The following is a 288358-nucleotide window of genomic DNA, read 5'->3' as shown; positions in this document are numbered from 1 at the left end:
TCTGGAGGCTGGCGGGGGGGGGGAGAAGCAAGCGGGGGATAGCGCTCCGTCTCCCTCTTCTAGCTTGGGGATGGCTGCGCAAACCTGGGGGGGGGAAATAAAAATTTTCCCCTTGATTTCCCCCCCAAAAAACTAGGTGCATCCTATGGGCCGGTGCGTCCTATAGGGCAAAAATACGGTAAGTCTTGCCCCATCCCACCCCTCGAGTGTCCCTTCTTGGAGGATTTACAACAGTGTGTCTCCAGCTTAGCCAGGGTAACGGACTTATACTAGTGTAGTCTTGGCTGAATGCCATCTTAGTCAGGAAAGCCCAAGAATTGCCAAATCCAAACTCTTTCCTCCTGGCAGATCTTCGGTTTGGATTGTGTTAGTGAGGTTTCTGGCAGTGTAGAGTGAGCTTTCTTCATGATGTCCCTCTTCAGACATCCTAAGGAACTCAAGTAGGCTGGATGTGGAGTGGGCCAACATGCATATTCAATACCAATGGATTTGGGACACTTGAGAAGGGCTTCTTTTTACAAAAATAAATTTGGAATACTGTATACACATACACATTCATTTACATAACGGTAGTTACACCAGATTTATGTACAACAGAAATGCATTTCTTTTGCATTGAAATGAATGGGATGAAATAACATAATGACAACATAATTTGCCTAAATAATAATAATAATAATTTATTTATACCCCACCCATCTGGCTGGGCCTCCCCAGCCACTCTGGGCGGCTTCCAAAAGAATATTAAAATACTATAATACATCAAACATTAAAAGCTTCCCGAAACAGGGCTGCCTTCAGATGTCTTCTAAAAGCCTGGTAGTTGTTGTTCTCTTTGACATCTGGTGGGAGGGTGTTCCACAGGGAAGGCGCCACTACCGAGAAGGCCCTCTGCCTGGTTCCCTGTAGCTTGGCTTCTCGCAGTGAGGGAACCGCCAGAAGGCCCTCGGTGCTGGACCTCAGTGTACGGGTAGAACGATGGGGGTGGAGACGCTCCTTCAGATATACTGGACCAAGGCCGTTTAGGGCTTTAAAGGTCAGCACCAACACTTTGAATTGTGCTCGGAAACGTACTGGGAGCCAATGTAGGTCTTTCAAGACCGGTGTTATGTGGTCTCTGTGGCCGCTCCCAGTCACCAGTCTAGCTGCCGCGTTCTGGATTATGTAATTGATTATGTAAATTATGTGAGTTACGTAGCTTTCACGCCGTGAACAGTGAGACAAATAACAGCTTTTGGCAGAAGACAAACTGCAGTGGAATGGAAATAAAGCTGCGTGTTGCGAAAGCAGGGCATAACAGAAAACAATGCCTTCACATATCCTTAATGACATGAAACTTTATCAGATAGGGTTGTGGTATATATGTGTGAGCTCCCCACTCCCCAGAAAATGAGTCTTAGGCCCTATTCACTTTTGTAAGACTGTGGTTTCATTCACATTTCATGATTTTTAAACTGAGAAATTATAATAATGAATATAATCATGTTTTTTATGGTAGCATTTCAAAGAACCCAACAAAAACCAGGGCTGGTGCAAGATATTTGGCTGCCTGAGGCAAATAAAAAGATGGCTTCCTTGCCCAATTCCATGTGCAGAACCTGATTAGACTGGCAGTTGAACTGTTACTTCAGCACTGGCAATTGAATTATATCCTTTGGTGGATATGAGGCCAAAAGGATAGTTATGGGGGGGGGGGGTCCAAGATATGTGTGGGACACACAGCTCTGATCTGTAGCAGAGGAGAATAGCCAGAGGTCTCAGAAAAATGGCTGGGTGGCTGCCACCATTGTCCCCCTTCAAACATGTGCTGCCTGAGGTGATTGCCTCACTCTGCCCAACAGTAGGGCCAGCTCTACAACAAACAAAGGTATTTGAAGGCTTTCAGTTCTGTTCTGCCCCATTACATGTGTATAGTGAAATACTACTGTTGTCTTCAAGGGCAATTTGTTTAAGTTCACAAACATGAACTATCCCAAAGTAAATATAGCTTTGAATGCCTTAAGGTATCTATAACTAATAACACAAGTAAGCACCCCAGCTTGTTTGACTTTTGAAAATTGGAACCTTGAAAGAGCTAATCCTTTTGGACACATGAGAACAGAATCAATATTTCCCAATTTTGTACATCTGTTTTAATCCAGAATAATGGTGTTCTTCTTTTGTTTCCTCTGACCTGTGTCCCAAAACAAACATTATTTTAGTTTATTTTTTGCCATCTCAAAAAACAAAACTCCATACAGATTATTCATTACGCTTGACAGCTACTATTGAGTCAAGACAGAAAGTTGGAAAAGATATTTTGCTGGAGGCTCTTTGCATTTAATCTTGGATTACTTTCAACCAAGTGCTTCAGTATTAATAAAATAATTTCAGCTTTTCATGGAACCTCTTTAAGGCAGTCTTAAAAAGAATCATAACCCTCCAAAGACATTGAGTTTCTAGCTCCCATAGGAGACTTTCTTCCACCCCCACCCCCCAGGCATTAAAAAAAGCTTTGAAAAAAGCAAATTATTGTCAAAGGTGGTGGTGGGGAAAGCTTTTCAGCCCAAAGGTCATATTCCTTCATGGCTAGGGATTGGATAGACATACAATTTTGTTTGCATTTAATGAGAAACCACCTAATTCACACTTCTTGAACCAAAATATGGACCAAAATACAGCTATACTTCAAAATTTGTAATTATCCCAATTCTGTGATGAGGTTCTCAAACCAATTTTTAAAAAATGTATATATTAGTGAACATAAGTTACAAAAAAAATTACAACAGGGGAAAATTCTGGGAAGAAATGTGTGCATTAGCTAAAATGTCATGCAAATCTCTATTTATTAGGAGAAATTCTCCCCATAATACTAACAAATATTCTTGAGTATATTTTTTTAAAGACCTATCACAAATTGATGAAGAAATGTGAAGAACTGGATTTAAGACTGAGGCAACTGAGAAGCTGATAGAAGAAAAACTGACATATTTGTCCATCCCTATTCACAGGCAACCTCCCAGGGGTGCATGCCAATGGTGGGCAGTGCCCAAGGCAAGAGTTTGCAGTGCAATGTTACTCTTACAATTATCCAGTAGGCTACATTCTGGCCAAACAAATGTAGAAGTTTCTGCTGCCCACTCTATTCTTGATCCAGGAACCGAGAGCTAATACTAGTTTGGGTAAACAACCCAATGAGGCAAAATCACTTGAGGGAGGGTGCAGATCAGGGCCAGTGAAGTGTGTGGCCTGAAGAGGATTGGACAGAGATATCTGGAGGGCCATACTTGCCTCCTGGGCCTAAAGTTTCTCAACCCTGGCCAAAAAAGCTAAACACATTAGTTGCTAATAAGGAAGCAAAAGCCATGTTTCCTTTCTATTCCTGTTTTGCACACATAACCTATTGAAAAAGAAAAAAAGCAGGCTCATACATGGCTTGACTTTCTGGTAAAAATGGAAAACTGCTTATTGGCCATGAATCTCTATGGGCTCCAAGTAGCAACATCCAATTCCCTGGAATCTTTACAGTAGAAAAATTCCAGGCTTCATGGAAGGAGTTGTCACTCAGATGGTAGAGCACATGATCTGCATGCAGGAGGACCAAGGTTCAGTCCATGGCATCTCCTCTTGAAAGAATCTCGGGGACCAATGTGGAAAAGACACATTGTCAATCACAGTAGAAGATACTTTGCTGGCTTGACCAATGGTAAGGCTTAGCAAAGGTGCAACTGTTAGTATATAAAGCTCTTAACAAATTTGGACCAGTTTACCTGTGAGATTGCCTTACCCCACATAGTCCCACTTGACCACTTTGATCTGTAGAACTGGCACTGTTACAGGTGGTGGTGACTGGGCCACCTTCTAGAGAACTGAATAACCCGTGAGAACAGAGATGTTGCCTAACCATGTTCAAAAAGAAGGAGGAAAAGGCAACATCATTAGCAAAATAAGAGAAGCATTATACATCAAATAGCACTATAAAGCCTTTTAATGAAGTTCAGTCATGTGTAAATTGTTACTGCCCACCAACAGGGTGAGTCATGGGTAATAATATTAACCGTGAAGGCAGCCAAAGGGTGACATATTTAGTTTGCTCCTTAAATTGTCCTTAGCTACAAAGGTGCCACAAAACTAGTGTGGGAATAGGGGCCTGCTCACAATGATCTTCCATTCTTTTTGAGATGTCATTAGTTAGTAAAATTATGTTCTGAAAGGCCCTTGACGTAACTCACTAAGAAAGGGATGAAGACAATTAATAATGAAGTAGTAATGAAGAGAAACTGGAATGGTAGACTTTGGGATCAGAGACTGGATAAAGAAAACTCTAGCCTCAGATATTTGTAAAAAACAATATATTGCAGAATGTCATGGTAATTCTTGTAAAATTTGAATTTGGAAAAGTTAAACCAAGGAGGTCAAGCAATTAAATTCACTGGTGACTTCCAGAGTTATAAATACCAGTTCTGAAAGATCTAACTAAAGGTGGGGTGAGAGGCTGTGGCCAGAAAGAGTTTCAAATATACAGTATGTAACAACAACAACAACAACAACAACTGTACCCCACCCATATGACTGGGTTGTCCCAGTTGAAGGGAGTTGAAGGTAACTTTCCACTGAGCCCAACCTGGCTGCTACATGTTCACAAAGGCACAATGCACCCACCCTAATTTTTGTAGCGTACATGTTATATACAAGGGAGTTAAGCACATTCAGGTATAAACAGGTGGCATTGGTGGTTGGGACTGGAAAAGCAGAAGGCAGGTAGGCAGGCTGCAGTAGGTGAAGGGAGAGTCAATAACATGTGGGACCAACTAACTTTAGCTCTGGTCCCATCTGAGTTCTACAAGGTCGAAACTGGGACTAAGGCTGTGTACACACCATACCTTTAAAGCACATGGGGACTGACAGAGGGTACGTTGGGGTTGATGGGGCAACACCATGCTACATTTGCCATAATGGACTAGTCTCCACTGCCAGGTGGGCTGTAGAATGTTCAGTTGTATGTTTGATAACTGTCTGCATAGGATTATTAACTCTGCAGATTTTAAAGAATAGCTTTTGTACAGTTACTAGCATCTGTGGCATTCAAACAGTGATTTCAGCAAACACTTTTATTCTTTGGAAGCTTCATAGTGGTTCCTAAATGGTAATGGCATCTCCAGTGAAAAGGTTCAGTAGCAGGTGATAGGAAAGGAGACCTGCCAGTCAGAGCACACAAAACTGGATAACCAAATGGTCTGACTTGGCAGGGCAAAGCTTCCCATGCTGAGAACATATTTCTTACAGCTTCAGGGAGCTAAAGAATATTCCTGAACCAGCACTTGGTTTCTTAAAATGTACAAAGGCACACACCAAATTTTGGCAAGCAAAGACCATGTAACAGCACTCTCACACAGCTGTGTCAATGGCCCTGCAATACAGTAATTGTGCCTTCAATTCATGCGCGCAACATGTTGTTATGCTTAAGCATATTAAAAAATTCAGGATCTCAAGCTGTGCTTTTTAGCTGAGAGGGTCAATGGGGGATCTGAGCTGCAGGAGACTTATGCTTTGCCTCCAAAAAAAGAAAGGGAAAAAAGAAATGTAGCTTGCAAAGTCATGCTTAAAATCAACTCCCAAAGTGAACCACAAATAGGTCCCACCTGTGGTACTTGTATGCAATAATATTTGTGTATGGTGTAAATGGATATTTGGAGCATTGAAACTGAAAGGGCAAAGGAAGTATTATTTATTCTAGTGAAATATTTATAAGACCATACAGAAGCCATTTCAAATCATATAGGAAATAGTTCCCCATAATCCTCACATGGTGTTTATGGAAATGTGTTGGATAGATCGATCACTAAACACCCTTTGGATGTCCCTTTCTCCATTGGATTAACAAGTGCACTCCAACCACATGCTAGGGGAGGATGACTGTTTGCAGTAAGAGCTTACATGGTGGTAGGAATGGGCGAATCGGTGAATTTTGATTCATTTCAGTTTTTCTCTCTTTCTTTTTCATTCTTAAATTCAGTATTCCACACTTCTGTATCAGCTTGCATTTTTTTTTTAAATAACAAAAGTTTCCATAAAACTTCATAAAAATTTTAGTGTATATTTCTTCTCTAATATGCACATCTTTGCAAAACAATTTCCCCACGTGAATTATATGCATCTTTATGTACACTTTAAACTGGTATATGCATTTTTGTACATTCTCGATTAGAGAACCACATTGCAAAATTTGGAGAAGTGTGAATTTTAGAGAATTGTTAGGATACCCCAGCATGCTTATCAAACCACAGTCCCTAGGATTCTTTATGGGAAGCCATGACTGTGAAAGCGCCCTGAGTGCTCTAAATGTGGCTGTGACCTTACCGTTAACATCCAGCTCAGGTACTGCTGCCCTTTTCAGTTCCATTGCCAAGTGTGGCTATTTCTGCCCCAAGGTCTGCCCAGTGAAGTATTGCTTGACTTGGCAGAAGTTCTAGAGTCACCATTTCATCTGCTAGCCTTTCTTTTCCTTGTGGCAGAAACACCTGGGGGAGGATTGGCCTGTAATGATTACTAGCTACACCTACTGAAATGTTTCAATGAGGCCCTGAGTCACTGTTCTTCTTCTTTGGCATGTATCAGTTCTGCTTTATTCACTTAATTGCAGCTCTCTTAAGTCGTAAAAACTGCAGCCACCACCACACACACAAAAAAAAGAAGTTTGGAAATGAATAATGCTTTTCTCATCTCTTTCTCTCCAGAAAAATCACCTTGTAAAAGCTGGGTTAAGAGCCAAGTTCCTGTTCAGGTTTTGGGCAAAATGCTCTCTCTGATTTGTGGCCATGTGTTCAGATGTGGGGAAAGAAAATATTTCAATCTGTGCACAAGTTTTAGCCTGGTGAATGCTTGTACTTGGAGCAAAAGCTATTTTCACATAGCCCAAATCAGGACCGATTTTTATTTTTTTTAATGACTGCTCCCCGCTTAAAATGGGGGGCGCCCTTTGCGTGGACGCGTGCAGCCCCTAGATCTGGAGCGGCTCCAACAGCATAGGCTTGGCTTTGCCTTCCCTCAGGTGGGATACCTAGAGGTCTCCGCCTACCTCAGTCAGTTGTCCAATCCCACCTGGGGGAAGCGTTGCCAAGGAGACCAGGCCAGGTAGGGGAGGGATTACCTGCCCACACAATAGAGGGAGGATCTTACCTAGGAATCCTCACTTGGCTCCAGAGCTTCTCCCACCCTACCCACCCTCAGTTAATGTCTTATTTTGCAGGTTAACTTTTCTTCACAGGTTTTGCAGGTTAACTTTTCTTCACAGGTATGCGGGCGCTGCTACGTTAAGGTTGCTGTTAAAGGGCCGGAAAGGAATTTCCCTGCATTGGCAGGTTTCGCCTTTCCCGTAGCAAAACGTCACAACTTTGGCAGTATCAGGCCTTGGGCGGAATCCTTTTGTCCATCTTCCTCTTGCGGCGGCGATACCAGATTCCCCGTTAAAGGGGTTTTCTGAAGGGAGGCTTTGGCCGTACACCGAAAGGTCGTCATTGCTCTCTCCTGCGGCGGCGGCGTTACGGGGGCGGCCATCTCTGCTTGAACATATGTTCTCCAGAGCCGGCCCACCCCCCCCACACTGGATAACCCTGATGCTCCCTAGGTCCCCGGCTGGGGACCGGGGAGGGAGAACGCCCAATGCCTGAGCCAAGGTCTACCCACATTTGAAATTTAATAAAGTTGTGGCCAATTTAATCCCATAGCACGTTGTCTTGAGTCGTTATTCCACATGACGGGGGGACCGTGCAGGATCTGGGGACTCCGCCTGTCCACGCAAATGATATTTATTACTTTTCGAACAGTTTCAACACAACACTACAAACAAAAAAAGAGAAAAAGAATAACAATACAAATACAATACAAAAACACTACATACAAAACAAAACAAAAACAAACAAAAACAATTTAAAAACACCTCAAACATTTTCAATATCTTATCTTTCATTCGCTTATTTCCAACGACCTCCTCACACCTCCCTTTTTGTATTCCACTTCTATTAATTGTTTCAGCAATTCCTTTCCATCTTCCTCTGTTTTCTATCCTATAATTATCTTAACACATTCTTGCCTTATTTTTTCCTTTAATTTTCTATCAATCTATTTATACTTAATTCCTTATAACATTTCTACTAAAGCCATATAACTTCATTCCAACATTCTTCTAACATTCATTAATTTTACAATATTTCTATAAATAGTCTTTAAACTTTTTCCAGTCTTCTTCCCCCGACTCTTCTCCCTGGTCTCGGATCTTGCCAGTCATTTCCGCCAATTCCAAATCAGGACCGATTTTGTACATTTCCCCAAGTTTTTTCCTTAAGTACTACTGAACTTGTGGCAACCCACAGTAAACTCCGGCAAACACAGTACCACCATGGGAGATCTTTTATTTCCTAGTTATTTGACAACCTTGTGCTATCTAAATACTGGGGATATGAGCTTCTCTTAAGAGGGGCAGAAATACGACATAAGAACAAACTCTTGTTCTAGTACAAGGCAGGATCCAAATCACCCTGTTCTAAAGTTTTATTCCCTCTTGAGGGATATTAAATCTATAATACTGTCTTTTGGCAGCAACTCAGATATTCCAGTGCCCCATCCTATGAAAGTGTGTGTTTTTTTTTTTAATGATCATACATATTGGTACTGTCTGTTCTTTTCTGGGTGGTTCTTATTTTACCACCTGCTTCTTTTGACAGCTCTTACAGATAAAACAGGTAATTACATATTCTATGCCTCATGTGCTGTCACAAGGGTAATGTTAACAAAGGAACTCTTTCCCTGATTCACTTTGAGTCAAACTTTGCCTAAAGCTGATATTCTTACTCTTCTCGTTTTGAATATGGCTCACTGAAAAAGAATAAAATATGCAGTACGAAATAATGAGATTCAGAACAACTCAAGAGAACTTAGGCTACATTCAGATAGGACTTCATTCCATCCCCCAACATTTCCTTCTGGAAATCTTGAAGAATCTAACTGGAATTTAGCACTCTTTTCTGTGTTAATAGCTTCCAGAAAAAAAAGTTTATACCCCATTAATCCAGAAAATTGTGGGAGTTTTGTGTTGTAGTTTCCCCATGGTTTTCATGGATCATGCCACCCCACTCATGAGATGAAATTTGGAGCAGTATTCCAGCATACAGTTCTTTCGTGATGTTTTCATGGGTGAATCATGGGGAAACAGAAGTATGCAAGTCTGAGGACATCCACTGTTGTGTCATACTATGCCTACTGGTCTAAATGAAATTTAGCACAACATGGCTGTACATATTGATTAAAAAAATACATAGTTTTGTAGTGCAACATTAGAAATCAGGACAAAAGCACTAACAGTATTATTGGTAAAACTAACACAATAATCCTAATGTCTGAATGCACCCTTAGATATCTTCCAGTGTTCTCTGAATTGCATAACTCATTTTATTTTCAGATGTTATTGTAGGTGTAAATGTGGAATTGATAATGTAAAGTGAAGAATCAAACACTGAGAAGATGTTGGATATCGTGCTACTGAAGAGAATAACTCTTGCACCCAGTTTTCTTATTCATGGGAATATATGCTCCCCTCCAATGCTGAAATTTGATCTTTGCTGGTGGTGGTGAGTAACCCAAACCCAGTGATCATGGGTACAAATTGATGGTTGTATCCAGTGCTATTTTTCTAGAAAAAGAGGTGCTGGAACTCACCATGAACACCCCCTTTGTTCTCTTATAATGGCAATGGCACCCACCTGAGAGGAGCCAGAACTGAGTTCTGGTGAGTTCGGGCTGAAAAAAAGCCCTGGTTGTATCCATGCTATTCATACTCAGAGAAGAGTCATTGAGGTTAATGGACATGATGGACAAAGGCTCATTAATTTCATGGGATCTACTCTGAGTAGGACCTAGTTGGTTACAAACATGAATTTTCTGTCCCTGAAATGGTCTTTTGAAAATGTTTCTTAAAAGATCTGTTAGCCACCACTTTTGTATATTGAATCCATTTGGTGCGAAGAATTTAAATATGGTAGATGTTTGAGAGGAATGAAGTAAGAAAGCTGTTGTATAGTGAATCAGATGGCTAATCCATCTAGCTCAATATCGTCTACACAAGCCTGCTCCAATTTGGTGCTCCCATCTCCCCCATTGCCAGTGGTTACAAATGATGGGAGTTGCAGTCCAAAACACCTGGAGAGCACCCGGTTGGGGAAGGCTGGTCTGCACTTGCTAGTAGAGGCTCCTCAGGGTCTTACTCAAGTAGAAAGGGGTCTTTCATAGTTCTTCTTTCTGTAAATATTTAGCTGAACCTGCCAGGGATTTAGCTTAAGGCCTTTAACTTTATCTGTTAACATCTGAATTGAGAACTTTTTATAAGCAAGCAAAGCTTCTGCACCAGCACAGAGCTGTGGTTCATTTTCCAAAACTGCTTTCTACAGAAAGATATCATTGGGCTGTCTATCCCAGTATTGTCTGTTGTGACTGCCAACTGCTCTCCAGGACCTCAGGCAGAACTTTCCTGAGACACCTTGGAATATGCTGCCTACTTCTGGAAACTTCTTATCTGGGTCCCTTGCCTGCAGTAACTATGTATCTGCCCTCTGGCACCAACAGACTGAAGTCTGGGTCAACCCAGATAAGGAAACTTGACCACCTGACACACCCAATGATCCCTGACATGTTTTATGAAATAGAAGCAGAATTCAGCAATGCTGTCTCGAAACAATATCCCCCCAAACAATTTCACACAATAAGTCTCTGGTACATCTGGGAATTAACTACGGTCTTGGAAAGTCCTTACCGGAAACCTCACCACATAATTATATATCCTATCCCATTTCTCACACACCATGTATTTATGCTGGCCTCACATCACACCCTGAACGATTAGAAAGAAACAAACATTTTTGAAACTCCGGATTGATGCCTTCCATTTGTGGGGGTTTTTTGTCGTGGATCCAAGTGCGGTCCTCTTTTTGCACTTGATTGTTACAGTATGTTTTCCCCTGCTGTTGATGATTGTTTCGAAGGCAGTCTACTTCAAAGGGTATAGAAGTGCTTTGTGTATAACTGGAAGAATACAGGCCACGAGCTAGTGCATGTTGTCATTACAATTACTAAATTATAATCTTCAAGCCAATCCTGCTTGTTTTAATTCAGCAAGGTCAATGGAAGTTTTCCGCAATGGAGACAAAAGGCAGTTTGGCTCTCAGCACTGCTTCTGACACCACGTATTTCTCTGCTTGCTTATTTTTCTGTCATTGACTTGTTTTATTCATATCCCATCTTTCTTCTAAGGAGCTCACAGTGGTGTAGATAGTTTGCTCTCCATAACAAGCTGATGTACAGGGACAGCCAGCCACTTCGCCACACTGAGATTTTTGTTTCAGGTAGCACAATAGGAAGGGTGGTGGATTTCTGTTTCCATCTGCCAACATTTACTGTTCCAGGAGCATCACAATAGCTAAGCTGCTGCGATAAAGCACTCCATGACTTTGTGGCACTCTTTAGTGGTGCCCATGGTCAAATGGTTCACTCTTGAGGACAGGTCCTTCCCCAGAGTGAAGCATTCTGGGTAAGGTGGCTTCAGAGAACACATGTGCTTGTTGTTTTTGTTTTGTTTTTGTTGCAGCAAATACTGTCAGTGGGAGGCTCCAGAAATCCTTGGTACACCAGCATATCAGCAGCAATGAAAAATGAGGAGGAGGAGGTTTATGTGGGTGGCACATGAGGGATTGGTGATGGCTCTGCTTCAGGCAGCAAAATGACTTGCACTGACCCTATCCAAGGTTGGTTGGGCTGAGAGACAGTGACTAGCAATCCACTGTGGATAGGACTGTTGGTCTCCCAGTCCAAAACTATAACTGCTACACCACTTCTGTTTCAGTGTATCTGAAGAAGTGTGCATGCACACGAAAGCTCATACCAAGAACTAACTTAGTTGGTCTTTAAGGTGCTACTGGAAGGAATTTTTTTATTTTGCTACACCACAATTACTTTGGACTGGAATCCATTTTATTCTCAGAATATATAGTGAAGGTATTCATGGAATCTGGTATTTTCTCTTGCTCCTTCACTGGTGTTAGCGATACTTGAGGAATTCAGGGTGTTTGTTTGGTTTTTGTTTGGTTTTGGTATATTCTAATATGGTGACCTGATCTAAATCTCTTAGGCTAACGTGAGGATTGGAACTTAGTTATCCATGGTTAAAAGCCTCCAGTTCCTGACAGAGATTGCTGAAACAACATCCTTGCACAACCTCCTTGGTGTGCCTTGTGATCTACCTGGTGATGGGCCTTCCCTCTGTTTTGTCCTTGGACTACTTCTGGACCTTGCCTCTTATGTTGCCCCTTTGTTTTGACTTTGGCCTGTGATCAGGCCTTTGGGGGCAGTGTTGCCCCTGTGGTTGCTGGCTTCAGTTTGATCTGAATCAGGGCAGTAACAAACTTATGCATGATTGTTTCTGAGATCAAAGAGATTTTTGTATATACTATTGGATGTCATTAGACTGGATCTTTTAACACTGCAAATATTATTATTATTATTATTATTATTATTATTATTATTATTAATTAATCATTTCTTAGAATTCTTGAGTAATGCTGGGGACTTTCTGCTACTCTCATATTATAATACAGTAAGAGCCAATTCTGTCTCCTTGATTATGTATCTGCATTATATGTATGCATGCTGGATTTGTATTCCTCATTGTTACATCTTAGCTGTTTGATCTCTGACCACTCATTCACATGCGAAGTCATCACTTGATACTGCAGTCATCATTTGATGAACATATGTTTGTTATTAATTCCTAAGTCATTGTTTACAGAGAATCTCTCAATAAATCCTTGGATTTTAAAAAATAATAATCACACTTGCAGCTTTGCTCTTCCTCCAAATTACTCGAGTGTTTTCCATATGGGTCCCAGATGGTGTCTCATCCATTTAGTTTGTAGGCCCAGATCTGCTTAGCTTTAACAGTAGAACTATATCATATGCCTGCAGACCAGTCTCTGGGAATATCAGGACAATTTAGGAAAGGGAGGGGAGTAAAAAGTTGTGATAACATCTGGGGTGCATATCTGTGGGCATGTAAAATCTGCAGAAGTGGAGGCCCAAATGCAATATGCAGTTGAATGTTTAACTATGTTTATGAATTTTTAATCCACTTGATCAAAGTATCCCTACATGGTGTACATGAAACAATCGAAAGCAATTATCACTTTACAAATATACATTTGTATCCATCGCTAGACATATTCTGAATAAACCCATTAAAATCTAATGGGCATAACTTACTTGGGATCAATCATTTCAGTGGGTTTACTCTGAGTAGGACTAACATTGGATACAACACACAATCAACAAAATTTAAAAACATATCTTGTTTACATGCCCAGGTAGGCATGCCAAAACAAAAATAATTTTTTAACAGGTGTCTAAAACAGCATGATGAGGGTGGCTGCCTAATATTAATAGGCACGGAGTTCCAGAGTACAGGTGCCGTCATAGTGAACGCTTTACTCCTTGCAGATGTAGAATGAACATTGCATGGTACTTGCAAGTTTCACAATCTGAAGCAGTCAAGCTGGCACATATGGTGCAAGGCAATCCCTCAAGTAAACTAACCCCAAGCAGTTAAGGGTCTTTATAAACCTATATTAAGATCTTGAACTTGGCCCAGTAGAAAATCAGGAGCCAGTGCAGATTTTTCTGTAGAAGTATACTACTCTGGCAGGATCTCACTCCTGTTGGCAATCAATCTGCAGCGTTCTTCACTAACTGCAGCTTATAGACCAACCACAAGGGAAGCCCCATATAGAGTTCACTGCAGCAACACAGTCTTGAGACTATAAATTTCTGGACTACTGTGGTCAGGCTACCTTGGGCTGGGAATAGTCACAGCTGTCACATAGGCTAGGAACACCTTGCATCAGCTTCAGCTTGACCACCAGTGACAGAGCCGGGTCCAGAAGCACCAGTGGGCTGTAGGCACCTATGGAGTGAATACCTGGAATCAGACAAAGTGAATTCTACTATTGGTGAGCTCTAGACTGAACTATAAGACTTTATAGACCATCAGGTCAGGGGGAGTCAGTAGCAAACCAATGACAGTCACTCCAGAGCCTAAGAACATTCTCCACTCAGGCAATTTTCTGATCTGTAGATCTGATGGCTTATGATATGGGGCAGCACTACATGGATGCATTGGTTCTTGTAGTGACCACTGTACCATGTGGCCCCTGGAGTCAGTGAGGCCCTTTGCCTGAAAAAGGTTATCCACCATGACTTAGCCCCAGCAGCTACCTACACCACCCTCTTGAATATCAGGAGTGCTTCTCTGTTAAAAGCAGTAAAAGCATTCACAAAATACACAAGTTTTCCATCCCTTCTCTGTTTGTTCATTTTCCTTTCCAAGTGAAGTTTTCTTGCCCGAATGACCATATTAATTATTGACATGCATGATTCTTCCCCATTTAATTTCATCCTCACAGCAGTGAGTTGAGGAGGATCTTGTAATTTACGTAAGTGACTGACAGTTGGAGGCAATATACCTCTAAATATCAGTTGCTGAGAATCACAGGTAGGATGAGTGTAGCTGCACTCAGATGCTGCTTGCGGACTTCCCATGGGTCTCTGGTTGGCCATAGTGAGAAGAGGATGCTGGACTAGATGGGGAATTGGTCTGATCCAACTGGCTCTCTTTCTGTTCTTATTTACAGATAGTCCCCTTGAACCCCAAGAGACTAATGAAAATTGACTTTAAGTATGAATTCAAGCTTGACTGCCATACTCATTTTCTCCACCATAATATCCAAAGAGAGGCCTATCAAACACAGTTTATCTCTAGCTGTAGTTTGGTTTTGGTTTTCAATGGTCTCGAGAGCCAGTTTGGTGTAGTGGTTAAAAGCAGTAGACTCGTAATCTGGTGAACCGGGTTTGATTCCTTCCTCCTCCACATGCAGCTGCAGGGTGACCTTGGGCTAGTCACACTTCTCTGAATTCTCTCAGCCTCTCTCACCTCACAGAGTGTTTGTTGTGGGGGAGGAAGTGAAAGGAGAATGTTAGCCGCTTTGAGACTCCTTAGGGTAGTGATGAAGCGGGATATCAAATCCAAACTCTTCTCCTTCTTCGTCCACACTTTCCTTTTGCCTCACACTTTCTTGGCACTAGTCTGTGCTTTAAAGCACTGTGTCCAATCACTTGGGTTTTTTTGCCCTGGCATTTTCCCTGTGAAAACCTGCTCTTTACCACTGACTCAGAACAAAGGAAATTTGGGTTTCCATTTGCTCCAATTCAGCAGTAAAGCAGGGTTTCTCAGGGAAAGTGCTGAGGCAAAAAGAGTGCTTGGACACAGTGCTTTAAAGATCCAATGTGTGTCTAGAAACGTTGCACAAAAGAAAGTCTGGATGAACCCTAAATGATTGTGGGATAGTACCCGTGGGAAGAGAAACTGTGCTTTCCCTTCTTTGAGTTTTGTAACAAGAATTATGTTGTTCACAAGAATGAAAGTTCACTACATCTTGGAGCGGGTGGGGGAGATAGTCAAGCTTTTCATTGTAATGGATGCTGTTGTCTAGTGTATAGTGTTCATTGAATGAATACTCGGTGAAACACAGCTATGGGCGAATGTTGAATCTCTTTATGTGGTTAGTACAGCTGTAGGCAATCTGCACATATCTTCTGCACTAAGGAAACCCAACACATGTTAAGGCATGTGTTGGCTTTCATGTGATCCATCAGGAAAAAAAGCAGATTAAAACCTATTATTGCTCCATGGAGGATTCCTCAACAAAAGTTCACAAAAAGTAGTTTATCTGAATGCAAAATCATTCATCTTTTTTTTCAATGTGCTGCTTTTAATCTAGATGTAGTCTAGATCCTGCTGTCCACAAGGGTGGGTGAGCTTACCTGATTTGTGTTTGAAAACCTTTCTCTTGATTACATTTTCCCAGCCTTTCCCACACCCTCTAACACAATATGGAGGTGGTAATTGCAAAATTAGTACATGCCTACCCACAATGTCATTGGGGAGATGAGAAAACATCACCTATTTTGCTGAGGCTGCCTCCATCTGCTTTCAAATAGACACATGGAGAGCTAATGCGGAATCAAACTGCATTGAGCCTCTGTTTTTGGAATAAAAGCAGGTGAAAATGTACTTTCCAGGGACATAAAATATTTAACAGGTCCAGGTTGTGTGTGCACTAGGTAGAAAAGGATGTCTTTGTACATCAAATATAGACTATAATGTGTATACACAGCCTCAGAGATGTGACACTTTGGGAAACATAGTAACATAAGAAGTTCCACTAGGATGGGTTAGACTATTTATCTATCTAGCTAGCTCAGTATTGTATTTTCTGATTGCCTGCAGCTCTCTGGGATCTGAGGCAGATGAGGGTCTTTCCCATTACCTGCTACCTAATTTTTTTAAACTGAAGATGCCAGAGAGCAAACCTGGAACTTTCTGCATGCAAAGCATTTGCTCTAACTCTGAAATATGGTTCCTCTCTGAAATGAGGCATTATACTGGGTTCAGAAAGTGGCAGTCCAAGGGCCAAATCTACCCTTATGCTTCAGTTGCCAATTCAGGGCAAAAAGGTGTTCCATAACAATAGAGGAAATAGTGGCTGTTGCTGTCAGTCAACATTAGGGAAGGAGTGATTTGGTTTGCCACCTTCCGTTGGTTCTGCAAAGTGGGCCCACAAAATAATGACCTCAACCTTAATGTGATTTTGGCAATGTGTTTCATTCCCTCCTTACTTTGCATGTGGAAGGTTCCAGGTTAAATCCCTGGCATTTTTAGGTAGGGCTGAGACTGCCCCTTGCCTGAAACCCTGGAGGGCTGACACTCAGAGCTGACAGTGCTGAGCTAGATGCCCCAATGAATCTGACTCAGTATAAAATAGCATCCCATGCCCCTGTGTTCCCATCTCCAAAGCTCAAAATCTCAAGATGCTGCTATCTCCAACTGCCCTGTGAACCGCCCTGAGACCTTCGGGTATAAGGCTGAATATAAATTACAACAACAACAACAGCAAATTAGGTATCTAATCACTTATCACTGAGCCTTCTCTAGGTTCCATGTCCAGACTCACCACTATTTCTGACATATCTACCCCAACATCCACCTGAAGGGTGGTTCCATGAATCCTTATGAAGTGTATGGAAAACTAAGAGCAAAACTGAACCTGGGCATGACCCACTCATAGGCTTCATACAGATTGGCAATCACAATGGCTGATGTTGGACACCTCCATCTGTAACGGACTATGAGATTTGTGGACATGAAGTTCTCTATAACTCTCTAGACCTGGTCAGTCTTTGGAGCCATAAGTTCCTGGATGAAGGTCTTGAGTTTCTTACCCAAACAGCATATTGCCATGAGCAGAGAATTACCAAATTTAAAAAGTAGAAAGAGTAGCTTTCATGAGCAAGGTAGTTCTGCCATGAACCATGCTTCCTCATGTGTTGACTCCTTCATGGAGTCAGGTTTCTAAAGCACGTATGACTAGTTGACTCTCTCCTGAGTAAAAGACAGTAAATGAAATTCTCTTGTAGTTATGCCTCAGGTCCACCAGATGGTGCAAGTGAAAGACACCATGCAAAACGTACCACAGCACCTTGGAAATATAGAAGGCAAGCTGACTGATCAGGCAGCTCGAACATTTTCATGCATGTTATTAAAGAGCCAAATCTTTGATATCCTTTTGTGCTGAATACTTAAGCAAACACAAATAGAAAAAAAAAAAACAGGGGTTCAGGCCAGCATACAAAGACATAACATATGGCAAGCAAAGTACAATGAATGTATTCATCACAATGTACCCGCTATTACAAGGCATACGGTACATACAAGTGGTACTCATCAAAATAAGTACAATATAACAATTAATGACACATTTTCATTATCTCTGGCACAAGAAAATTATTGGAAGTGGCGGAACAGCTGTAGCAAACAGGACTGGAGCCCAGTGATCTTGGTTTTGAAGAGAAACTCCTTCAGCCTGTGAAGTTAGCAAGGTCCCACATTGGGTACAAGTCAAGGCAACTGCTGCATGCTGTCTAGCAGAGCAGGGCAAGTTAGAAGAGCTCCTTGTTCAGTGATGTCAACTTGATATACCTGAGGATCAGACACTTGAGAGAGGGGTTAATTATATTCTCTGGGAGCTACATTGCACATTAAATTCTGTGCATGTGAAATCATAGATGAGCAGCCTTGCCACTTGCAAAGACATCGGATGCATTCATGCTACAATGAACATGTTTATTCTCCATTTGCAGTATTCCTGCTGAAAGGGTTCAGAGCATCCTGTTTTGCTGTCCACACAACTGGTGGTGAAGAGCTTAAACATGCAGGAATCCACCCCCACTTGCACATGGCAGAATTCAAACCTTGCACCATTGCTGAATCTGGTCCAGAGACCTTTTTAAAGGTGCTTGCATCTGTTCACTCCAAGCTGTGTTTCACCGTCTCCCCATATGTGGATTTTGCTGGAGCATTAATCTGTTATCAGCCTTTCCCCCTTTGAAGTGAAACTTCCAAATGAGCCCTTTTTTCTGGGGTTCTGCATGAACTTGCCAAACAAGAAATTCTTGAAGAGCAAAGAGTGTAAACAATTCACATAGGCATGACTGGAAAGACACTAATTACAATAAACTCTGCCCCAGGTGTGCGTACAGCTAAGGGGATTAGAGGAATGTTTTCAATAAAAAGGAATCTGTAATAGTGATGATAACTTGCATAATGGAGTAGAATGAAATTCAGGGCTTCAAGATTACATTTGAAAGATCAAATAAAGGGTAAGTCCTTTATCTGAGAAGTGATACAGCTTGTGCAGGGCTTACCGGCCGTGCACTTAGCCATAACTAGTGATTATTGGCTACTATTCAGGCACTGAATACCCATTTGCCTGGAGGTTCTCCAGGGCCTGTGACCAAGGGATAATCTACAGGATAGTCAAAACTAAGCAAGTGGAACTGCCTGTGGGATACCCTCAAGCCTTTGAACCAAAAATGGCATGATGCACCAGCAGTGGAAGTTAGCAGGGTGGGGTAGTGGCTTGGAGCCAGATTGTGCCCTGCATTTTGTCACATGCAACACTGCTTCCATTCCGCTGCAGTTCATCTTCTTCCAAAAACAACATTATTCGTCTCACTGTCTGTTGTGGCAAAATTACGTGACTTTAATTAATTAATTACATAGATTACATTGTCATTTCCTCATTCCACCCCATTCATTTCAATGGAAAGGAAACACGTGATGGCAGGAAGCATGTACAGTGCAGCTGGGAGTTCCTCACATCTAACAGGCAGCCCTGTTTAGGGAAGCTTTTAATGTTTGATGTATCATAGTATTTTAATATTCTTTTGGAAGCCGCCCAGAGTGGCTGGGGAAACCCAGCCAGATGGGCGGGGTATAAATAATAAATTATTATTATTATTATTATTATTATTATTATTACTGTGTGCTGATCATGGAGGCCTGGAAATCAGCTCCAGGGCAAACCTGTGTTGACATAACCTTTTGACACTGAAAGAGAACAGTCGCATGTTCAGCTGGCCAGCAGATGTCCTCCTTGTTCCAGATACAGCCAAGTGCCCACAATTCCTCTTCAGCAGTTTAGGAGGATTTACTGAAGCTTCAAAGGCAGACAGGACCAGTTTTCCTGGGCAAGGAAAAACAGAGCTTTCACCCCACCCGATCCTTATAACCAGAGATGTCAGAGTTGAATCTGTGTCCTTCTGCATTCAAATCATGCATTTACTACCCTTCTTTGTACTTTTAATTTCTTGCCCAACCTAAACGTAGCTCAACTAGCAAGGAAAATTCTGTTCCATTTTCCTGCTGGACTTCCAGTTCCGGCCCATGAGCTTCCTGGAACCGTCTGGCGGCCGTTCTGTGGATTGCCGTGGGGATTCTGTGCTTTTTTTCATGACGCCATTTCCCCCCTCGCCACGGGGACCAAGTTCCGGGGCGGAAGAGTGCCAGAAATAGCATGTGCGCATGCACACGGGCGCTCCTCCGTCTTGGAAGTGTGCCAGAAATAGTGTGAGCGCACACGCACAGACACTCCTCGCCCTCACTCTGCAAATGCTCTGGCCCAACGAGAGGTCTGCCAGGGAGTGGACTGGCCCGGCCTCAAAAAACATTGCGGACCTCAGCACTAAGGGTTACAGTGTTATTGTAGCTTCAGTGTTATTGGGTGGGTGGATCAACTGTCACTTTCTGCTACTGTCCTTTCTACTGCTTCCTCAGTGCTTTCATTTTTTTCTGACCATGTTATTTCTGGTGTGCTCTCCCCACCCCCCCAAAAAAAAAAAATCACTCAGATTTGCACAAAACCAGAAATCGGCACAAGAAAACTACATTGATTTTTAAATTCAATCAATGAATTTAAAAAGTGCTAGAGCTCTGTCTGGTCAAGTTGCATGGAATCAATTTCAATCCGTTACCCCCGAGGATGTGGACAGGCTGCTTGGACGAGTGAAACCAACCACCTGTCTCCTTGATCCTTGCCCATCCTGGCTAATAAAAGCAAGCTGGGAAGGGCTGGGCGGTGGGCTCTGCGGGGTGGTGAATGCTTCCCTCTGTGAGGGAACATTCCCAGATCTGCTGAAAGAGGCGGTCATTAAACCGCTTCTTAAAAAACCATCTTTAGACCCGGCCAGTATGGCCAACTATCGCCCAGTCTCAAATCTTCCATTCTTGGGCAAGGTGATTGAGCGCGTGGTTGCTGAACAACTCCAGGCATGCCTGGATGATGTGGACCATTTGAATCCCTTCCAATTGGGATTCAGGCCTCACCATGGGACTGAAACTGCCTTGGTCGCGCTGGTTGATGATCTCCGGCGAGCTAGGGACAAAGGTGAGAGTTGTTTCCTGGTTCTGCTGGATCTCTCAGCGGCCTTTGATACAATCAACCATAACATCCTTCTGGACCGTCTAGAGGGGCTGGGAGCTGGGGGCACTGTTATACAGTGGTTTCGCTCCTTCCTCCTGGGCCGTGTTCAGAAAGTGGTGTGGGGGATGAGGGTTCCGTCCTCTCCCCCATGCTTTTTAACATCTATATGAAGCCGCTGGGAGAGATCATCAGGGGGTTTGGACTAGGTGTCCATCAATATGCAGATGATACCCAGCTCTACCTCTCTTTCAAATCAGAACCAGTGAAGGCGGTGAAGGTCCTGTGTGAGTGCCTGGAGGCGGTTGGAGGATGGATGGCGGCTAATGGATGGAAGTTGAATCCTGACAAGACAGAAGTACTGTTTTTGGGGGACAGGGGGCGGGCTGGTGTGGAGGACTCCCTGGTCCTGAATAGGGTAACTGTGCCCCTGAAGGACCAGGTGCGCAGCCTGGGAGTCATTTTGGACTCACAGCTGTCCATGGAGGCAGAGGTCAAATCTGTATCCAGGGCAGCTGTCTACCAACTCCACCTGGTACGCAGGCTGAGACCCTACCTGCCCGTGGACTGTCTCGCCAGAGTGGTGCATGCTCTAGTTATCTCCCGCTTGGACTATTGCAATGCGCTCTACGTGGGGCTACCTTTGAAGGTGACTCGGAAACTACAACTAATCCAGAATGCGGCAGCTAGACTGGTGACTGGGGGCGGCCGCCAAGACCACATAACACCAGTCTTGAAAGACCTACATTGGCTCCCAGTATGTTTCCGAGCACAATTCAAAGTGCTGGTGTTGACCTTTAAAGCCCTAAACGGCCTCGGCCCAGTATACCTGAAGGAGCGTCTCCACCCCCTTCGTTCTGCCCAGACGCTGAGGTCCAGCGCCGAGGGCCTTCTGGCGGTTCCCTCATTGCGAGAAGCAAAGCTACAGGGAACCAGGCAGAGGGCCTTCTCGGTAGTGGTGCCCGCCCTGTGGAACGCCCTCCCATCAGATGTCAAAGCGATAAATAACTACCTGACATTTAGAAGACATCTTAAGGCAGCCCTGTTCAGGGAAGTTTTTAATCTGTGATATTTTACTGTATTTTTTGTTTCTATGGAAGCCACCCAGAGTGGCTGGGGAAACCCAGCCAGATGGGCGGGGTACAAATAATAAATTATTATTGTTGTTGTTGTTGTTGTTGTTGTTGTTGTTGTTGTAGTATTAACAAGTAAATGGTGCTGAAATATGGACAAGCCCAAGGTTTCCATGTTTACTTTAACAGCCCAATGGATTAGACAAAAAATAATTCTACAGTGTGTGGTCTAGTGTGCTGGGAGCCACTTATGATAAGATGTACCCTACAGTAACTATCTTTGTGATGACTGAATGTTCTTAGCATATTAATTTGACTGACTGGCCACTGAGTATGTTCAGTCCTCATTGGGCTCTTTCTGCTTTCCTCCCTCTTCAGGATTTCCTCCCATTGTACTTTTGTCCCTTGAATTCCCACCAGCCTGCTAATACATCCCTCAGGTAGAAGAAGAAGAAGAAGAAGAAGAAGAAGAAGAAGAAGAAGAAGAAGAAGAAGAGTTTGGATTTGATATCCCGCCTTTCACTCCCTTTAAGGAGTCTCAAAGCGGCTAACATTCTCCTTTCCCTTCCTCCCCCACAACAAACACTCTGTGAGGTGAGTGGGGCTGAGAGACTTCAAAGAAGTGTGACTGGCCCAAGGTCACCCAGCAGCTGCATGTGGAGGAGCAGAAACGCAAACCCGGTTCCCCAGATTACAAGACTACTGTTCTTAACCATTACACCACACTGGCTCCCAAGGTATGGAAGGATGGTGCCATTTGGGCTAAATAGCTAACAGCACCTAAAGCTGGAATACCAAAACAAGAAGGAGTGATTGAATCCCTGCTTATGTGGTGCTGCTTTTGAGCCTATGTGTGCTTTAAAACCACCTGGCTGGAGAAATATCTATGGCATCTGAATGCTGAAAGCCATAGAAGCATGCATGCAGACAAACCTAGAGCCTTCCTTTTTTTATAGAAGGAAAATCCAGATAAGTATAATCTGCCAAGGATGTTTGCAGTTATACAGATCAGACAGATAAAATGCAGGAAGACAAATTTGGGTCTGGTGGAGATCAGTGGAGCTGTTGCCACTGGCATAAATAAGGCTGCATTCCATATTCAGTTTGGCCCAACATACTTGCTGTCAGATTGAGCTGCCACAAGAACTGCGATAAGGCCAATTATATGAGCTTGAGGCAACCAATAGGGGCTGCTTGTTGGTCGACTTGATATGTATTGATATGGCTGGGACAAAATGAGCTGTAATCTAATAAAAATGAATGGATGTAAAAGTATATCTGGTTAATTTGACAATAGCGCTTTCGGAAAGGGGAAGTGCATGGAGTAGCCTGGAAATTGTTCCACAGGATATTATATATCTCATAGTTCTAAACAAAGTAGGTAGTATCTGCTTCGATCACTTAAATGATATAGCACTATGAACTGTAATTTCCCCTAGCGAGCCACTTAATTCATGTGTTCATATCCTGTTTCATTTCAAATTAGCTGCTTTTGCCTTTGTGAAGAGTTCTCTTTGTGAAGAGGTCAGGGCTGCAACCTCTGATCCACTGGGCTCCTGCTTGGAATGGATTCGAAGGGAAGCAAACCGTGACAAATAAATTTGGGGCTTGCGGTTACATTTATTATTTCCACCAACTTTGACCTCTTTCTGCGTCTTTGGTCTTCTCCACCCCTGTGACGTTCTGTCCCAGCTACACACCCTGCCCTGGGGAAGCACTGCAATGCTGGGCGTGTAGATTTCAAAGTAAAGCGGTATGAGGTAAGATGTGAATGGAAACTCTTGACAGTACTTCGGAAGCTGCCTTTATACCAGATCAGATTATTTGTCCATCTAGCCAAGGGATGGGGAAATTCAGGTGTGTGTGTTGTGTTGTGGTGTGTGTGTCAGATCCACTTCTCTAGATCTCTCTCTTTCTGGTCCTCAGGACTCTCTCGGGGGGTCATACCCCATGCTGACCCTGCTTTGCACCCTCTTTGATTGTTTTTGTCTGGCTGAAAGGTGTCCCTAAATTCTGACAATGGAACTTTTTTGCCTGGATAAAGGATAGAATCTAGCCTACAATACAAAAAATTCACGCCTGTTGCTTTCCCCACTTTTGCTTCTAGCCACACCCAACACTAGCATGTCACCCCTGCAAGGTTGATCAGAAGGGAATGTGGTCCTCAGGCTGAATATGGCTGTCCAGCCCTGAATTGGACCAGTACAGTCTGCTCCAGGGGTGGAGAACCTGTAGCTGTCCAGATGTTATCAGAGTACAGGTCCTGTCACCCCTGACCATTGGCAGTGCTGGCTGGGGTGGATGGGAGTTGGAGTCTAACAATGGTTAGAGGGCCACTAGTCTCCTACCCCTGGTCTATCACAACAGGCAGCAACCCTCCAATGTCTTTAACGGACGTCTTTTGCATCATTTGCTATCTGATCCTGTTCATTACCTGGAGACCCTAGACTTGAACTTGGGGCTTTCAGCATGCAAAGGATGTGCTCTTCTACTGAGCTCTGGTCCCTCCTCTAGGTGATAGGCAAGTTAGGAGATTTAATGTGAACCTACCTAATTTGCATTTCCCAAAACAATATCTGGACTGAAATGCAGCTATCCTTTGATATTTGCACTTCTCCAAATGGTGTGATGCAGTTCTCCAGCAACAACAAAAACTGTATAATAAGGGAAAGTGAGAAATGAAAAATGATATATTAGAGAAAACGACACACAAAAGTGCATTATAATAGGGAAAATTCATTGTAAAAATATGTATATTTGGCAAAACTGCACACAAAATTGCGTATGTATCATGAGAAACTAACATTAAAATGCTGGGAGCATTAAAAAAATACTGATGTGGAAATATGCCAAACTGAACTTTAAAGACTGGGAAAATGAGAAATCAAAATTGAGTGACTCCCCCAAGTAAGTGCACATAGGATTTCAGCCTTAGATTTGTGTTGGTTAGATGAGGTTTGACACAAGCACAATACATGGTACCCTGTACTTGCACTTACAGCTCTTGTCTAGATGCATTTGATTTGTGGGGAGTGTCCATGGGAGATTAATGAAATGGCCACTTAGGATGTATGAAACAGATAACAAAGTTAGCATTTTGCGGGTATGGAAAAGTTATGAATCGTCTCACCTATCAGTCAAAGCAACTCTGAAGCAAGACATGCCTGTAGCTATACAAAAAAAGAAAAAAGGATTAATGGGGGGTTGCAGTTATGTTTCATTTCAACATTTTTTTACTAAACGTCTGTAGATTTCTGTGAAAGAATTGCATGTAGCTGTACTGTTAGCTATGTTGGCAACAGGGATGGATCCAATGATGATGAGGTCCCAACAATGTTTCTAATTTGCTTTCTCTTTTACCACACTCTTTTTGCACATCTGTGCAAGAGCTGTTTCTCCCCAAATGTTATGCACAAATAACACAGGTTGACACAAATCAGGATGAAGTCAACACAATTTAAGAGCCAACACCGTGATGTTTTATTTTTACGTGGCACTGAGTAGTGGAGCAATTGCAACAGATGGAGAAGTGCATATTGGCATTTCACATGTGTGCCTTCTTTTGAACACAAAGGCTTTCCTCCAAAATCCTGTGTTAGGAGTCCCATCAGAAGATAGGACCTTCTGCATGCAAAAGGACCTTCTCCTAAAATTATATTCTGTTTTTCTTCAGTTTTCTCAGTAAAGAGTTATCTGGATTCTTTCTCTCTCTGGACTCCATCTGCATTGTTTAAGTGACTTTGCTAACACTAAGATTCATGGAAAACAATTACTTTGGCAATCAAAGGTATTGGCACATCAAGACATTAACAGCCAAGGGGCATCTCCAGTCTGTTTCCACTTCCATCAACTACTGTTTTGCTCTTGGCTTAGTCTTTCTAATTACTTTCAAATGGACATAATAAAAAACACTCTCATGATTTTTTTAAAACAAAAGAAGCCTGAAATTTGTTCAAAAGTGAGTCTTTTTTCTCCAAAATGAGCCTACATCTCTCTGACAATACCAAGTCACTGCAGATCTAATGCACTTCTCCATGTTGCTGTGTTCAATTAAAATAGTATCAAAGCCAGTTTGATGAGCTTAATGTTTAATAAATAGCACACAGGCTTTGTCAGCGAGCCAAAGTATTTGTTAAGTATCTAGCTAGGGGAAATTTTCTTTGGAAGTAAGGAAACATGCAGTGAAGGGAACAAAAAGTGGATTCAGTAGAGCACACCTTAATAAACATTAACATACACCCTGTATATTGCATTGAAATATTTAAATAGACAGGTAGCCATTTTTAGAACTATGGCCAGCTTCTCCTGTTACATGTCAGTGTCATGGTTTCCCTCTAATGACTCAGTCCAGAAAAGAAATATTTTTTTCGAACTGCATTCCGAAAGCTTACAGTGCAACTTTCTGCAGCAACAGTGGGTACTCTGTGACCCCCATTCTGATTTCATGCAGATGAAAGAGTCTAAAGGGAGAGAAGGAAGGCAGGAGAGAAGTAAGTGGGGGAGCCAAAACAGATGGAACAATGCAAGGAGGGTGGGAGGGAAGCCTTCTGCAAGCTATCAGTGCAGACTAGAGGAGTGGAACCTTAGGTCCAGGGGCCATATATGCCTCTCCTGGTCTCTCTCTGTTGATTTGATTTATTGCATTTTTATGCCGCTTTCCATTCAAATGAATCCCAAAGCAGCTTACAAACAATAAATAACAATAACATGACAGAACATCACAAATAGAGCATAAATCATATGGAATGATTTACAGATCATCTATAAAATAATTACAATCTATAAAACACTTTTGACAAAGCAGCAACTTAGACATAAGATAAACACAACAACTACAGCAAAACTCATGTTATACAATTAGCAAATCAAGACAGCATTTATAATCCATAAAGCAATATTAACAACCTTAACAAAATAGCATCCAAAAAACAACAACTAAATTCTGCTCATACACACACACACTCCACCCCATGACTCATAATCTTTCAGTCTATTCAGGTCATTAAAAATTACATTCATATAATGCCCATTGTTAAGCCAGCTCAGGCAAATGCACAGATGGTACCTGTCACCTGTGAGACTGGCAAAGATGTACAAAGTAGATAACAAATGCTGGAAATGCAAACTTAAAGAAGGTACATTCTTCCACCAGTGGTGGGAGTGTAAGAAAGTTAAAAGCTTCTGGGAAGAGATCTATAACGAGATGAAAAAGATAGTGAGGTATACCTTTGTGAAAAGACCAGAGGCTTTTTTATTAGGTATTGTAAGAAAGGACATCAGAAGGGAAGACCGTAAATTTTTCCAGTATGCTGTAACAGCTGCCAGAATAGTATTGGCTCAGAGGTGGAAGCAGGAGGAAATTCCAAGGGTAGAAGAATGGAGAGCAAAGTTAATAGAATACGCAGAATTGGATAAATTAACAGGGAAGATTAGATATACAAAAGACCAAAAATTTATAAAAGACTGGGAGAAATTTGTGTGTTATCTGGAAAATAATTATGGTGTAAATACAACGCTGGTGGGGTTTAAAGAGGCTTTGTAAAGAACTAATGAATATTGTTTAATAGAAATATAGGAGGAAAGGAGGTGTAAATGGCAATATGGAAGAATGGAATGTGTACTAAAAGAATAGCTATGAAAGAATGTCAGCGACGTTGAAGGAAGTCGAAAATGCATATGATTTGTTGTAAAATGGATAATGTATAATGAGTTGGATTTAATAAAAGCATTTAAAATAAAAAAAAAATAAAAAAAAAATAAGCCAGCTCAGGCAAATGCTGAGCTGACTGGGGTCGTCAGGTAGTGGGCCATGGTGGAGATGGTGGGGCTTTGGCCCTATCAGTTATGGTAAAGTGGATTCTGGCTCCAGGTAGCCCACAGCACCATTGACAAAGAACTTACCCATGTCACCCTCGATAATCAGGAAGTCCATTCCCACTACAGCAGTTTTTTGCAACCTTGGGTTTCCAGATGTTCCTGAACTACAACTTCCATCATCACTGAGCACTGGTCATAATGGCTAGGAATGATGGGAGCTGTAGTCCAGGAACACCTGATAACTCAGGGTTAAGAAAGGCTGCACTAGAGGAAGTCCAAGATGAGCCTGATGGGCAGTACAATCTCTCACCCATCACAGCTGTTCCTCTGGCAGCAACTCCCTTCTGAAGGGTATAACCCTTGGGACTCTCCCCAGGCCACACATCCCTCTCTCTAAGCCATAACCCTCACCAGCATATCCTCCATGAGTTCTTTTCGACCCTTGTGGAATGTGTCCTTGTACTCTGATAGTGCTTCCTGCTTGTTTGAATGGATCTTAGAGTGTGAATGTGGGTTGAAACTAGCCTACTCCACAAATGTGACACTTATATTTATTGGCTTGTCCACTTTTGCGTCTGACTTCATCCACCACCAGCATGTGGCCCCTGGAAGCTTGTCCCGATGGGAATGTGGCCCTTGGTCTCTAAAAGTCTTCTCACCCCTGTTTCAGACTTCTTACAAGAGTTATCTGCTCCTCTCCTGCCATCCTGCTGGGCAGGGAGAAGAAAGAAAAGATGTCAGAGAGAGGCAGACAGAGAGAGACAAAAGGTGTGGCCCCACCTGCTTTTGATTCTGGCTCAACCTATGCCAATATGCAGCCTCTGAAAGATTCCTCTTGAGAGAATGCAGCACTCATTCCTCACCCTTGTCCTACAGAGATAATCAATCCCCCCCCCGATATCTGTATATTCTCCTAATCTTAATAGTTCCCTCCATTTATCTCTGAACAGTATCCATGTGCCACCCAAGCAGAGCTCTCTGGGCAGCTTAGAGTAACCATAAAATATTCAGATACAAAATCAATAGCCATACAGCCAACATTAAAAGGACAGCATAAAAACTCAGGAGGAAATAATAAAATTGATAAAGTAGAGCTCTCAGCAAGACAGAATAAAGGATTTTAGGCAGCCCTAACATTTCAGAAAATAGTAAAAGTGGTATTTCAATTCTCTAAAAGTTTTCATTTTTTTAAATAAAAAAGACAGAGAAAGGGACTTCCTTGGTGTTACAAGGATGACAGCGTTGATACCAGGTTAACCTCTTCAGGGAGGGCATTTCACAACCAGGGGGCCACCACTGAAATGGTCCATTCCATAGTAGCCACCCATTGCCCCTGAGTCACCCAAGTAAGGGCTGCAGAAGATGATCTCAGGATCTGGCCAAGAATAATTCAGTGGGCATGCTTTGTGTGCAAAATATCCCAGATTCAATCTCTGGCATCTCCAGATATTGCTGGTAAATACTTCTGTCTGAAACCTTGAAGAGCTGCTGTCAGTCAGTTTAGACAATACTGAGGTCAGCGGACGAATGGACTATGTTCCAAAATTGGCGTGTGAAAAGAGCTGAAGTGGCACATTCCCAAACGCAACTGAACCCCAGTCCTCAGACTTGAATAGAAATTGAGCTTAGCTAATTATTTATTTAAAGACCAGAAATAACTTACGGTAGTTAATTTCTAGACTACCTAGGAAAAGTTTTGGGACTCAGTTGAGCATCCAGTAATGCCTCTGGAAGTATAATGTTGTCTGAATACATCCCCAGCCCCCTATGAGCCCCAAATTGCTCACCAGTACAGTGTTAGCATCTTCTATCCTCTTACCTGGGTCCAGTGGCTGTGGGGAGGTGGTAAGTAGGCATCACCATTTTTCCTTGATGTGTGATTTGCTGTCATACAAGGATACAGAGAGGCTGTTTTGCAGTTACCCATAGTACAATATTCAGGTAGAGAGAAATGTTAAGTGGGTAGGTAGTAGGTAGGAGGTGAGGTGAGGAGGAGCTTTTCTCTGGCTCAGACTGCAATAATTTTCTCTGACTCAGATTGCAGTCTGAGCCAGACAACTATGTAGAGTCATGACTTTGTGACTGTGTGTGCGTGCACGCGCGCATGTGTGATAATGTTCACCTCACACTGTAGGCAAGTGATACCAGTTGCCAAGGCTGTATCTCCAAGCCAAAGAGGTATGAATATTGGCAACATCAGCTGGTATTCTTTCACCTGAGTTTTGTTTTTATTTATTTTTCAAATGAAAGTGTCAATTAACAAAAGAAAAGAAACTTGCTAGTGAACTAACAGCCTGCGCCAACAGGATCAGCTCACCCATCTCTGTATGAATACCGTACAGAAGGGACTTGAGATGGCACAGATGTTAGCATCCTTTCCTCAGACAGTATTTTATGATATAACATTTAGCCTTGAATACTACCAGAGCTTCAATCCAAGGCTAGAGTCTCCTCTTCCCACTGCTAGTACACATGGCCCTGGAGATCCCTCGCCTTAAAAATCTGCACATCAGCTTCTGTACATTTTTTGCCAAACCATTTAGGATGTCTCGATGTACAGAAAATGTACTTTTCTTCCAAGCACTGTATCTAACACAAGAAAGAAAGAAAGAAAGAAAGAAAAGAAACAACTGGAAAATATTTAACTTGAAGTAAATGTGGGGATTCCCCCCCCCCTTCTTTCCCTGGGAGCTTGTTAGCTTAATTTGGGTTCAGATATTTTACAGCTCACACTGCACTAATTTAAAACACCTTTCTAAAACAAATCCTCGCTAAACTTTTTTAGAGTGTAATATAGCTAGTAAAGAGACATAAATACAGAGTATGCCAAAAACTGCAAAGGGGGAAAAAATGAAATAGCATCTGATTGCTGATACTTGGGTGAGGAGATGGCTCCAGTTATTTGCTTTCTGAGATTTATTATAAATCTCTGCAGTAAGAGGCTTGCCATACGTCAGGAAAATTCCTGACATGCCCTGGTTTTGGGGTGTAAAAATGGTGTCAGGGGAATTTTGCTGAAGCGGCAAAATGTCAGGGAAAACCTGGATATATAGCAACATGATGGAAAAAGGAGCGGAAACAGCTCCAAAAGGTAAAATCACTATTTTGGGGGGAGGTTTCCCCAACAAAGCTCAACAATTTTTGGGGTGTCAGGAATTTTTATTTGTGAAATATGGCATATTTATGCAGTAAAATGCTTGTGGTTTGGGATTTCTCCCTGCCAATATGCTTTCTTTCATTTATCTTTCCAAAAAGGATGCAAAAAAAATTATCTTTAAAAAACCTGAATGGGGCAGCTTCCAGAACACTTTCTGACTACATGCCCCCTGATTGCCTGCCTTCCAAGGTGCATTCCCATGGGCATTTCATTGGCCACTGTGAGAACTGAGTTTGGGGTTAGATGGGCTTTGGGCTGATCCAGCAGGGTTCTTCTTATACACTTATCAGCAATGGAATGACTGCTAAATAAGCATGGGGTGGGGGAATACGAATGTAAGAAGATCCCTGCTGGGTCAGGTCAAATGCCCATCTATTCGAGTATCCTCTTCTTACCATGGCCGACCAGATGCCTTTGGGAAGCCTGCGTGCTGGACCCATTTGCAATTGCATAGTCCCTACTTGTGATTCCCAGCAACTGGTATTCAGAGGCATACCGCAAAATTCAAGAAAGAATAGCTGCCTCTTGGAAAAGTATTATTATTATTTTAAATAATCTGGCATTTAGGTTGAAAGCCCTTCCATTGTGGTTTGCAACAATCAGCATTCACCATAAAACTATAAGCTTCAGAAACAGTGCAACCATAACACAAAAAGTAAGGGTGTTTTTTCCCCCCAAGTAAGAAAATGTATCCAAACCAGTAAAAGCACTAAGGTACAATGAATAATTGTAACTAAAACCATTTTATAAATCCAACACAAAATCCTGATGGGATGCACTGGATAACAAGTTAAGCCTCTAGGCCCCTCCAAAGGCCTAGATGATTCCTGATTAGGTATGGGTGACTCTGTCAATATCAGTTTCTCTCAGTTTCCCCTTTTTCTCCTCATAAATTCAGTTCTCCATATTTCTGTTGAGTGTTGTGTATGTGCCAAGGAAGTTCAGTCAAGTGGTTAAACTCACCACAGGAAACAACTGTGCAGCAGAGATAACTTTTACTTGGCAAACACAAACACACTATATACACACTCTGTTAACAGTTGCCACAATAAGTCTTCTCTCTCAGAACCCAGAGAGAGTTCTTTGCTTACAAAGTCCACAAGGCAAGGTTTTAAGTCCAGTTGCTTGCAAAGTCCTGCAACTGTCAGATTCCTCTGAGTTCAAAAGTCTTATCCAACTTCTCTCAAATGAACTCATCTCAAAGTCTTCCATGTTTCCACAGTTCCATAGTGTGATGGCCTGGGAATCTGATTCAGAGGCTGAACCGGAGGAATCCCAACCTGCACAGGAGTCCCCGCCTCCAGGGCCGGCTGAACTGGGGCAGGGCCTTGATTCTGAAGCACCTGCACCTGTGCTGGATCCTCAGGAGCAGGCACCAGGTGAATCCATTCTGGCTCTGGAGGGGGTTGAGGACACAGTGCCTACAGGTGCGCCTCTCCCAGCCCTGTCAGGGGAAGGTGAGTCTCTCCCTGGGTCCAGTAACCCTCCAGCCTCTCCTGACCTGCAGAGGCTCAGGGCAGAGAGGCGGAGGGAACTGGTTTCTCCCAGGAGGAGTGCTCGCCTTAAGGCCAGGAGAGGCGGGTCTCCTGGGGGCCGGGACCGCCCCTGGCCTCAGAGAAGATAAAGGCCAGTCAGCCCAGGTTGCGGGAGCAACGTCGTTGAAGAGCTGTTTCGGCCAGCACCCAGTCCTGTCCCCCCAGAGTTCCTGTCCTTGCCCGGCTCCTTGCTTTGGACCCCGCTTCGCCCGTGGAGGACTGTCTGCCAACCCTTGACTCAGGTCCTGGACCTCGCCCCACGGTAACCTCCCCCCGGGACCAGCACACATAGATTTCTCCAATGGTCTCATTGGAGCAACTCAGCAACTCAGATAATATAGTCACAAGAGACCTGCAGCTGCACTGTGTGTGTGTTGTGTGTGAGGGGGCATTTCTGCCGACTCATGTGGAATTAACCCTTTTTGACTTTACTTAACAATTTCAGCATCTGATCAGGAAGTATTAAGGTTATTTTTAGTTCATGTGAAATTTCTTCAAGATTTTTGTAGAAATTTCTCCCAGTATGCACTTCTCCCTAATATACGTCTTTGAAAGTGGTTTCTCCTAATATAATGGATTTTGTATGTTGTTTTCACCCATATTTGCAATTTTTTTGCAGCCTTTACCCAATACATGCATTTTTGTACACATTACTTAGCTGGAGGATTGCAGTGCAAAATTTGGAGAAGTGTGAATTTCAAAAGATTACTGTGGTTCATTTCGTGTACAGTGGTGCCTCGCAAGACGAAAATAATCCATTCCGCGAGTCTCTTCGTCTAGCGGTTTTTTCGTCTTGCGAAGCAACCCTATTAGCGGATTAGCACTATTAGCGGTTTAGCGGCTATTAAAGGCTTAGCGGCTTAGCGGCTAAAAGGCTATTAGCGGCTTAGCGGCTTAGAAAAAGGGGGGGAAGCGGGGGGAAATCGGAACACTCGCAAGATGTTTTCGTCTTGCGAAGCAAGCCCATAGAGAAATTCGTCTTGTGAAGCAGCTCAAAAATGGAAAACCCTTTTGTCTAGCGGGTTTCCGTCTTGCGTGGCATTCGTCTTGCGGGCACCACTGTATTGTTTAAGGAAGTCTGGATTACTGTTGATAGATTCGCCTTGAAATGTCCAAACTTTACACATTCAGGTAAGCTCCCCATGTGTTTCCCTGGTCTCAACTCCTCTGATGTTTCACTATTGCTGGCTTCATTACCCTCCATGGTTTGGGGGTGAACTAATTTACTTGTATAAGTTCCCCATGTGAATTACAACCCTGATCTTACAGCCATTATCTTCCAGTATTCTAAATCATGTAGGGAGGTTTCATGACTAGAAAAAGCCCCCCAATGCAGAGTTTCAGCCCTCAGTGCCAAACACTTGTGGTTTCAGCAACTTGAAAGTGACAGAGAGAGCAGGACACTGTTCACATAATGGGAATCATTTTTTTTTTTGGGGGGGGGAGCCTGAATAGGATGACAGTGTCAAAACCAGGTTTGCCTTGCTCCCTGATAAATGTTGCCTAGTTCACATGGTTGTGTTCCTCGGTTGATGCCTTCCACTTCAAATGGTAATTTGCATCTGTGAATGCGCCATATAAAACTATGGAGAAAATTATTAAATCATGTGCATTGATCTTAAGCTCCAATGGAACAATTTCATATAACTAACTGCTGTTTGTCATGGTACACGATCAAATGCAGAGCTTTCAGGTGGTTGCCAGGCAACTTATGCTTGCAAAATTTAGGAAAATAAGGTTAGATTCACACCATACTTTTAAACACTCATATACAATAATAGTCATGGCTTTTCCCAAAGAATCTTGGAAACTGTAGTTTGTTAAGGTGACAACCTCACAAAAGTACAGTTCCTTGCACACTTAAACTACTGTTTCTAGGATTCTCCATGGCTATTGGCATAATAATGCTTAAAAGGTGACCTAAGTCAATATTTTCACAAGGCATGTAGGAAAAATGTGTAGAAAGTGGAGATTGTTTTTAAGCACTGCAATGAATATTTATGAAAGATGGTGAGTCGTTTGGCTCAGCCCTGTTCGAAATGAGATTTTCCTTAAACTTAATAAGTAACATATTCACATCCATAGAACAAATCTTATTTAGTTAACAGCATACTGTTTAGTATTAGGGTTACTTGCTCTCAAGTGTAATATTTTTATCATGGGAATGAGCACATGCCAATTTCAACTTGGCATTTATTGAAAACCATCTTAAGAAAATGAGGTTTCCTGATATGTGGTTTGCACTGTATATTTTTAAATAAGAGTGTCGACAGCCATATTGGTTTTTTCACTTGATGTTTTTACCATTCCTTAATAAGAAGATCTTATCATAGTCACATTTTTATACTCTAAATTGGAAACCTCCATATGTAGCGTGTGTGACTATGTTTCACTAAGAAAACTCTTTGGAAGGTATGTGCTGAATAAGAACATAAAAATAGCCTGCTGGATCAGGCCAATGGCCCAGCATCCTGTTCTCACAGTGGCCAACTAGATGCCTGTGAGAAACACAGCAGCAGAACATGAACACAAGTGCACTTTCCCCTCCTGTGGTTCCCAGCAACTGATCGCCCTGTCCTCCGTGAATTTGTCTGCTCCTCTTTTAAAGTCACCCAAGTCGGTGGCAGTCACTGCTTCCTGGGACAGGAAGTTCCATAGTTTAACTATGTGGTGTATGAAGAAGTAATTTCTTTTCATCTGTCCCAGTCTTCCGACATTCAGCTTCATTGGATGTCCATGAGTTCTAGTGTATTCTGAGAGAGGTGCGAAAGCTTTTCTTTATCCATTTAATTTTATAAATATTTATCATGTTGCCTCTTACATTCCTTTTCTTTAAACTGGAAAGTCCCAAATGCTGCAACACACACACACACACGTCACTCCATCCGCTTGATCATTTTGGTTGCCCTCTTCTGAACCTTCTCCAACTCTACAATATCCTTTTTGAGGTGAGTCAACCATAACTGTGCACCCTGAATTAACAGATTCACCAAGCTACTATGACATTAAGGTCTTGCTCCTTGCACATCACCTCCAGTTCAGACCCCATGAGTGTGTATGTGAAATTAATATTTTTTTCTCCAACATGCATCACTTAACACTCGTTTACATGGAACTGCATTTGCCATTTTACTGCAGTTTGGAGAGGTCCTTTTGGAACTCTTCACAATATCTTCTAGTTTTAATGGCCAACAATTTAGTGGCATCAGCAAACTTGGTGACCTCACTCCCCACTTTAGATCATTTATGAACAAGTTAAAAAGCACAGGTCTCAATACCCATCCATGGGGTGTTTTAAAGAAACAGATTCTTTAAGTTCTCCTGTATGAGCATTCCTTTAAGAATTGCAATAGATCTTATCAGGTTAGAAGATATCTATAAAGGTCATAGATTACAGAAAAGATTTGGCTACTGAATGACTTTGAATCAGTGTAACAGACTCAAAAGTCACGAGCTGCTGAAAACATGTCTTAATTTGGCTGACAATCTGGGTAGAACATGCCAAAATCAGCAGTTATTTCACTATAACAAGTTCGATTCTGTAGTTTTCTGTTTGCATCTGTTATATCCAAACAGCTAAACAGTATGCTGCTTCTGCTCTAGAGGCCAGCTCTGCCAGAGGCAAATGCTGCTGCAACTACTCAGTGGTAGAGTATTGTACCTGCTTTTCAAGCAGAAGGTCCCAGGTTTAATCTCTGGCATCTCCAGGTAGGGCTGGGAGTGAATCCTGCCTGAAATGCTGGAGAGCTTTTGCTGGTCAGTGTAGATAGATCAGTCAGTGTAGATAGATCAGCCAGATAGATCAATGGCTTCACTTGGTATACAATGCAGCTTCCTATGTGCTTTCCTGGAGTTCCAATTCTAGCAAAATGTATGCATCATTGGGGGATACTTTAATCTTAAGAAGCCTGCATGGAAACTGCATGCTGATGTATGATGCAATGGACATTATATGAAGGAACGGAAGGTATGCTGTATATCAGAGGTTCCCAAATTTATGGCCTACCACCCCTTTTCAGAAAAAAATAAAATACTCAGTGCCCTATCTTCTTTGTTTTGACCTTCTATGTTGCACCAGTAAGCATCATTATACAACAGATGATACATGTACAAACATTTCGTCCAAATCTGGACGAGGAGGTGGACAAGGCCCCAGAATTAAAAACCCAAGGGGTGGACCAGAGTGAAGCCTGCCACTTCAAGTCCAGTCTGCCAATGGGTGGGACCAGCGCCGCATGCTGTTTCCACCAATATATTCAATCTTATGTAGGCTTTCCCCTAATATATGTGTTTTTGTAAACATTGGTTGGAGAACTGCATCACAAAAGCTGGGTAAGTCTTAATTTTAAAGGATGGCTGTGTTTTAGTTCTAATCTTTCTTCAGAAAAAACAGATTTGATGGTTTCACCACCATCCAGAGTCAGGACTCAGGAGTGACTGGAGAGCTCTGTAGTAAGCCTGTGAGCTGAAAGTCCCAGGTTCACTCTCTAGATGAGGCTGGGATATGCTTCTGCCTGATAACCCTGGAGAATGGCTGTCAGTGTAGACGAGGAGTGATGAATATCTGCCAACCTCTCCCCAGGCCTGGCCTCCTCTCCTGTGGACAATACTGAGCTACATGGACCAATGGTATGACTTTCTCTGACTTTAATTCTGGATTTAAAATAGCTTGCCCTGAAAATCCATTGACTTAAGTGAGTTTGCTACATTAATTTAAATAGAAACCATTTCAAGCTTTACATGTTTAAACCACCCCAAATCATTTAGAACAAGATTTCTTCTTAAAGTATGGAAGTAAAGCATATTTTTAAAACAACAACAACATCAAACTGTTTTGAGTATCACGGCACACACAAACACAATGTTAGCTTGTTATGAGAACCTCACAATTAATAACATAAATTCATATGCCATTCCAGCAGAAGTAATCGAGCCAATTGATCTTGAAGTTTGTCAATTAATCTCCCACAGGAAGCTGTCTGGGACGCTAAAGTTAATTGTTCTTCACATAAGTTCTCATTTATCCTTTGCTATTGTCTCAGAACAATTCCGTGAGCTTGCAAGAGAACAAATACCACTCACAAACTGAACCAGATGCAAAGATTAAGTGCCTCTGGGCAACCCCAGCAAAAGAAATGCTTTGGGGGTGGGGAGTGTCCACTGGCTGTATCTCTGAGTCATATGGGAGAAATGACACAGAGTCTATGGAATTAAACCAAGAGGCACCTCCATCCTGAACTATATCTCAGTCATTGGATAGTCCTTTGGCAACCTATTGCAAATCTCCACTATATATATAGGAAAGGTCAGCACACATTATGATGACTATGGAGACAACCCATAGACACCTACTGGGTGACCTTGGGCAAGTAACTTGACCTCAGTATATCTCTGTTTCCGGATTTTGCAAAACACAGATAATGATCTGCAAAGTGGTTTTCTGAGCTTGGGCTGAAAAGCGCTACAAAGCGTGAAGTATTTCCATTGTTGGATTTATTCTTTTGAACTTCCTGGCCCGTTAATGAGCAGGGTTTTCTTTTAAAACTATTATTCAAATTCTCAGTCCAGAAACCAATGGTAAGATGGCAATGTTCTGACTGCAGAGTCTAACTTTTTTTAAAGTATCAATTCAAAATCTATTTTGCTTAAAGCTACTGAGAGCAATTGCTTAAATTCCAACAGTTGGGGAGATCCTTTGTAATGTCATTTCTCAGATCTATAGTTGAATGTAGGCATAAAAAGCAAAGTGAAAAGTGGTGAATTTTGCTTCAGAGCAACAACATTTTGGGTATTTATCTGAAAATACACAAGTCCTGCAACTGCCATCAATGTATTTTCCAACTAAATACAAAGTGTGATACCCAACCAAGGAAAGCTCAATGTAGACTCATTGAATTTAGTGAGCAGGTTACCGCCATCCATTTACAGTGGTACCTCGCAAGACGAATGCCTCGCAAGACGAAAAACTCGCAAGACGAAATAGTTTTTCGTTTTTTGAGTTGCTTCGCAAGACGAATTTCCCTATGGGCTTGCTTCGCAAGACAAAAACGTCTTGCAAGTTTGTTTCCTTTTTCTTAAAACTGTTAATACCCAGGGTGCATTGCTTGAAGAGGTGCTTCGCAAGATGAAAAATTCGCAAGACGAAAAAACTCGCAGAATGAATTAATTTCGTCTTGCGAGGCACCACTGTACTCTATGTATGACAGACATTTTATATCACCCAAAGTGTTGTGAGCAATTAAAAATGCTTCAAAGTTCAAAAGCAGAACATTGCCTTACATTAAATCAGAGCCTCGGTCCACCTAACTGGTGTTATCTACATCAAGGGTGGGGAACCTGAGGTCCTTAAGATGCTACTGGACTTCAGTTCCTATCTTCCTTGGCTTGATGGGATTTGGGGTCCTGGAAGGCTACAGTTTTCCCATCCCTGGTCTACAGGATCAACAGCAGCTCTACGGGGTTTCAGACAGGGAATTTCCCCTATCCTGCTTTGAGATGCCGATAACCTGTGATCTTGCATTCATAGCATGTGCTCTACCATTGAGCTACACTCTGTACCCAGCGAATAGGATTTGTGTCAAGAGAGGACATAAAGGATTGGATCTGTTAGTAAAATGCTTTTTATCTTCTAAAATATATGTTCTTCTTTCTTAAACCATGGGAATTTGTCTTTTTGCACTTGCCAAAACCACAGAAGAGAACAAGCATCAGTAAGTGATTAACACTGTCTGTCTTCTCTGATTATTTTCAACAACTGTAAGGTAGACGTCTAGGGTAGGAGCTGAACTTTCTAAGTGAACCTTCTCGACAACAGTAATGTTTATATCTTCTAACCCAATGAGTTTTGTTGAGCTGAAATGTGGAGAAATGATTTCTGACTTGAGTTATCCTGTACGTTGATCTGTCACATGGCACACTGAATTACAAAGGAGGGGAAAGGATGAGTCTGAACGGGCTGAGACAATCCACTTAAAATGGGCTTTGGAACAGATGGGTTTTTTGACAGCAGAAAAAAGAAAGTCACATGGGAAAGCCTTAATTGGAGACAACAGATAGGCCTTTAAAATGCATTGCCTCAATACAGCAAGGGAGACCAGCACAAAGTGGATGTAGATCTTGCAAATGAGCATCCATTTTCAGCCTCCAGATGGGTAACCATTTTGACAAAAACTGACTGGCCACGCTGTTGCTGTAAAATACAGATTGCATCCAATGCTAGTAACCTAAGTTAGTCAAGTCCATGAATTTCAGTGGGTCTACTCTGAGTTGCACTAGCATTCTGAGCTACATTAAATTTGATATTAGTTTCAGATGTTCAGAACTGGCCACAAAATGTTGCATGGTAGAGTCCCATTCTTCAAGTTTCCAGCCAGTGAGGCAACTGATTGTTTTTTTCTAGGATGTTCCATTCTATTTCTTTCCCCTCAGATTTATGCCCTTCATTTCGTTGTAACTCAGTCCTTATTGGGCTGCTTTTAGTTTTCCCCTGCCTTGGGAATTTTATTTCTAAAGAATTATTTCCAAAGAATGTTTCCTCAAGCCTGCTGACACTTTGTTCTTGTTAATGGATGGGGCCAAAAACAAATACCCACACTCAGTAAATGCTATTAGCATTTTCGCAGGGGTGGGGAGCCTTTTGTAGACTGCATGAAGTAGTGATAGCTAGGGATGCATGAATCTGTCAGTTTCAGTTCTCTCAGTTTCACATTTCTGCCAAAGTTAAATTCCGTTCTGTACTTTTTTGCACTCATTTGCAAATTTTAGTTAAAATAATCCTCATGAAAATTCACCAGCATTTTAGTGTAAATTTCTCCTAAGAAATGAAGTTTTCTATGCAGTTTTGAGAAACATACATAATTTTGCAAGGAAATTTCAATGATATATTACATCATTGATATGCACACCTTACCCTAGTGTAAGCATTTTTATACCCATTACTTGACTGGAGAATTGCATTGAAAATTTTTGAGAAGTATGAATTTGTAAGTATGGCTGCGCTTCATTTTTCGTTTAGGTAAGTTTGCCTTTAGATGCTAACTGATTCTCTCCATCCTTAGGTGCAAGGCTTCTATGTAAAACACAAAGCACAAGAGGGCAAAGCTCTCTGTTTTTTCAATATAGCAAAGACAGATATTTTCTTTTAGTGTTTTATTTTGTCCTCTTTTGATATGGTCTGCCAAATCATTAAATGCATTCTATTCTATTCTCTAACAATATTCTCTATTCTCTAGCTACCTGAGAGCTGGCGATTGCTGAGTAAATGAATACAGCAGTCAGGAGGCAGAAAAAAGCCTTCAGCAATGTATAATAACAGTATGTGGCAGGGTGAGAAAGAGACAGGCAGGGATCCTAGTTATAAAAACAAGGTTGCAACAAGAATGCCCCTATTTTCATTTGTAGAATGTGGGAGGGTACTATGCGCACTCAGCATGTGAGATGTATTTCATCATTCAGATTTTAAAGAAGATGATCTTGAAAATGGCCACTAAGAACAAAGGAGTTGTAATAATGGTTCTGCAAGTACGCATGGGCAGATCGGACAGTTTCAGTTCTCTCAGTTTCTCATCTTTCCAATTTCAGATTCAGTTCTCCACATGTGAATTTCTCTTAATAAACACATTTTTTTGTAGGCAGGTTTGATAGACGTACACATTTTTTGCAACCAATTTTCTCTAGTGTAATGCATTTTCATTTGTCAGTTTCACTGAAATCTGCATTTTATGCACACTTTGTATATCCATTTTTGTACACATTACTTGGCTTCAGAAGTGCATTGCAAAATTTGGAGAAGTGTGAATTTCAAAGGATGCCTGTGCTTTGATTTTCATATTGTTTCGGAAAGTGTGAACTCCCCCCATCCCTATCTGCAAGTGCCGTTATCCTGGTGACGTGCAGTGATGGGGTGGCAGGAATTGTGATACTGCAAAAAAGATGCTTTATGTCTGGTCTTGTGTAAAGGGCTAGGCAAGCATTCTCAAATGATTCCTGAGTCACTTTGGTGTCTCTCAGTTAATCAGCAGGCATATCAATCCAACCCCAAAGCTTGTCTAAATGCCAGCCACTGATATTATCTTTGAAAATAATGTGCCTGAGCAGTCTAGCAAAGGCTTCTCTTCATTCCACTTAAACAATTAAACAGACTTTCCACCACAGACTGAGTCGGAAATAGGAATTCAATCACACAAACCAAAACTATTTATGCCGTTCACTGGATGGTATATTGGGGTAACATATGGAAAAGCATTAACAGCACATAAGCACTAAAGTTAATTTATTGTCACGTCTTTGGTGTAATTTAGGATTTCAGAATGAATGCTGGTTAAATTAATATGGCATGATTACAAACTATGCCAGATACGTCAATGATTTCCACTGTATAACGAAAACCATCATAAACATTCATAAGTTATTGGGAGTGAGGAATGAGTGGCCCATATTGCTGATGCTGTCAGTTCATTCAGGATCTTTCCAACACTGAGCGACATAATGTTAAATGGAGTTCAGCGGAGTCCTGTGCAGATATTTTTCGGCAATACAAATGCTTCTGCCTTGCAATGTCCATACTATATGCACAGATCCCATAGGGTGCGGTTAAAATCTCAGCTAAAACATCCATGACAGATGGCCATCCAAACGCTGTTTAAAAACCTCCAAGGAAAGAGAGTCCACCACCTCTTGTGGCAGTCAGTTCCATGGCTGAACAGTTCTTACTGTCAGAATGTTTTTCTGAATGTTTAAACAGAATCTCATTTCTTGTAACTTGAAGCCATTGGTTTGTGTCCTACCCTCCAGAGCAGGAGAAAACAAGCATGCTTCCTCTTCCACGTGACATGCCTTAAGATATTTGAAGATGGGTATCATATCTCCTCTCAGTCTCCTCTTTTCCAGGCTAAACATAATAATAATAATAATAATAATAATAATAATAATAATAGTAATAATAATTTTTATTATTTATACCCCACCCATCTTGCTGAGTTTCCCCAGCCACTCTGGGCGGCTCCCAATCGAGTGTTAAAAACAATACAGCATTAAATATTAAAAACTTCCCTAAACAGGGCTGCCTTCAGATGTCTTTAAAAGATAAGATAGCTGATTATTTCCTTGACATCTGATGGGAGGATGTTCCACAGGGCGGGCGCCGAGAAGGCCCTCTGTCTGCTTCCCTGTAACCTCACTTCTCGCAATGAGGGAACCGCCAGAAGGCCCTCGGCGCTGGACCTCAGTGTCCGGGCTGAATGATGGGGGTGGAGACGCTCCTTCAGGTATACAGCTCCTTCAAGCGCTCCTCACGTAAGGCTTTGTTTCCAGGCCCTTGGTCATCTTGGTTGCCCTCCTCTGCACACGTTACAGCTTGCCAACATCCTTCTTAAATTACGGTGTCCAGAATTGGGCAAAATATTTCAGGTGTGGTCTGACCAAGGTAGAATAGAGTGGTACTGTTACTTCCCTTGATACTTCTGTTGTTGCAGCCTAGAATAGCTTCAGCTGATGCATCACACTGTTGACTCATGTTAAGCTTGTGGTCCACCAAAACCCCAAGGCCCCTAGATAATATTGCCTCTTAAACCCTTCCTCCTCTTTCTTTCTTTCTTTCTTTCTTTCTTTCTTAGATGTGTATTTGGAGATTGCAAGGTTTCCATTATCTACTCCTTGGTGAGGAATGAAATATAATCCAAATCCTTTTATTCAATTAACATGGCTTCGTTTAGAACAATGAAGTCTCTTGTCTCAAGTGCTATCACTTGTGTGTGCATCTGCATTAAGGGTCATATTTTCCCTTAAACCCACTAAAACCCTATCAGCAAGTTTGAGCAAAAAGAAAGAAAGAGAATGAGTGATGGTGTGAGGGGGGGGGGAGAGAGAAAATGATTTGTAAATATGTAGGCTGGCTCTGGACAAATGGTAAATCCCCATGTATATTGTTTTAGGGAATGCTGCAATAACACATTTTAAAGCACAGGAAACGTAACTTCTTTAAATTGCAAATTTGAAGATTTGAAATGAGTGCAGAGTCGAGGCTGTCACTGTTGCAGCATATGATTCATAAGTAGTGTTTATGTTAGCCCTGTTCAGGAATCTGAACAAACACATGTGGGCTTCAATTGGGAAGGAGAACAAGCCCTAGTCCCAACATCATTGTGTGCTCCGACTCATAAGAAGAAGCCTTATGGGAAGCCTACAAGAAGGACCTAAGTGCAAGAGCAGCTCTGACATTCAGCATGAAGGTCTCAAGGGGGCTGAACATGCTTAAAAGCTCTCCTGTGATTGGGAACCCTGCTTTAGCAGAATGCCTGTTACTTATTGGCACCACAAAGTGATGTCATGTGCCACCAATCCTTAAAGCTCTACGCTGGTGGCTGGTTTGCTATTGGACCCAATTTAAGGTGCCAATAAGATCTCAGGTTCCAGGACTGGTTAAGGCTGAACCCTGTTTGATAGCTACCTTCACAACAAAGATAGCAGAGCTCCTTCACCATTTAATACTGAGGGGCTGACTGAGACTCACATCCCTACAGGAGGGACCAGAGGAAAAGTGGGTGAATCAATGGATGTGATTCTACCCTTTGTATGGTAGTGGTTTCTGCCTGCCTACAGCTCTTCAGTCTTCATCTAGGCCACCAAGAGGTCCTTGGTTGCATCCAACTATTTTAGATAAAACCCACTGAAATTAAGGGAATCAATTAAAAGTGTGTTAGAAGTTGAGGGCTCCTCTGTTTAAACCCCAATAAAAGTAGGTTGTGTGATATGTAAGACCTCTTAAATCAGAATTGTTTAGAAGCCTGAAAACTTGTATGAATGATCAAGTTGCAATACAATTGGATGCAATAATAAATACATATACAATTTTATTTGTATATACAAAAGAAAGGTAGAATAAATAAACAAATAAATAAACTGGAGATCAGGGGATTTTTTTTTAAAAAAAAAACCCCACCCTGTTGTACTCTTCAATTTGACCTTTATGCAGAACCTTTTAAATCCTGACATCATGACCAGACAAACAAACCAAATGCTTCTAAACTAACATCAACATGCAATTAGCAGCCTTTATAATTAATCAGGGCAGAAAATTGGAAACAAGGGGTCCAGCCGGGACTTCTCTTGGTTTTAGGTCTCTCTTGGCAAACGTTTAAATTTTTCTTTCCCCTTTGAACATTTTTTTTATTTTTTTTTAAAAAAGATTCCTTTCAGAAAGCAGAGTCACTATTGCAGTTCACGGAAAGGATGTCTAAGAAAGTCTACTTATCATTTATGCTGCAGAAAATAAATTATAATGAAAATAAATTATAATGAAGGTTATTTTCACAGAGGTTTCTTCTCTCTAATCCAGGCAGAATTCAAACATGCTCACCATGGAAAGTACCAAAGCTTTACACAGGATCACAACAAATTATTGTTGTTGTTATCACTTCTTGTGCTTCTACAGAATGTGCCAAGGATGGATGGCACAGAGCAGGGACTGGGAACCCTTGTCAGCAAGCCCAAGGGCAACATTTGCTTCTGGGCAACCTTCCCAGAACACAGGAGCCAAAATGGGATATCCAGGATTGGAATCAGAAGCCAGGGATGTTCCACTTTAAATGGGACAGTTGTGCAGTATGATACAATCATAAAACACAATTAAGGAACAACTAAAAGCAACAATGAAATGTGTTGCAACCAACCCTGAGAAAGATAAGAACAAGGAATGCAGCTTGAGGTTATGCACACAAGAAAAGCTTACTAAAACTGAATTGTCTTCATTTCCACTGGTGTTCCACAGGAAATAACAAAAAAGAGGGAACCTGGTGGGTTTGAATTGGGAGAGCATTCCAGGGCACTTTTTTTGGTTACTCCACTAGAATAATGCCAGCAGCCATCTTAATAACACCTCTGCCAAGTTTCTTTCGATAGTGCATTACAGTAGACTCTCCTCTCAATATTAACTTCCCATTCTGCAGCAGAAACACTGCATAATGTGTTTATGACACTGAGTGTGAAATCTTTGATATTTTACCTTGTGATTTCCCCCCTGTATATGCCATCATCAACAACTACAGTAAAACTCCAACCCACCCCAGTGTCCTTCGTTATATTGCCTTTGAAAAATGTGTGAAATGTAACCACAAATCATGTACAGGAAAAAACTTTGAAGCCATGCCATGATTGTACTGAAATTAGATTTTCAGCTTTCAGTTGTTCATCTGGAAATCACAAGAAATAGAGGGCACATTTTAGTATTGTTTCCCTTATTGTTTATTTTAATATTCTATCCCTTATTACAGGGAGATCAAACAATTGCAAAGTCATACAACTGAAGATGTAACGGAGAAAAATGTTTTTTTTGAACTTGTGTCCAGAATTGTAGCAATTTGGAAGCCAATGGATCACAGATGCTTCTGCTGTTCTTTAGAGGAGTGTCTAAACAGTGTTTATTATTTGTAGAACTTGCCTTTTAATACATTTCTAAAAAAATTCACAGCATTCAGCAGGGAAGGCAGGAATTACAAAGGCAGATGATTTAGGAAGAAAAGGGACAAATTGGAAGAAAAACATAAAGAAAGAGTTACATGGTGGGATTTCATTTTCACTTTTATTTTCCAACCCCAAGTGATGGATGGGGAGCATCTATCTGAATTCTGATCAGTTTGCTTTGTGAACTTTAATATTGTATATTGCTCCCTTCAGTTAAAGACCCTGAATAATTAATTTTCTTTTCACAAATGATTCACTGACAAGAGTTGCTCACACATTGCACTGAACACAGGTACAACTTGTTGCTACAAATGTTTGTGCCAAAATGTCTGTCCTTGTTTATTTCCACAGCTCAGCTCTTGTGTTCACAAGGCTATACACTCATTTAACATTACATGTGAGTAACTGTATGAATATACAGCTCAACTGCTTGTGTAAACAGGTACACAGATTCTACACTTATTGCATGTAATGTATGAACATGTTATAATAGCATAAAGAACATAAGGAATTTAGTATTAAAAACCTGCAATTCTGTATAACTATATTATGCACTCATGTAAGAATGCAACTTTTGCATGTCTGCCATTCTCTCCCAGATTTTTCTTTTTAATATAATATGAGATTTAATTTTGTACATTTGTATCCTGTGCCAAATTTCATGTCCTCACCTTATCATAGATGGTAGCTGCTGGCTGGTTTTTTGTGGGGTTTTTTTGGTCCCCCCAATATTTGGCAATTCAGATTCTTGCTGAAGCCAACAAATTTGCCATACTTCTGATTTTTGAAAAGCACTATCCATCTTAACTTCCAACAGGGTCTAGTTCTATCTACTTTCCATCTATCTACCATCTATCTATGGAACAGTATGTCAAGATATGATAAGTGCCCACTTCTGGAAACAGTAGTGCACATTTTTCTTCTGGCAAGCTTTTTCAGTTGGGTGAATAGGACTCTGCCATTAATGTCTAAATTGCTCCCCACCCCCGTTTCTATATTCTGTTTTGTTTTTCATTTTTTAGCTGCTTTTATTAATCTTGTAAATCGCCTTCAGATACTGTGTGGAAAGCAATAAATAAATAATAAATCTTTACACCACTTTTCCTTATAAATATGCTCACAATAGCTCACAGAAGAACGAAAGTGTAGATCAATACACCACTCAAACAGAAATCAAATACTACATCATTTCAAAATATAATGTGGCAATGCAACAAATAACATTTTCAAAACAAGTTATTGATTTTTCCATTAATAAAGATCAAAGAAGAAGGAAAAAAGGGGAGAAAGCAATTTTTTACATAACATAAAATTGGCACAACAAACAATACAATGTAATATATCAATGATACAGCTAAAATTTTAAGTCTAAAAGATGCCAAAAAGCCTAAGATATATCAACCTATATTCAAATAGCCCAGGCATAGGGAAGAATGTGATACAGGGGGATGTCTATAGCTGCCCCCTTCATTAATGTTCCCCAAAACACTGACCAATCTTTATCAAATGTGTTGACTTTCATAACACCCTGAATGGCTCTGGGATACGAAGATGTTCCAAAAGGGCTATATCCCATACAATATATAATTATACCATCTCTTTAGGCAAAGGCACTTGAGCTTGCAATGCACAGCTATAACTAACCTTGCACCAATCAACAGCAAAAAAGCCAATGTTTTATGTAACACAACTTCATTAAGATCACTTTCTAAGGACAATAATGTTGATGGTGGTTCAGGAGTCCATAGCTGGTTGGTGATAATATTTCTGAAAAAATCCATCCCAAGAAACTCTGAACTTCCCCACACTCCTACCACATATGCAAGAACATATGAGTATATGAACATTTTAAAGTCATCATAAAACAAACTACATAAACAAACATAAAACAAACTATCAAACATTAAAACGTATCAATTAATGACACATATACTAAACATTCACATGTCAACAATAGCATAACCAGCAGACACAGCATGGCAGTAATTTGTCAAATGGTACAAAAAACTAATGAAGTGTGAAGCGTGCATTAAAAGTTATAAGATAACTAACTTACAAAAATGCATTATATTGGTGAAAATTTGCAAAAATATGTACATTAGAATTTTGCACTACATTGCTGAAAAAAATTCACAACAACTTTAAAATAGTAATAATGACATATTGATATGGAAATATGGAGAACTGAAATTAAGATTGGGGAAAATGAGAAACTCAAATTGACAGAACAGTCTTTCCCTGCTTTGGATCTCATTGACAGAGCGACCCAGTAAACCCTTTCTTGATCTTCTGCCAGCAGGTAAAGGCATTTAGGCCTTTGTTCCACAGGCTGAGTAGGAAATATATTGCAATTAGGCCTGAGCTGAATGGCCAGCTCCTTCTCAGACATTGTTTGGGAAGTGAGGGGTAAAACAAAAACATGAAGTGGATAAGACATTTCTCTGCAATATTTGAGCAGAGTTGCCACTTACCCTTGCAAAGTGGCCAAAGCATTCAGGTGGAACTTACCCCCTTGGCTTGATATTTTTTAAAGTCCTGTGCTGCACACAATGGTGCATGTTTTTTTTTTACTGCAACTTCCTGCCAAGCTCACTTCCTGAAGTGCTTTGAGAGCAACACAACTTGATGTCATATGTTGCTCCCAAAGTTTGACAGGAGGTGAGGCAAGAAGCACTGCAAGGCTATCTCCACAGCTTGGTGACAGTCACTCCCAAGGGGTTCCTGGAAATGTGGCTGTTTGGAAGCTGCAGAAAGTTCCTCAGGCCACAGAACAACCCCACCACACCTTCTTCACAGGGCCTTCATTTAGCTCCCAAACATTTCAAAGAAATTTCTCTCCACACCCCATGAGAAAGCAGCAGAAAATTCACATATTGTTTTCACAGGGGGCCAACGTTTTGGGGAAACTAGGGGAAATAGTTCAGCCCCAAATCAGTTGCAATTGGTTTTAACTGGTGCCACTTCATTATATTTTATTTTATTGATACTATTATTGTTAGCTGCCTTGAGTACCATTTGGTGGAAAGGCAAGATATATAAATTTAAGCTTCCAAATAAAAAATGGAGTTCAGCAAATTAGGTTGCTTGCCATGCAAATTGATTTGAAGCTAGAAAAAATCTATTAAGATTTGTGAGTCTGTGTTTGTGTATGGGTTAATAATTTTAGCTTGTTGAACTTCATTTTCCTTTAGGGTGTGGATTTTTGTTACTGTTTAGTTTAATGGGTACAGGATTTTCCATGTGGCTGGTCCTATTGCCTAGATTTGGCTTTAAGCTGGGATCAGAGAGGGAAAAACATAATACTCTAAGAACTAATTACAGCTTTAGTGGATAAGCTAACTTTAAAAGATGTAGGAGAATCCGTACTCATCGAACAGTGTGTGGGTGCATATGTGTGTGTAGAGGGGGGTGGTGGATTTCTTTGTCAATTGTCTTTGTTGTGGGAAAGTATGGCAGACATTTCAGGAATGATAACCTGGTAAGTGCCAGAAAAGATGTAATCATGTCACTGATATTGATGGGAAAATATAACTTGGGGGTTTCATAGGGATTGCCTTGGTAAATCAGCTAAAGTGTACTTGACAGGATTAGTCTTGTCAATGAGACACAGTGGGACTGGTCAGTATGGTCTGAACAACTTTTGATCATTTGTAGTCTAAAAGTCTGAGAGAAGAAAAATGGGTGGATTAATCAGGAGGCTAAGTATGTTAGGGTCTAATAATAATGACTCCCAAAGGATCACCTTAAACTTTTCAAACTGTTAAGTTAAAACCTGGTCTTTGCTATCCCTCTAATGGATTTTCACTTTACCTCTTACTGCTTGGGCTCAAACTGGAGCTGGGTTCAAATATTTTCCATATACATGCTGAACACATGAAGAGGGAGAAAGTGGTGCTGTGCTACTGGCCCTGTTACTAATACCTCATGCATCACTGGGCCCACTTCTTTGACCTTTGTGTGTTCATGTGACATGCTGCCTACACGTGAATGTCAAGAAGGCCAATGACTCCCCTTCTACATTTATTTAGCATACATTTGGAAAGGGCCTGGATAGGGCATTCCAGTGACTGCTCATTATTTAAGAGCATTTCTTTGGATTCAGATTTTCAGCTATCTGGAAGGTGGGGAATCTGAGCAGTTAACTACTGGTACAGAGCTGAACAAAAAAGTTTCTATTTTTTCAAGGACACTTTTTAAAGGTGCAGAAAACCCTTCACTTTTTGAAAATGTTCTCTTGTAAAATAGTTTCTTCTTCACTTATGTTGCCCGCACTTGTCTACCATGTTATAACAATGTAGTCAAATCTGACTAGCTATGGTATATAGCATTGAGATAATATCCAGTGTTTGATCCCTGATTGACTAATATTAGAAGGGGGACGTGGCAGAAGTCAGGGGATGCAATGGTACTGAATGAAAAGCAAATATTCACACACACTTAAGTGTTTTCCAGAAGCAGGGAGAAATCATTTCCCACAGGAATCGCTATTTTCTATTCCAAGATGGAACTGAAGAATATTCAGTACAGCTCTAAATGTCTATATAAATCTTAAGACTGTTTGAGTGAACAAAATTTAATCCACAATGGCAGTTTAAATAAAAATAAAATACAATCCTTGGGTCTCCCTCCCCCCTTTCCCTCCCCCCCCTCACACACAGCACAATGGATATGTCAGACATATGTCATTAGTTACTATTACGCCCATGAACCATCATCTTTAAATTAAAGTGTTTGGGTGGCTTGGTTTTTGTTGTTGTTGTTCCTTTTTTGCTTTATATTAGACATGTAGCAGATGCTACTAGGTCAAATAAATCTCTGAACAGCATCATTAAAAATAAATCAGACACATGACATGTTCCAAACCATGATCTTAAAGATACTTTGTAAATTGGATGCCCTTCCAGGGTAGGGATAAAGCTGGGTCATCCCTCATTTGGGCCTTAATTTGTGCAAAGGTTTGCCAGGATCTGGTTGTTAACATTTTCAGTACATGAAGTTAAAAAAACAGTGGTTTGTATCCAAACTTTTTCTGCTCTTTGGCCTGAGCCCAGAGCCATAGCTAGGTGATCTTGCGCCCCTGGCAGAACCGTCCAGATTGTGTCTCCTAGCCACAGACAAATTAGCTCTTCTTTCTGCCTCTCCTCCAACCCCCTCCTATTCAATTCACCCTCTATTTAAAACCATTTTTTATGAGGGACATATTTTCATCTGATTTTGCACCTCCCAATCATCTGTGCCCCTGGCGGGGGCCCACCTCACCACTCCTTAGCTTTGGCCTGAGCCTGGGCCTTTTGGCATTGGCAGTCTTGAAGACTGAGGGGCAACTCCTCCTCTGACATCGCCAAAGGCAGGGCTGCCATACATGATGGATTGCCCCAGGATTTCAAAGGCAGAAGTGACGTTTGGGAGATTTTCAAATACGGCTAGCCCAGCCAAGGATACTTCAGCAGGTGTCCCGCCAAAGGACTCCTCCTCCAGGAGATCCTCAGCACTAGTTCCTAGAGACCCTGCTTGCTCCTCAAAGTCTAGATCTGTGGAATGCCTGGTTTGCCCTCCAAGGGCTCGGGGGTCTGGAACCAGGGCTAGGAAATGACAGAGGTCATTACAAAAGGTAAGGAGTCAACCCCAATCTTCTCCTCTTGCGATATGATTACTGATGATAAGCATGGAGTGATGCCATCTACATTTTCTGTTGCAAAATATCTGATGTTGGGGTTTTATATAAGTCCACTGCATACAGTGTGGTTTTCTATGGGCACATGGTGTACAGTAAACACTTAGCATGCGTTTCAGGTCCTTGTTAGAACAAGTTTGACAATCCAAAGAGAAGAATGCTTTCAACATTGCAACACCCAAAGCCACTTTATAGACCTTGTGGGAGAAATCCCATCCTTGATGGTCTTGCACTCTTTTATTTCTTTATCCAGAGTGTTTACATCTTTGTGGTGTTAGTAAGACAGACTCAGCTTTAAAATACCGCACTGAGAAGGAAGGAACATTAAATCTTTGAAATGTGTCCTCGGGATGTAGAGTGCACGGGGGGAGAATTTAAACACAAAACAGCAACTTTTGGCTAAAACGGATAGCCTAGATCTCACCAACAAATATATTGTCATATTTTAAACCAAAATCATATTTTGAAAGAACATAGTGTCTGTTGTTGTTATTCATTCCAAAGAATATTGAAATGTAATGGGAAATTTAGAAAAGGACAGAAGTGCAAGATTGGCTTTCCCACTCCCTCTCCTTCCTGGTAAGTGACAGTGACACTGTTGACAAGGAGGTCAAGTATGTGCCCTTGCCCCACTCTGCTGATCCCTACTGGTATTGGATCCAGAAAGACAGAGAAGTAAATGGATAGCGGCAATAGCAATAGGGAGCCGAAGATGGGTTACAATCAGAATGAATTGCAATGGACTTTTTAGTGGACCAGTATGCTTCACTTCGATTGTTTTAAGTAATGATTTGATGAACACCACAGCCATAAAGAATAGGCTTAATTTCGCATTGTATTTGGGAATGTGTGTTATTTTGCTCATCAGCTAGATGGTGCATGGTAAGTATAAACTGAGCTGAAAACTTTGCCCACAACAGAGCCTATCAGGAAGGCATGGAGGGGAGGTAACATAACTCAATGACTCAGTGATAAACATACATGCTTTGCACGTAAAAGATTGTAGATTCTGTCTGTGGCATCACCTGTAAAAGAGGCAATTAGGAGGTGACACAATGGCCATTTTCAAAGATTTTAAGAGCCACCAAATAGATGATGGAACAAGTTTGTTTATTGTTGCTCCAAAGGATCCAAACCAATGTGTTCAAATTACAGGAAAGGGGATTCCAACTAAATATTAGGGAGCACTTGATGACTTGCAGTTGAATGTGTGAGCACAGTGATGCATTTGACAGGATTGTTCTACGTGAGATGGCTCATTCACATGATAAGGCACCTCTTTTGAGGCCACAGTCATCAAGTAATGAATATGGAAGTATGAATGGGCAGTTGTCACATGACTTCACTGCTGGTGATTCCCCCTTTAATTCCCAGGAATCAAATCACATTTAGTGCATGTTTAACTGAAGCCAGTGTCTGTGTGAACAGGGCCTGTTTCATTCTCACTTGCTCTGATGCATATGTTTCTGCCTGGTTTCACAGCTCAGACCCTGTGCATTCCTGACAAGGGTCATGAGGTCTATAAGCTGCAACTGAAGGGTCCAGATAAACAGATGACTCATCAAAAGGCAGTTCAGGGAGGAGGCAGGAATAGCCTTCATTGAAAGCTTCAAGAATCACTTGAGACATTAAAAGGACAATGTTGAACTGCCATGATTGCTAGGCAGTTTCTCTCTATCACTACCACCTCCATTACAATATGGTTACTTGGAATAGCATGCATTGTTCAGACAGAGTCTTCAAGTGCTATGAATGGCAAGGCTAATGGACACTCAGACAGAAAAGAATCACAACTGGGTAGAAGAGCTAAGTGGCTGCTTTGCTGATGGTATCAGGACATTGATAATGGGACTCTTGTTTATCTTTCCATTGTCAAATACTCATTCTACTATCACTATAACATTAGATTGTCTTAGGAGGGCTGTCAACATTTTGTTACAAGATAGATAGGAAAATTGGAAGCTGCTTTATACTACTTTCTAGCTCAGTATTGTCTACACCAGGGATAGGGGAACCTGTGTCCCTCTAGGTATTGTTGGACTACAATTCCCATCATCCCTGACCATTTGTCATTGTGAATAGGGCTAACGAGGGCTGGAATCGAACAACATCTAGAGAGTCGCAGGTTCCTTATCCCAGGCCTACACTCACGATTCTGTGGAACACAGTATGAAAACCACTGCTTTGGTGTGATGAATCTATTACCTAAGCATGTGAATTTTTTAAGCTAGCAAGATGTAAGTAAAAGATAAATGTTTTGAAATAGGCTAAGTGGGGAGAGAATGTTGTTCCTCTAGTTCAAGGTAGCTTCAATCCGCTACATCAGCATTTGGGCTGTTTGACGTAGTGGTCGTGCCAGAAAAATGGCATTCGTGCAGTGATGGAACATATGCTTCTGCATTCTAGAAAACAAGAAATGACAGGAATATGTTGTAAAAATGTATCCTCTCTGTTGGGAGGTTATTTCATTGCACAATACACTTATTCTAGTTAATTTGAAAATCACATTTCCACCATGGGCTCATCTTTGCTTTAACAAGTGTTTTGTATTAGCTGAAATAATGGGTTTTTCATTGCAAACTGAAATCTACTTTCCTTGTTTTTCCAAAGGGCATCTCTCTAAAGGATTATTTGGAAGAATTGAAATCCAATCCACTTAAAAGGCAGCAGCGAATTCTTTGTCAGGGACTGAAAGGGAGGGGGGGAAAGATCAGTTTTGATTTAAAGCGTGAAGCACAGTGCAGTTACAAGATATGCTGACTCAGTGTATTTCTACACTGCTCATCTCTAATTAAGAGGATCAGATTATTTTTTTAGTGGACTCTGCTCCTGCAGTACAAATAGTGTTTTGGTACTTGTAGCAACTGGCTTGCTGGATCATACCAAGTTTGATCTAGTCTAGTATTCTGCCTCCAACAGAGGACAGCATGATGCCAGCATATGGTTTTCAGTGGTATACTGACTCTGAACACAAGCCTTTTTATCTATCATATATTTCATGAAATTGTCTAATATTTTCTTAATGATATCTGTTGGCTGTTGCCATTTATTGCAATTGTGAATTTTATATGTTAAGTATGCACTATATGCACTGAATTGGCCTCAGAAATTTTGCTGCCTGAGATGGACAAAAGAGTGAAGCTCCATTTCACACAAAGACATGAGAGGTGCAGAGCGAGCTCTGTGGCACACCCAGATGTGCTATTCAACACTTTGCTGTCACCTGCAGCACTTGTCACCCCAGTAGAGATGTAGTTTGCCATAGGCTTTTGTCCCAGCTGCTATTCAATGGGACATTTATATTTCCTAGTCCATGGCTATTTGCAATCTGCTATATCTTTACCATCCCACTAAATTATAGTGGTGGAATCTAACATTATTGCTGACCTCTAGTCTAACAATAGTGTAAATGGTCTCTTACATAGGTATCTAATGTAACTTCCAATACTACAGATGTTTCCTGATTGTTTCTATTCAAAAATCAATGAGCCAGATAATTACTTATCAAGTAACCATCTGCCCACAAGTCATGAATGGTGAAAGGGCACCACCCAATATTATTGATAATGTCATCATCAGCATCACCACCAGTGCTTTTTTGTCTGGGGGTACTTAAGCATACACAGGACTGGCACCTCCCGCCCACATGTTAAAAATGTGGCACTTACTGTAACAACTTCATGGTGAGTATTGGCACTTTTTTTTTTTAAGACACTGATCACCAACATCCTCAGATAATGAGGCTTGCTATGGATAAATATCAACTAGATACTATTTAATATGCAGTTAACTTAGAAAGTAGAGGACCCATGTTGGGGTGAAGTCTCAATACTTCATTATATATCTTTACTTTATTTCCGACATTTCAGTATATTCTTTTGTGTATATTTTTGATGGAGAAGGTTAACTGTGATGTATTCCAAAAAGCAATAAAGATTAAAATGCGGACAGATAATGAGGCTTGCTGAGATGAGCTCAACAGAATTATTTTAGAGTATTTTGTGATGAAGAAACTGAACACCCTGACATAACTTGCAGTTTTGTGGTGTGGTTGAAAAGGGAACACAACAAAAGTTTACTCCAATACCAACTGGATAATCACCACTAGCAATGCCCTGCCTTCTTGTGTGTTTTATACTTTTCCTAAATACATTGTCAATGTTTGGATTGCAATCCATGCACCGTGTTTTTCTGACCTGACTCTAGGAATGTGAACAAGTTCTCTACACATTTGTCAAAACAGTCCTGTTTTACATTAAAATGAATGTGGCTTATGTATGCTATGGAAATAGTCACATAACATACATTAAATAATGGACAGTGAGATGAATAATGTAGTATTTGGCAGAAGCTGAACTGCAGTGGAATGCAAACAGTGCTGATTGTGATGAATAGGTTAGAACAGAGATCAGTGTCTTCTTACATTCCTGTTGGTGGCAATCAAGATGTTGGACTTCAACCCCCATCAGTCCCAGTTTCATGACCAATTAATAAGATGAGAACATAATATTGTCAGGCATAATATTGTTAGTCCAGCAATATCTGCAGGGCCAAAAGATAGCCATCCCTTCATTCACTATTTGAAGCTTTACACTGAGTCAGACCAGTCAGTGGTCCATCTTGCCACTGACTGGCAGTCTTTTCCAATCAGAACATCTTTGTATGGTGGCTGAGAGATCATATTATGAAACCATGCTTATGACTAAAAAGGTTTGAGGCATGCACTCCAATTCTGTACTAGAATAGCTTAAGTGGCTTACTCTCATTAGCTATATTTGACAAGGGTATGAATGCGAGGAAACAGATGCTGCAGCCTTGAGTTCAGCATGCAGTTTTGGGTCTTTCCTTCTAAGGAAACCAGTAGCAAGAGTGGGTGGTGCTAGTGTTATTTCTGGACCACAAACAAATGTGTGCATGTGTGTGTTTCTCTTCCTTGTATCTAGTGGATTCCAACAACAACACAACCTCATAATGAAGGAGATGTGCTGGAGAAGGAGTCTCAGTTTCCACACCATTTAAATGGGAGGGTTAAATGGGGAGCCATGAAAACATAGATTTTGTCTAAGCCAAGCTGACAGAACTGTCAGGATGTTGCAGTTCTCTCCTTGGTTCTTTGCCCAGCATGGTCACTTTTTCAAAGAATAAACTATGGAAGAAATGAATTGAGCTGGAATTCAGAGGCCCGATGTCATGAGGCAATAAGAAGCAAGGGCAAAGCTTTCAAAGGGGATATGGTGGGAAGGTAAGAGGCATTACCTTTGCAAAATATTGTGAACATTTTTAAAAGCAGCAGCAGTGTGGTTCACTCCTGCGGCTAACAGAACCACTGCCGTCTATGTGCTTGTAATTAATCCATTCACTCATAAGGCAGTGAAAGATGTGGAGGAGAGAGAGAATGGAATGAAACTACCACACAAACCAAAGCAGTTGCGATTTGCAAATCATCTGTCTTTTCAGTAATATTTCTGAGGTTTGGCAGCAGGAGAGCAGTTTCATCCCCTCCAGAGAAGCACACTCATAATGTTCTAAAATGCATTTGCTCTTATGGGAAAGATGTTGAGCGCTTTGAATGCAGCAGCCTGATCTGAGCAGCTGTTCACTTCATACTCCCCTATGCAAGGGCAAGGGGGGGGGGGAACGTTTTAAAAACGTCAAATAGAGGTTCCCATGTGTCCCCTCACTCAACCTCAAGAAGAGTCTTTGCAACACAGCTGTCACCTGTCCACAGCAAGGAAAGCTTTATAAAGGGCCTATTCCTTTAAAAAGGGCCATGCTTTATTAAGGGAATCCTGCAGCCAACTGTTTGACACCATGGTCAAAGCCGAATTCAGCTCTACCACCAGGCTTAGAATTCCCATGACCCTCAATATCCCATGAGGGTTACCGTCTACAGCAAAAAATGATAGGAATCTTTTGCCTTTGACAAGCAGTAGCATTTCATGGGAAGGATAGGGGGGGAAATGGTTTGCATTTTAATGCTCACGCTTCCTGAACTGAAATGCAGCTTTCCTCCAAAAGTCCATGCTTTCTCCAAATTTCTGCAATGAAGTTCTTCCGTGCCGAAATATATATCATAGGGAAGAGTGCGCACAAAATCATGCTTGGAGAAAGCCCTGGAGTGGAGGAGACATAGGCAGTGGTGGGGACCTTTAGGCTAAGCAATTGCTTCATGGGGGCAAGAGCTGCTTGAGATGAGGCCTGACACTCCTGTGCAGACCTTGTTTTTGCTAATGAAGGGTTAACTCCAAATTGCTCAGTGTGATTTACTGCTGGCTTGTTTCTGTCATCTACTAATAAGGTTGAAATCATTATGATGCTCTCAGAAATAATATTCGTTCACCCCCTAATCTATTGACTATGAAGGTTTTGATAAAAGCTGCAGGTTTCCCCCCTGGAATGCAGGAATCTGTTAAACATCGCTCTCGAAAAGTTTATTGCCTAGCAACCGAATGTTCACCTTCCTTGGAGTATGTACCGCTCAAAAGCCATTTTGTGAATTTGGCTCACAGCATTAAATCAGTGCTGTAAATGTTCTTTTTTTTACATTTTTGTTACTCTGAGAGCCATCTGGCTTTTAAAAAACCTCAAAAACCAACCTTAATGTTAAACATTGTTTTATGTGTTAATTGGTGGGTGGACACTGGAGAGAAAGAATAGGATAATACGCAATGAAGCTGCAGCAACAGAATTGTATTAGAGATCTATGGCTCCCAACGGTCTTCCCTGAATGCTGTGGCTGATTTGGAATTTCAGCACTCCCGCTTTGTTCGCAAGAGCTACCTATTTTTTATTTCTCCCAATAAATCTCACTTTTGATTTTGTTCTCTTAAGACATAAAGAAAACAGAATTATTCTTCCTGGTTTGACTGCAACCTTGTTCAAAAAAATCAACAAGAGTGAATATGAGTGAATTTCATTCTTCTAGGTTTTTTTAATATATATTTTTTTTAAATCAGAATTTGATTTTAAACACCCCCCAGCAAGGAGCTATTGCACTATTGCCATAAAAAGGTTTAGATGTAGATGAGTGAACAGACTTTTAATTCAGGGATCCAGATCTTGCCTGTGAAGGAAGCCTTGCCAAAGTTTTAATGAAGAAGTGGTAAAACTTTTGCCTGCAATTTCCCCCTTTGTAAGATAAAAACAAGGTATGTACAGACTGTCAGAAAGTATGGATAGTGAATACTTGGTGTGGGTGTAGGAAATGGAAGTAGTTTTCTTTTTTCTGATATCATGGATTTGCCCCAAGATCTGGCTATAAGACACATTTAAGTGGTACATTCCAAGTTGACATGCTTGGAAATCCAGCAAAAGTCAATTCCTCCAGCCATATCTACAGAGATGTGCACATCTAGACTTTTCAGAGCCTTTAGTAAATATGAGGAGGTCAGGAGCAAGGACAGTAGGGGTTAAAGTGCCCACTTAAGTGGTGCAAAAAATGAGGAACAACATCACAAAAGAAGAAGACACAATTGCATAAAATACATATGCTAATTCATATCTATAGCTATAGGTGCAAATATATAAGTAATGGTTAATTTCCTACAAAGCAAGGAAGACTGACCAGGAGATCCTTCTTCTTACTAGCTGCTAATGGTTGATGGGCAATTTCCAGACCTTTCTCTTCATTCTTAGGGTTTTCTTTAAAGCAGATTCAGACCAGACAGTTCCTCAAATACACTAGGAGTGGGCAGCAACATCTCAAGGGCCAAACCTGGAGTAGGGCCGCATCCAAGACCGTGACTAAATTTGTCCAGGTACTTTTTAGCCCCCAATGTTATTCCAAAACTTCATCAGCTCCAACAAAATTTGTTTGCCTGATACGCTTTTCCTCCTTCATCTCAGCATTGCCCTTGTAGAACTCAGCAGGGAGAAGGATAAAAACAAAACTATATTTAGTTGGATCTGCTTTTATTGGCCCTGACTCTAGCTGCCATTGGGCTCCCTGCCTTCTGCCCCACCAGTACCAATGGGCACCCGTTACCACTGCTCTCCACAAAATGCTTCTCAGTAGATGATCTTACAGCTAGGTTACATGTTGCTCCTATAGGTCAGCTGGCTAGCCAGCTAATTCACATGAAATTGCTATAGATCACAGACTGACACAACTCTTTCTCACACGCACATAATATGCACACACAATGACTCATACCATATGTTTTCATTAAAATAAATATACTATAATCGAGATAACATACAATATAACCCCAGGCCTCACTGCTGTCAGGGTTTCCTCTTGGAATCAGCATTTATGAGCACATAAGTCATTTCAATATGAAGCCTAGTTTGCATTAATTAACTGATAAAACATATTGTTGGACTGTGTAGATAAGCACCATGTTCAGGGCATTCAAAAACAAAGCCAAACACTGGGCTGAAGAGCTGTTTTATAACATTAAAGATCCAGGGGAAACTGAGGTCTTAGAATGGGAACTCTTGACATAATTGTAATGCATTATATAATATCATTTTTCTTTTTTGGCCAATGAAGGCTTCCCCTTTTTATTTTTAGTGCAATGGTTGCTTAGAGCTCAAGTAGACTTCTTAGTCATCTTTCCGCATCAAAGGGCAGAGGTAAATATTTGATTAACAGATGTCTGAAGGAGGAAACCTTCATGCTCATGCCAACACTTACTTAGCAAAGACAATAATGCCTGTTCCGCAGTTATGGTTATCATTGTTCTCAGACAGAAACCCTCCAGAACCATGGTTATAAAATATCCCTTTGTTGTCTGACAGAATAATTGTCAGACAGAGTGCGGTTAAGTGGGACTTGGTCAGAAGCTTATAAATTTCCGTCAGAAGTTTATAAATCTCCCTTGTCAATTTTCCTCATCATTGTGGTCAGCTTGCACAACCTTGTTTGGAATTGTCCCTCCTTGTCAAAAACAGTGAAGAGTGATTCAGGCAAACAAACCTTCTTGGAGCAGATGGCATTCTAAAATCACCCTAGGGGCTGAAATGTATCTTGACAAATTTAGCCATGGTCTTAGATGCATCCCTACTCCCAGAATGGGGGATGTCTTGTCCTTCAGATGTTGTTGTTGGATTCCAATTCCCATCAGTCCCAGCCATCGTGGTCAATGGCTAGGGAAGATAGGAGTTGTGGTCCAACAACATCTAGAGAGCCTTTCTCTGCACTACAGTGTCAATCATAGCTGGAAAGATTAGTTCCTTCCCCATTCATAGCCCTGCCCTTCCTCTCCTATCAGTCAATTTTGTTTTTTTTTTAACTAATTTTTTTTATTAATTTCCCACATTTTTAACATCTTTTCAACGATCATTTTTCACCTCTATTTTTTAAGTTCTTTTGAACCTTTGGGCTTCCTGCCTTCCCTCCGTGGGTTCTTTCCTTTTCCCATAATTTACTGCATCTTTTACATTTTCCAATTCATTATATATATCACAAGTAACACATAGTAAAATTTCACATTACAAATATCTTCACATTCCTGCCAGTGTCTTTAAATGTTTACAGTGATCTTTTAAATAAAGTATAAATTTATTCTAATCTTCAGAGCCTCTGTTCTTCATATTTTCCCTTTGGGTTTCCTTAATGTCTCACTTTGTATTTTTTTTTTTAATATATTACACACAAGATTATTCTAAACACAGCCAGATTTTTGTAGTTGAGCCCTGGTTTTGTAAATAATCATTTAAACACTCCCATTGCTTCATAACCATAGTTTTGGATTTTCTCCTTATTATATCTGTCAATTTTGCTAATTCCAGGTACTCGCAAAGTTTCCCCAACCATTCTCTTTTTGTTGGGATGCTTTCATCTAGATATTACTTTTTGCCATTCCTTGAAGTGTCCTACCCTGTTAGTTGCACTGGATAAAGGGTCTTCTACTGTTATTACAAGGTCATCAGCAAAGGCTTTCAATTTATATTGTTTTTGCCCCACCCAAATTCCTTTATCACCTTCATCAGATCTTATTGCTCTCGCCAGCCTATCAGTCAATTTTGGATTATGAGCAGAGGTTTTTCTTTGTTTCTGGGAATAAGATATCTCGTAATAGTAAGTGCTTTATACATAATAACTGATCTGTAGCAAAATGTTTCTCATCAAAGGCAATTTGCAAGTTAAGAAAAATGGGATAAGTTTTTGTTAATTTGTCTTTGGGAGAGGCAGTGAACATGGCAAACAGAACCTGGAAAACTCATTTCCTAGCTGGCATGTTTAAATTCCTATCATCTGGAATGATGCCATGTCACAGCATGGTATAATTTGAAGGATCATGCTGGCAGCTGCCTCCCCCATCCCATAATGCATTGTAATTACCTGACTTTGAGTTGGTGCTGCTTACCAGATGGTAGAGGGAGGAGGGAAGAGGTGGTGACAATGCTGGTGTGGCGCAAATGCAGTGATGGAGCCAACCTAGAGCTTCTGCTGGTGTGTTTGCACTGAACCAATATCCCTGCTGCCTCTTTCTCCCCTCTGCTTCCTGGCAAGCAGCAATGATGTGACTGACTAGAAGTCAGGAGAGTAGCACCACCCTACTATGCTGCCCACTGTTGGTTGTGATGTAATGTCATTCTGGGGCATAATAAGAATTTAAACATGGGTAGAATTGTCAGGGGACCACTGGTGAGTTTCATGTCTCCCATCTGCAGCAAAATGTGAAAATCAGTATTCAAAAATTCAGCCTAGTCCTAAACAACATGATGGTGGCTGTGATTTAGCTGTGATCCCTTCATTGTGGGGGTTTGGACCCTTGGGGTACCTTCCAACTCTACAATTCTATGATTCTGTGGTACTGATTTGGGTTCATGCAATAGTTAAGAATCTTGGGGGGGGGGGGATGATTGCTGTGGATAAGGTCCCATCTTTCTTCGTCTGTACTCATTGGTGCCCTACTGTTTTGATCCCTTTAAATTGAGAAGAAAAAATAATTAAGGACACAATTATTGGAGAAAGTCAACCTTCTTTCGATGGGAAACCTCACTCCAGCAGTGTATAATAATTATTTGATAGTATTATTCAGTATGTTGTAGATTCAGTAAACAACACTGTTGGATTTTCAAAACCTTTTCACCAAGTGTCTAAAAATGGCTTTTGAGGATATTATAGAAATGTCACCTGGTAGTAGATTTGCTTGGATGAATTTTACTTATTGCAGCCAAAGAATGTGTGCAAAGTACTTGGAGAGGTAGAGCCTGTCCGTGCCTCCTCAATAACCCTTGAGTCTTTACCTAACAGTCCTCTGTCTTCCATCCATCCATGAACCACTAGATTTGACTTTACTTGCTCTCATCACCCACCAGAATCTTGGTCCACCTCAATTCTGGCCACTGGTCCTATCCATAAGACAAGGGAGGCAATATTTTTTTTATCAAAAGCAGAGACTCTCTCACCCTCTGATAAGTGAGGAGTTTTGGAGGACCATTATGCTCTCAAGAGAAGTTTTATTTGGATTGTAGTCATAACGTACCCCCCCCCCCCCCAGGTTTTTGCAGCCTGGTTCCATATACTTACTTCCAACCTAAAATAATAGAAGTACTAACTGGAACAGGAACAGGCAGGGGCTGAAACGGAAACAAGAGGATACAAGCTTTTCAAGATGTGTGGTACTAATTTTCCCTCAACACAGTACAAGTTAAACAGATTCTTCTGTTTGCTGATGTGCCGGGGACAAGACCCCCAGTTCCTACACTTTTATTTTCTTTAATAAAAATCTTTATTTGTATCATACTGCAAAAACAAATGGCCTTCTTATGTCTGCAGCAGCAGCTAACAGCCTACCGGAGGGTGCCCACGACAGGAGGGCTTTGAGAGAAGCCACCCCAAAATTCAAGAGACCTGCCCTACACATTTAGCTTTGAAACCAAAGATTCTTGAGAACTTCTTACATTTCCCTTCTGAAACTCTGTCCTGCTTCTCCTGAACGAACCAAAACAACAGCATGCAGGTCCATGCAAGTCAAAAACCGGTAGGAAAACCTGGTATAAGTTAAGAAGCAAATTCCAGTGTTTCAGTAAGGGGGGGGGGGCTTAGCTAGCAGGCTATTGCGAATTGGGTAATAATCGAGCAAAGCAACTTGCCTACAGTTCAGAAAGTACAGGTAAAAAGTGAGACAAGGCTTCATAGGTTGGATTGGGTTCCTTCTTTGGGACTGTTGCTTTAGTAAGACCACATACATGTGAAAATATTATTACTGTTATTTCTTGAATTTATATACTTCCCTATCCCTGGAGGTCTCAGGGCGCTTCACATAAAAAGAGCACGAATATAAAATTAAAATAAAAGCAATAACCCAATCATACCCCCCCAAGAGCCACATTTTAAAAGGGTATGGGATGTTGGTCAGGTCAACAAAAGGCCTGGTTAAAAAGGAACGTTTTTGCCTGGTGCCTAGAGGTATACTACTACTCATACTACTACTACTACTACTACTACTACTACTACTACTACTACTACTTTGGTACCGATTCTTTACATAGTAAGCTTGATAGTAATCAGAATACTTCTGGGGGTGACTGAAAGCTTCAGAACTGCAGACTATGTCTCCTTTCATCTTTGTTGCAATGGTGGCAAAGAAACAGGGATGGGGGAGAAATCAGATTCAGTTTGTATTTGAAGGCAAACCTACCAAAATCATACTTTCTGAAACAATATATGAGCTGAAACACAGCTGCCTTTCTAAATTCATGCTTCTTCAAATTTTGCAATGCAGTTCTTTAGCCAAGTAATGAATATAAAATGCATATATTAGGGTAACGTATGCGTAAAAATGCATGTCTTAGGGCTCTTCCACACTTCCCCTTGTCTCATGCTTAGAAAGCATGGATCCCCACTCCTTTCCTAGAGAAAACACCACTCTTTAATGATGAATTGGAACAAATGGCAATCTACTGAATATCTTAATTGCCATTTCCTCCGAATGAGCACTAAAGAGTGTTTTTCCCTAGGTGAAAGCAGCAGAACAAGTGAAAGTGTGGATAAGCCCTTAGGGAAAATGTTGTGCAAATATAATTAGTCAGGAAAAATTGCTTTGCCAAAGTGTACATATTAAGCACACAGGAGAAATCTGCACTAAAATGCTTATGAATTTTCATGAGGACCTCTAGATATTTTTGCACACAGATTCCCCACTCTTGCCCAAGGGCTTTGCCATAGGTCAAGGTGTGCAGATAGGTTGTTGTGCAGATGTGGTTGGACTCCTAACACCAGTCCTTGGTCCACAAGGCTAATGGCGAGGGATAGTGAGTTTTGTGAGTCCAGCAAAATATGGACGGCTACTGGTTTTCCACTGCTAAGAGGGACAGACCAACCACAGTTGCCTACTAAAGCAAAGGAATGGGACTTGGAAAGTAACAGGAGTAGAGCTACAGTGCTGAAATGCCTTCTTGTCCTTTAAGCAAGGGTGAAGGAGAAATGCAAAGCAGGAAAGACCCTTTGCTCACATTATATTCCATCAGCCTGTTTGTTGAAAGACTTCTTATTTTCCTTGTCTCTTCTTTTGCTGCCCACCCAAATAGCCAAACATTTCAAACCAAGGTTTGAGTAGTGGAATGTGGACTACATTCTTCCCCTGCCTGGTGGGAACAATATGCGCACCATGTGGGATCTCACTGGTAATTATATATTGACTTGAAGTAATTCAGGGAGCATTCATTGGAGGGAATTTTTGTGTTGTCTGTAATGAGTCAAAACACTGCTCTTGAATTAAATAATCACTGTTGCTACCTCTTCCAACTGTTGAAGAAATCCAAGGCAATACTTGATGAAGACAATTAGCATCACAATCATGTTCTTTCAGGCCCAAAGCACGTGTCACTTTAAAAGATGTGGTGGCTGCTGATCTATGGTGATGTTTTGTTAAAGTAGACATGCAGCACCATCTCATTTATTTAGTATTAGTTTTAAACTAAATAGATGATGTCATTTATGTATTATTTAATTGTTTGGCCCCACCTTTCTGAAATCCTCTACCCAAAAGAAAACTAACGAGGAGTTAAATAGAAGAAACAAAATAAAATAAAGGGTACAATCTCATAAGATGCTGAACACCATGTATACAACAAGCAGCTAAAAGCAGAAACAGCAGCTGACTCAAAGCTATCCACCATTACCTAGATGCAGAAGTGTACACTCAACGCAACAACCCAATGGCCTGTCTGAACAAGTCTTTGCCTGCCAGAGGAAAGCAATTGAAAGGTCATTGAAGAAAGTTGCAAAGCCAGTGCAGGAGTGGGGGACCTCTTTCTAGCCAAAGGGCTGCATCCCTTTCTGGGCAAGTTGATGGCCATCACCACGTCTTGTGATAGTGAAGTCCGTAAATGTTTTTCATAAAGTAATACTTTCCTTTGTCTGTCCTGAATTTCCCAACATTCAACTTCATTGGATAGCCCTGGGTTCTAGTATTATGGGAGATGGAGGGGAAAAAACCCTTGTCTTTAATCCACTTTATTCACACAATGCATAGTTTTAAAAACCTCTGTCATGTTCCTCCTTATTTGCCTCCCCCAAGCTCTAGAACCAGAAATCCCCTAAAGTTGTACACTTTCCTCCTAAGGGGAGCTGCTCCACCATCAAGAGCCTTTTGGTGGTCCTTTTCATCCATCAAAACATTATAAAAATTCACGCTTCCTGAAACAAGATGCAAATAAAAATACTGTCAGCTTTCAAAATCCACACTTTACCAAATTTTGCAATGCATTTCTCCAGCCAAGCTGTTGTTGAGAGTGTGCCTCCAAGAGTGAAGTCAAACCACTGCGTTAGCAGCAGCAAAGTGACCTCTCAGGGGCAAAAGCCTGGGCAATGTGTATGGAGGTCCTTGTGTTGCCCAGATGTCAAGACCCTCCTCTCAGCCTTGCTGAGGTGGTCCAAAGGAGAGCAGAGCAATATGTTTAGCACAGCTTGGCTGCAGGAGTTGCCAGAAGGAGGTGCAGAAGGCACCATCCAGCAATCTTAGAGACTCCACTCCAGATTTGTGTAGGGTTTACTCATTAGCCTTTCCTTTTTCTGAATATATTTTGCAAGGTAGCAGAGGTTTAGGAGAGACGCAGGTGGTGCTGTGGGTTAAACCACAGAGCCTAGGACTTGCCGATCAAAAGGTCAACAGTTTGAATCCACGCGACGGGGTGGGCTCCCATTGCTTGGTCCCTGCTCCTGCCAACCTAGCAGTTCAAAAGCATGTCAAAGTGCAAGTAGATAAATAGGTACCGCTCCGGCGGGAAGGTAAACGGCATTTCCGTGTGCTGCTCTGGTTCACCAGAAGCGGCTTAGTCATGCTGGCCACAGCTGTACGCCGGCTCCCTTGGCCAATAAAGTGAGATGAGCACCGCAACCCCAGAGTTGGTCACGACTGGACCTAATGGTCAGGGGTCCCTTTACCTTTAGAGGTTTAGGATCCACCTCTGCCTCTCACTTCCCTCTACAGCACATGCAGTAATCACCTTCTCGACCATTAGACCTGCTATTGGTCACACCCACTCAATCTGCTGGAGCAAGTAATGTGTACAAGAATTACATACCCATGGGGAACTCAATAGCACAGCCAAAAAACAGAGTTTGAACTGACTGCCTCCCAGCTGGTGGGTGCTTAGTTTTAGCCCCCATTTTCTGCAGGGGTTGGCTGCAAATAGCTCAGCTCTTTGAAGTGCTGCTGATCAGTAGATTGGTGGCACTTTGAGACACAAGGGGCCTTCAAAGCACCCTATTGCCTAATGTCATTGACACATCAGGTGACTGACAGGTGGGTGGCCTCACCCATCAAATTTGGCTTGCAAGGAGTAGGGGAGTTCCTGATACCTGCTTCAATAAATGAACAAATAAATATGGCAGGAAGTGTTCCCTGAAATATTCCACCAAGTAGGGCTTTCTGTGTTAAAATGAACATTTTGAAGCAGTTGCCATTGCAGCTGTTTCAGTACAGATGCTACATGAATATTTGTTTGTTTATTTATTTTTAATGCTGCCCTTCAGTCAAAGTCTAAGCTTGAAGACATGGGCATGGATAGCAGAGTTTAGCTCCCCATCTTCCTGCCAAGGACAAAGCTGGTCTACTAGCTGAAGTTGGTAGCAGCAAATACACATACAGAAGTGCTATCTAGGACCGTCCCTGCCATTAGGCAGAGTAAGGCAGACACCTCAGGTGGTGGATACTGGACACTGGGGAGAGGCTACATTCTCTGCTCCCACAGCTGATTCCTTGTGTTGTGGGGACAGAGCTGTGTGCACTCTGCTTAGCCTAGCCCGCTGCCCTCAAGGCAGTTGGAGGACTCTGTCTCATTGCCAGTGTTGGAATAAGATTCATTTGCTTCTGTGCATGGAATGTGGTGGTAGTGGAGAATCATCCTGCTTTGCCTCAGGCAGCAAAATGTCTTGGACCAGACCTGATGTAAACCATCAATCAAGGTGACTGTCAGAATTCAGCCTGAGTTCTTAAACATTCTCAAAATTTGTCTGGGATTATCAACATTTGTGCATATATGTTGACATTCACCCAAATGTATGTACTTGACCATATCTGTCAAAATCAATGGACTTAACGTGACCTGGATTATCCCAATTGTTAAAATAACCTCCAAAGTCCCTGGTTCCTGGGTGGCAGTGATTATGATGGATGTGTGGGTACATTTATATTTAGTCTTTGTAAGACAACAATGTGTGGGAAAAAGTTGTAGAAAGCTCTGAATCTGTGAAAGTTAATTCCCCCCCCCCTTCAAAAATGAACCTTTCTTTAGAAGAGCTGTTTATTTAAATGTCAACAGCAGACATCTCTTTTATGTGCTTGGCAAAAGGTTACCATTTTTTAATTCATTTTGACTTGATTAATTAGACCACATTGAAGACATTGGAAGGAAGAAAGCTGACTGGTGGCTTGTCTCTCTTTTGTTTGAAAAATAAACACACTCTTTGAGACCACCACATTCTTCTGCTTGAGCACAAAAGATTATATTTTCATGTGTTTTGGGTTTTTTTAAAGAAAAGAAATCAAATATAGTTCCTTTTTGCAACTTTTTTTTCTTTTGCACATCTGCATCAGTAATGGAAAGCAGGAAGAAAGACACAAATAAACTTAAGTAAGGCTAGCTGTAGCAAATTGTTTATGTGCAACGCTTTGCGGAATTTTTGGGAAATAACAAGAGGGACCAATGGAGGTTCTGCATTGGTCCTACTTTGGAAACAGACCAGGCAATTCAGAATTGCAAAGCTAGAAGAGAAAGAAAGCATCACCAGTGCTTGGCATCAGCAATGGGCTCAAAGTGAGCCAATAAAATGAAGCAGAATCCTAAAAAGACATAAGTTGTTATAAGTCCTGAGTTCTCAAGGCCAGGAAGTGGGGAGATGACTTGTCCTGAATGGAGTTGCACTCCTCTGGAATGAGCAGGTACATAGCTTGGGTCCTGGATCCAATACTGCCCAACAATGTCATTGGAAGCACAGGTGGTCTCCGTGCCTAGGAGTACCTTTTCCAGGTCTGGCTGGTTTGCCAGCTATGGCCCCTTTTGGACTGAAAGGAATTGGCCACTGTACTCCATACTCTAGTAACCAGTTTATTGCAAGCTGCTGTGTGTGGGGCTGCCTTTGAAGATGTCTCAGAAATCTAAATTGGTCCAAAATGCTGCAGACACATTACTAGCCATTGTCCTGCTGATAACTCATATAATCCCCTTTTAAAAACAGCTGCAGGTGTTACCAGTTCTTAATCTAGGGTGGTGATGGCCTAAGAGAAGGCATTTGCTGTGGCAGCCCCTAAGTTGTGGGTCACCCTCCCTACAGAGATGTATCTGGCACAATCACTATGCAGTTTTTGTTGTATGCTGAAGATTCACTTCTGTACCCTGGCTGATATGTGAGGTGTACTATTTTAGGACCTACCCTATTCCTGTGACTGCTATTTTGTTTTTAATTGTTTTTAATGTTTTTTAAGATCGTTCTGACTTCCACTAGCATCTTAGAGTCATCATTCTCCAAGACACTTTTGATATCCGAGGTAAAGAACAAGATGATGCCTTCCATTCTGTGTACAGAAGCCAACTGGACCAATGGTTTAATCTCACTTAAAAACTGGTGATGGGGCACTGTCCTCCCACCCATCAGTGGGCAGCAGGCTCCATCCTCCAACAACTTGTCACCACTCCCTGTCTCCAGCACTCACTGCCCGATACAGCTTCCTCACTCTGCCAGTTATGACAAATTCACCATCCCTGGTGGAAGGGTTGTGTGATGGGGATAGAGGGGCAAAACCACTGACATGGTCACTGAATGTGTGAATAAGACTTCTGTTTGTTTTTAATTTATTTCCCACTAAGCATGTCAGAAACCAGGGGAATGAGGTGACATGTCTTCTATAGTTATATCCCAGTTGTCCTGAATTTTTTTTTAGTGCCACATCTCATTTTTATTCTGAAATGACAGAGAAAAGAAACACCCAAATAATCACCACAGTAACTTTCCCCTCTCTTAACAGCTTCTAAAGTATCGTTTTTGAAGAAGAAAAAAATCATTAAGCCCCCATGGTCCCAGTAGCTAATTGCAACAAATGTATGTTTAGGAAAATAAATCTAACCAGGAAGGTTTAATTTAAAGTAGTGCTAAAACCTTCCTGCCTTTGGAGATCTGTTTTTCTTTCCTAATTTGTCATGCTGATTTGCAAAGCTCCCTCATTATTCTGGTAATAGAGGCAACCAAAGATAATAACAGACCTTCTTTTCCTTGGACAATTGCCAGACTTGTAAGTACATATCTCATTTGTCCAGACAGTTTGAGACTCTCTCAATTTTAAATTACAAGTTTAGCATCAGGAGTTGTAGCAACTAATTACAGATCGCCCATTCCAAAGGGCAGGGAGAAGAGTGTGCGAGAAAAAAACCTAGAGGAATGTGCTACCAAGCATTTTTATTTTTTTAAGATTTATGATAGATTATTAAATGAATGTGATATGAGGAGTGCCAGCAATAATTCTTTCCAAACTAAAAGGCCTTGACAATTATTGATTGTTCTAGTTTGGAATAGGACAGGATTTTCCTGTGCATCAGGCTGGCTGTTGCTACTTTTCCTTCCTCTCACTTCTTTCTTGGCTTTCTCACTTGAAGCTGTATATATATATAGTCCCATTTATTTGGTCTTGTTTATTCTGTTTACCACAACTGCTGTCTTGGATAGTATGTTTTATTTGAGAAATATCATTTTTAAAGGGGGGGGTGGTGGTGGAATTTAAGTGACTCTAACTGTTCCTTCATCTGGAATTAGGGTCTTAGGCTTTCATTTTCATCTGTTCCTAAATTAATGCACAAAACAAAAGGAAAAGATGAGAGCTCAGTGGTGCAGCACTTGGTTTTTCATGCAGAAAACATGAAGTTCACCCCCCGAGTCTCCAGGTCAGCCTGGGAAGGTCCCCTGTCGGAAACCCTGAAGAGCTGATGCCAAGTTGACAGTGCTGAATTAGATGGACTGATGGTTTCACTTGGCATCATTTGCTTATTAGTTACATTTACTTCCCATGTCCCTATGCTCACAGAGTTATGGATGGATAAGAATGGGTATGTGCTTTGGTACTCCCATATGGACTGGTCATTATTCTTTTGTACCACTTTGGTTGAGGGGGAGCACTTAGGGGTCTCTGGAGGCTGAACTAAGTAGCTACTATTTATAAGTGCTTATTCCATCTCCTGTCCAGGATCTTCCAGAGGTTGCACCATTATGGAGTATTACCAGGAAAGAAAAGGCCCATGTGTGTCTGTCTGCTGCCATTTCTCCCTCACAGTGTCCTGGAGCAACATAGTGCCCAGGTTGTTGTGGAGGAATACAGTGGCAGTGATCAAAAACAGTTCTACATTCACGGAAGGAAGGAAGGAAGGAAGAAGGAAGGAAGGAAGGAAGAAGGAAGGAAGGAAGGAGCAATGATCTTGGCTGTATAATGCAACATCAACCTTGCTATGTGAGAATCAATTGCAGATGATAGCAGTGCCTGGAAACAGGCTGTCAAGTTGTTTATCCATAGCAGTAACCAGAGGAGAAATGACCACTGGGTGGAGTGCAGAGAGAAGAAAAGCCATGGTGCATCTACAGCAGCAGCACAACTGAGCACCTTCATCTGTCCCAGCTGCAACAAAACATGTCTCTTCTGCATTGGTCTTTACAGTCATAGCAGGTGCTACAACCTTCCAACAGCTTGATCGTAGTGCTGGATTACCAAACAGGCATGGGCCCTACAACAATGGATCAAAATAACATTGACTTGGTCTTAAAGGAAATTAAAACCAAGCTTTCTTAGTTCAATGTTATTCCATAGAGCATGCAACCCCCCCCCCGAGATTTTGACTGCCTAGAGGCCTCCACAGGGTTTAATCCAGCACTGCTTGACCTCAGCCCAAAGGCACATGGTCTCCTGTGACAAATGGATGCCAGCATTTTTAATATGTTTCTATCAAAGAATAAATCTTCATTAGAAAACCCAAATTACCTTATAAAATGCTCTCTCTTTTTTTGCACAGACAATTTACTTGCTAATGAAGAACAAAGCCAATTTCGTCCATAATTCCACTGGATATCTGGAGGCCAGGCAGGCAGTTCCACTATATGGGCTCAGCCCTCCCTTATAATTAGCTATGGACTACAAAATACCCAGTTGCTGCAGCTGCTCTAACTTGTTAGGCTCCTGAACTGAACTGAAATTCTAGCTAGCTAGGCTGACTTCTGCGGCGCTGTGTCAGTTCACACCAGTCAGAGAATATGGCTTCATGCTCCCAGTGAGAAGCCTCAGAGAAATATAAGCTCCCCAATGGCTTTGTAATATGATGCTGGAGCTGCTATGAACATCTTTGCTGAGAGGTGACGGGGATATGATGGGAGGTTATGAGAAAATCATCAGGTGTGTGGACTGAGAAACTACAGTTCCATTGCACATGGAAAACACGTGACACTGAGGGTTGGCCTCAGACTAATGTTCACAGGTAGAGGAGTCAGCAGTGAAGGCAGTGTCATGCAGTGATTGCTGCAGATGTTCACAGCAACTTCAGTTTGCATGAACAATTGTTTCAAGACAAGTTTTAGACTGGGGTGTAGAACCTTTTTCAGCCCAAGGGCTGTATCATCGTATGTGGAACCACATACCCGTGATGGGCAGGGCCAGAGACAAAACTGGGTGGAGCAGCAAATGCAACTGTACACAAGGATACATTGCAGACTCTCAAAAAGCCAGAGATATATCCACACCCATCTCTGCATCCCTAAAATATGCAAGCAGAGACATTATTTCAGATCAGGGACAAGCTCCAGCCTGGCGAAAGCACTCAGAAACAGTGAGGGGTGTGGCCTAAAAGGAAGGTGTGGCCAGGAGAGAGTCCTCAGCACTAGATAGGACTGGGGAGCCACATTTGGCCCCGCAATGTGGGATTGGTTCCCACATCTGCTCATGACACTGCCAGGAAATGGAGGAGGAGATGACCCATAGGCCACATTCTGTGACTCCCCTTCCCCAACATAGCCATTTCATGCCCAGTGGCGGAGCTTCATGCTCTGGCACTGGGGGGGGGGGGAGGAGGAGAGCAGGCAGAGGCGGGGCTGGCACGTGTCCCGGGGGCGGGCGGCACCGCCTGTGGCGGCGTGGTGCCCAGTGCGGGTGGGGGGGCAGCTGCAATGGCACCCTGGGGGTTGCGCTGCCGGGGGTGGTGTGCTCCCCCCACACTCATCTTCCTCAGCCAGTGTTCATGCTGCCTCCCTCTCTAAAACTGGTAGCTAAGGAGACTGCACCCCCAAAAGTTGAAACAGACCTTTCTGTCCTCCATGCAAAAAAATCAACAGCAACAAATACAAAAATCGAAAAAACTGATCCAGAAGAGGAGCTTTTAACATGACTCTCTTGTTTTTGCTGCCATTTGCATTGGTGTTAGCTTGTTTTTAGGTAGCATTTTGATCTTATTGTAATGTGTTAATTTTTTGAAAGTTGCTTTCTGTACATCTGTAAAAAGTGTGCGGTATTGTAATAGGAGACCGTTTTCTTCTTCTTTTTGAACAATGAAAATGATCTTCAGTGGTTATGGTCTATTCAAGACTACACGTGTCTACTCAGATGTAAATCCTACTGTTGCCTTGGGGCTTAGTGACACAGAAAGTGGCCTTATATCAAGCCAGACAATGGGTACAGATAGCTTAGTAATTATCTATGCTGATGGTCCGTGGTTGTCCAGGGTTTCAGACATTGAATTTCTTTAACTGGATATGCTAGAAATTGAACCCAGGACCTTTGGCAGGCAAAGTGTGCAATTTACTACAGAGCCACATCCCTTCCCCTGCCTGGTTAACTCCCAGGTACGTTTGCATACATACTTAATGGTACCTACAATATGGCAAAAATATCCTCATAGGAGGGCTATCAAAGAGTTAATTTCAAAAAGATTTAAGCTCTGTGATACAAAATCTTCAAATAGATTTTTCTTTGACCGAACAGGACAAGTGTCAGCAGCTCTGAATATGGTAGGAAGCTAGGAGGGGGTGGATGGAATAACTCTTTGGATTTCAAACATCTTTCAGTGAGGAATTAGTTTGAAAAAGATGTACAACAATAAGCCCTGAAAGGGGTCCCCAGACACCATAATTCAAGGAACAGAATATGATATAAAACTGGCAAGCATCCAACTCTGAGCCAGGTGCTTGATTTGGCTTTGAGTCAAGTGGCCTACGGCCACCTACAGAGCTTTCAGGTAGGACCGAGAAGCTGCTCACCTCGATCTGCCCTTACTTTGGTTCTATTTCAGGTACATGCAAAGGATTCCCAGATGACTGGCTGGCGTCCAAAATAATATGCTTTCAGATCACATCATCTCTGCACGGTGATGAGGCTGCGTGGAGAAAAGAATGTATCTGGAAAAGAAATACTTCTCAAGCTCTTTGGTTTCTTCGGTGGAGAGCCTAGCTAGGAAGGGTATGGTTTGCACATGATTGCTGTATTGGTGGCTCATAATATATGATGCTGAGCACTTAGGATAAATAAATAAATACACTCAGAATTACTTGTAGCAACATCAGAAAAAACTGAAATGGAGTGGAAATTACCGATGTTCGCTTATTTGTCCCATGTCCAGAGCAAAAACCAATCCAGCAAATGCAGTTGGTTACTACTTGTTGTCGTTGTTGTCGTTGTTTTCAGTCCCCAAACTATAGGTAATTGTTTTTCTCTTATTTGTATTGCATTTCCTTTGCGTTGTAATGAGTGGAGTGGAAAAATGAGCATTTCAGTTCAATGCACACATGATTGGAACCCAGAAGTGGCCTGAAAAAGGGTGTAATGGGGGCGGGCATAATGGGGTGTAACAGGGTGTAATGGGGCGGAGTGGGCTTACACGTCACAAAGGGTACTGCAAGGAATGAGTACAGGGTGGAATGGAAAGTGATGCCTTGTTGTATGCCCAATTACTGGCAGGTGGTGATGGATGAAGGTGATTAACCTCACTGGAGTAGGGAGAGTGGAGATTTTCAGCCTTTGATTTTGCTTCCACATCTTCAGTTGGAAGGTGGAAGGTGTCTACCGTAAATGCACCATTAATTGAGTGTGGTTTCTTTATTTAATTTGAATGTTATTTCCTGTCCAAGATGATGATACACTCTCATATATTAGGCCAATTGCGGTTAAAATATTAATTATAATAATAGCTTTTCATCTCAGTTCTTTGGTTCTGTGCATATTAAAAGCATAAGGTTGATTCCAGCCAAGTCCTACACAGAGTAGACACATGGAAACTTGTTAGTTGTGTCCAGTGATTTCAGGGTGTCTACAAGACATGTCCATTAACTTCAATGGCTAGGATTAGCATTGAATACAGTGGTACCTCGGGTTAAGAACTTAATTTGTTCTGGAGGTCTGTTCTTAACCTGAAACTGTTCTTAACCTGAGGTACCACTTTAGCTAATGGGGCCTCCTGCTGCCGCCATGCTGCCACTGCACAATTTCTGTTTTTATCCTGAAGCAAAGTTCTTAACCCAAGGTACTATTTAGAATAAACTGTAAGATGCTTGGGCCCAGTGTCATCACTCAAGATGGGCTTGTGATCCAGGAGACCTTTGAGTGGGTCAAGGAATCACTTCCAGTTTCAACTGCTGATGTTTTGCCAGCTGAGAGGTAGAACACTATTGTTCTTTTTGTTAAATGTAGCTTGGGAAGAGCTGTCTGAGTTCAGGTCTTCATCATAGCTGTCAACTTTTCCCTCTTCTTGCGAGGAATCCTATTCGGAATAAGGGAATTTCCTTTTAAGAAGGGAAAAGTTGACAGCTATGGTCCTCATCACAGGCTGCAGTATGGTTTTTTGCGGCCAGCTTGAAGAACAATAGCTTTCCCCAAGGTAATTTAAAGAGCAATTGCTTTTCCCTAAAGAATCATGGGAACTGTCATTTGTTAAGGGTGCTGAGAGTTGTTAGGAGCCTCATATTACCCTCACTAGAGTTACTATTCTCAGATTTCCCAGGGAAGAGGGATTGATTGTCAAACTTCTCTGAGAACCATAGCTGCATGAGCAGGATAGGAATCTCCTAATAACTGTCAGCACCTTTAGCAGCTACAATTCCCAGGATTCTTTGGGGGAAAGCCATGGCTGTTTAAAATGGTATTATACTGCTTTAAATGTTTGGTGCAGGTGGGGCCTCAATTATGTTGCACTCCTCGACCCACTGAGCCAGGAGTGAGACCAACTGAAATTGTCAAGTCTTGCTTCTAAATAGGCATGCGTAGGGTTGCAGTGTCTTTGTCCATGGAGTTTTCTTGGCAGGGATACTGGAGTGGCTTGCCGGTTCTCCAGTAATGAGGGTGAAAGAGGAGAGCACAAAATATGGTTTGAAGCTCAACATCAAAAAAACGAAGATCATGGCCACTGGTCCCATCACCTCCTGGCAAATAGAAGGGGAAGAAATGGAGGCAGTGAGAGATTTTACTTTCTTGGGCTCCATGATCACTGCAGATGGTGACAGCAGCCACGAAATTAAAAGATGCCTGCTTCTTGGGAGAAAAGCAATGACAAACCTAGACAGCATCTTAAAAAGCAGAGACATCACCTTGCTAACAAAGGTCCGTATAGTTAAAGCCATGGTTTCCCCAGTAGTGATGTATGGAAGTGAGAGCTGGACCATAAAGAAGGCTGATCGCCGAAGAATTGATGCTTTTGAATTATAGTGCTGGAGGAGACTCTTGAGAGTCCCATGGACTGCAAGAAGATCAAACCTCTCCATTCTGAAGGAAATCAGCCCTGAGTGCTCACTGGAAGGACAGATCCTGAAGCTGAGACTCCAATACTTTGGCCACCTCATGAGAAGAGAAGACTCCCTGGAAAAGACTCTGATGTTGGGAAAGATGGAGGGCACAAGGAGAAGGGGGCGGCAGAGGACGAAATGGTTGGACAGTGTTCTCGAAGCTACCAGCATGAGTTTGACCAAACTGCGGGAGGCAGTGGAAGACAGAAGTGCCTGGCATGCTCTGGTCCATGGGGTCACGAAGAGTCAGACATGACTAAACGACTAAACAACAACAACAACAGAGTTGCAGTGTTAGGTCCCACTATGCACAAGGCTTTGCAACACCCAACAACCATCTGATTACTGGCATTTTGTGGACTATGGCTTTGCCTGCATGATTTGATTGAGCATAGGCAAAAACGAGTCACCTGACATCACTGTGATGTCAGGTGATTGACAGGTGGACAGCTTCTCTCACCTGTCAAACTTGGCCCATGGAGCAGGGCAGGGTGGGGTAGGAGGGAGAAGAAAAGGATCTGGCCCACCGGCTGGATCCATTTCCCCAGCCAAAGTATATACACGCACTTCCATAAAATATCGTATATCACATTAAAAATCTATTTTGAAACCGTTTTTAAAAACTTGGTTCTGCTGCCATTGAATACAGCTGGAGAATTGCTGTTGATTCCAGTGCTATAGGAACAAGCCATTATCAGAATAACAGTGTAATTTCATTTCCTGTTCATTCCACCCTTGTGAAATTTCAGATCGCACAGTTGCTGAGGTAGGCAAAACCAAACGCATTCCACTGAATGCAGACACAATAAGAAATTAAATAAGTGCTGTCACAGCAACCACTGGAAACAATGGTTTAGAAAATAACGTAAACCTCCTCGGCATGCCAGAGCATTTCTCTCTGGGATTTGATACCAGACAGTCAGTTGTCAGTTTTGTTTGCAAATTAGGAATTTTGCTTAAATAAATAAATAAATAAGATGTGTGAGAAATTAGGAATTGCAAACTAAAAACAGATACTGCCTGTTGCGAAACAAGATCTGTCAAGAATTGGCTCTTGCGTAGAAAGCAAGATTAATCTACAGTCAATGTATATTACTGAGCAATTTGTTTTTTGTTTCTCTCTCCCCCCCCCCACCCTAAGGAAAGGATAAAATTACTGGAGGCAGAACTAGCTGCTGTGAGAAAAACAGAGATGCTGCTCTGCTGTGTTTCTCCCCAACTTCCTTGTAACAGATAGTTCAGCTTTCCTCAGCCTGGTGCTCTGCAGATGCTTTGGACTACAATTCCCATCAGCTTGTCCAGAACCCACTTAGAATAGCCCTGAATAAACAGCCCTGAATAAAGTGGCCAATAATGAAAGGGAAGGGAATCTTTGAGTGATGGCTTTGAGAAACCAGTAAACAGGACATAGTCCAGGGTTTTGAAAAATAAACAAATCTGCAAACAATGACATTTTGCAAGGGGAACAAGCCAATTTTCTTCTTTGACTGGGACATGGATTTTGAAAACCATGGCCAAAGAAGGTAGGCACTCATGCCAAGTTCAAAATACTCAACAATCATCATAACAAAGCATGCCATTGGAGGGCATAATGTTCTGGTGAGCACAGCTTCTATGGAAGGGAAGACAAAAAGTGGCCCTGTCTCTGACCTTCCTACTCTGATCTGTGCTCAGTTCAGTCCTCAGTATCTCCAGGGGAAGGGATTATTGGTGGAGGGCCAGCTTTGCAAGTAAGTCCCAGATTCAATTCCTGGTGTCTCTAGAGTTGGGAGTGTCCCCTATTTGAAACTTGGCAGAACTGCTGCCTGTCACTGAGTGGTATGTGGCTTGCAAACCATCTTAGGGATAATTTTTATTGAAAATCAGTGTACAAATTGATCATCATAATTGTTATTTTATTAATAATATTTTCATTACTGTCATAATTATTAATTATACTAAATAGATTTGTGGAGGTCAGGAGCAGGGACAGTGGGTACCAAGGTGGGCACCAACACAGAGCTAAGTTCAGCAACACTGGGAGGGTCAAAGGTTCCCCATCGTTGCCTTAAGGGATCCTGAATGGAGTGGCAGCAAGTGGGGAAGCTGGGTCTTCCATCTGCCCTATTTCCTCACTGAAATCACCTTGTGAACCTGCTGTTTGCTCCCAGTGATGCAGTGTTTCAGAAGTGCTGATTTTGACCAGGAAAATAGTGTACAGTGAAGGGTCAGCTCTCCCCTTCTCTATAGTATGCTGATGTTTCTAAGAAAAGAAAGAAAACAACCCTTGGGTTCACATTACAAGAAAAATGACACAGGCCAAATATTAGGAAGAACTTCCTGACAGTAAGACGTGTTTGGCAATGGAAGAGACTGCCTCAGAAGGTGGAGGACTCTCCTTCATCAGAAGTTTCCCGCGAGAGGCTAGATGAGCTGGCTACTATCAGAGATGTTGTAGAAGTGGATTTTCTGCATCAACACAGGGTTGGGCTTGATTACCTTCCCGATTCTGTGCTTCTTTAATTCTATAACTAGCATGCGAGAGACCATAGCGTGGTAGACATGGTGTCTCATTTGGGGGCCAATCTGGCATTTTGAAACAGCCTTGATCTAACCTGGTATGATCCAGGTCCAAGCCAGCCCAGATCTGGACTCCAAAGTGAATCAAGGGCCTTGCACAGTCTTCAATTAGGGTTTTTTTTTTTTAATTAGAGGACAATTAGATGCACACAAGCAGCCTACATGTGTTTATTCCTCTTAGGGTTTATACCCTAAATAAATATGTTGTTGGGAAAGGGGGAGAAGAAGACCCTCCTCTACTTGCCAACTGACCATGCCCCCTACTTTGAGAGCCCCAGATCACTCCAGATGGACCCAGTCTAACCTGGGGCTGTCTCTACATGCTTCAGCCGAATTCTGGGTTGGCCCAAACTGGTTCAATCATCAGAAGCTGATGCACAGTCCTACTGTTGAGTGTTATTGAAACCAGATCTGAAAACTATGTCCTTCCAGATGTTATTGCAGAGCAGCTACCATTATCCTTGACCACTGGTTGGGACTGGTGGGAGCTGTAGTCTGGCAGCATCTGGAGGTCCACAGGTTTCCCAGTCCTAGATTAGTGGTCCACAGGATACAATGGGAATAACCCTATAAATGCCACCATGAGCTTCTTACAATGAGCATGATGCAAATGTGATAACTAAAATATATCTCAAGGGTGATTCCCCCCCTCCCTGAAGATCAGGAGACAGACTGCTTAGCTGGAATGGAATGCTCAAAAATAACTTTTTGTCTGCTGGGATGAAGCTGGGTTTGGTTGATGCTTAAAAGACAAATATCTGCAGAATTGCTGTTGGTTGATGGTTAAGACACACATTAAATCCCACTCCTGGTTCTTGGCAGTATCTGCTTTCTATCTCCAGTATCTCCTGTGTTAGACAAACGAGGAAGCTGCTGCTGGTACTGGCTGAGAAATGGGTAGATCAAATTTAATTCTTAATTGGAAAGGGCAGCTGAAATGTTAAATAATTCTACAGAGCAAAAGTTCAGAAAAGTCTGAAGCATTTTGGAAAGAAACACTATTGAATAAAGATGTTGCCTCTCCACACACGGAACTATTTTATGACTTCTAGTGACCCAAAGTTAAAATATAAATAATGATAAAGAGCTAAATGTTTGAATAAACATTTGAAGAACTAAACACACACTGAGTTCTCATAGGAAGATCCTTGTTGGATGGGATCAGGGGCCCACCGTGATCAGTGAAACTCTGGGTAGCCTGCAAGTCAAGCACAAAGGCAGCAATTGCCATCCATTAGTTATCCCCTGGACCGCAGCTTGAGGCAAACTGCTTCTGGATACAAGATGGGATGTAGCCCAGAACCTGCTTTAATATAAATGCCTCTGCTGTGCGAAGCAGGGTCAACCTCAGTGGGGTGGTCCCTGAAGAAATTCTCCTCTTTGGCTCCTCACTTCAGGGACACGCAAGGGGAGACCAGGCACTGTAGGAGACAGGCATGTGATCCTTACCTAAGGTGAGAGCCTGTGGGAAGGGAAGTTTCATTTGGTGGGTTCCCATTGAGTGAAATATGGGGGAGGAGAGCTGTAGTGATATTACTATTTTCCACCTCATAGTGTGAGGGGAGTTGCAAAGATGCTGCCCCAATTTCATTGGTGGTGGGCAGAAGAACTTATAATTGGAGTGGAGTGTCTGATCATCATTCTAGATGCTTGTTCCTGGTACCCTGTTTCAGTCACCCAGAAGTTACCAATGGCTTATCCACTCTGGTTTGGTGAGGCTGTCAGTGAATGCCAGTCCAGTTCATAATAAGACTATTCCCATCCATTACTTATTCCAAACTCAATGCAACAATTTAGATGAAATACTTCATTAACAAGCAAACACCCATATATGTATAAGATCCATCAAATGAACTTAACATTCTCAAATAGAACAAGCTAACTGACAGTCTTTCTCTTAATAGTCTATTCTTCTTAAAGATACATTAACAGAGTTGTGCGCAAAGGGAGCTGCAGAATTGGAGAGAGGTGGCGGCATGGGCATGGGGCGATCTAGGTGCAAGGGAGAGTTGAGAAAAGTAAAGAGGAGGGTGGAGAAAAAAGGAGTGAAAGTGAAAATTGGGGAGCAAAGGGGATTGCAAAAAGGAGGGAACAGGAAGCATGGGAATGGGATTGAAGATGAAAGCAGGGTCGTGAAAGGGTCCGAAGAGGAGGAGGGAGTCTCTCCCTAGTTGGACAGAAGGTGAAAATGGTACTTAGCAATGTGTGGGAGAAGAAAGATGTGGGAGATTACCATGGGAATGGCTTGTGGGGTTGCAGAAAAGGAGGGAGAGGGGGCATGGACATGGGGGTGAAGGTGAAAATGGGGAAAGGGGGACTGCAGAATAGAAGAGAGAAACAGAAGGGAGGAGGGACCCGAAAGCAGATCTCCATCTCCAGTGTTGTTGGGAATGGAAATCCAATGTACCATTTGGTCCCTGGGATACCAAATATTTTAATTCACAAATAACAACAAATTTATTAAAGATTATATAAACACCAGGACCAGGCACATTTTCGCTCCAACAATCTTTTTCAGTGGCACAAGGAAATAATGCACAATCCTAGCCTCACCAACAAGCACATTGTGGGCAATTTAAACAAAGAAATAGAATTTAAAAGATAATGAAATATTTACACAGATTTGTGGGACACTAACTACAGGTGTTTGACTTCCTTTCAATGATACCTATTGTACAGAACAACCTGAACCATGTCTTCCCAGTGCAATTGAATACAATGCAGTTTATTCCCAGTTAAACAGATTAGGATTTGTATTGATTTGCATTAAGTTTGCAACTTCAGTTATTTCAGATCAGTCCAGATGTTTGAATAAAATGCTTCTTTATGTATTTCTGATCCTGCTATTGCTGATTACTGTGTAAAGGTTTAATTCTATTTTTTTATGATATTAAGAATATATTTGAAATTATGTTTTGTTTCGTTTTTACTCCCAGAACGCTGAAACTTGTATAGCATAGATTTGGAAATGACACCCTTACATCTGTCAAAAGGTGCAATTCATCTATGCCATTCCATCCCATTGTTCCAAAAGAAAGGGGGACATTTTGGCATGCTTACCACACTGTAAAGTGAAAAAAAAAATGTTTTTATTAGAGTTCTGTGAATTCAGAGTTACCTGTTCTTTAATTACGCTGGGCAAGCTTCCAGGAAACTCCTCTAAAACAGAACACTTGAAAATTCTAATTTGGGCCACCCACAATGACACCCCTTTTCCTGCTCTACATTAACTCTGCTTACTGATGGATATTTTATTTAATTTTCCTTTGGGGAGGGGGGTGAAGAGAGAGAGAAAGAGATCCATGTCCTGAATCACAGCTTTCCCCTTGTTCATTTTGCAGCCATCCAAGTGTTCAGTGCATTAAGACAGAAACTCGTGATATTTGGAAGCTGTCCAAAGGAATTTGCCCACTTTCTAGGATGTCTCTTTTGCTTTCCTGGCTTGGAATTCCCCTTTCTAGTGTGTGTGTTCATGTGTGTGTGTGTCTTTTTCTTTTTAAAAAATTGCTGGTGGTGACATTGGAAAAGCTAGTCATTTAATCTCTATTCAAATCCCAAGCATTAGCCATTAGCGATCAGTGAACAAGAACAAAATCTCAGAGAAGGTGCTGTGTGTTAGCCCTTAAGCACTCAGTATGGAGGTGCAACCTTCATTCTTCCCTGGAATCTGGATCAGGCAGCAAAGCATGGAAAATACAATACAAGGATGTCAGCAGGATAGCTGGAACTTCATTTGCAGTGCCAGGAGAGAGGATATCCTAGCAAACATAAATAAATGTGTAGAACTAATCAAATTAGGATGACCATGCTGTGCGGTACAGAGCAATTCATGAAAGCAGAAAATTGCTATTTAATATTTGTAATCAAAGCATCTATTCGGGACTGGAGCAGTTTGAAAACTCTGCGGAAATGTAAACACTGATCTCTCTTGATTTTACTGAGAGTCTGGGGTTCAAGATGGAATGTGAGTTCAAGGCCTTTGTTCCATCTTAACCAGATTATGAAGCTGTGCAAAATGAAATTATCAGGATAACAATAACAACAACAATAATAATATGAATATGCTGACAACTAATTCCACTGAGATTGCTTTTTATTGCTCAGAGCTTGCCAAGATTTGTAGGTCTCAGTCACAGAAATTGTAAGTTTTAGAGCTCTTTGGAGGAAATAACTCTACTCCTAAAACGATGTTTTGAGGCTTCTGCAGAATGTAGAATTTAATACAGAGACTGGGGAGATGATTGGAATTTTATTTTAGGAGTGTTCCTGGCTCACAAGGCACATAAATTAATGGAGGAACCATACCATTTCAAGCCATAGATGTTTGTTGTTACCTAGTCTGTTTCCATGTCAGCTGAAATGTAGTTATCAGTATGGCGTGGTAGACTGTGTCCAGAAATAATTCAGTTAGCCATAAGAAAAATCAGCCTTCATTGTGGGATGCTTTAAATGTTATCTTGGCTGTGTGAGAGCTGATTTTTCATGAACTGTTGCTCATCGTCATGGCTTTTGACCTGTGGGGATGCAGAATGGTCCATTCTGTCTCCTATGCTATTCAACATCCATATGAAACCATTGGAAGCTGACACAAAGGGATATGGACCATGGTGACTTCAGTAGGCTAATGGCACAGAGTTCTATCTTTCTATTCTATCTGAATCAAGAGAATCTGTGTGGGTGGTGCCTGGAAGCAATGATAGGCTGGATGGGGGTCAGTAAAGTGATGCTGAATCCAGATTTTAAAAAAAGTACTGTGGGTGACCAGTCCCTGTGTCCAGGATTTAGGTGGACAACCTGTTACTGGAATGGTTTTATTTTCCTTGAAGGAAGATTTTTGCAGTCTGGAAGAACTCTTAACTTTCAGTCTGTCACTAGAGTCCCAAGTGGCTTCTGTGGCTAGGGGTGCTTATGTTTAGCTTAGGCTGGTTCACCAAATATGGCTGTTATTGGACCGAATTTTTTAGACTTAGTTATACATGTCCTGGAGACCTCCCAACCCAGACTATTGCAGTGAATTCTATGTGGGACTACCATTGAAGATGATCAGGAAGCTTAAGCCAGTACAGAATTTGGTTCATTACCTTCAGTGAGTCTACTCTGAGTATGTCTAGCATTGCATACCACTCTATATGTCCCATTAATCTATAGTATCTTATCTTCTAATATTCAACATATTCACTATCCCAAATGGCAAGCAAAGAACACAGAAGTTTCATGGTAGGAATTGATGGGAGCATCTCTGATTGATAAAAATGAGGAGACTAGAACTACCGCTTTCACCCGCATGAATTGGCATTGGAAAATGAGGCCAGAGTTGTCACATAACTGAGCACTCCCAAGTTATTTGCTTAGATATACTTAGTGGTTGCCAATGTGTTGCACAGTGAAGAATTTGCTCAAACAAAAGAAGCCAAAGCAAATAAGCTTATTTGTTCTGCATGCCTGTCAGTCCTGCTGATGTTAATATGAATTCTGCATGTGGGAAAAGACTGGAAGGCAAGAGGAACTCTTTATCAACTGTTTAGTGCTGTGACATTGGTTTCTCAGGAGAAAGAGAGAGAGAAAAGGGGTGCAACCTTTTTCTGGAGTATCTTAATACTTAATACAGTACTTGCCCATGCAAGGTGAAAATAGATGACCAACAGACATTGGACTACAATTTTTATCCTTGCAGCCATTGGGCAGATGGGAATTGGGGTCCATCAACAACTTTAGGGTCACAGGTTCTATGTCCCTGATCTAAGGAATTCTTTCCTACCCTGTTATGGTTATGGTTATGGTTCATAATTTATATGGGATTAGACAAATTCAGTGAGGATGGGCATTAAGCAAGAGAAGTGGAGCCTGCAACAAAACATGCAGAACTCCAGTTCAAAGTTGCAGCCAGCCAGGCCCAATTCCAGGATACACCTTCCTACTTCCACTTGCCCCACCACTTTCTCCCACAAAAACCTGCTATTTACCACTGAATCGGAGCAAATGTCAGTCATGTTTTCTCCAGGCTGATGTTTACTCTGATTTAGCACTGAAAAGTGGGTTTTTCAGGGGAAAGCAGTGGGGCAAAGGCAAAACTGCCTGGACCTAGAAAACACAAGACAAGCTTTCTAAACCCATATGAGGAAAGTTGCCCATGCAAAAGTTTCCATCGACCAGATGATATTGCCACAGCGACTGTTTTTTTTGTTTTTTTTTAACTAGGGAGGTTGCTCAGGCATTTATTTTGGAAATGGATACATTTTATCAAGAGTGGGGTTTGGGGAGAAACTGGATCTTGTTCACACTTTAATGAGAAATGATCTAATTCACGCTTCTCAGGAAAGAAACACAGCCAACCTTCTCTCAATTTTGCAATGTGGTTATCCAACCAATATATACAAAAATGCATATATTAGTGCAAAATGCATCATATTAGGGGAAATGACCAGTAAAAATGTGTGTATTAGTAAAAATTGCATACAAAAATAAATTTATTAAGAGAAATTCTCACTTTAAAGTTGCCAATTTTTTATGAGTCCCTTCCTCTTTTAAACAAATTGAAATTTTATGTGAAAATGTAGAGAACTGACTTTATTATTGGAAAATGAGAAACGGAGATAAACTGAAACTGACAGATTTATCTGTACCTAGTTCTGCTTATTGTATTTAGAAAGTTATAATGTGCCTTCTCCAATTTTGTCAAGGCCACCCACAGTAAATAGCAATACCCATCACTCCCAGTGGACAGTTAGGAATGATAGGAGTAGTAGACCAACAACAATTTTGCCAGTGGAGGTTTTTATATCCAAGTCTGCATCTGTATTGGATTTGAAATGGTTTTATACATGACATTGTCCTAATTGTTTCTATATGTGAAATTGTTTTAACAGTTTTTATTGTTAGATCACTTCGAGAGGTTTCAAAGGAAGTGATTAACATTTATTTATTCATTTACTCCTTCCAACAATTGATATGCCATTTAATAACAATGGTCTCCAAGCAGTGAACAACTAACTCAATACAAATGCAGATAAAAGTCATTAGAGTTATAAAATCAGATTTCGGTTAACATTCCTGCTGGAATTCTTTCTTTCTTTCTTTTTTAAGTATTCAGTAGGCACCATTCAGCAGGGAGGGTTCAACTGGAATTGAGTTCCACAAAACTCAATCTGATTTCAACTGGAATTGAGTTCCACAAAACTAGGCCCATAAATAGAATTAAATAAATGATTTGGGAGGGCTGATGTCCCCCTTCCCTGCTACAGAAGGTAGGAAGGGAAAGAAACCATTCTAAGCTAAGGAAGTTATTTAATGTTTATGGACAGGAAACAATGCAGAGAAGTGAAATGTGCTTATTGGGCTGCATAATCACATTGCAAATAAACACCTTGCTTGTAAAAGGCAATTGGACATCTTCTCAGCTAAGTGTTTTTTGGTTCACAGCTATGTGAGACTGGAGCTGCCAAAATGGGCCCTGGCCCCTTATTGTGAGGAAGAGCTCCCCTCACTCGACATGTTTTCAAGTGTTCTATACCAGAACAGTTCAAACAAGGGAGTTTAATCTCAAGTGTCTCCCTTGAAACACAAGTGGCAAAAGCTACACCACAAAAAAATAGATTTGGGTGGATTTTCCAAATGTTAACCCCAAAAAGAAGCAAATCGAACCCTGCAATGACTTTGGGTCTAATTCAGCCCAATTCGCTTCAAATCGCTTGGGTCATTTCCTCCCCACTCTAAGACCACTTAAATTTATTGTCCTTTGAGAAGGATTCATGTAGGGAAGCCAGAAGTAGCATACAGTTAGGGTCCTTTTCAGATGAAGTCTTTTCTTGCTATTTCCTTGAGATGCTAGTTTTTCTGTGGAAACCCTCCCCCTCAAATAGAACACCATTCAACTATGCAAACCCCAAACTTGGCATAGCCCTAACATAGCTTTGGCACCTCAGCAAAAATTCAGCCTTTGGTTTAACCAGTGCAAAGTGACTGCAAAGTGCTGTTCAGAGGACCCCAACCACAATGGGTTCATTGGTGAGGGGCTTATTTTGGTTGCACTGGAATTTCATGGTAGAAGCCATGTTTTTCTATATCAAGACCTGTGTCCACTCAACTTCCATGGCATGGTTGAAGAGATATGGTGGTTATCTAAAGCTGGTATGAGCTAGTATGACTTTTTTTTTTTAAAGAGGGTTCTGCCGGGGTGCTCAGACCCTGACACCTGTGAAAGGATGCATTGGTGCTAACCCTAAATTCAGTGCTTATGTGTACACAATGAGCACAGTCATCTTCAGAAGACATATGGACATTGGGATCTATATTATACTGAAGAATACCATTGGCCCATCTAGCTGAGCGCTGTATACACTGACTGGCAGTGGCTCTCCAGGGTTTCAGGCAGGGGTCTCTCCCAACCCTACCTGAAGATGTCAGAGATTGAGCATGGGCTCTTCAACATGCAGAGGAGGTGCAATATCATGGAGCTATGGCCCTTACTTATTGAGCTTCTACACTACTCAGCATAGTGAGTAGCTCCACCCAGAGCATCCATGTGCTGGCCCCATGCCTGGTTTCACATCCTCTGCTCTCATGTTGTCCTCGTGTTGATGGCAAGCCTGCAGAGGTGAGGCCTACTAAACATGCACGGGATATCCCCATTCACAGTGCTAGCAGATGGTGTGCATAGGCGCCGACTCCATGGGGCCTGAGGGGGCCCGAGCCCCCTCAAAAATTCGTTTAGGGGGCTCCGCCCCCCCAATAATCTCGGGCGCCCCTCCAGCAGAGCACCACCGCCGCCCCTCCCCCAGCCCAAAATGCACAGGGTCAGGCTGCATGCCTCCTGCCCTCCCTCCCGAGCAAAAGCTCCACCCAATTTCCTTCGGAGCTGATTAATAGGCGCAGCACGCTCTCCCCTATTCGCTCACGAGGAGGCAGCGCCACTTTATCTGCATATTCATGAGCTTATTTATTATTCATGAGCTTTCGCGGGCTCCCCCAATATTTTTTATAAGTCGGCGCCCCTGATGATGTGATAGCAGGGGTGGGGCCAGCATGTATGGTTGCACTCTCTGCTTATATGAACACTTTCTTGGAATGTAGTACATCTTTAGATGGCTGCCACAGTTTTATAGACATGGGAGAGCAAAACAACTTTGGACCCAAACTCCTGTCTGAATTTAAGCATCATCCTGGATGTATCTCCAGATATGTGAACTTGGGCAAAAGTCCCCCTATGCTGAAGTATACTTATATTCTTATACATGCACCTTGGCTTGCTATTGGGAAAGGGTGAATCTGTCAATTTTATTTTCCTTCACTTTCTCATTTTTCCAACCTTATGTCCAGTTTGCCAGATTTTCACATCAATTTGCATTTTTTCTTTAAAATCTGCACAAAATATCCACATTTATGTGTGGATTTCTCTTGATATATATGTTTTTCCACATGCAATTGAGCCTAATATATGAATTTATTCAAGTAATTTCTCCTAACATAACGTAGGTTTGTACATTATTTTCACTCATTTCTGCCCTAGGATACCTTGGGAGGAAGGGCAGGATATTAATTTAATAATTGATAAATAAATAATATATGCATTTCTGCAAACACCTTTCACACTGGATTTTTTGGGGGGGTTGGAGAATTGCACCACAAAATTCAAAAAGTGCAGATATACATAATTTTTTATTGAAACTTTACATCATGCAATACAATTCAGATTGTTTATTGGTTCAGAAAGTGCAAATTAATTTGGCTTGCATGAAAATGCAAAGTGAATTCTTTTCTCCCTAAGGTGGTTGACAAGTTCTGATGCCATCTCTTGCAGAAATCTATGATTGGTAGGGAATGTAGTGGATGATGTTTGTCCAGATAGTGGTGGCAAATTCCAGAGAGGGAAGTAGTGCTCATCTTTTCCAATAAAAATGACACTGTTAAAACTAAGCCAGTTATTATAACATATGTTTTCGCAAGTTAGAAGCCACTTTATCCCATTCATGAATTTTAACATCTGTAGTGAGTGAGACAAAAAAATGTTTAATTAGGATGGGAAAACTAGGAAGACAGCACTGCCACCAATTATCACTCTGTTGTGAAGGTCGGTCACTCTTTCATTTCAGTTTTGCATGGAACAGGCACATACTGAGCAGTGATGGGGAACAGTGACAGGCCAGGATGAAGTGCTACCATATACACAGAAGGGATGATGATGTAATCTCCTGGGCCATTATTTGCCAATCCTCTGCATGACAAATAAATAAGCTTGGGGTCACACCGGATAGCTAGATGAAGATGTCATCCAGTGTGGGGCAGCTGTGAATAAAGGTACTGTATTTTTCGCCCTATAGGACGCACTTTCCCCCCTCCAAAAATGAAGGGGAAATGTGTGTGTGTCCTATGGGGCGAATGCAGGCTTTCATTGAAGCCTGGAGAGCGAGAGGGGTCGGTGCGCACCAACCCCTCTCGCTCTCCAGGCTTTGTGCAGCTCTCCGCAAGGCGCGGGAGCCCGGCGCTGGGCTCCTGCGGCTTGCGGAGAGTTGCCTGCATGCTGAAGCCTGGGTGCACTGAGCTCAGCGCGCCAAGACTTCACGCAGCTCTCCGCAAAGCGTGGGAGCCCGGCGCTGGGCTCCCACGGCTTGCAGAGAGTTGCCTGTTCTGGGGGCTGGGGTCAGGGGAAGCTCGGGCTTCCCCTGCCCCAGCCCCGCACCTGGGGGAAAAATAAATCCCCCCTTTATTTCCCCCCCCAAAAACTAGGTGCGCCTTATAGGATGAAAAATACGGTAAATCACGGTTGAATGGTTGATGGTTTCCCATTCCCGAGTCATGCCTAGTGTTGAACTAGGACTCAAGTTCAAATTGCCACTCATCTATCAAACCCACTGGGTCAGACCCTTGCTACTTCAGGGGATTGTTGTGAGGATTAAATGGGTGGGGAAAGTGCCTTCTATGCTTTGCTGTGCTCCTTTGAACAAGTGTGGGATGCAAATGTAATAATAAGATGTGCTTCCTGAATTGTCACTATTTCACAGGAAGGATTCAAGCACATTTAGGTTTGTGCAACCTAAGTAGATCAAGTATACTGCCACCCTAGTACAACAAATCCACTCTAAAGAAAGAAAAGGGCATTTTGTGGCTAGAAAAGTGGTGGGGAAATGTATTGAATACTATGAAATGAATGAATGAATAACAGGAACACATATAAGCTTACCACAAGCAAATCAGGATGAACGATCATTTTTTATATAACCTCTACACAAACAAATCAGAATGGATGCTCAATAAAGACTGGATATAATCTAACCTCTTCATAGGCTTTCTGCAAGCAAAACAAGATGCATGCTCATTAAATAAGCTGTTTGGAGTTCTAAATAAATGAAGTGTGGCAATGGGGAAAAAATCTGCTAAATTAATGTTTATGACAAAGGCCCTAGTTAATCACTGTTTCTGCCACAATGAAGCTGCAGTCCTATTATACACTTATCTTGGAGCAAGTCCTCCTAATTTCATCCAACAGAACACATGTCTGAGTATACATGCATAGACTTGTTGTCAATCTGCTTATCTTTAAGATGCCAAAATACTATTAGGGTCCTTCTTGAGTGTTGCTGTTTTGTGAGAGGGAGTCAAGCTCATGCCAACAAATTCAGGTTGCACAATAAAAGTGGACAACAAAAAAATCAGACTACAGTGGTACCTCGGGTTACATACGCTTCAGGTTACAGACTCCGCTAACCCAGAAATAGTGCTTCAGGTTAAGAACTTTGCTTCAGGATGAGAACAGAAATTGTGCTCTGGCAGCGCGGCAGCATTACCTAAAGTGGTACTTCAGGTTAAGAACGGACCTCCGGAATGAATTAAGTACTTAACCTGAGGTACCACTGTATTTGCTGTGATGGAAAGTGCACACTGGAAAGTGTGGCATAACAATTGCTTGTCATGATGTGTAACCCCTGCAAACAAATCAGGATGGATGCTCAATAAACAGGTTGTCTGGAAGTCGACCTTGAACTCATAGACCCTAGAAGCAGAGGGCAGGCAGAGGGAGCTAGAGCCTCTTAAGCTTGGCTGGGGGCACAGAAGGAATATTTGAGCAAAAAGGAGACTGGCACTGCAGGCAAGGCTGGCTGATGTTCTAGAAATGTTCTGTGTTTGTTAGCTTTTATTTTGTTCTGTTACCATTTCTGAGATTCCTTTCCCCCCCCAATCAAGCATAGGTATGGCAGGCATACCTATCAACAATAGCCCATGAAGAAACCAGTGTAAAAATCCTCATAGAAAAAGGCAACATCATTCATGCCCTGACCACCTTTCCCCCTCTCCAATACCCCTCTCTCTGGCTATAGTCCTGTTTACACTTGCCTGGGAATGAGCCACGTTTGGAACATGCTTCTGAGTGAACCTGCTTCGAGCTGCTCTGCGATTTACTCCCTCTCCTCCTTCGCCAACTATGATGAGCATTATGACCATGATTAGGAGCACAGGAACCTGCCACAACGTCATGACATTGGTCCACGTTGTTCAGCACTGTCTACACCAGGGATGGTTGACCTGCTGCCTCCAAATGTTGTTGGATTTCACCTCATATCAGTCCCAGCTAGCCTGGCCAACAATACCTAGAAGGCCACGACATAGCCACCTGATCTACACTGAGCTCTAGCAAAGTCTCAGACAGGGGTTTTTAGGATTCTAAGTGATTTGCAACCAATTACACAAGTTATGGTCATTCCTCCGGTGTATTAAAGCTAATACTTTACAGTATATCCAATCTTAGTCCTAGTTAGAGCAGCGCCTCTGAAATCAATGGGCATGCCTAACAGATCTATTAATTCCAATGGCTTTGCTCTGAGTAGCACTTAGATCACAGTAGCAGCACTTTGTATCCAAAGCTAGTTCCGCCGTCGAAGTTAATAGACACAACTAACTAACCAATGGGCCTACTGTGCATAGAGCTCGGCTGAATACAATGCAACAACAATAAGAAGAACAGTAAGATTCCAATGGCTGAAGAAGATCAAAGAAACAGAACCCAGGAAAGAGCAGCCCAGAGCAAGGGGAGCCTGCGAAGGGCCGATCCTTCTCTTCTCTTCCCTCCCCGCGCCCGCCCCATCCCCGGTAGTTGAGAGCAGGCGCTGCTGCCAAAGCGCCCGGAGCCACCAAGCAGCCTCCTCTCTCTCTCTGTCTCTCCCCCACCCCCGATTGGTGCGCTCCATCGCTGCGCCCCCTCCGAGCCGTTGCTCCCGCTCCCCGGGGGCTGCGGCGCGCAGCGAGTTAGCGAGCGAACCGGGGCAGCTGCGCCTTGGGGCCGCCGCGTCCTGGTGGCGGAGCTGCAGCCGATTTCAAAAGCTGCGCGCTGGCCGCGGAGGAGGCGGGGAAGACAGGCGGGCGGGCAGCAGCAGCAGCAGCAGGGCTCCCCTCGGCGCTCCTTTCCGCATGGGCTGCCCTGCGCCCGCGGTGGGCGGTGCAGGCGGGGGATGCCAATCCCCATGACCATCTCCCCGAACATGTGGCGGAGGAGACGGGATCTCCCGCTGCACGTGTCTGCTGCTGCTGCTGGAGGCGGCAGCGGCGGTGGCCGCGACAGGTAAACCCACCGCACCCCCACCCACCCCGCACTCCTGGCCGCCTCCTTCCCAGATGTACCGAGGCGAGAGGAAGAATCCATGGATTGCCTCCTGCTTTTCCTGTGGACTTTGCCCGTGGCGATCGGCGACGCCACCCCGATGCACTCGCTCACCATCCTCTGGCTCGGCAGCATTGCAAAGGTAAGTGGCGGTGGGAGACAGCGGGGCGAGATCCGATCGAGGTTTCCCCACGTATCCCTGAGATACCCCTCTTTTCTCTCTCTTTTTGCAGAGTCTGCAGCTGTGCTGCCTCTGTTGCGTGTCCTTGGCGGCCGCGTTAACCGGTGACAGCGGCGGCATCGGCGGATTCAACCACGGTTCGTACCCTTTTCGCTTGCAATGCGAATGAATGAGCCTCTTTCTCGCCTGTGCGGGAGCCCATGGGAGCAGGAGGCGGGAAACTGTTAATATTGTTTGGTTGGGAGTAGTTTCACCGGAGGCCACTGTGCAAACCATAGTTCAGCAGGGAAGGACCATAGTTCAGGGGCAGAGCACCTGCTTGGCAGGCAGAAGGTCCGAGGCTCAATCCCTGGCATCTCCCGGTAGTGTTAGGAATGGCCCCTTCTGAAGTCTTGCAGAGCGGCTGCCTGCCAGTGTGAATGCTCTTGAGCTAGATGGACCAATGCTTTGATTCCATCAAAAGTAGCGATGACTCGATCATTGTGGTGGATTGAGTGCTGGAAGTTGGACTTAAGAGACCAGGTGTGTTCAAATCCTGATTTGCTTATGGAGTTCAATTGAGGGTGTGATGCTATACATACTTTCCTGAGAGTAAACCATACGCAAATCAGTGAGATTTAATTCTGACTAGAGATGTGTATAGGATTGCACCGGTGTGTGTGTGTGTGTGTGTATGTATTGCCTCAGTGTGGCTTATCTGTAAAATGGGACCGTTTGAGGGTTGTGACAAGTGAGCAATGCAATAATTGCAATTAACTATTTCTTTGCTGAGACAGAAATGAATAAGAGGCTAAACATTGTGATGGCCAGTTGTGTTAGTGGTTTGGTAAGAGTTGAACAATTTTGGGGAGAACGGCTTTGTTAATGGCTATTGCCATTGATGTTTAAATAATAGAATCATAGAATTGTAGAGTTGGAAGTGACTGAAAGGGTCATCCAGTCCAACAGAATGTTAAAATGCCTATAGAATCAATAGACTATAGGAACAGTCTGGAGAAATTGGTGGAGGGATTACAGAATATGTACCCTGATAGATCAGACCCAATTTAGCTGTAATAGAAGTTCCATTAGTTTCAATATGGAGGATCAAAGACTGGGCTACTTGGAAATTAATGTCACTGGAGCCAGAAGGGCTTGCTTCTGTGTAAATGAAATAGACGTGGAGATCATTCCTGCTGACTGGTGAACAAAAACTGGTGAATATCAGTCTCTTTGCACAGCTCTTTCAGCAATGTGGAAAGAAACCAGTCAGAAGTGTGAAAAGAAAGGAAGACAATAAAGAATATGTGCTTAAGGATTTGTAAGAAATAGATCAAGTCTCTTTCTCTCTCTCTTTGAAACATCTCATAGAAAGAATTTTTACACTTTCAAAGCACTTCCATCCTTCTGCCCAAAATGAAAGAAAGAGAATGAAATGCTAATGTAATGTAGCAGTGTATTAAAACGTGTGTGAACAGGCAGGCAATGATTCCTAGATTTCAAAGAGAACAGGTGATTGCAGGCAATCATGGACTGAAGACGAAGCTCCCATTTTTTAAAAAAGATAAGTTAATGTTACAAACAATTGCATGGCATGCTTTAGCACTCCAGCTCATATTGCAGAAGAATACAAAAAACCCCTACTCATGTTCTGTATGGATATCTATATACAAATAGATTCAGCAGGATGTCCAGCTGTGAATGTTCTGTAGCTCAGGAAGATCGAAGCGTGATGCTCTTGATAGCTGGGAGTGTTAACAAGTACAGTGCACACAGGACTGGGAAAGGCAAATCCTGGTGTGCCTTGTGTCTGTTCGCTGGGGAATTCCTCCCTCTCGCAGCTGCTTGCATTTTTGGCTACCAGCCTGTTTAGCATCCTGAACTTCTGCCACTGATTAACACCACTGGAAAGTGAAAGGCTTGTGATATATCATTTCCACTGTCTAAAACAAAGGCAGCCTATTGCTGCTTACATTTAATGGAGACATAGAGCTGTAGAGATGGAAGAGACCCCAAGAGTCATCTAGTCTAACCCCCTGTAATGCAGAATGGGCTAGTTAGCAATTCTGCACTGCTTTAACTCTATCTCTAGCAATTGTCCTGCCATACAAATTTGGCAGAGAAAGGTGCTCCGCCAGTTGCTTTCCTTGTTCAGATTATCATTAAGGTAAAAAGAAAAGCATTGGATTGTATCCAACTCAATTTTATTCAAAGTAGACCCATTGACATTAATCAATCTTCACTAATTTTAACAGGCCTAGCTTTGGATATAGTCCATTATGATGATGGCATGTGGAAACAGATGTTGCTGAAGATCTAGAACTCCTAGGAAATCTGGGATTTTTAAAGAAATGCTTTAATTGGAAGGGCAGAATTTCCTACGGAAGCATACTTATTATGACAGCTATTCCCCCACAATGTGCAACCACTGGGGAATTGGGGGCATATTCCAGGAAATGTTCTCAGTTCATTTAGAACTAAAATCAAGCCTCTACAGAAACCTTTTTCATTCCTCCTGGCCAAACTTCTGAGGGCTCTATTCCAGTGGTGAGCAGGACCAGAGGCAAAACTGAGCAAAGCAATTAATGTAAGATTTACCTTTGGAAGATCCTTTGGGCAGGCTAGTTTACTCCAGGCAAGCAGGAGCCATGATCAGAATTCAGGGATACATTCCATCCAAGCAAAAATGTAAAGGCAGGAGCAAAGTGGGGGTGGGGGTGAGGGGGGTGGCCTGAGGAGAGGGATAGTAGCTTGGGTAGAGTTCTGAGACCCAGCTAGAGAGACCTGCAGAGGTCATACACCCTGCTGGGCCTCCTCTAACTCCCATTGACTGTTTTGACAGGTGAGTGAGTTCACTTACCTGCCAATCATCTGATGCTTTGCAGGTGCTGCTGATCAGCTGATTGCAATGCCTGCAAATTCTTCTTTTTGCAGGAAGTCACATCTTTACCTGATGCACACCTGCTGTCATATAGAATGTCAGGTTCAGGGCAGGTGGGCATGGTTTCTTGGACCCAGAGGCACCCCATTGCTGTACCAAACCATCTCCTGATTTTCTTTGCTATCACTGCCTATGCTCGTCTGCTGTCCCCAGGCATGCAAGCCATGACATGAATTCAGACTTTCCACCTGCCAAAATGGGCAGGCAAGTGTGTGAGCCACAATGTCTTGGAGCGGGGGGGGGGTGCTATAGAGAGAGGACCTACTCCTCTGTAGCGCCTTGTCTCAATTTCAAAACCTGGAGCCAGTATTACATGAATATGTAATCCTTTCATGTTCATCCTGTCACCTATAAATGCACATAGGATCATAATCAGGTGGAGTTAGGATGCCAGTGATCAGCAGTGCAGACCAGGTTTAGGAATTTTGTTCTAGGTATATTGCCTCACAATCTTTTCATTGTACTTATTGCTTATTTGATCATGAACAAGAAATCACACTGCAGCTGAATTAGCAGAAACAGGCAAAATTTGCAGGTTTGAGGTGATCTTTCTCAACAGGAGGTCAGCTACAACCTTAAAAACCAGACTAGCCAAGCTGCCATTGGTGAGTTTAGTGGAGGAGAACGCTGAATCCTTTGAGACACTAATAATTAAATCCTTTAATCCAGTTGAACAAATTGTGTGCAATTCCTCCTGGGACTGCAGTCTTCTTTGCTCTGCTTTTGAGAGACAGGGAGATTGTGCGGGGGTGGGGAAGCCACCTTCCCATTTGTCATCAATTAATTGAAAGGACGAGGGAGGAAAAAAACGACACCCTGGTGATGACAAATGTCTTCTCCAAAGTGACTGTGGGAAACTTCACAGCTACGCCAAGCCGTCTCTCCTGGCGGGAATGATCAGAGGGCAGAGAGGAAACTAGTCCAGTTTTATAATCCTTGTCATTTATGTGGGGCCGGCTGACATTGCTTTAGAAGTATTTATGCATGCATGGCTGTATCAACACAGACTGCAGACTCCCTGTGCCGCTTTGCAAATGGTGATAACGAATGTGCCCTACTGAAAACCTGCTTTGCTGCATAAAAATGTCTTACAGAGGTTAATTTTTTAGGCAAGAAAGCAAATTAACCAACTAATAAATGAACAGGCATGCCCTTGGCTGATGAAGGCTGATGGCTAATAAACCCTTTCCCTTTCCAGATTACATCTTTGTCACCCCTGTTGAAGTGGACTCCAGTGGATCGTACATCACACATGATGTTTTGCGCAGTGCTAGAAGGAAACGATCAACCGTGAGCTCTAAGAGTTCCTTGCACTATAAATTTTCAGCATTTGGACAGGAACTTCTCTTGGACCTCCAGCTTTCGGCCTTTTTTGGCAATGGTTTCACTGTCCAGGTGCTTGGGGAAGATGGCATCATGCATTCTCAGGAACATGAAGTTCAACAGTGTTTCTATCAGGGATTTATAAGGAACTATAGTTCTTCTTCAGTAGCCATATCTACATGCGTAGGCTTGGTAAGTGTATGCTGTCCCCTTAAATGTAACCTAGCCTCCAGTCCCTTTCCTTTATTGCCTTGGCTTGTACCAAGAACTCCGTTAGGGAACAGTGGGATCCTAAACCTGTTAAAGAGAATGCAGGTGGGGTGGACTCATTTTGACACAGTTATTATGACCCTGCAACATTCAGTTTGACATACAATCCTTCTCCCAACTCCCCACCCCCATTACCTGTATTGCCAATGTAATCATATTCAACAAGAGAGCTATAATTACAGATGATATCTTTCTGTGCTAAACTAGTGGTTATCTTAAGATTGGTTCCTGAAAAGACAAGCCTTCTGAAAGTACTTCTAAGGGCAATTATGTGCAGATGTTAATCCTTGGGAATTTCTTTTCTGCCCAAAATATTCACAGTGTATATATGTGTAACTGGTTGGAAAGGTTTGAGATCCTTCCTGTGTATGTATTTATAGTCTTTGCTCATACTTCTTCTGCTGTTAGCTCTCATTTCCTCACATGAACCACAGTGAAGGGCAGGGAAGCATAGAGGTTGTTTTCACTGAAGGCTACTCATTTGATGGCCATCATGACTAACACTCTTACTAAGAACATAGGCTATCAAAAAAGGGTCCAAGTTTTTAATTGCTGCATTTGGTGCCAACCAATTGTCTATTAGACTCCTAGACTGTGTTTCTAGTCTTTATGGATGTGAATAATTTTGGGGGGAGTGTGTGATGAAATCACGGAGGCTGGGAATGGAGATGGACAATGGATGCTACTGACTGGGGACTGCATTTTAGTAAACTGCAGAAAATTCTCACCCCAGAAGTCTGTTTTTTAAACTTCATAGTTGATGTTCACCAACTAACAGTGTCTCCAGCCTTCCGCCTTCCATCATCCAATACATTCCCCAGCTGCCCCTTTCTGCTGGTATCTGTAAGATTCCAGCGCAGTGCAGGATCCCACAAAGAAGGTGGCAAAGTGAGAGGTGAGGAAAGGCAGGACCAGGCTGGAGGAAGGCAGAGCAGGAGGCAAGGCTGGGCAGAAGTTGCAGAGCTACAGAGAACTCTAGGGATTCAGAGGTTGCGGCAGTACCTTTCTAGATCATTGCCTTGGTATTTGCATTTTTGAGGGGAAAGTCTTTTAAAAATGTTATTAGTGTGGGCTGCTAGTGTCAGAATTCAGGGTCATTGAAGCTCTCTCTCAGTGGACTTGATAATATTGGGTACATCCTTGTCCCTTGCACATGTGTGTGTGTGTGTGTGTGTGTGAACATTAAGGCATCTGTGTATGCAATTTTACATCCCTTTAACTGCTCAGGGGTATTCTTAACTGTACCCCATTATGTTTTGTTTTTCTGATATGTTATTTTGAGAAAGACATAGGGTTGGATCCAGATGAGGGTCCCATTGATATCAATGCAAAGATTTAGTCACAGCTAACTTAGATCCCATTGATTTCAGCAGAGCATCTGAAAGAGCAGCATGGAACATCTTTCTGGTGGGATCCCCAGATGCTGTGTACCCAAAAAATCATATACAAGGCTAAAATGTGTGTAAACATGCATATATTCATGAAAATAACATACAAAAATGCATTATATGAGTGGAAATTGCTTACAAAAATGTCAGAATCATTGGGTTGTATGCAATTAACTTTACACAGAATAGGCCAGTTGAAATTAATGGACCTAAGTTAGTCATGTCCATTAATGTCAATGAGTCTACTCTGAGTAGAGCTAACATTGGACCCAACTCATAGCAACGAACAAACAAACAAACATTTACAGCCAGTTCTTATGATTATACTATTAAGGTTGTATCCAGATTGTCATATTTTGTGGGAGGGATTCAAGAACACATTGGAAATTTAGGTTTGTGCAACTGAAATGTATTGAAGTGTTTTTTGCTCCAGCACACCAGATCCACTTCAAAATACACAACAGACTTTTTGTAGTTAGGAACGTGATGGAGAAATGCACTACAAAGTGTGGGAGGATTAGTGGGAAGACATATAAGCATCATGCAAACATATTATAGTGAATGAAAATGAGATGACTGCATGTTGCAGAACTTTCCAGCATTCAAATCAGAATGAATAATCAGTAAAGACCAGGCATAGTCTAACCTCTGTGTAAGCTTTGTGCAAGCAAACCAAGATGAATGCTCAATAAACAGGTCATATGGAAGAGTCCCCGTTTTTGTTTTGAAGTAAATTGGTACATATGCTAAAAGAATGTTCTAAACCTCAAATCCTAATTAATTACTTAGCAATAGGTTCATGTAGGGTAGATGAGTGAAAAAGAGACTAGGGGTCCTGCATATGTAAAGTTACACTTGGTGAAATTCCCTTTCCAACTCAATTCTTCAAAGCATGAGATGCCTGTTTCCTTTTTCAGCTGGCCACCTTTGATTACTATTCACTGTCTTTTAAGGTAACAATATCAGAATGAGATGCTATGATAATTACACACAACTATGGGTGTTATGGGACGCGGGTGGTGCTGTGGGTTAAACCACAGAGCCTAGGGCTTGCCGATCGGAAGGTCAGTGGTTGAATCCCCGCGAAGGGGTGAGCTCCCGTTGCTCGGTCCCTGCTCCTGCCAACCTAGCAGTTTGAAAGCACCTCGAAGTGCAAGTAGATAAATAGGTACCGCTCTGGCGGGAAGGTAAACGGCGTTTCTGTGTGATGCTCTGGTTCGCCAGAAGCGGCTTAGTCATGCTGGCCACATGACCCAGAAGCTGTACGCTGACTCCCTTGGCCAGTAAAGCGAGATGAGCGCCGCAACCCCAGAGTCATCTGCAACTGGACCTAACAGTCAGGGGTCCCTTTACCTTTATGCATGTTATTATATTACTCACATGCAACTAAAATTAGCTGTGGCCCTGGTGTGATTTCATCCAGGGTTATTCTCAGTAAGCATTGAATCCCTGGAGTGCAATGTTGGCAGCAGAGTGCATTTGAATGTTTTGTGGTTTCAGAAAAGACTGCAATGATTAAGCTTTTTAAATAGCTTTTGAAATATAGCTCAGAAGTGCAGACAAGAATGAGATACTGACAGTTACATTAAAGTAATGTGCCTGGCTCTTACTGATGAAAATGGATTGGGAAAAATCTAGCACTTTTTTCTTAGGTGAATAAATGAAGTTGCCCAATACTCTACTACTAAGCGTGAGATGGAGATGCAAGACATTCTTCAGAGTGATTTGTCAGAAAGGATTGGGGAGAAGGTTATAGCTTAGTGGCGGACCACATACTTTGTGCACAGAAAATCTTAGGTTTTGTTCCCTGTTTCATCTCTTAAAATGACCTCAGGTCTCAGGGTTGGAAAGACCTATATGAATATTTTGAGAGCTGCATTCAGAGCCTCCCCAACCTGATGCCCTCTAGATGTTTTGGACTACAACTGTAATCATCCTCAGCCATCACGGTCACTGGTCAGGGATGACTGGAATTGTTGTCCAACCAGGCTGGAATGGACAATGCTTTGATTAGATGGACCACTGGTTTGATGCTGTAAGTTGCCCCTGTGAGTGAATGAGGAGTTGGACCACACCTGGTGGTCCTGCTCCTAATGTCAGCTGTTCCCAGTTCTTACATATTCAGGTCTGAATGAGATGCCTTCATTTACTCAGTGTTACCTGTTGCACGGAGAACATAAGTCAATAACCACTTTTCTATCAGTTTGCAATAACAATGCAATAAGAATGATCAAGATTCTGTAAACAAGGAGTAGCTAATGTGATGCTTTTGCCCTCTGCACCAACCCTTGCTTAGAGGACAAACAGGCTTTTTGGCGCTGAAGTTCCACTCCTGTTACCTACTGAGTCCCACTCCTCTGCTTCTGGCAATTATGGTAGGTTCTACCTGTCTTAATAATGGGAAACCTGCCACCCTTCATATGTTGCTGGACTCCTGACTTCCATTATCCTTGACCATTGAGCATGTTGTCTGGGGCTGAAGGCAGTTGCGAGCCTAAAAACATCTGGAGAACTACAGGTTCTCCAGCTCTGACCTATCTCCTGGAATAAGAAGCAAAGCTCTTGATCAAGGGTGGGACCCTCCAGACATTGTACTCCATCAGCCCCCAGACAGCATAGCTGATTATCAGGGATGTTGGGGGTTGTAGTTCAACATGCTGTGGAGGACACCATTCTGGCTGCAGGGGTGTAACCATATGCTTGGAATCCAGTGCTGTGATTGAGAGTCTCTTGTGGACAACCACCATTTGTGTCTCCACCCCCCTTCCCTTACTATGTTTTGTCACTTGGCTAGCCTTCTTTCCTATTTGCTTTGTTCACTGCAATTAAACCGAAAGTAGTGTTGCTTCTACATGGTTGGTAGCACTAATCTTTCCATTGTTCCTTTCATTAGCAGTAGCTTCTCCACAATAAAATGGCAGTGACCCATTCTTTTAAGCCTGGAACACCACAATGTGATTTGGAAGCAATTGTATTTCAATAGACTGCAGGGATTCTTTGATCTCACTTGTTTTTTGGTCTCTCTGTGTGTAGTGCGGGGAGCAGCATGCTGGGGAGCATTCTCTAATTCAGCAGTTCAGATGTCTACTTCGTGCTTTTGCCTGGATAGAAGATTATGAAGAGAGAAGAAAAGTCCCTCTATAAGCTAGCTGGGTGGGGGAGGACCGAGGACCTGGTGCTTTACTACAACTCTGCAGTGAGGCTGACACTGAACTCCATGTGTCATTGATTGACATATCCATCATGCTCCGTTCTTTAAAAAAAAAGGGGGGGGTATAAGAAATTGGACCTTTGGTCGTTCTATAGCTCTGTCTTGTCTACACTGGCGGGCAGAAGCTCTCCAGGATTCCAAGTGAGACACTTTCTGGTATTATAGGAGATGGAACCTGAAACAGTTGATCTAACAATGAGCTATGTCCTCCACTCAAAGAAGAGCAGAGGAAGTGGACTTATCCTGAGTCAGACAATTGGTCCATCTAACTCAGTGTTGTCTGCACCAGGGATGGACAACCTTTGGCCCTCAGGCCAAATTCGGCCCAGCATGGCTCCCAGTTTGACCCATGACTGTTTCCCATAACTCATGGCCACTTGTCCCACATGCCAGTGATGCCAAGTGTGGGGCAGATAGAGATGCACCTGGATCAGCTGCGTGGCTGAGTTCTGCATGTGGGATTCACTTGTGAAACCACTCCCTGCAGAGCGCAGACTTGAAGTCACTGGCTGGTGTACTATTTTTCAAGCCTGCTGCTTGCAAATCAGCTGCACTTCAAAGCGCCATGCAGGGCTCTTTGCAAGGCCTTTATAGTACTTTGAAATCTCAGCAATCACCTGACATCTTTGTGATGTCAAACCTGGCCCATGAGGGATCGGAAAGGTGAGGATCTGGCCCACTATCCAGTTCAGTTTTCCAATCCTGGTCTATACTGACTGGGAGCAGATTTACAGATTCCAGATACAAGTCTTCCCCAGCCCTGCCTGGAGATGCTAGGCATAACAGTAATAAATAACTTCAAATAAATAATCAGCATGTCAATAACAATAATACAATTCAAACATTAGCATATACAAGTGAGGCCTGCAACAGAATGCTGCAGCATAGTGTGCTGATGTTTGGGATTCCAGCTACTTTACTCCATCCCCAACCCCCTTATTTTCATTCCTCTTCCAACCGTCAATCAGCATTCATTTTCACACACACACACACACACACACACACACACACACACACACTTCATATAGACTGGACTGGCCGAAGGCATTTTGCTGTCTGAGGTAAAGGACAAGATGATGCCACCTCTCCAAATCCACATATAGAAACGAAATGGACTTGCGCTTGAATATTCCTTCAGCAATGATGATAGCGTAGCATCATCCACAGTATCTGAGGGAAGCAGCCTAGGTTAGGGTTGCAGGGCAGATTGGGTGGCGCACGCAGCTCTGTCTGCTCCACAGCCCCTGGCGTCTGCTGCCTATCTCACTCTGTCTAATGGTAGGGCCGGCCCTGCATGTAGACATGGTCTGAGTGTAGATTCCTTGGATAAGAAAGCCACTGATTATGTTGCTGTCTGCCTTTCTGATCCTATCGGTGGGGAAAGGGACTTTGCTGCTTTCTTGCCAAATTCTTTTTTGGCAGGTCTGCTATGAATTTAAAGTGCACAGCAGGCACTGTGCACTGATACGCTCTGACATTGAATTGACTGGCTATGGACTGATGAAAGCTAAATTAGTTTTGGTTTCAAACAGTAGGGAATAGACTAGAATGCTGTGTATATAAAATTATATATATGGTTAAAAAAATCAGTTTTACAAAGGTGGCAGTCATGTTGACAGGGAACATGTCAAATGGGAATTTCGTTCCAGTTTAAAACTGATAACAGGGGATGCCAAATTGCAGTTGCTGACAATGAAATCTTTTTTTTAAAAAAATTGCTGTCTTCAAATACAGAAACTTGTCAGTTCTTGAATAATCTTGATATATGGGTTTGCCGATGATAGGAGTGTTGAGAAATAATATCAAGCAGGTACTTCTTGGCTTCCTTCTCCATATTTTTTGGGGAGGGATTTAACAGGTACTGAAAAACAGTTAATGTGAGTTGTTGAAGGTCAATGCAGCTTAGCTGTAAAACCTTCCCAGAAATGGCCTGTACTACCATTAGGCCAGATGTGGAGAACCTATGACCCTCCAGATATTGCCAAACTACAACTCCCATCAGCCCTAGCAAGCATGGCCAATGGTGAAGGATGATGGGAATTTATTTATTTCATAACATTTTCACACCGCTTCATTGTAAAAAACCAAAGCAAAGCAAACCCTCAAAAGTAGTTTACAGAAATATAAAACAAGTAAATCAAGAAAAAATGACAACAGTACTTTAAAACATAACAAAAGTTAAAATATTAAAACTGATTAAAATTACCTCAACTTTCTAAGAATCTAGGCAGGCTTGTCTAAACAAGAGTTTTTTAAGCAAGTGCCAAAAAGAAATGCATGCCTGCTTGATATCAGTAGGCAGGGAGTACCAAAGTGCAGGTGCTGCCACACAAACTGAATTCTTACAAATCAGAACCAGTATTATGTAACACCTGTATTAGCAGGGACACCATCTGGGGAGGGGCTGAGGGCCTTCTTGGCAGTGGCACCTTCTCTGTGAAACGCTCTCCCATCAGATGTCAAGGAGATAAAGAACTATACAATTTTTAGAAGACATCTGAAGGCAGCTGTGTATTGGGAAGTTTTAAACATTTGATGTTTTATTATGTTTTTATATGCACTGGAAGCTGCCCAGAGTGGCTGGGAAACCCAGCCAGATGGGTGGGGTATAATTATTATTATTAATTACTTTATTAAGCTGGCTCTGGATGGATGTACAGTGGTGCCCCGCAAGACGAATGCCTCGCAAGACGGAAAACCCGCTAGATGAAAGGGTTTTCCGTTTTGGAGGTGCTTCGCAAAACGAATTTCCTATGGGTTTGCTTCGCAAGACGACAATGCCTTGCGAGTTCCTGCGTTTCCCCCCCTCCCCCCCTTTCTAAGCTGCTAAGCCGCTTATCAGCTGATCCGATCAGCAGATAAGCCGCTAAAAGCCGCTAATAGCGCTAATAGCGCTAATCCGCTAATCCGTCAATGGGCTTGCTTCGCAAGACGAAAAAACCGCTAGACGAAGAGAATCACAGAACGGATTCTTTGCGTCTTGCGAGGCACCACTGTAATAACGTTTGGGCACCCAGTGTTGAAGAACAGTGCCCTAGAAGTTACATTACCAATCTTTGCGACCGGTTTGCCCAAGCACTAGACAGCCTTGGCATTGTCTTGCTAGACATATGGCTAGATCTAGTCCTACTTAGCATCAGTGAGATAGTTCTTACTAATAAAAAGCCTGATGCATTTCAGGTGTAAAAGCCTTTCTAAGGCAAGCTCTCCTGGTGCATACTTTACATATGAAAATCATGAAGAGTGAGGAATCTAGACTGAGCCTACTCTGTCCAGCTCTGGACCCTATGCACATGTAATTTTTACATACATATATAAGATCTGTTCTGACCTTCAAAAAAGTTTTTTTTTTTTTAAAATGCATGGACGTCCGGAGTGGGAAATCCATATGCAATCCATACCCCCCTCCATATATTTGTGGAGCATCTGTACAGGGCTACTGGTACCTCCAGGGTAGAATCTTGGAGCAGGGGTGGCCCAAGACATGTTGCTGTCTGATGGGAAGGACAAGATGGAGTCCCATCTGCATTCCATGGACAGAAGCTGGCTGGACAGGCAAGCTGAATTTTACTTCACCACTGGTGATGAGATAGTATCTGAGCACTGATCACGTGTCTAGTTTGGTCCTTAGAGGGACCACAGATGCACTCTCTGCTAAATTACCAGTGGCAAACCAACTGAATGTTCATGGAATAAATAGATCATCATAACCCTAGCATTAGAACCAGAACAGTCACCTCCAACCCCATCTCTCTTTGCAAATTTTTATACTTAATTTGAGGAAAAAACACATATGCATGGGAATGTACTTATAGGGGAAAATAAACTTAAGTTCTGTGCCACATTCCTAATTCTGCAATGAATTTTTTTCTCCTTCAAAGAGGCTTAGGATGTAGGATGTTATTATCAATCCCATATGCTTTAAATTAGTCTAGTCCAAACCACAGGAAATGTTTAAAGTTAATATTGTAATTGAAAATGTTTCTTGTAGGTAGAAATATATATAAAAACAGTCAAAATTTAGAAAACCTGCCAGTAGTTGGAAACTGTGTCAGATGAGAAGGCTGGGAACAAATTTGAGTTAGGAAGGCAAGTTCTGAAGCATAGCACCTGTTGTGCTGAGAGGATTTCCTGGGGAAGGGTTGATGTGGCAGGTTATTTGTAGGCAGAGATTATTCATTGTAAAAAGATGTGCATATTAGAGCTTGAGATTTAGAGAGTGTCTATGTTAAGCTTTGTAAAATGTTACAAAGTAGTAATTCATTTAGAACTTGAAAAGATTACAGACAGTGAACAAATGCACCCCAGATCAAGGGCAATGACCCTCTTAGTATGGCAAGCTAGACTAAGACATTGGCAAGTGGATGGCACAACCCAACTGTCATTCACTTGAAATCATTGACAGGTGGGTTGTCCTGCTTATCAGTCAAAGTCCTAAAAATCTTCATTGTGACAGCATGGTGGATCAGGGTCTTGGTTGCTTTGTTTTTTAGGAGGCACAGGGCAAGCCACACAACTCACACAGCTCTGTCCTCCGTCATTGTCCTTCAGCATCCACTTGAGATGGTCACCTCACTCTTCCTAATGATAGAACTGGCCCTGTTCAGAGTATGATGTGTGGCTTTCAACCCAACAGATGAACACCAAGGCACTATACCACATTGCTTCTCTTTTAAAAGAAGAACAAAAGAACTAATATCCTAGTAATGATAAATGTGATGAAGATATAGGTTTCTACCTCAGACTGTGGAACAAGTTTCTACAACCGTTTGACATTTTTTAAAAAATGAATATGCATTGCAAGGGGGTATTTGTGATATATATCTGCCATAGTGGTGAGACTATGTTGTGATTTCAAACATAGTTGAATATAGCATAAGACATTTTGTACTGTTGAAAATAAATCACAACTCTGAAGTGTGAATATAAGGGGGGAAATGTCTCACTTACTCCAAGGGCAGACTGGGGGGAAGCAGCCCTGAAATGTCAAGGAGATGAATTAGATCTGTTTGAGATAAGTCTTTCCAATATATCATTGTATGTGTCTAGAACAAGCATGGTTACATTTTGCAGGTGGTTAAAAATATATGCTAGATATATGCAGGTAAAAGAAGATGTTCTTCTGCAAATCATTGCCTGATCCTAGATGGATAGTTCAGTTCTGGCTGCAATACAAACAGTGTCACATGTCTTTGCTGCTAAACAAGGACTCTTTGTAGGAGTAGCATTTGATGTGACATGTAATCTTAACTTATGGTAGTTCACCTGGGATTACTCTTATAGGGTTGCCAAACATCAACGGAAAGCTCAGCAACTTTTCTGTCTGGATTGTCACTGTTTGAAAAATGGCAACCCTACTTTCATGCATCCAAGCTGATTTGAGCTTGCTTCGTGCATTATCCCTTTCAAGCAGGCTTAGGGCCAGCCCTATTATTAGACAGAGTTAGGCAACTGCCTTAGGTAGCAGATGCTGAGGAGTGGTGGTGAAGTGTTGTGGGACACAGTTGTGTGGGCTGCATTGCCTCTGCTGTCCCCACAATGTTAGTTTGCTACTCTTCGGAGAAAGCTGTCCATGTGTTGAAAAAAAGATTGTAGTCCAATCATTTTCTGTATGTTGGATGGAGGATGGTGCCACCTTCTCTTCCTCAAGTGGCAAAATGGCTTGGGCCATGCAGAAGATCCTGTATGGCCAGGCTGCTAGCTCCGCCCCAATATTGCATGCCTTCCTGTCTCCCATCCCTGACAAAGAGTTGTGTGTGGCTATCTGCATAGAGAAATCTGAAACCTTGATTGAACAAGGTTCCCGATCATGTGGAATCCCATGCACATAAAACTCTGCATGCATAGGCTTTCCCTGTTCATATGCCCATATGAGATGCACAGATGTTGGAGCACCAGAAAGTTGTAGGATGTTGAAGGCAGGGTCAGCTGTATGGGTCCACTGTCCCTTCTGTACATGGTGCTGGATAACATATGAATGGAGGCTTAGATGTTGTTTTCATCAAGTTGCATGGGGCTTCTCAAATCTGTGAAGACACACCATTCCAAATCACTCTAGAAAGCATCAGCAGTGCATACCACCTAGATAAAAAAATAGGGTAACTTCAGGCCAAGGAAATCCTCTGTTTGACCCCCAGGCCATAACCTCCCTGAGTGCTTCTGCTGGGCTTCAATGCATGAATTGTGATAGTGCCTCTTGCTTGCTCAACAGAAGGCTGGAGAGATGTGGTGTGTATGGAAATCTCTGGCTTTTGTATGGTTGGAATGCAGCCTACTGCACAAAGTTAACAGCCACATCCATTGCTCTTGTGTCTGAACCTGCCCATCATGTGACCCCGGAAGGTTGCCCACAAGAGAATGCTGGTCTTGGATTGAAAAAAAGGTTCCCCACAAAATGACCACATCATTTTGATTCAGAACACTGGCTAGCTGTTCTTTAATTCTGCATAAGTGGTGTAAATCTGAGTCCTGGAACACCCCCAGAATTCAAAATATCTGAAGAGTCTGCCTTCTTCCTGACTAGGAGCACCTCTGCCTTGTCTGGATTAAGCCTCAATTTGTTAGCCCACATCCAACCAATTACTGCCTCCAGGCACTGATTCTAATTTCAATAGCTTCCTTTGTATTAATCATAATGAAGCGAAATTAAGGCCAGGTCCATGCTAGTGCAGTCCTATCCTCACTGCAGCCTTGTCACACCCTAGACCCAACTAGGTAATCAGCAGTGTCAAGTGGGTGGCTCTCTGGCTTTGTCCCACCTCATGGGTCACAACTGCTAGCAAGGCAATTCTTATATAGGCCAACGACTTAAAATATCTGAAGCTTATTAACATTAGCAGCAGTTCATGCATATAAATATACTCACGCCTTGCCTGCCATTCAGAAATTCTTCAGTTTGGGATTACAGTTCTTGGAGTAACAGCCTTTTAGGCTGAACTCAAAGGGCCAAGTGCATGTAGAAGCATCACAGTAGATTAACAAGAACAACATATTCCTGAAAGAAAGAGAAATTTGAGCCAATAAAGGGATTACTGACTGTCATCCATGAATAAATCTCCAATTTGATTCTGAAGAAATCCTGTGAAGTGCACCCAAGCACCGAATTTCTGAATATTGTTATTCTGCTGGTCTGCACAAATGCCCTGAATAATGAGAGACAAGTCTCTGCTCACTGTGCAGTGGTCTGGGTCAGTTGCAGCGAGGGTGTTCTCTTTAGTTCATGGAGCAATCATTATGAATGGGCTAATGAAACTCACCTGCTATTCAAATAAGTCACAGAGTTCTTGCAAATTCTTTCTTGGAAAGTTTGCAAGGCTAAATATGGTAGCATATTGTCGCTTGGAGAAAGTGAATGTTCGCAAACAACCTCTGTATAAAATGAGGGACAGAACAATGCTATTTCATGGTGTTATTTCCTATCTACCCAAGACCACCCTCACTGGTGTAATGCGAGTTTATTTTGTGGTGCTTATTTATCTAGTTTATGAAGATAGCTGATTTAAGAACTAGTTTCTGTTACTCTGGATTGCTACTTTTCTGTGATATTGCTGTATTGTGGTACAATGAATTGTTTGTGTGCCCTTTGCACTGAAAGGTGGGTTATAAATGTAATAATAATAATAATAATAATAATAATGGCAAGCGGTGTTTTCCTATGATGACCATTGCTGTTCCCATATTTCTGGTGATCTGCATATACTAATGTGCATAAATATGCATGTATAATGTGCATAATGTGCATGTGTAAATGAGAGCAGTGTGGAGATTCTTGGTTTTGCAATCCTACAGTCCCTGGGAGGGTATTCTAGGGCCATAAGAAGCACCAGACAAGAGAGAGAGAGAGAGATTCAAACTTGAAGAAGGTCTGATATAGAATGCTTCCTTCTTCTACAGGCCTTACTCTACTATGTCAGACCTCTGATACTGAGTCAGACCATTGTTCCATCTAGCTCAGTATTGTTTACACTGACTGGCAGAGGTTTTCTAAGGTTTCAGACAGGGTTCTCTCTCAGTTGTACCTGGAGAAACCAGGAACTGGGCCAGGTTTTTCTGCCTGCAAAGCAGATTCTCTGCCACTAAGTTACAACTCTTCCACATATGATGTCAGCAGGGCTGAGAAAGCAGCATGGTGTGGGTGTACTGAAGGCATGCCAGAGCCAGAGCAGGGGGGTGGGGAGTGTTGGATCCAATGCCTCCACAGTCCCCTGATATGCCCCCAAATCAGGGAAGTAATTATGTTAGCCCTAAAGCTGGAATAGTTTGTGTCATTACAGTGGTGCCCCGCAAGACGAATGCCTCGCAAAACAAAAAACTCGCTAGATGAAAGGTTTTTTCATTCGCGATTTGCCTCGCAAGACGAATTCCCCTATGGGCTTGCTTCGCAAGACGAAAACGTCTTGTGACTTTGTTAAACCGTTTAAACCGTGCTTCGCAAGAAGAAAAATTCGCTAGACGGCAAAAATTGCGGAACGAATTAATTTCGTCTTGCGGGGCACCACTGTATTTCAGTTAGGAGGTTATCACCACCACCACCACCACCACCATCATAGATGGAAAAAATGGAGGAGCATGAGAATACCCTTCCACCCAACCAACATGAGGCTAGTAGGGTGTTCACTGGTGTGGTTCGGTTCTCCTTCCTACCACCCATTTTAGGACTGCAGCCTTAGAAAGATGAAAGAAATTCTTTGGCTGCATCTGACTGAGAGTTCTCACTAAGCAGAGAAAGTAGGCTGGAAGTTCAACAGTCATACCCAGAGAACCAGCTGTTGCACATAATGTACTCCCAAGTCTGCCATCTGGAGATTACAGCTGCCAGATTTACTTCCCTGTGAGACGAGAGTGCATTGACTCTGCTGCCAGAGCGTAGTAGTAACTGCAAAAGAACAAAGAAATAAATGACTGAGATCCAGGCCGCTTCACTGCTGGACTCTCAGGCAAGGCACTAAGGGAGAACGCTTGTTCCAATGGTGCTCCAGAAAGGAGCATCTTCAACACTTTGCCTCCATTTGTTCAACACTTTATTTTCTATTGTGCTCAACACCCATTTCATGAACTTGATATGTGATTTGCATGGGTGATTTATCACTATCACATGAGACAATAAATTCAAGCATGTGGACCTGATCACAGTCATTTTTAATCATTCACACACCCAAAGGTTGTTGAATGGGAACTGCTGTTGTGAATTTTCCCATGAGTTAAGAACAAGCTAATGTTAAAGCAGCACTGGTCACATGTCCTGCATCAAAACAAAGCCTAATTGGGGTGCAGGACAAGTTAAGATCCAAACACCCAAACCACTGGGTGGAGTGGAGTTACTGCACTGGCCTCCTGGAGGGCATTTATGCTTACCAGAAGGGAGAGGGGGAGTGGCAAGCCAGCAGAGAGGTCAGTGTGGGGCAAATACACTGGCAGGACTGCCATATTAGCTCCAGCAGTGTGTTTTGAACCATGCTGACCTCCACCTGCTTCCCCTTTCTCCTGCTTCCTCCCAGTCAGTGACAGTGACTCACAGCTAGCGTAGTGGCTCTGCCGTACCCAGTAGCAACCACTTCCCCAGCCAGCCATCTTTGGGCATTCCCCACAATTGTAGTACAGAGCCGGGTTTGCCATGTGACCTACCCGACTCCACCTGCAAACTAGTTCTGCTGCCTGCCCATCACCATGTTGAAACAATATTCAATTGCCTAGTCCAGTTGGCTTCTGTATACAGAATGTGGGGTAGGGATAGATGAATCTTTCACTTTTGGTTTCTCGGTTTCTCATTTTCCCAATCCTAAATTTGGTCCTCCACATTTTTGCAGAAATCTTCATTAAAAAATAATAATTCAAACAGCCTCATGAAAATGTTTCAGCATTTTGCGTGGACAGGTGGAGTCCCCAGATCCTGCACAGTCCCCCCGTCATGTGGAATAACGACTCAAGACAACGTGCTATGGTATTAAATTGGCCACAACTTTATTAAATTTCAAATGTGGGTAGACCTTGGCTCAGGCATTGGGCGTTCTCCCTCCCCGGTCCCCAGCCGGGGACCTAGGGAGCATCAGGGTTATCCAGTGTGTGTGGGGGGGGGGATGGGCCGGCTCTGGAGAACATATGTTCAAGCAGAGATGGCCACCCCCATAACGCCGCCGCCGCAGGACAGAGCAATGACGACCTTTCGGTGTATGGCCAAAGCCTCCCTTCAGAAAACCCCTTTAACGGGGAACCCTGGTATCGCCGCCGCAAGAGGAAGATGGACAAAAGGATTCCGCCCAAGGCCTGATACCGCCAAAGTTGTGACGTTTTGCTACGGGAAAGGCGAAACCTGCCAATGCAGGGAAATTCCTTTCCGGCCCTTTAACAGCGACCTTAACGTAGCAGCGCCCGCATACCTGTGAAGAAAAGTTAACCTGCAAAACCTGTGAGGAAAAGTTAACCTGCAAAATAAGACATTAATTGAGGGTGGGTAGGGTGGGAGAAGCTCTGGAGCCAAGTGAGTATTCCTAGGCAGGATCCTCCCTCTATTGTGTGGGCAGGTAATCCCTCCCCTACCTGGCCTGGTCTCCTTGGCAACGCTTCCCCCAGGTGGGATTGGACAACTGACTGAGGTAGGCGGAGACCTCCAGGTATCCCACCTGAGGGAAGGCAAAGCCAAGCCTATGCTGTTGGAGCCGCTCCAGATCTAGGGGCTGCACGCGTCCACGCAAAGGGCGCCCCCCATTTTAAGCGGGGAGTGGTCATTAGCACAAAATTCTCCTAACGTATGCTTTTTTGCAAGCAGTCATTAAAATAAATCTTTTTTGCAAGCAATTTCCCCATATGCAATGCATTTTTAATGTTATATTAACCAATGCACATACTTCTATGCACATTTTCCTTTAATAGATGCATTTTTGTCCACATTGCTTCTTTGGAGAACTACAGTGCAAAATTCAGAGAAGCTGAATTTGGACGGATAATTGTGGTTTGGTTTCAATATTGGTTTGAGAAGTGAAAAGTAGGTAGTTTTTCATTAAAATGCAAATAAAATCAACTTCTCCCCCCACCTCCTCAAAAGGGATGGGTACTATTTCCTTGCTGCAGGCAGCAAAATGTCTTAGACTGCTCCTGCAGTTCCATATTTTTCCAAGTCCCCCGTGAACAAATTCATTGATAATATAATACACAATATATTATGCAACTATCTATCTGATTGATTGATTTTTTGTTCCCTTTTTACACACCTCTTTTAAGAGTCAACATATACCAGAAATGGATATTATTTCCCCTGGAGATATTCTATTTGCAATTAGGGTAGAAAGTTGTCCTAAATTGTATAGATACTCTGTCAATTATAAGCAAACACCACACTTTGTCAAGCCACCCCTTCATAGACTGTCCCTGGGGGCATTTCCACTCTGAAGCCAGGTGAAATTTGGCTGCTGTTAACAAAAGACTTATTCATTCATATTGTGTACTCGGAATAGGTTGCTCAGGGTGGATAAAGAGATATGTGTGTGAAGAGGAAGCCCACCAACAAAAGAAAAAGAATCTTGACTCAGATGAGAAGTCGCTAAGTAGTCTAAAGCTAGCTACTGTCCCATAGTCTCCCACTTGTAATAAGAGGATAATATACAGTACAGATCTTCTGTACAAAACTGTTATAATGATGATTGAGATAATGAATGTGGGGTGCTTTGAACACTCTCTAGCAAGGACAGGAAACCCATGACCTTCCAGATGTTGTTAGACTCCCATCAGCCCCAGCCAACATAGCCAATGGTCGGGGTAATGGGATTTGTATTCCAGCAACATCTGGAGTACATAGGTTCCTCACTTCTAAAGCATTGTGTTAATGCAGAAAATATTATTAAACCCACCATTAAGCCTCTTCTCGTGTCACTGATTTGCTGGTGGTCCCAAGGACCATCTTTTGAGAACATGTTGTTCTAGGTAGTAAATGTTGGAAAGCCTCCACTTGGCAAAGGTTTGCATCAAGAAATGGTACTCGCAAGCTTGAAACAAAAATTAATCTAATGCATGTCTGCCATACGGTAAGAAAATGTTCAGAAATCTCTCCCCACCCCCAGACTTGTTTATAAACATCTGAAAAGAAAACAAAGTTGGGAAGGAGGGAAGGAATATAGCTTCATGTAGCTTCTCTCATGTCACCCATTCCTCTCAGCTTGGAATTTCTGTAGGGCAGCATGTGACTGATCGTCTTCATGTAGGAAAATAAGAAAATAGATGCTCCCGCATGGTTTAGGGCATATACAGCCATTCCAAGCAAACTGCAAAGGCATAGCATGTAACTGCTTTGTATGGAGTAGAGAAGTGCATAATGTTGCTGTGCTAAATGGAACATTTTTAAAAAATAATAATCTTGGGTTGTAATCCCCAAACAGGTTGCACTGGAATGATACTAAGTCTCTTTAAGGATCTGCCTCCACATTTACTTTCTGCATCAAAAACTGGCAGTGTCTTAGAGCACGTACAGAATGTGCTGATGTGGTGTAGAGCCAGTGTGATGTAGTGGTTAAGAGCGGTAGATTCGTAATCTGGTGAACCAGGATCGATTCCCCGCTCCTCCATCTGCAGCTGCTGGGTGACCTTGGGCCAGGCACACTTCTCTGAAGTCTCTCAGCCCCACTCACCTCACAGGGTGTTTGTTGTGGGGGAAGAAGGGAAAGGAGATTGTGAGCCGCTTTGAGACTCCTTAGGGTAGTGATAAAGCAGGATATCAAATCCAAACTCCTCCTCCTGCTCTGATACCACAGGAGTGACTGTAGAAGATTCCCACCCATCCGGAATTGGGGAATGGGTTTTCAGAGGACAGGATGATGTTTCCAGGGATCTCTCTTCCTAGAAATTAAACATTGCTAGTGAACACATTCCAGCCAGGCGAAAGCACTTGAGAAGGGCTTGGAACAAGACTGGTGATGGATGTGGCCTGGGGAAAGTATTGAGGGCTGAATAGAGAGGCTTGGAGACCTAAAGTTCCCCACTGTATAATTCCAGGGCAAACTATTTGTTTGTCTTTCCTAGTCTTGCCTACTCTGAGCAGCAGTGGTTTCCCAGGATATCAGGTGCAAGTGTTTCCCATCAGCTACATACTTCCTGAGCCTTGCAACTGGAGATACCAGAAATTGAAGATGGGATCTTCTGTGTACCAAACTACTATGAAATGGCTCTTCTTTTCATAGGTCCTTTATAATATTCAATGTGTTGGGGAGGTTTGTGAACTTGTGTCACTGTGTGCACTTGCATAGATTTCTAGTCACATTTATTCCACAAATCCTGTGTTTGTATGCACAACTATAGCTTAGTTGAGTGCTATAAAGCCAGTTTTATGACACTGGGTTTTTGGCTCAAGAATGTGTCATTTTTAACAGACAGCATAATGATGATTCAGTTGTAGTTTAACAGGCATGCTTTGCACTCTGGGATCTGTTTGCTATTAAATCTGGAAGTTTGGGGATGTTTATCTGGTTTACTATATATCTAAGGTTACAGTTGTTATCTAGGTTTCTTATTGTTGCAGAACATCTTGAGGGAAAGAGCGAAGAGATGGGATCTTTAAACCTGTTGATCTTTAGCAGAAATATTTGCTGTTCTGGAATTCAGATTTAACACAGCCTGAACTGTAGCCAAACAGGAATAAAATTTACTACTTTATCACCCTTTAATATCAGAATGGGATTCAGATGGGCCAAGAATGTTTCTTTATTGTATATGGGCAATTTCTGGAAAACAAAAAGGATGACATTTACTGTCCTTTCCCTGCTGATTCCCAAGGACAAGCCAAGTAAACTAGTATCATTCAGGGAAAAAATGATCACAGTGATCCTATGAACATTCCCATTGTGTTCAGTACAAAAGGTACCTTTTGGGATTGTAAATGGAATAAATAAGGGGGAGTAGGCTGAGGAGCAATGTGAATACATGTAGGAAAATCATGATCAGGTTTAGACCTTCATGCATTTCTCTGCAGATCTAAACAGCAATAGGGCAGAGGAAAAGTGTGCACTGGCTTTGGTTTGGACTAGAAAACATGGACAGATTCAATTTTGTTTGCATTTAAATGAGAAACTACCTAATTCTCACTTCTCAAACTAATAAGAGAACTGAAGCACAGCTAGCCTTCAAAATTCACACTTCTCTGAATTTTGTGTTGCAGTCCTCTAACCAAACATGTGCATAAATTTGGGGAAAGTGTGGCATACATTGAATGTATAACATACAAAAATTATTTCTATTAGTGAAAAATGCATGCAAAAATCTGTTTAGAGGAACTGAATTAAAGACTGGAAGAAAGAGAAACAAAACAAAATTGACAGATTTCAGATCACAATTAGGCACTCAGCCTTCAGCAGGTGTCCAATTTGGTTCAGGTGGAAAACTGAATTGCTTTTTTGCTAAAACATATCTATCTCTCCCTGAAGCTTCTTTTAGACAATAAATGCATCTTCACTTGCCCCTCTACAAAGGTCTGTTCCACAGAAGGATGTGGTATCTGATGTTTTACCATATTTGGTGTGTTGGGTCTGTGGGCTTTTATGCAAGAGATTTGAGTAGATTGAGGTGGTGGTGATTCCCATTCAGTACTTAAGGTGTCTAGTCAGGATGAGGCCTAGGCCCAAACGTGATTCTCTAGGCCTTCAGAACTATCCACAGTCCTGCTTCGCATCCAAGCGTTTTGCCTGTCTGCAATATGTCTTTGTACTTTAAGAATGCCTCTTGCTTATCTGCATGGAGGGTAGAGAAGGGTGAGGGTTAGAGTTAGAGTTCAATAGCATAGGAAGGGGTGTGTGAATGTGTGTAGAAGCTAGCCCACTGTAAAAAGTTAAAATTTACATTTGTTCTTCTGCCTAGTTTTGCCTCTGGCCTCACCTACCGCAGGCATGTTGTTCTCAGTGCATTGCAGTGAAATAAATGCGGGACTTTGACTGAAGAAGCTTCCCTATTTCCTATGCTTAGTGGTTCAGCTTTAGGCTCAATTGGCATGTGAGCAAATGGACACCAGATAGTGGATGAATGGAGAATGATTGTGGCAGATCATTTTGATAGATTTCTTTTGTGAGCTGTTAATCAGGATATCTCAACACTAGAAGTGGGGCAGGAAGTTCCATGGAGGGGGAGAAGATCTCACAGGAACCGGAGGTACATTCATTTCAGCAGCAGAGATTACGTGCTAGCCATGGGATATGTGGCAAGGCAAGAACATCATGAGAACATCTGGCTAGCACTATTTTAATGTTCAATGTCTTTTGTGTTTTAATTTGCACATATTTGTGAAAGCATGCAAAATGAATTATATTCTAATAAATCACTTTGCAAAAATGTGTATCTAAGGCAAAATTGCATACAAAAATGTTTATATTAAGAGAAATTCACACTAAATTGTTGATGAATTTTAATGAGGACTTTTTTTAAAATGCAAACTGATGTGGAAGTGTGGACAACTGAAGGGTAAAAAAAATGAGAATGTGAAAGAATCTGAAATTGCCACATTCTCCCATCCCTAGCTAATACTGACCAGTTTGAGCCCAATTTCTCCCCACCTGGTTTCACTTAAGATTAAAGTTTTAGAGAGTGGCTTCCTGGTATTTGAACTAAACCTTACATTTATTTTGCAGAAAATAAATGATTTGTTGCTTTTTTATCATCATTCTCTACAGGGATGCATTTGTTTCTGTTCTCTTTATGACAACTCTTTCTGTATCACTCACCTATATTTTCGACATTTCATCATTGGTTCTTGTTGGTGCATGAGAAACAGTTCAAACATATGAGAAATACTGCACTGTCTTCCTTTCACAACAAAACAAGTGAAGCATTAGGGAATTCAGAGCATAATCCCATGGCTTCCTGTTTGCTTTGCAATGCATTTTGGAACTGTCATTACTAATAAAATATCTAGATTTTTATCCTGTGCTCACAGCAGCCTTGCTTAAACAGTTCCCCTTGACATAATTGTCAAACCTATCTGAGGCCTGTTTCTCACTGTGGACCAGAACTGTTTGGAAATGCTATTTTAAAAGGGTAACATATACTTTTGATTTGAAATGTAATAGAGCAGGGTTGAGGAATCTGTGCCCCACCAGATATTACTGGTCTAGGAACATAGGAAGCTGCCTTATAATTAGTCAGACCATTGGTCCTTCTAGCTCAATATTGTTTACACTGACTGGCAGTGGTTTTCCAGAGCTTCACACTGCTCTATCACTGCGCCACAGCCCGTCCCAATACAGCTTCCATCATCCCTGACCCTTGGCCATGCTGGTTGGCATTGATGGGATTTCAACACCATCTGGAAGGCAGCCTATCTTTCTATGAAGGACCATGGAAAAGGGACAAAAGGGGATATTTAAGGGTGGATTTAATCATTTTTGTAGCATTTACATAATGCTCTAGAGGCAGGGAACCTGTGAACTCTAGATGTTGCTAAAATGCAGCTACCATCACATTGAGCCATTGGCCTTGCTGGCTTGGGCTGTTGGTCTACAGTTCCCACCCCAAAGTATGCAAAGTGTATGTGTAGCTGGCAAGCAAAGTCCTGCTTGCTACTTTCCTTGGAGTGTCCCTAACCCCAGCTCTAAAATTGGGGTTAAAGCTGATGCACATTGCAAAGAGGTGGGTCTAGGAATAGGGCAGTTTATATCTCTGCTCTCCCTTGCTACAGGCAGGCTTACACACTTTGAAGGTACATGCAAATAAAAATCCATCTGGCATCCATTAGAGTGTGGTTTTGCACTGCATTTAACAAGGCATATCTTAGGGCTTGTAGTCAGCAAATGCGGATTTAGGATGGAGTTTGGATACAGGGAATTACAAAAAAGGAAGCAATGATTGCCAAAGATAAAGGGATGGAAGATGCTTCCATCGCCTTCACAGTCATGAGCAGGAAGTGCTTTGCATATGTTGAATTGCACTGCCTGATGATGGCTTTGTGCTTGTGGTAAACATTTCTGCATCCTCCCATGGCACCCCAAAAACTGCTTGAAAGTTGAGTGACTAATGGAAATACTATGAGATATGGAACAAATTGCTGCAGTTCACGAAGAGAGACTGATGAGAATTGAGTGTTTTTTCCTTGATGAATGGAAGCTCTCATACCTGGTGAGGCCTGTACTTTCCTACATGCAGATTTAATTTGAAGCCTTACCTCATTCCTGGCCACTGACTTTGCCTTGAGTCTTCACTGGTCCCACATGAGCAACACGAGCAAGCACACTAAACAGGAAGTACAAATGTTTCCCCACAGGTCATAGCATTGGCTAAAGAGAGTACACTTCCCAGAAGACCCTGTAGTGTGATGCACAACAGGGTTTGGGAACCTGAAGCCCTCCAGATGTTTTTGGATGACAACTCTCATCACCCCACCCAACATTACCAATGATCAGGGAAGATGGGAGCTGGCGTCCAGTAACATCTGTAGGGTACCTGTTTCCAGATCTATATGGTGTATGATGAAGGCAAATGAAAGATAGGGGAGCCCCTATGGTGTACAAAAGTCACACTATTTATTCAGCCCAATGAGTTTCAAATAAACCTTACTGGGAACACTGGGAAAATAAAGCAACACTATTCCCTATGTGTCCCTCAGCAAAGCATACAGGAAATTACTCTTGCTATGTTTCCCAGGGCCTCTGATGATGATTACTCAAAATGATTTTGTTTGAATAAGCAGTGTATTTTTCCACAAACTGTCTACACAACAGAATACTACAGAACAGCATACAGCATACTATGGCGAGGCAGGAGATATGAAACTATCACAAACAGGTCCCGTTTCAACAATTACTCCCTGCTTCATAAACCATGCTTTATGGTTAAACCATATTTCATGAACTGAGGATCAGGGCTGAGTGCTCCTACCTCATTCATCCCCTCATTCCACAGGCAATCCTCATTTTGTGCAGGGGGTGCATTCTAGACCCCATTTTTGGCGGGACCCATATAAAGCATTCTGCCCTTTCCTTGACCTAAAGAAAGCCCAAGCTCTCAACAAAATAAGTCAATAATAATAATTGTGCAAAATAAGTCAACTAACCACAAAACAATTGTGCAAGGGCTTAGGAGTATCTGCATGAGATTTCTCAAATAACTGAAAGATTAAATTACTGCTCTTCTGTGTAACTTGTCACTAAGAACAGTTTGTATATCTGAGGGCAGGAAAGTAGCCAATATAACACCAGATTTAGGAAAGGGATGCTGGACATTTCAGGCCAGTTAGCTCAACATCTGTCCTCGGAAAGTTTTGTTAAAGATAAAATAATCAAGCACATCAAAGAACAAACCTTGCTGAAGTAGCGTGAACATGAAGCAGTGATGACTACCTACATGGGTTTCAGACAGGGGACAATTCCAGCACTGCTTGAAGATACCCGGACTGAACTTGAGACCTTCTGCATGTAAAGCAGTTGCTCTATCACTGAGCAATGGCCCTTCTCCAGTAGTGCCAAATTAAGGGTGGTGTGAGCTCTTCCTCCACACAGGGCACTGAGCTGAGGGGGTGCAAAATAATGATAATAATACCTATATTAAGCAGGTAACTGGTGTGTGTGTGCATGCCAAATTTTGCCCCCTCTTATGGAGCCAAATGACCAAAGTCTGCCCCTCCCCCAAGCATGATATTAAGAATAGCCATGTCCTTTTTTGCCTTCACTTTGAATTCTACTCTTTGAATCTGTTAACTGTATGTGTGGGGGGAAAATGTTAAAGATTATGAAAGAAGAAACCACAGGATTACATATAAAGTGTAATTCCATCAGACATTCATTGATGTAGGGAGCAGGGCGTCACTTTATTTTATATTTCAGCATTTTATTTTACAGAGAAAGCCAAATAATTTAAGTACAGAGGGAAACATTCTAAGATTGAATGTAGAGTATTTCACTTTGTACTTAAATTCTGTACTTTAAAGTATGGAACAATGCATGATTTCTTAAAAACCCAGCCCAGGAAATGGATTTAAATACTGCATCATTGCTACACAACGTTGGAAACGGATGTTTCGGAGATGTTTTTAAAAGATCCACTCAACTGCCAAAGCACAAAGGCACCATTCAGTGGAACTTCGTCTCTCTCTTTCTCTGTTCATATCTGAATAATTAGAAGGGAGACTAGTTTTCCTACCTTGTTTTTAACCATTGCTGAGCGTTCAGAAATAGTGTTCATTCTTGTGGCACTAACTTGAACTGAGCGGTCTTCTAGTCAAAGAACAAAATGGTTGTTTGAAGGTTCAAGATCACTGAAGATCCTTTAATTTGTGGGGGAACTAAAATGCTATGAGGTTTAAGCCAGCTTAACATTTGCAGCTTAAAAATATAGAGTCTTCAAGAAAGCTATGTCATTATGCTGAATGCATCTACACACCCCTTTCATAGCAAAACTGAAGCCAGGCAGCTTGAAAGCATTCATCATTTAAAGTTTGTCAGGATTTTTGATTTGTTTCTGCTCATCTTTTAGTCTTATTTTTAGCCCAAGTCTACTCCTCATCCTACAACACAAGTTGTTCAACACTTGTTACTTCATCTGACTATCTATCAATCATTTGGATCCTAAATTAACTTAAGGGATTTTTACTAGTTCTGTGACTTGTGTAATAAAATGTGTTGTTGTAACCAAAGGAAGTTAATGAAACATTTCCCCTCCTCTCCCCTGAAATGCCCTGAAAAGGCACTCTGGAGAGTATGGAACTCCCCTTGAACAATGTGAGGTGGAGTTCAGGAGGCTGTTAGGGCAGTGGGAATTACAATGTGTATCTGAAGAAGTGTGCATGCACACGAAAGCTTATACCAGAACAAACTTAGTTGGTCTATAAGGTGCTACTGGACAATTTTTTTTATTTTATTTTAATGAGAATGAGAATCATCACTGGCAAGGTAGAAACCCACTTTGAATTTTTGCTTTGGATCTTGTGGTGCCTCTTCTTGGGCCTCAAACACAAACTGCCATTTCTTTCACCTTTTTCTAACTTGTTCTATCCTGAAGTTTGATGGTTTTTCTAGCTACTTTGCAGTCTCAGTAGCATCTATCAAAATTTGTTGAAAGTCCCATCACACCTGCAGCCCACAAGGTAATTCTTGGTCACTTGCAATTGGTTTGTAGCTGAATTTAAATCAGCTTCCCTATTTTGTAGTAGCTTGCTTGTAAAATTAACTTCAAAAAAGGATGTTGCACCATGTAAAAATAGATACCACAAATTTGGATTTACAAATTGCATCAGCAAGTGCTTCAGCTTCAATTTGGGAAGTATTTCCAGTTAAAAGTTTTAGGCATGTGTCATCAAAGATCTCTATTAAAGCATCTCAGTGGTTTCAAAGCACCGATCCAACTCTCCATCTTGTTTTGCTCAGTGGGTTAACAGTTATACTTAAATCTGATGCATGGCTAGTTAGAATTTGCTAATGCCAAGTCAATGCAGAGAAACAATTATAGATCTGTTGAACAAAACTGAAGAAACTAGTTGCTTCCAGGCAACACTTAGTGGCATTATTGACTACTAAATTTAAAGAGTGTGCATTTCAGGGCAAAAAAAAAAAAGACGTGTATTTATGTCCTAGGATTCTCTTTTATACTTAATTTTCTTTGCCTTTCATGTTATCATAACCTTGACCACACAGATACTCAATTCATAATCCCATTTGTTCAAGAGTTTCCATCATAAAGGCACTTGTAGCCTCTTTTAGTGGAACAAATCCCAATGAATGTTCTCAAGTTCAGACATCTCATTATCTGATAGTTTGATTACATCAGCATAACGTTCATTTGCTCAATATGACTAACATCAAGTCTGCAGTCCAGAATAATTGAGTAGTATTTGGCTGAGTTTGCATGCACTAATTTTTTTTTGCTTTAGTATCTGCTAGAAGGTCACCCTGCACCCAGCTGATATCTGCTTTGCCTTGCCTTGCCTCGGCACAGAAATTTCTCCTTCCTGTGGTCATGGCTGACCATTTACTTGCCGCCTTCTTCTTGGCTCTTTCCACACAGCCAACCAGAGAGTGTGATGGATGCTGAAGGGAGAGCCAATAAACAATAAGCAGCAGCAGCAAGGGGTGGGGGCACCCAGGGGTGAGCAGTTACCCCTCTGCAGTGGTATGGGTCATGACATGAATTCAACATCCAATGCTGCAGTGATCAAGTGTTGTCTGTGGAAGTGATACTTTGGCATGTTTGAGTGCGCCAAGAGATATAAAATGCTACAGGTGAAACTTCCATATCAGCTCAGATTATGTCAGATTCAATCCTTTTCAACTGCGTCACTTTGCACATTCAGCTGTGAGTCATCGAGTAATGAGTAATGAAGTGATATCTATATCTATATCAGAGTGTGAACCACTTCTAGCAGATGCATCATTAAAAAGCTTAATGTTTTCTGTCTGGAGGCTGGGCTCAAAACCACGGCCACCACCAGATTTTTATTCTCTCTAACCAGATGCAATGCAAACCACCATGACATAATAGCGATACAGCTATTGTTCAATTACATTTGAAGTTTTCCAGCATAAAATCTGAAAGAAAGAAGAGGGGAAATGCAAGTTGTACTACGTAAATCAAGGATAGTGTAACACAGTGTGATCAGCTGCCAACCTGTTCCCTGCTGTCATCAGCACTGGCACTTCAGCAATAACAATCACACTAGACTGTTTTTATGAAACCTATGGCTGAACCTATCTCTGGCCTTCTGGGTGCACAGATCTCATGGCTTGTAGTATATCACCAATCTATGTTTTTTTGCAGTTGGCATGGGACAAAGACTAGGTCACATTTTCAAGTTGTTGAAGTGGCGGCCTGCTGTTCTGTGCATACTTCCTAAACCTTTTTAAAATTATTTTAAAAATACTGTAAGATACCATGTCACAAAACACACACACACATTCTCTCTCTCTCTCTCTCTCTCTCTCTCTCTCTCTCTCAATAACCTTTTACAGTTTGTTTAAACATTCAGGCATTATGCAGATTTATTTTGATGATTCAAATATAATTTCTACTTACGTTTAGTCTCAGTTGGGCCTTTTTTTGGTACATCACTGCCATACATAAGAAGATAATGGCTTCTAATGAGAGATTGGAACTAGTGATGTTGCTGAGCCTCACCATTATTACCTGGTTTGTTATACGAATTGGTCCAGCTCTCCAGTGAGCAGATATATTACAATAGAATTTGTGGTGGAGGCACTTAGCCAACATCCAGGCAAGTAAATTGTTGCTGGTTTTTGAGGAGGAGACAGGCAAAGTGCAGGGAGGGTGGCGCAGTGCTGATAGACCAGAAGGAGTGCCAGATTGACTGTACTGGTTTCAAGGGTGTCAACCTGAATAAAATATTGGGTGGGGGCAAGTAAGCCCCACCCCGCATAATCAATCATGTGACGTGCACAGACCATTTGAATGGCAATGCCCATCAACTTTGCGGGGGCCTGACCCCCTCAAATATTTTATGGGGGTACAAAGGGATCTTGGCCCCTCAGAGTTGGCTCCTATGAGTGGTTTGATTGTGCCACAGTGCCCTCTCCTTCCCCTCCTGGTAAGCAGTAACGACTCATCACACCATCCGCTACTAGTTATGGAATTATGGCAAGATTACCGTATTTTTTGCACCATAACACTCACTTTTTTCCTCCTAAAAAGTAAGGGGAAATGTCTGTGCGTGTTATGGAGGGAATGCCTACGGGTGGCATGCCTACGGATTTTCCTCCTCTAAAAACTACGTGCGTGTTATGGTCGGGTGCGTGTTATAGAGCGAAAAATACGGTAATATATTATACTAGAATAAGGGAAGGAAGACAGGGCTAGAACAGATTTATGTACAGACAGAAATACAACACATCTCACTCTAATGGGGAAGACTTTGACCAGAGGGTCTGAATACCTGCTCAGTCTGCTGTTGATGGCCAAATTTAAGGCTCCTGATCTCTGTCCTTAGGGTTCTTTGTCTATAAATGGAGCTTGGACTGGGCAGTCGTACAAACAGAAGAAAGACTTCTGACAGCACTTCAAATGGAGAACTGTCCTCTGCAAAGGGGACAACTAACCAAACAATACAAACAATTTGAGTGTTTCACTGTTTTCAGTTAAAGTCAAAGGCCTCAGTCACATCTTTAGTTCACAGCTGAGGAAATATTTTAAAATATGGCAATGTGAAAAGATGCAATGAACTTACAAGCCAACTTATGACTTTTTCAAGTCATAAACCTTACCCATTTTCTCCCACAATGTTGTGCAAAGGGAAGTTTACCCCTCACAACTTTGAACTGGACTGCGGGGTTTAATTGGCTTAATCAACTGATTAATCAACTAAAGCTTTGATTAATCAGTGGGGAACAAATTAAATCAGGGGGGAATAGTTAAATTGGCAAGGCTCCAATTAGGGATACATTCCTGTTTGTTTGTTTTTTGATGTAGTTTTGGCATGTTACAGTAATAGGAAATAAAAAAAACCCAAAATATGAGTAACAGCATGTTGCTAAAATTGTTCATTAAATTATTCTTACATTCTTTTCATTATCTCAAAAAGGCACCCATTTCCAGCCTTCTGTAATATGCAGATTTATAATAAGGGATAGTGATCAATCATCTGAGCATTCTTTAATCAGCAGACAGTCCTAATAAGTTCCTTACACATCATTGGAATTCTTAGCCCACCAATGTGATGTCTGCAATGCAGTGCACATCACAAGCAGGTTCTTGAAAGGGAAACACAGACAATTCAAATCATATGGTTCAAATCATTTATGAAATGAATCCTCCAGGAATAATTTCAGATGTTGGAAACCTTTAGAATAGCAAAATAAAGAACAGATTTACTATGTTTTTCTGTCTCTCTCTTTCTCTCTCTCTCTCTGTAAAATCAGTTAGCAGATGCCCTGTTTCTGGTACAGAATACCAGAAGACTATGAGGTTCCCTTCCCCCCCTTTTGCCCAGAACTTTGTATGAATGGTGTCATTTCTTAATAAATGATGACATAAATCTTAAGGATTAAAATATCAGTTCTGTCCCCTGTAGGGATCTGCTTCTCCATGCCCTAGTGTGGCTTGCCAGTTTGAAGATTACCAGCACATTGAGCAAAGCAAGCAAATGAATTAAGCCCTTGCCAAAGATGAACTTCTTTTGTATTTTCATTGACAGCAAAGGTTTTACTCCAAAGAAGATGTTAGATGAGGCTGGGCAGGCTTAGTTAATTTCTTTTGAAAAGAGGAAGGAACAAATAGCTCCTGGTGAAGTCTCTTTTCTTATTTTCATAGTGTAATAAACTGCAGCCACAGCTGCATGGGGTTTGAGGAGGCCCTTGAGCAAAGTGTCCTCTGCTGGGCCTCCTGCTCTGTCATTGGCTTTTCATAGGGGCTGCTATGACAGTGATCCAGGGAGCATCAAGCAGCCCTTTACATTTACAAGTATGCCCCAGAATGACACAAGGTCAGGAGGCTAGAACTCTCATAATGGTAGAACTTAAGGCCATCCAATGAAGCTGAATGTTGGTAGAATCAGACTGAAAGAAAGTACTTCTTTACACAGCACATTCATAAAATGATAAGATTTTCTCCCTGAAGAGGTCGTGATGGCCACCACTTTGTATGGCTTTAAAAGGGAATTAGACAAATTCATGGAAGGTAGGAATATCAGTGGCTACTTGCCATGATGGCTATGTTCTGCTTCCACTAAGAGACAAGATAATAATAACTATTATTATTTACATACCTGCCCATCTGGCTGGTTTCCCCAGCCACTCTGGGCAGCTCACAGCATATATCAGAACATACTAAAACATCAACGTTTAAAACTGCCTAATACAGGGTTGCCGTCAGATGACTTCTAAAAGTCAGATAGTTGTTTATTTCCTTGGCAGCTAAAGGGAGGGGGTTCCACAGGGAGGGCGCCACTATCAAGAAGGCCCTCTGCCTGGTTCCCTCTAACTTTGCTTCTTGCAGTGAGGGAACCAGCAGAAGACCCTTGGAGGAGGACCTCAGCGTCCAGGCTGAATGATGGGCGAGGAGATGCTCCTTCAGGTATACTGGGCCAAGGCCATTTAGGGCTTTAAATGTCAGCTCAGAAATGCACTGGGAGCCAATGAAGATCCTTTAGGACCAGTGTTATGTGGTCTCGGCGGCCACTCCCAGTCACCAGTCTAGCTGCCACATTCTGGATTAGTTGTAGTTTCTGGGTAACCTTCAAAGGTAGCCCCACGTAGAGCACATTGCAGTACTCCAACCAGAGCATGCACCACTCTGGTGAGACAGTCTGCAGGCAGGTAGGTACTCTGGTACTTCTTGGTGTGCCAGACCAATAAATAAATAGATACATGGAAAGGGTGGGGGAGGCATCAGCAGTAGAAACTACTGGGCCATTGGAGCCCTTGCAGTTGCTCAAGGATACCAGCTGCTGATTGCAGCAATCATATCATGGCTCAGTGAAGTAATTTTTTAAAAAAACCTTCTGGGTAACAGTGAAGGTCTATCCAGTCCAGCATCCTGATTTACATAGTAGTCAGTGGGATATTTTATGGAAACCTGCAGGCCAGCTGTGAAACTGTTGGCCAACTACAAGTGCATGATTTTCGTATAAACATATAAAGCTGCCTTCCACCAAGTTTAGACAGCACTGGTTCACCTAGGCCAGTATTTTGCTTTTGTTTTTTAAACTGGCAGCAGCTCTCTGGGACTTCAGGCAAGTTAAAACAGCAACAACAAAAACTCCCGTTGCTTGATTTCCTTTAGCTGAAGATGCCTGGGACCACGTTCTTTCTCTCTGATCTGTGGTGCTGTGAATCTTTTCCAAACTAAGAATATGCTCATATTAAAACTTACTCTGCATTCAGTGTGCTCCCACTGCTAGATGTTGAAGCCACAGTCACACATTAGCCACAATCCATATCAGTCCTGCAGTTTCTTGACAAATGTTTGATGCATTTTTTCCCTCAAACTAGTTTCCATCTGACTAGAAAACTGGATGCAGAGTAGGCAGTAGGAGGGACATTTGAAGAAGCCATTGCACATGCAGAGATCATTGTGCACACACAGATAACAGCTTCATGGAAAGGAGTTCCATGGGAGTGGGGAAACCAATAATGTACATTGGAGGAAGACATCTCTGCCCCTTCTCAGATGCGAATACTGTGCAAATGAGGCTTGAAATGCAGATTGGGAATGGGGGATGACCTTGCTGTGTTTTAAGCTGCTAATGTGAAGATATCCTAATTTTCAACTAACAACATGAGATGCAATCTGTGTAGTAAGAAAGATAATGACCCAGGGTATCCTATTTGTGCGGAAACATTTTAGGTCACCTCTAGACTGTCAGTACTTTGTGAAAGGGATTCAAGTGCATACTGGAAATTGAGGTTTATGCAATGAAAGTGGATTAAAGAGCTCAGTCACACCAGTGCAACAAATCCACTTAAAAAACAACAACCTGCATTTTTGCAGTTAGGAAAGTCACAGAGTAATACATTGCAAAATGTGGGATAATCACTGATTAATGGGAAAACTATAAACACTCCACAAGCAAATTAGAGCGTGTGCTCATTGTTGTATAATCTCCCTGCAAACAAATCAGGACAAATGTGCAATAAAGATCAGACATAGTTTAATCCCCACATCAAGTAAATCAGGATGAATGCTCAATGAACAGGCCATCTGAAGGAGTTCTTAGGATGTCATCATATACCCAGTAACCCAGGAGGAATTTAGGGTGGCCACATATGTATAGACAAAAAAGTGTTACTACGTTACTAAAAAGGTCAAAAGAGGACACGTATCTGCATGCTATTGTATTTCTACCACAGCATTGGACCTCATGGTATTTATTTGTGAAAAAAAATCTATATACTGCTTTTAAATGTGAAATGGTCAGGGCAGCTCACAAAATACCATTAGAATACCATTACAACATTGTACCTTGCTTCTGAGTACACAGTCTTTGAGTAACCAAACTTATTTGCACATCTGGTTTTGATGAATCTGTTACACATATACTACAGAAGCTGACAAGTGGTTAACAAGGTTTGCAGCAGCACAGACCTCAATAAAGTCCATGTTGGCCCTTTAAACTAGAGCTGGATATATTAAGAACAATAATAAGGCAATGGGTTGCTTTTTTGCATTTTCATTCCTAATTCGGGTGTGTGTGAAGGAGAGTGCACAACTTTGTGATTCACAAAGCTTTGCCAGCTTTCTGACTTGTGCACAGTTCTGTCGATATTTTAAATACTTTAATAACTAAGAAGTGAGACGTCAATAGGACTAGCAGATATTTACAAAGAGATTTGTAAATGTTCACATGCCTAGCTGCCTGCAGTTCCTTAAGAGACATGGCCGAATCTATCAATTTTGGTTTCTCTCAGTTTCTCAAATTTGCAATCTTAAATTTGATCCTCCATATTTCCACATCAGTTTGTGTGTGTTTTTAATTGTGAAAACAGTAACACTTTCTCCCAAAGAATTCTGTGAGCTGTGGTTTTTAAGGGTGTTGAGGGTTGTTAGGAAACCCCTATTTCCTGCCCAGAGCTACAATTCTTAGAGTGGTTTAATAATCAACCCATCATCACAGGGAACTCTGGAAATGGTAGCTCTGGGAGGGGGATACGGATCTCAGCACACTTAACAAACCATGGTTCCCAGAATCCTTTGGGGGGAAGCCATGATTGTTTAAGACTCTATCATAGTGCTTTCAATGTGTGGTGTGAATGTGACCATAGTGTGATCAAATCTCATACAAGGCAATGGAGTAGGTTGGTGACCTGCTCTTAAGATTCCTTGTGGCTGCATTTGAGAAACTCTTTGCCTAGTGAACCTAAGTATAACCTTATCTTTTCTTTATATTTATCTCTTTAGTCAGGTTTGATAAGGACACGGGAGAATGACTTCCTTATATCTCCATTACCTCAACACCTAGCACAGGAACACCACTATACGCCACCTGCCGGACACCACCCTCATGTATTGTACAAACGGACCGCTGAAGAGAAGGTGCACAAAGTAGATTCCAATCCCCATCACTTCCCCCCTGGCCATGACAGAAATCACACTGCCCACAAGTCTCACGTCCAAGGTCACGGTTACCACCACGGAAGGTTTCAAAAGCAGCATTTTTGTGGACGTCGCAAGAAATGTATGTAAGGAAACTTTCTATCTCTTTTCTTGACATAGTAGTTCTTAGATTATTAGGTGTTTGTTTTTGCGGTGGTCTGCAGGCACTGCTTTGGTGATTGCTGCATTTTTTTTTAAAAAAATGTCCAAATAAAAGAGAATGAGCAGTGCCTCCCCCAATCTGCACTATACATTTAAAGCCTTATCGTACCATTGTAAACAGTCCCCCACCCCCCAAGAATCCTGTGTACTGTAGTCTGAAGTGTGTTAAGGGTGCTGAGTGTTGTTAGGAGACCACCATTTCCCTTCCCAGAACTACAGTTTCTAGAGTTCCTGGGGAAGAGGAATTGATTGTTAAATTGCATGTAGAATTGGAGTGGAATTGTGGCTGGTCTGATGGGAATTACAGTCCAAAACATCTGGAAGGCACCAGGCTGGCAAAGACTGGCCTGCATACATAGCTTCCCAAATCCATAACTCTGGATAAACAGAGGCTCTGGGCATGTTGGCCTTAAGCATCTGGAGTTCAAGGGGCAAGAGGCAACCACAAATTCATTTCTCCTAGATTAATCCATGATTAGGACTGCTTTGGATAGCTTGTTTGCTTGCTTATCCCCATTATGAACACCAAACCTGGATGTATTTGGCAATCTTATTAGGAAAGCAAGCCTGAGTTACAATGGGAATTGATTGCTGCAGCTTCATCTAAGATTCCTTGTTTTTTCTGGATGTTAGTGTTCCCCATTAGAGTCCTAGTTATTTATTTGTGTGCTTTTCATTTGCTTCAATTTGAAAGATGACTTTGTTGTAGTTTTTAAAAAGACTGTTTAGTTAAACCCATACTTGTAATAGATCAGCTTTAAAAAATAATAATGGGAAAAAGAAAACTTTAGCACAGTGCAGCATTTACGGCATATGTGTAACATTTGCCCCTTTTAACTTTCTTTAATAATTGCACTCAACATGCAGCTTGTATAGAATCAGCATTAGTCAGCATTCTTTTCAAGCCACTTATCCCAAGATACATAATTACAGAGCAAGGCATGCCAAGTGGATCGTGTTTAGCAAGTCACGCTTTAGTAAAATTCTTCCCCCATTTTTTAATAACCCTTTTCTTCTTAATAGTAACAGCAAAGACAAGACTAATCTCAGGACAAGGTGGCCTGAGAAACTACTGTCTGCATGCACTAAACATATATATTATGTGAAGAGCATATAATCTCATATTCCCAGCTAAACAAATGAAGTCATGTGCTTTGTGGCTTGACTTCAAAAGGCAAGGGGACGGAAATTTACTCACACAACTGATCTTTCCCCATGTTCTTGCTGCTGTTGCTCCCTGAGCCCCACCCCCACCCCCCAAAGCCTCTGTGCTGGATTAGGGGAGGCAGTGGCAGCCTGAGGACCAGGCTATGGATCCCAGGACTGGAGTGCCTAAACAGCAGTACTGCATCAATATCAGTCCTTTATCTTTCCTATCTTTCTAGATAGTCATGCCTGTTATGTTCATTTTTCAGAGTACGCTGTCTTTGGACCATGTGATTACCTCTGCCACTCTCACCACCTAGAAAGAGGAAGGGAACAAATGGATCCGTTTTTTTGGGGGGGTGAGGAGAGAAAAGCACCCCCATTTGTTCCTTTTCAGTCACTTGGTGAGCGAAGGGGAAAAAAGGAGACTGAGGTTGGTGATTGTGCACTGGATTGGACTGGTGCAGTTGTACTGCACTAACCTCCTCATTGCCTGGCCCCTTTCCCTGCGGTAAACAGTAGTGACCCACATGCCACAAAGATAGTGTAATTGCTTCACGCCACCCAGCAACCTGCTTCTGGCTAGAGCCCAGTTCTCAAATAAAGTATGACAAGATGAGGTGGGGGGGGGGAAGTATGACAAGATAGGGGAGTCATCATTAAATCTACAGACCACCCCCTGACTGCTTAACTTAGCTAAACCTTGCTTCCCCAAGTCAACTTCCAAAATAGTAGCTAGCGGGGTAGTCAAATATGGTGAATGTCATCTTTGCCTCTCCAACCCTTTCCTTCTGCAGCTGCAGAACAGTAGCTTGTTGGCACAGTCAAAAGATTTGGCCAGCTAGCTGCATTTGGAAAGAATTTTGACACAGTTGTGGCTGGTTTCCAAGGGGGAAGCCTATTTATTTGGAGGCTGCAGTTGGTAGTGGGTTGCCACTGGTGGATGAGTTCCAAAGGGAAAATTCCGAAGGAGAGTAAGTTTCTCCCTTGAAATATGGCAAGAGTGAGGGACCTCTGGCATGGACTATTGCTTGTGGATGTGTCTGTTCCTAGGTGAAAGGCTGAAGCAGCCTCTCTTCCCCCCTCTCTGTGACTGTCTCTCTCTGTGTTAGCCTGGTCTCCAACTGAAAAGTGACATGATTGATTGGCTGTACTCTTTATTGTACTTTTCTTTTGTATCAATATGTTGTTCACTGCACTGGAGGCCTTTGGACCAAAAAGTGGGATATAAATAAACCATAACATACTTTATGGTAGAGCTTTCCCCCCCAATGTGTCCATTTTCTCTATGCAGGTATTTTACATATTTGTGAGCACCGAAACATGTGATTCCTACTTGCAGTTTGAATAGATAAGCATAGTCAAGCAGAAGCTTCATCTGGTAATACTGCTGATCTCTACAGTACCTGATTTGACCAGTCTTGTAACCCACTTCTTTGTCTAGCACAGAATGGCTTGATAATGCTCAAATGGCCCAAACGTTCTCTTGCCACAGTTTTCTTGCAGTAGAATACCATATGCATGATCAAGTGAATGAAAAGCATATTTTGTAGGGCTATGCACTGGATTCAGCTGATGCAGAATGCCAAAATCAAATTGGGCAAATTTGGGTCGATCTGGGCTTTGGTCAAATTGGATTGATATAACCCTTGATTGCTTCAGGTTGGGTCAGCTCACTTGGAACTATCCAGAGCTGTCAAAAGGTGGTGCTGCCAGGCAAAACAGATGGGAAGAGTAGCTGAAGCCCATTTGTATAAGCTGTATGTACATTATCAGAATTGCTCCTTTGTATCACTGTAGTACATGGAAGTTTCTACTCTAATCAAGACTGGTTCTATTCAGCAAGGCTCTACACAGACACAGTAAGAGAGATGGCAAAGAGCTTATAGATACATCAAATTCCAGGGTTTGAAGGAAGCAAAACCAAAGTTCATTAAGAGTGGCCATCAGCCTTAAGGCATGGTCCTAGTCACCCAGATCTCCCCACACAGTTCAGGGTGCTACAAGCAGAGATCAGGAACCATTTGACTTCTGAACGGATTGTATCAGATGACTCAAGCAACAGAGAAAAGCTATACAGAAGGGAAATAATAATGTTGTTGAAATAGAAAAAGCAGCTAAATGATGGGATGTCTGGATTTATAAAATAAGGTAGTATGATAAGACACACATTTCTTAACTTAGCTGTAACAATAGTTATCTACCTGTCCCTATAATAAAACATTGGGCACAGAAATACTTTGTCTAGTGAGAGAAGCTATGAAAAGTTTAAGGTGTTGAGTAAAAGGCTTTGGGTTGCATCCAGCTAAGTTCTACTCAGACTTGACCCACCGAAATTAATGAGCCTTAGTCATGTTCATTAATTTCAATGGGTCAACTTTGAGTTGAACTAGCATTGGATACAATTCAATGTTTCCCATGCTGTAGATACAAATCCCATGGTTGGCTCTGAGTCATTTCACAAATTATGCAGAGGCAAGGGAGCTGCAGCCAATCAAGATTCCTAGTATTCCAGGATTCCATTTGCACAGTAGCTGTCGAAGCAGACATGTACAGGCATTCATACTTAACATTTTTAGGTGTGCTGTTAAAATAAATAATGTCTACCAAGGGATAGAGGAGAAATTCATTTCATTTCACATTGAAAGTTGTACCTAATTTGTAGTTTCCAAAACAGTATGTGAACTACATAGTCACTTGTCAAAATTCACACTTCTCCAAATTTTGCAATAAAGTAGGCCAGCCAAGCAGTGAGTACAAAAATGCATATACTAGGGTAAAGTGTGCATAAAATGTCTGTGTTAATAACAACATGCAAAATGCATAATATGAGGGGAAACTGTTTTGTAAAAATGTGTATATTAGGCAAAATTGCACACAAGTGTTTATATTAGGAGAAATTTGTACTGCAATGCTGACACATTTTCATGAGGATTTTAAAAATAAACAAATAGATCAGAAACAGATGCGAAAATGTGCAGGACTGAATTTAAGATTGGAAAAAATGAGAAAGTAGGAGAAACTAAAATTGAATGAATCACCCATCCTCAGATGTATCCTTGACATGTCATGAGTAAAGAGACCTGAGGGTAGGCTTCTGCAGCCCTTCAAAATCTCATGTGCCTAGAAGTGCAAGTGCTGTATGATAAAGACACAGAATCATAAAATTGCAGAGTTGGAAGGGATCACAGGGTCATCTAGTCCAACCCCCTGTGATGCAGGAAACTTGAACCGACAACCGTGAGATTAAGAGTCTCATGCTTTACCAGCTAAGCTATTCAGTTCATCCACAAGCACATAAAATTCATTATAGAAAGAATGGCTCATTGGTCATCCCACCTTCAACTCTCTTAAAAATGCATGGTTTCAACCCTCATTTAGAATCCTTTATTTGATGGAGGGGTTGAAACTTAGTCTGTTAGGATAAATTAGCATGAACTATACACATCTGTTTTCATTTGGTCCAGAAGGCATCATGCTTATGGTCAACAGGTTTCCTGCAACTTTATTCCAAAGCAGTAACCATAATATTGGTTGCTGTTGCAACAATGCTAGCACAGTTTGCTTTGTGCATGTGCTCTTGGGGCTGCTGCTGCTCTGAAGATTGGTGTACAATGCAGCCTGGGGTGTGTGGAATCATCAGTGGGCCACACACACAGTATAGCTTTTTGAATTGGTCCCTAGATATACAGGATAATGTGTGTGTGCACGCACATGCCCCATAGGGAGATAACCAATAATTAGGTAGAAATTAGAAATGTTTCCCATATCAGCATGTGAAACTCATTCTTTTCGAGATAGATTTCCCCCCCTCTCTGTGACATGTTGTATTAAGTGTCTTTAAAAAGAAAATTAACAAAGACGGACAAATCAGGACTTAATAATGTATTGAAAAGGACTCCCCAGCTAATAACCAATTTTAATCAGCATTTGGCATCTATCACAATATCCTAGATTCATTCAGGGTTCTAGTCCCTCAACACTTTAGGACTGAGCTAAACTGGTCATAAAGAAAGAAAAGTCAGTTCTGAGCAATTTCCAAATCTCTGCTCTGTTTCCTTTTAGACACACCTAAACCACCCACAGAGGACACATTCATCCTGTCTGATGAATATCGGAGCTTGGCAAGGCTGAAAAGATCCCCCATTAAAAGTCAGAAGAGTGGAAGTTTGAATGTTGAAACTCTAGTTGTGGCAGACAGGAAAATGCTGGAGAAGCACAGCAAGGAGAATGTGACTACGTACATCTTGACTGTCATGAACATGGTAAGAAAGGATGGTGCAGCTGATGAATCCTTTTATACAGTACAAGAAGCCCTCAGCTTGCACTCACATTGGTTAGGCAGATGGGGAAGTAAAATTAATAAATGGAGAGACACGGAGCTGGGAGAGTTCTGACAGCACCCTGGAACCCTTGCAACACCTTCTCAAAGTCTGGTAAGCTTGACAGTGCCTTCCTTACCAGCCTCTGCCACCTCACTTACTGGAACCACTTACCACAATGTACATTTTGAGATGAGCTTCCTAGAAAATTGTCATTAGCTGGCAATGCTACAAGCATCTACTCAAGCTCCTTACATACTGGGGCCAGTGTTAGGGGCTGGCATGTTTGTGTGTCTATTGAGCACCCACACCTTGGTACCAAGAGTCTCCTTGACCTGCTCATTCCCTTCACTGTTGCATCTTGCCTGTTCACTCTGGCCCCAACAGTGGTGGTGGTCATGATGATAAGGAAGAACAGTAGATGCTGCTGCCTGCAGTAGGCACTGTTCCAATACCCTGTCCTGTTAATGCAAGATTTCAGCAAGAGCAGTGGGATTTTTCACCCTCTGTGCACCCTGCACCACCCCCAGATTTGCTTCATGTCATGAAGCCTATGAACACAGGAGTAGTCAGATGACAAGGTAGATATTGGTGATTTGGAGGTGCCCAGCCTGGGGGAAGGTGCTGGAGGATTGGAGTACAGTGGTACCTCGGGTTACATACACTTCAGGTTACATACGCTTCAGGTTACATACAGACTCTGCTAACCCAGAAATAGTACCTCGGGTTAAGAACTTTGCTTCAGGATGAGAACAGAAATCATGCTCCGGCGGTGCGGCGGCAGCAGGAGGCCCCATTAGCTAAAGTGGTGCTTCAGGTTAAGAACAGTTTCAGGTTAAGAACGGACCTCCAGAACAAATTAAGTACTTAACCCGAGTACTTATAGTACTGTATAGTACTCAAGTAATGAAGAACCTAGAGAAGAGTCTGACCTCAGGGAGGGCCAAAGTGGGGATCTGGACTGGGAGAAAGGGCCAAGGAGGTAGTCAGAAGAGCAACCTATAATAATAATAATAATAATAATAATAATAATAATAATAATAATACCCCACCTATCTGGCTGGGTTTCCACAGACACTCTGGGTGACTTACAGCACATAAAAAACAGTAAAACATTAGACATTAAAAATTTTCTGATACAGGGTTGTCTTCAGATATCTTCTAAAAGTCAGATTGTTGTTTATTTCCTTCACATCTGATGGGAGCTCGTTCCACAGGGCAGTTGCCACTACTGAGAAGGCTCTCTGCCTGTAACTTTGCTTATCGCAGTGAGGGAACCAGCAGAATACCCTCAGAGGAGGACCTCTGTCCAGGCTGAAGGATGGGGGAGGAGATGCTCCAGTTATACTGGGCTGAGGAATTTTAGTTGTTTAGTTGTTTATTCTCTTGACATCTGATGGGAGGGCGTTCCTCAGGGCAGTTGCCACTACCGAGAAAGCTCTCTGCCTGGTTACCTGTAACCTCACTTTTCACAATGAGGGAACCGCTAGAAGGCCTTTGGAGCTGAACCAAAGTAATCAGATGCCCTGAACACAATATCACTGCTGTTTGAGAGGGCCTTGGTGCCTCCCATTAGTGGGAAGGGACCATCCATCATCCATCTCAAGGAATGCACCTAAGGATAGATTTGATGGTGAGGTGCCCCAGTTGTCTCTATGGAGGTAACTGCCTGGCTTGAAGAGACCTTGTGAACTTTGTCTACTTACAGGTGTGACTGCTTACTTGTCCAGTCCCAGGTCTGGGGGAAATGACAACACAAATAACTGTGTCCCCCTGCTCTTAAAAGGGGGAGCTCAGGGTGTGTGTCAAGTGTTGGAACAATTTCTTCGTTTTTGCCTTGCCGTGTATTGTAGAGCCCTACCATGCCTTAGGAATCTGTAACCTTCAGTTCAACCTTTGTTGGGACCCTGTCCTATTTTTTGGAATAAAATTTACAATCATAACACCCAAGTTGAGAGTTTGAGTTTTGAGTTGGCAGTTTAGGGGCTGTGTGGTGTTGGAGAGAGGGAGAGAACATTCTGTTGTGCAAGGAGAATTCCTTGCGCTGACAGAATGCTCATCTTAGTGCTATGTTGAATACAACCCAATTATTCTAATTTTAATTGTAAACCAGTTTGGATAACTATTTTTGTGTTGGAAACATGTGCACAAATGTTATCTTTTTTTTAAAAAAAAACCCCAACATAAATGTGCACAAGTGCATAGATACAGTTGTGGGGGAGGGGCAATAATGGAGGGTGGCAGCAAGAGGGAGGGCGTTGAAACAAGGTAAACTTTCAGCACATGGAGCATTCCCTCACCACCCTGCCAGTATTTTTTTGGTTTGGCTGTGCTGACTATATGACTTCCAGAGCACAGATGGAAATGAGAGAATCCTTGGCAGAGCTTTGGTTCAAAGCGGCCTGATGGTCTTGTGTAGCAAAGATAGAATGAAATATATGTATGGAGATGTGCTTTTCTTTCTTAAATCATTTCCTTTTTCACAGCAGTGCTTGGCCTGGTCCACGCATGGCTTTTGTACTTGCAAGAAGCTGTGTCATTTTAAATTAAAGAGCACAATGGACTCAAACCCAAGGCCTTGTTTGAGTGATTAAGCCTTGCTCCGGTGTGAGGAAGGAAATAAGGTTATGAACTTGCTCCTTCCTTCCCCTTCTGACCTCTCCCCTTGCTTATGCTAGCAAGAGCATTGCTCAGAAGTCTGAATGCCTCCTTCTTTGGAAATCAGTCCAGTCACCCTTCATTAATGAGGGACAGGGTACAGATGGTTGGATCTGAAGCTAAGGGCAGAGGGGAAGGATGTGAAGGAATACCACACTTGCTTTTTGTACTAGCTCATAGCTTGTTTCCAGGCACAATTCTTGCCCTGTGAAGTTCTAACCAGGGTCACAACAGTATTTTTTTCGCCTGCACTTGCTTCTAATTCATTTCCAGACCTAATTCAAGGTTCTGGTGTTGACCTTTAAAGCCCTGACACTTGGGTATGGAATAGAACAGCTTCTCCCATAAGTAACTACCCAGGGGTGTTTAACTGCACCTTGTGATGTCATTAAATTGACACAATATGCTTAATGTTAATTTTCACTTCAAATGATGGGTTATGAAGCTGGCTTGTTTTGCCAAACCATAGTTAGCTGTGGTCACTGTTTAGGGGTTGAATGCAACACTAAAGTGTGGTTAACAGAAAACAGAAGTGAAAGCTTCCTTTTGCCTCCTTATGTGGCTATGCCAGAGGAAGGGGAAAGAGGGGGGCACATGACCTTGGGGCTTGCTGTGGCTCACTCAATGTTCAGATGTGACCATTGGTAAGCAACTGAGCTGTGAACCTGGAAGAAACTCAGTTCAAATTCTGGCACTGAATCATCAGGCTATTGTATTGAAGACATTGGGCTGTCACTGACATTAATGTTTGTCTGCAAAAATGTTTAAGACTGATGATCCAATTAATTTCATATTGTGAATTGCATAGAAATATTTCCTGAAGGATCATGTCTTTGTAAATTAATATGTCATCCAGCACATCTTCGTGCTGTTTGCATTTAATATAGTACTTGTGAAGGGATGGATTAAAAACTTATTTTCCTTTTGCTTACTACTTGTTATTTTCCTTTCTTTTTTGTTTGTGCTAACCTTCACATAGGTATCAAGTCTTTTTAAGGATGGCACAATTGGAAGTGACATCAATATTGTAGTTGTGAGCCTTCTTCTTCTGGAACAGGAACCCGTAAGTGATGTTTCATCAGACTCAGAGAGGTTGTATACAAACTCAATTCCACAGACGGAATTCCATAGGGGAATTCTCATGATGTTGTAAATCATACATATGAACATGTGTCATTTTTGTACTACCAATGATTGAGGCTACAGTGTGCCCGGAAAGCAGGCACCGTGACAAGGCAGGCTTGTTGCCATCTCATTGCATCTCTCTCTGGCATGCACCCTCAACTTAGCCCCACCACTCCTACCTCACACTTGCTGAGTGACAACAGCAATCACCCACCCTCTGTTTCCAGATTTAGAGGAGAAGGAGACACTTCTCAATGGCCTTGGAGCCAATCCCTTTGGAAAAGTCTCTTCCCCCATTCCTGGCCAACTGCGAATTTTGCTGCCCACCTAGCCTGCCACCCAGGTCATACACCCCCTTTCTCCTTTGATCTGGCCCTGTAGATCTTTCCTCATAAGACTTTCATTGCCTTTGAAGAATTCTTCCTTTTTCAGTTCCTGGTAGTAGATTTTTTTTCTTGTCTGTAGGGTGGACTGATGATCAACCACCATGCAGACCAGTCATTAAACAGCTTTTGCCAGTGGCAATCAGCCCTGGTTGGAAAGAATGGGAAGCGTCATGACCACGCCATCTTGCTTACTGGATTTGATATATGCTCCTGGAAGAATGAACCATGCGACACTTTAGGTATGGGCATATTCTATGGCAGCCTCCCCCAACATTGTGTCATCCACATGTTTCCAGCTATGGGGCTGATGGACATGATGGATGCTCTGGGAGGGGTGGCTTCCTAGGCAGGAAACCATTTGCTAGGATATATTATAGGGTATCACGGCTGAGAAATGAACATATCTCACGTTGTGGTAGATGCAATCCAGCTGCAAAGTTGTGCCTGTTTTAAAAGCATTGAGAGTTCCAGAGAGTTAAGGAATCATTACAACAAGAAGCTTTTAAAATAAACTGAAAACAATGAAAGAAACTTGAGAGGAATAGCTTGGAATATGATCTTTGCTTTGGTCATGTTATAAGGAATCAAAGGAGGCACAGTGCCCAGGCTGTCCAAAAACCACATATGAGTTTCCCAATTTTAATGCCCTCCCCTCAACAACATACTTACCTTCATTACTAATCCAGTCCCAAAGGCAGCCCAGCACAAATGAGTCAATTTGAAAGTAGCAAGTTTATATGTCAGTCTTTCACAGTTTTCTACAGGATTCTCTGATCTGCAGCATTTTGGACTCAGTGGTATTGAAATGAAGGAAAGGGTCTTCTGGAGGGTGGGCACTGTGCCTGGGGAATATTCAATGCAGTCAGGTTGCTTCAGATTTTTGAAAATATCTCTGGCCAAGGGCACTCTCATTCTTTCTGGCTGACCTTCAGGAAAGAGCTGGCGCCCTTTTCCAGAATAGCTTTCCTAACTGACAGGACTGTTGTTGAGTCAGCAGAGAAAAGGAGCCTGTGTTAGTTTTGTAGGCTAACTGCTGCAGACAGAATGCATTTTTCTTGGATCGGGCCCAGCCTTGCCATGTGCATGTGAGTTTGCCTTGTGCATTCTTCTACATGACAAAGCTTAAATGAGCACAAAATCTTCCTAACACAAACTATGTTCTGAATCTCTGTGATGTTATGCAGCAGAATAAAGATATAATGCCATTCAACCATCCTTTCCCTGGCAGGTTTTGCTCCAATCAGTGGAATGTGCAGTAAATACCGCAGTTGTACAATCAATGAGGACACGGGGCTTGGTTTGGCATTTACTATTGCCCATGAATCTGGACACAAGTAAGCTATTCCTCGTGAGTCTTTCCCTCCCTACAAGCTACTAAAAGACTGTTATTATTATTACTAAAGACAGACACACACACTGCTTTGGCTGATATTTTATTATTATGTTTGATAGAAGATTATGACCTTGCTGATCCAGCAGTGTTCCATCATTACAGTTGTTATCTAATGCAGTGCTAAGTACCATCAGTGAAAGGATTTCTGCTTCCACAGTGGGTCTTTCCCCCCTCTACTCCAACTATGCACATCCCATGCCCTCCCCAAACCTGCTCTAGAGTGTTGGGGAAAACTTCAAAAGAGATTTAGGGGAGATTTCATAGTGCAGCTGATCCTTAGTGGGATTTACAATCTGTGCTGATCAGCTGACCCCTGTAGAGGAAGATCTTTTCCATCATGGGCCTGAATTTAAACTGGCAACTCCAAAGGTAGAGGTGGGAGCAATTAGCATTTTTTTTAAATGCTAAAAATTCTTCAGCATTTCAGTGTAAATTAATTTTAATAAATAGTTTTGTATGTAATTTTGACTGATGCACACATTTTTGCAAACATCTCCAAATATAAGGCATTTTTGTATGTTATTTTCATTAGTTTTAATGCATATTTTTGCCTAAGATATGCATTTTTGTAAATTATTTGACGTTTAGAGAACTGCATCACAAAATTTAGAGAATTGTGAATTTCAAAGGATATCTATGTTTCAGTTCTCACACTCTTTCAGAAAGTTCAGCTTTGAGAGATTCACCTTTAAAAGTGAAGTGAATTAAATTTCTCCCCCATCCCTAGCCTAAACCGACTGGAGGGTTTGGGATCTGAGGTTTTGGATGATTTAGTTACATTTGCATTTTAATCAACTATTTTACATTTGATCTTTAAAATCAACTATTTGCTACCTGAACTTTTGAGATGAGGGATTGATGAATGTTGCACTTAAATATATATGAATGTTTGCTATGACATTGCGTTCCCAAGGTATCAGTTGCAGGCTAACCGTGGCTTTGAGCACGGAGGCAGAATTAAATCCAGAATTTCTTTTGTTCAGGAATCTGTATGAAAACACATCCTGCACAGAAGCTCCTCATTGTTGGCTTGACAGTTCCATTCAGCTTGTCCCCTTTTGTCAATGGGCATGCTGCTGTCATCCCATTCACTTGCTACATGGATCTCTGATTCTGCATGACTGCTTGGAGCTATTCAGTTCTCATTGTGTAAATATACTGTAGAGCATTGACTGTGACCTCATGGCTATATGAGTGGTCCTTTTGCAGGTCCATCTGAAAGGAAATGAGGAATTAAAGGCTCATCCTAAACCTAGTGGTAACTTTGTCAGGGATTTCACTGGGGGGAAACAGGAACAAATATCTGATGGAATTCAGAACTATATCTTTCAGGCTATGTATAGATGTACAAGGGACGCGGGTGGCGCTGTGGGTAAAACCTCAGCGCCTAGGACTTGCCAATCGCATGGTCGGCAGTTCGAATCCCTGCGGCGGGGTGAGCTCCCGTTTTTCGATCCCAGCTCCTGCCCACCTAGCAGTTCGAAAGCACCCTTAAGTGCAAGTAGATAAATAGGTACCGCTTTATAGCGGGAAGGTAAACGGCGTTTCCGTGTGCTGCTCTGGTGCCGGTTCACCAGAGCAGCTTCGTCACGCTGGCCACGTGACCCGGAAGTGTCTGCAGACAGCGCTGGCTCCCGGCCTCTAGAGTGAGATGAGCGCACAACCCTAGAGTCTGTCAAGACTGGCCCGTACGGGCAGGGGTACCTTTACCTTTACCTTATAGATGTACATAATTGCGTTGGTGGGTTTGAGAAGGATGCACACTGTTAGTGGTTCATACCAATAACCTTCTTCTTAGGATCAGGTTCCCCTGTTGGAAAAGTCTGTTTTGCTCATCACTGATTGGCTGGACATTGCGGCAGCCATGAAGAAATGTTACACCTCTTCTCAGAGCAGTACAACACATAGCACAGATTGGCTTGTCTTTCCATTGGCTTGTCACGAAATCTCCTTTCTCCCCAGCATAGGTGCCACCTCACACTGAAGATTGTGGATGCCTGCAACAAAGGGCTTCAACTTTGCCCATTGACTTTGTGGGGGCATAGAGGGGAATGTGGGTGGAGCCAGAAGCAAAAGCAAGTAGAGCAACAGATAGGAACACAGAAGCTTATACTGAGTCACACCATTGGTCTCTTTAGCCATGTATTGTCAACCTTGGCTGGCAGTGGCGCTCCACAGTTTCAGACAGGGGCCCCTCCCAGACCTGTCTGGAGATGTTGGGGTTTACCAGTGAACTTAATCTCTTCCTTTGCACATACCAGACATGCAAAAGTCAGAGGCTTCTATGCCCATCTACCATGCAAACAGTTTAAGGACATATTCCTACCAAGCAAAAGCACTCAAGGAGAGTACAGAACAGGGTTGGTGAGGGGTATGACCTGGGAAGAGAGAAAGAGATAGGCAGGGGAGGGGCCTGGGGGAGAGTCCTAGGAGCCAGACAAAGAGGGCATGCTTTAATTTCTCCTGAGGTTCCTGGTTTCTGCTGTATTGGAATTAACTCCTTAAGAGAATGCTGGTGTGATGCTCTCTTGTAGAAGCCCTATAGAAATTAAATAGGAGCAGTGCAAGAGGACACTTCCTACAACTGATTGATTGTGCCCAGAGAAAATAAGTAGATAAAGCTGGGTAATAAGCACACATTTTTGCATCTTACTTTCTTCTTCTATTTATCATTAAGTAATACAGATCATTTGTCATTCCCTTTAGTTGTTTCTTCTTCTTCTTCTTCTTCTTCTTCTTCTTCTTCTTCTTCTTCTTCTTCTTCTTCTTCTTCTTCTTCTTCTTCTTCCTATTATAACCTTCCTTTTTCAGCTTGGCATATGAATGCTGATATCCGGACAGGAAGGATTTATGAAATGCCTTCCAAAAAAAGTATCTTGGAAAGACTGCAATTCTTTCATTTGGCAATAACTGCTAGAAATTTCTTCCATTGTCATTTGTCCAAGCGTGTGCCTTTTCAGCTGTATAATATAGGAAATTGGCAGCAATGGCCTTCAGATGCCTAGAGGCAGATGATCCTTAGAAGTGTTGCCTAATGATCCTATTAGCAGTCAGATAGTAATTATAGATGGGAGGGAACGTTTCAAACAATTATAGGATTTTTTGTCAAATAAATCATTTAAAGTTTGATGGAACTTCCTTCCCTACAAAATGAAGGATACCACAGCTTAGCTCAAGTTTAATTACAAAAGCCAGAGGCTTTAAAGCTGGAAATCTGGAGGAAACTAGACCTGACAGTTAAACTTCCACAACTTGAACATAAAGTCACATAAAAAGATACAACCGGTGCTTGATTCAAACACCACTTTTACTTTTTAAATCAGATCCCATTTCCCTGTTTTGCATATATGGGCTGGTTGTGTGTTTAAAGATATGGGATTGGATCCAAAGGCTCCCTTTCTCTGACATATGGAGTCTTCTCCCCTCATAGAAGGAGACTTTCCATCAGGTAGAGTCATTCCATCAGATGAAGACTCCTGCTTCCATTGACCCTTTGGAACCAACCTGTTCTACTTTTGGTTTCATACCTAGTTTGGCCCTTTGTGAAATGATGATTGACACATCTACAATCAAAGGTTTACAGGCCCTTTATCATTTTGGTCGTCCTCCTCTGCACACATTCCAACTTATCAGCCAACCAACCAACCAAACCAATTGCATTCTGTATCAGTTGTCATTTCCAAGTGCTTACCCATGTGGAGCACTCATGAAGTAGTCTAATAATTTGCATTACCACACCATTGCCATATCATTTGTCCTTACACATTGTGAAGGCCTCTGCTTTTGTTTTTGTTTTATCTTGGAACTTTCTAGTTTTGGCATGATTCATGATGGAGAAGGGAATCCTTGCAGAAAAGCCGAAGGTAACATTATGTCTCCCACCCTCACGGGAAACAATGGAGTGTTTTCGTGGTCAGTATGCAGCCGGCAGTATCTCAACAAATTTCTCAGGTAGGCTTCAGCTTGGAAGGGCATCTTTTTGATTTCTGATACTGAGGAAGATAGCCTTGAAAAGTAAAACCCTACTGGAGCACAGTGAATCAAGTGATTAACATCACATTGAGCAGGATACTGGGGTCACACCTACTAGCTGAATGTCCCAGTTGGTCCTATTCCTTACTGACATGGGCATAGCCCGGGGGCGGGGGGGCAGGGAGCAGCTGTCCCCCAATCAATAAAACAATAAAAATCAATACAAATCTGAGGTTCTGTTCCCCCAGCAAAAGCCTGCCCCCCTAAGAAAAGCCTGCAGCCTAACAAAAATCCTGGCTACATGCCAGTGGTGGGTGGGGCCAGTTTTGTACAGTTAGCTAGTTTCTACATAAACTCACATGCTGTTCAGCCAAGCAAGCAAAAGGCATTAAATTAAATTATTAAATTAAATTAAATTAACATGGACACTTATTTAGACAGGAATAATGAAATGTTTAAAAGTAAGTGGGACTTGCAAGTCTGTTGGAGTACATTATGGTATATACTGCCCCCCCATATGTGAAAGTATTTGTTAAAACTTAACAATATATTGCTGCACTCATGATGCAATATACTGCCCTCCCTACACAGTATCCTCTCTCTCTCTTCTTTTAATTTCTGTATCCCCCCCTTTTCTTATAATTTTAAAACTTCAATCAAAATTATATGGAAAAATAAAGTAATATTTAAATACATATTCTTAGAGACTTAAATAAAATATAATAAAACCAGACTAATACAGAAACAGACCAGAATAGAATTATGGGTGAAAACATGTGGATGTGATTTGAGCTAGAAATAATTAAGTCCCTTGAGCTCCTTATCTAAGTCTCCCATTTCAATTATTGTGTTGTTTTAATTGGATTGCTTTATTGTATTTTATAAATTACAAGTATTTCTATTTTAATGTTTTAGTGGGACTGTCATTTTGTGAATTTTAATGATGGATCTCCATATTTTAATGTTTTGTTTTTTTATTCTTGTAAACCGCTTAGGCCACCACATGTGATAAAAAAAAACCCCCTAAGCAAATGTATTCTTAACAGATGCTTTCCTTCCTTCCCTTCAGTACTGCTCAAGCAGCTTGCCTGATAGATGAACCCAAACAAGCTGGACAATACAAATACCCCGATAAACTCCCAGGACAGATCTATGATGCTGACACCCAGTGCAAATGGCAATTTGGAGCAAAAGCAAAACTCTGCAATCTGAGTTTTGTAAAGGTACGAGATTCGCATCTTCCAGACAGACGTTAGAACTTGCACTGAGGAATAGCAATGAATTATAAATGGGAAGATTGTGAATGAGTGGAGGGGTTCCAATGAGCTCCAGGGTCTGCACTGTTTCTAAATCTTAAATAATTTGGCAAAGCCATTGCCTGCTTTGAAGGTGTTGGCTTGGGTGGAAGTCAAGGTGGTCCAGCATAGCTGCAGGGCAAGATTGTGCTTACAGGATGCAGAATCTAATTGCAATGAACAGGAGGTGGGGGTGGGATAGAGGAGCAGGGGATGCCCAAGCTTCACTGTGCTTTTAAGAATATTTTAGTGTGATTTCTTGCCTAAGATGGAACTAGGCCAATCAGTTTTTTAAGCAGTGCATAGTTGTAGCAGAAAGAGGGATGTTACAGATATGCTTGCAAACTGCATAGCATAATCCAGGTCTAAAATGGCATTACCTGTAGTAGTAATGCTACTATTGCTACTAGAAGTGATAATAATTACGTTTGTAAAGCACTTTCAAGTCTAGAAAGCTCTTCCCATGAAATAGCTAGATGACAAAAGAAACTACTTTTCCATGCAGTGCATAAACTATGGCATTCACTCCTGCAAGAGGTAGTCACCTACTAGGATGGTTTTAAAAGAGGATTAGACAAATTTGTGGGAGATAAGGCTATTGGGGCTCCTAGCCACAATGGTTATGTTCAAGCTCCATTGTTGTAGGCACTATGCTTCTGAATACAGTGGTACCTTGGAACCGTTCTCAACCTGAGGCACCACTTTAGCTAATGGAGCATCCCACTGCCGCAACACCACTGGTGCACATTTTCTGTTCTCATCTTGGGGCAAAGTTTTCAACCTGAGGTATTACGTCCGGGTTAGCAGAGTTTGTAACTCAAAGTGTTTGTAACCCGAAGCATTTGTAACCTGAGGTACCACTGTATCAGTTTCTGGCAGAGCTTGGTCGAGCTCAGCTCCTGCTTTTGGGCTTCCCATATGCATGGTCAGCTGCTGTGAGAACAGGATGCTGGACTAGATGGGCCATTGGCCTGATCCAGCAAAGCTCTTACGTTCTAATTCTTGCAAGAACCATATATCAGAGATTGGGGACTGAGGGTGTGTGAGAGAGGGGCTTTGTATCAAGGCTACCTAGTGATTTCATGGCAGAGATGGAATTTGAATCAGGAAATTCCTGATTCACAATTCAGTTTTTTAGCCATTATGCTACTCCCATGCTTTGGTTTGAGTTCTCATCTAATTGATAAAGCAATCAATAAGATGCAAAAGCCTTTAATTAAGCACAACTTCATTAAATTGATAATCTTATACATATTATACATTAATATTATACATGAGCATGAGTTTGACCAAACTGCGGGAGGCAGTGGAAGAGAGGAGTGCCTGGCGTGCTCTGGTCCATGGGGTCACGAAGAGCCGGACACGACTAAGCGACTAAACAACAACAACATTCATATACTTGGGTTTAGGGGGGGAAAGAGTTAAAAATTAGTTATAAGCAGAGTGGAATAGTTGCAGCCTCTTATTGCACCAGGATTCCAACATCTCTTTAGTTCCAGTTTAATTTGCTGTAAATCCATATTTAGTTTTACCTTGAAAGAATTTCAAAAATATACCTCTGGATTCTGATCTTAAAACCCATTCCACTATTTCAAATTACTGTTTGGAAAAACGTGCTTGAAACAAGCAACATCTGGTGTGTAATTCTTGTTGAGGCAGATTCTAGAGCCAAGAGGCCATGGCAGTCATCAAGTACAGCTTGTGACACCTGTAAGCAAAGTTTATACGTATATAAGATAGCATCATGACAATTCACAAGTTAATTATTGGCAGTAACATGATATTGGTGGTTTTCCTATGCTAACACTGGTTGCTAGAGATTTAAAACTTTGGTCTCAATTGATTCCTAAATGAATAGAATCAAATCAAATCTAACAGCTGGCACAGGCACTGAGAGGTGACCAGCAGGAGGTGGGAAAAGGAAGGCAATAAGAGCATACTAGGCAAAGTCAAAGACTGATATGAAAGAGTAAATGCATCTATGAAAGGAGAGGAAGAGAACACAGGATGCCAGGGGGTGGGGAGAGGCATACAGTTTCATGCTTTTAGACAGAGTGGAGGAAATGGAGTGATAAAAGAGAGCTAGAGAAGAGGAGCATGCAGTATTTGAGGCAAGCCACAACAAGACGTAGGGGACAGAGTTTTGGCAGCTATAATGGGGAGGAAGGGGTGGATCTTGTTAATTTCAAGGAGGGAGAAGCAGAAGCCTTTGCTGCAGCTTGAATTGTTAAGAGGCAGGGTGGGCAAAGGACAAGGTATGGAATCCAAAATAGCCATGAGGGGATTTGTTTAGGAAACTAGTTGGATACTAACGTTGATGAAAGAGAAGCAGCAGAACAATAACAATATGAGTCAAGCATGCATTTGGATCAGACTGGTGCACAAGTTGGGGAAAGCTTTTCAGGAGAGCATAAGAATAGCCTGTTGGATCAGACCAGTGGCCCATCCAGTCCAGCATTCTGTTCTCATAGTGGTCAACAAGATGTGTATAGGAAGCACAAAAACAAGACCTAAGCAGGAGAGCACAACTGGAGCTTTCCAGACTAGAGCTCTCCAAATGAAGGGCTCCTTGGTCCCATTCTTATACCCCAGTAGCAGAGTGGGTGCTCTTTCCTCAAGGTCTTCTGCCCCCAAATCATACCTGATGGCATTACTGTAGAGGAGGAAAAGTTGGGAAAGTAAGTTAGTGTGCAATACGGGTTGGTTCATATATCCCTAGTGACAGCAGCAGCATGGGAAGACTTGAAGTTGACTAAATGAGTTATCACAGATCTAAGACTACAGAAATAACCTGTGACAATTACAATGCATTGCAAAGCAGACAGTTCAAAGAAAATGGACACAAATGATTATGTGTTGGGGGGGGGTAAGAGTCATCTGCTTGTATGTGTGAATATTCTAGATTTCTCAAAGATTTGATTTTGTTGATTTTATTGGGTTTCTTGGTTATCTGTTGTTAACATTGAATGGAGAAAAATGAAATGAAACTGTAATAATGACAGTACACAAGCCCCTATATAAATTTCAGGCCTCTTATTCACATCAGAATAGACAAGTTGGATTTTTCCAGTCAGGAAAGACTGAGATTAATGGGAGTGTCTTCTTCTTCTTATAAATTTCAGGATATATGTAAATCACTGTGGTGCCATAAAGTAGGCCATCGATGTGAGACAAAGTTTATGCCAGCTGCAGAAGGAACACCCTGTGGGATAGGCATGGTAAGTTACTAAGGCTGCAAAAGTGGGGGAAGGGCCAAAGCTCAGTGGTAGAGAACCTGCTTTGCATCCAGAAGGTCCCACCCAAGAATTTCCAAGCAGAGCCAGAGGAGATCCTTCTCTGAAACCCTGGAGATCCGATGCCAGTCAATATAGACAGTACTGAGGCTGACCAACCAATTTAGCACGAGGCAGCTTCCTATGTTCTGAAAAGGCATATGCACATAAAATCCACTGTGTATTGTCCTCAACAGTGTTATAAACATCCCAGATGAGATCTAGGAATGGCACACACATTCTGCATCTAGGCACATTGAATTGTATGTGTGTGCCCACCCTAATATATTATTATACCCAGTGACGGCTGGTACCCATTGCCAGGGCAGAAAGCTGGGAGCCCAAATGGTAGGTGGAGCCAGAGCCAATGAGAGGCAGAGCCAACTAATTCTAGCTTCATTCCTATCCTCCCCCTTGCTGAGTTCTACAACAGGCAATACTGAGATTAAGGAGGAAGAAGTTGACAGCCAGAACCGCCTCCTGGACTGGTTGTAAGAAAGGAAGCAGGTGAGTTCCGGCTGAGGACAGACTGAGGCTGATGGAGCAATTATTTTAAATTTCTATATTGCCCTTCATCTGAGGATAACAGGCCAGTTTATCTGAGGATCACAGGCATTCTCCCAAAGCAGGGGTTGGCAAGGTTTACCAGCCATGGGCTGGATCACTCCCACGGAGATGGTCCCTGGGCCGGACTGGCACAGCATGACACCGGAAATCACATCTGTGCATGCCTGCAGCGCTGAAAATTGCTTCTGTGCATGCCCAAACCCCGAAAATTGCACCTGCGCAGAAGCAAGTTTCGGCATCTGGACATGTGCAGATGCAATTTCCGGTGCAGCCCAGTGAGTCCCTGCACCACGCTGTGCCGGTTTAGCGCAGCGCATGGGATACTCACCAAGTGGGCGGCTCGATTCAGGGGTGGCTCGTGGGCTGGTAAAATGGTCTTCGTGGGCCGCATCTGGCCCATGGGCAACATGTTGCTAACCCCTGTCCCAAAGGAACCAACCTCCATTGGTTATAGCTCACCTGGGACTGTTTTGACCTTAAAGGTAGGACAGGGACAATGGTTGGGAAGGGATAGGAGGTGCATTCACTCAGATCTCTGCCACTAATTCCAGTTTCCCCATTTTCTTGCCACCTACTCTTTGCCTTAGCTTCCTTTCCACTCTAGTGGTTCATAACTGATTATAACTGGTTCTTTTTTCAACCTTACCCAGCCATCCTGGTAGATACTGACAAAGCATTGGTTTTCTACATTATCTCCTACAGTGGTGTCGAAGAGGTCAATGTGTACAATATGGAGACCATGGTCCCAAGCCTGTTAATGGCCAGTGGTCTATGTGGTCTGAGTGGTCCAGTTGCTCTCGGACCTGTGGGGGTGGAGTCACGTACCAAGAGAGACACTGCAATAATCCAAAGTAAGACATTGATATGAAAAGGTATTATTTTTAATCATTATTTGTATCCTATCAAGATAGGTGGCAAAGTAAATATTTGTGTTAAGTTTACACACCCACACCCACACACCCCTTTATAATGTTTATGGGATGGATTCAACCAAATTTGAATGTTTTGAATGTTCAAATGTTTAAAGAGCATAGGGTAAGGAAGAGTAGGGTCTCACCAATCATAGGAGGGTCCGGAACACAGGAAATTGATTTATATGAAGCCCAGACTGTTTGTCTCTCTAGTTCAGTATTCCCATACTGACTGGCAGTGGCTCTCCACAGTTTCAGAGAGAGGTCCTTCCCTACCTGGAGACATCATTAGATTTACCACTGAGCTATGACCTTCCCCAAAGGTATTAAGTTGAAAACATAGAATCCCCCATCAGACCTTTCCAGTAAACATGGGAAATTGGGGGTGAAGGGGGTGGTGCACATTTATAACACCTGACATCTGGAGGACCACAGATTCCTTCACATCAATTCCTTAGCAAAAGAATAATGTCAAGTGATTCATTTTTTTAAAAATGACACAGCCTCATATGATAATTCTGAAGAAGGTATCTCTTAACTGTGGAGTCTCAACTAAATTGAGTGTGTGACATATTTCATTCAGAGCTGAATGCCGTTTCTCATGCTGCGTCAGCTATGTATGGAGAGGATTGCAGTAGATTTCATTTCATTTATGGATTATGAGGGTTCTGGTATGAGCACCTGCTCCAGTGTCTGATGTTGGTTGATCCCTCTTTCTAGTGATAATTCACCTAGAGCTGAAAGAAGTAGATCTTAAACCCTATCAGAATTATGGCATGTCCAGACAACTCTAATTTTGGCTAGTTAGTTATTTGTTTGCATGTTACACATATTCAGCTTTCTGTTCAAATTAGGCTTGCAGCCAGGCAATATAGAGGATTATATAAAGCTAAGATCTGCTTAGCTTTAGCTCTAGGATTGTAGGGCAGTTCTCACAACATACCCCCTACAATGTGCAAGTGGGGCCAAGAGAGAAGGAAGATCACCCCTGCTGTCCCACTGTTGATCTCTGTATATTGTAAGCTTGTTCAGGCATTACACTTACACAGGTACAAGCTGTATGTATAACTGTGAAAGAGTGTACTCACATTGATTTGTACAGCTACACATGAACATAATGCACTCATTGAATGTTACATGTGAATAGCAGTACGAGTATATAGCTCAACTATTTGTGTACACAAGTACACAGATTACACAGTCATTAAATGCAATGTGTGAACATACCTTAGCACAGGCTTCCTCAACCTCGGCCCTCCGGATGTTTTGAGACTACAGTTCCCATCATCCTTGACCACTGGTCCTGCTAGCTAGGGATCATGGGAGTTGCAGGCCAAAAACATCTGGAGGGCTGAGGTTGAGGAAGCCTGCGTTAGCACATGCCACATGTTCAGAACACTGCATTCTGCAAGATCACTGATCAAACATTTTGCAGGATCTCTGAGCATACAGAGACAATCAAAACATGGTGTCTGGGGGACAGGGACACTGGATTCAATCTGGTTTCCTCCCTCCACATGTAGATCAGACATATATATGTTATATGACCAGTGGACCCCTCCCATGGAATTATTGTGAAAAGCCAAATTCATGGTGGAAATATTTGTTGTGGACATGAAACTTCAGTATTATATTGAACGGTTGGATCTCAACCTCCTAATCATAAAATGAGTACGAAATGCATCAAGCTTCTGAAGTAAAATGCCATTGAGAGATAGAATCATCACTCCATTGAGTTATGGTGGTGGCAGAAAATCAATATTGTCATATACTTGGTAGGAACCTTTTAATCTTTTTTTGTGCCATAATGATTCATTAGCATTCGTGGCTGGCTCACCTGGCACCTCTGTTACTTATGTTTAGGTGCCAGGTAAAAATATTCCTATTCTCTCAGGCCTTTGGCTAATTAAAGAATCTATGGGCTTTTAAACTGTAAGCAGAGGAAGGGGGTATTGTTTTTGTTTGTTACTATGTTATGTCTTTTTGTGTTTCTATATTGTAAACTGCTCTATGATCCTCGGATGAAGGGTTGTATGAAAAGGTCCAAATAAATAAATAAATCTCATTTTTCTGTTTTGTCCAATTAGTACATGTTATGAAGTTCATTGCATATACAGACAATCCTAGTTCCATTGATTCCTACCACATGGTGACCACATGGCTCCTATTGTGGGGCTGTTGTCTGAGCCTACCATTTCTCATAACCTTTTGTGTTTAAAGTTATGATTCTAGCTTTTTTTCCCCTGGCATAATCAGCAATTTTATCATTAGAATATACAATATAAATGGAATGTGTTGAGCTTGTAAGAAAATTGGCCCTGGTATTCTGAACATCTCATGGCATTAGCTACGACCTTACAGCACCAAACACCTTTGGAGGTCATCCACAGTACAACAGAACTATGCAGATTTGCTAAAATCATTATGTTTGTACAAGCTGCTGTAGTGTAAATTCGTGGATCTGTTTCCCATACATCACAACATTTTACAATCGAGATAGTTTTCTCTGAGAAAGAAATAGATTACATAATTTAATAGCTTGGCTGTAAAGAACATGAAGAGAGCCCTGGAGACAAACGTTCATAGTAACTCATATATGTAGGATTGAGTCTTACCTGCTGCATAATAGTGTATTGTTCACAAAAATATTAGAATGCAATTTTAGATGTGCTTGTACTTTTTAAAAAGAATCTACCAAAGCAACAAAATAGCTTCAACATATGTACTTTTTATTTGCTGCATGCTGTAGCTTGATGAGTGATCAGGAGGGCTGCAAATGAAATTGGAGTGTACAACTAAAAACAGTAATTAGTCTAATACTGGAGGGATGGTGCAAGCATGGAATTCCGTAAACCTTTGACTCTATACAGAAAATATAGAGCTTTAATAGCCCAGGCATGACCATGCTTACTTTGAAGAGGTGTGACTTTAATAGACCATAAGAATGTAAGCAGGGGCCTAGCGGGTGAAACTGAAGGCCCATCTAGTCTAGCATCTTGTTTCACACAGAATCCAGCCAAAAGCTTCTAGCAAGTTCTCAAGCAATGCAACACAGGGAAGCAATAGGCTCCCCCCAATGTCTCTCTCCCTCCTCACGCCATCAACTGGTATTCAAAGATTTACTGATTGTGAACCTGGAGGAAGCGCCTTTCACCTCTTGGAACTAAGAAGCACTGACAGATCTATGCCCCTCTTTAGTTGTTAAAGTCCTATTTGAGTATAGGATGGCTTCAAATGGGACTTTAACAAATACACAGAATTTAACAAAATCTACACAGAATTTAGTCCCATTTAATTCAGTTGTGCTTGTTCCCAGCTAAATATACATAGGACTGCAGCCTAAGCTCCTATCTTGTTTATTAATTCAACTTACATTATTTCTAACATTTATATCCCGCCTTTCCAACGAGAAGATCAAAGTGGCACACATGGTTCCCCCCTCTCCCCATTTTGTCTTCACAACAACACTGTGATATAGTTAGACATGTCAGCCATGACTGGTCCAAGTTTACCCAATCAGCTGCATGGCTTAGTAGGGGTCCCTGGTTACTAGTCCAATGGTGTAACCATAGGAGCCAACTCCTAAGGGCCGAGATCCCTTCACACACAAACACACAATAAAATATTTGAGGGGGCCACCAAAAGTTGATAGGCATGTGCTGTATCTTGTGTTCGGTTATGTGAGGTGGGGCTTACCTGCCCCCTCCACCATATTTTCTTCAAGTTAGCACCCTTGACTCTAACCATTATGCCACACTGATAATTACAAACTCCAAAAAAATAAATGTTTCTGACTTCAGAATGTGAGCAAGTTGTAGTAAAAGTAAGACAGTCTGGTGGCATCTTAAAGGTTTGCAGATTTATTGCACCATAAAGTTTTAATAGATTTATTGCAGCATAAAGATTACTAGGACCTATTTGAACCTGATCAAGTGGGCACTGGACCATGAATATGCAGTATATACCATGATCAATCTGCTAGACGAAGATGCTTACTATTGCACAGTCTCAGATTCATAAAGAGGCTGTTTGGGGGGGTGGGATCGGGGGAGGGGGTTGCAAGAATTTAGGCCAGAACCAAGAACTTCACATTTAATAAAAAAATAGATCCAATGTTAATCAATTGCCAGTGGTTGCAAGAGGATATTCTGAATCAGAATTCTAGCTTTCAAGGCACACAAACCATGGAAACATGTTCCAGCTTGTTTTGTAATAATACAAGAATTATAATGCTGAGTCTGAGCAGAGGATATATATATATATATCTCACACACACCTGGATTTCTGTCCTACATATGTTAACAATTTCCCCCCATGATGGATTCAACTGAATAGGATATTAAGAGATATGTATTTCTAATACGTCAAAATAGGGCCTCTGTTCTGTTGTATGTAACTGACTTAACATTCAGTGGTAACTATCTATACAGGGATTTGAGCACCACTGTTGAGTAAATATGGTGGGTTAATTTGGAAACATTTCTCCCTGTCATGTACAAGGGCAATTTAATATAATGTAAGGGGTCCTGTATCAGGTTAACCAAGATTAGCCCAGGGCTGACTACATGACATGTGTGTATTTAGAATACATGCTTGGGTGGTTGATGACATTTGAAGACAAAAAACAAAAACAAAACTGGAACAAAATTCATCTTGCTTGCTCAATGAATGCATTGTGTAATCAGACCTGTGGGAGAACCTTCTTTAGGTCAGTTGAGGAAAAGTTGCATGATGTGTAGAAGTTCACTGACCAGTGGAGCCAAATTATTTCTGGCCAATTACAGCTGCATAATAACCTGTTATTTTATATTATTTTAAAATGTCTTGGTTTTCCAGCTATGCCTTGTAGTCATGTGTGTGTGTTGCAGTAATATTCAGAAGTATGGGTGTTACAGCTGAAGAGAGAAAGCATAAATCACCCCTCCCTGTGTATTGTGATCTTGGTAACAATCACCCTACAGCTGTAATGTGTTTGAGATACACTCGAGATACAGCTACATGCTACATATGCTGGTCTCCCCACACACTTGTCCCTGACTCCCCCAGTAAGCTAAGGTGTCCAACAAGCCAGGAGGCTAGCATAGTGACTCTGCCCTACCAGCAAACAAATTCTGGTTGAATCCATAGATAAAAGAAATAGGAGGGAGTTCATACCCTTCTACCACTGCTCCTCTTCCCAAAGCTATTTAAGTGTAAAATAATAAATAAATGTTCAGTGATTGACTGGATTAGGAAACTTACTATGTTCACATGCTGACATCCATTGAAGGGATAAAAGGAAGTACCTTTTCATTGAGTGCATAGTTAAACTATGGAACCCATAGGAGGCAGTGATGGCCAGCAACCTTGATGGCTTTAAAAGAGGATTAGACAAATTCATGGAGGAGAGGGCTATTGATGACTATTAGGCTATTCATGGCTACTAGGCATGATGGCTATGCTCTGCCTCCACAATTGGAGGTAGGATTGCTTCTGAATACCAGTTGATTGCTTCTGAATACCAGTTGCTGGGAGCCATAAGTGGGATGAGAATGCTTTTGGTCACTTTGAGAACAGGATGCTGGACTAGATGGGCCATTGGTCTGATCCAGCAGACTTCTCTTACGTTCTTACATCCTGGACCTGGAAGATAAGTTGATCCAAAACAAGAGAGTGTTTCCTGATTTTATTTAGGATGCAATGACCTATCAGGTAACAAATCATTTTGTTGAACATATATTGGTTCTTACCGGATGGCATGTTCTAGCCTCATTGTTTTGATTAATGAAGCAAAACACAGGATCTGAAACAAAGCTTCTTGGATTAGAATTTTTATTTTGATGTTGAAGAAGATATACAGTGGTACCTTGGTTTACAACCATAATCCATTCTGCAGGTCCATTTATAAACCAAAACAGGTTGTAACCCAAAGCCGCTTTCGCCAATGGGGCCTCCAAAAAAAAAAAAATTGTTCGTAATCCAAAAAAATGGGTTGTAATCCAGAAAAAGGTTGCAAACTGGGACATGCACTTCTGGGTTTGACTTATTTGTAATCCAAAACATATGCAAACCAAGACTTATGCAAACCAAGGTACCACTGTAATGATATGCATGTAAAAGTTGATCATCTGCTCTGTGTTTGGTCTTGCAAAAATGTTTTTCTTTCTCCATAGGCCTCAGTACGGTGGCAAATTCTGTCAGGGCTCAAGTCGCATTTATCAACTTTGCAATGTTCAACCATGCATGTCTAGTAGCCCTGACTTCCGTGCCCAACAGTGTGCTGAATATAACAGCAAACCTTTCCGTGGGTGGTACTATAAGTGGAAGCCCTACATGAAAGTGGAAGGTAAGCCAGGAACAGCATGCAACCAGTTTCTGATATGTCTTGCATTATTTATTCAAAATTCTAACACCGTGCCTTGCCATCATAACAGACCCTCAAGACACTCTCCCACAAATTACAGAAAATCGACAATAAAATCCCTAATAACAACAGCGGCAGCGGCAGTATAAGCTGTTGACAGCAACACAGAGAAATGTTGCTTATGAAAGATCAGGCATCTAAAGCTTTACTTGATCTGACAGTCCATAAAGAGAGATGTAGCTGGAGGAGAATGACTGTAATGTAGTGACAGAGAGTTGCAGCTAATGCTAGTCATAATCAAAACAGACCCCTTGAAGTAAGTGGACATCAATAGCTTAAGTTCATTAATTTCCATGAGACAACACTAAGTAGCATTTAGTTAGATACAAACCAAAGCTGCAAATCAGGAAGCCCCTAGTTTGAATCTCACCTCTGCCATGAACCCACCAGGTGGTCCTAGGGAACCACTCCATTTCACCCTCAGTTTTCCCAGCAGGAATATGGGGGATAATAATAATAATAATAATAATAATAATAATAATTTATTTATACCCCACCCATTATATTGTGTTATCCAACAGCAGAGGCAGTGAGCTTCAGGCCTCTATCTGTCTCTCAGGACTATTCCCAGGCCACACCTCCTCCCTAGTTACACAGCCTCTCCTTTGGCCACATACCTCACTAGCCCAGCTTTGCATCCTTAGGAGTTTTTCCTGGCTGGAAAGTGCCAATGAACTTTGAGGGATATTAAGTGGACTAAGACCTGAGTGATCAGGGTTAAAATCACTACTCAGCCATGAAGTTTACTATGTGACCTCGAACCAGTCATTCTCTCTCAGCCTAACATAACCCTCAGGTTTGTTGTGAGGATAACATGGCAAGAAGAAGAAGAGTTTGGATTTGATAGCCCGCTTTATCACTACCCTAAAGAGTCTCAAAGCGGCTCACAATCTCCTTTCCCTTCCTCCCCCTCAACAAACACTCTGTGAGGTAAGTGAGGCTGAGAGACTTCTGCCTATCCCTGATTTTGAATTGGGGGAGAGATGTGTCTTGGTGTGGCCAGGTGGTAAGGTATATTCCAATTTACTGACCATTCAGAAACAGTATTATTAATTACACAAATGTTCTGGCTACCTCTGTCCATTTTATTCCTCGTGCTGTCATCCATCTCCAGGATGGAATGGCAACACTGTTTAATAATTCTACTCCATAATTTGCCCTTTTAATGTCTTTTTAGAGGAAGATCGCTGCAAACTATACTGCACTGCAGAAGACTTTGACTTTTTCTTTGCAATGTCCAACCGAGTAAAAGATGGAACCCCTTGCTCCCTGTACAAAGATGATGTGTGCATTGATGGGATTTGTGAAGTAAGGTTAAGCTAAAAGTTCTCTTTGACACTTTGCTTTTTTACAGCTCAGTGGTAGAGCAAATGTTTTGCATGCACAAGGTCCCACCTTCAATCCCTGGCACCCCCAGTTTAAAAAAAGAGTATGTTGGTCGCAGGCAATGGAAAATCATCTTTGTCTGAAAACTCAGGTAGTTTCAGCCAAGTGGCATACAGGACTGTATGAACCAATGGAACGGACGCCTTTTCTGCATATACATTTAACATGCTATGATACCACTTTAAACACTCATGGTTTTCTCCAAAGAATTTTGGGAGCTGTAGCTTAAAGGTGCTGAAATTTGTTTAGAGACCCCTGTTCTCCTTATCTTGTAGTTCATTCTCTTACATGTATTTTTCTTCTTCTTCAGACTCATTTGACCTTTAAGATGAAAGATCATAACTGTTGGGGAAAATAACTGAAATAATTCACATTTCATGATGTGTTTTCCCTCCCCCCTTAGCCTTAAGTATATTTTTTACTTCAGCACAGCAGCTTGTAACCTTCTGAATGCTGGGGGGAAAACGACTGAGAACAATTTGGATGAACTTGAATTGAACTGTGAACTGAACTGAATGTGAATTGAACTTGTTCATTTTGTTAAGCAACAAATGTAAACTAGAATTAATTCCTTTTTGGACATGTTGCATTAGAACTAGAACTTGTTCCTTTTAAAAATGAACTTTGCAAGCTTGGGGAGGGGGGGGGAATAGCCTAACAGCCTAACGTACCCTTTTAATGTACTCATGTTTTCTTTGTTGCAGCAAGTTGGGTGTGATCGTCAGCTTGGATCTAAAGCTGTTTTGGATGCATGTGGAGTTTGCAAAGGAGATAATTCAACATGCAAGTTCTTCTCTGGCCATTATTTGACCCAACATAGAACTAATGGTAAGAAAACCCATTGAGCTAGGACTTTGTGGTATATCTTCCTTTGCACTGTGATTTCCCATAGTTCAGGATTCCCGATGTGGAAAACTGAGATGAGATAAAAGGTGAGATAAAAGTTAGAAGTGTATGTAGCAGCAAATCTGTACCTTCCACAGAGATAGAGTTGTCCTAAAAATGGACCCTTTCTTGGTTCCACAGGTAAACTCACCCTTCCACCGACAAAAGTAGATCATCCTACCAACCTTTTGCCCAGCCCCATCTCATCCCAAAGAGAGGCAATGGCAATTCTACAAATACATAGAGCACTGAAAATTTACATGGTTGGACCTGAGTCATTTTGGATGATTGACCCCCTCCCCCCCTTTCTTCCCTCAAAACTGGGTCATAAAGTTTTCTCTTCCACTCTTGCTAGGTGGATTGAGGCCTGCATCTCAATGGCCTGTGATGTCCAAAGGATATCACTGCTCTTTTTTTGATTCAACTAAACAAGTTCATTGTGTTAGCCAAAAGCCATGACAACTGCAATATACTAATATCATAATAAACACCAATTTTATTAGCGTGGTGGCAACCTTCTCAATTAATGCCCCCTGTGAGATGTGTGCTGGGCATCCATGTGGACCAACACAAACACCTTCAGCCAGCACTACAAGGACCTGCCCAAAGGAAATTTTGCTCTGGTTCTTGCTTGTATTCCCAAAGCCTTGCCTGTCTATGGCCATATTGTAGCCAGAAAATTGTAAGTAGGGTTCTGTATTACCAGAAATTATTACCTGGCTAGAGCAGAACTGATAAGGTCCATGATCTGTGGATAATAGTCTTACCTTTTACAACAGAAAAAAGCCTGTGATATTCTGGTTTGATTAAAAGGAAATGCTTTTACGACTGGAATGAAATCCTACATTACAACTGGAATGAAATCCTACATTTTCTCCAACTTTTAGATTATTACCCCATTGTTACGATTCCAGCAGGAGCCCGCAGCATTGAAATCCAGGAGGTGCAGATGTCTAGCAGCTACCTTGCAGTGCGCAACTTGAGCAAAAAATATTACCTAACAAAAGACTGGACAATTGATTGGCCTGGGAAATTCTATTTTGCTGGGACCATGTTCGAGTATCAGCGCTCGTTTAGCCATCCAGAGAGGCTCTCTGCAACTGGGCCAACTAATGAGACACTCATATTTGAGGTAAGCTTTCTTCTCCTCATTCTTTTCTTGATGCAGACAAATAGAGCTTGGTGCAGCATCTGCCCAACAGGTTAAATCACACAAAAGAACAGGAAGCCATTTTCCTGTTTAGGATTGTTAGCATAGTCATGCTGGAAGGTTTAAAAGCATGGTTTACAGAGGTATGAGACAATAGTCTTGGGTGTTCTAGAGAATATTGTTCCTGCCGGTCAGGGTGAGGGGTGTTTGCCCTCATTCCTCCATTGCCTAAAGACTTGGGTAACTTCAGGTGCTCCGGTGGGGGGGGGGAGATCATGTGTCAGCCTGAAGGCCACCATTCACTTCTGCAGTTCATATTGATGTTGAAGATGTTCTGATAGCTGTTTGAAAGGTTAAAGGTAAAGGTACCCCTGCCCGTACGGGCCAGTCGTGTCCAACTCTAGGGTTGTGCGCCCATCTCACTTAAGAGGCCTGGGGCCAGCGCTGTCCAGAGACACTTCTGGGTCATGTGGCCAGCGTGACGAAGCTGCTCTGGCGAGCCAGCACCAGCGCAGCGCACGGAAACGCTGTTTACCTTCCCGCTATAAAGCGGTACCTATTTATCTACTTGCACTTAGGGGTGCTTTCGAAGTGCTAGGTGGGCAGGAGCTGGGACTGAAAGATGGGAGCTCACCTCGCCGCGGGGATTTGAACTGCCGACCATGCGATCGGCAAGCTCTAGGCGCTGAGGTTTTACCCACAGCGCCACCCGCGTCTGTTTGAAAGATTACTGAACTATAATTGACATGAAGTACTTTCAACACTAAAGGCACAAACCTGTGCATCTTAACTTGGAAGTAAGTTCAACTGTATTCAGTGGTGATGGTGATTACAGCTACTACTACAGCTTCTTCTTCCTCCTCCTCCTCCTCTTCCTCCTCTTGCTACTACTAGCAAAATAAGTATATGGATGTTTAAAGTAGGCAGGACATGGGGAGTCATTTTGCCATGCTTCTTGATGTCAAAAGAATGCATTATGTATAGATTGCTGATTGTGAATTTACAGAAGCCTATAAAAACAGATACAACTAAAACATAGCATCTCTCTAGTGGATTCCAAACTTAATCCTGCAAAAATAGGCAGATTCTGACTGGAGGGTGGAAACTAGACCAAAATGGTAGACGTATGATAGGACAATGATCACCTGGTATTGTAAATCAATGCCAGCTTTTAGCACATGGTTTTGGTAATGTAGATGAGTTGCCTTAAGTGGAGACATGCATTTTTTTTTTAAAAAAATGTGTAATCCAGTTAAACGTTTAACACTGAAACGTTTTGTTAAAATTCAAGCATAGGTAATTTAAGGTCATCTGGTTTCAATTTATAAAACTTGTTTAAAGACTTAGATGGGAGGTGGATTGGCTTTGGGCAAAGAAGACCCCATTCCTGGTTCATCATTGCTTTTACTGTAGCTTAGCCTTAAAACTCAAGACTTTAGAAAAAGACAATGAAGCCATGATCAATCTTAGGTCTGAGCATGGATTCATTTTTGGGTTCAATTTCTGTTTTCCAATTTTCTAATTCTATGTGTGTGAATTATGTATCTAGAGATGAGCAAATCTGTCACTTTCAGTTTCTCTGCTTCTCATTTTCTCCAGTCTTATATTCAGTTCCCCACATTTATCTGTCAGTGTGCCAGGGGTGGGGGCATTGGCCTTATGAAATTCATCAGCATTTTACTGTGATTTTCTCTTAGTATTTAATTTATTATGCAATTTTGCCTAATATACACATTTTTGCAGAAACCCCCCTAATATACTGTATTTGTGTATAAATACATTTTTGTACATATTACTTGGATAGAGAGCTGCATTGCAAAATTCAGAAAATTGCAAATTTTAAAAGATTGCTGTTTTGTTTCACATATTGTTTCAGAAAGTGCAAATTAGGTTGGTTCACCTTTAAATGTGAGCTGAATCAAATTCTTCCCCATCACACCTTAGGCCTAAACTACTTGCCAAGCAGCATTCTGTGAATCTTCCATCTATATGTTTTGTTTTGTAAACCCAAAGGAACAGGGAGAAGATTGCTCTGAAGTAGGAGAAAGGCAGACTGAGAGTGATTAAGTAAAGATGTAAAGACCAAGTATCTTTCCCCTTGTGGGAGCAAAAAGCAGTTTGGGGTGGGTGATTTTGAGTTGGATAATTTTCTTCAGTTCGCATTAAAGTGAACTAACCTAATTTACACTTTCTGGATTTATATGCAGATTAGAATGCAGATAACAATTGGATTGCAGACATCTCCAACCTTTGTGATACCAATTTTGTTTGAAAATGAATATGAAAATGTATATTTTATGGATGAAATGTGTACTCAAATGGATATTTTAGGCAGAATGCATAGGAAAGCATACAAAGTTACGTATTTTAAGCGTGAAATTCATGCAAAATGTGCACAAAGTGCCTATTGTAGAGAAGAGTGTGTATAAAAATATGTGTAATTTAAATGTGTGTGTGTGTGTGTGTGTGTTTATTTTTAAAAAGTCTCCAGAAAATGGGATGGAACAGACTTGGGACTGAACATTTGTAAAGTTGATATGGAACAGAAATAGACTGATAGGCCCATCCCTATTTTTGAGCTAAACAATACCAGGAGGGGAAAGAGTTAAGCAGCCTCTCCCAATTTGCTTTGCTTCTACTCAGAGGAAGCTTGCTCCAGGCTGATTTGGATTATAAATAAAATCAAATTCTGAGCAAAGAGTCCCGAGCTCAATGCATAGTTTCAATCTCAGATTTCAAGTCTGATAGCTTGACCTACCGGTATATCAGTTTCTCCAGGCACTCGAGCAACAATCAGTAATAACATTAATCTGATAACAAAACCACCTGCTTCCATCTTTTGAAATGGTCTGCCATGTGTGAAAACTTTAAGAAGGTTCCGGTTAAAAAAGAAGAAGATTATGACCTGTCACAATATAAATGGGAATATGGCAACCTTCAACAAAACTGTCTCATATTGAATGAGAGAATTACCAAACTGTCATAGAACTGGATAAGTTTATCTCCACTGCAACATGTAAGAGAGGGATGGGACATTAACCAAAGTGGCAATCATTCACTCAGGGTGGAGAGAGAAAAGAAACAAGGCAAAAGGGAACATACTATCAATGCAGGAAAAGATGTCTAATTAAAATCGATAAATCATTTCTTCCCCTCTTTGGTGATGGGAAAATGAAAAAAGGAAGCCAGGTGGAAGGACTTTGCTGATAATTTAGGCTAGCAGTCACTGGGTGAAAGCCAACTTGGAGTTTGAAAGCCTTGCTTTTATTATTAGCTACTAGATGATAATTTAGCTCTGATTTCCCCTAAAGAGAGTGTGTGTTGGACAAAGCAAAGCCTGGCTTATGAGATACAGATGTAAATTCAATGTAAGGGATAAAAGGGTTCTGCTTAAGTGAAAAAGATTAGATGGGCTCTATCCTTTAAATGGGTGCCTTTTGCACATGATGTTTACAAAAGAAGAGGGAGCGAGAAATATATACCATGACAAATATAAGCCAGCTGAAGAAGAAATGAGATCATAGGAGGACCTTTCAAAGGCTACCTTTTCCTGTCAATGCCCTCAGTGGGCTTGTGTGAACTCTCCATTTTACATGTCACTTTTAAGATTTGCTTTCTAAATGCCCTCTAGAAATAGCAAGGCACATAAAACCTCCCTGTCTTCAATTTCAAGATTTTTCTCAGTACACGCAAGTCGGAGTTGCCTACCCTTGAGTGTGTTCCACAGTCATTCTGAAAAGTCCCTCTGCAAGAAGTCTGCATTTTCTCCTGTGGGCAAGATCCATTTGTAGCACTCTGGTTGCATAATGAACTTCCACTAGTGCAGCCCATCAGGGCTAGTAGCCATTGACAGCCTTATTCTCCTTCTGGAATTTGTTCTAGGAAGGAGCCGATACACACACACACACACTTTCTGTTGCTCCAGAGTGTAGCTTCTGGATCAGTGTCCAGAAGAGGGTGACCAAGATAGTGAGTTCTCTAGAAACAAAATCCTATGAGAAATGGTTGAAAGAGTTAAAGAGGTTAAACATAATGATGAACATCCTGCTTGTATGAACTGTTTGACAGTGGAGCAGATTGGCTCAGGAGGTACCGTATTTTTCGCTCTATAACACGCACCCGACCATAACACACACATAGTTTTTAGAGGAGGAAAACAAGAAAAAAATATTCTAAACGAAACAGTGGATGTATGATTTTTGTGCTTCATTCTGTGGCCACAGACATGTGATCTGATGGTGAGTTTGGGGTAGCCCAATGCAAAAATCCTGAAGGTCCATGTGGATCCATGCTTTGTAACCACGTTTTTGCACCACTGTGGCCCCAGGCAACAGTGGGTGCGTGATTTTTTTGGTGCAAGCTGTAGCCATGGACATGCTATGTGATCTGCTGGTAAATTTGGGGTGACCCGTGTAAGCGGCTCCTCTCCCCTCCCGCTTTGCTCCTTTAAAGAAGCAGGCTCTCTGTCCCTCTCTCCTCCCCACTCAGCGGCTCTTCTCCTGCTTTGCTGTTTCAAAGCAAGCCACGGAGGAGGGAAGGAAGGTGAACCATGGATCTTCTGCTCACGACTGCAGCAGATCCCCCCGCCATCCGTAGGCATTTGCTCCATAGCACGCACAGACATTTACCCTTACTTTCTAGGAGGAAAAAAGTGAGTGTTATGGTGCAAAAAATATGGTAATTTACTCTACTTCATTAGAGGATATTAAGTAGAGGCTGGATAGCCACCTATCAGGATACTGTAGCATTAGACTTCCTGTATTAAATATTAGTGGCTGGTGCTCACTGGTACTGGTTAAAGCAAAAGGCAAGATGGCCAGCAGTAGATGGAGCCAGAGTCAATGATAGGCAGAAGCAACTAATTCTAGTTTTGTTCCCAGCCTCTTCCATGACTTTTGAGATCCCTCCCAACTTTATGATTCTGCTTTATGAATCTATAACCACAGTGTTATTTTATGCAGACCCAAACAGTTGGTACATGATGCGCATGGCGCTGTGGCCTCTTGGGCTTCCCAATCAAAAGGTTGGCAGTTTGAATCCCTGCAATGGGGTGAGCTCCCATTTCTTTCCCAGCTCCTGCCAACCTAGCAGTTCAAAAGCACGCCAGTGCTAGTAGATAAATAGGTACCGCTGCGGTGGGAAGGTAAATGGCATTTCCATGTGCTCTGGTTTCTGTCACAGTGTTCGTTGCACCAGAAGCGGTTTAATTATGCTGACCACATGACCCAGAATGCTGTCTGTGGACAAACACCAGCACCCTCGGCCTGAAAGTGAGATGAGTGCCACAACCCCATAGTCGCCTTTGACTAGACTTAACCATCCAGGGGTCCTTTACCTTTACCTTTTACGTGCCATTCCATATTTGCTGGCTGAGCAAATCTTTAAGACATCCATTGAATGTAATTCAAGGTAATTAATTGCAAGTTAGTACTAATTGCCAGATGCATGTTTACAGCCTAAAATCTCCCTAGGAAGTTTGATGACCTAAAGGAAGTGTTGATGTACATTTACAAGGAATTGCTTCAATGATCCACAAATGTACATAGTCATTTACACATCAGTAATAGCCAAGGGAAGGAAGGAAAACCAAGACAGAGAAATAGATGCACAGCTGGTTAAGAATATTTATTGTTTTTACTTTGAAATAAAAATTAACAGGAAAGGAAAAGGGCTGTTTGTGCAAGAGAGTTCAATTTGTCCATTGTTTCAATTTTTTTATGCCCTAAGCAAAAGTTTTGCTCTTCCGAATAGTTCTGGCAGATATTAGCCATTGAGCTTGTGTTTTTTTCAACGTACAAAGTTGTAAATTTTATAACTCTGCGCCCTGCGGTCAAAGCTGCTGAGTGTTGTGTCTGAAGTCAGGTGGTTGGTGTGTTAAAGGTAGACATTAAACAGTTCTGTGGAAGACCTGGAAATGTTTAAGGAGGTTGTTTGCCAGCTGTAAATTTGGGAGCAAACGCCAATTGGCAGGGAAGTCTCTGGAATGTGTCCAGTTAAGTAGACTGAAGCACTGGAGGTCTTTCCAAATTTGTAGTTTTAATAATATGCTGCTGCTCACTGACTTCAGATATTGGATTCCCATGGAAAAGCTTTCTAAGTGAATGCTTGACACTATTCTAGGAAGAGATAATGTTTTATATTCTACAAGTTCTTGTCACTTTGAAAAATGACAAGCTGAGAATAGCTCTGCCTTGATAATGGAAAATAAATAGTATCCTTAAATAAATATTATATGGTATTGTAAGATTAGACTGTTTACTCTGCAGCTATGCAGTGCTTGATCCACTGTCTATAACAGAAATGGGGATCCTGTGGCCCTCCAGATGTTGTCAGGCTCTCACACCCAACAGCCCCAACAATCATGGCTGTAAGATTGTGGCTTAAGAGCATGCCATAAGTTGAAGTCAGCCCTGATCAAGTGTAGCACTTGCACATTACCAGAGATATTGCAGAGAGCAGTAGGGGACATGTAATATACTTTAATTTTGTATGTAAGGGACATATGCCACCTATTTCTGTAGCCATTGTTATGGCCATGTGCTTGTGTGCTGTGTGTGTAGGTGGGGCTCCTCTCCAAAATGTACACTTTTCTTGCATACCTCAAGGTTCCCACACTCAGTTTAAGTTTATGCAGGATTTGCTATTTGGTTTATAGCACATTCACACTAGATACATGCCTTACTTTTAAGAGGAGTGTAATTGTATTCCACTAGTGGCAGCAAATTCTTTCTTGCTGATTAGCTGAGGTAGTTTGGTGGCAGGAAATGTTCAGTTACTCAGAGGAGCAAACAGTTTGCTCTCTAGTTCTGTGAGGGAAATGAAAGTTGTCAGCTTGGATGGGATGGCTGAGGACTGGGAAGAGATAGTGTATGGGTAGGAAAGCTAAGGAAAGATGATCCAAAGGTAAGAGGATGAAGGAAGGATGCACAGTTGGTAATGGACTCAGGAAGACATTGACAAAATGGAGTGGTGTCCAGAAGAGGGTGACTGGGATGGTCAGTGGTCTGTAAACTAAGTCCATTGAGAAATGGTTGAAATAATTGGGTACATTTAGCCTGGAGAAGAGAAGAATAAGGAGGGGCGTGATAATGATATTCAAATATCAGAAGGACTCTCACACAGATAATGGAGTAGGCATGTTCTGCTTGTTTTAAAGAGCAGGACTAGAACCAGTAGCATATCTCAGCTAAACATTAGGAGAAACTTTCTAATAATAAGAACTGTTGAACAACTGTCTGCCTCAGGAGGTGGTGAGCTCTCCTTTACTGGAGATATTTAAGCAGGATCTGGACAGCCATCTGTCAGGGATGCTGTAATTGCATCCTGCATTGCAGATCAGGGGATTGCATTAGGTCTAAGGCCCCTTCCAATTCCATGATGGTAGTATCTGTGTATCATTGCAACTTCTTACAATTTCTTCTCTCTCTCTCTCTCTCTCTCTCTCTCTCTCTCTCTCTCGCACATGTGCACAATGCGCATATGCTTGCTGTCTGTCTGGGTGGTGCAAAAGGGAGGCTGATTACACCCCTGGTCTCCATAAAATCTCATACATTATTTTACATTTGCCTGATATTAGGTGTTTCCTCAACCCTGGGTCTTGCAATAAAGCAGAGAGCCAAGCTATTAGTTTTGCTGGATATATATATATATCTGGACTAAGCCATATATTTCCGGTTTGGATCTCTACCAGAATTTGTGGACTGAAATAGAATCTGGCTAATGGGACTGGAAAATATATCATCCTTTTCTCTGTCTCCTCTCCCTCCTCACAACAGGCACACTTTTCTATAATAACAGTAAATAATAGTGAGCTACATGTTCGTTGTTAATGGACTGAATATGCAAATTTATTTTACTGTTTTTCACTATCATAGCTCATTGCTTCTCTCCTTTACCTGTTCCCCTAGGTGTACATTTTCTGAAGAACTAATATTCACTTCTCTGCCTTGAAAAACATTAATTGTATGTTTTGGGATTTTTTTTAATGTAACCTTTACTGCTGATTTTTCATAAGCCTTTCTCCACACCCGCTCCAATTTAGATTCCGTATCCATTCATAGATTTAATCCAAGCAGGACTGGTTTGATATTGGCAAGCCACCGCAATACCCTTCAGGCTTTGTTAAAATGGAGAAGTTACCCAAGATTCCAAAATGCATGTGGAGCCTCCACAGATATATAATAACACATAGGGAATACACAGGGAAGGGCTGTAGCTCAGTGGTGGGGCATGTGCTTTGCATGCAGAAGGCCTCAGGTTCAATTCAATCCCCAGCATCTCCAGGTAGGGATGGTTGAGAACCCTGCCTGAAATACTGGAGAGCCATTGTCAGTCAATGTAGACAATAGGTGGACACTGTAGATGGACCAGTGGTCTAACTTGGCATATAATGCATCTTTCTATGTTCCTAACATAGGGCACTGACTTATACTGAATCAGACTATTGGTCCACATAGATCAGTATTGTCTACTAAACTGCCAATGTCTCTCTCCATTGGGAATTCCGTCTGGGGCTGATGAGAATTGGGAGTTCAGTGTATGGAGGACACCACATCGGCTATCCTTGGGCTACATTGTCTAGCAGCAGCTCACCAGGGTTTCAGACAGGAATCCTTTCCTGCCATACCTGAAGATGCTGGAGATTGAATCTGGGCCACCCTGCATACTTGTAGAGACATTGCAGTCCTATAGTACTCAGAAGTAAACCCCTATCGAGTTCAGTGGGATTTTACTACTGGGTAAGTGAGGTAGGTTAGGCTAAGAGATGGTGACTGGCCCAAGGTCACCCAGTGAGCTTCCTGGCTAAGTGGGAATTTGAACCCTGCTCTCCCAGGTCCTAGTCAAACACTCTAACCATTATGCCATGCTGGCATAGGGATCTGCACATTCCTAGTTTGAATGAAAAATAGAATTCCTTGTAAGCCTTTATGAACCTTGTTTTATTTATTCCATCTTTTCAATTAATGCAGCCAAAGTCTCAGAAACTGCTTCTGCGGGGTACAATAGAATTTACCTCCAACAGCAAGCCTTCCTTGAGTTTGTAGTTATCTGAACTGAAGCAGATGGTTTTTAGTAATTGGCCATTGGCCTGTTCAGAATCAGCAACAGTGTAAAATTAAATGGCCCATGATGGAAAAGACAGACTTTTCTACACACACACACACACACACACACACACACACACTCATATTGACTGTACAGTATTGAGGACTTATGAGCTAGGGGACCTGAGTTTCTTTCTTTCTTATGCATGTCTTCCACCCTTCCTCCCAGGAGTCCAGAGCAATACATTGCATTATCTCCTTTTATTCGTGCTAAATCCTTGTGATGAGGGTTACATAAAGGTCGAGTTGTCACTGAGGTGGTAAACTGGGCTGTTCCTTCTCCAACTGAAAGTTGGTGCTCATTCCCACTCTAGCAAATGGAAGAAGCCCTGGGGTGTGTGTACTTTTCTCTTTAGTGTGAAAGGAATCTCCTATGAAAATGATTAATATATGGGACTTACCTGGGTACCCTTTGCAGGTAAGGATCTTCAGATACACATCAGTGCCCAGAACCACAGCAGATCAGGGTGATTCTGTTATATCTTTAACTGCATATTTTAGGCACAGTCTTAAAGGCATCTGCTTCCTGGTAAATCTTGTGGTATTCAGCTGGGCTTTCACCCAGGTAAGCTTGCCTGAGACTGCAGCCTTAACCTTTCTTTCCCCCTCATTCTTCATAACGTATTTCTCTCTCCATGCTGTCTAGATCCTTTTACAAGGCAACAATCCTGGCATTGCTTGGCAATATACCTTCTCTAAGATTATAAATGAGAACAAGATATTCACAAAGAGACATAGCTACTCATGGGTAACAGTGCAGTCAGATTGCTCAGCTACGTGTGGCGGGGGTGAGTAACTTACTCCAAAAGTCTGAATTCAATGAATATGCCAAAAAATCATGAAATATAGTTTCCAGCATTTTTTTTTTTAAAATATTGAATAATACATTTGAGTAGGGGCTTCTGATTTCAGGAATCCTGGTTGATAAACTGAATTTCAGTTGATTGAATGTGCACAATACATTATTGCTTCTGATTTCCCTTTCTTTAGTCTGTTGTTGTTTATAGGTCTTTGTGTTATTAATTTGTTGCTTTTATTTATATTTACATATATATTAGACTTTCCATACCTACTAAACACAAAATATCTTGCAATTTAAAATAAAGAGAGCATAAGGGGCTGGATTCAATTAAACAATTGTGCTTACAAGTGTCAGCATAACAAATCCTTCTAGGTCAGTGGGGCTTTCCTCCTTCTCTCCCCCATATCTGTGCCCCCATGACCTCCATCAGCTCTGAGGGTGAGAAAAAAACCCTGGACAGAGGGGAGATAAGTTTGTATTAGTGCAATCCCACTGTATTATTAGGTCACATTTCATCAATTCTTAACTACTTCTTCTTCTTCTTCTTTCATTTATCAGTCACATTTTTGTCATACCAACTTAACAAACTAACAAACAAAAACTCCATTAAAACATCCCAATCATGCAAAAAGGCCATAGATAGTTAAAAACCAAAAGCTTGGTTAAAAACAAACATTTTTGCCTGGCACATAAAAGCAATGGTATAGGACAGCACTGCTCTGAGCAGTATTGCAAAGGTTTCTGTTACTTATTCTCTATTATCTACCCCCAATTTTCTGCATTGTCTTTGTTTTCCATGACTTTTCCATATTTTGTCTGACATTTCATGGATCAATTTTCCCAATATTTTCCTTTTATATTCTCCATTATTACAGGCCTTGTGCTATCTAGATTTTAAAACCCCATTCTTTCCTTTTGTCTCTGAATTTCCTTCTCTTTCTTGCCATCTCACGTTTCTTATCCGTCCTCTTACATTTCTGATCATATCTTTTCTTCAAAAAGATCTGAATTCATGCCTTAATTGTTTCCAAAGATAAATTTGCTTGAGATAGTGTCTCCTCCCTGTGACCCTGTTCCCCTTCTTTTTCCTGCCATCTTCAAGAAAGCTACAGTACATAATTGCTTAACCATTTCCCCCCACCCCCAACTTCAATGCATTAAATAATCCAATACAGGCACCCTTTCTTTTTTAACAAAACCTCAAAAACCTTATTCAATGGTTCGATTCCTTCAAAACCTTCAAATTAATTGTAACTATGCAACATTTAAAATTCTACTGAAAGATATCAACACACATTGTGAGAATTCCTCTGACTCATGTTTTAAAAGCAGTAAGAATGCTTTGTAACATTAATAACACTAAGGCTTGTATCCAACATTAGTGCTACTCAGAGTAGATCTTTTGAAATTAAGACCTAAGCTAGTCATGCCCATTTATTTATTAGAGCTCAAGGTGGTGGCATTTTCATCTGAGGGTTACATTCCCTCATAGAGAACCTTCTGGGGGCCACATGCCAGTGATGGGGGTGGGGAAAGGCTGAGAGGCAAATTGCCTGATGAACTACAGTGCTATGTTCAGTTACTTTTTCATTTCTACAATAACTTCTTTCTCTCGTACATCTTTTTTTATTTCTCTTGGTTTTCTCCATAGGGCACTTGATAGCAAAAGCTGTATGTTTACAAGATCATCGTGTCCGTGTCAATGCCTCTTTCTGTGGCCCAAGCACAAAGCCCTTGACGGAGACAAAGATATGCAATGCAAATCCTTGCCCAGCCTAGTATGTATTATGAATTTATCATCCCTTCCTATTTCTTTTATGAGTCTTTGTGTTTGAGTCTAAATTCACAAATCTGTGGAATAAACCTATTTTGCTTCCTAGACAGATGATTCAAAACCCTCCTCTATAAAACTTGGAAGAGTTTGAATTGGGACTAGGGATGGGGCAATAATTTGAACCCTTCCTCAAATTAGTGCAACAGGATCAAAGCAGACCCATTCCAGCTCAATTCTGCTTCCACGCCCAACCTGGACAAAGCCTATGAGTGCAAATAGCAGGAGACAATAGGTTTGTTCACATGTTACACTGAACACAGATACAAGGTGTCTCTACACATGTACATTGTGTGGAAGTGTTTATGTTTGTTAATTGGTACACATACTATGCACTTGGTGACTGTTACATGTAAATAACTGTGTTGAGTGTACATCTCAAATATTTGTGCACACAGGTACGTAGACTGTACGTACTCATTGAATGTAACATGTGAACACTGCTATGAACATCCCAGTGCCTTGGGGATGAGTATGGTTTGAGTATGGGATTGAGTATATGCTAGGGGGACAACTACAATTGCGGGACAATAAGTGGGGAAGAACAGCCAGAATAATGGAGCCAAAAGGCAATGTGAATGGAAGTAGGTGTGTTTAGCCTAGAGCAGTGCTTTTTAGCCTTGGATCTCCAGGTGTTGTTGGACTATAACTCCCATTATCCCCAGTCAGCTTAGCCAATATAGATGGATGATGGGAGTTGTAGTCCAATAATATCTGGAGACCCAAGGTTAAAGAACAAGGAAGATGAAAGGCAGGTATGCTGTCTGTTCTCAAATATGAATCACATAAAAATTTGTTTTAATAAAAAAAGTTCTACCAATTCTTCATCCTGTTTCCAACAGCAGCCAGCCAGATGCCCGTGGTAGCTCATATTTGTGCATGAATGTGATAAGCATCTTCTTTCTTTATTTTTTCTCAGCATCTGGTATTTAGAGAGATACTGCTTCTGTTAGTAAAGATTATATCTTCCCAATATTTAAGCCATTTATAGACTTACCTTCTTAGTGAAAGAGATATAAGAAAGAAAGGGAACCACAGATGGGGAAGCTCATCTGTTAACCAAATCTGTCCAATTCAGAGGAGCAAATGAATATATACTGTGTTGGTATCCATAACAGCATCCATTAAAACATTAAAATGTCAATAAAAATTCATTGGTTTCTAGGCACTTCTGTCTTCTTCTGTGCTATTAGAAATATGGGCATTGCTATGGTTGTATGATGATTGTGTTTTCAGAGCTGGGAAGGAATTTTCTCTGCTCTGCATGTTTTGCTTTCCCCATAGCAATTGTCACAACTTTGGCAGTTTAGGCTTTGGGTGGAATCCTTTAGTCTAACATCTGAAGTTGAGGTGAAGTGATGACTCACTTGCTTCTTGAGGCAGCGATAACAGGGTAGCCCATTAGAGGGGTCATGAGGGGAGTCTCTGTCCAAAGCACATGGCAGAAGTGCCATACAGCTCCCCTCAGCAATTTGGGGTGGGACCAGCTGCGTAAACAAGTGTTTTCTGTTGGTTCCACCTTCCCCTAACTGACCCTGACATGTCTCAGACCCCCAGCTGGGAGCTGAGAGGGATACACACCCAGTGCCTATGCCAAGGTTTACCTACACCTGAATTCAATAAAGTTGACGTTATCGTGTCTTTTCCTTCTATGAAGGCCTGCCCCCCCCCCCGGGGGGCAGGAGTGCTGCATCTGGGTATGCAAATATGCACCTATTTGCTGTGCAATTCAATTTGTCCAGTGCACAATTTAATAAGTTTTACATAAACCATAATTTTTCACCCACGGAGTAAAATCTTATGAAGAAGTGTGTGGGTGTTTCCCTCCGTGATGATAATGATGATGATATATCACCACACAAATATACTGCATAAGATCGGAAAGGAAATTATAGCAGAACCACAAGAAGGCAGAGATAAAGTTTAATTGGAGTAACATATCGTGTGACAGCTACTGCAATTTCATTGCCTAGCCCTGAGCCCCAACATTGTCTGAAAACTAATTTGAAGTAACCTCCCCTCACCAAACAATCTGTTTTGCATGTGACTAATCTTCTGCCAAGTGTTATTTCTGTACCCATGGGCTCTACTTCTTGCAGACAGAAAAGTCTTCCATTACGTTTCCTTCAGCTTTCTCCGGTTTGTTTGTATTTGCCTTTTAATTGTGGCTGGCAACTTCTAAAACGTAGCATTTATTTTAATCGCCAGAAAAAGCCACACAAGTAGCTATCATCATTGCATGCCTCAACTCTGACGGGAAACTCTGTGTGCACTTTGAAGATGGGTGTGTGGATCCTAAATGTTGAGTTTGCCTTTAGCTCTGGCTCCACCAATTCTTGATCACTCTGCCTTCCACGCTACCAGTTTCAATGTCTCAGACCATGTACCTGCTAGTCGCAAAGAAAACAAAGCTCCCACGGCTGCCAATGGGAGCTTTCCTCCCATCGTGAGGAAATTCATCTGCTAGTTGGTAGCTTCTAAATCTTCCATACTCTAATTACAGGATGGTTTAATTTAGCAAGATATTTCTTTCTTCCTTTATTTGAAAGATGAGTTGAGATTGTTGAGAGCCTTTGCGGTGTAGTAGCTGTTATGCTGGATTTAGACCCAGGGAGACTCATGTTTTTAATGTTCACTGGATGATACTCAAACACAGGTCAGCGATAGACTAGCCACAGTGACTCATGCATTGGTAACCTCAAGATTCAGTTAATGCAAAGTGCTCCACACAAGGGTGGTTCAAAAGCTGCAGCTAATGCAGGATGTAGTAGTCAGGCTGCTAAGTGCAGCCGCCTACCATGAGCATATAATATCATTTCCAAATGAATTGCAATGGCTACCAGTTGGCTACTGAACCAAATTTAAGATTTTGCTGTTTGGTCTGGGGAGGACCTGCCGTTGCTAGGAGAATGAACAATGGCCAATGTTACTTTCAGATTTGTTCAAATTAGAGTAGATATAGCCTGTGAATAAGGAATTATACAAATGGAGTAAAATTCAAAGCAAAAGAGGAAGGAGGAGAAAGTGTGTGTGGCAGGAGGTGTGTGAAAAGCAGTAATATATGGAGAGAGAGAGAGAGAGAGAGAGAGAGAGAGAGAGAGAGAGAGAGATCAACCCCAATCTATTGGGAATTACCTCAAGTTTAATCAGAAATGTTAACTGCCCAACATGTTTTTGATAATCCTCCTACTGGGGGAGAAATATGACTACTTATAATACTCCAACTGAGGATCAGACTAAATATATGTATTTCTATCTTTCCTGTCATTATAGTTTTTCTCATAATGTTGTATATCAACATCCTTTGAGGCTGTAGCATCCCACACCAAACAATGAATGTATAGGGGATTGCTGCTACTTTCTGGTTCCTTGATGGAACATTTTAGTAGGTGTGTTCACTGAAGAAAGGTACAATCTGTCTCTACACATGTACAAGTGTTTATGTGGAAGAGTGTACACTTGTTGATTTGAGTACAAGTGTACTTGAGTACAGCTCCACTCTTGTGTTCACAGGTGTGCAGATTTTACATTCATTGAACATTACAAGTGAATAATTGTATGAGTATCCAGCTCAACTGTTTGTGTACACAAGTAGACAGATTGTACACTCATTTAATATAACATGTGAACCTCCTAGTAGCTATAATCATAGCTCATATAGAAATGTCTCCTTTGTTTTGAGCTCATTATCTGATTCTTGGCTATCTAGTCAACACATGCATTCTTTCTTGAAGTTGGTCAGCAGGTGAATGGAGTGTTTGCAGCCAGTCTTGTGGTGGAGGGCAACAAAGTCGTCCAATCCAGTGTGTCCAGAAAAAGGCTTTTCAGAAGGAGGACATTGTGGCCCATGCTCTCTGCCCAGTAACCACACCAGCACAAATCCAGGCATGTAACCATCAAGACTGTCCTCCGGAATGGAGTCCTGGCCCATGGTCTCAGGTAATGAAAAGAAAAGGCTAGCATTATTTTGCACTGTATTTATTATAGGTAAGAACATAAGAAGAGCCCTGCTGGATCTCATTCTTCTATAGCATCCTGTTTCTAACAGTGGCCAGGAAAATGCTTCCATGAAGCTCACCAGAAGAGCAATGAAGGCAGTAGCCCTCCCCGCTGCTGTCCCATAGTAATTGGTATTCGTTCACCATAAGGGAAGACCTAACATTAGTTAGTGGGGAACCTTTTACGGCTGGAGGCCAGACCTTTATTTCTTGACTCCTGCTAGGCCAAATTTGACAGATGGGTGAAGTCTGTGCATTTCAGTATCCTGATTGTTGGGACAGTGCTGGGATGTTCAAAATCCCTTTTGCAAACAGCATGGTGCTTTTTAAATATCCGAAACCTGGATCTTCAAAGAACAGCAGGGTGCTGCTTGCAAAAGGGCTCTGTTCTTTGACCTTCTGTTGGGCTTGTTTGCTTTCTCACCAAATCTCCCAAGACAGCACCAAAAGCAAGGTCTCTGAAAATTGATCTTAATTCCTGGACCAGCAAGCATGGAAGTATGTCTAGAGAAGCTATGAAGAAGTACTCCTACATATGTGACCTGCTTTCATGTTGTCAGAGGTGGTTTTAGGATAGCCCAACTGGTTTGGCTGCACTGGGTGCCGCTCCGTAAGTGGCTCCACAATAATGATGTAGAACAGAGCATGAGAGGTGGTAGGGTGCCGAATTTTAGCATCGTACAGGGCACCCCTGAAATGTGAGCATTCAGAGTCTGCCACTGGTGATGTGGATGAGGTCAGTGCACATGCCAGTGGTGGGTGAGGCCAGAGGCAAAAGGGAGAGGAGCAACAAGTGCAAATATGCTTTTTACTGTAGGTTTCTTTCTACACACTCTGTCACAGCCTCTCTATGCTCCAGCCAGACAAGCAGGAGGCATTGTCAGAGTTCAATGACATATTCCAACCAGGGGGGGAAACAACACTCAGGGTGCAAAGCAAGACCATTGAGACATGTGGTCTTGTGAGAATACTGAGGATGGAGGTTTGCATTCAGCTCCTGATCCTCAAGTTGCCCACCTCTGGCTTAAGATGTTCAGTTGGAGTAGAGCGAAGAGGCATTTAGGGAAAGATATTTCTTATCTCATCAGTTTGCATACATTAACCCCCCCACCCCCCACTAATCAGGCGTCCAGTGTAACATGATTATTGATAAATCCAGGATGACTGATGTCTTCTTCTTTTTGCTAAGGTATCATTCCAAGCAGCTGAAAATCCTGGTACAGTTTTTTGTTGTTGTTTTAAAAGCCCTGCACTTAGAAGTAGAGTTGGTAGCCTAGGGCCTCAGGCAAATTCCAATATATGCACACACCCCTGCTTCAGAAAGATGTGGGGTGTCTGAGAGCTTTTATTCTGAAGTGAAACACATATACTTGTAATGTTGCCAAGGGAGACGTATCACAATTTTTTATTTAAGTGAATGTGCTGGTGCAAAAGCATTCTAATCTAGGGATTACACTGTAGCTGTGAGATCGCGAGAAAAAAGACTTTTCTTTGTTCAACAAACATTATGGAAAAGGGATGCATTTATTTTTTCCTGATCATGTTGCCTACCTAATAGTAGTACTGGGTTGTAGTGGTAATACTACTATTAGTAGTATAATTGTGGAGGCCATCTAATGTATCCCCACCTTACTCAATGCAGGATTCAATTACATTCTTCCCTGGCACATGGCTGTCCAGCCTTTGATTAAACATCTCCAGTGGAGGAGAGCCAAACAGCTTTTATCATTATTTTATCTCATAACATTTAGTCAAAATTTATGCAATTTGCACTAATTAGTTTTACTCCTGCCTAATTAGAGAGAGCAATCTAGAATGGCATGTTGCAGTTTCACCCATTGAGAAATGGCTAGCAACAGCTGTTTCCTTTCCTTTCCTTTCCTACTTTGGATTGGGTTCAGGTTCCTGAAGGGTGAGGCCAGTGATCCTTGGCACAGTGTCATCCAAATATGAGTCTCCTAAGAGTATGTTAGGACCCCTTGGGGGCTTGCCATAGTGGTGCTGGTGATTCTATACGGCAACCACTTTTCCCCCAAACAGAAGACAATGACCAACTTCTGAGACATTTCGGGGGGCGGGCAGGTAACAACCAATCCAAACCATGACTGGTAAGAGAGTTTGTGGTGTTTTTATTTGTTTGTTTTAAGAAGAGAGTCAAGGGCAGGTGTCAGTGGTGATATGTCACATGGCACTGGGGCCCTAGCCATTACCCAAACATGTTGGCTGCTGACATGCCCAAGGAGGTGACAATTAAATGAATTACCTGAGCATTGTCTAAAGGCACTTGGGATGGGGTTGAGAACCATTTTGTTTGTTGTCCTACTTTGGCATTTGTTGTTGTTTAGTTGTTTAGTCGTGTCCGACTCTTCGTGACCCCATGGGGCATAGTAGTGTCTATTTAAAGTCTTTAACATCCAACTTTCTCAAATTCCCATAAAGTGTTCCAAAACTTGTGGAAGAGGACTTGCAAAACGTGATGTCGTCTGCAAAAGTGTAGGGACTTCCACACTGAAAATCCTGCCGGAGAATATGTGCAGCAGTCAAACAAAGCCAGAAATGCAGCAGACGTGTGTGTTGGAACGGTGCCCCAAAAATGATCGTCTACAATGGGTGATTTCTGCTTGGAGTGAGGTACAACAACCAACATGCTCTACAGGACTTAGATAGCCAGAGGGTGATATTTGAAAATCAAATGATGTTATATTCAAAGGACTGTCAGGCTTCGTTGGTCAGACAATATCTGTTGTTAATAATGCAAAAGTTAATAATGCCCCTTTGTCGCTGGACTTTATGAAGAGAAGTTTGTCTCCTTGCTTGGAGCTGTGAGGGGAGATAGTTGATGCAGGCCCACCCACTGTGTGGCATGTGGACCTATGGCAGGGATGTATAACCATTAATTTTTTTCAGCCCAAGGGCCACCTTCTGACATTAAAAATGCACAAAATGCTGAAAGAGGAAGTGGGAAAGAGTCACTCTTCCAACGTTTTCCTTCCGCTCTCTTTGTATATTTCAAGGGAGAAAAAGCTAGCCACACTCATCACCTCATGGCCAAGAGACTAGTGGGCTTAGTGGCTTTGTGGGCATCAGAGGAAGACCTGAAGGTTGCCATTGTGCCAATAGGCACTATTTTGATGCCCCCTAGCTTAACTATCCAAATTAAACTCCATTATCCAATCAGTATCTTTTAAATAAATTTTCTGTGTGTACTTTGTTGTCCCCTGTTAGGAATAGTGGTGGTGGTGGGGCATTTGATTCAGTTTGTATTTAAAGGCAAAGTTTCCAAGTCCACATTTTCCAAAACAACATGCAGACCTAAACAAGACATCCTTCAAAATTCACACTTCTTCACATTTTGCAGTGCATTTATGCATCCAAGGAATGCACATGCTTACCTCAGAGATATTGTAGGTTCAGTTTCCAACCACAACAATAAAGTTAGTACTGCAATAAAGTGAGACACACACACACACACACAAATTGTTTGTTTCCCAGTGTGTATTAAAATTATGTTTAGATTATGCTGTGTGAAATACCATTATTATGCCGTTGTTGTTTTAAAAAATGTACATACCTTGATTAACACATACTTTATGGCTAAAAATTCCTAACCATCATCTGAGCCTTCAGCAAGATGTAATCTTTTTGCTCACGGAAGGTCATGCCTCAGCGTTGATGGCTGCTGATGGATCAGGGTGGTGGTTGCTGAAGGTTGGGGTGGCTGTGAAGGTTTCTTAAAATAAGTAGCTTGATGGCTACCCTGAGAAAACATGCTTAGTTTTCCCCCAGGCCTCTCTGGCTACAGAAGTGGGTGGGCTTTAGTCCTAGCCAGTTCCAGTGCGATGGCCAGAAGAGGGGAAGCAGGGTGGGGAACTTCCTTCCCCTGGAAATGGTTGGGCTGCCTGTTGCTGCACCCACATTCTCATAAGGAGCAGCAGGAGCAGGAGGAGGAATAGGGTCCTGCAGCCTCACCACCAACCCAGCAGCAGCAGCAGCTGTTGCTCCTCCAGTCCTTCAATTGGTAAAAAAATGCAATTATCTGCAAAGTGCAATAAAGTGAGGCATGCCTGTATATAAAAATGCATATACTAGTGTAATGTCTGCTTATAAATGCATATATTACATATAAAAATGCATTATATTAGGGGAAGTTGCTGAAAGTGACATATTCTCCCTTTCCTGCCCATAGTGCTCTGCCACCTGTGGCCCAGGTGTGAAGCGGCGAGAAATGCAGTGCAGCGAGAAAAGTATCAGTGGCAAACTGATCACCTTCCCACAGCGCCGTTGCCGAAACCTTATGAAGCCAAACATCGAACTGGAGGAAGGCTGCAACAGAGGAGCATGTCCTCTGCACCATTTATACCACAGGGTGCCAGGGTGGTATTCTTCACCTTGGCAACAGGTGAGAGAAGAGGTTTCATATGGAGATCTAAACCAGTCATTTCTACCATGTTTCATAATGTTTGTTATCACCAAGTGCTTCCCTTTCTCTAGTTTAGGGAAAGGGAACTTTTTTAAGCCTACAGAGGCAAATTAGGCAAACAAAAAAAATATGCATATTTTGCCTTTGCACAGTAGACTAGTTTCTTCAGACTTGCACATCTCTTTCTATCCTCCATCCAGGCAAGCAAGGAAGCATTCTCAGAGTAGAATAGCACATTCCTGTCAGGCAAAAACACTCAAGCAAAGCAGGGCTGGTGTGGAATGTGCCTCAGGAGAGTCCCAAGGGCCACAGATAAAGGTCTAGAGCAGGGGTAGGCAACCTAAGGCCAGGGGACGGATGCAGCCCAATCGCCTTCCAGATCTGGCCTGCGGGCGGTCAGGGAATCAGTGTGTTTTTACATGAGTAGAAAGCGTCCTTTTATTTAAAATGCATCTCTGGGTTATTTGTGGGGCAAAGGAATTTGTTCATATTTCCCCCCAAAATATATTCCAGCCCACCACATGGTCTGAGGGACAGTAGACTGGCCCACGGCTGAAAAAGGTTGCTGACCCCTGGTCTAGAGGCTGCATTTGGCACCTAGACCTGTTCTTCTTCTTTGTTTTCCTGTCCATTGACAGTGTCACTGTGATTTGTACATCACTTAAGGAAGAAGAGGAGAATCAACAGCACCATTTTGGTATAAGTGATTCATTTGTCTGGAAACCGATAAGTGCTTTATATAACAATGTTTCTGCTGCTGCAGCTATGTTGCATTCCACCGTCTTTTCCATACCAATCTTCAGAGGGCTGCACTGTGGTTGAACCATTACAAATCTTTATGCACAATGTCCTTGGGGATCTACAGAGATTGTCTGGAATTCCTTAAATAGTGTGATTGATTACTGGATCAGTCTGTGTTTGTTTCCACAGTCTCTCAAACAAGCTTCTGTATTTTGGAACTTGCTTACTTTGTCAGTGCCATATCCCTAAGACAAGCATTTATTTGATAGCATATACATGCAGCTTTTGAACCTTAAGTTTCATAATCAGATGAAAGTGTCATGGGGACATGATCTTCATGGATAGTGGGGTTTCTTGAAAATAAAATCAGGGTATTTCAACCACACCGGGTCCATCCCCCTTGAGAAGGATAGCAGGCAAATTCCTAATACCTCTTAGCCATCCTGAGGGATTATTCAAAGCCAAGTGGCAAGGGGTCTTGCACAGCATTTAATTAATGTTTTAAACCCTGGTTAAACAAACAGTCAGGAGTTGGGGAAGGAGAAGCTTGCAGACTGCCTACATATGTCCTTCTTCTCCTCACTGCCAGATTCTTCCCCACCTTTGACAGCCTTAGGTTGCTGGGGGGGGAGGGTTTGACCCAGTATGACCTGAAGCAGCCTCAGCCCAACCCAGTCAAACCCCTGGTCAACCCCAGTTGGCCTGGTTTATTTTGAGATCTGGGATTTAGGTGGATCCAGTGCACAGCCTGACTAGAAATACAGACTCAGATGTGTAGACCTATCCAGGAAGAAAGTTCTACAATGCAGGTTGTAACACTGAAATGACCCTACTCCTTGCTACCACCCTTGGGTTTTTCCCTCAACCTTTCAGGGATCAAGCGTCAAATGCATATACTCCTTTGATGGCTTTGTATAGAAAGATCATAGAATCATAGAGTTGGAAGAGACCACAAGGGCCATCGAGTCCAACCCCCTGCCAAGCAGGAAACACCATCAAAAAGATTCATGTGGAAGAAGTGTAAATGGAAAGGAATTCAATGCTTGGAGCTCTGGGGGTCCTCATAGAAGTAAAATCTCTTATCCTTTCTGTCACTTACAGTGCACAGTGACATGCGGTGGAGGAGTGCAGACACGGACTGTCCAGTGCCTTCGTCAGGGTCAACCAGCTGTGGGCTGCCTGCCTCAACAGAAGCCCGCAATGTCAAGAGCCTGCAATACTAATTTCTGCCTTGCCCCTGAGAAGAAAGGTAAAGACTGTCCCACTGTTTAAAGTAAATGTGTAGCAGACTAGATCTCCCAAGCTTTGCCCCTTTCTGAGAGCTGATACATAAAGGCCAGTGAGAACTGAATGGTTGAATTGTTTGACAAGACAATTCTGCCTGAGTAGTTGGCAAAATATGGGTAAAAACATATGGAAGACCTGCAGAACTAGGCATCACCTGTCTATGGTGGTCTATTCCATGCAGGCCTCATGGGAAGTTTCCTTATTCCTGATAAGACTGTCCACCTAACCCAGTGTCATCTACTCTGAGCAGCAACGACCAAGGGATACTGCTCCACCTGACATCAGCCACCTTGCCCTGGCATCTGCCTGCTTACTTACATCCAGCCCAGGAGATGGCACTGGCTGTCATCTTTCCCCTTCCTAGTCTCTGTATTGCCATTAAGTAGCTAGGAGGGTGGGGGCAAACCTAGAATTATTTGGCTCTCTCTGTCATTGACTCTGGCTCTACATGCTCTTGGTCTCTCTGCCTTCCACCCCGCCACTCCCAATGGGACCAACTGCCACTCACAGCAGCTCTCCAAGGATGCAGACAGAGGTCTCTCCCAAGACCTGCTACCTTGTTATTTTAAATGGAGATGCAAAGGATTGAACCTGCGACCATCTGCACAAAAAGCCTGTGTCCTGTTACAGAGTTGGAGTCCCTCCACAAGTCATATAATGAGTCGTTTTCACCTGTGAGGTAGACCTAAATCATTAGAATCAACTGAATCTTGGATAGTCAAAAGGGATGAACGAATAAGTCCTCGCCTGAATTTACTGCTTCCTTATTTTTTCCTACCATTTTTATATAAAAACCCACAAACATAACAACTTATTTTTGCTGAGTTCCAGAGGTTTTTTGGTGTGTGTGTAGATCTCCTCCCCTCCTTGAACTTCCAGGAATGGATCATTCCAAGAAGTTCCTGGGTCTAGTTTCATCCACCTTTATTTTTGCCCAATTAATACCAATAATAATATCCACTTTCTGTCCTGAGACGGTATTTTTTCCATTTCTCTTCCCCTAACTGGATTTCTTGTCCAGTGTCTGTTACTCATTTCACTCCAGTCTCTTCCCTTCCCCCTCCCTGCAGCTGTAGAAGTCCTTCTGATTTTATTGTAACTAGGTCTTCAGGCTCTGGAGATCAATTATTTCTTCACCGTGCTGTAAGTCTCTGTCTCCACCAGCGAACACAGCCAGCTGTGCTGGAACTGTATTGAAGCCAATCACTCTCAATTACCCACCACATAGTTCCAGCCCTGTGAGTCATTGGGGAGAGATCATGAGAAAGAAATGAGCCTTTCAGGGAGAGTTAACATGCTTCCCTAGACAAGCTAGGTCTGCTCCTCTGTTCATTTCCCCCTCTCCTCATTTCCATCACTCAGCAGGGTACTGTAACTCAAAGCTCAGTGGTGGCTGGTGGGGCTGAAAGCCAGAGAGGCCAACAGTAGGTGGAGCCAGAAACAGGTAGAGCTAACTAATTCTTGTTTTGCTCCAATCCCTCTTCCTACTTAATGGTAACACAGAAATGAAAGAGGCGGAAGCTGACAGCCAGTGGCACCTCTTGGGTCTGATGTATGTAAGAAGGCAGACTTACATGAGTAAGAGGGCTGGTAGATAGCAGGAAAACCTGTTCTTTACTGCTGAATCAGAACAAATGGCAATGCAGATTTTCGGTGGATTGCTGTTTGTGCTGATTCAGTGGTAAATAATGGGTTCTCTTGAGGAAAGTGCCAGCAGGGATTTGGGGGGAGGGGGACAAAGGGGCTCAGACATGGAGTTTTAAACTACGGATCTATGCCTAGAAACATGGTACAAAAGGAAGTCTGGATGAGCCCTTAATGAAAACAGTTTTGGATAAGTAGAGATGTTGGATAATTCCAACAGACATAGAAATAGGAAACTACCTATTTTCACTTATTTGTTCCATGTCTGGAATGGAAATCAGTCCAGTGAATACAAACAGTATTTGACTTCGCTGTTGCTTTTAGACTGCAAATGATACATAACTGGTTACCTCTCCCCCCTCCCAATCATTTGCAATGTGTTTACTTTGTAATGAAATGAATGGGGTGGAATAATGTAACACCAATATGATTAATTATAAAAATTACATAAATTAAGTAATTTTGCCACATCAGATGGTGAGATGAATAACGTAGGTTTTGGAAGAAGAACTTCAGTGGAATGGATATGGTGTTGTGTGCAATGAATGCAGGGGAAAACTGAAAAGGATGTATTCTTACATCCCTGTGGGCAAGACAATTGTTTGTTTTTGTCTCCAACACCTAGCCTTATAGGGCAGGCTCATGTGGTCCTTACTGGAACCATGACTTTGACCAATAATTTATGGATTATCCTGAGATCAAAGCCATGACGAGGGAAATCTGTAATAGTCAAGCCTCTTTCTGCCACTGAACTATTCATGTCACAGGAGATCTTTGGGCCAATAGCTGACAACCTGTGTATTATGTCAAGATGTGAGTGATTTTATACAAATGAAAAGAGTCTCTTCTGTGCCATCAGTTTTAAGCCTTTCATCTGAAATAAAAAGGATGCGGATTAAAAGCCATGTCAATTTCCTGTACTATGAACTACTAGTTTTGAGGGCAAACTGGAAGGCTTTCCCATGTTCCAATAATAGCTGAACTCAGCAGTAAATCTTTCCCAAGTTTCACTTATGTTGCTTTAATGCTGCAATTTAAATTGTTAAGGAATGTATTTCTAGAGTAGCAACATGATTCATTGCTATTCACTTTTAGGTAAAGCATTAATCAGTTGCAGCCAAACTACAGAATGCTTCAGCTATGCAATATTTTAAACCAAATGATCTTTGCTTTTTAAAAATGATAGTCTAAAAAAAGGGGGTGGTGTTTCTTTTTTGGAGAATTTGGGCCATACTTCCAGTGCATGGAAGGACTCTTTTCTCCTTCTCTTTCTCCACCCTCTCTTTCAACCAGGCACTCTGCAATGCACTTACTGATGTCTCAGTTTGCTCCTCCTCCTCCTCCTCCTCCTCATTTCCTTTTGTGTCATGTCCTTTAGTTGGGAGCCTGAGGGGCAGGCATTGGCTTGTTTTTCTTTTTACCTGTAAGTTGCTCTAGGGGACTTTTGGTTCAAGAATGGAGTAAAAATAAATATATAATCTGAAATCCTCCTGCACCTCATAGATATTTGTCAGTTTGCGTCCCTCCCAGTGTGCTCCATGACATATGGACTACTCTAACAGATAGTATGCTGTGGCTGCATATTCCATGTTGAGAGAGGAGAAAGCCATTGAATAGATTGGTGTACAGGAGAACTTCATGTAACAAGCATAGCACAATGTGTCCAGCACATTAAGAAGCATGTCTCTAAGCAGATGTTTTGTGGCTTGAGTGGGGACTATTTTTCACACTAAGAGCCACATTCCTTTTTAACCTTAGGGGTTAGGGCCCATTGAACTGAATCTGTAAAGTCAGTCATGACTTAAGTCCCATGGGAACTAAGTGCAACAGTCTCATTCTGGATCAAACTCAATACTATTAGCAAAACTTAATTTGCATACATGTGAAAGAGATTTCTTTGGCTGACTTTCTTGGGCATGAGATGTGCTGAACAAGAGATTCTCCTTATAGGTGTTTTCAGGTATCTGCATTTTGGTGGTTTGTGTTTGGTTTTTGGGTTTTTGTTTTTTGTTTTAGTTAGAAACCCATCCCCTTCCCCACAGCTCTTGACATTCTCAGACAGAAAATGCATGTCCTTGGAGGCAGCTTACATGTATGAAACGAACCAGGTAATAGGAGCATTCATCTCATATTTGCATGAGTTGTATTCCTTCTGAAAAGAAAGCTAGCAGAAATTTACAGGTAAGTATCCAGGCATGCCATGAGTCTTGTATGCTGACTGAAGCTTTTCTGCAATCCCGAGTCTTCAGTGTTAATGCAGATCACATGAACAGAGCACTCATGGGAGCGATTAGATGTCCATGTCATCAACCAGTCCAGGTGCATGAAGTGTCCCTGAGCTTCAGTGTTCCTGAGACATACTACAAAATACTAAATATTCTTGTCTGGAATTTCACCATTGCAGATGATCCTTCTTGTGTGGACTTCTTCACTTGGTGCCATCTGGTCCCCCAGCATGGTGTCTGCAATCACAAATTTTACGGCAAGCAATGCTGCAAATCGTGCACACGGAAGAACTGATGTGAATGGAGTCGGTCCAACACTTCAATGGCAAGAGCCTCCCTTGCAAGATGATGGCAAACTTTTCTAGAAGGTCTTCGAGAACCACAAATGACCAATGGGAGAGACTTGGGTACTGTAGAACAAGATGTTCTATGGTACAGCTTTTAACCAAGGATTAGTACACAAGGACTGGACTTTTTCCAAACAGGGTATTTTTGAATGCTAGCAGATGGAGGCAACTTTTAGCCTTCTTTCTATTTGTCATTAACCCTACTCTGTTAATGGTCATATCGGATCTCCAAAGTGGAGTAGCACAGTCAGAATGGTGCTCATATTCTGCTCAGTGGTATGCACACAGAACCTGCAATGAGGCAATATCATTGTAATACGAAGAGATATGTTGGCTATTTCAATGTTAGTTAGCATAGCCCTTCAAAACAAGCAGAAAACAACTCCAGAGAAATTACGTTGGTGGCTGCTGAGATAATGTGTTGCTGTATATAACATAGGCATTATGTTATTCACAGTAAGCACAATTACTGCACTATCAAGATAAAAGGTGCTTTTCTATTTCACTTGCTGCTGGGAAAGCAAGGCTTATATCATGGTAGAATTTTAGTTTTATTTTGTTCCCCATTTCACTTTGATTAGTAACTCAGTCATGGTTTACTAACCACTTGAGAGGCAGGCACTCCTTGAGATGCCCATCCAAGAGAACAAAACAGGACTTTTCTTTAGAGCATCTTCATTTAGGGCGTTGCTATGTAGTATGAGCAGACTAGCATTTTATTCTTCAAGTAACTCACATTTGCTGTTAGGCATCATTATCATCAGTGCTGAAACAAATGATCACCAGAATCCCAGAATCCCATCGGCATTCTGGCATGCCATGAGTCTTGTATGCTGACTGAAGCTTTTCTGCAATTCAGTTTTGAACACTCACAACTTTTGGAGAACTTGCAGAAACTAGGTCTTTCACCTGCAAAACTTGAGTTTCCAGGCGCTACACCTAGAAAGAAAACTCAGCTGTTGCCAGAAAAGTATAAGTGGTCTGCATGAAATTCATAAACCAGTTTCTGGAAACTCTGAAGTTGCAAAATTAATCTTGGTGAATTCAAACAGGGTTCTAAATTAATATGGTTGTTTTTAGATTATAAAGTCAATAGATAAGAACAAATTGCATGATTCAATTCACTGATCGATGTGTCAGTACAATACAATGCTTTTTGCAAATTGAGTCATTTATTTTCTCTTTGCCACCCCACCATTATTCCCTCATGTAAAATGCCACTCTGGAGGGTTTTCTGGCCTCCTGGAGCCAATGCACAGTTTGTAAACAGGGAAAGCTATTGATGCCTTCTGCATGAACATGTGCATTTGTTCATGTGGGACCCAAGCCTATGATCTGTGTTATTTGTTCTGGGTAGCTAGCCCAGAATAATCAAACACCAACACAATTTATTTTTTGCAGTGGTGCTGATATTTGTACGCTCACAATCCAATGGAACCAGGGCACACAATATCTTGGATGCCCAAACTGCAAACATTTGGAGGACCAAACTATCACCTCTCTCTCTTTACCAAAACTGAGACAACTAAAGAAAGATTGTAACCTAATGATTTTTTCTGAGGAATGGCTAAAAATGACATTTCCCTCTGTTTCTACCCAATTCCACAGTTTCATTTGATGAATGTAGTTCAGCTTCACTGATCCAAACTAAAAGTAGCCCCATCAGCACCAATGCAGACAGTGGTCAGTTAAAAATAGGAGTTGCTTTTGCAAATGCTTAAATGAAACAAAACAAAATACATGCCTTCTCTGTGATATGCTTAAGAAATGATTATTGGAACCATATCTTGGCTTCTAAATTCTCCATGTCTTGAATATTGAACGTTGTAAACTTATACTTTCTAGGGGACATTTTCCTCCCTCGGCAAACTTTTGTTCTAAAAATGTGTCATTTTTTATTATTTGATGTAAAAATATTAATTTATTAATGCATAGCTCTCCCCTCTTTTTATTTTCTCACTTGCTTCCCAAGTAAGTGGCAGCAACAGCAAAATAGTGTTACATAGAAGTATGGATTATGGTGTAAAAAAAAAGAAGCGCAAAGTATAAAGTGTACTATTTAATTATTTTATAAGTTTTATAAGAAAAATACTCTAACTGTTTCATTATGTTTGGTACACATACACGTTTTGAATAAAACATGGAAGCTTGATGTACATTCAGAGCAATGTGAATGACATTTCTGTTTCTGCATGCTTTTACAACTGCTGCCTTGAACATTCTCATGCCTGGCATATAATTTTGATATCCTGGTTTACTGTAGCAATATGCACCAACATTTAAAGGCTATGTTGATATATAGAAAGCTTCATTTTAGGCCTGATAGCTGCCTCATACCCTCCAACATATCTCTGATGAAAATAGGGATGCCCTATTCAACAACGACATTATTATACCCCACCCATCTGACTAGGTTGCATCTGGGTAGCTTCCAACATATATAAAAACATAATAAAACATTAAACATTAAAAAACTTTCCCTATACAGAGCTGCCTTCTGATGTCTTCTAAAGGTTGTGTAGTTACTTATCTCCTTGGCTTGAGGGTTGCTTAACTCCATACCTTCCAACATCTTTCTGATGAAAATAGGGAAATCTTCAGGAAAAGTGGGACATTCTGGGATCAAATCAGAAATTGGGATGGCTTCTGTAAACCTGGGACGCTCTGGAAAATATATAATTCTTTAAAGAGGTCATGAACCCAGTCATGCAAAGCTGGTAACAGGCCTAGGCCAGAAGGGAAATGTAGGCTCTATTTCAATCATCTTTACCAAAGATCTCCCTTTGCCTCTACCAGGGGGACTTGGAGTAGGCCCTTTCAAAAAGGTAGGTGCATGCCAATTGTCCTACCTGCCCCCCAGCCTCTGTTCTAGCCTGGTCATGCAGGATAATTGTGTATTGGTATTATAGATGCACTGTTTCTGGATAACGAAAAGCAGATTATTTCCAACATAATACCGTGTGGATCCACATTCTTTTGCAGTGCAAGGGCTGTAGGTGAAATGGAGATTAGAATGGGGATTGCATTTAGAATCTTGAAAAGCTCCAAATTCTTGGAAGCAACTCAAGCCAAGCTTTTTCAGATTCCTTAATGCTACAATAAAACAGCCCACAATCTCAGATGTCAGGCTCTCAGTTCATCCATGCTGTTCTAGTTTCAGGTTTGGGACACCCATTGAAGGAACTGGAAATTTATTCTGGATGTCGGACAACAAGAGGTATTAAATAGCCAGATGAGAAGGAGGGAGGCTAGGCGACAATGAGAAGGGACAGTGTATGAGTGGGAATGTCAGTGTATTCCAATGAATACACAAATGGGGGAAGAAATTTACAATGTTCATTTATTCATCCCATGTCCAGAGTGGACATTAATCCAGTGAATATGATTGGTATTTACTGCTGGTGCTTTCAGGCCTCAGAAAATACATAATTGATTACATTTTCCCTCATTTGCTGGTGATAATGGATTTGTAGTACTCTCCATTGAGAATCCAGGGTTCATGAAGCATTGCTGCCCCCATACCCTCAACCCCTGTCATACAAGCGCCACATAACCCAAATTTAAGGACTAGGAGGTATAATAATAGTTGATATATTAGAAAAACGCTCTTATTTGGGACATGAGTCAAAGCTTTGAAGTTTGCAATTTGTTGGGTCTATTGGAGCTGTCGAAGACCAAAGACTTCTCTTTGTACATTGTTGGCTATCTCTTTAATGCATCACAAGACAAGAGAAAACCCATCCCTGAAAATAGAGGATTTGCATATAATTGGCATCTGCTAATTTATATGTCTAGAGGCAAATGTAGAATAATTACTATAATCTAAGTAGAAACACAGTCTCACCATAGCAGGGAAGGCTGCAACCAGATGACCTGTGTCCCTGACCAGGTGTTGACTGTGGACTAGCAACTACAAGGACCCTGTTCTCCCTTCTTGTGGTTCTTTATATTTAAACTGGTCTTGGAATGGACCGCCCTTCAAACAGAGGGCTGTCCTAATAAAGCTGGACACATAGTAGCCTTACTTTCTTTACAGGTGGAGAACATTTTCAGCCTAAGAGCCACATTTCCTTTTGGCCAACCTTCTGGGGGCCACCTGCTGGTGGTGGATGAGGTATGAGGAAAAGGTCAGCAGAGCAAAAAAAAATGTTTATCTTTGTACAGCAGACTCATTTATACTCACACTCACATACCCTTCTTTAGTCTCCATCCAAAAAATAAAAAAGACATTATCAGAGTTCAAGGACGCAGACTAGCCAGGCAAAAAACAGCTGAGGAAGGTGCAAAGCAGGGCTGATGAGGGATGTGGCTTAGAAGGGCATGTCACCAAGCAGAGTGTTTCAAGGGCCAGATAGAGAGAACTTGGGGGCCACATTTGACCCCTGTGCTTGAGGTTCTCCAACTGTGCTTTGCATATCAAAACTGTTTATATTCCAGCCCATATTTTGTGGTTTTGCATCATTACAGGAGGGGCCTGTTCCTGTCTTCTCACCAGTGGTACTGACAGGGCAGGACTGTAGGGTAAATTTCTAGTGCTCCACTCAGCAGACTGAGCAGAAGGTTTCCCTAGGCACAGCAGAGCTGACTCACCATATTTTAAAGTAGGTGCAGTAATACACATTACCATCTAAAGAGCTCCCCACCCTAAGACCATGAAGTCCAGAGTCTAAAATTACCTAACGGCACCACTGCTTCTCTCCAGCCACAGAAAGCCCTTCCCAAGCTTTGCTTCTGGTTGAACATTTTGTTTCTTGACCCAAGAACATTCTCAGGAAGCCACAGTTCTGGAAAGTCCTGCCCTTATTTTCCCTTCCTTGTTTAGCCTCCCACCACGTTGGTATATACGCAGAGGACTTTGTTCTATTGCATTCAATTGAAAGGTTATAATTTGGACTAAAGAAAAATGGCAATGTGAACTAAACAAATTCAAACAATTTCACTAATCAGGGTTGCTTATCTAACTTTTCAAAGGGGTTTTTTCTCCCAATGTTCCATCCCACTATGTGCAATTAGGCTAAAATAGTAGAAATGAACTGTTTAGCTTTCCCATATCATATTGTGTAGTCTAAGTTGATGGTAAAACAGTAATCACAAAAAAACTTCAGATTTGGTTACCATTACAGCCAAAGTAAAGGTAATACTAATTGCGTGGATAAGAACATATGAAGGCCCATCTAGTTTATTATTTATTCTCTTCTCACAGTGGCCAGCCAGATGCCAGTGGGAAAACCTCAAGCAGGACATGAATTCAATAGCCGCCTTCTCACCTGTGATTCCCAGCAACTGGTATTCAGAAGCATATTGTCTCTGAGGGTGTGTTGTTATGGACAGATAGATATGGATGGAGTAGGAAGAAATTGGATAGTTTTTCCCTCATCTTAATTATTGCCAATAAGATAGTAAGAAGAGCCCTGCTGGATGAGGCCAAAGACCCACTCTGTTCTCACAGTGGTCAACCAGATGCTTATGGGAAGTTCACAAGCAGAACCTGAGCGCAACAGCACTCTCCCCATTTACAGTCCCTAACAACTGGGATTCAGAGGGATACTGCCTCCGTCAGCAAAGGTCAAACATAACTATCATGACTAGAAACCTCTAATACCCTCCATGAATTTGTCTCATCTCTTTTTAAAGCTAGCCAAATTGGTGGCCACTTCAACTTCCGGGGGGGGGGGGGGGTCCACAACTATGTGCTGCATGAAGAAGTACTTTTTAAGGAAATGTGTCCTGAATCTTCCAGCATACAGCTTCATTGGCTGTTCCTGAGTTCTATTATTTTGTTTGAGAGACGGAAAAATACCTTCTCAATCCACACCATGAATAATTTTGTACACATCTATCGTGTCCCCTCCTTACCTTTTCTATATAAAGGAGTTCTTCATAAAGGAGTTGCTCTAGCCAGTTAATCATTTTGTTGCCCTTTGCTGGACCTTTTCCAGCTCTACAATATCCTTCTTCAGGTGAGGTGACTAGTAGTGTGGCACCTGATCTACGAGCCTGTAGGATTTTGAGATGCATTTTTTTTTTAAAAAAAGAAGGGGTAGGGGTGGACATAGGAGTCACAGACCAGGTACTCCATCCCTTGACATGAGTGAAGTCTCGTCACATTAGAGAATTTCCATCAAATTTTTCCCTGCATGCATACTGCTTCTTGCTTACAACATGTCCTTTTGAAGGCTAACATTTTCATTAAAAGGATGTTTCAAGGAGGGAAATGTATATTACGTTTCTTACATGGAAATTGGAGTTCCTCATAAGCCCAAAGAAAAACAAGTCATAGTCAGGGAGAACCACATCCCATAAAAGAAATGAGACAACCACAATGAAATGAAATGAAGCCCCACAAAGGAGGTGAGTGGTTTGGCTCGAAGACGATGAAAAGGGCACATCTGGTGAACTGATGACTCTCCATGAAAGGAACATAGAATGATGCTTGTATTGCATGGTAAAATTATCTGGCTGGCAAGTGGCCTTTAAGGCAAGACCGCTGGGTTATTAGACAGTTTGTTCCATTATCTGTGGCTGTGTGCTGTGATTACTTGCCACCTCTTGTGAGGTTGGTCATCCAAAATGTAATGCTTCAGGGATTCACACTGATAAGTCAATAGGAATATTTCATGAATATCACTGCCAGCTGGGAAACAGAGTAATATTTGGGGAAAGGAATCTGATTATAAATGGGTCAGAGGACTCTAGGAAATAGCATCATGGGCTGGAAGGTGCCTGCTGGTCATAAGTTGTGAGGAGGAGATACATTCCCTGGATTCAGAGAATTCATAAATCACTCTATAAATTTAGCATCAGTTACTAAATTCTTATCAGTTTTGTTCAGGCATGATCACACTGCCAACTCTCATCATCTTTAAGGGGCATTTAAGAAATGCAGGAAGCTGTCTTATATTGAATCAGATCATTGGCCTATCTAGTTCAGCTTTATGTACACTGACTAGCAGTGACTGTTCAAAGTCTGAGATAGGAAACGTGCAGCCTTACCTGGAAATGCTAGGGATTGAACCAAGGATCCCTCCATTTAAGGCAGATGCTTCCCCACTAGGCCATTCAGTAACCTCTAGGGCCAGATGATCCTAAGTGCTCTTCTACCCTAGCAGAAGGTATTGATCACTGTGACTCCAAAGCTCAACAAGAAGTGACCTGACCATGGCAAAGGACAGGTTGTAAAATCCTGTGCTTTCAGAAAACTATCATGTCTAGATAAGGCAAAGGTAAAGGAGACCCCTGACCATTAGGTCCAGTCGTGGCTGACTCTGGGGTTGCAGCGCTCATCTCGCTTTACTGGCCAAGGGAGCCAGCGTACAGCTTCCAGGTCATGTGGCCAGCATGACTAAGCTGCTTCTGGCGAACCAGAGCAGCGCACAGAAACGCCATTTACCTTCCTGCCGGAGTGGTACCTATTTATCTACTTGCACTTTGTCATGCTTTCAAACTGCTCGGATGGCAGAAACAGGGACCGAGCAACGGGAGCTCACCCCATCACAGGGATTCAAATTGCTGACCTTCTGATCGGCAAGTCCTAGGCTCTGTGGTTTAACCCACAGCACCACCCACGTCCCATGTCTAGATAGAGAAGACCAATTCTAGAGTGTGCTTTGCTATATGAGTTGGGCCAATGATATGTTGGGACAATCCTATGGGCATCATGGCCTCCACAAAGCTGTTGTGGAGTTGTTGTGGATTGAGTGGTCCTGAAATGGTTATGAAGATCTGCCAGGGCAATAAAATTTAGTTTGGCTTTTATCACAAACAACCCCATCAAGCTGAGCATCCTGTTCTCACAGTGGTCAACCAACCTATAGAAAGCCAGTAAACAAGATCTGAGTGCGACAATTTTCTCCCCACTTGGGGTTCCCAGCAACTGATATGCAGAGACATACTGCCTCCAATTCCGAACATGCTTGTGTGTGGTATCTTATCAATGTGCAAACACTGGATAAAGACCCTTGATGTGATCATGCATGGAATCACATCACGTGAATTAACCCTAATATGCAGAATTCCCCAGACTGCCCTCTCCATGATTATTTGTGCATTTAGCATTCAAAGCAATCATTCTAAGAGCACAACTGCAGCTCCAAGGAGCATCTCATCTCAAGATACGAACCAGCAAGCTGTGTTTTTAGCAGCTGACACTGCACACGTGTGGAGCGGACAGTGACTGGTATTTTTAAAAACAAATTGTCATGTTGCTTTTGCCCAAGCATCATTGGTATCATTATTGAAACCCACCAGTATTTAGTGGAAGTGCCACTGCTACACTCAAAACCACGCCCAGAGTCTCAGATTTCTTAAATATAGTTGTGCTCAAAGAGTTCCTCTCACCACTTTGTTGGAGTTGGCTTCTTCTCTCCATTCCTAAAGTACTTTTAAAACACACACAGACACACACCAAAATTACATATCTATCAATGTGGCAAGTTATTTTTAAAGTTTCCAAGGATCTACTTCCTCAAGTAGATCACTTTTTCTTCTTGAGAGATGTTAACATCACACTGAGCTCTGTCTCCAACTCTGAACCCTGGAACTGCAGGACTGAAAAAGCTCAAAGGGCTTCAGTTCCTGCCATCCACAAAGGGGGTGGCAGCAAACTAACCAGACTGCCGGGCTCCCCCAATACTAGCTAGCCAACAATTATTATTTTTTAAAAAAAAGCTTGGATATGGGCAAGTGGTTAGTCACAAGAAGGGTTGTGAATGTCTCCATCTGAAACCCTAGAGAGCCACTGCTGGTCAGTGCTGAAAATGCTTGGTGAGATGGAATAATGATTTCACTCAGTTCAGGGCAGCTAAAAGGAGAAAGCTAGAACTAATTGATAACTTTCTGTTTTCTTGCATGTTTTTAATTGAAACCTATGTTGTTTGCTTTGCATATAAACATTTTAAAAAACAGTGAAATGCATTAATGAGATATAGTTTCCTGCAAACAACCTTCCAGAATTAGACTTCTTTTTTAAAAAATGTCTCCATGAAAAATTCACCAGCCTTTTAGTGCAAATTTCTCATAATGTACGCATGCTTCTATGCAATTTTCATTTTAAAAACATTTTTGTAAAGCAGCTTCCCCTAATAATCGTGCTTTTTAAAATGCTATTTTCACCAAAGAATCATATAATCTTAGAGTTGGAAGGGACCCAATGGTCATCTAGTCCAACCCTTGCAATGCAGGAATCTCAGCTAAAGCATCCATGACAGATGGCCATCCAACCTCTGCTTAAAAACTTCCAAGGAAGCAGAGTCCACAACCTCCTGAGGGAGACTGTTCCACTGTGGAGCAGCTCTTATTGTCAGAAAGTTTTCCCGTATGTCTTGTCAGAATCTTCTCTTTTGCAGCTTGAAACCATTGGTTCAAGTCCTATCTTCCATAGAAATAAGTGCTTTTTTATGCACACTTAACCCAATGTATGTATTTTTGAACACATTACTGCATTCCTAAATTTGGAACAGTGCACATTTTGAGGAATGGCCCCGTTTTGGTTAGCATACAGTTTCATAACTTGTGAATTAGGTAGGTTTGCCTTTAGATGTGAATTGAATTGAAGTTTCCCTCCATCTCTACTCACAAATACCCTTTGGCCACAACAAAAGCAAGATAAGCACTCCAGAAACTCTCAAACTTGCCCATCAGAATTTCTCCAAAATGTTGTCTCTACTTTAATAAGGAAATAAAATACATTTGAAAACTATCAAAGGAGAGAGAACAGTGAAAGGGGGGGGGGATTATCTGCAGAACAGTAGATTTCATGCTCTGTCTATGGCTGATAATATAATGTGCTTTCCTCCCAAAACTGTCTGCTTAAGACAGCTTCCCCTGATTTTGATATGGTATAAGTTCTCTTTCCCTGAGCTGAAGTGAGAGAACAGCTAAGGAAGTTTGTTATTCTTGGGGGCTGGCTTTTATACATGTCTCTTCTTGATTTTTGTCATGACATTTTCTGAACCAATTGTTGATTGGAACCAGGCCAGTTTTTTTCTGACAAAAAAATCTTTTAAAAAAACTCCCTTCTCTGAAATTAATGCTTTTCATGATAACATACATACAAACCTAGCTGATCATAGCTATTTCAGTTGTTACTCAGTGCTTTAAACAAGCTTTAACCATTGATAAATTTTGCATTTCTTTGTACATCAAAATGATAAGGGAAGAAACTTTGACACAGTCTTTTAATTCCTCATTTAGCCCCCAGTTTATCCCCTCATCAGAATGTTCTTCTTCAAATAGCATTGATCACCAAGCAATCCTGCAATAGTTCATTCTGACAGAAAAACTCCACTGATGAAAATGTGGGGCTCGGGAACGATTCTGCCACTGGCTTTTGAACCACAGTCTACATAAAAGAGGTTCCTCTCTGTTTACAACTTAGCTGCCTGTGGACAAACGCCAGCTCCCTTGGCCTGAAGTGAGATGAGTGTCGCACCCCATAGTTGCCTTTGACTGGACTTAACTGTCCAGGGGTCCTTTACCTTTTTAAAACTTAGAAGTCATCTGTAATGAAGAAGTAAGGGAGAAGGGAAACTGAGAATGCATGTTATGATTATTTGGGGGGAAACAAATTCCCCTTGGGTCCCCTGAGGATTATCTAGTCCAACCCCCTGTAATGCAGGAGTTGCAGATTTAGGCAAGAGAGGCAGATTTAGGCAAGTGTGACTGTTGCATTGGGCATGGAGCCTTGGGGTGCTGCAAGTACAGGGCCGTCTTTACCTGGGGTGCAAGGGGTGCAGGGCACCCGGGCACCAAATTCTGGGGGGGCGTCAGGTGCCCACTGCTGAAGCTGCCTAAGTGTATTGTATTGAGCTGCTATGTGGCAGCGGGGTCAGCGGCACCTTTGACACGACTGATCTTGCGCCGCCTGCCTGCTAATGCTGCTGCAGGGAGAGCTCTCTGGAAAGTCTCGCTCACCAAAGCCAGGAGGAGGAGGGGGGGTGACAGGAAAAAGGGAGAGACAGACAGAAAGAGAATGCACCTATCTAGCGACGGGAGTACGCACAGGCTCCGGAACCTTCCCAAGAAGAACTCGTATATGCGCGCTCGCAAGGGCCCTCCCAGCTCCTATAGAAATAAGGTTCCTCCCACAATGAAAGGCTGCCCACGATGGCTCTCCCACGCACACAATGCCCACCTGTCTCATCTTTCAGACACCTCCCTACGACTGTAAGCGCATGCGTGGAGTCTTTACACCGATTCCCAATGTGTTCTTTGTCTACTTTAGAAAAGCTGGTTTTAAACAAAACACACACACACACACAAACTCCTTTTGGAGCCGTGCAGGTGTGAGCACTATTTAACAAAAGATAATAGTGACATAAGGCATAATAAAAGTTAATTTGGGGACTAAACTACATTTGGGGGTGCTGGGCGGATCTTTGCACCCCGGAGGCACATATGCTAAAGACGGCTCTGTACAAGTATGATGTAGAATGAAAGGCAAGAGATGAGGGGCACCAAAGGTTGGCATCACACAGGGCACCATGGAAATATGAGATCCCATTGACTAAAGCATCCATGGCAGACCTCTGCTTAAAAACCTCCAAGGAAGGAGAGTCCACAATCTCCCGAAGGAGTCCATTCCAAGAGCTGTTGAACAGCTCTTACTGCCAGACAGATCTTCCTGATGTTTAGTCGGAATCTCCTGTCACAGGCTTGTGACAGCCCTTTAAATATTGGAAGACAGCTCCCTCAACCATCTCTCATAAGGCTTGGTTTCCAGACCCTTGATAATCTTGGTTACCTTCCTCTGCACATGTTCCAATTTGTCAATACCCTTCTTAAATTGTGGCACACAGTATTCCAGGTGTAGTCCGACCAAGGCAGAATAGAGTGGTACTCTTACTTCCCTTAATCTGGACACTATATTCTGTTGATGTAGCCTATAATAGCATTTGTGGGTTTTTTGCTGCTACATCTCATCGTTGACTCATGTTAAGCTTGTGATCTTCTAAGACCCCTATATCATTTTCACATGTACTACTAGCAACCTAGGTGTCCCACATCTTATAATTGTGCAGCTTGTTATTCTTGCCAATGTGTGGAACCTTACATTTGTTCCTATTGAAGTTCATTTGTTAGTTTGGGCCCAGTTCTCCAATATGTGAAGGTCATATTGAATCACAATTCTGAGTTTTACAACATTAGCTACATTAGCTACCCCCACCCCACCCCGGTTTCATAGAATCATAGAATCATAGAGTTGGAAGAGACCACAAGGGCCATTGAGTCCAACCCCCTGCCAAGCAGGAAACACCATCAGAGCACTCCTGACATGGTTGTCAAGCCTCTGCTTAAAGACCTCCAAAGAAGGAGACTCCACCACACTCCTTGGCAGCAAATTACACTGTCGAACAGCTCTTACTGTCAGGAAGTTCTTCCTAATGTTTAGGTGGAATCTTCTTTCTTGTAGTTTGGATCCATTGCTCCGCGTCTGCTTCTCTGGAGCAGCAGAAAACAACCTTTCTCCCTCCTCTATGTGACATCCTTTGGTTTGGTATCTTCTGCAAATTGAATGAGAATTCCCTCAGTTCCTTCATCCAGGAAATTTATAAAGATGTTTAAGAACAGGCCTTGGCCCAAACCCTGCAGCACCCCATCTGTCACTTTTTTCCAGGATGACAAGGAACCATTAGTGAGCATTCTTGGGGTTCGGTCAGTTAACCAGCTACAAATCCACCTGTTATCTCATCCAGCCCACATTTTACCAACTTCTTCACAAGAATATCATGGGAGACTTTGTCAACAGAATAACCTAATTTTCCTTGATCTTCCAGGAGACTTTCAAGCCAAGAACAGTGGTTTTCATAAGCACTGGACCACATTTTTGTGACATTCAAAATTGAAAGTTCTCTCCCCAGCCTCTGGCTTAAAGGCAGGAAACAAATTTGCCCACTGGCAATTTCTGCTCCCATTTCTATTTTTGTTTGAATACTCTGACATCCTTAATTATGATTTTCTGGGTGTTTTAATTGTTATTTTCTAGTGATTTCTAAATTTAAAGCAGTAAATCCTAAATTTAAAGCAGTCTAAATTTAAAGCAGTTTTTGAAATATATTAAATGTGTAATTGCATGGTGGCATGGTGTCTGTGACCTTAGGGGTGTTTGCCCTCTAGACAGCAACTGTGTTCAGGTTTGACATCCCATAGCTGCCAACATGTAAAGAAGCTAAGAACCTCTAGCCCCAAAATAATCTAGGGAAAAGCAACCCTTCCTGATAGAATCTGTAGCCCCACAAATCCTGGACCAAGAGAAACCTAGGTTATTTCTGGATGTCCTTGGAATTCAAAAACACGAACCAAACAGTCCACTCATGGTCTTTTGAGCACTAAACCCACAAGTTAGTCAGTAGCATATGACCAAGTAGCCAGGTACCAGATTCAGAGCCAATGCTTACTCCAAGAAGCCACACAAAGGATAAATACCATACCATAGGTTATGAATGACAGAATAAGAACCATTTACAAATAAGGTATATTTAAGAAAGGCTAACGGTGTAAAGACACTTTTCGGGGTTTGAAAACAGACCGTAATAGCTTGTCTCACCAGATCCCACTGCATCCAGGCACATGTGGTTGTTGCATCACACAGTCATTCATTCTGATGGGGGAGTCATTAGATCAAAAACCATTTTTATTCAAAAAAGCCTGCATACAGAAGGATAGGTTTTCCTTCGGCCAATAAGGGCTTAGGGGCATAAAAGTAGTCATAAACAATAAATAATAGAAAGATTTAAACAAAAGATACAAACAAACTCCTAAGCAACTCCCCCAACCCAAGAGTCTGTTCAGAAGCCTCAGCTTTTGTAGCTGGAGTCAGTCAGGGCCCCACCCTCCCAGGCCAGGTGGCAAAAAGCTTGCAAGAACTCACAGCCAAGATGGTCCGCGGTGAAGGTTTTTGAAGACAATTTCTAGGAGCAAATTCCTAGGAGCTAACTAATTTTAAACTCTGCTTACATTTACAGCTGAAAACATGCCACTTGCATTCCCCAATGCATTCAATCTTACAGTTGTTATTTATTTGTATTGCTACAGGTATGAACTGATGCTGCTCCCATTCCATGGTTTTGCTGTCCTCTAGTGCATGACTGAAGAACAAAATAAATGTAAGTTTTTGAGTGCTTATTCTACGTCAAGCAGAACAAACGTAAGTGTTCCTACTCCGCCACCAAGTGGCCATGTTGCATAAAAATAGCAAGCATCTTTAAGGAGTAATATGTGTTGGAATATAAACTGCACTGAGGATTTAGCAATGCCGGGGAAAAAACATGATGCTTCATTTATTTATTTATTTATTTATAGCATTTCTTTCCTTGTTGGTTAATCAAGCTCTTAACCCCAAAAAGGTTCCTGCAGTGGTTTTGTTGTTGTTGTTGTTTAGTTGTTTAGTCGTGTCCGACTCTTCATGACCCCATGGACCAGAGCACGCCACATACTCCTGTCTTCCACAGCCTCCTGCAGTTTGGTCAAACTCATGTTATTAGCTTCAAGAACCATTCACAGATCAATAAAAACAAGGCAGTTCCTGTATTGAGACTTACAACCCAATCTATATGAGCCTAAAGGAAAATGGATTGGGAGGGAGACGGAAAAGGGCAAAACCAGACACTAGCTTTTAATTACAAGTTCTCCTAGTTATTTATTTAACAGGATTTATATGATGTTTAGTCGCCTAAAAGTGGCTTATATAAATCATACCAATAACATCAAGTGTTAAAAAGAGGTTGACCTAAACTTCATCCAAGTATAAATAAACCCAGCAGTTTTAACACAAATGTGCATAATAAAGTAAAATCACATGTTAAAATGGCTTGCCAGGGTAGGCTTACCTATCCCAAAAAAGTTTTAAGCAGGCACCAAAAGCAGGGCAGTGAACATACATGCCTAATCAATGGGCAAGGAATTCCAAACAGTAAGTGTTACCACAATGGAGGATTGATTCCATGCAAGTGAAGAACAAACATTATGTGGAACTTGTAAAAGTGCCCGTTCCAGAGACTGGAGTGATCAAGTGGGCACATATGGGGAAGGTGATCCCCATATGTAAGTAACAGTAAGTAACAGTAAGATCTTGATTTTGGCCCTGGGTACCAAATAAGCAGCCAGCACAAATCTCTGAGAGGAAGTTTAATATGCTAACAGGGTATCACTCCTGTCAGCCTCACTCACTGAGCAGCCCTTTTTAGGATCCACTCTGCTCACCCTGAAAAGGGAGAGGGGCTAGAAAAGGTGCCCTAAACATAGTCTGCCCCCCTTTTTCCTTGACTGGATTACCACACCCAGTGGGGTCACCACCTAGTGATCGTAAAAGACAATTGAACTTTGGAACATGGACTTTGTTGGATAATACAGATAACAAGCATCCTGAACGCAGAACTGCCATCATTGCAAGAGAGCTGCAACATTTTAACATCGATATTGCAGTGCTTCAAGAGACTCGAAGAGCAGGTGAGGGACAACTGAAGGAAGAAAAAGGAGGCTACACATTCTTTTGGAAAGGTCTATCTGAACAAGAACATCAAATACATGGGGTAGGCTTCGCTATCAAAAATGATCTTGTGAAGCTCCTGTCAGAAGTCCCTACCAGCATTAATGAGCGACTCTCAACCTTTTGAATAAAACTCACCAAAACCCAACAGGCTACTATTATAAGTGCTTATGCACCAACACTGGATGCCAATGAAGACATTAAAGAAAAAAATTACTCTCAGCTGGATACCATCCTATCAGAGACGCCTAAGGAAGATAAAATTATCCTCCTTGGTGATTTTAATGCAAGAGTTGGGCTAGAGCTATGATGAGTGCCGACGGCTGCTGGACAGATCACCAACCAATACACTCCACATGTGCTGGTCCCTGGGGGAGGTTACCGTGGGGCGAGGTCCAGGACCTGAGTCGAGGGTTTGCAGACAGTCCTCCATGGGCGAAGCGGGGTCCAAAGCGAGGAGCCAGGCAAGGACAGGAACTCTGGAGGAACAGGACTGGGTGCTGGCCGAAACAGCTCTTCAACGACGTTGCTCTCGCAACCTGGGACCGGGCTGACTGGCCTTTATCTTCTCTGAGGCCAGGGGCGGTCCCGGCCCCCAGGAGGCGAGCACTCCTCCTGGGAGAAACCAGTTCCCTCTGCCTCTCTGCCCTGAGCCTCTGCAGCTCAGGAGAGGCTGGAGGGTTACTGGATCCAGGGGGAGACTCACCTTCCCCTGACAGGGCTGGGAGAGGTGCACCTGCAGACACTGTGTCCTCAACCACCTCCGGAGCCAGAGTGGATTCACCTGGTGCCTGCTCCTGAGGATCCGGCACAGATGCAGGCACTTCAGAAACAAGGCCCTGCCCCAGTTCAGCCGCCCCTGGAGGCGGGGACTCCTGTGCAGGCTGGGATTCCTCCGGTTCAGCCTCTGAATTGGATTCCCAGGCCATCACACCATGATGGCTTTCAAGATTATACCTCAACGCAGGCTTCAAGGAAGGAAACCAAGGAGCAAAATGAACACTCAAGCCCTTCAAGATCCCTTTAAGTGGGATTGCTTCCAAATGACTCTTAAGGACCATCTGCTTTCAGAATTTCCTGATAACCTTGAGGAATACTGGACCAAGCTAAAAACATCCATTATTGCAGCCTGTGAACAAACTATTGGATACCAAACCAAGAAACACCAGGGCTGGTTTGATGAAAATGACAGTGAGATTGAATGCATGATTGACAAGAAAAGCAAGGCTTTTCAGATCTGGCAAAGAGATAGAAACTGTACCACTAAGAAAAAAACCCTGTGCAAACTTTAAGGCTGAGGTTCAAAGAAGAACCAGAGAACTAAAAAACACTTCAGAAGAAGTGTGCATGCACACGAAAGCTCATACCAAGACCAGAGAACTAACTTAGTTGGTCTTTAAGGTGCTACTGGAAGGAATTTTTTTATTTTAAAAAAAGGGTAACAGAACTGATTGCAGAAACTATTGAGGTATCTATTAGCTGCGGGCAGCAAAATTCTTGCAAGGATCTTAGCAACCTTCTCTTAACAATATCTGTGGTGACCCTTCCTGAATCCCAAAATGGTTTCCGGCCTTTTAGGGGGACAGTGGACATGATTTTCACCCCTTGACAGCTTCAAGAAAAATGCAGAGAGCAAAACCAACCCCTGTATATGGTGTTTATTGACTTAAGGCTTTCAACACTGTAAATCGTAATGCCCTGTGGACTGTCCTTCTGAAAATTGACTGCCCAGATAAATTTGTGAACATCATTTGGCTCCTCCATGATAATATGACAGCAACAATTGCAGATAACAATGGCTCTCAAAGTGAACCCTTCACAGTGGGATCAGGTGTTAAACAGGGTTGTGTTATTGCCCCAACTCTATTCATTATTTTCATTGCCATGATCCTGCACTTTGTTGAAGGGAAACTTCCCACCGGAGTAGAAATCATATATCGAACAGATGAAAAGTTCTTCAATCTGAGCAGGCTGAAAGCAAAGAGTAAGGTTACTGTAACTTCCATCATAGAGCTTCAGTATACTGATGACGATGTAGTGTGTGCATGCTCAGAGGTTGACCTCCAAACCATCCTAAATATCTTTGCAGAAGCTTACAAAAAAACTTGGCCTATCACTTGACATCCAGAAAACTGAAGTGCTGCACCAACAAGTACAAAATAATCCCTCCACAGTGCCACACATCCAACTCAATTGTGTAATGCTGGAAAATGTCTATCACTTCTCCTACCTAGGCAGTTATCTTTCCACAATGGCCAACACTGATGCCGAAATCCAGCATCGCCTGAGCTTTACAAGTGCAGCTTTCTCCCAATTGAAGTGCAGAGTGTTTGAGGACCGGGACATTTGCAGGGAAACCAAAATGCTTGTTTACAAAGCTATTGTACTACCAACCTTACTGTATGCTTGTGAAACATGGACCACTTATAAACGCCATCTCCAACTCCTCGAAAGATTCCATCAATGGTGTCTCCGAAAAATTTTACACATCACTTGGGAAGCCAGGTGAACTAATACCAGTGTACAGGAAGAAGCAAAGATCACCAGTGTTGAAGCAATGATTCTTCAACATCAACTTCATTGGATTGGTTATGTTGTGTGGGTGCCTGATTATTGTCTTCCAAAGCAACTACTCTATTCCGAACTTAAAAATGGAAAGCGTAATGCTGGTGGTCAACAAAAGAGGTTTAAAGACTGTCTCGAGGCAAATCTAAAAAAATGTAGTATAAACACTAACAATTGGGAAACACTTGTCTTCGAGCACACCAATTGGAGAACAGCCTTTACCAAAGGTGTCATGGGCTTTGAAGACACTCAAACTCCGGATGCAAGGGAGAAACCTGCTAAGAGGAAGGCATGCTTGGCAAATCCACACTGTGACCAATTCCCATCTGGAAATCAATGTCCCCACTGTAGAAGGATGTGTAGTTCCAGAATTGGCCTCCACAGTAACTTACGGACTCATTGTTAAAACCATGTTTATGGAAGACAATCTTACTCGGCTACGAGTGATCGCCAGAGAAGAAGAAGACTCCTGTCAGCAATCACACAGCAGCATTCTGCACCAGATGTGATTTCTGAACCAAGTGCAAGGCAAGCCCCACACTAAGTGCATTGCAGCAATCTAATCCAATCTTCTAATGACCACATGAAGTTTGGAACAACTTTTCAAAGTCATCCTGACAGAGAATTAATTGCCATGACCTAGCTTGGATGGGTTTGAGGCATAAGTGAACATGGACACATTCTCCTCCTACTGTAAAGGAGGCAGTTGATGCATGGCCAAAGCTGAGGAAATGCACTTTTAACTACAGTGGTACCTCAGGTTAAGTACTTAATTCGTTCCAGAGGTCCAGATAGATACTGTTCTTAACCTGAAGCACCACTTTAGCTAATGGGGCCTCCTGTTGCTGCCGCGCCGCCGGAGCACGATTTCTGTTCTCATCCTGAAGCAAAGTTCTTAACCTGAAGCACTATTTCTGGGTTAGCAGAGTCTGTAACCTGAAGCGTTTGTAACCTGAAGCGTATGTAACCCGAGGTACCACTGTATAGCCACCATCCTGCTCAAAAGCAGCATCTGAGCACAACAGCACTTTCCTCTCCTGCAGTTTCTAGCAACTTGTATTCAGAAGTATATTGCCTCTGACTATGGAGGCAGACCACATCCATCAGAGTTAGTGGCCACTGATACTCTTATCCACCACAGAATCCTCCTCTACATGGGAGAAGATCCTGGGCCAAATAGGATTCTTCCCTGTGTGGAGAAGCTGTACAAATATAACGCAGTGCACTTATAAGTCTCTTTCTCATTTGTGCCATATGCATAGGTAAGGTAAAAAAGGTGCAGGACCCCTGGACAGTTAAGTCCAGTCAAAGGTGACTATGGGGTTGTAGCACTCATTTTGCTTTCAGGCCGAGGGAGCCAGCGTTTGTCCACAGACAGCTTTCTGGGTCATGTGGCCAGCATGACTAAACCGCTTCTGGCACAATAGAACACCATGATGGAAACCAGAGTGCACGGAAATACTGTTTACCTTCCCGCCACAGTAGTACCTATTTATTTATTTCCACTGGCGTGCTTTCGAACTGCTAGGTTGGCAGGAGCTGGGACAGAGCAATGGGAGCTCACTCCGTCACAGGGATTCAAACCGTCAATCTTCTGATCGACAAGCCCAAAAGGCTCAGTGGTTTAGACCACAGCGCCACCCGTAGCCTGGTGGCATAGTTGATGGGTGGCACATGCATTTGAGGCTTGTCCATAAGGGCAAGTGGAGCAGGGTCATACCAACCTGAGTCTGCTCTCAGCCAATCTCTATCTGCCTGCTTTTTCTTACTCACCAACACCTCTGGTTGGGCTCTCTGCCTTCCACCCTGCTAGCCTCAATAGACACCAGCCACCACTGGACATGTACAGCATTGGTGAGTGAGAGCTGACACAGGACGAATTGCCGGAAGTGGTTGTGTGATGTAACTACCCTATATTCTTTCCGGGACAATCGTATCATTAGGCATGCCCTCCGGAGATAAAATTGTTTTTATATATGAAATTGTTTCAGGCATGTTTTTATATGAGAAATTGTTTGATAGGGGTTGCAGCCAGTGTAGAACTGTTATAGTCACTTAGCGGTAGACTTGTTGTGGTGATTAAATGTCGCTGCACAAGGGAAAACATAAGAATATAGATCATTGTGCCACCGGTTGCGCAACAATGACTGACTGTTACACAACAAGCACCAGCTGTTGCACAACAAGAATTACAGTAGGTGCTCTGCAACAAGTTGTTGCATTGGATTCTTTTCTTGTGCAACTGTTAAAGTTGGCCACCAGATGGCACTGTGGACTCCCGTCTTTCCCAACTGGATTTCTCTATATGAAACAAGCTATCAACAACAAGCTATCTGAAGAAGTGTGCATGCACACGAAACAAGCTATCAACAACAAGCTATCTGAAGAAGTGTGCATGCACATGAAAGCTCATACCAAGAACTAACTTAGTTGGTCTTTAAGGTGCTACTGGAAGAATTTTTTTTTATTTTTTCTCTATATGAGTTTACATCGCATTTAACTGAAATGCTTCTTTGATGTGTCTAGATCCAGCCCAAGTCTGAAACCAGTTACCAAAGCACACCTAATTAATATAAACACTAAAACAAATTCATCAACTCTTTAAAATAAACAAGCAGTATTGAAATGTACAATAATTAAAATAGTTATAACAGCAGTTAAAAGATTTAAAACAGGAGGTTCAAGTCGGGTAATCTGGGGAATTGTTACAGATCCTGTCTGGGGTAGAACTGGATTGTGAACTTTAAACAACAGCCTTGCTGTGTATGCCAAAGTTGACCAGGCCTGAGACATACAGCTGGGGAATCTTTGCAAAAGAAGAATGCAAGAATACCAAGATAAACTTGTTTGCTAACTAAATGTTATAGCAAGGGTGTTCTCTTGTTATTGAAAAGTAGCCCTGAAAATGGGGAACAGGAAATAGATTGAAGGAATTATCCTAACTAGGCAGGCTGAATTCATACACACAGCTTGGTGGTAAAACAGAGAACCATGACCATCTTATTAATTTAGGAGAGTTAAATCATGCACCTTTTGAAAATTTATAATGGCAAAATCACCCCACAGCTCTTCTAGAACATAAAAGGAGTCTTTGCTCATTTGGCTTTCATATTTTATATCCTTCATGTGAAACAACTCTCTCCATTGATCTTGTAGAGTGGCCTTTATTTTGGAAGGAGAATGCCCTATTACAGAGGCAACCTGCTGGGCTTGAAGGACCAGGCGGGAACTGTGCAGTGCTGTGTCCTTAAATGTTAATAGCTGATAAAATTTTCGTTAAGAGATAGTTACAGGCAGCCTGATTTCCCAGGAGCTGCATTAGTGCTGATCTGAAATGTGGCCTTCCCATTTCACTACCCCATTTGAGGATGGCAGGAGTGAAGTGGGGGGCCATTTTGGCTATCTCTCAAGTGAGAATCCTTCTTTGGCCTGCCCATAAAAAGTATAGCATGAGAGACTAGGGTGATGTCTGCTGTTTCCAGGAACTCTTCTCATTGTGAGGCTTCTGTGGGTGAGCTGAGAGTTTATTTGTACTCTGGGTGAGAACCCAGAAGCTGTGAGGGAGGGTGCACGAGAAAGAAAATGGATTTGTATTGATTTTTATATATTAGTAATTTTGTACATATGTAACATTTTTATATGTGGCTGTGTATTTGTTTAAATTGTCTATTCTTGCTTCAGTTTTCTGTAAACTGCTTAGAGATATTTTTAATATAATAAGTGCTATAGAAATTAAATAATCAAACAATCTATCTATCAATTGACTGTGGAGGCATAACATTGCCATCATGGCTAGTAGCCATTGATAGATTTCTCCTCTCTGACTTGCCTGGACAGAGAAGGCCCCATCCTGGCCCTGGCCCTGACCCTGTCATATACCTAAGGTTGATTTGGGGTCAACTGAAAAGGGAGAATTCAGATGTGCTATCACGGCTTAGCACACACGTCCAAGTTTAGCCAAAAGTGTTTGAGGCATTAATAATCGGCTCTTGCAGAGGAAAAGAGAGACGTCTTGTCACAATCAGGCTGTAAAAAAAAAGATTATCACTGCCCTGCGCCTTCATTTTTAATAAATATTTGCTGTTGGCTTGCCAAAAAGCTGTAGAGTGCTGTTTGACTTCCTCAGCTTCCCTTTTCACATGCAATCCATCACAACCCCTACTGCTCAACTCCACCGGAATGTCTATTCTCTTTATTTATTCCATTCACTCTCCTTGGCTCACTGGGGGCAAATAACCTGTCTTAAGCTGTGGCAGATGCTATTTTATATATTTTTGAGACAAGTGAATGTGAAGCGGATCTGGATTAGAGGTGGCATTTCCTCTTAGGGTCTGTAAGATCCAGACAGCTGCTCTGGCTGTTCCCATATGGGAAGCATGCCCTCAAAACCTGATGCGGCATTCATACATATTCCTGATCCTCCCCTGCTGGCTACCTGTGTCCATCTGTTACAATGCTTCAGTGCCAACTTGTAACTTAATCAGCCCTGTCCTTAATGCTCAGTTTCCAGGCAAAGCACTAGGTTAGGCGAACAACACCCTGCATAACAATAACCCAGTCAGTGGCTCACTACATAAGTTTACCTGCATTGTGGATTCTGTTCCCTTGATTGAAGTGTTAGGGACACACATACTCTCTCTTTTGCTTATGTTAGCGTAGTGAATCCTCTTTTATCCCAAGGGTCACATTTCCTTCTTCAATACCTTCTGAGTGTCACATGTCCATGGTGGGTGGGAATAGAGGAGAAAGTGGGTGGAGCAATACATGGAGATACTTGCCTTTGAACAGTAGGCTAGTCTCTACACACCCACTTGCACAAATATCTGAAGGGTTGTCACATGGAAGATGGAGCAAGCTTGTTTTCTCCTGCTCTGGAGGGTAAGAGATGAACCGATAGCTTCAAGTTACAAGAAATGAGATTCCGACTTAACACCAGGAGGAACTTTTTGACAGTAAGAGCTGTTCCAAAGTGGGGCAGACTTCCATGGGAGGTGGTGCACTCTCGTTTCTTGGAGGTATTTAAGCAGAGGTTGGATGGCCATCTGTCATGGATGCTTTAGCTGAGATTCTTGCGCTGCAGGGGGTTGGATTAGGTGACCTTCGAACTCTACATCCCTCTCTCATCTCCATCCAGACAAGCAAGGGGCATTATCAGAGTTCAAGAACACATTCCAGCTAGGCAGAAACCCTCAAGGAGGGTGCAAGGAAGGGCCAGGGAGGGTTATGGTTGGGGAATGGGTGTTGGGGAATGGATTCTTGGGAGAATCCCAAGAGCCAGATAAAGAACATTAGAAGAGACCCATAGGATCAGGCCTGTGGTCCATCCAGTCCAGCATTATGTTCTTAAAGGGGCCAACCAGATGCCCCTGGGATGCCCACAAGCAGCACAAGAGCACAACAGCACTTACCCTTTCTTTAAGTGATTCCCAGCAACTGGTATTCAGCAGCGTACTGCCTCCGGCCATCAGGGTTAGTTGCCACTGAGAAGCTTGGAGGACCACTGGCCTAATTAGAAGCCAAAGCTCCTTATTCAGCAAGGTATATGATGATGGAGAAACTGTGCTGAAGGCTTGTAGGCCTGGGTCTAGTCTAGACACGAACTGGAATTTCTCAGAAGATGTTTTACTCTGAGATAATTCTGAGATCTTTCTTTCCACAAGCACCCCATGCTCCCAAGAAGGCCCCTTTGCAGAATTTTCTCTGAATATTCACTACCATTTTTGCACAGCAGACACTATTCTCACCTACCTCCATGTCCCATAAGCATGGAGAAGAATCTGCCATTACATGATAAGTATGAAAAGGGAGTATTATCAGGAGTATCAGCAGCTGACCCTTGGTGCCTGAATTTCAGAAGATGACAGTTTGGAACAAAAACATTTAACAGATTATGATAATGCAGGTGATTTAGCAGTACCATTTATATTCCACAATACGATTCCCAGGACATTGGGGTATTAGCTCTTATTTGCTTTTTAAACATTCTAAATCTACCTAGAAGGACAAATGAAGAGGAAAAGAGAAATATCTGAATATTTTAACCATCCTACTGTAGACCTGAAATTTGTATCTTCTGTGAATGTGTGTCTTTTAGACATAGGGAGTTAAGTGCTTGTTTACTTGGAAGTAAGTCCTGTGTGGGGCTTAATCTCTGGTAAATGCATTTAGAACTGCTGCCTGAAATACTCTTCCAAATCAAAACACTCCCCTTTTAAAAATGTCAGAGCAGAATAATGTAAGACAAGCACAGTGCTATGTAGATCCTTTTGACATTTAGCAGCAGCACTTCCAGCGACACCCGATACAATCATGAAGCCACTAAAAAGACAGATGGATCGGAGCAATAAAATGAATGGCTGGCTGGCTAGGCAGAGAGAAAAAAATCTTGCCCTGCATTTTATCTCATCATGGTACTTTTTGCACAAGGAGCTCAAGTCCTCGGATGGAGGAGGCAGGATGAAGTATAGTGGTTGCTTTTCTTCCAGCTTAAATGTCAGAACTTTTGGATCTGTTTTCAAAAGCAGCCATGTCTTTTATTTTATCGACATTTTTGCAATTATTTCCCTCCTCTTGTTCATCAGCTCCTTTAAGTCTGTGCCGGTAGGGAGCCAGGAACAACAACAGCTCAACAAATCATATGAAGATGAATAGAGAGCAGAAGGACCTTTAAAAAAAGAGAATCCTGAGGGTGAGACACAGACACATGGAGGGCTAATTCTCTTCTATTACTGTATCAAAACCATATTCATTCCATAATTCTTTTCCTCCATTCACATTTGTTTTACTTATTTTTTCTCTCTCCCTCTTGCAGGTTCTTTTAACTTTTGTTTCTGTCATAGCTTATGATGGTAGGAACAGTGGAAATCTTATCAGTGGCTACCTTGTGGTGACCACTCTTCTATTTTCTCTGAATGCCCTTGGTGTGACATCAATTCAAAACATTTTTAAAGGCAAAAGCAAAAAGCTGCTACAGGACAATGTAAACCCCATCAGTCCCTATTTAAGGACATGCCTTAAATAACAAAAAAGAAAAAAGAAAGCAATCCATACACATGGGCCCCATTTGGTTTCATTTTTCTCCCATTTTTAATTACAGCAGTATACAGTGCTATTATTCTAGAAAAAGAGGGGCCAGAACTCACCATGAATGCCTCCCACACAAGAGGAGCTGGAACTGAGTTCCAGTGAGTTCTGGCTGAAAAAAAGCCCTGGCAGTATATAATTGATCACTATCTCATTTATTCCCAGGTGTTTTTTTAATCCGTATTGAACTACTGAGGCCATATTTTTGAAGTTTCTTCAAATGCCTAATGTCCCTTTAATGTTATTGTCAATTTAACAATATCTAGCTGTTCTCATAGTTTCCTTGCTAATGCCAAATATATTGATATTTGGTGTGCGGGTTATCTTCCATATTTTAGCAAAGACAATTCTATCTAGAGTAAGGATCTATAACACTTGTACTTGGACTTTTGAGAGCACTATATTATTTTTGACATAATTTAAAAGTCACAGAAATAGATCATTATTTATATCTATATGAAATATTTCATGCCCGGTATTTTCTAGTCTCCCAACCATTCTACCAAATGGGGAAAAAATCTTACAGAACCAAGATTTAGGGTGAAATCCAACCCTCCAAACCCTATCAGTAGAGCTGTGCAGAATGTTGGAGCCACTGCAGCATCAACAGCCCAACTGCTAATGACAGTCATAGTGGAGGTGGGTATGGAGGCAATAAGGGCTGAATTGAACCCAATGTCATCATATGATGTCAGTGGCACCACTCAGCATCTCAGGGATCCCAGGATGGTTCAGACTCCACCCCAACCTCAGAATGCCCATTTTGGGGGTTTTCATTGGCTACCACTGGCGGGAAACACAGCAGTGTGCTGCCCACACATTGGGCAGCTGGCAGATCTGAGTGGAAGGACACCTCCACACAATCCAACTTGTCCCCCAGTCCCTCCACTGACCTGTGTTGTTGTTTACTTTACTCTTCCATAGGGTCAAACTGCATTATGTTGCCATTTTAACACAATATTGCTTGTAGCTGAGGAAGTGGATCCTGTTTTAAATAGCAATAACAAAATCCTAGTACTTCAGTTTAGTAAAGCTGACATATTTTGGAAAACCACTGTTGACCCCCCTCCTTTTCCAACAACTCCCTGAAATCATTTTCTTCTGACTTAATTCTTGTCCTTACTTGATCCTGACTTAGTAGAAGCTTCATGTGATGATTTACAACAACAGTAGCAAATGCTGTGATCTGGCAAATCCCCAAACATACCTCATATAGCCATGAGAAGCTGCTGCTTATAAACCATGTGATAATGTGCTGCCTTTTCATACCACTAGTCCTTCTTTAACAGCCTGTGTTAACAGCAACAATAAACCTTTTCTCACACATTAGGGAAGTGGGAAGTGAATCGGATTTTATTTTTGCAAAGTGTAGAGCACATTGGTAGTCTGTGACATCCTCAGAAAGCAAAGAAAGACTCTTAATACCAAAGGTGCATTAAAATCATTGACGCTGAGATTTCTGACTCATTGGAAATAACATAATGTACAGTGGTACCTCGGTTTTTGAACAGCTTAGTTCACAAACAACTTGGAACCTGAATGCTGCAAAACCAGAAGTAGGTGTTCCTGTATTTGAACTTTCATTTGGAAGCCGAACTTGCTCTGTTTTGAGTCCTCCTGTGTTTCCTGTTGCGCTGCTAATTTGCACCCCTCCCCCATTGTAATTCAAGCCTTCCGTTTCTAATTGCAGTGTTCTGAGGTGATATTTGGAGCTTATATTTGGTGCTTTTGTTTTTGCTATTTATTTTGCCTTTTTGTTTTGAGGCTTTTTCAGTTAATTTGTTTTTGTGACTGTGTGGATCCCAGTTCAGCTATTGATTGATTGATTGATTGATTGATTATGTGACAGTGGAAATGGATAAAAGCCCCCCATCCAAACAATGACTATCATCAGTGCAGGTAAGAATTTTTTTTTTAAATTTTTATTTTTATCATCTACAATACTGTTTTATTTATTTCATAGTACAGTACATTATTTATTGCTTTCATTTTATGGATCAATGGTCTCATTAGACAGTAAAATTCATGTTAAATTGCTGTTTTGGGGGTTGTTTTAAAAGTCTGGAATGGATTACAGTGGTGCCTCACAAGACGAAATTAATCCATTCCGCGAGTCTCTTCGTCTTGCGGTTTTTTCGTCTTGCGAAGCACGGCTATTAGCGGCTTAGAGGCTATTAGCGGCTTAGCGGCTTAGCGGCTATTAACGGCTTAGCAGCTTAGCGGCTATTAACGGCTTAGCGGCTTTAAGAAAAAGGAAACAAACTCACAAGAACTCGCAAGAACTCGCAAGACATTTCATCTTGCGAAGCAAGCCCATAGGGAAATTCGTCTTGCGGAACGACTCAAAAAATGGAAAACTCTTTCGTCTTGAGTGTTTTTTGTCTTGCGAGGCATTCGTCTTGCGAGGTACCACTATAATCCGTTTTGCATTACTTTCCATGAGAAAGTGAGCCTTGGTTTTGGAACAGACTTCTGGAACAGATTAAGTTTGATAACCAAGGTACCAGTGTATAATTATGCTTGCATGAAGTAACATGCATAAGCACATTGGCAACAACAATACAACATGGGCTGTAAGTTGTTGTACAATGTGCTACTTTGTTTTATAAGGATCACCCCAGTGCAGTACCTATGGTGAAGTTGAAGCATGATGCTGTCTTGAAGTCTTCCTGCCATAACCTGGCACTGTGGAATGGTGCAAATTACTGATCTGCCAAATGCCTGTGTTCTGAATTTTCCTTGTGTTCTGAATTTTGAGTATATGACAATATTGCTTTGTAGCTTTTAGATAGCCCCACCTGTACTATATAATTAAAGCAGTATCGGGCCACTTTAAACAATCACAGATTCCCTCAAAGAAATGTAGGAACTGTAGTTTGTTAAGGCTGCTAAGAGCTCTTAGGAAACCCCTATTCATCTCACAGAGCTACATTTCCCAGAGTTCTCTAGGAGGAGGGATTGACTGTTAAACCACACCCAAGTGGACTCCTTCAAATCCTCCTTGAGTGTGGACTTCCGGGTTAGCGCCACCGGCAATGGCAGATTTCCTTTGATCGGGAGGAATCCGCTCCGTGGAAATCAGGGTCTGGACCGCCACGGCGAGGCGGAGACCCATTAAAAACCACAGGTGGGAGAAGCCTGTGGACGTGGGATTCGGCTGGCACCTTTTGCACCTCCCCTACTCACGGGGAAACCCAGTTTCGGGGTTCCGGAGTGACGTGGGGTGAGTGGCGCGGTGCTTTGAATCGACTGCTTCTTTCACGGAGTGAAGCCGCATTGCTGTTGCCGGAGAGCACTGACTTTTTCCTGTGGACAATTGGATTTTAAACAACTACCCGTGAGTAGAACGGAAAATTGGATCTTTAAACATCGTAATTTGGCATCAAAACGGGAAGGTTTCAAACAGGAAGTCCGCCTTCCCCTTTTGTAAATAGATTGAAGCAAAGACGTTGAAAACTAAAGTCTGGAAAGTCTTCTGTAAAGGATTAAATCTCCATCGGTTAAAACTACTAAACCCCCCTTGGAAGCAGGAGAAGAGGGGGGGAATTTTAGACTGTCTAAGCCTGCAGGAGAGAGAGTGAAGGAAGATAAATTACCACCGTCTTGAACCTGGGAACGGGCTGTCAGTAAGATCGACTTTTTGGGAAAATTCATTGACTGTGAATAACGTATGTTGACAGATAGCTAAATAAGAGAAATATATTGTTTCCATTGTTTCCTTTTGCACTTGAAAAGGAGCAAATGTAACTGAAAATTGATCTAACCTTTTGCTGGATCTGTGTTTAAAAGGACGAATACATATAGAAATTGTTTCCTCTAGAGGGAGTTTTTGAAACTGTTGCAGGAGTGGAGCTGGGGAATTTTCCAGCTGTAGAGATTAAGACCGTGAGAAACAGAGATTAACCTTGGACAAGAATGTTGACAGAAGAAGCCCTAGTGATTGCATTTTGCAAGACAAGTGCTTTATTGGAACAGCTTCATAAGAAGACGGATGTGATGATTACTAAAATTGACAATATGGGACAAAAAATGACTGAGTTGGGACTAAAAGTGAATACCTATACAGAAATAACCCAGGATTTGATTCAGGAACCTGTTTCGACATTGCAAGCTGTGGAGAAGAAGAAGGAGAAAGTTGTTGTTGAACCTCAAGTAATTCAAGTGGATAGAGCCTCGGCCTTACAGAGGCAATTTGATGAACATAAGCTGTTGCCCTTTATGATTAAATCCAGAGAAAGCCAGATTTGGACGGATGGAGTCCTGCTTGGATTGGAGAAGGAAAGTTGGATAGAGCCCCTTATGCAGGTTTGGGACCTGGATTTGGGTCAGGGGGAGATTGGAGTTGTGGGGGCCTTTAGCTTTGGAGGGACTTTGAAACACGCTCTGAAATATCGTTTGGACTTTAGTTCTGACTATGGAGAATGTTGAGAAGGACTGTTGAGAAGGAATAATGACATTGTTAGGTTGGAGTCTCCCCAAGATCTACTCCTCACTGCCAAAGGAAGGAAACTAAGAACAAGATCAGCAGAAGACAAAGTGAAGCACATGTATAGATATGAAGAAGACCTGCAGAAGGGACATGGAAAAGAGTTAAGAGCCTCGGATAGAAGATTACCAGGTTGATGGACCATATGGAATTGATAGAAAGGACTGACAGAATCCGAGTCCAGGGAGAAGAGATGGTGGAAGAAGATTGGAAAAAAAGTTTTAAAAATTTATTTAGAGAAATATTGTTAAATTAATGAGTGTTAGAAAAATTGTTGGAATGAAATTATACGGCTTTAGTAGAAATGTTATAAGGAGTTAAGTATATATAAGTTTTAGGGTTTAAATGGTAAGATAAGGTTAAAATAAATTAAGACAATTAAATGACAGAAAATAGTGAAAGATGGAAAGGATTTGCTGAAATAATTAATAACTAGAATACAAAGGAGGGAGGTGTGAGGAGGTCGATGAAACAAGTTAATGAAAGATAAAGATACGGAAATATTGGAGGTGTTTTTTAATTGTTTTTGCTTTTGTTTTTGTTCGGATGTATTGTGTTTTCTTTTTGGTCCTTTTTTCTTTTCTTTCTTTTTATATGTACTGTAATGTTTTGATTTGTATTATTTACTTTTGCTTTTGCTTTTTTACCTTGCTTTGTAATTCTTAAAATCTTAATAAATATTATTTTAATATCAAATCCTCCTTGAGTGCTTTTACCTACTTGGAGTGTAATAATGAATCTGGTTTGCCTGGATGGAGGTGTGTGAGTGTGTATAGCCTACTATACACAAGTAAAATTTACAGTCATTGCTCTGCTCACTGTTGCCTCTGGCTCCATCCATTACTGTCATGTAGCTCCTAGAAAGGTACCCAGAAGGAAATGAGGCCCTTTAGCTGAAAAAGATTCCCCACCACTGATGTAATGTGAGGCAGGTAGCTGAAGGCGAGAGGAGCTGGAGTCTCAAACAAGACTTTTTAAAACTGCAGCAACAGGAGGGACAAGTGCTGCACCTAGCAGCCTATTTGGACTCCTCTTACCACAACCAGATGACTTGGGCTGCCACTGTCAGCACATGATTTCCCTATTTTAAAAAAAGTTTGAAAAAGAAGAGAAGTGTAATAAAATGTCCAAGACAAAGTTGATTTCACGTTCAATATCAAATTTCCTTGGAGACTCTCTGTGTAGTTATGAACTTGAACACTAAAACTACAGATGAAGACATTTGTGACCCAGCCATCTTCCTATTGTCCTTTATTGCTGAGAAGGACATTTTGGGAGAAAATCAGTGCTAATATTAAAGATAGGGATCAATAGCTTATTGTGCTTAGTTTGAGTCTCTTGCTTACATGTCAGTCCTCCCATTTGCAAGACAAACAGATCTGATATGATGAGCTAACAGATTTGCCCAGCTGAAGATCAAGTATTTTCATTTGATTGTTGATAATCCCCACTCCACCACACATATTTGTTCCCAGTAATCTCATATTCAGAGCTGAGGTATATCTATTCCTCCCATATATGGCGAGATGAAGGCTCAATAGAATTAGTTGCTAGGTGCCTTGTTGTTAGCTACTCTCTCTGAAACTTTTAATTTTTTAAACTCATCAAAGCTTGCAGACATCACCATTTCAGACAGCAAATTCCATAAGTTGGTTATGCTTTGAAGGTGATTTTTTAAAAAGCTTTCCTGATTCTACTGCCTTTTGACTTGCGGTTATATAAGTGGTGCTTGTGCCAAGAAGGTGTGATTAGTGTTGCAGCCTCAAATGAATACTCCAAGTTCTAGGAGTATGGGGGGTGGGGAGGAAAGGTCCTTTCTGTTGTCATAAATTTTTATAAACCTCTGATATGAGTTTGGCCTAAGAAGGTCTCTCCAGGTTAGAAGCCTGGGGCTCAGTTCTGCATATGCTTTGTGATAAGTCTCTTGCACTTCTCTGAACTCCTGCCAGCTCTCATTTCAAACCAAACTGCACATGCCCTACAATAAAAGGGATCTGGCAAACAGTTGATGATATGGATTAGGTCTCTTTAATCCACTTGACATCAGCCAATTGCAATGGCAGTTTCTTCACTGCCCTCTTTTGTTGAATAGCTTATTACAGGCCATCCATCTCACACATTCTCAGAGCACAGTAGAGGGCAATAAGGGATAAGATCTACTAAGCTTTTTGTGAGACTCATACAACATAGTTTCAGCTTATAAGCAAGAGTTACAGAGTAACAAAGAATAACTTGCTTGTTTTATTTTCCAGAGGGGCAAAATAAAATACAGTGGTGCCTCGGTTTACGAACTTAATCCGTGCCAGAAGTCCGTTCTTAAACCAAAACCGTTCTTAAACCGAGGCCCTCTTTCCCTAATGAGCCCCCCCGCCTTCAGTACTCTTCCATTGTTCGGCTCCCGTTCTGAGGTAAAGTTCGCAAACCAGGACACTACTTCCGGTTTTGCAGAGTTTGTAAACCGAATCGTTCATAAACAGGGCTGTTCTTAAACCGAGGTACCACTGTAAAGTGGGGTCTGTGTGTGTTTCAATTTAGGGGGGGAGGTAAGTCCTGCTAGATCAGCCCACAGTTCCATCTAATTCAACATTGTTTCCCCACATGTGGTAACTACATTCTTCTGGCAACAGCAGCAGGATATGAAATCACCATCCTTCACTGTTTCTTCTCTGCAACTGACATCCACTGATACTGAACACTTAGGTTCCATTTAGACCTCATGGCTAATAGCCATTGAAGGAACTAGCCTCTGGGAATTGGTCCAATCCCCTGTAAAGGTAAAAGGACCCCTGACAATTAGGTCCAGTCGTGGCCGACTCTGGGGTTGCGGCGCTCATCTTCACTTTACTGGCCGAGGGAGCGGGTGTACAGCTTCTGGGTCATGTGGCCAGCATGACTAAGCCGCTTCTGGCAAACCAGAGCAGCACACGGAAACGCCGTTTACCTTCCCACCAGAGCAGTACCTATTTATCTACTTGCACTTTGACGTGCTTTCGAACTGCTAGGTTGGCAGGAGCAGGGACCGAGCAACGGGAGCTCACCCCATCACGGGGATTCGAACCGCTGACCTTCTGATCAGCAAGTTCTGATCTGTGGTTTAACCCACAGCGTCACCCGCATTCCCCAATCCCCTGTGGATGCATACTAAACCCATGCCCATTGCGACACCTTTTGGCAAAGAGTTCCATAAATCAAGTATGTTTTGTGCAATGAAGTCCCTTATCCTGAATCTTTTTCCAATGGATTTTAGTGGGTGACTGTTGTTCTTGAGATGAAAGAACTCCTCTCTAGCCACATTCTCCAGACATGAATATATATTTTTAAACCTCTCTAGTCCATTCCATCATAGGGATGCGGGTGGCGCTGTGGGTAAAACCTCAGTGCCTAGGGCTTGCCAATTGCATGGTCGGCGGTTCAAATCCCTGCGGCGGGGTGAGCTCCCGTCGTTCGGTCCCAGCTCCTGCCCACCTAGCAGTTCGAAAGCACCCCTAAGTGCAAGTAGATAAATAGGTACCGCTTTATAGCGGGAAGGTAAACGGCGTTTCCGTGTGCTGCACTGGTGCCGGTTCACCAGAGCAGCTTTGTCACGCTGGCCACGTGACCCGGAAGTGTCTCTGGACAGCGCTGGCCCCTGGCCTCTTAAGTGAGATGGGCGCACAACCCTAGAGTCGGACATGACTGGCCCGTACGGGCAGGGGTACCTTTACCTTTACCTTAGTCCATTCCATCAGTCTCAGGAAATGAGAGGCCTTTGGATTCTGTGCATCCTTTTCCAGGACAGCACTTACATACAGCTTGTTAATGGTCGTTAGAGTTAGGACACCCATCACAGAGCTATAATTCCCAGCACTCTTCATAAACTACAGTTCCCAGGATTCTTGGGGGGGGGCACTATGACTGATCATGTGGTATAAGACATCTTTAAATGCATTTGTGTGGATGTGACTGAAAAAGTCCCCCCAAAGTGACCTTAAAAGTCCCTTTTGTTTCATACTATACTTTGTACCTTTCATGCCTTGGAGTTTTTTTTTTCTTTTTTCCCCCTTTTGCTCATACAAGGAGAATGAGTCCTTTAAAAAAGGACAAAATCAAGGCTATTTTTTGAGATGGCATCCTATTATTATTGTTTCTCTACAATCAAAGATGAGGGGGTAGGGGAAAACAAAGGGAAAATGAAACTAAAGAGAGATTACATAGAATGTTCAAAGGTATTTTTATACGAATCCCCCTCCTTGCATCTTTGGGGGGGGGGGGGAATTCTCACTGAAGAGGCCAAATATTTTACCTTTGCTTTATGGCCTGCACTCAGTGCATAAATTTAAAGTGTGAAAGCTGATTGATCATGGAATGTGGGGATATTTTGTTTTGTTTGGGTTTTTCTTTTCTACCCGAGTCCGATTTATTGCCCTTTCATATAGCGTTTTTGGGCTATACATTATTGCTAACAACTTTGCTTGCTCGGATTACTATTAATAAATGATACTGTCTGAAGGTTGAAAGCTCTTCAATGCCAGAAAATAAAGCAAAAAGAGAGAGTTGATCCTGCTGCTTTCTGCTTTCCAATAAATTCAGGAAACCAAATGGCTCTTTTTGGCTTGAGTTTATATTGCCTGTGATTAACATCTTCATGGGGCATTCAGACATTAAGAAGTGTGGGGTTTTTTAGTTGTCACTTTTGTTATTTTAGAAACCCGTTTATAAAAATTGCCTTTGGAAGTGTCAACAGCAAAAATATGTGGCTTAGAATTCCATTTATTGGGGGGGGGGGGGAATAAGCCAAGTAGTCATTGAAGGAACTGTGTATGGGGCTTCTGTTTGGAAGGGTGATGGAGGCAATCGCTTGATGTATGGAATGTCATGATAATAAAAAAAACAGAGGGACACATCAAGTAATAGATAGGGTGGGGATGGGGTGAATTCCACCCACCATACAAGTTTGATTAAGAGTAGACCCATTGAAATGAATGAGCAAGCCTAAATTAAGTCAATTAATTTCAATGGGTCTACTGTGAAAGGGACTTGGGTGGTGCTGTGGTCTAAACCACAGAACCTAGGGCTTGCAGATCAGAAGGTCGGCGGTTTGAATCCCCACGATGGGGTGAGCTCCCGTTGTTCGGACCCAACTCCTGCCCACCTAGCAGTTCGAAAGCACGTCAAGTGCAAGTAGATAAATAGGTACCGCTCCGATGGGAAGGTAAACGGCGTTTCTGTGCACTGCTCTGGTTCGCCAGAAGTGGCTTAGTCATGCTGGCCACATGACCTGGAAGCTGTCTGCGGACAAACGCCAGCTCCCTCGGCCTGTGGAGTGAGATGAGCGCCGCAACCCCAGAGTCGTCCGCGACTGGACCTAATGGTCAGGGGTACCTTTACCTTTACTGTGAGGGAAACTCAGCTGAATACCACTCTTTGTCAGTTGACAGCTGGAAGAGGGAGGAAAGTAGATGAGATTAACTGGGTTGAGATTGCTAGATCTTCATAAATTGCATGGACAGGCGGAGTCCCCCCAACTCCAGGCGACCCCTGAGCAAAATAATGACTCAAGACAATGTGCTATGGGATTAAAATTGGCCACAACTTTATTAAATTTCAGATGTAGGGAAACCTTGGCTCAGGCATTGGGTATTTATCCTTCCCAGTCCCCAGCCGGGGATCTGGGAGACATCAGGGTTATCCAGAATGTGTGGGATTGGGCTGCTCTGGAGAACATATGTTTAAGCAGAGAGCCTTCCCCCTGTTTCGCCACCGTTGGAGGGGAGAGCAATGATTACCTCTCGGCATATGGCCAATGCCTCCCCTCAAGACCCCTTTAACAGGGAACCCTGTGATCACCACCGCAAGGGAGGCATGGGTCACCGCTTCAACCCCCCCCCCCCCCAATTTAGGAAGATGCTCAAGGCCTGAAACCACCAAAGTTGTTTCATTTTGCTAAGGGAAAGGCAAAACCTGCCAATGCAGGAAAATTCCTTTCTGGCCCTTCAACAGCGACCCTGATGTAGCAGTGCCTGCGTACCTGTGGAAAAGAAGTTAACCTGCAAAAGAAGACTTACCTGAGGGAGGGCAGGGTGGGAGAAGCTCTGGAGCCGACTGACGCTTCACAGGTAAGATTCACCTTCTGTTGTGTGGGCAGGGTGGCCCCTCCCCTTACCTGTCAATGCCTCTCCAGGCGGGATTGGGCGATTGACTGAGTTAGGCAGAGACCTCCAGGTATCCAGCCTGGGGAAGATGAAGCCAGCCCGAACTACCAGGAGCCGCACTGGGATCCAGAGGGCTGTACGCAACCATGCAAAAGGCGCCCCCCATTTGATGTGGGAAGTGGTCATTATGCTCAAATATTCAGTCAATGTATGTGTGGTGCTGTGCTTCCTAGCCGCATTTCCTGCCATGTACATATTCAGTGTGCAGCATATATGAAGCCTTTTCATATATGCATGAAGACTTCCATCCTACAGATGTTCATGGTGTACAGGCACATGCTAGTAGGCAAAGCTATTGGGTGTGGACCTGTTCATGCTTTAATTAAATGTGTAGACATAATGCTTGTAGAGGGCTTACTTCGAATCACATTCATCACAGCCTTCAGTTTGCTGTGAATTTGTTTTCATTGCTGCTCAGAGAAACACTGTGTGCCTGTTAAACCTGATAATTGTCAGTGAAACCCACACGTCAAGGGTTGAAACACCTGTCTTGATACCTACTTCTATAGAGTGCTGTTAACACATTAAGACTTGTGACTGCTAGTTATGGTGTTTACTCCTAGGACAAAGTTTTGGTTCTTGGTCGTACTACACACAGTTCAAAGTAGCAGTATGGGCCTTTGAAGCCTTTCATGATTCAGTCCGGGGTAATTTAAGGATTCTCTACCATAGGGATTGCTAATTTCCTCAGATGTCTCATTCTGATTAGTGAGATTACTCATAGGATTTGTGCCTATTAGCACAATCCTAACCATGTCTACTTAGAAGTAAATTCTATAAGATCTTACTCCCACGTAAGTGGGGTTAAGCTTGAAGCCTAAGCCAACAGCCAACTGGCTTTCATTGTCCTCATGCTTAGGAACTTTGTCCATATGGAGTTTCAAAGCTTTTGTTTGTTTGTCTGTACAAAGTCAGCTCAGCAAGGCTGAGACTCTATAAGTTTCCAATCAGTGTTCTGTTCTCTTTCCCAGACCACACAGTTAAATCTGGACAAAGCTGAATACACTATAATCTCTTTTGGAATGAGTTTCTGAAACCTTGTGGTCAACAAGCATCAATACACGGGTTTTGTTTTGCTTTTACCTTACACATCCTTGTTTAATACAGGAAGAGGGAGTGGGAATGTGTGTGTGTGTGCCTTTTGCATTTTAGATCAATAAGGTGATAATTACAAAACTTGCTATCTCTGAAACATGAAACTGTTTTTCACAAGTAGCCAGTGGAGGTCACAGAATAAGAACTGGGATCGTGCTAAGAAAGGAGATTATCAAATGCCTTGACTTGGTGTTAGTTCAGATCCCAAGATACATGAGAGTTTTTATTCGCTTTCAATTCCTTTGTTGCATTGGGATTCCTGTGTATTGCTTAGCTTTAATTTCTGTCAAATCCATTGCATCAACCCTGTTGACTGCTTGGTAAAATGGCTCCCTCCCCTTGTGCTCAGCTCTGTCACAGCATTCTGAAAAAGAAGGTTATCTGCTCTATTAAACCTTTGACTTCTTGTCTTTGAAAGAGAACGCTTTGCATTCTGTTATGTCAGGACTGTAATTAGATCTGTTAATTAAGCAAAGAATGAACTTTTTAGAAACTCTAAAATGCTCTGCATTTATGATAAGTTTGCTTAGGTTGCTTCTGACCTCATTGTGCCATTTTGCCCCTGCTCGTTAATTGCTAAATTTTAATTAGGCAAGATGATGAATATGCTAGCCTTTGCAATAAATAAAAAAGGGGATTCCAGTTGTTAGCATTTACAAACCAAATTACATGAAAGTTATCTGCAGGTTATAGTACATTAAAACTATTCAGCATGCTGTTTAAAGCCTAACCGTGAATTCAGGTTGCCTATTCTATTCAAGGCATAGCTACAGCTAGCATTTAAATGTATGGAAATACTATGAGCTATTATGTAACCTGACCATGTGCGCAAGAGGGCAGAGACTGTGTTGGAGAGGGATGACTGCCTTGCCAAAACGCTCACCACGGCCTGGTTATTGGACCAGAAGCAGACCCGCTGGTCCTTAAACTGCATGGTCCAGATGTGCACTGTCACTACGATGGGGAAAAACTCAAGAAAGGTTAATTCACGGGTAATGGCTGTACCCTGCCAGCACTCAAGCCACGGAAATAGAGCCCAAAGCCCAAGGAACCAGTGGCGTCTGAATGGACCTGGAAATCGAATTGCAGGTTCAAGGTATCCTGCCACAAGGATATGCCATTGAACTCCCTAAGGAATTCAAGCCACATCTGCAGGTCTGCCCTGACCTTGCTGGGCAATTGGACCTGGTGATGGGGTGAGTGCAGGACAGCTGAGAGTCTTGCTAAGCGTGCACAAAAGGGGTGGCCAGGTGCCACCACCCTGCATGTGAAGTTCAAATGGCCCAACAGGGACTGAATCTGCCTCAAGGTAACTTTCACCCGTAGCAAGAATTCCATAATGATGTCACACAAAGCCATCAACTTTACTTCAGGCAGAGCGGAAGTTAATGCCACCGTATCCAACTGAATCCTGAGGTAAGACAACCTCATGACTGGGCCTTCTGTTTTATCAGCCGCTAAAGGAACCCCTAACTCCTGAGTTAGGTCATTAAAAGCCTGCAAAAGCAGTAGGCATTTCTCCGAATCTGCTGCAGAACTTAATAAAAAATCATCGAGGTAATGGGTTACGCCCCTAAAACCTGTCTTGGTACGCAAAGCCCAGTCCAAAAATGTACTGAAGGCCTCAAAAGCTGCACAGGATATACAGCAGCCCATAGGCATTGCCTGATCCACATAATAAGCTCCATCCAACTGGAACCCCAGCAGCTTAAAATCGAATGGATGAACAGGAAGTAAAGGAAAGGCAGCTCTACATTGCACTTTGGCAAAAGTGCACCCTTCCCAAAACTCCTGATTAACTTAATTGCTTGGTCAAAGGTGGCATATTTAACAGAACGCAACTCAGGAGGGATAGCATCATTTACTGATTAACCCAGCGGCTAAGATAAATAGTGAATTAATCAAAATTCACCTGGGGCCTTTTTAGGCACCATGCCCAAAGGAGAAAGGTGCAAATCTGGGTAGGGAGGGCGTGCAAATGGGCCAGCCATCCCACCCAACGCATGATAGACCCCAGACAATCCAATGTTTGCTGAGGAACTGCTGGAGCTTGCACTGAATGCAGCGACTGAGACAGGCCTCTAATTACCCCTTTTGAAGGGAGGGCAGGGCTAAGATTCCTTTTAACAGGCATCTCTATAAGGTCTGCGTCCCATTGACCAGATTGTACCCAGCTTTGAGGGACCTACCAATTGGGTGTTGTGGCTTACCAGATGTTCCCACCCACAACACAGGGTGTCGGTTGTCCAGGTCTCACCACAATATGTGCCCTCTTTAAGGGAGGACCCGATTAGTGGTCTCCACCAGAGCTGCATTAGCAAATTGGAAGCTCAGAATCATGGGCAAAGAGAATCTTTTCCCCTTAAACTAAGAACAGCAGTGGGCCTTGAGGGAGCTGTAATAGAATGTTATTTTACAAAAAGTAAATAATGTAATAGTCTATTCGAATGTCAGCAGCAGAGTTAGAACTGTCATATCATAATCCTGACTTGAGCAACAATGTGTGAAAGAGTAGCCTGGAGCAATTTTTTTCCTCTAGTACTTGAATAATTTCTGCTTGCTGTATCCCCCTGATCTTTATTTAATATCTGTACATTGTCAAAGGAATGTTTTACCTCCATGTTAAAATGCAAGTTAAAAATAGGAGACCATAGTCCCAGAAAACCCCAAATTTCTAGTATTTACAGCTCTTCTTTCTATCCTGAGTTATGGTGGCCAATAGAGAAAATTGTATGCTTCTCACAGAGACAAATGCAAGCTGTAATAAACCTATAAATAAAAAGCACTTTCTGACAACTTCCTTTCTCCCCAATATAACAGCCACACTCTTCTCTCTCCCCCCACCCACCCTCTTATACCCACCTTTTTTATTTATTCTCTCAGTCTAATGAATAATTCAATAAATTGGTTGGGTTACGCCTCACGTGCTTTGTGAGGAAGTGGCAGCTGTTTCCAAGGAGTTCTCAAACAGAAACTCAGGAGGGTCATGAAACAGCACGACTCTGAATATGCGTCTTTGTTATGAGTGAGCCAAAGCAGAGAGTTCAGCGTTCCGACACGGCAAATTGCTATTTATTAAGCAGGAGTTTGTCAAGAATTTGAAAGCAAACTTGGCATGCATACCTGTCTTTCAAGGCTTCTTCTAACTCACTTAGAGCTGGTTTATTAAATGTTGCGGCACTGCATCACCACCCCCAGGCATAGCTCCAGTTTTTTGTTTTTTGTTTAATTGTGTGTGTAGGAATTCTTGGGCAAGTTTCCCGTAGGAGGTTCCCATGAACATCTTCTCTCTAATTAGTATAGGGATGGAGTACTGCAGACCCGGGGACCAAATGAGACCATCCAGGCCTCTCTATCTGACCCATAGGAGCCAACTCCTAGGGAACAAGGTCCCTTCACACACACCCCTACAATATTGTTGCTGGTTTGAGGGGTTGAACAGGAAAGAATTAGAGCAGGGCAAATCACCAGGTGCATATGTCTCATGGAAGTTGTAGAAAATGGTCTGCAAGGCACTGGGAATGAGATTCCAGTGGTGGTGGGGTAATGGATGTGACTCATTATTGCACAGTAGTCTACATTCCAACTACAGAAAAGTCAGATGGTTCTCTCTGCATATATTTCTCCAGCATGACAAGCAAGAGGCATCATTACAGTTCAAGGACATATTCCAACCATGCGAAAGTACTAGAGAGGGTGTTGATCAGGACCTGTGAAAGCTACGGCCATGGGAGAATCCCAAGGGGCAGATAGAGAGGCCTGGATGGCCACATTTCATTTCCCTTTGACCTTACTGCCCGCCCAGCCCTAAGAAATGCAGCTGTGACTCAGAATAACTCTTCATTCATCTGATGAACTGAGTGCTAGTTGACAAAAGCTGACACTGTAATAAAATCTATTAAAATTTAAGGCAGCACAAGATGCTTTGTTGTTTTTGCTGCAACAGACACACAGAAATTGTTCTGAAAATTGTTACAATGGATTGGAATGCAACTTGATGGAAATGTAATGACTTGATGGTATGGATGAATCTGTCTATTGTAACTGCTCATCCTGTTTGAATGTGTGCATTCATAAATCTATCTCACCTGATTTCCAGATTAATTAGCAATTTTTAAAATTACAGGAAAATTAGCATCTACATATTATTTTAAATGTATTTTAAAGCACCTTTCTTTCACACATTTCAGACTTATTTTGATACATTTTTGAACAAAGAATTATGTTGCTATGTTCCGGAAATACAGAAGCCAGTTGATTGCTAAGTTTCCATCCGCAGCTTAACTGAAAAAAACTTTGTCATATGTATCAGAAATCTCAAAGATCCATGTCATTCAACATTCCTGGTTGGTATTCATGGAAGGTGTGTCCCCCCCCCACTTTTCTTTCTTTCTTTCTTTCTTTCTTTCTTTCTTTCTTTCTCTCTCTCTCTCTCTCTCTCTTTCTCTCTTTCTCTCTTTCTCTCTTTCTCTCTTTCTCTCTTTCTCTCTTTCTTTCTCCTCTTGGAGCTATTTCAATGATGAACTATAGGTGGCATTCTTAACTCACCAGAGTGCCTACGGGAGAATATAAAGGAAAATGTTCACTGTAACTTTTGCAAAAATAAATAAAATGAACCAACCCCTCCTTGGTCAAAGAACTAACTGCAATAGACGTAAAGATCAGAAAACATACGCCAGAGAGAAAACTGGCCAGACATCTTGTGGATTAAGTTTGACTGTATTTCAGCTGAATCCAGTTACCTGAAATATGTTGACAAAGTCCTGGAACTCAACCACACTGTAGTATAGGATTCCTCTGCCAGATCTCTTTCTCCTGAATTGAACAATGCTGACAGCAACATAGATATCATTTCCCTCTGGGTTATGGATAAGCTGTCAGAGAAGAAGATAATATTTTCTATAAAATAAACAGAGAAGACATTTGCAAATGCTTGACTTGTGATGGGGAGTAGCAACTTGTCTCCAGTATTCCTAGAAGAAGCATGGGAAACTTTACTCCAGCCCTAAAAAGTATGGGCAAAGGCCAGGGATGATGGGAATTGTAGTTTAGCAACCTTTGGAGAGCCAAAGGTTCCCCAGACTTATACTATATCCTTTCTTAATATTATATCCCTTGTTGAGGGTCACCTGCCAAGGGCTGTCCTGTTCATGAAAATCAGTAATTGATTTGGATCAGACCAAAGCAAATCCTTCTTCACATAATGCTGCTTCTGCTTTAGCAGCTTCCATTTTTTCCTGGTTCCAGGAGAAAGTGATGCAAGAGAGGGTGGGGAAGTACCTGGACCTTCCTTCACTTCCCTCACCTGCCTCTGCCTTCTCTTCCTTCCTTCCAGCTCTGAAGATTCCATTGCCTCCTATTCTTGCCTCCTGGCTGTTACAGATTCCTCACGGACCACTGCTCATTTATCCCAAGTCAGAATGCAGCCCTCTTCCTCCGGTGAACACTCATCAGTGTCCTGCCACTCCCTGACAATGGGGCAGCTGTATTTAGCAGTTCCTCCTGTCTAACACCAGGATGCAGTGAAGGTTCTAAGCCGAAATCCTTACTGATACTGAACCTTGTATCAGTACTGTAGATAATCAATCTATAGAAGAGAGAAAGATGGGATGTGAGCATGATTGTGTGTATCAGTCATGGAGAGGAGACATATGAGCCCTCAGAAACAGGATCCACCCCCCAACTCCTCCCCTGCCCCCTTACCAGTGCCACCACCACCAATGAGAAAACGGGGAGAAAAAGGAGATCCAAAAGGAGGCTGATGGGGGGGGGTCATTGCTTCCAGACACGACAGCAAACAGCAGCAGCATGGAGGAGAAAGTGGTGGCTGAGAATGTAAATGGGAAGTAATTTGCTCCTTATGGGCCCGGATCTACTGCCCCATCGAATGTTCCAAAGCTCTGAGGCAGTTGCTTCACCTTCCCTCATGGGTGGGCAGGCTCTGATTGTGACTCATATGCATGCTTTCTCTATGACAGATGTGGCATAGACATAAACTACCTGGGAGGCATTCTAATAAAATTTTATGTTGCAGAAGCTTACTGTAACAATGCAGTAGACAGCAGATCTAATTGTTGGTTAATCAGGGGTTTTCTGATAGATTGAGGAACTAGCTGAGAACCGCAGCTCTCTCTTACCTAAAATGTCAAGTGAAACTCAGTGCATGTTGTGATGCCATCACGTCATGTGAAAATCCCATCCCCATCATCAGGAGCCAATGTGTTGGTGTCGTGGCTGTCTAATCTCAGAACGGGATGATATCACATCACATTGAGAATATCATTATTCAATAGGTATCAAAGGGACAACCAGATGTGAGACAGCCATTATTGGCAGTAGTGCCATGTCTGTTATATTATCTAGTCACACCCTGAAGGAGGTGGGGAACATTTCTGAAATGTTCAAACTTCAGGTTTTGGAGGCCCATGAGCACAAAACCAACAATGGGCTTCTCTTTCAGCAGGCCCACTTCCTCTTCAGTGCTCTCTCTGCTTCCTGCTTCCTTCTCTTTGGGGTGAAGGGAGGCTCTTCCTCCAAGGAAATGGTGTGATTTATTCTGAGTCACACCACTGGTTCATCTAGCTTAGTATTGTCTGAACCGACAACAACTTCCCTCTGTGGTTTGGGGCAGGGACAGGGGCGCCGACTTATAAAAAATATTGGGGGGGCCATACCGGGGTCCATACTGGCGGCAGGATGGCAGTGGTGCTTTTGCATGCAAGAACCAGCCTGCCCTCCCCAGGCTTCGCGCCGGGAGGCGGCCACCCCCTCCTACCAACGTCACCTTAGCCGAACCCAGAAAAAAAGCCCCGCTCCGGCGGTGGGAACTCCCGTCCCCTCCATTCTCCCCTCACCCCGGTCCCTCGCCGGCGACGAATACGCCGTTTCTGGGCCCCGCGGCTCCATTCCTTTCTAAAGTCCCGCCGCTGGGGGTCTTCCTCTGACTGACCGACCTGCCAGCCCCTTCTCAGGAGCTACCGGTCACTTTGGGAGGCGCGCGCCGGAGTCCCCTGCGTGGTTTTTGGCAAGGTGCCTAATAATTTTCTTAAATTATTGGGGGGGGGCAGAGCCCCCCCAAACGAATTTTTGAGGGGGCTCGGGCCCCCTCAGGTCCCATGGAGTCGGCTGCAGGGAATAATTATCTAGAGCTACCTGGAGATGCCAGGGATTCAGCTGGAGAACGTCTGCATGCAAAACAGAAGCTCTACCACTGAGCCATGGCTCTCTCTCACTGGCTCAGAGGTGACAGGTGAACAGACAGTGGTAGGTGATGATGATTTATTAAATGTATTGGTCATTTTCTGTAAAGAGGTAACCAAAGTAACTTACAGTATATATACAAACCAAAACATCAAGTAAAATACCATCATCACACCAGACAATTGAAGCAGAACAGATCCATGCCTAAATGCCATGCCATCCCCACTAACTTTACTTAATTGTGGCCTGTTCTAATTCACACATATTTGGTCATATTGTTCCCTGACTCTTGTCTCTGGAGCAGCCTAATGCACTTGTACCACTGTGCTTCTTGGTTGCCTAGAGGAGCATAGAGGGCGTGTGTGTAGAAACTATCCTACTTTATGAAGGTTAAGTGGACATTCATTGCCCCAACCCAGTTTTGTCTCTGGCCTTGCCCCCAGAGAGCTGAAAAGGGTTTCCTCTCATACCTTTAGATTGCATGATTAATATTAGCATATATATATATATGCAGGTTTTGGTGTCTTCGGGTGTCTTCCCGTGTAAGAGTTGGGGTGTCTAGGCGACGTTTCGACGAGGTCTCACTCGTCATCTTCAGGCTGGTGCTTTCGGCTTCTTGTTACTGGAACAGAGTAACAAGAAGCCGAAAGCACCAGCCTGAAGATGACGAGTGAGACCTCGTCGAAACGTCGCCTAGACACCCCAACTCTTACATGGGAAGACACCCGAAGACACCAAAACCTGCATTCCTGTACCCGTGAAAATCTACGAAAGCAAATATATATATATATATATATATATATATATGGAGATTGATTATTCATATCCATGAAGAAGGGGAGCTTCTTTTTGGAATGGACTAAAAGGACTTGGCAGCTTGTGGTTTGGGAGACTGCAAGAACTAAGAGCTAATGAAATTCAATACATTATGACCGCTTTTGGATATAACTGTGGCTATATTGTACAGATTGGCTGATGCACGTGGATCTGTATACATGTAGGAGATTGTAATGTATGATACATGTTTGGTATTTTGCAAGCCATAATATTAAACTTGCAGTTTCCCCCTTTTGATAAGATGAAAACTAGCCATCTATATATCCTGTTAGCACAATAATGAGCTGCTTTTGTGTTTCAGGTTTTTAGGGACACTAGAGGTCTCTCCAATCCTGTATACACTGTTACTATTTGAATGCCATTTCTCTCTTCCTAATGTTTGCTGTCATTTCAGTATTCATTTTGGATTCTCATTTCAGTTTACCTTTTTGACAATTTGCCTAGGATAACCTAATGTTAGTGACTAACACCCACCTATTAAATTAATCGCTTAATGGGCCAATTAACTCCAAATATTGCTCCCTCTCAGAATATATCTGAGCTTATTTTTCTCTTCTGCATAAGATCGTCATGCAAAGCAAATAGCAGTTAGACTTCGTGAAGATTCTTTTTCGTCTGAGCAACATTTTATTTTAACCAAATAATCCTGAGATTACCTAAACAGTAACACGTACATCTTCAGGTCTTGGAGTAAGTAAATCACTTTTTTGCCATTTTATGCTGCTTTTCCACTTAGTTCAAATTAGCTAGCAAATATATGTATTTCTCTCTCTCTCTCTCTCATTGCTTAATTCATGTTTTTGGCATTCTGTTTCATATACAATTAATGACACAGACATTTCCATTCCATGCTTTCCTTGATGACTTCATTTACAAGGTATTATCAGCCACCTTGTTCCTTATTGTATTTATTTTCTTATTTATAGCTGGCTGAGCTAATAAGTTTTTGTCAAGGCTGTTTTTCGCTCACTAGACACATTAGGAAGACCAGTCTCACTCAACAGTTTGACACTTAATATTTTGCAAACAAGAAATAGCAAGACAAATAGAAAGAACAAGGGTTGTGGTTGCGGAGGGGTGTTATCAACTGATTGTAGGGGAGTTTTTAATGGTTGAAACTTGACCTATTTGGAACCTCTTAATAGAAAAGTGGGAAACACCTGGTCTGGGCCCAAATGTGCTCCTCCAGGCTTCTCTCTCTGGCATTTCAGGACAATCCGTAAGTGCCTCCTTCACTGGTTCTGCTTGCATGTTTTTGCCTGGCTGGGATGTATCCTTGAACTCTGGTAATGCCCCTTACTTGCCTGGATGGCAGATAGAGAGGTGTGTGTGTAGCTTACCGTACAAAAGTAAAATGTGCTTTTTTGCCTCTGCCCTGCCTGCACTGAAGGTGAAGCTATACTGTTCCATCTCCTTCTACCCTTCATTGAGGTGGCTCATCATAACTGTTTATGAAACAGCAAAGCCCAAAACTGTACCACCACACAAACTTGGAGATTCCTAGCTTGCTTCTTTACCCCTCCTGACTACGGTGGCCAGAGAGTCCACAACAGAATCTTTTCCATTGCTTGCCTTCCTGTGGTAAGAATGGAGATTTCCTGAGAGAAAGTGTCTCTTGCATTGGTGTGTGCCAAATTACTCAACAAGATTGGCTGGAAGTTTCTGCCACCCTTAGATGCCATAAATATACACACAGCTGAGCATGTTACACAAATCTAGCCCCTAAATATAGGGTTTGGTCCAGATCCATTGGAATCAATGGGACTAGTTAATAATTATTTTTCCTTAAAGCTCCCTTAAGTTCAATAGGAACCAAGTTCCACTGGCTTTATCTGGATCCAGCTAATTGTGGATACTCTCAAATAATCTTACGGACTGTAGTTTAAGGGTGCTGGGAATTATGGACATGCAATGGGCAAGCTACAGTCCCAGGATACTTTGGAGGAAGTCATGACTTTTAAAGTGTAATAAATACGCATTAAGTGTTTCGTGTGGGTGTGACCTAGGGCCACAATCCAATTGTTAAACACATTTAATAACACACATGATTTTAAAGGACTTTAGCAGGTTTAACCCTGTGGTGGTCTGTGGCCTAGCAAGGTCTGGTAAGAAGATGGTCTGTGACCTGCCACAATCAACTTTTATAGTTGTAGTGTGCCCCCACTCCAATAAAATGCAAGTCTGATGACATAAGCATGCTTTTATTCTATTTTCCTATCTCTCTCCATTCTCCTAAACACAAATGTTTTATCTATTTCTTGTATCAGATGAACACAAGATACATAATTCCTCCAGCTGCCGTCCTGCCTCCATCTCAGTTCATGCCCCCACCTTCCTTATATGTAAAAATGGGCATTTATAGATCAAGCGCTCATTTGCGGCTGTTCTCTGTCCCCAGTGTGGAATCTGATTGCTGAAAACATGGCTGAAGGAGCTGAGCTACTGTAAATATGCAAACATTACAAATGAGGGTGATTGAAAAGCAGACCCCAAGTGTGATTCCCTCCCTTAACTCTCACTCCACTTCAAAAAATAGGCAGCATACTGTGCTGCCTCCTTTATTATGTCCTACACTTTATAATCTTTGGTGATGCTTGCTTCACATTTTAAATAGCTGTTTTAAAATGGGGGCAAAACAGAGGAAGGATAAACTGTAAAACTCCCCTGCAAGAGTAATGAATGCATTTAAAATTAAGCTACACATTTCTATACATCCATGACCTTTAAAACCTGTTAGGAAGGGTAGGAATTAGGATTTATACCTTGCAGGGTGATTGATGGTCTTTTCTTGTTAGTGCATGTGTTTTAAAGAAACTAAAGTAACAGCCACAGTCTGGATATCTATAATCCTCTTTAACAGCACTTGCTACGGAGGCACAACACATTGCTTTATGAAAAGAGTCAAGTTCTCCAATAGTGTGGTGGGTTCCCCCCCCCCCTTTTCTTTTCTTTTAAGGAAACAAATCCAGGCTGCTAAGCTTAGCTGCTAGAGAGGTTTGGAATAACTGCACCAAAATTTGCAAGAACTGTTGATGCCCACTAACCTCTTTGCCAACAGACGAGTCAATAAGGGTTGCCTCCCCCACCCCCATTTTAACAAGGAAATGTCAGGATGACAACAGAATGAAACAGAACTAGCTTTGCAGGTCTGGTGTATCCCTCCCCTCCCCGCTTCCCACAGGCTGCTCTCAAAGATGTCAGCTTTCTGCATTTCAGCAAAAAAAAGGGTATCGGAATAATTACAGTGAGTTAAGCTCTGTCTCCAAGAGTTCCACAACCTGCTGATAACAGAAATGTTTTAGGGTGTCCCTGCTTTAGTCCATACAACTCTCTATGTATATACAGAAGGATCTTGTATTTGAACCTGGAGATAAAGGAGCTGGCCCAGAACTTGTTTTGCAGGGCTCATGTATAGAAATTGAGGCTCGTATGAATAATCTATATGTGCGAACAGTATAAAGTTGGAGAAAGTGGCTGATGGAAGATCATGATCCCATCTTGTATACTTGACTAAACCACAAGATCAACCTCGTTTAAATGTAGAAGTCTAATCTTCTGTGAGAGCTTTCCTTTGCTATATACTGCTTGTGTGTTTTTGGGTGCTGGCAGGCAGGAGAATCACATTGTCTGAAGTTATATGAGTCTCCATAAAGCCAACACATTGCTCATATACATAATTTTCTCTCTCTCACTGGCTGTATTTGCAAAAATGATGAAGGGAGCAGAATCAATTTCTTTTCTCCCCAAGTCCAATGGGTTTTATACATCTTTACTGAAGTGGAACATCCCCAGCCCAAAATAGCCCAGATTAATTTGGTTGTATGTTTAGAGATTATATATATAATGATATACTAAGAGTAGACCCATTTCTTATTCCAATGAGTCTGCTATGAATATAACTAATATTGGATAAGTTAATCATGGTGTGTTGATTCCAACACAGTTGAAATAAATAAATAAAATAGTTGCGGCAATGTTACTGATTTCTGAAACTAGAACAACCAACCCCCCCCCCCAAAAAAAAACCCAACAACCAACTGATACAAATTTTTCTTTTTCTTGTGAGCAGCCAGTTTTTTTATTGTTGTTGCCACATGGAAAAAAAAGACGAAGAGCAAACTCTAATTAAATTGGAACCATTTTCTGGCTTTCACTGGAGTACATTATAAGAATCCATTGCTTTAGCTTCGAATTGTCAACCAGTTCTTTAGCATTAGTTTTTCCATAGCAATGATCTTGCTATGTTGCTTTCCTTTTGTTCAGTGTAGCTGTAACAAAATTAACAATGGGCAAGGCAAAATGCTGTGATGAATGTGACCTTGTTTTTCTTGGCTGAACAACTCAGCAGCTTGGACATCCGTACCAATATGCTCTGTGCAACACTCAGCTCACAGGAGATGGTAGGTGTGTTCTAGACCCCTGGTTTTCAACAGAACCCAAAAATGGATCTAAGGTGCGTTGTGTCTATGGTACTAAATTATGTAGGAATGAGTGAATCTGTGAATTTTGGTTTCTCATTTTTCAAACTGAAATTCAGTTCTCTGATTTTTTTTTACATGACATTTTTTAATTGCAATTTTAAAAATGAAAATTAATTGACATTTTAGTGCAAATTTCTCCTAATACACACACATTTGTATGCAATTTTACTATGTACATATTTTTGCAAAGCTATTTCTCTTGCTATGGGGCATTTTTGTATGTTTTCACTAACGTATGCACAATTTCCTCTAGTAAATGCATTTTTCTACACATTACTTGGCTGGAGGATGACATCTCAGAATTAAGGGGAAAGTGTTACAGAAAATATATACCACTTTTCAAGCAGACTTCCCAAAGTGATTTGCATAAGATAATTACAAGAATAAGCACTGGGTCTTTTACTATTATTATTTTTAAAGTAACAATAGAATGGGAAAGACAAATTGTTTGTGTAGAAAAAGCTGCTGCTGCTTCTCCACTTCCCTCGGGGCAAGATGGTCCTTTAGATGCCCCTGTGTTGACAGTAAGGGGCCGCTATGGGAGCTGGTTGGTAATCCTCCTTCAAAGGATTTCAAAGGATGGCTGTGTTTTGGTTATTTGTTGCTTCAGAACATGTGAAAAAAGTATGTTTGACTTTAAACACAAACTGAATCTAATTTCTCCTGCTTCCCTACATGTGTGTGAGGTTTCTTAAAGCAAAAGTAGAAAAGAGGAGGTGATTAAAGAGAATGAGTCTAAGTTTGCACTGCACAATCATTCTCTCTCTTAGCTCATTGCCATAGCCCACCTCCCCTCCAAAAGCCAATGAACTGTAGACTGATGAGGGTGCCAAGATTTCTCCATCCCCACATTCCCAAAGCTAGTACAATACTCCCCCTTCAAAAAAAGAGGTTTCCCAGCCCAGGACTATTACAATTTTCAGCAGTTGTCAACCTGTGGGTCCCCAGATGTTGTTGGACTACAGCTCCCATCATCCTTGAGCTCTGGCCTTGGTAGCTAAGGGTAATGGGAGTTGTAGTCCAACAATATCTGGGAACCCACAGGTTGAGAAAGGTTGCATTAGATAATCTTGTTGAAGCAGACCATGGGTTCATTTGATCCAGCATGCTGTTTGTCACACACTAGGAAGATATCATGGGAATTGCCTTTACTTTCTTTTTCCTCCTTTCCACATTACTTGGCACTCAATGCAATGCTCCCTCTGAACATGGAAGTTCTTTCACTCAGCCAGCATGGTTAGTAGCTACACGTAGACTTCATCTACACCTGTAGACTTAATGTATGGAAGTGCTGAGCTATACCACACCACTGTCCTTTTTCATGGCTCCATCATTTTATTGCTACTGTACGCACAAAGTCTGAGCATATACATTAAGGTACATCAAGTACATAATAGGCTCTGTGCACATAGGCACGATGATTGTCTGGACCAAGGTGCAATTCTGTTCTTTCCAATTGTTGTAGCTATTAAATTTTCATATCACCTAAACCCATAGATCTCAGGGAGGTTCAAAAAAGTAAAAGTACAATAAAATTGGAAGACCATGTGAAAAGGGCTATGAGGTCATAGGGAATGGTATGTCTTTCTTCCTTGTAATTGTTTTCTTCTTGGGCGAAGACTGTAGCTCAGTGGTAGAACATCTGCCTGCAAAAGGTCCCAGGTTCAATTCCTAGCATCTCCAGGTAGAGCTGAATCCTTGAAGTCCTGCTATTTGTCAGTGTAGGAAATTTTGAGCTAGATAGACCAATGCTCTGATTCTATATAAGGCAGCTTCCTTTGTTCTTGGGGCATGAGGGGACTCAACTGAACACCTGCGGGTGACTCTTGCTTGAAAGCAGTCCACTTTTAGTCTTGGTGCCCAGAAATCAGTGTTGTAGAGCAAGAGTCCTTCATTAACACATTCCTGCATAATTTTGTGTTCAATTTGTTTTAATGCTTGCAATTGTGGTAGCAGATGAAGTGCTTGGTGGCTTACAGCTGAACTGAAAACAAATGAGCACAAAAGTCCAGGAAGCATATAAAGTCAGAATTTTATAGGCACTGTGACAAATCTAGGAGAAACACTTTTAATTTACTTGTTTTTGGGGACAGTTTAAGTTCTAAATGCAGCAGATGGAAATTTGTGGCTTTGAAAAAGAACAGGAGATAAAAACAGGGAACAATAAGGTGCTCTTTTTAAATCTGTCTTTTGAGGCCAATGAAATACTCTTCAAGGAAAATATCTTGAAATGGCCTGCTTAATCCTGTGCAGCCAACACAGGATCACATTTGCCTGCCATTGTTTTCTCCTTCTGTTTTTTAATTTCTATTGCTGAAGGGGAAACAGGGATGCATTGGTTCAAACCTTGCCCTGGATCATTTACCTGTAACTCTTGACATGCATTTTATAGTTCCTTTTGCTCCAGATCATGTTGGAAAGCAACAATGATCTGGTTCAAACACACGTTATACCCAACATGATTTCCTGGTGTTAGCTGGGGCCCTGCTAAGCAAGAAACCATCAACTTCATTAAACATCAGAGCAGCCACCATGGTCAAAAATGGATGACAGCAATGACCGCTCCACACTTAAAACGGGGGGGCGCCCTTTGCGTGGACGCGCGCAGCCCCTAGATCTGGAGCGGCTCCAACAGCATAGGCTTGGTTTGCCTTCCCTCAGGTGGGATACCTGGAGGTCTCCGCCTACCTCAGTCAGTTGTCCAATCCCACCTGGGGGAAGCGTTGCCAAGTACACCTCCACGACACCACCATGGAGAAGGCCTTTCATATGTTCCTTGCATGATGCATTGAACTCACAGAAAGGATTCTATGAAGGGCCCTAAAGGCCAATCTCAGTTCTTGGGCAAGGCTATGTGGAGAGGTTCTCCTTTAGGTAACTATGGTAGATCCTAAGCAATTCAGGATCTTCTATGTCACTGACAAGAGTATAAGAACATAAACATTGGAAGAGCCGGTCCTTGAGGTACTGTGGTCCTGAGGTGTTCAAGACCTTTACAGATCAAAACCAGCACTTTGAATTGGGCTGCCAGTGCCGTTTAGCCAGAATTGGCATTATATGCTCTAACCATCTTGCCCTAGTGAACAACCTGGCTGCTGAATTCTGCACCAGCTGAGGTTTCCCATCTGTATTCAAAAGCAGCCCCATGTATAATGTGTTGCAGTAGTCTAACCTAGGGGTTATCAGAAGTCAGGCTGTCCCTATCCAGATAGGGTCACAGCTGGGTTACTAGCTGAAGCTTTTGCTTCTACTGGCCACGCTCCAGACTTTAAAAACTGTTTAAACCAGCTCTTGCACTGACAGATTGGCATAGTGTGCACATATTGTTCTGGGAATATCAGTTGACCATCAGTGCCCATTAAAGTGATCACTTTAGCTAATAAGCTTTACAAGGATTTAGAGAGAAGGCCATCTCTTATCTTGATGCAACATCCAAAGAACAAAAAGCGCAACTCCATGCTTTGCAGACAAAATCATAAATCATAAAATCAAATAAAGTCACATAAATAGAATAGTCATCAATAATGTTGAAATGAAACCAGCAGCATCAGTAAAGAACAGCAGGATTAAAATGCAGCAATATTAGTCATTCCTCAAAGCCTGTTAGGTCTTGCTAATGCACATATGTTCTATTTCCTATATTAGTTTTATGTAGCCAGTTGCTTTCCTAGATATTGTACTCATGTGAGCATTGGAAGACCAGAGTAGAGTAAGAAAAAGAGGGGGGGAATGGAGGCCTTATCCACGCTTTCCTTTGCTCTTTCCAGGTGCAGGTCTCCATGTCTGAGAGCCCCCTTTTCCCCCTCCAAAGCTTTCCCTACAAAAAAACCACTCTTTAAAGCTCAATCAGAGCAAACATCAATCTGCAGAAAACCTGAATTGATGTTTGCTCTGATTCAGCTTTAAAGGGTGCATTTTCTCAGGGAAAACTCAAGGAGAAACAACAACAGCTAAGGTGTGGCTTGGAGAGAGTGGGGCAAAAGGTCAGTGTGGATAAGCCCTGAGAGAACCCGAAACTAACAAATTTGCCCATCCCTATTGAATGACTTCTTTTTTAAAAAAAGCAGCCTAATATGGAGGCACCTTTTGAGCTAGGCCAATATGCAGTCCTATGAGAAAGCAAGGAAGTGAGTACTTAAAGTGGTTTTAGCCAAGATGTCTCTCTACAAGGTTGAGCTATCAAATTGTGACATGCCCACTGCCTAATTCCACCTTGAAACACAGCTTTTTAGCTCCATGGAAGCATGTAGTTTCTATTTACATGCAAATTGATGCTATTCATGTGTGAATTAAAGCAAGGACTGACTTCGTCAAATGGAACAATTAAGTAATGGTCACATCCTCTTCTGTTTAGGGGTGTACATCCTGCAGATTATAATTGCTACATCCCATTACATTACAAAATCAAATTAAAAGATAATTGAATTCCTTCCTTCTTTCCCTTCCTCCTTCCCTTCCTCCTTCCCTTCCTTTATTTCAACCTAAGAGTAACCAGAAAATGTGGAGGCAGTATGGAGGTCTCCTGAAGATTAATAAGCTGGATGTGGAATAGTATGTAGCAGGCTGAGCTGATATTTAGGTTCGAAAGCCTTGAAATCCAGAAATAATATTCCATAGACACGTAGTCTTTGGTTTATGGCAAAATAGTGTGCTATCTTTACCAGACTGCAATATTTATAGGCAGTGAAACATTACCACATTCCATAGCTATGTGCAACAGCAAAAAATAGAGTCCTGCCCACAAGTCAGCTCCTAAATGATGGCTTCTATTAGGAGACAGATAGGGGGACTTTGACTTTGTTTATTCTTGTTGATTTTTATAACCTCAGCCATGATATGGCTCTAATGGATGGGAGTTGGAAGGCATGGTGATATGATGCTTCCGTTCCTACCTGCAGGTCTATTTCCAGAAACTAGAATATGGAACCATTGGGAGGTCATCAGAGTATCTGTAGTGAGGTGTCACTAATGCATCAATGACCACTTTTAGACTGACGGAGCAGAGCCAGTGTGGTGTAGTGGTCAGTTTTGGAAGAGGGCCTGGAGACCAAGGTTCAAATCCCCACTTGGCCAGGAATTCACTGAGTGATCTTGAGCCAGTCATTGCCTCTCAGCCTAACCTATCTAATAGGGCGGTTGTGGGGATTAAATGAAGAGGAGATATAAATGCAATATAAATGCAGCAAACAAACAAACAAACAAACAAACAAACAAACAAACATCAAAGGTACCCTTCAGTACCTGCCATCTTACGTGGTTGCCTCACAGTGACTCTCCCTGTAGAAATTCCTTTTTTGTGTTCTGATGTTTGTATCCTAGTTTAGGGGAGGGGGGACTTTAACCAATTACCACTACACAGTACTGTAAAAAAAATGGGCAGGATTTTACCCGTTTCTAATTCAGACCCACTATAAATACAGATTGCTAAATGCTATATAAAAATCTTTTTTTCTCTTATTCTTCCAAATTCCTCTTCTTTTTCTTGTATGGAGGATCCTCTGCTTTAACTGTGAAATTCTGTTTTAGGCAAAACTCAGTTGCAACTCCTTTTTTTTAACAAAAAAAAGACCGATCTTTCCCAGCACTTGGTGAAATCACAGTGAGAGCCCGTGGGCTTCATTTGTCAATACTGATTACTAAGTGGTCTGCAGATAGGAAAACTTTACATTGCTGCTATCGACAATATGTCACTCTTTCTGAAACGTGCAAGTAACAGCTGGTTGGATAGAAAACAATGAAAGACCAGGATGCTGAATAATAAAGAAAATAATATGTAGCCTCACCGTTTCCATAGTCTAGCTTTGGTGTAAAAATAAAAATAAAAATGAGAAGACAGTGTTCTGAAATATCTACCCATCAGTCTGTCCACATCCCAAAAGAAATAATCTCAATTTGCTATATGGCCATTGGTTAGCACAATAAACTTATTGAATGAATCTTGCTGTATTACTCCTTTCATTTATGAAACTTTGGCCTCCCATAAGTGAAATTTTGGGAAACGGGTGGCGCTGTGGGTTAAACCACAGAGTCTAGGACTTGCCAATCAGAAGGTCGACGGTTTGAATCCCCACGACGGGGTGAGCTCCCAATGCTCGGTCCCAGCTCCTGCTAACCTTGCAGTTCGAAAGCATGTCAAAGTGCAAGTAGATAAATAGGTACCGCTCCGGCGGGAAGGTAAACGGCGTTTCCGTGCGCTGCTCTGGTTCGCCAGAAGCGGATTAGTCATGCTGGCCACATGACCTGGAAGCTGTATGCCAGCTCCCTCTGCCAATAAAGCGAGATGAGCGCCGCAACCCCAGAGTCGGTCACGACTGGACCTAATGGTCAGGGGTTCCTTTCCCTTTTTAAGTGAAATTTTATATTGCTATTACCATCTCCAACCCCTACTGGGGCACTGATTTCATTTTGTGATCAACAAATTTTTAATTCTGTCTGTCTTATCTTCTCCTCCTAAACTGGTTTGCTGGCACAGGCAAGAGAGGTCTAGTTGGAAAATTGAAAGCTGGGATATCTTTAGGGTAGGTAAGGGGGAACCTTTTTCAGCCCAGGACTGCATTCCCTTGTGTGGGGGGCACATGCCAGGGATAGGTGGAGACATGAGGCAAAAGTGAGTCAAGCAATGAAGCAAATTTAATTTTCACAGTAGGCTAGCTTTCACACATACTGCAAGAGGCATTATCTGTGTTCAAAAACATATTTCCGTCAGATGAAAGCTCTCCAGTAGAGTGCAAAACAAGGTCAGCTGGCTAGAGAAGAATGGCTGAGGAGGGTCTGCAGCTTGGTCATAGAGAGATACTTGGCAGGGCACATTTGGTTCCCAGGCTTGAGGTTACCAAGCATTCCTTTACATCAGGAACAAGGGGGGAATAAAGATCTACATTGGGATCTGGTTCCCCTGTGGATGCTGGCACCCAAGGCAGTTGTCTCACCTTGCCTCGTGGGTGACCCAGCCCTGTCCATTAGCTTATATTTGTTTGGTGCATCCCTCTATGACGGGGTGGCCAACTCCCAAGAGACTGCAATCTACTCACAGAGTTAAAAACTGGCAGTGATCTACCCCGTTTTCTGGGGTTCAGGTCATAGTTGTTGAACTATTTTTAGGGAGAAAGAAAGCCCTGTTTTTGGGGGGTGCAGGGCAAAAATGATGAGCTTCTTTTTAGGGGAGCCAAAGTTGTTGAGTTTCTTTGGGGGAGCCAGTGATCTACCACAGGCATCCAGTGATCTACCGGTAGATCACGATCTAACTGTTGGACGTGCCTGCTCTATGACTTCCCAATTTTCTGATAGACAAAAACAGCATATTTGCATTTCTACACTGTCATGAAGGGACTTTTGCCCTGCCCATCTCGCTGTTCCCACCAGAGTGGTACAAGGTTTTATGCATGGCAGGACTTTGCTGTGGAGCAAGCAAAGTCAAGCAGAACAAAGGACTGTAGCTCTACTGGTGCAAATGCTGGGTCCCAATACTGGCATGGGAAGGTGGTCTGTCATGCACTGAATGCCACATCCTTAGAAATATAGGAAGCTGTCTTATACTGTGTCAGACTTAGTCCACCTAGTTCCATACTGTCTACATTGACCAGCAGAGACTCTCCAGGGTTTGAGACAGGGACATTCCCAGCTCTATGTGAAGATGCTGGGGATTGAAACTGTAACCATTTGCCTGAAAAAAAGATGGTCTGCCATTGAGCTGTAGCCCTTCCTTGGCTCAGCACAGCAGTTGTCATGGGACTAGTCTGTGAGTCATCTTTGATGCTTTCTTATTTCCCTGCAAAAGCTATTTCTTTGAAAGCCTAGCATATTATTTCACACAGATCAGGTTTGTGCTTTATGACTGAAGTTTTTAGCAGTACTTCTCCAACAGTTTTGAGTGCCATTTGTCCTCTTAATACATACTGAAGATTTCTTGTTGATATTCATAAATAAAAATCAATACTATAGATGACAAGCTGTGAAAAACCAGGAAAAGGTTAAGCTCTACTTCATAGCACAAGTTCCCTTGCAGGCAGACCAATCCATGCTTTCAACTCTGTAAGAAGTCAGCTGTCTCAAATCAAGGTCTCTGGCAGCAGGGACTGATTGCCTAAATACTTGTGTTTGCAAGCAGAAAGACCTGCTGGCCTGAGCTCTGATGTACTTCTCAGCAAGCTGAAGGGCTTACTATGGCTTTTGGGTACTGACAGGCAAGCTTCCCCTAGCCCAAATCAGATTGGATCAGAAATAAGTTATGTTACTCAAAGTCAGAAAAAGCTTAGCTTATTTTCCAAGCTAATCTGTCTTTGAAATTCTTGGATGTAGTTCTTCGGGGGGGGGGATACCATTTCCAAGGGCCTCTGGGTCTTTTTGCCTCAGAGTTGTCCATTAACAATTCAGTAAATGCTATGCTCTGGAATGTGAAGGTAGATGTTGCTTCAGCAACAATTCAGTTCTGCCTGAGAGTTTATGTAAGAACTGGAGGCTCCACCCCATTTTGTTTCCCAACAAGGTCCTGACATTGTCAGGTGCTTCCAAGAGCTTTCCCATCTTTAAATGTAGGCTCACACGCAGTTAGCCAGGCCCTTTGCCAGTGTCTTCAAACTTCAGCATGGCACAGCATCTCATCTACTCCTGTCGCCAGGGTGGCTGGTTGGTTAAAAAATGTCCCAGCCAGGAATGCCTGCAACCATTGTGAAGACCTACTGTGACTGGAGTGCCTGGGTAACTTAAATTCTATGCATTCCTCTTGCTGTCTTGCTTAGTCCTTCACATACAGTGCAATTACTCTCAACAATCCTTTAACAAATCTCTCTTGGCAGAATATTCCACTGGACTGGGCTGATGACACTAAAGGCTCAGTTTCTTGCTGTCATGTGAGTCTCACCAAATAAGGGATTGACCAGATTTGTTCCTGGGGATGATCTCAGTGATTGAGCTGGGACATAAGGGTTCAGGCCAGGTGCACTGCCTTGCTCCTGCAACAGACGGTACCCGCAGCATTCTGATGTCACTTGCATACATTGTGGGGTGTGCTGACAAGACACATGCATGCCCCATGGCATGTGCATGCTGCCAAGTAGAACTGTTTGGGGGTCCAGCCCCTTTATTGAAAATTTGTAGGAGCCTGGGAAATCCCTGAGGTACCCTAGACCTATATTGTTCAGGGCATTGTAAATAACTGCAAGATCTAGCTTTGTAGTAAGTGGTAGACATGTGGAATTTGGGCAGTATTTTTCTATATTTGTTCCATGTCAAATGTCAAATGTTTCCTTCCAGGCAAGTTCTAGAACAGGCTTCCTCAACCTCGGCCCTCCAGATATTTTTAGCCTACAACTCCCATGATCCCTAGCTAGCAGGACCAGTGGTCAGGGATGATGGGAATTGTAGTCTCAAAACATCTGGAGGGCTGAGGTTGAGGAAGCCTGTTCTAGAAGGATGTTTGCATATTCTCTCTTTGTGCCACCCCCATGTGTTTATTCAGTGGTGTCTGTCTTAACACCGGACTTGCTGTGAACAAATTATGTCAGCATGTTATTCTTCGTGCATGGAGCCATGTCGCTCTTGTCCCATCCTTGTTGTTTTGTGATGTCAAAGTGTGGAGTGAAATGTTAATGTCTTTTCCTCTTCTCTCTTCTTCCCTGTGATTTCGAATACATCTGACACTTTCTCTGCAAATGCCTATATATCTGTAATTACATTAACATGCTGATGTGCACCAAGAGACTTCCTCTGGATTCCATCTGGTAAGTTTTCACACACACACAATCAGTTACTCCCCCCCTCCTTCTGAAATCTTCAAAGCTTTAACCTGAATACTTTGAGAGACCTGTCAGCTTACAATAACACCTGACACCATCAGACTATTGCTATTATCAATTCCAGGGCAATCACTGCCTCTTTTCACCACATCTCTCTCACCACCCTGCTTAATTTGAAGTTTTTTTTTAAAAAAATCTTACTTTCCTTTAAGCCTGTTAGGGAAAAGCAGCAGTTGGATTTAGAGAATAATTTCACTCAAACTGGCCAAGGGGATTTCACCAAGATTGATTTCAGTCAGGCTGAAAATGACACATATCAAACTCGTTTGCAGATGCTTATTCACCCATTAGGCTACATAAAGATGACCCTGGGATTGCTAAAAACTTTATCCACAAGAAGAAAAGTGAAAAGAGAACTGCTGATGGGTTTATGTGGAATGCCAGATCATTAAGACCCTTTCAGAAGGGCATAACAGAATGGATCCCTTGAAGACTGCTATGTCATTATGTGTATAAACTAAGAAGAAATTGTTTGCTTTAAAGATGATTCAGTATGGAGTCATACTTTTTAGGTGCTTATCTAGTCCAATGGGTGACTGTACCACAGTCCTACGAATGTGGAATGCTGCAGATGTTTTGGACTATAACCCATCAGCCCCAGCCATCACTGTCTGGGACTGATCTGAAGGATGTAATGGTCCAGAGTACCTGGAGCAGACCACATTGATAGAGACAGCTGTACCAAGTCAGGAGAACATATTTGTGAGACCACTTGAAAGCAGCTCAGGTCTAAATGGTATATTTAAATCAGAAGGACAGGTTGGGTGGATCTGGATTAGCACTATTCAGTCCCTAAAAACTACAGGTTCTCCAAAACTCCCTAACATCTTGTCAGTAAGGCCTAGGAGAACTCTGTTGAATACTAGAACTTTGAAGGTCTGAGGGCAAGTTAGAAAAGAGGAAGCTCAAGTATAGCTGTTATTCCATGCTTTCAGTGGGATGCCGCAAACCAAACAGCACATGCCTAAAGATGCTGCAAAAATTTATTTTATTTTCAAAACAACAAATTTTCTTTGGTTTTGAGTTCATTTTGGATGCACATTGGTTTTTGCAATTTTTTTGTTTCTCTTTCAATTGGATAAGCATCTTGTGGTCATGTGTGTCCATCTGATGTGGGTTCTCATCTAGCATCTACAAGAATTTGTACATCCTGTTGAACTAGATGCCTTTGGAAAACTGCCAAGTAAGGATGTGCATATGTCTCAGAATGGGGGGGGGGGGGAATGAATGGAGAAAAGAGAAAAGTGAAAAAATAAGTGAAAAAGTGGGAAAAAAATTAACTCATGTTGAGAATACAATCACCATCAGTATATCCATCTCTCTGTGTGTGGTGTGAGCCAAATGTCCAGATAGGTACCCGCATGAGATTGACATTTAAAAGAAATGTGTTCAAATGCAGCAAGGGCAGTGAGGTCCTCTTTTTTTTTTAAAAAAAAAAAATATTTATTACTTTTCCAACAATTTAAACACTACAAAAAAGAACAATACAATACAAAAACACTACATAACACTAACTCATTAAACTAACAAAGCAAAACAAAAACCGTTTAAAACACATCAAACAATTTCAATAATGTATCTTATCTTTCATTCGCTTATTTCCAACGACCTCCTCACACCTCCCTTTTTGTATTCCACTTCTGTTAATTGTTTTAGCAATTCCTTTCCATCTTCCTCTGTTTTCTATCCTATAATTATCTTAACACATTCTAACCTTATTTTTCCCTTTAATACTCTATTAATCTATTTATACTTAATTCCTTATAACATTTCTACTAAAGCCATATAACTTCATTCCAACATTTTTCTAACATTCATTAATTTTACAGTATTTCTGTAAATAGTCTTTAAACTTTTTCCAGTCTTCTTCCTCCGACTCTTCTCCCTGGTCTCGCATTCTGCCAGTCATTTCCGCCAGTTCCATATAGTCCATCAACTTCATCTGCCATTCTTCCCGGGTGGGTAAATATTGTGTCTTCCAATACTTCACGATAAGTATTCTTGCTGCTGTTTTTGCATACATAAAAAAAGTTCTATCCTTCTTTGGCACCATTTGGCCGACCATGCCCAGGAGAAAGGCCTCTGGTTTCTTCAGGAAGGTATATTTGAATATCTTTTTCATTTTGTTATAAATCATCTCCCAGAATGTCTTAATCCTTGGGCATGTCCACCAAAGGTGAAAGAATGTACCTTCAGTCTCATTACATTTCCAACATTTATTGTCGGGCAAATGGTAAATTTTTGCAAGCTTGACTGGTGTCGTGTACCACCTATAAATCATTTTCATTAAATTTTCTCTTAGGGCATTACATGCCGTGAATTTCATACCTGTGGTCCATAACTGTTCCCAGTCAGCCATCATTATGTTATGTCCAACATCTTGTGCCCATTTAATCATAGGTGATTTCACCATTTCATCCTGAGTGTTCCATTTCCACAGCAAGTTATACATTCTTGACAAATTCTTAATTTTTGGATCTAACAATTCTGTTTCCAATTTTGATTTTTCCACCTGGAAACCAACTTTTTTGTCCAAATTGTATGCCTCCATTATTTGGTAATAATGGAGCCAATCTCACACTTTGTTTTTCAATTTTTCAAAGCTCTGCAATTTTATTCTGTCTCTCCATCTTGTTCCAGAATTTCCCAATATTTCAGCCATTTGGCCTCCATATTGAGTTTTTTCTGTGCCTTCGCTTCCATTGGTGACAACCATCTTGGGGTTTTCTTTTCTAACAAATCCTTATATCTTATCCAAACATTAAACAATGCTTTTCTAACAATATGATTTTTAAACGCTTTATGTGCTTTTACCTTATCGTACCACAAATATGCATGCCAGCCAAATTCATTGTTGAAACCTTCTAAATCCAACACGTCAGTGTTTTCAAGAAGCAGCCATTCTCTCAGCCAGCAAAAAGCAGCTGATTCATAATAAAGTTTAAGGTCTGGCAGGGCAAATCCACCTCTTTCTTTGGCATCAGTTAATATCTTAAATTTCTTAAATTTTATTCGGGGCTTCTTGCCCTGCCAAACAAATCTAGAAATATCTTTCTGCCACTTCTTGAAACAATCCATCTTATCCAAAATTTGCAATGTTTGAAACAAAAACAACATCCTTGGCAACACATTCATTTTTATCACAGTAATTCGGCCTAACAATGATAACTCCAAATTTGTCCATATTTCTAAGTCCCTTTTCACTTCAATCTAACATTTTTCATAATAAATTCACATTTTTGGCAGTCATGTTAACCCCTAAATATTTCACTTTCTTAACCAATGTTAGTCCTGTCGCCTAAGGGCAGTGAGGTTCTCAAACCACTGTGTTTGGTGTCTGTCCTCCCAGATTCAATGTAGGTTTCGGGTGGCCGGAAGGTTTCACAAAACCTACTATTGTTGTCCTGAATTAATCCCCAAACTGCAGGAAAATAATTAAAATCTACATTGACATCTGCAAATATCAAGGATTTTGCTAGTACAAAATTGATAAAAACAACAGCTTCAGACCAAAAAAGTATCTCACTGGACATGCCCATTTGACAAAATTTCCTAATGGGAAATTCCTATGTTTCCCTCACACTGACACATGGTCTATTGTCAAGCTAATTTAATCTAGTCCTTTTTGGGAAGAAGCTGTTAGTTTGAGTAAAGTAACTGGAGTGTCACATCAGTGCTGTCCCTGTGCTTAAATATATTCATGCCATCTGTCTTACTATCTCCAAAGGTAAAAACAATTGAGTCATGGGTGACTTCCAATAAATCCCCAGTTGTTCTGAACAGCTTGAGTTGTCTCACATCTTACTCAGTTGTTGCTGAAAGATGCTGCTACACCCCTCAGTCTTCTATTAAAATCATTTAAGATTCCCTCTACTGGCATAACAAAAGCAGAAACAGTTACTCCCTCCTCCCTTTTAAGGAAAGCTTTGCATATTTCCCCCTTCATGTAATTCTGCTTTACTCTTTGCAGAAATGCACTCCTTTCTGTATGTTCCACATCCTGAGGTTTCAATGTCATTTTTAATTAGAAATGGAAAATTAATGTTTTGGTTCTTTTCCCCCTCCGGCTTGATTTATACATGGATTTGTCTTTATTGCCATTCTACTATGTCCCATTAGACAACCACATCCAGGAGTTGGTGTCAAAATAGTACCACAATTGTATAGGCTAATGAATATAAAATGTCCAGTTAAAAACAATCCCTTTTTGGAACTGGGCGTTGTATTGCCTTGATTACACAAGATGACAAACATGGACATGAAAGCATGGGCATAGCCAGGATTTATTGAGGGGGGCAGGCTTTATGTTGGGGGGAGCAGAACCAAGTTATCTGCCATGCAACTGGTCAGTCAGTTAAGTATTTCTGTTTATTTACTTGATTGGGAGTGCAGTTGACCACCTGCCCGCAGCTCATTATCTTTATATTGGGAAGACAGGGATGTGCAAAAATGCACCAGCAAACAGTAAATAGTAGGGTTGCCATACATCTGGAATTTCTGGGACGTTGCTGGGATTCGGCTGTCAGAAACAGTGTTCGGGCAGAAATCACTTAAATATCCAGGAAAATCTGGACATACAGCAACCCATGTATAGCTTTTGGTGAATTTCCTTAAAAATAGTTCAAAAACTTCTTTGGCCAAACACAGTATTGCTAGGATATAGCAATATTATGTTTGCCATATGTACTGGGCATTCTCTGTTTTTTCAGTGTGTTTCTTTAAAAGGAAAACAAACAGCCTTTTCCAAGAATACAAGAATACTGCTAAATCAGACCTAAGGTCCAACAGATTGCACAGAGCTTTTGATCATGTGAAGAAGTGCACACTCACACCACTATCTATGTGTAGTTCATCTCTCAGCTCTTCCACCAAATGCCTGTAGGTCTGGGGCAGAACTATCCAGGGTATTTACATTTGGACTGGGCCAAGAATATGCAGCCCCACTTCTCCTCCACACATGCATTGAACTCACGGAGGTGTCTCTTAAGAGCACTTGTACTATATACAGATGCTATTGTTCAGCATACAAAAGCTGTGCAAAATTTTAAAGGGCTAACTGTGTGCTTCCAGCAAGCAGGTGCTATGGAGGTCAAATGATTTTTAAAGTGATATCTTACTCATCATACTAGAACCAGGGGTCATCCCAGTGCAGTGTACTGGTTTAGAGTGTTGGATTAGGACCTGGGAACAGCCATGAAGCTCACTGGCACTCGGTGGGCTTGGGCCAGTCACCATCTCTTAGCCTAAGCTAACTCACAGGGTTGTTGTGAGGATGAAATGGGGAGGAGAAGAACCACGTACACCACCTTGAGATCCTTGGAAGATAAAGGTGGGATAATTAATAATAATAATAATAATAATAATAATAATAATAATAATAATAAAGCTGAATGTTGGGATATTCCAAGTAGACCAAAGCAAGTAACACTTTGCCATGACATTTGCTACCATAAGATGCTGGTCCACCAACTTGTAGAGCTTTAAAAGGTGATTAGACAAATACATAGAGTATAAGTCTCTCAGTGGTTACTAGTCCTGATGGCTGTATTACCTCCAGTCTCATAGGAGATAGCTCAATGGGACTAACACTGCAGTCTTACACATATATCCTTAGAAATCAGTATCAAAAGCAGCACCTTGCTGTGATATGAGAAACAAATTGGCAACCAGTAGAGCTGGGTGGGGGGGATGGTGTGATGATGACTAACCTAGACCAACTTTCCCTAGCCTGGTGCCCTCCCCATATTTTGGACTATGTCTCCTATTAGCTCCAGCCAGCATGGCAGTGGTTAGGGATAATGGGAGTTGTACTCCAACGACACCTGGTGGGCACCTGCTTGCAAACGGCTGAACTAGATTGTAAGTGAATTTGACATTTGCCAGAAACAGGATTCTTATTTTTGCTATCAGACAGGTGGGGGGCTGCTACCAAATGCTTATTCATCTTGCTTTGCTTAGTGTTCTTTTTTTAGTATCAAAGGTAGTAAAATAATTAATAAGGAGCAAAAGTTCCCTAGGCTTAAGAAGAGCTTGCTGGGAAGGCCAATAGCCCATCTGCTCCAGTATTGTGCTCTTACAGTAGCCAAGCAGGTGCCTACGGGAAGCCTTCAAACCAACCAATCTATTCACTCAGCCAGAAAGGTTCTGAAAGGGTTTCACTCCTTGGTCTGAAATGAACGTGACTTGGCCTTTGTCTGGCCTTTCTATGTGCTTTCTTCTGTTGAAAATGAGTCACCAAGGTTTCCTGGAAAGATAGATCAATCTCCAGGGACCGTCAGGCCTTTAAAAAGTTGCTAATCTCTCAAAGTCTACAGCTCAGTGTGATTTTTTCTCCCCATTCCCTTTGTCATCTTGTGCAGCCTCTTTCGATCACAAGGTGCTAGTTACCTAGAAAATTGCTATTGCCACCTCAAATGTCTCAGCTTTTTTCCAGGGTTGCGGATGTAATGCCCTTAAAATAATAACTTTGGGATAACAGCTGCTGTAGTCAGAGATAGTGACCTGAGTAAAATTATTGCATTATTGGACATCAACAAAGAAACTTTCATCTTCTGATTTCAAGTTTGGCCACCACAAAACAAGAGAATAAAGCTACTACAGAGCAAGGAAGAAAAAGATGATGTTATTACATGGAGGTACGCATGTCACATTGTTGCCACGGTGCTTTGGAAACTGTAGTTAGAAATGTATTACACAACTTTTTTCAATGAAAACGAAACAAGACAAGGCTAAAGTAAAATGTGCTTCAATTTCTGCTTTTGCTACTGGGCTCAAGCTTGTGATTTAGAAGGACTGAAAATCTCCCATAAAATGCTTACATTCTGTGATTTTGCATCAGTTTTGTATCCTGTGTGGTGCATTGTTTTTCCTGATTACACTTAATTTGACACAATTTTCCCCCTTTGACTTTTCTTTCTGGAATTTGGTTGCATGGTGGTGGAGGAATCTCACACAATGTAGAGATACATACTAGAGATAGAGGTTGAAAAATGAAAGAGATGAAGCATCTCTCATGTGGACAGGATCAGGCAGCAAACTGTGGGAAGAAGGTGCCTGGAATAGAATCTTGGCCTGCAGGTAAGTGTTGCTATATTAAAATGTCCATGTGGCCCTCCATGCTGATAGGTTGTTTGCAGGAAGGGGTTTTTTGGGGGGGGGGACTGAGGCAAGGTGTCCTCCACTCAATTATCACCATGATGGGGCTTCCAAAAGCTTGCCAGAGAGTGGAGGACTAGGCAGTATATATGACTAGGGACTTAGTGGTAGCAGACAACAGTTCACAGATCAGCCATGCAAGGAGAAGCAATGGATGAAGTTGCGGCTGCTGCTCCCATCTGTACTTCCCAGAATGTCTCTGTGGTAGGGATAGGTGAAGCTGTCAATTTTGGTTTCTCTCAGTTTCTGATTCTTCCAATGTTAAGTTTAGTTCTCCACATTTCCACAGTAGTTTGCATTAAAAAACAACAACAACACAAATTTCTCCTTGAAATTCATTAGCGTTTTAGTGAGAATAATTGCTTATATACATATTTTCATTTGCAATTTTGTCTAATTCATACATTTTTGAAGAGAAAGTTTCCTAATATAATGTATTTTTAAATGTTGTTTTCACTTATATGTACTTTTGTGAGTCAAAAAGATATTGTTGCCTATTAGAATAAAAGAAACACAAAAGTAAAAAGAAACTTTGATACAACAAAGTTAGACCTCTTTTCAGTTAGCCAGTGTATGAGTAGCATATTCTATTTATATGCAAGTACATCCTTTATTACTCCTGATAAATTGTCTGAACATAAAAATGGACAAGTGACCACACTGCCAAAAGCATGAACTGAAGACTGATTTCATTATTGTTTACATTAATAAACTGTAGTATGTTCATTGTTGTTGTTGATTTTTTTTGCCACCCAATTTCTACCTGCACTCTGTTGCTTACCTAAGATGGATAGGAGTGATTTCAATATAGATTTATTAAGATATAAAGCAACAAAGGTTTGATCATGTCAGCTATCTGTAATGTTTTTAGAGTTATAGCCAGCCAGTATTATTTATGCAGGGTTTAACAATGAGTGGATACTCCTGGAATTTCCTATTGAATGGAAGAACTGAGAGATTGTCTTTTATTTGTTGTTGAAAATATTTTATGCAGTGTCCATTTGTCATCCATACACTGACATTAATATAAATCCCTTATCTCTTCCTTTAATCCTCTTGTTCCTGTTGCATTCTGCATCACTGCCAGCTGAGACTAAGAGCCAAATGGTTGGTTGGCTTGGTTTATTAAATGTATACATTGCTTCCCACTAAACACGTTCTGAAGTAATTTACAACCAAAGTAAAAAAAAATAAAACAATAAAATCATATGAACATAGTTAAAAACAGATTTAACAGGGCACTATCATGGCACTGGTGCATGTTTTATTGTATGTTATATTGCAGCTCTGGGTTATGATGTCCCAGTGGCACTTTTTCCCTTGCAAAGTACCCTCTGGAGGGGATGATGTGAGAGAATGAAATGCTTAACCCTTCCTCTGCTAGCTGTTTATCTATAGAAACTTGCCCATCAGTATTTTAGCCCCTTGGTAATGTGTAAACATAGATTTGCAGCCCCACGAGGCAAAGGCAGCTGAGCAGAACAACATTTCAGGGTGAAATGTTTAGGGACTAGGGCCTGCGACAAAGCAGCTGCCCCAAACCACAATTCCCATAGGGGTTTTTTTTAGTGTACAAAGGCATGAGTGAGCATATCTGTGTAGCCTGCATAGTGGCAGATTCTTCCAGAATCCAATGGCCCAGCATCTTTTCTTGATTCAATTTTAAGCAGCAATTAAAACTGTAATTGATTAATCAGAGTGACTAATGAATTAAAGTCTGCAGTTCTAATTTGAATGCAATGTGCTAGAATTACTGCTCAAGTGGTTGTGCTGTCCTTTTCCATATCAATGACAATAGAGTAATCAGTAAGCTTTGTATCAACTTCACCAGATGATATTCCGGAAGTCCTGAGCTAGTAGATCTGTACTGGGAGTATTTCTCTTGCTATGAATCCAAGAGAGGAAAAACCACGTGGACTTAATACTGTGTCTTTAAACTTATGTTCCCTCCTTCATGCTGAAAAGTTATCAATAATAATAATAATAATAAATTATATGATGCCCATCTGACAGGTTTACCCCAGCCACTCTGAGCAGCTTCCAACAAATATAAAGCATAATCAAACATCAAACATTAAAAACTTTCCTATACAGCACTGTCTCCAGATGTCTTCTAAAAGTCATATAGTTGTTTATTTCCTTGACATCTGATGGGAGGGAGTTCCACAGGGCAGGCATGACTACTGAGAATGTCCTCTGCCTGGTTCTATGTAACCTCATTTCTCGCAGTGAGGGAACTGCAAGAAGGTCTTCTGAGCTGAATCTCAGTATCTGGGCTGAATGATGGGGGTGGAGACACTCCTTCAGGTATACAGAGCCAAAGCCAATTGTATAACAATCACAGATAACATTGTCTATTCAGAAGTACAATATATCATGCAAACTTTATGCAGATGACCACAATTAATTTACAGTACCAGGGGTTTTTAAGTTTTGGTCCTCTAGATATTGCTGGACTACAACTCCCATCATCCCAACAGGCCATGCTGGATCAGAGCAGATGGGAAATGGAGTCCAACAGAATCTAGAGGGCTACAGGCTTTGTTGGACTTTGGCTGGAGAATTCAATTCCTTGTTCAGCAGGTGACCATGGGCGATTCACTTTGTCTCAAACTAATTCATTCAGGGGGTTATTCTGAGGATGTAGTGGAGTAGTACACATTCATCATTAATCTTCTGAACTCAATAGGTGTGAGATGGGAAAATATGAAAGGTTCTGGGTGCATGGGGTTGGGTGGTTCTGCCATGCATTTGATTATTGCTTTGCTGTCATGCTGGGCAGGTTGGAAGATGCCTTTACAGCCTGGGACCTTCAGGGCTTCCTGTTTTGATTTGTGCTACACTATGGAGATTCAGCTTCACTTCCACAAAGCCCCAAAATCCATTCAGGGCACACTTCTTAGCCTTAGCATTTGGGAATTTTCTCAATCCAATACACATCCTAGTACCTATGCACTTAACATCTTGTACAGCAGTACATTGAACAGTGAAATTCTTTCTCTCAGTAGGTGTGGATACATCATGAATAGTTCCTTCCATACTAAATGGGCTCTGCAAATGATGGCAAAGGACCCACTGAAATAATTAGTTGAGTGTACTGCTGCACCTTCAGAGTGTAGGTTTAAAATGCCTTTGCGATCACTGAGGTGTGGAAGGCACCCTCCCAAAATACAAAGAGCATCTGGGTGAAGCTATCCTTGAGGAATCTTTTCAAGGTGTCTTCTTGGAATATGGGTGTAAGAGCACATGGAAGAAAAATCTGTCCAGCCCCATATTGTCATTCTAAAAGAGCAGCCTCTTTTTGTTTGTTTTAGTACATGCTTTAATGGAATAAAAAGTGCTTTACTGGCAAAATTCATATTACCAAAACCAATTGGATTTACAATTTGTTTTTATTACCACTAAAGGAGCACTAATTCAAGCTTTGCATGCAATATAATGGCACAAAACAACAATAATCTTGTTTTTTATGGCTTTAAGCATGTTGAAAAGCTAAGCCTTCGTTGCACTATATGGTGCCCAAATGTCATTATAACCTGAAAAATGTAGCTGACAGTCATAATTTGTATTTTCGTTGATGGCCTTATGTTGCTTCCGAACACAAAGTGCTCCCCCTCCCCTCAAAGCCAGCAGAGGTTTCATGCCTCCCTCCACCCAACATCCAGTAATTATCCAAAGTGTGTCTGAGATTTCAAGATAAGGACTATTGATTTTAAAAGGAAAGTTGTTTGTCAAAGGTTGTAAATTCTGAAGAATGCAGAAGCCAAAAAAAGTCAAAGCGAGACAATTGAAGATGATACAAATACGGCTTGGATGTTGGAAAATTACTGGTTTTTGTCTGATTAAGGCTACAATTCTATACACACTTACCTGGGAGGGGAGCCTATGGCTCTGTGCAGTGGGTCTTCCTTCCATCGCTGTTCTGTTCTAAGTACTGAACTGATCTGTGCATTTATTTTTAAAGATCCGTCAAACACATCTGTATTGATTTTTCTTCTCTACTCTTTCACAAAGCACCTCAGAACAGTGTTAAAGCATTTTATCCTCACAACAGCTCTATGGATCTGGTGAAACAAAGAGAGAAACTTGCTAAAGACCAGTCAGGAAGCATCATGACTGACTACAGATTTCAACCCCAGTCTCCCTAATATAAATTCATAGAGATAAATAGAGCAATGTCAGTGTTGGTACATCCCCACGGTGTTGATATATCTGCTGCCTGGGCCCTGGCCCTTCCAGTAAGTGGCATTGCTTGGGAGGTCAACTATCTGCTGCTCACCCTACAGGCATTTACTGCCTCATAATGAGATAGGAAGCCTTCTGGGTCAGGTCAATGGCCCATCTACTCTAGCATCCATTTCTTTCAGTGGCTAATAATAATAATAATAATAATAATAATAATAATAATAATAATTTATTATTTATACCCCGCCCATCTGGCTGGGCCTCCCCAGCCACTCTGGGCGGCTTCCATAAAAACCAAAAATACAATAAAATATCACATGTTAAAAACTTCCCTGAACAGGGCTGCCTTAAGATGTCTCCTGAATGTCAGGTAGTTGTTTATCGCTTTGACATCTGCTGGAAGGGCGTTCCACAGGGTGGGCGCCACTACCGAGAAGGCCCTCTGCCTGGTTCCCTGTAGCTTTGCTTCTCGCAATGAGGGAACCGCCAGATGGCCCTCGGCGCTGGACCTCAGCGTCCGGGCAGAATGATGGGGGTGGAGACGCTCCTTCAGGTATACTGGACCGAGGCCGTTTAGGGCTTTAAAGGTCAGCACCAATACTTTGAATTGTGCTCGGAAATGTACTGGGAGCCAATGCAGGTCTTTCAAGACCGGTGTTATATGGTCTTGGCGGCCGCTCCCAGTCACCAGTCTAGCTGCCGCATTCTGGATTAGTTGTAGTTTCCGAGTCACCTTCAAAGGTAGCACCACGTAGAGTGCATTGCAGTAGTCCAAGCGGGAGATAACCAGAGCATGCACCACTCAGGCGAGACAGTCTGCAGGCAGATAGGGTCTCAGCCTACGTACCAGATGGAGCTGATAGACAGCTGCCCTGGACACAGATTTGACCTGTGCCTCCATGGACAGCTGTGAGTCCAAAATGACTCCCAGGCTGCGCACCTGGTCCTTCAGGGGCACAGTTACCCCATTGGCCAACCAGATGCTGGCATGCAGGACCTGAGCACAACAGCACTCTCCCCACTTGTGATTCCCAGTAACTAGCATTCAGAAACATACTTCCTCTGATAGTGGAGGCAGAACACAGCCATCACGGCAAGTAGCCATTGATAGCCATATGAATTGGTCTAACCCTCTTTTAAAGTTATTCAAGCTTTGAACTATAGGGAGCCACTGCCAATTAATATAGACAATACTGAGCTGGAATGTCAATGATTTGATTCAGTATAAGGCCATTTCCTATGCTCCTATGTTCCGTACAACTAAAACTTTATTACTGCAGTATAAAGTTTATCTAGTCCTAATGAAATTATTGTTTGGTGTGACTACATCTGAAATATTGGGTTCACCATCATTATTGCTATTATTATTATTACTGCTGATATTACTACTACATTTACTATAGCATAATAATAATAATACAAAACCGATAATTTAAATTTTTAAAAGTGAAATATCTTCTTATACACTTTTGGATAAGATAGACACATTAATTTGATTATGACTTTCACAGTCATAATGGATCTGCATATTCTTGTACTTTGTTGCACCAGTACATAAAGAAAATGCTCCATTCTTCAACAGTATTTTTCCTGAAATACTGAGTACAGTTCTGTACATAACTCTACAGAAGGATATTGCAGAGCTGAATAACATGCCAAAATGGGCAACAAAAATGCATTCAGGGGCTTTGAGGACCTTCTTTATGAGCAAAGGTTATAATTTTGGGGGAGCTGCTTTAGAAAAAAATGAGAAAAGAGGTTATTACATTACAGGAGGCCTGATAGAAGGCTATAAAATTATGTACAGTGTGCAAAAAGTAGATAGAGAAAAGTTTTTCTCTCGTGGTCATCATATGAAACTAACTTATAGATTTAGGACAAGGAAAGGCAAGTCCTTCTTCACAAAACACATAATTGATATTTGGAATACACTGACCTGATGTGCACGTCCTTGACTATTACAATTTAGTTATCTGCTGACTTTCACATTTGCCAAATACTGGGGCATGGTTCCACCCTCCCAAAAGGATCCAAATGCATTTTAAAAATATATAGCTTGAGAGAAAAGATGTTTAGAAATACATAAGAGAGAAAATAAGTTTTTAAATATCGATTTAAATACAAGTTGGCTATGATTCCTTCATTGCAGGGGTCCCTCCCAACCTTACAATTCTATGATCCTGTGTTTAGGAGATGAAGATGTTTGCATGGTATATATATACAGTGGTACCTTGGGTTACACACGCTTCAGGTTACATACGCTTCAGGTTACAGACTCCGCTAATCCAGAAATAGTACCTCAGGTTAAGAACTTTGCTTCAGGCTGAGAACAGAAATCGTGCAGCAGCGGCAGCGGGAGGCACCATTAGCTAAAGTGGTGCTTCAGGTTAAGAACAGTTTCAGGTTAAGAACAGACCTCCAGAATGAATTAAGTTCTTAACCCAAGGTACCACTCTCTGTGTGTGTGTGTGTGTGTGTGTATGAGAATAGGAAAGCAGAATAGAAAAGATTAAGGGGTGAACAAATGCAAAAGTGACACATACCAAAAAGTGAATGATTTGCCTTCCCTAGTTACTAGCTTAACAGATGGTGCTACAAGAGAAACAAAAAAGGAAACAGACAGGTGAATCTGTGGGTGTCCCGAATCAGTGGTTGGGTACAGTAAGTGACTGGTTGGGGTGGTGGTGAATAAACTGAGATTCAGTCCAGACAAATGAAAGTACTGTGAGTGGGTGGTTCATCCTCTCGGGAGAGTGGTGTTCAACCTATTCTGGGAGGGTTGGCATTCCTCACCAAATGGGTGGGGAACCTGTGGCCCTCCAGATGTTGCTGGACTACAACTCCAATATTCCCTGATAATTGGCTAGGTCTGATGGGAGTCCCAGAATAAACCATAAGTACCTTATCCCTGCCCTAATAGATTGTATTTTCATTCTGTAGTACTTATTGCCAGTAGAGACTCAAGTGGCCTTGGTGACTTGAACTGCCTGTAATCAGCTTTGATTCTGAAGGTCATTTCGGTTCAGTGTTGTTTTGAGAAGTGTGAATTAGGCAGATACACATTAACATATGAGCTGATCCACATTTTCCTAGTCACCCTTACAAATATGCCATTTCTAACCTGATAGATCCTCTGCACAGAAGAAAAACAAACATGTGCCACACTGGAAGTCGGAAGATTTTTTTCTTGGTCTCACTTTGGAATTACTTATCTTTTTCTTCACATTTGAAAACGAGCATATTCCATCAGCACAGCAACCCCAGAGTGCAAACATAATTTCTCACAGCTAAGGCAGAGACTCCATAAAGTCACTTATGCCTATCATTCAGAGCCAGTAAAAATAGTCAGTTCAATGGTATTCATAAAATTGACACATGGAACATTTCCTCAAGTGGCAAAGGGGGATATTTTTGTATATAGCCTTTGTTTAATTTTCTCTTCCATTATATTTTATCCTTTCAGATCAAAAGGAAATTAACATAACCCGAATGCTTGGCCATACCAGTTACACAAACAGGTCACAGACTCTCTGTAAGGGTCTGGAATACTAATAAGTTAGTGTGTCTGTGTGTGGGGTGCGGGGAGATATTACTCTTCTCTAGGTGAACACCATTACATTGAGAGCGAATTGTCATATGCCGAATGTTCTGAGCCTGCGGTGATTATGGAACAACTTAATCTGGCAAATATCACAGATGATTTGAAGAATGGCAGAAATGCCAAGGTTTAAAATAACAATGAAAGTAGTGGAGAATTGCAGACAATTTAGAAGTTGCCTCTTCTCTGAACCTGGGAGAGTTTTTTGTTGGTGCTGTTTGCTCCTTGATCATTTGTATTTGAAAATTTTAGTATCGGAAGCAAGCACCACTATTTCATCAATGCTGAATTAGTGTCAAGAAACACATGAACACAATACAATGTCAGTACCTGCATATCTTATTTTATTGTACATTAAGTTTAAAATGGGAGCAACGCTATCATCCAGAATCTAAACATTCACAGGGGTATTGAGGAGTATTGAGAGACCTCAGGGTTATAAACACACCTCTCAGATAGTTATGAAGCATTGAAGTATAGTCCATTCTATGGGTGTTGCCGGTGTGGGCCATGTGACTAACTGGATGACAGGAAAATAGACATCCAAAATGATAGAGGCTTTAGTAAATGGGTGTTCCAGGGCATAGATAAGGAACTTGTGGCCCTCCACATGCTGTTGGAGTTGAGCTCCCGTCAGCCCCAGGCAAAGGTCAGCAATGATGGGAGCTATAGTCCAATAACATCTTAAGGACCACAGGTTTTCAATCCCTGCTCTAGGGCATATCTGTTCTAGATGTCCTTACTCAGTAAATGTTGAAGTTGACACAAACAGCCTTCTTCATGTATTCTGCATTGGGCTTAAGTTGGCATGCAATGTGGTAGCAGGAATGAGCCTGTTAGGTCCACCCTCACAGCTGCTCCAGTCACCCTTCCCAGATGCCACCATTGTATATTTACTTAACCCTACTACTGAAAGCATAAGTAGGAATGTTACTTCTGATATAACTGGGTTCCCTGCCTTAAAAAAACTCCCTAAAAACCCTGCTTAGTTCATTGACTGCAGGACAGATATCCATGTTTTGCTGAATAATCTGTCACATCAAAAAATGTATATTGCAGGGGAAAACATTTGTGGGGAAATGGAACTTCATTTCAATCTTAGTTACCCATCCACATTCCCCTGCATCTGAATATTTTCCTGGATAAGGGAATCATAACATGATAACCTTTTTCTCAGGTGTTGCCAATTAAGGTATAAAGTTAAATAAAACTTTGGAAGGAAAATTATTATCCCTTTCATTCAATAAACACATCACACCACTGTTTCTCCCTCTTATTTTCAAAAGCATCAATTTTGTGTTGACCTTAAATTTGTGAAAATGAGTTAAAATTAGGATTAGTATGTCAAATGGGAACACCTGTTTTACAGATAAACATATTTAAATATCAACCTTTCCCACTTGATTGGTTTTTGAAGAAAAGAACTACTGATTAGAAACCGACATTTAGGTCCATGACCTTCCAAAATGGCAGCTACAGTGTGGTTAACATTCTAGTACATTTGCTGCTTCCTCCCCAACGCATTTAGTCAAAAGGACAGTTTGAAGAGTCTTTTTCTATTTATTTTTCTATGCATGCTTCCTTCTCTCTAAAATGTGACAAAAGATCTTGACTGCAGCCATGAAATAAAGAGGTGTGACACAAGAAATGTTCGGGTAAAACATGTGGTCGCATTTAAATTTATGCAAATTATCTGCAATTTGACAGTGCAGGAACCTAGCTGTTAACCACCCAGGCAAGGTCCACTCTACCACATTAAGGAGGTGCTTAATATCACCCACTTTTCATCAGTCCCCACCTAAGCATGGGCAGGGAGTCCTTCATGACCCATCCCTTCTTGGGGAGTGCCACAACTCTGCCACAGGTTAGCCGCATAGTACCTTCAAACAATGAAATACCTGCCATTGTTTAAAATCACAATGTCCCTCTCAGTTTCCTCCATCCAGACATTATTCAAACATATGCCTTTGATTTAAAACACCACTTTCCACCTCTCAGTATTCCTTCCTTTAGCTCCCATGCCATGGCCACTGCTGTTGTTCACTTTTGTTCCTCTACCCTGCCCTGACTTCATTCAAATCAGGGGCTGTGGTGTGACACTCCCTGATAGGGGTGGCCATAATGACATTATTATATTTTTATTAAATACAGAGAAAATATCAGCATTAAAATTCATCAGCATTTCAGTGCAAGTTTATCCTAATATACACATTTTGTATGTTTTTTCTGGCCTTGTGTGCACATTTTTGCAAAGCAAATTATCCTACTACAGTCATACCTTGGAAGTCGAATGGAATCCATTCTGGAAGTCTGTTCGACTTCCCAAATGTTTAGAAACCAAAGCATGGCTTCTGGTTGGCTGCAGGAACCTCTTGCAGCCAATCAGAAGCTGCAGAAGCCCCATTGGATGTTCGGCTTCCAAAGGAACATTCGAAAAATGTAAGACTCACTTCCGGGTTTTGATCGTTTGGGAGCCAATTTGTTTGGGAGCCAAGGCATTTGAGATCCAAGGTACGACTGTATAATGATCTTTTACATTTTTTATTTCAAAGTAATATATGCATCTTTATGCGCAATGTACCCTAGTACATCCTAGTATACCCTTGTACATATTGCTTGGTTAGAGAACTGCATTGCAAAATTCCAAAGACTGGCTGTGTTATGGTTTTCATATTGTTTTGGAAAGTGAAAATTTGGTAGGCTCACCTTTGTGAACATACACCTGCTATTCTTTGTATGATTGATCAACTTGGAAAAAAGCCACCATAATTGCTTTAATTTTCACTACTCTCCACATGGAAGCGCCAGACCATGCAACTGAGGCTCAGATGTGATCCGAGACACCACACAACTTCTCCCAGCCCTGGGATTCAGTTGTATAAAATAGCAGGACCTTAGGATGTGCTGGTGGTTGGGATTTTTAATTGGTTTGTTTCGATGTTTTTACAGATTTGGAGTTAGAAGTTCCAAAAAAGAAGAAGAAAAAGAAGCCCCTCAGCATCATAAATATGATATGTTTCTTGTCCTTGTGGCTTGGCATCCAACATATTTATGCCAATGAAAAGCAAATTATCATATGTATCCAAGTATGCAATTCGCTGCAGCCATTTGAAACAAATTATCCATTCTTGGCTTAACAGATCATTACGCCCAGTGCTGCCGGTAAGATTTGCCTCCAAGAGTTTGGCCATTCTTAATTCTTGTTTAAAACTTTCCAGAAGTTTTAACTTAAAACTGCAAAAGGTTCATACTCAAAGATCATTTCCCATGAAGAAAACATACCTCAGGTTTAGATCTGTCACTGTGTTGGGAAAGAGTATCAAGCAATTAGAGTAATTAAAACAAATGAATAGGGGGTTAAACTTTTATGAAAAAGCTGTTATATTGTGGAATCAGACTTTTTAATGGACTGCAGGCATTAAACAGACCTGGTATTAGACTTTGAAATTAATGGGTCACTCACTGTATAGCATTCCAGTCTTCATAGCTTGATAAGATTAATGCTTGCTTATATAGCAAATTCAATGGCTCATTTAATTTCATATGAATGTTTAACGTTAAATTGCTTTTGGATTAAGTCTAAACTCATTATTCATTTTAATGTTTGAAAGAAGTTTCATTTTTCTTCCATTTTCCTCAACCATATGCTTTGCCATTAATGGAAGCCTATACCCTTACATAGCTGAGAAATGCAAGAGTTTTATAATCATCACCGTCAACATCATCTATTTGTTAACATTTATTTGGTTCTGCAGCCATGATTTCAGATGATAAAATACTGCTCATTTTAGCCCTTACACTACTTATAATTAGGGGTGTTTGATGGATTTCTGATTTCCAATAAGAACTGGTTGATCCTCTCCTTTTGCACTAATATTTGGATTGGAACTTACGTCACCTCTGCATAATAAATTTTAAACACTGTTACACTACTTTTAACAGTCATGGAAATCATGGGCACTGTAATATGTTAAGGGCACAGGGAATTGTAGCTGTCAGGTTAGCATCCAACAACAAACTACACTTCCCAGAATTCTTTGGGGGAAGTGTGGATGTGACCAATTACACTGCCCAAACGTTCCAAAATCTGGCTTTTTAAACCATGTCAAAATGCACAGTGAAAGTGCATTTGGAAATTGGCATTTTGAGAGAGAGAAATAGATAAAGTCTCATGTGGGTTTAAGGAAAGTAAATTAAGGGCTAAATGGGATGGAATAGACTTACCAGTTAACACATGCAAAATTGACCAGAGATGTAAATGTCATTTACAAAATGATACGCAGATAAGAGAATGTACAGCACTCATTTTTATTAAAGATTGTTCACTATACAAATTGCAATGTTGCTGCAACTAATAGCTAACATTATTCTCCAAATACTAAAAAAAAAAATGCTCAGTGCACTTAAAAAAACCAAATTATTAATATTTAATTATTAATTATTAATATTTTATCCTATTTATTGTTATATATGTGTCTCTCTCTATAGCACCAATTGTTGCGCAAGTACTAAATTAAACGTACACACAATTTTTTTAAAGAAAAGAAAAGAAAGAAAGAAAGCATAAACAAAAGAAAAGGATACATTGCAGTAGATTGTAAGCAGCAAAAATGCAATATTTGCACATTACTTCCAATCACAGGGATGGTTCAATTAGAAACTACAGTGTAGGTTAATTTCAAGAAATAATATCAAAGCAACTAATAAAACAGCTATATTCTGACCTCTATTAAAGAATGCCTTGCATTAATAAATTATAGTGTAAGTGCTCTCTACCTGCCCTGTCATGTGCCATATGTGGGTTAGTATCATCAGATGATTGATGAGGAATTTTGAAATGTGGTTTGCTCAATGTGGTTTGAAATGTGGTCTAGCACAATGAAGGAAGGGAAAGTGGAGGAAAATATTCCAGCTAGGGTTAGGCTGAAGCTAATCAGGTTTTGGAAACATTTTCAGTGGTGCAATAAGAGAGAGAGTGAATTAAAGATTTCTCACTCTCTGCAAAAATGTGCAGCAATCCATAGATATTTCCGTCATTCTCCCTCAGTTTTAGTGACTTAGTATTGTGACTTGGATTGGCCTGCTCAGTGCATAGCCCATTCTTGGTTGTGATAACCCATGTGAATAATATAACCGGTAGGGAGAAACAATACTGAGAGCCATGAGGTTCTTTTTTAAGATACACAAGAAGGGGAGCAATGCAATGAGGGCAGGAGACGGCGGAAACCCTCATGATTGTAATGGGCAACCATTGCTTTTTTGTTAAGGGTAGAAATGGAGGGCAGAGGGACTAGTCATCTTGTGAAGCAGGGGCACCATCCTGCCCTCAGGATTGTGGGTGCCTGCCACCACAATACAGGCATGTGACATTACATGCACATCCCTGCACATTGTGTGTGTGTGTGTGTGTGTGTAGAAATCAGCCGCATGTGCAAAGGTAAAATTCACATTCATTTCTGCAGCCAATTTTGCCTCTGGCCCCACCCATCAGTGGTATGTGGCCCCTTGAACATTGCCCCAATGGAAATGTGGCCCTCGATCTGAATAATGGTTTCCTCACCTTTGCTACAAAGGTTATATCAGGTAAGAAGAGAGGACAATTGGACAGACCAAAGGCAGAATACCACTATAATGAGAACAGTAATGTAACCTGGCATCTGAAACATTCCAGAGGCTGAAATAAGCAACGGTACTCTTTCTGATCAAAGCAGGGGAGGGAACACGTTAGTGCACCCTTCGTAACTTCTTCTGTATCTCTGACAGAAGAAAAACTACTTGCTGTATCACCCCAGGACAATCACATTAAAGACAGCCATTACCGAGAATAAACAGAATTGTTTAGACTTGGCACAGTGGACCACTCAAATCTACAGTGCACAAAGTGGAAATGCCCCCCCCTTTAAAAGCCTAACATGACAGACACAGGCCATGCCGAAAGCATTCCATTTGGGCAATGAAATTGTGTTTGACAATCTCCTAATGAAAGGCTGGAGACTGCCTTTGGGCATATAGCCCTGAGCATCAGAAAAGGAAAAGAGGAGAGATGGAACAAGGTCATTGTGCTGGGGGGATAGAGGCTTCACATTAAAAAGCTCCCACCAGGAATCTTTTGCGTTATAATTTGTTGCTGAGTTGTGAATTCATAATTTCTTCCTCTTTGCTTCTGGTGAATGTCCATTAATTGTTGTGCATTTCTTTCCATCTGCTACGTGAGAGCCACATCTTTCTCTTCAGGCCTCATGTCCTGCATGAAATCTCTGGTTTAACCTCCTAGTCTGTTCCAACTCAAACGAAACGAATGCTCAAGGACACTATCTTCAAAAACAGATATACAGTGATACCTCGGGTTACAAACACCTCAGGTTACAAACACTTTGGGTTACAGACTCCTCTAACCCAGAAGTAGTACCTCAGGTTAAGAACTTTACCTCAGGATGAGAACAGAAATTGCATGGTGGCGGCACGGCGGCAGTGGCTGGCTCCATTAGCTAAAGTCGTACCACAGTGTAAGAATGGTTTCAGGTTAAGAACGGACCTCTGGAACAAATTAAGTTAGTAACCAGAGGTACCACTGTAATAAAGTTTCATGATACACAGCATGTATTTAATGGATGGAATTTGCTGCCACAATATGTGGCCACTAGCTTAGATGCTATTCAATTCAGGGAAAAGAATAGGTCAGTTTATTAGAGCTGTGCACAGTGCTGTCTGATCCACACCCTGGCCCTGCTGGTGTGTGTGTGTGTGTGTGTGTGTGTGTGCGCGCAAATCAACCTGCCCTGGGCCATCATAGGGACTACTGGGCCCAGATCTGAGGTGGTACAACTGTTGAGCTAGGTTTTTTAAAAAAATCAGTGGCACCCGACTGAGGTACTCCTTCAAAAGTGGCTTATCTGCACCCTGTGGATGAGTGCCCTGCACCCCACAGGACTGATGCTTCATATAATTGTAGAATTAGAAGGAACCCTGAGGGTCATCTAGTCCAAGACTAGATGCAGGAGTCTCAACTAAAGCATCCATGACAGGTGGCCATCCAACCTCTGCTTAAAAACCTCCAACCAATGGGATTCCACGATCTCCCAAGGGAGTCCGTTTGTCAAATAGTTCTTACTATCAGAAAGTTCTTTCTATTGCTTAATCAAAATCTCATTTCTTGCAACAGTTATTGCACAGAGGCATCTATCCTGCAGGGATTGGACATAAGACAGGAATGAGACTCAGGCAGCATCAGGCTCCTGCATTTGCCTGGGAAGACAATGACAGGAGGTCTCGGTCTTTTTCTGGTTTTTTTCCACCCACTGCCCACCACTCCTTCTTGCCTTATGCCCCTGACAGCTGTGGGGGAAGTCCTAGGAAACAGGTTGCTGGAATGTATAGGCTATTGGTGAGACCTAGAATAGAAGTGTTTTGTCCTTTTTTAGTTGAACTTGTTCATAATCAACCTTGGTTACACTGCCCCATGAGTGGGAAACCTAAGCTTTCCGGATATTGTGGGAGTCCAACTCCATCAACCAGCATAGCCAGTGGTGAAGGATGCAAGTTGAAATCCAGCAACATTTGGAGGGCCTTGGGTTCCTCACGCCTGCTTCAGCCTCTCCCTTCTCCTTAATTTAGTCTTCTCTTATCAAAACTCAACATCAATGCTTCTGAATAACAGTTGCTGGAAACTTCAGGAGGGGAAAGTGCTCTTGTGCTCAAATCCTGCTGTTAGGGTTTCCCCCAAATGTCTGGTTGGTCACTGTGAGAACAGGATGCTGGACTAGATGGACCACTGGCCTGATCCAGCAGGCTTTTCTTAGGTTCACTGCAACTGCTCATATCTGATTTCAAGTTCATTGGCAGTTCTATTTGATCCATTTCAGCAGGAGATCATCCTGCCAAATTGGGTACACACTTACAGAAATAGAGACATTTTGAATTCACCTTTCATAGCCTTAGGAATGCTGCTCTTAGCTTTGTAGGGGAAAGACAAGGCAAAGATGTAATCAATAAGCAACCTACTACATTTTGCTAGCCCTATTCAATGTGATGCCTTTACAAAATGCTGGTGTTAAGAACCACTGATGTTTGTAAAGAATGGCTGCATCTTTCGCGCATATAAAAATGGATAGAATTGTTAGGGGCACCATAAATTCCCAACATGAGTACCAAACTTGAAACACAGTACAATAAAAGTCAATAATAATGTTGTTTAAAATGTTCACATACATTATTTCAGCAATGCAATCGATCTAAGCAACAAACATGGAAAAAGTAGATTTTACACATTTCATGGTGCCAGGATTACTCATCTGACAGTACCCAAGAATCAATTACATTTTTTTTTAAAAAAAGTCATTCAGAGTAGAGAGATCTGGTGAAAATAGGATAATTCTATTAGCAAACAGTCCCATCATTTGAGCCATTACCATCAGCACAGCCATTGAGTTTATTCTGGTCTGTTTAGTATGGGGCTGCAAGCTGGTTCTATGAACTGGGTTGCTTCATTGAATCAAGTGACAAATCTGACTGCTTGAAAGAGATGGGGTTGGTAAAAATCATTGAATTGATTTTTATACATCTTTCTGAACCTTTTTAATGTAACATGCTAAGTGGTGGTTTCTTTCATCTTTCTTTTCTTTCTGCTTGATCTGTCAGATGGGGGAGGTTATATCATACTTATTCAGCCAACTGGCTGGCATTCATCATTTCCTTGCCCCAAAGATGTTCTCTGCCAGGGTTGGAGGAACTTTTTCTGGACAACAGGCCTTATCTCAGGCCAAATTGACAGGTAGGTGGAGCTGCTCATTTGTCATTCACCTGCTATCACTATGATGTCAAGTGACATTACACTTTGAAGTTCTGATTTGTCAGTACTCAGCCTAAAGTTCCTAAACCAGTCCATAACTTACAAAACTTATGGATGGAAACACTTTCTTCCCTCCACCCTACAATCAAGTCAATGTTTTTATTTCCCACCACTGCAAACTGGCAAAATGCCCTCCTCCCCAAATTCACCCCCGGCAAATAGAGCAGTGAATTGAGGGAAGGCTTTTTGCATCTCAGACATACTTTGGTGTAATGTGAATCACACATGATTGTGAATTTTCCACCTTTCTCAGTAAGGCTTCGCTCTGACTCTCTCTGTTGAGTGGCAATTTTCATGAAAACAACCTGCAGCAGAGTGAAAAGTTATTCAGAGGTAATGAGAGAGGGCTAAGGGCAAATGAGGCAATATATAGCTAACAATTCTCCGCCTCAGATTAGAAGCTTAATGGAGCAAAGGAACCAACACATGATTTACGTCATTCAAATATATCTAAACTGAATGATCTGGTGTGGAAAGGCATTGAACCAAAAGGATCAATGGCATGCTGTTCTTTATACTGAATATATCTATTGAATATCCTAATGGTAGCCTCTCTCTCCTCCATCTGTCCTCACAGGGGCTTTTGCATAGCCATCATGCCCTGAGGAAAGCAAAGAAGACAAATTCCCCCCTTTTTATTGTTACTTTCAAAAAGCAAGTCTTATTGCTGCAATTATCTTATGTAAACCACTTTGTGAGGTCCACCCAGAAAGGAGTATATCAATACATATACTTTCTAGATCTCTCAAAACAAGTCTGCCTTTGCATGAATTTTGCACTCCTAAAAGAATCAGTTCACACATTACAACTAGGACTTAAATATATCTGTAACTCTCTTATAAGATTTTACTACTATGTTTTTGCATGTCAAAGTCCTTGATTCGGGGTCTCTAGGGGGACTCACAGCAAAGGACTTATGCAGAGGTAAATAACATAAAACTCTCAAACATCAAACAACATGACTTTATTCTGTCCTATTGATATGTACATAAATATAAATTAATTTTACATAAATGACACAATATGATGAAACAGTACACAATCCTCCCAAAGTCTGGTCACCATAGAACCTCTCCATTTGGTCACTATCTACATTAGCTGGGTCCCATCTGCACTATATGTTTAAAGCTCTATCATACCACTTTATACAGCCTGTGATGAGAGTAGTTAAGAAAGCCTTATTCCCCTCACAGAACTACAATTTTCAGAGTGGTTTAAAAATCAAGCCCTATTCCCACGGAACTCTGAGAACTGTAGCTGTGTGAAGGAAAAAGGGGTCTCCTAGCAATGATAAACACACTAAACCAACTACCGTTCCTAGAATTCTTTGAGGGAAGCCATGACTGTTTAAAGGGGTATCCTACTGCTTTAAACATGTAGTGCAGATATGGGTTTGATCTTCCTGAAGTTTGGTCTTGCCTGCTGGCCACAGAGGGAAAATTGTCTTTGTTAATTTGCCTCTGCTCTACAGCAGTCTTCTCAAAAACGTTGCGTGTGTCAATAATTCATAGAAGTGAAATTAACAGGACTTTATAACATAAAGGAACATAAACAGACAATGAATGAGGGAACTTTGTAACTAATTTTACATTTTTAAAGGAAACCTCCCTACTATCCTGTTCTTAAGGGTTCAGAGCTTTACTCAACCTGAGTGCAGTTAGGAAGATGCCTGGCTAACCCCTCTCTGTAATCCCCCTTTCTTACAGTAGGCAAACTGCCCATAATGGTGGCAGCTCCCTGCTTCAACTCTTTTACAGAACATCTTCAGGAATATCCTTCTACCAAAATTCTTAAAGGGGAATTCCTTAGTAGACTACATGCACATAAACATCAAAGTACGAATGTGTCAAAGATGTTTCCATATCTGTGTATCAAACAGGCACATTTCTTAAGGAGCCTTAATTGTGTGCAATTTCTTGAGTGTTTCCTTGGTAGCTACTCAAAGTTGGTCCCTGAATAATTTGTGAAACAGCCCAAACAAAAGATGTAAATCCACACCAGATCTTTCAAATGTTTATGAATTTGAGGAGCTGCTGTTCTCAAACAAGTGATACATTTTAGTTTCAGTTTAATCTGCTACTTTGAATATACATTGGAACATAATATTGCAGGAAAGAAAGAAGCCTCTACATTCTAAATACAGTGGTACCTCTAGTTACGAACTTAATTCATTCCGGAGATCCGTTCTTAACCTGAAACTGTTCTTAACGAGAGGCGTACTTTCACTAATGGGGCCTCTTGCTGCCACAGCACACGATTTCCATTCTCATCCTGGGGCAAAGTTCTCAACTCAAGGTAACTCTTCCAGGTTAGCAGAGTTTGCAACCTGAAGCGTTTGTAACCTGAGGTCTTTTGTAACTCGAGGTACCACTGTACTAAAAATAGATTGGTAGCCTTATAACCGGAAGTGGTTCAGTGAGTGAGGTGAAGCTACAATGCTAACTTTCTAGCAGGTGGGTCACTGCTGCTTACTAGGACAGAGAGGGGCGCGGCAGTGGGGAGGTTGCAGAACCTGTACTGATATGCTCTCATTGTTGTTAGGAGTCCTTTCCAGCCCAGTCTAGAGATGCTGGAAATGGTTTTGTGTCATTGTAATATTCTGTTTATTTACAAAAGTTCATGTTGAATAGGGGTATAGAAGCAAACACATAGGTATCTGAACCTCAGGTGCTCATAAAGTCACAAATCCTCATCTTTCTAGTACCCTGAAATTGTAAACCACCTATACAAACAAATTAAAATAAAAGGTATTGTTTTATGGCTCCAGATCCATGATTTTAAGACACAAATGGAAGGCAACATTGCATGTTACACATATATGCCTATGTCACTAATGACTGGTTTTCTGATGAAAACTTTGCTTTAGAATATATTTTTGCAGCAAAGAAGCAGTGGGTAGAAGGGACATTTAATCCTTTCCTCACCTGCTACCTCTCAGCTCCCACTCCCACAGTTCCCAAAATGCTTGTCTTTGTAGTTAGGACATTAGAGTCTGACCAGTGAAAGCTCCTGAGTGGTGGCATGTAAACATATGCAGACTTCATGATTATCTTCCTCCTGCAGGCATTAATGAAAGCATCACCTACCTGAGTTCCCAGAAGGTACATTAAGAAAAGTTGTTTTTACTTTGTGTTGTCCTTTGTGAATTAGGAACTTGTAAGCAGAGCTTTCAAACACAGCTTTTCTGATCTACACTCAGCTCACAAGAAACTGCTGCTCATTTATGAAAATACATCTCAAAAATGGCAAGGGAGTAGCCTTATCAAAGCAGAGACATCAAGTTGTCAGTCACTCTTCTGATGCACACCTGTATTGAGGAAAAATGCTTCCTTTAATATAGCTTGATATTTGATAAAAATGTGACAAAACCAACTTGCTTTTCCCCTTCATCATCATTACGCCTTAGGGGGTTACAAAGTTGATCTAAGATTCAAGGCCATTAGTGAACATATATGCACAGGATCAGAAGTTTCATTTTGATTCCTGAAAGAAACTCAGCCAAGCCCTCATATATACAGGGGGCAGAATTTCTTTTTAAAAATCATCAAAATGTAGTTATAAAGCTTCCATCTCCAAAAAGGTTTGTGATAAATAACTTGATATACAATTCCCTCCCCTTTAAACAATGAAGCTTAAAGTATTGCCATCAATCTTGATTGCTTGAAGAATGGTAAATACATCTGTAGGATGGGGAAGAGAAAACCGGGGGTTGCTTTGATGTTTGAAGACCTCTTGATGATGCAGTTCCATATTCCATCATAAAAATATAACTGTATGAAGATATCCTTTGTCTCTATTTCAATTGCATGTATCTTTTGTGGATCAAAACATAAGAGAGATCGGCTGGAAGGGAGAAATGACTATATAGTGAAAATGGAACCTCAAAGCCCTATTGGAGAAAGACTAATGCACTTTCATGTGCAGCATAAAGGCTAGGGATAAGATGGCAATCTTTGCATAAGATGATAATAATAAGACCAGGTATTTGGTAAGCAACTAGTAATATAGGCTGAACACAAATAAACATTTGTCATGGTGGTAGAGTACTGGAAGGAGATACAAACTAAAGCTGTTATTATTCTTGTTCCTCAAGTCCACAAGGTCTAATAGTCAAATGCAAGAGAGTAAAATAGAGCACATAGGATTATATTCAGTGTTAATTATATGCAGAATAAACCCATTAAAAATAATGGACATTATGAATTTTTATTAATTTTAATGGGTCTACTCTGGGAAGAATTTAGTTGGTTGCTGTTGGAGTTTGGTTAATCTATCACAGTGGTGTGCAGAAAGAAATAGTATGGTGAGGCTGCTGGTTGAAAGGATAAATAAAACTTAAGGTTTATTACTTATGCCAAACAAAGCCATTCTAAGTATAGGTTTTACATGTGGCCAAGCTGGAGCCACAGAATTGTTGGAGAGAGGTTTAGTACAGAGATTCTTACTCTCTCATAGCAGAGTTAGCACTTTGGTGATTGCTCCAAGCATATTAAAACTTGGTAAGATTTGCATCTGCCCTCATCTACCTTTAGATGGCTACTTAGGCTAGAACAAATCTCAGACACTTTGTTTTGCAAATCAGTGAATGTTTCACTCACAGAGTTTCCAGGAGTTAGCAAACAAGTCCCCTGTTGGCAGTAAAACAAAGAAGAAAAAGACTTAAAAAGAAAAGTGTTTGGTTTCCTTACAAAAATGTATGTGCAATCTTTGGGTTAACAAAGATACAGCCTGCAAAATCTCCCTTTTGGAGCAATTCAGTTCATTTGCAGTATTTGCTGAGTTGGGAGCTAGCACGGGGCTCCTTCTTTACTTGTTCCAGGAAGGCACAGAAAAGAAAAATAATAATGGGAGGAACGAAACAAAAGGCTGCAGGGAGCCTGCTAAGCTCCACCCAAGTGGCAACCTGAGCTCAAGTTAACTTTTATGCACACAACTGTGAGTCAGTAACTATATATTGCAATGCAAATTAACACTAGCACATGCTATCTCTTTCTGATACTGACTAAACTTGGAGAAGCAGCAGGAAGGAAGTAAAGTCTGAAAGCAAGTGATCTCCATTACCAAGAAGGAGTTATGAAAAGGGAAGAAAGCAGTCAGGAGGAAGAATAGGTTTCCTTTCTGCCTGTCTCTCCCCCATTGGTTCAGGTTGTTTACTGCAAGCAGTGTTGCTTTACTTTCAACAGATATAAGCCACATTTTCTGGGAGGCAAATGCTTTCAGAGCACTTGGAGCACATACATTTGACCATGGCTGAACAAGCAGTGCATCCTTTGGGGGTGTTACAAAGGAGCCAGTGAAAGAAATAGGAAGCAAGTCACTTCCATCTTCATTTCTGAGTGTCATCACTTCTCAATTTTTCTGTTTGTTTGCTGGCACTCACCTCCCTCCCCACTTCAGCTGTTGCCAACTCATTATGCTTGGGAAGAATGAGTTCATTGCAAGGGGATAAAATGGTTCAGATAGATTTTGTAGTGTGCAAGTGCTTACTATGGCAACCCTAGGAGTGGAATTTGGAATTTGGGATGGCGAAGAAAATTTATTTTGTTTGCATTTTAATGAGAAATTACCTAATTTGAAGTTCTGAAACCAATATGTGAACTGAAACATAATTATCCTTCAATATTTGACCTCTTCTGATTCATACCATAGTGAAAATAACATGCTAAAATGATTACATGAAAATGCTGCAGAAGCATGAAGAGTTGATTTTAACATGGTTAAAATTAGGAAATCAAAACTGTCAGGTTTGTCTATTCCTACACACTATGGAATGGAATGAAGTCCTGGAAAAGGCCATGGCTACTCGGAATCCTGAACTGGAGCCTACCATGCTGCAACACTTTGTTGCAGTCTTGTTGAGGTACTGCAGCATTCATTGTAGAAGAATGATAGCCAACGAGGTTCTGTCTAGTTCTATAAACCTGATGAATGTGAACTAGCTCCCAGTCTTTTTTAAAAAAAACACAAACAAACCAAACAGACCCCCAAACTAAGGCCAGTATGTCTGTGCTCTCCTAATTCTTTCACTTCTTTCCTCTGCATTTGCTTTTGCATCCCGGCATCTCGCTAGGTAACAAACTGCATGAGACAGAGCTTCCTCAGGGAATGGCAAGGGATTTGAAATTCACATCACTTACCCCGTAAGGCTGTCAGATGATCAGATAGCTGAGAAACTGGTAATAGCTTAGGCTCTGGTGAAATATGTTTTTCAGTACATAATTACCTTTGTATTTTGTTCCCCTTATCCCTGATTGTCAGCATTTTAATTAAAAGTAGAGGTGGGAGAACCTGGGAAATGTGACTGTTTGTTGCAGGGTGGGGGAAGGGTGGTGGTGATTGCAGAATGGGGGAGACGTTAGACTTCTAGTTGAAGCCAGCCTGGCTGCATTTGAAAAAAGTTATCACCTGAATCGACTGCCTTTGTTTCACTACTCAGCCTTTCTGTGCTTTCTCTTCCACTACAGTCAATGTGATATTAATTCAAGGCATAAAGAAATACAAATTATTGGATGATACCTAAGTAAGACATATGAGGAAGCTGGTATGCTCTATTTCCAGCTGCTAGACAAATGGGTTTCATTTGTAGGGTGGGCTCCTCTGTTTTATGTGTGTGTTTTCCCGGCAAAGGCACTGTGCTTTTTAACATCTACAAGTTAGGATGCAATTCAACAGGCACTGCTTTCCCCAGCAATCACATTTAGTAATGGGGAAGCATGCTCAATGAACTGTCAGCTGCCAAAGCTATTTATATTATGTTACCTCTTCCCTTTGCTTCCCTGCCTGTGTGAAGCAGAGATGGGGAGTCTCAGGTCCAGGGTTTAAATACCTCCCTCCAGGCGCTGTCCCCAGGCCACCCACCCACCTCAGTCCTGATTCACATCCTGGATGGAATGTGTCTTTAAATGCTTCTTGCTTGCCTGGTTGGAAGATAGAGAGGGATGCATGAGTGTGAAGAAGGTAGCCCATGATACAAAGGAAAAATTCACATTTGTTGTTTCATGGATGGCTACAAGAAGAGCTAGTTTCCTTCCTTTCTCTTAAACATCTCACTGTTTTTCTCTTCCATGCACAAGGATCCCCAATTAAGGGATTTCATCCAGCAAGTCTTGGAAAAGTCGCTGTCTCAAATCTTGGAGAGTGTCTATTGGTGTGAGGTATCTACAGACCAATCATCTAACTATAGCTAGTGCTTTTTTTTCTTTTTCTTTTGCTAGAAAAAGTGAGGTGCTATGGGTACCAGCACAAAAAGGCCATGGGCAGCAAAAAGAGAGAGGTGGCAGCAGCATCACAAACAAATGCACTGATTGTAGCCCTAGCAAATTGTCAGGTGTGAGTCAGCAGTAAATAACACCGAATAGGTGAATAACTCTTTATTAGAAAAACAGGATCCACACTGTAGTGCTAGGCCTAATGAGCACAGCAACTCTTCTTTGGTAGGTCTTGTGGTAGTTGTGGAGATGGAAGGTTCCTTCATTCCCTCCTCTTCCAGATTTTCCCCAAGCAATCTGAGACTGCACCTGTGCTCCTCCAGCTTCATGCTCTTCTGGTCCTGGGAGATCAGGGGAGAGGGGAGCTTTTCACATAAGGAGGGGAAGACACTAGTGCTTCCTCAGCAGTCTGTCTCACCTCTGCCTCTTGACCTCCCTCATCCTACTCTCATGCTTCTGCTTCTGTTTCTGGACTTCTCTTTGCCACAGACTCTAACGTCTCACTAAGCCCAATTCACTAAGCTTCAGCTTCTGACACCTCATCCTCTTCTCCCTCTGACCACTCATTATCATCCCACCACAATCCCCAAGCTCTGAGCCTTCTTCCCTTGGGGGTGTCCCAGCTTATTCAACCCACCATTCCTCTGCCTCCAGCCAGTCTCTGACACAAATATTATGTGAATGTATCTATCTGGGTGGGTTAATAAGACTCATATCTGCTGTCCTCCATGCATTCATATGAAGGTTGGGATAGAGCTTCCATGTGTTATCAGCTGCAAAAACAATATATTATTTCCATGATCTAGGAATGAGGAAGAAAGACAGTTCAACACAAAGGTGAACTGAAATGCAGCTCTCTTTCAGAATTTGCATTTCTCCAAATCTTATGATGCCATTCTCCAGCCAAAGAAAGGCATACACAAAGGTACACATTAAGGGACAGTGCACATAGAAATGAATGTACTAGTGAAAATACCTAGCACCCCCATAGAATGGTCTTTGAATTTTGCTCATTGATTTGATCTTTAGAGGGACATATTCACCCTACCCCATGAAAAACGAAAGCAGCTTAGCTAGAAGTCAGACAAAATAGCTGAAGACAAAGGAAGCTTTCTTAATAGTAGATCTCTAGTGAGGCTAAGCAGCAAACCACATCCTGGCCTACAATGTACTTTGCTGCTCTATTTTTGTTCTGATATTTTATTTTATTTCTATTTTCTCAGCTAACAAAGATTTTATGAGAACAGAAACTGTATTTTCATGACCAAGACCAAGACAATATTAACAATGTATCAAGAGAGGAAAAGATATATGATTATAAAGTGAAGGTTAGATTGGATTAGAGAGATGCTTCTTTCATTGGAGATGTGTTGCGAAGCAACCATGGCAGTCTAGAGTGTGAAAACCAAGGTGATAGAATGATTCAACAGGAAGAACGACGCAATGAAAAGAAGTAAAACAATATGATAAAGATGGAAGATGATAAAGTCTAAAGGCAATGAGAGAAAAAGCCAGAGAAGTAATAACGGGAAACACAGTGGGGAAAAGTGATGGGCCAGCGAGGAATTATTGTAATATGGTTTATGATTATGCTTTATAGGAGAAAGCATTAGGATAATATGATGGAGCGGTAAGGGTAGTAAAAATATTACCCCAGACCCTAAACTGGAGGATCGTATATTATCTGGACAAAATACAAGGCTGCATAAAATGACTAGATGAAAAATACATTTCAAGTTGAGGTGTTGGTTTGAAGATTGAGCTCGTATGAGGCTAGGTAGATAATGGCATATATTCAAATATTCCTCATTACAAGCTTTAATAAACTGTAACTCAACAAAAGCACAATTAAAAAGATGGTTACCCGTGCAAAAGTAGAATAATTTTCAATGCAGCTTGCTCATAGGTAACTTTTCACATATTTTAATCCAGAGGTAGGGAACACTTTTAGATTCCCACAGTCCAGCTTTGAGTGATGGGTGGGACAACCCACCTGTCCATTGCATCCATAGGTGATATGGTCCATTGTCCATAGGTGATATGGAAAGTGATAGTTTTGGAGCCCAGGAATGCCCAAAGGTCTGCAGTTGCAAAAGAACTAAAGAGCCCACGTGGTTTGAAGAATGTACATAATGCAACAACCTTATTGAAAAAGCTAGGCAGGTGTTGGTTTGGTCTACTTTTTTGAGGGGAGAATGCCTTGAAATCCTATGTATAGCCTTGGGAAAGGTACAGTACAAATGAAGTCAATGAGCAAACAATTTCTTTGACAATATTTTCACTTGCTGCTGAGTTTTAGTTTATATTTCACTTCCCTTTTTTATTTTTAGATTTTTTTCATGTAAAGGCATGAAACAATAAAATGTTATTGACTTGGGATGGGAGTCTCCTATGAAAGCTGAGGATCAGAGGCATTTTTGCTTTGTTTTCTTAAAAACAACAACACCTCCTTTGGTGTTTCTTCCCTTTTTATGGATAGATATTTGAGGCTGGCCATGTTGCTCTATCTTTTGCTCACTGAGGCAAAATTAGAAGCTTTGAGCTTCCTGCTGGTAGAAGCTGCTCTCCATTTCTCACTGTTCAAATTCAATCTGATTTCTATCTTTTTCACTAAAAAGCTGTCAACAGAAAATAAGCAATTCCCATCAAAGAGTTATATTAGTTTCTGAGGTATATAAATTCAGCTGCTGATGGGAAAAGAAATAATTTAAATGGTTTTCTGCTTTAATTTGTTTTCTAGGAAACGTGACAATGACAATACCCCCGCAACACACACACACACCCCTCCATTTTCTGTGCCCCAAACAATGACAACTCAATAAGTCTCAATTCACAGTAAGATTCCTTAAAGGGATAGAGGAAGGGATGCTAACAGGTGGTCCCATCTGACTCTTCTCAGCTATTTTATTTGGTGACCTGACCTATTTTAAATCAGGTGTAATAATTAAAAAGAAGAAGTTTGCTCCTGGTTTGCTTATAAAGAATGGAAGCAATGTGTCAGTCTTTGTGAATTTTATATAATTTTTATTGATCTCAGTGTAATTTAACACGTGTAATTCATGGTCTTAAGCTGCTTACACACCATAAATTTAAAACACCCACCAGGGAAAAAATATTCCCAGGGGCTGTACTTTATTCCTACAGTTTCCATGATTCTTTTTTTATTCCTACAGTTTCTCATGATTTTTTTTTAATGGGGGGGGGAATGCTTTTATGGGCTTCAAATATGTGGTAAATATGTAGCCATAATTTCAGGTAAGTAGGGTTTAGATCACAGTCTAATGCTTGGATATTTGGAAAAATGATGGATCGTATGTGATCTGTCTCTCATTCTTAGTGCATTTCGCAAAGCCCAAGTCTCATTCCACATGCTCAAGTTGATTGGACTGGCAGTTCCACAGTGGTGATGAGGCTGCTAGAAGTGGTTTGCTGGGCGGGAAAGAGGCATTGTGCTACTTTTACAGCTGGAGGAACATTGTTGCTTACCAGGAGGGAGAGGGAGAGTAGTGAGGCAGCAGAGAGGTCAGCGTGGTGCAAATGCACCAGCAGGAACATGTGATATTTGTATACCAGTGTTTCATTTTAAAATATGTAAATTGTTTACAACAACCATTCAATAAAACGGCATAAAAGGTAAAACAGGAGTCAGCTATTAAAGGTTACAAAAGAATAAACATTTCTTTCTTTCTTTTTTAAACTAAGACCTAGAGATGTATGAAGCTCCTTCTCACTTCTGCTGTGCTCCAGAAGTAATTTAGGGAACCTGGATTTTATTATCATTCACACTTTTTACTTATATTGTGGGTGGGTGGGGGGATAAGATAGGATGAATTCCAGACTGAGTCAGGAGAAGTTTAGACCCCTATGTGTGCACCTATCCAGAATCCTCCTTGGCACACTTCCCCCTCCCCCCAGTCCAGCAATGGAACATGTTATGGCTATCGGGTGGTTGCTCGAGAGTGATCAGGCAAGATGCCTCACTGGTCTTTTCAAAAGCTTTATTATTGGTGCTAAAACCTTTACAATGCAGAACGCCTCTGTTCCATGTCTTGCTCACTCACTAGCAGAATCTGAGAGTGGGCGGTCGTTAAACTTTCCCCAGCAGAGTAGTTTCTTGACCCCCAGCCTACGCCTCCCATCTCTGCCCGAAAACCTACTGCGCAAGGAAGGCTTGGGTAAAGGGGGACCTCCCTCCTCCCTGCTTTGCTCAGGCAAGATGTCCTGGCACTGCCTTACATCCTCCGAGCCCTGCACCTCTTCCCCACTAGAGGCGTGGCTTCTTTCCTCCGCTGAGGAAGTGCTGCTTCCCACGATTTTTGGAGGCTCTCTGTAATCCATCTGCCTTTCCCCCTCTCGCCTCTGATCCGATGGCAGTTCCCTGACAGAACACCTGAGAGGGAGCTTGCTTGCGCAGGGTAGTTGACTCCCTTTTGCCATATAGTAGAAGCCATTAGAAATTAATTGATGCTGCAATGAGCATAAGGGGTTCAAATGATTCCTTGCATGTGTTAGCCAACTATGTATTCATCAACAGTAAAAAAAGAAAAAAGAAATAAGGAAGAGGAGCACTGCACATCTATGAACAGAAGAAGACAGAGATGACAACTTTGGCACTAAGCAAGACTTTACCTGCTAGCTGACTTGAATATTAAACCAAATACTTGTAAAGGTGTTGGATTATTAGAGTAGGAATATGCATGTTTTAAGTCAAATAAAACAACATGTATGGTTGAAAAAGTGTGAATAAAGCATCTGCAAAGGTATTCTGTGCTTGTCTTTTTCAGGTTGTTTGGTGTGTAATACACCAGGGTCTTAAAATACCCCCTTTTTAGTGCAATAAAGATTACTGGGGTGGTTTTCTTTGGGGGGTGGGTTAATTGGGTTTTATAAACAAGAATAATGTTATACAAATAAGTATACCAAGTTTTCTCATGTCATATGTATACCACAAAAATAGCATAATAAATGTGAAAAATATCTACAACATATGTTTCATTATTAGTGATCAAGGTATGAGTTCTTGGTTTATGAGTTGGTTTAAACAATTAGGAAGAAGCAGAAAAAGAGGGGGAAGAAGGGGAGTGGCGTGTGGTGGGTGGGGTGGGGTCAGGTGGTTATGCTTCTATTATTCTACTTAATGTGTGTGAAGGGTTATGTCAGCGTTACTTGTATGGGTTCTGTTGATGAATACCTAGTTTCATAATGCATGCACAGAAAGAAGGTGTTGATGGAGCCACCTGGGTGACCCATTGCTCTGCATCTCCACTGTACTCCCAAAATATCCATATATTCAGTCTCTGTTATAAGGAGTCCTATTTGTATTGTGCCTAATCATTAATCTTACAATGCCTCTTTGTGGGTTTCAGAAAAAACAGAGGAGTTTGGCCAGCCTTCTTTGTGATGCACAACACAGGATTTCAATCTGTTTTGTACTTTACATCAGTATTGGAATTACAAGCAGGCAAGGTGGCTCTCTGACAGAGCAATTCATAAGCAAGGATGCACTAGTAGGGTTGTGTTTTGCTTCTATTTTTTAGGGGGGAAATGGGGTGGAGGAGAGTCAAGAAACACAAGAGTAAAAATGTGCAAAAAAAAAAAAGTGTGCTCCAGAGAGAATATAAAGTTGAAATAGCTAATCTAAGGAGGCTTGTATAAAATTCAAACACTTGTATATGTCCCAATCACCACTCATTTCACCACTGCCAATAATGGGCAGTAAATTATATTTCTTTACCTGGTGGTTGTCCATTGCCAAAAGATGATTAAATAAGTACAACTCACACAATTAAGCAAATGAGATTCTTTAATCAGCAGCAATTCATAATTCACGATCATTTTCTTTATAAAAATTGAAGAAAGAAGGAAATACAAGTGATTGTCATTGACATTCTACATGTAAAATCTAATCTAGTCATTTTACATTAAAAGGTAAGGCTACAATCTTAGGCATGCTTGATCACAAGAAAGTCCTGCTGAAGTGAAATGGATACACTCCCAAGTAAATGTGAGGCCCATGCTTCAAGTGACACTTTCCTGAGAAGCCTCCTTAAAGGACAGAAATATCTTTGCCATTAACAGTCTGCTGCTAACTCTGGCTTTGCTGTCAGATGTTACATCTGATTTGTACATCTCCACCCTTATCTTTTTACTTTCCAGTAAATGAGTGGTTGGCTTCCTTAGTCTTGGATGCTTAAACTGACTGAGGTTTCCCCCCTCGAGTTCATTCCTCACATTTATTAATGCCTTTTCATTTGCAGGGAGAGCTGAATCGAAGACCCGGCTTCAAATAGATTTGAGCTCATAATGATGGGGTGGCATTAGTATGGAAGGGGCTCTCAAATCTTGCTGGTTGGCCCTCAGGCACAGGCACACCCACGGGAAAGGTTTTTTGAGACTTGGATATGCCTCTTCAGCATCTTCAGTCACACAAGGTGCACAATGACCGTGCCATTATCAGCACTGCAGTACTTGGCAATGAAATGTGATGAATGTGGAGAGAGCCATCTGTGTGCATTGTCTTGTGTGCGCTTGAAGCTGCCCCAGACTGCTATTTTAAAGATCCCAAAGTGCTGTAATGATATACAGTGGTACCTTGGGTTACAAACACCTCGGGTTACAGACTCCGCTAACCGGGAAGCAGTACCTTGGGTTAAGAACTTTACCTCAGGATGAAAACAGAAATCACGTAGTGGCAGCATGGCGGCAGCAGGAGGCCCCATTGGCTAAAGTGGTACCTCAGGTTAAGAACGGTTTCAGGTTAAGAACAGACATCCAGAACAAATTAAGTACGTAACCAGAGGTACTACTATAAATCTCTGTACAGTCATACCTCAGGTTGAAGTAGCTTCGGGTTGAGCGTTTTCAGGTTACACTCCGCGGCGACCCGGAAGTAATGGAATGTGTTACTTCTGGGTTTGCTGCTCGCGCATGTGCAGATGCTCAAAATGACATCACGCACATGCACGGAAGCGGCGAATCGCAACCTGCGCACACACAGACACACAGGCAGGTTGCATTCACTTCAGGATGTGAACGGGGCTCCAGAACGGATCCTGTTCGCATCCAGAGGTACCACTGTATTGTAAGCGTAGAAACACTAAGCATTTGCTCATAATGTTCATTAACCTCAGGAATAGTCTTTGTTTATTCAAACTTGCCTCTGGGAAATCCTTGTCTATTGTTTGCCTTTTGGGGGGAGGGCAAAAAAATGTATGTGGTGGGGGATACCCTTAAATTTTCCTTTTAATGTGTACACAAATGCTCTGAAGCAGGTGTAGTCAATGTGGTGTGTTCTCCATGTTGTTGGACTACAACTCCCATCATCCCAGACCACTGACCATGCTGGCTGAGGCTGCATTGAGTTCAGCAACATCTGGCCTTCAGTTGTCATGTATGTATATATATGCACATAACTATATGTACAGTTCTTTCTTCCCATATCTTGAAATGCTGCTTAGTGGTACTTGAATCTGGATCACGCTGCCTATCTCTGGTCCATTGATCTGGCAGCCAGCTCCCTCTGAGGACCTGAAAACCCAACCTCTTGAGGTCTGATGCCCAATGGACCCTAAAAGCCATTAATGCTACACCAGGGTTAAAGAGACATTGTGTCTCTAGGCAGGACAAAAGACCCAGCACAGTTTCCAAAAATAAAGTGAAAACAAGACCTTCAGTGGGTCTGACAAGCACATCCAAGTCTTTCTTTTTAAATGTATTTTTCAGCAGCATATGTGTGCTAGAAATGAGATATTTTGGGGTTACCAAAGTAGGACTTTTCCCAGCAGACCAGCGAAAAAAGTAATTTAACTCAGGTGTTTCATTTTGCACCTGTAATGCACAGAGAATATTTACTGTGTAGTGTTTAATGGGCCTGAAAATCACACTTCCCCCTAAGGTTTGTGTTGAAGAAGTGTCGGGGCAGGGCAGCAGACTGTATAATCTCAATCCTGTAGGAGAAGAGGCTGTATCAGTAGCTACTAAGGGGTTTTCCTTGCTTTTTCTCTCTGTGATGCTTTTTATTCATCCAAACGTATTACTTTTCTTCTTGCCAACTGTTTAGCACATTGAAAAGGAACACTGCAGAGCTTCACTCCCAGAAGGGATTAGAATGACCACAAATCTCATCGCTTTCAGAATGAAATGTAAAGCTAGCTTGCTTTGACCTTGCTTTCCCGGAACAACAATCATCTTTGCCGACCAGGGGATTCACAGAAGAAACAAACATCTGGTAGGTATAACTGCCACAATTTCTAAGGCATGTGGGGATCTTGATTAGCTCCTTAGCATTGCACAGAAAAAGAAAAGAAAGAAACCATCCGTTTTAGTCTATAGATGGGCAGCTGCGGAGACTGGGAAGGCCTCATCCTTTTGCAAAGAGAATATGAGATGGTCCTGGAGTTAAGCCTGCTGTTATCACTCAGGAACACCAGATTCTACTATTGCAGGAGAAAGCTGTAAATACATAAGGAAGTCAATGCCATGGTCTGAACAAAAAAGGACAGCACTCCCATTTATCTTTTGTGTGAGACCATTTATTGTAACAGAGATTTAGAGTTAGATAGTGATCTTGGTCCAAATCCTTCCTAACTGCAAAGCCAGAGTTAAACTGGCCTGTTCAGAATTAGTGTTGAGTGAAGCTGGCTTCAGACATCATATAACTAAGTTGGAATAGGAATTTCATGAGCTCTGCTTCCTGTTCTCCAGGACTTCTTTGCATGGACTGGACATAAAGCCACACAATAGACACTGGGTGCTTGATAGCCCTATGACTGAAAGAACAGCCATGGACCCTGAAAGAAAACTAGCTGTGATCCTAAACACAAGGGAGCAAGCCGTGTCGAAAACAATTTCACTTATTTCTGTTGATTCACAGGATTGCACTGTGTATCAGTTAAAACAACAGATAAGCTCCTTGTGGTGGTATCCTAAAGCAATCTTTCTTAAACTGATGCACTCCATATGTTTGGGATAGCAGTTCCCATCATCTTATTGGCCATGATGTTGGGAACTGCTATTGTTGTTAGTTATTTCCCCCCTCCAAAATTTATCAATGTGACTTAGAAATATTAAAAACAGACATAAAAGCTGTGAGAGAAATCAACTCTATATAACCAACATGCTTGACTCTAATTATGCATGCATGACTCTATAAGACCATAGAGTAAGCTGCCCTGCCAGGCTTAGCTAGCTCCCACCCCGTCACCTTGGGTGGAAGGATTACACAACATCTTCAGTCCAGCTGAAGGCATATGAGAGTAACAAGGCGAAGAATATGCTAAACAGAGTTGGGGCGAGAACACAGGCTTCTTTTACACTGCTCTTTATAGGGAAGGAGTCTGAGGATAAGTTGTCAAATTGGACATGTTATCATAGAAGGACACAACCTCCATGCCAAGACAAAGTGTAGTAGGTTGACAGTGCACTCTGAGGAAGCTCTATAGAGACTCAGCTGCTTTGCCCAAACCCATCAGCCTGACAAAGACTGGTGTCCTGGGTCAGGACGTCACCAGCTTTCCACATATCATAATTGGGGACCACACACTGGAGGTAGCAAATAATTTTGTCTACCTGGGTTCCACCAGCAAACTCTCCATCAATGCTAAGCTGAACAAGTATATTGGCAAGGCAGCTATGGCAATGGCTTGCCTCTCCAAAAGGGTATAGGAGAATGTGATTCTAATGACCAATACCAAAATGAAGGTCTACCATGCTGCTTTATGGAAATGAGTCATGGGCAACTTACAACCATCAGGAGCGATGCCTCAATGCCTTCCACATGTACTGTGTCAGGAAGGTTTGGGTATCACATGGAAGGACAGAGTTTCAAATAAAGATGGGCTATCCCAAACCCACATTTCTCAGCATGTTCTGTTTCATCAAGGTATATGCTGATTTGGCCATGTCCACAGAATGTAAGTTTGCAGGATCCCCAAGAATGTGCTCTATGGAGAGCTGGCTTCAGTCACCTGGCCTGTTGGCAGGCCAACTCTGTGTTACAAAGATGTCTGCAAATGTGACATGAAGGCTTTCAATATCAACCCTGCCATGTGGGAATCCCTTGCAGAGGATCACAGTGCCTGGAGAAAGACAGTCAGGTTGTATGTCCATAGCAGTGACCAGAGGAGGAATGACCACTGGGAAGAGTTCAGAAAGAAGAAATGCCATCGTGCATCTGCATCAGCACAAGCAGACATCTTCATCTGCCCCAGCTGCAACAAAACATGTCTCTCCCACATTGGTCTGTACAGCCACAGCAGGTGGCTGTACAGTTTGACGTCACCCCCCAAAGCGCAATCCTCCATTGTCTCCCAAGACAGATGGATGCTAATGGCAATGACCATCCACACTGGGATGGAAGTCACTCAAATAAAGTATTTAGGCCTAAGCGCTCCTTTTCAGTCAGACTCATCTTTGAATGGGTGACTAAAACATGACACTCACATTCAATAATATCTCTCCTACCCCTCCAGAGCTACAAGTGGTAGAGTTT

General features: G+C 41.9%; 1 protein-coding gene and 1 long non-coding RNA gene across 6 annotated transcripts; both read left to right on the top strand.

Annotated features, from left to right (window-relative positions):
- Nucleotides 1–92634: 92634 nt before the first annotated feature.
- On the top strand, nucleotides 92635–188466 carry ADAMTS18 (ADAM metallopeptidase with thrombospondin type 1 motif 18). 4 transcript variants are annotated; one of them, XM_083514921.1, is made up of 23 exons: nucleotides 92635–93083; nucleotides 93175–93259; nucleotides 97241–97557; nucleotides 130033–130309; nucleotides 135601–135800; nucleotides 139495–139578; nucleotides 140106–140265; nucleotides 141255–141360; nucleotides 145233–145370; nucleotides 146461–146614; nucleotides 149809–149904; nucleotides 151228–151376; nucleotides 157589–157761; nucleotides 159017–159147; nucleotides 159930–160053; nucleotides 161028–161242; nucleotides 171011–171152; nucleotides 172818–172944; nucleotides 176732–176936; nucleotides 179435–179626; nucleotides 181182–181394; nucleotides 183258–183405; nucleotides 187492–188466. In XM_083514921.1, the coding sequence occupies exons 1-23, from the start codon at nucleotides 92982–92984 to the stop codon at nucleotides 187605–187607; spliced, it is 3654 nt and encodes a 1217-aa protein (XP_083371047.1). In that variant the 5' UTR covers nucleotides 92635–92981; the 3' UTR covers nucleotides 187608–188466. The 4 variants fall into 4 exon arrangements, with proteins under 4 accessions (XP_083371047.1, XP_083371046.1, XP_083371045.1 ...); XM_083514920.1 differs by having other exon boundaries at nucleotides 161025–161242; XM_083514919.1 differs by having other exon boundaries at nucleotides 160998–161242.
- Nucleotides 188467–190755: 2289 nt separating this feature from the next.
- Nucleotides 190756–237032, top strand: LOC310712262. 2 transcript variants are annotated; one of them, XR_014528819.1, is made up of 4 exons: nucleotides 190756–190876; nucleotides 201691–201761; nucleotides 212290–212396; nucleotides 236869–237032. It is a non-coding gene; the product is annotated as an uncharacterized lncRNA (long non-coding RNA). The 2 variants fall into 2 exon arrangements; XR_014528820.1 differs by lacking the exon at nucleotides 236869–237032 and adding an exon at nucleotides 214482–214699.
- The last annotated feature ends 51326 nt before the right edge of the window (nucleotides 237033–288358 follow it).

This window comes from Podarcis liolepis (genome assembly GCF_965112155.1).
Source record: "Podarcis liolepis genome assembly, chromosome: 7".
Lineage (NCBI taxonomy): Eukaryota > Metazoa > Chordata > Lepidosauria > Squamata > Lacertidae > Podarcis > Podarcis liolepis.
This window is presented reverse-complemented; position numbering and strand designations above follow the sequence as displayed.

Bases quoted from the DNA above. Each gene is read 5' to 3' on its own strand.
- ADAMTS18 (XM_083514919.1), top strand. From the start codon at position 92,982: ATGGATTGCCTCCTGCTTTTCCTGTGGACTTTGCCCGTGGCGATCGGC. The intron at 139,579-140,105 runs GTAAGTGATGTT...TCTTGTCTGTAG, and splicing joins TTCTTCTGGAACAGGAACCC to GGTGGACTGATGATCAACCA. The intron at 176,937-179,434 runs GTAATGAAAAGA...ATTCCCATAAAG, and splicing joins GTCCTGGCCCATGGTCTCAG to TGTTCCAAAACTTGTGGAAG.